A 288,358-nucleotide genomic window follows, 5' to 3' on the forward strand; every position below is an offset into this window, starting at 1 on the left:
CTGTGCAGCTCTACGAGCGCCGCTCCGGATTCAGCCCATTTAATTTCGAGTAGACGACCAGACAACATTGTTTCTATTTCGTAGTGGGCGAGCCACTACAGATTTCGACTTAGTTATTTGTACCCGATGTAAGATTTGATGTACAGCTTCGCACCTACGTGCTCGTCTCAGGCAAAGTTAAGTTAGAGTTTACGAATTCAAGTTATTGTGTAGTGAGATAGTAAAACCATTTCTAAGAGCGTTACCGAGAGATTTTTACCTCACCGGCTCCTACTCCCTTCCTACATTCGGCCTACCCTTCAATTTATAGGAGCAGAACCACGTGCCGCCTACCAGGCGGGATACAAAAGCTGGAGACGAGCAGGGACTAAAAAAATTATCTTAGACGTTTTCAGGCTCAGCAAATGACGCAGCTGCTTGCTGCACACTAAAAACTGCAGCTACTAGGGCGCCTCCGACACCATCGCCTGTACCGACGTCGACGACGCCTCCAGCGCCGCCATAATGTGGCTTCAATCCTGACGTTGAACGCTGGCCAGAATACATCGCCCAGCTCGACGCACACTTCGCAACATACAACATACCAGGTACAGAGTGGCTTGTCTTTGTCACTGCCAACGCGGGTGTTGTGTTATACCGTGTGCTCTTCAAATTGTTTCCCACCACTCGCCTAGAAACTAAAGCTTATGACGAACAGATTGACGCTTTGAACTCCCACTTCTGTGACAATGTAAATGTGGTAGCTGCACGCTACAAATTCTTTCGCCTCCGGCGTGGCCCTACTCAGTCCAATAAATCTTGGTTAGCGGACCTTCAGGAACTAACATCTGATTGTGACTTTAATTGCTCATGTGGACGCTCATATGCAGATATAATGATTAGGGACGCTACTGCGCAGAATGTGGCTGATCACCGCATCTGCGAGCAAATCCTAAAATTTAAAACCCCGTCTTTGCAGGAAGTAGTGGACTTGCTAGACAGACAAGATACATTAGACATGGCTACTTCTGCTTTCGATGTGACCCTGGGTGTGTGTACTGTTCGCGCGGCACGACATGTGCCCTCCCACCCAGCCACAGCACAGCCAGCCACTTGCGCCCACGTAGTTTCAAGCCCGGCACCTAGTCAGAAACGGAAATCATGTCCGAACTGCTTTCATGCCCACCCACAGGACAGTTGCCCATTCCGTCAAGCGCAATGTTAGTTTTGCAATAAGAAAGGACATGTGCAAGCTGTGTGCAGTAAGAGAGACTCTAACTCACAACTTGTCTCCTTTTCGCATGACTCGCGTGGGTGTCACCGCAATGGGAACCACCGTGATCATGATCCACATCAGCCTATGGACGTTAATGCCATTTATCCAAACCCTTCTGCTTCACGTGCTTCTACAGCTCGTCGTGTGAATCAAGTTTTGCCAGACACTTCCTCTCGCATTCAGCGCAATGCGAGGAAACTTTTTGTGACTTTTCACATTTGTGGAATTTCTGTTCGCATGCAGCTGGTCACTGGTGCGTTAGTTTCTTTACCGAACAAATCGTCGTTCACATTCCACACTGATTGCATTTACTGAACAGGAAATCTCAGTGCTCAGCGTGTGTAGTTTGCTAGCCACATATGGCACAACGACCCATACAGTGTCTTTCCATGTGCTCCACTCAAGTGATGCTACGAACATTTTTGGCATAGACGCATTTGAACTTTTTGGCTTCGCAATTCAGGACAATGTACTTGGCATCAAAACCAGTGACCATGCAGACAGTGTTGCCACCCTATGCGATGGTTTTGCTGACCTCTTTTCTGATGGCATTGGTTGCGCCGCAGACTTTGCAGCGAATGTTGTATTTAAAGACAATGCCATACCCGTCTTCCGGCGTGCACGCCTAGTACCAAATGCACTGCACAACTCTGTAGCTGCTGAACTTAAGCATTTGCAAGACAGTGGCGTCATTGAGCCAGTTTCTGTTTCGCCATGGGCTTCGCCTATAGTGTGCGTGAAGAAACCAAACGGTCATCTACGTATTTGTGCTGACTTTAAATCTACAGTAAATCCCCAGACAGTGGTAGCTACATTTCCCTTACCACGTCCCGAAGACCTTTTTGATGAGCTCAGTGTGGGAAAATTCTTTTCCATGGTTGATTTGCAGGACCCATACTTCCAAATTCCGCTCGATGAACAGTCGCAGTGCTATTCTGTGATCAACACCCACCTTGGATTGTTCAAGTTTCTTCACCTTCCGTTCGGTTCTGCTTTGGCTCCTGCTATTGTTCAGTCTTACTTGCAGGAGTTGTGTGCCACTGTCCCTGGTTGTCCCAATTATCTGGGCTATATTGTCGTATCAGGTCGCACCCCTGACGAACATTTGCAGAATCTGCGTACCTTGTTTACTGTACTTTTGCAGGCAGGACTCAAGTGTAACAGACAGAAGTGCAAAGTTTTTCAAACTGAGATTCAGTATTTAGGACATTTGATTAACGGACAGGGTATCCACCCCTCGCCGTCAGATGTCAGTGTGATAAGAGACTTGCCAGCACCCAGGAACTTGAAAGAACTTCAGTCTGTGTTGGGCAAAATTACATATTACATTCGGTTTATACCCAATGCAACGCAGATTGCAGCGCCTTTGCATCGCCTTAGGCGTAAGAACGTTCCCTTTGTGTGGTCTTCGGAATGTGACGCTGCTTTCCACAAGCTCAAATCTGCTTTGTTGAGTGATTGCTGGTGGATTCCTTTCGATCCCTCCAAACCAGTTGTTTTGCCTGTTGATGCATCTTCTCACGGCATCGGAGCGGTTCTCTCACACAGCATTAATTCTGTCGATCGCCCAATCGCTTTTGCGTCTAAGTTTCTCAGTTCTGCCCAGCAAAACTATTCTCAAATCGAGAAAGATGCTTTAGCTATTGTATATGGGGTGACAAAGTTTCACGATTTTTTGTACAGCCGCAAGCTATATTTGGTCACCGACCACAAGCCTTTGTCGTCGTTGTTTCACTCGTCAAAGCCAGTTCCAGCCCATACTGCACAAAAGTTGCAACGTTGGTCTTTGTTTTTGTCTAACTACAACTACGGACGAGCATAGCAATGCTGATGCTTTGTGTCGTCTACTTATCGGTCCTGATGCAGTGTTTGATTATTCCGAATTGTCATGCATGTTTATTGATTCGCAAGATAAGGGATTAGCTGATGGTTTTCCGGTGGATTTTCGTAGCATTGCTGCCGCGACAGCTGCCGATGCTTCTTTGCAGCCTCTTTTGCGGTATATTGGTACTCAATGGCCTCCATCTGCTACCCAAATTAGTGATCCCCTTGTACAGCGTTACTTTGCGAAACGTCACAACTTGTCTGTACACCACGGTGTTATCTTGTTACGAACTGACAATGATCAGTCTCGAGTGGTTGTACCTCGTTCGTTGCAGTCGGAAATCCTCCGATTGCTGCATGCTGGTCATTGAGGTATAGTGTGGACGAAGCAATTAGTGTGTCATCAATGCACTTGGGTCGGCATTAATAAACAAATTGAGAATTTGTTTGCTAATTGTCGCTCTCGCGCGGCGCAACCATCTGCTCCCTGCCAGCGCTTCTTTGTATGGCCTATTCCTACTGCTCCTTGGCAGCGCGTTCATATTTATTTTGCGGGTCTTTTCTGGGACACCCGCTGATTGATAGTTATTGATATGTACAGCAACTTTCCTTTTGTTGTGCCTATGTCTTCTACTACATCGGCCACTACTATTCAAGCTTTCACGTCTATTTTTTGTATTGAGGGCCTTCCTGAAGTTATTGTCTCCGACAATGGCCCCCAATTCGTGTCCTCAGAGTTTGAAGCGTTCTGTGCTGCTAATGACATTCGCCATCTGACCTCAGCCCCGTTCCACACCCAGTCAAATGGTGAGGCTGAACGTCTTGTGTGTACGTTTAAATCGCAGATGAGCAAGTTGGTCGCCACGCACTCTCGTGAGCTTGCTCTCTGGACTTGCCTTGCTTCATATCGCTCCCAGCAGCGCTACACGCGCTCCCCAGCGGAATTGCTACATGGCCGCACCCATCGGTCACTCTTGCATCCATTACACCTGCCGCCACGCGCTCCCGTTGCTTCGTCTCTTGGGGGCGCATGATTTGGTGTTCTATCATTTTCTCTATGGCAGGCAGCGCTGGGAGCATGGGCGCATTCTTCACCGGCTTGGCCGCGCCTTATTTGTCATTTCTGATCCCTCTGGCACTGTCAAGTGACACTGGAACCAGATCCGTTTTTGCCGTCCTCGGTTTTCTGCCGCTGGTTGTTTTCCGGCAGAATAGGAGGCTTCACGGCTTCCGCCGCCTCAGCCAATGACTCCACCACCGGCACCTCCAACGCTCCGCGGCCGCTCCTGCCGTCGCCGCCGCTACCGGTCTGGTCACCTTCACCAGACGGGTTCCTCTCGCCGCCGCCATGGCCCCACCTCCGGCCGCCGCCGCTGTGGTTCTTCCGCGGTGCTGGAACCGATGGACGCTTAGGATGCAGTCACGCCGCCGCCGCCACCGTCGCTCATGGAGGACGTTGCTCCGCCTACTCATCCGAGCATACCCAGTGGTGGTGCGCGGCCTGGGCAGGTTTTCCACTGGGCATTTTCCTTCCCTCCTCGCAAGCAAATCAGGGACGTGGGTGGACAGCGCGACCCAGTAGTTCCACTGTCTGCCCCCTCAGTTGCACCGCCCCTGGGTCCATCCACCCACCATCGGAAGACCTATTCAACGACAGTGCGCCGTTTTAGAGGTGAGGAATGTGGTATCGATAGCTACGATGCCACAACGTAGGTGCAAATTTGTAGGTTGGCACTATGACACCGACACAGACGACAGCGCCCTCTAGTCAGCGCTGCGCCGCTCCGGATTCAGCCTATTTGATTCCGAGTAGACGACCAAACAAAATTGTTTCTATTTCATAGTAGGCGAGCCACTACAGATTTCGCCTTTGTAACTTCTAGCCAATGTTAGATTTTATGTACAGCTTCACACCTATGTGCTCGTCTCAGCCAAAGTTAGAGTTTATGAATTCAAGTTATTGTGTAGTGAGATAGTAAAACCATTCCTAAGAGCAGTACTGAGAGATTTTTACCTCACTGGCTCCTGCTCCCTTCCTACATTCGACCGACCCTTCAGTTTACAGGAGCAGAACCACATGCCACCTACCAGGCGTGATACAAAAACTTCAGAGCTTTAAAATTTTTGACACTCTTTTGAATGTACTGCTCAATATATTGTACCGTGCAAGGCTGATATTGGGCAACACACAGCAGTTCCTGCCGAGACTTCATGATTTGTGGATGAGCAAACAACTGATACAGCAACACCAAACGAATTCAAATATATCACGAGTGACAGACGAAACGTATCATTTGTTGAAGTTCATTCAGAGGAGTAGTTTGGCTGCACATTTTATACTTATTCAGTAGTTAGCTGTAGAATCAGTCGACGAAAGTGTTTAAATGCAGGGAAATAACACTGTAATTATTGCTTTCAGAAACTTCAATTATTATTGCGTGAATACATAACAAAACTACCTATCGATTCTCTGCAATGATGTATCTTACTCTTCTCAGATTTACAGATCGTTTCCAGCGTTGCGAAAAGTGAAATTCGGCGAGCATATAAATAACATTTTTTCTGTTTACGTAAGGCATAACGACGTTCAACAGTCCATTGAAATAGTCGTCGTTCATCTTTAAAAAGTTTCTGATTGTCGTCTGGCTCTGCTGTAAGTTCTATTAACATGTTAGTATAGCTGTGTGTAGAACGCCTTCCAAGCCACTTTTTGGCTCATCGCCGGTTCCTCTTGCGTCTCTTTTGCAGGACGTACCGTGCAATAGTAATACAAGCGAGTTTCGCGTCACCGAGCGTCGATATGTGTTGTGCGCAGGCAAAGTTCTAACTGACGCGTCCTGGGAATAAATATTGCGCAATAATATTGTGCTATTCTTGAGCTCGCACTCTCGCGCGTTTTATAGTAACAGTATTAATGTACAATGAATACTGAGTGTATTAGGACCCCTTAACAGTGGTACAGGATACCCTCCGCTATGTACCGTATGGAGGCAGGCAAAGTGTATATAAGGGGCGATCAAAAAGTTTCGGTTTGATGGCTATGCTGCAGAGTATATGCAACGTAGGGCCACTCGGTTGCGGGTATATACGCATCGAAATGCAAGGGGTTAGTGTGGCATTCGCGTCTGTCCGACGTGCGTGCAGTAAATGCGGAAACGTGAACTATGGAGAAATCATAAGCAAATGTGTCCAAACAGGAAGAAAGTGCTGTCACCCTTTTCTTGGTTGGCGAAGGACGAACACCGGTAGATATCCATTGGAGAATGAAGAAAGTGTATGGGGCAGCGTGTCTGTCAGATGCCACTTTGTAGAGTAGGGCGCCAAGAGGTACTGCTGATTCATGATAACCCACATCCCGGTATTGCAAATGTCGTAACGCAGAAGTTACACCAGCTCAAGTGGGAGACATTTTAGCACCAGCCCTATAATCCTGATGTCTGCCCAAGTGATCATCGTCCCTTTGGTCTCTTAAAAAAGGCCTTGAATGGTCGACGATTCCTATCAGACGAGGATGTGCAGAAGGTAATTACGGACTTCTTCATGCAGCAGTACCGGGTTTTTTACTAAACGGGTATCTTCAACCTGATGTGTGGGTGGGATGATTGCCTGAATGCTCACAGCGATTTGGTCAGATTGGCTTACCGATTCTAGGCTGTACGGCCTTCTAACGGAAACTTTCTGATCGCCACTTATGTGTAGTTGTAGGTACAGAACAACCATTTGATTTCCTTTGAGTAGTTTTTTTCGTTTAGAATCATCGTTTACATGTACCATCACAAACGTTCAATGTGCCCTTCACAGAAGGAATAACATACAGCCAGTCGATATTCAAATTTATCTCATGAATTACATGAGCATATCTGGAGTTGCTTCCCCCTCTGGTGTTTCCATGCGGCGCCCCAGTTCAAAAAAATGTTCCAATTTGTGTGAAATCTTATGGGACTTAACTGCTAAGGTCATCAGTCCCTAAGCTTACACACCACTTAACTTAAATTAGCGTAAGGACAAACACACACACCTATGCCCGAGGGAGGACTCGAACCTCCGCCGGGACCAGCCGCACAGTCCATGATTACAGCGCCGTAGGGCACAGTTCACCCGAAGTTTTTGAAAGGGGAGGCCATAGATGAAATCTTTCAATAACGGCCACAAAAAAGCACGTATCGTGATATCAGGCACCAGTGATGGAATGCGAGAAGTACACGTTCATTACGGCAGTTCCATTGTCGAGACAGTTCAACGGTTTTGCATGTACAGAGGCCGTCACAAGTATTCGACCATAAACTTATTTTCTAGATGTATCATCTTTATAGTTACACAAAGATAGTAGACATAAATACAACTAGTAAACAATAAAGCTGAGTCTTTAACTAAACACATAAACTAATGTAAAGCAACTGCAACAAGTTTCCACTACCAGAAAGAAAGAAAATAGTCTACATCAGGAGAAAATTATACGAACAGAGAACAAGTAGTATCTAGTTATCATCTCCTGTCTATGAATTACTGGCGTTAGTCTTTTGCACCTTGACTGTAGGTGTTATTTTCTGACGGCAGAGTCCATATTTCTCCACTCTATTTGAAAAAGATATTTCAGATGGCCCTTACTTCTGATGTGATGTTTACTGACACAGTCATCGAGTTGATTCCAGATGTTCTCTACAGAACTTAAATCTAGCGATTACGAGGCGTCTTCAAAGTGTGGCGAGTGCTCTACACTTTCCAAAGTTTGACAGTTTCAGCAGTAGTCTTTACATCAATGGTCTGCTGGAAGTAATACCCATTTGCTGATCCCAGCCTCTATGCACTCTTCTTAAGGTTGTTTTCAAGAGTCCTCTTGTATTCAAACTTGTCCATGATCCAATCTATGAACACCAGTTCCCAAATGCCAGATGAAACCATACAGCCCCACACCATCACAGTGCTGCTTCCATGTTTCACTGACTCTACCACGTTCTTAGGTTTCCATTCTGTATTTGGAAGCCTCCACAATAAACGCATCCATCACCCTTGTGTAAGCAGAATTTTGTCTCGTCCGACCAGAAAACGTGATCCCAGAATCGTGTTAGTATCACCATATACTGGCTAGCAGATTATCGACACTTTTTCTGATTCACAAGACTGAATTACGGTTTCCTCTTGGGAACAGCGGCATTGTAACTGGCACTATTTATAACCGTTCAACTGTGCTAGTCTGAATCACAGTGCCAGAATACTGTCCAAGGTTCCTCTAATCTCCACTGCAGTCACCCTTGGAATTTTTTCTCCAGTTTTATTATTTACATGCTGTCTCTAGTAGTAAGTTTTGAATGGCAAGTATCGGCTTATTCACAACCCTATTAGTGCGTTTGAAGCGCTGGATGATGGAGAAGACCATAGTTTTCCTTCTGTTGACTGCGTTGGCAGTTTTGGAGAGGGTTTTGTGTAGTTTTTACAGATTAATTAATTTCTCTCTGTTACCGTTGTCTCCCTACCTTCTTGCCCCACTTCACTTCTGAACGCTTAAGAGTACATCACAACTACGCTTCACAGTATTAATTCAGCGGATGTGTGGAATGACATAGAGCATGCATTCAGTCGCGTGTCTCTACTCGTCTGGCTACGTCCGAAAACTTTCATTGTCCTACAAGTGGGACCGCAGGATAAACACCAGATAGATTCTGTGACTAGTACGTGAATTATGATATTTTAAATATAGTTTCTGAGACTCACAATAGCAGCGTATGGGATGTGGCTCTGAAGGACACACCGAAATCACAGGAGTAATCCATTGTAGTTGCCACATATTTCTTTATTACAATCATAAAGCTTTTATCAAATCCCAGTCATAACAACAATACAAAGGCGATTGCCTTATAAAGCCACATAACTTTAACAAATGACATAAACAAATTTCTTTAATTAGAACAATGCCCATTAAACCTGAAAAATTGAATGTGACTATGTGAACTCACTCAGATTAATTTCATTACTTGATGGAACTAATGTCCACACGATTCCTATCGGAACTCTAATTACTTCCAACCGTAAAGAAAATACATTGTCCAAAACACAGATCTTGCAACATTTGGCTAGCCAACTTTCCTTAAATAAAACAATATTCATAAAAGCTTTATTAGTAAAAGCAAGAACCACTTCCATGACTAAGGACGTGCCTTAATTTCACCATACAATTTTTTAAAATTTGGTTAACCAAGTTGATTAATGAAAAATATTCATAAAACCATTGCTAATAGAACATAGCAATATGACAAATAGCCCCTAAAATGAGGCCGCTTCAATTCAGCGTATGAATCAGATAGATACGACCACAACAAAGGATTTCAACCAATGCAAGAGATCCACAGGACAGAAAACGAAATGGAAATGTACTCAAATTTGCACTGCAATTTAAACTTCAGACACCATAACCATTCACCGGAAGGATGGAATCACAAAACACTAACAACATAACCCGATATGCAAGGGGAGGGAGGGGAGGGCAGGGCCTTAAATATCACTCTGCCACCGTGGTACTCGGCTCCCAATTTGCTCGCGCCGACCACTGCCAATGATCTGCAACATAAAACGCATCAGCGGCAGACTACATTCTGAGGCGTGAGATACACAGTTTTATCTAGAGAACAGGTTATCAGTAACTTTCAATGATATACGTCACAACTAAATGCAAGCACAATTAACCTCCATGAGTTTCTTGGCCTGTCACAATCCTTAAAATTTAATGAACCAACTGCTTAAAATAATGGCCTAGAAGTTAAAAAGACACACAATTATATCGGCGCACATTTAAACGCCAGACTACATTAATGAACAACAAGGTAGAATGGGAGAAATATCCCGGCGTGGCTTGGAACGCCAGACACCGACTTATGCGCTACTTGTTGCACTTCTAGCTACGTATTTAGCCATACTTGGTGTCTGTTTTTTGGGCGTAGCTACACTTCCTTAACTGCCGTCTAGGTATCACGTCACGACGCCAAATTGAGTGATAAACAACTAGAACAGTCCCAAATGGTTTTAGTACACTGGAATATTCAGCTAAGATGCACACAACCCACGGAAGCAACTCGACGACTCCAATTCATTCGGCCTGTGTAGGTTGTAACAGACTCGAAGGAACTTGTACTTCCAACCTCTAGGAAAACCCCATCACCATGGGCAATGGATCTGCCTTACACGATTAAACACGTCGTAGCGGCTGGACACGCTTCTTCGTGATGCCGACTCGGCGTATCGGCGTGCTACATACATACACAGTGTCACGTCACTCCACCTCACACCGCGGATACCCGCACCCGGCTGTGACAGAGCGCACGCGCTGCCGTTAAATCAAAGATGTGAAGAAGACAAATAAGCATCGAAATCGACTCAAAGGTCAAAATGACAATCGATGGAAACTGGCGCCAGAAACGCACCAGCTCAACGTCTATACAGGGTATTTAGCAGCTCCCATTACAAACTCCTATGGATGGTAGAGGGGAGTGAGTGCATCATATTTTGAGCATGGGCCCATGTCGGGAAACGCACCGCTTCCGTGCTACAGACGCTTGAAAATATGTTTGTTAGGTAGGTGTGGAAAAGAGTAGTCATGGTGGGAGGGAGGGAGGGGGGAGAGTGGTCACGTCGGATCGGCTAATATTTGACGGCTATCTTCTCTGACGTAGTTTGCGCTTATTCACGTGGCTGAGTGTTAGAATAACACGGTTGAATACAGGTTTGCAGAATACATCGACATGATCCTTCTGAATGGCGGAGCTCGCGGTAATGGAAGTGCTGGTCGTCGCCTTTATCAAGATCGTTTTCCACAACGTCCGACTCCATGGCATATCTATCTCGCAACAACAACGCAACGGCTTCGATAATTGGTACTTTCACCGTCAACAGGCGTGACTCTTGTACGCCAAGGAGATGCCGCACACCCGAATTGGAAGGCATCGCACTGTGTCACGTTGAAGAGAAATCGTCAACGAGTACACGACCAATTTCTTTGGCTATTAATGAGTATAACGGTAAAACAAGTGATGTAATGGGTCACGCCTAATCAATTAAGTACAAATGTGTTTTCAGCTTGTTGTATTACAAGAGGGCGTGCTGAAAAGTAATGCCTCCGAATTGTTTGTGGAAAAACTCTTAAAGCTAAATAAAACAAAAGTTAGTAACATTCTGCATCTTTATTCTTAATGTCTACATATTTGAAACCGAGCGAGGTAGCGCAGTGCTTGGCACACTGGACTCGCATTCGGAAGGACTACGTTCAAACCGCGTCTAGCCATCCAGATTTAGGTTTTCCGTGATGTCCCTACATTTCTGCAGGCAAATGCTGGGATGCTTCCTTCGAAATGGTACAGTCGATTTCCTTTCCCATCCTTGACACAATCCGAGCTTATGCTCCATCTCTAATGACCTTGATGTTGAGGGGGACCTTCAATCCAGTCTTCCCTCCTCCTATATATTTGCAGCTCTCTTCCGGTAGAGGGCTCCGAATTGTCACGTGTAACATAGCGGTGTGTAATGTACCTATGTTGGTTTGTGAAAAACGGCGTGCTGTAATACACTAATTTGAAGAGGTCGTCCACATATGGAATCTCCTCTACTTCAGGGTGACAATGCCAGGCCACACATGAGCGCTGTGACATCTGCTACAATCCGACTCCTTGGTTTCGCTGTCATCGATCATCCTCCATACAGTTCCGACATGGCCTCTTCCGAGTTTCATCTATTTACATAACTTAAAGAACACCAACGAGAACCCCATTTTGCTAGTAATGAAGCGGTGAAAGCACAGGTCAAATATTCTACAGTGAAGGTGTTAAAAAACTGCCCTCTCGAAGAAATGTGTAGTTAGGGCGACCATGTTGAGAAATAAATATGCAGACATGAAGAATAAAGATTTAGAATATTAATGAAGTTCGTTTTATTTAAACAGTTGTAAGAGTTCTCACATAAAAATTTCTGAAATTACTTTCAGACAAGCCGTCGTATTATTCGAATACTTCTTCTAACTCTCCAAAGCCTGAAAGTTAAATTACTACTGACCTTGAAAGTAGTCACCAGCATTGTGTATAACCCGTTGCCAGCGATGTGGAAGTCGTAGCATACTCTTAGCAGTGCCAGTTGTGTTGAAAGTTCAAGCGGCGCGGTCTATTGCCCGACGAATTTCTAGCAGTTCTGAAGCGGATGCCGTGAAGTGTTTCCTTCAGTTTAGAAATCGAATTGAACTTACGAGGGCTTAAGTCAGGGGAGTGCAGCAGGTGGTATAGCACTTAGCAGCCCCATCAGTCAGACAAATGAGTAACAGCTTGCACTGTACGTGCTTGAGCACTGTCCTGCAAAATGAAGGTCGGATCCTGCTGAAAGTGTCATCCCTTCTGTCCCTAAGCTGGTCGTAGGTTGTGTTCCAAAAACGACCAGCATTCCCAGCGGCGTTGCACAGTGGGTGTAGTCACAGCTCAGGCAATTTGTGAGCAGAGGCTATGTCTTCAAAGTTAAATATGATATGTTGACGCTCTCCAGACGAAACGGTGGGTTAAACCTCACGGACGTTTATAAAAAGGCACAAGGTCTCTACCTGAGCAGTACGTGCAAGTTATGGAAAAACTCTCTGCATAGCGTAACAGCTCAACCTGCTTAACGAAGTCTCCCTGTCAGACCTAAATCCAACTGATGTCCATCATATTATACATGACGTCAACCATATGAAGCACTTTTTGTTTCTCTTATGTCCTAACAGGGTTCCACCAAAGGAAATAACGGTGGAAAAGCGAATTCGTAAAACCTAGATCGAAACCAAGGTCAGGAATAGTACAGAAGAAAAATATAAAGATCGTAACTGTTGTGTAAGTCGAGGAATTTGCCATGTAACATGGCGGCATCTTGGTGCACTATCTCGAGTAAAAAACGTGGCAACCAGTGGCAGAGTCTATCGCACTCATTTAAGCGATTGACCCCAGTGCAACACACGCAATCTACAAGATAGTGACAGTCAGAGATACTTCAAGGGCCATGAGACAGTTGCTGACAAGCATTATCAGGAAATTCCCAACTACCATAACGCCAGCAGACTTCCTTATCCCGGATGTTGACCATACCCCGAGTCCAAAAGAAATTGGTTAAAGGCACGCAGAGTTTACTATATATTCAATGACAAAGAAAACAGTCAAGAAGACTTTCTTATGTACACTCTTGCTCATAAATTAAGGATAATGCTGATACATGGTGAAACAACGCTCTGGTGGGCGGTTTGCGGGTTTAAATCACCTCGGGGTATGACCATGCGGTGCATTTGACCTGCGGTCATCGCACGGTGGCGCTGGCAGCACTCCACATTCGCACAGGTGTGTTGGTGCATGTCAGAGTACGGTGCAGCGAATAAGTGTGCACACGTTTTCAGACGTGCTAATGGGGATTGTATGTTGAAAATGGCTCAAAGAACACATATTGATGACGTTATGAGGGGTAGAATACTAGGGCGACTGGAGGCTGGTCAAACACAGCAAGTCGTAGCACAGGTCCTCCGTGTGCCACAAAATGTGATGTAAAGATTATGGCAACGATTCCAGCAGACAGGAAACGTGTCCAGGCGCTACAGTACGGGACGTCCACACTGTACAACACCACAAGGAGACCGACATCTCACGATCAGTGCCCGCAGACGGCCACGGAGTACCGCAGGTAGCCTTGCTCGTGACCTTACCGTAGCCACTGGAGCAGTTGTCTTCAGACACACAGTCTACAGACGACTGAACAGACATGGTTTATTCGCCCAGAGACCTGCAAGATGCATTCCACTGACACCTGGTCGCAGGAGAGCCCGTAAAGCCTGGTGTAAAGAACACAGCACATGGTCATTGGAACAGTGGTCCCAGGTTACGTTCACGGTCGAGTCCAGGTATAATCTGAACAGTGATTCTCGCCGGGTTTTCATCTGGCGCGAACCAGGAACCAGATACGAACCTCTTAATGTCCTTGAAAGGGACCTGTATGGAGGTCGTGGTTTGATGGTGTAGGGTGGGATTATGACTGGTGCACGTACACCCTTGCATGTCCTTGACAGAGGAACTGTAACAGGTCAGGCCATCTGGCCGTCATTTTACACCAGTATGTCCTGATGGATGATAACGCACGACCCCATCGAGCTGCCATCGTGGAGGAGTACCTTGAAACAGAAGATACCAGGTGATTGGAGTGGCGTGCCTGTTCTCCAGGCCTAAACCCTATCCAGCACGTCTGGGATGCTCTCGGTCGACGTATCGCTGCACATCTTCAAACCCCTACGACACTTCAGGAGCTCCGACAGGCACTGGTGCAAGAATGGGAAGCTATACCCCAGCAGCTGCTCGACCAACTGATCCAGAGTATGGCAACCCGTTGTGCGGCCTGTGTATGTGTGCATGGTGATCATATCCCATATTGATGTCAGGGTACATGCGCAGGAAACAGTGGCGTTTTGTAGCACATGTGTCTCCAGACGTTTTTCTCAACTTATCACCAATACTGTGGACTTACAGATCTGTGTCGTGTGCGTTCCCGATGTGCCTATGCCATTAGCGCCAGTTGTGTGTAGTGCCACGTCGTGTGGCACCACATTCTGCAATTATCCTTAATTTATGAGCATGAGTGTACTTAATGATACAGTATCAAACACTAAGGAGGAAAAACAAACTATAAGAACAATTTTACAAATTTCTTAAATAAAACGATAATTTTTTAAGCTATCGTAGAAAGAAACAGCAAGAAATAGCTAAGACGACCTGATGAAACAGTACGGGAAAGGCAACATAAGTGATTTTGATATTGCTTTCCGTTACAGAATTGGTGGATTATACCATTTAGTTCAGAAAGACAACGTGGAGGTTACATAAAAAAGACAAGAATAATAGAGCGTGTATCATGAAGGTGCCTACATATCATCTACATATATTGGATACATGTGTACGTATGTTTGTGCATCTGTGTACCAAGACGTTTATTTAAGTTATTTTAGCAGGACGTGGACGCCAGACCGAGGAAGGAAATTTTGAGTTTCATTGACTGTCACTGAAGAATCGTACGTTCTCGTTATGTTTTTGTTCCAAAGGAGATATTTTTAAGCTTATGAAGCTAATAAATATCGAGTTTCCTACGGAGCAAGACTCTAACATTACCCATTTGTTAATATTTGAAGGAGGAATTATATTTCACATTGAAAACGGACTTTTCCTGCATCTGTAAGTGAATATTTCGTGTTATTATTTTAATTAAGGAGAAGCCAGGTCAAAGAAGGCATTTATGGAGAGTGAAAAGAGAAGCTGAACGGAAGGTAAGGAGGCACTATATAAAATACAAAAAATAGAAAAAATAAATAAAAGATGAGTTATGGTTCCTGCTTTGGGTTCAGGAGGTTCTAGGTATAAATCCCGGACAGTCCAACAGCTCCGACAGCGGTGAAGAAGCTAGGTACGAGTAGGTGGAGTTCACTCGCGTTTGCAGGTCTGCATAGAAATGTGGAATTGGTGTCTGACTCATACACACGTGTGAAGGACTACGCTCATAAATGGCCCAGTGGATACGGCAATTACATAGCTCTAAATCTGTAAAAGCAATGAAAGCAGTGATTAAAGCATCTGACTTGAAATCAGTTTTTATTCCGGAGCCTATGTTCGAATCTTGTCGACGACGAAAATTTTCTCTTTCTTAAATGACGAACATTCTGCAGCATTCTAGCTGTTGCTTGGCCTCACCAGACACTGCAGTTGAGTCCGTTTCGGCGTTCAGGCAATGACAGCCAACAGTCTAGGAGCCAACACAAATTGAACACATTACTGTGTGTATCTGCTGGATACTGCTCCTTATGCTGTTGGCAGGTTGATTCTTTCCTGAGTCTCGTTCTCTGTAGACGAGTTGCCCTTAATACTTTGTAGCTTCAGAGTGGCTTAGTGTAAAGTCATCGAAATCCACATCAAGTGACTCAACGTGTTGCTTATTACGATGATACGACGATGGAAGCAGATGAAATGTGTGAGGTGTTTCACTGTTCCGGATGCACGACTTTCGGTGTCCTACGTATTGTCAGAAGAAGTAGACTCTGAAATTTCCAGTGTGACGAAGAAAACGATGACACAGAAACAGCAGTTCTTCATGTCAGCCGAAATAGCTCGGTTGGGGAGCGTTAGACTGAAGATGTGAAAGTTCTTCGCTTGAGCCCGGGCTTCGGCACAGATTTGTTTTTAAGCCATCGAGATTCGAATAACTCTGCGTCCGTAACAACAGCGCTACAGTTGAGAGCAAAAACCACACCCCCCTATAACTGTTCTGTGTGTGCAGTGTTATAATGGTAACGCAGTACAATAATGCAACACAGCACATGACTCATTAAGAAGCTGCCACTTGAGGCCGTCAACTGAACATAAAGGAAAGAGGCTAAATATGCGAGATTTGATGCAGTAGTGCCCTATGCAGCGAGAGTTGCTAATTTACAATACTTAACTCGCAAGTGTGATTTTGTCTGTCAAACGGGTGGCGTTCCTTATGCAGATTCTTTAATTCGGGACATTATAATCCACTTAGCTTCAGATCGTGAGGTTAGTGCAAAGGCTTTAGAATATTCGGATCCTGGTTTGTGTGATGTTAAAAGTTACTAAAGAATAAAAAGTGATTGCCACAGCATAAGCTCTGCTCGGTGGTTCTACTAGTTTCCACGTTGTCAGTAGTATTAGTCCTCTTCGTACTCTGATGTCTCCCAGTCAAGTCCGCCAGCTGAGTGATAACGTTTTTGGTCTCGAAACAACCGCGTTTTCTGGGTTCCAAATTCATGATCACATGAATGCAATTTCTAACGTGATCGTGGCCCTGTTCGCGGAACTATTATACAGTGTATGGAAATTTCAAACAGTTCTTTGAATCTACCTTAGGTTGTGCTACGAAATTTCAGGCACACTTCTCTTTGAAGCATTCAGCAGTGCTTAAGTTCTGCAGAGCCCGTCCGAGCTAGGTTAATAATTGGCTCCTTTTACCGACTCAGCAGCATAAGTGGCAGAACAACTGAGAGAAAATCTGGAATACATTTCAGCATGTTATAGTCTTAGGCGGAGATATCAATGTACCAGATATAGATTGGGACACTCAGATGTTTAGGACGGGTGGTAGGGACAGAGCATCGAGTGACGTTATACTGAGTGCACTATCCGAAAATTACCTCGAGCAATTAAACAGAGGAGTGACTCGTGGAGATAACATCTTGGACCTACTGATAACAAACAGACCCGAACTTTTCGACTCTGTAAGGGCAGAACAGGTGTAACCTCCCCACAAAATAAAAAATATAATATAAATAATATTCACATTTAGTGTATTTTCAAAATAGAAAAATTCCTAAACCTCTCAACAGTAAAAAATATAATTATGTCGTTCACATTCAGTATAACCTGCCAATAGGAAAATTGCGTAACCTATCAATAATAAAATGTGACTAATCCCTCAATAATAAAAAATGTGACTCACTTATAACCTTTCAATAATTGACTGTGAAATTAAACTGGTAAATTTTAGACGTCAGCAGTGCTGCATCATGGCCCTGAAAGATCATCCTGAATAAATAGAAAATTCTTACCTCAATTAGGTCGCCGGATAACGCGTATATATCTGCTCCTATAAGAAATTTTTCTCGCACAGCTGAGTGCAATGCTGGCCGATAGATTTGTCATTTATAAAAGGAAACAACTGATTTTTCTTTTCAATATTCGGGATGACCAAGGATTGGAGAAATTAGTAAATTCTTTACATTGAAATGAATGATCGTCAAAAGTTACTTTTTATGAGAAAGATTATTATTAAGAGATTTTTTTAAAACATTTACATGGGACTTGAGATAACAATACTACATATGCGCGAGGCTGCTTTTACCTTATACTATAGTTCAATTCTTTTATCTTGGCGGCTCGCGCATGCCCGCCCAGACGCTGGAGATTGCTGCGTTGCCAGTTTGCACACGACGCACGCGCCAATAGAAGCAGCGCCATAGTATAGCATAGTTCGCAAGCTTACATGTAGAGGGGAGCGCGCAGTTCATGAAGTAAAGCCACCACGGCCGCATTAACCCTTTCGCTGCTACAAAGACGTGCTCCCTGCATTCCGCGCTGTGGGCGATTTTGTCACTGCACTGCTCGCCTGTACAGACACATTGTGTTCCGACTGCTTTGACACTCTTTATCATTCGATTCCACAAAAACTATTTGGCTCAAAAATTAGATTTTTACCTCTCTTCTTGACTGATACCTTCCCCCTATAAATGACTTAATTTTGTTTCGATGTTCAACGCAGTTATTATGCAGCATTAAATATAGTAAACCTTTGCACGAAATTTTGAAGAGTTTGTAGAGGTAAAAGTCCATAGAGTATACTTTCCGTATGGTCGATTTTAGTTGCCACAATGTTGAGAATGAAATGTGGACAAGATACTTATATATTTCATTTAATTTAAGTACCACATAAGTGTCGTATGTAATATTGAGAAATATTCCACCTTTCACGACTGTAACAAAAGTTCTACTTACACTGGGCACGTCTGGCTTTATTTTAAAGCACTTCAATCAATCAAAAGGAAGTAGACAAAATACATTAAACAAAACTGTGGACTTACAAAAACATTAGGACTTGAATATACTGTCTGTCAGTGAAGTGCTCAGAGTTATGTCAAATGTAATTTTGTGTGTGGCACACACAAACAGCATTTATTTGCTAAAACACTGATGAGCCAACACAAACGCTGAATATTGTGCTACCGTAGCACAAAACTACGAAAGCTGACTTGGCAATGGAGGACACAAAATACAGTCCTCTTATGATGCTTCAAAAGAGAGAAACGCGTCTGGTCTAAATAAGTCGCTTATTGCAGTTGCAGAAGAGTGATATATTTCAATACCATTGGTAAAACTGCGACTGTGGAACAAAAACAAGAAATAGAACATGAATACCATTGTATATGTGCCATACCTTTCACCGATGGAAGTGCTTTAAAATAAAGCCAAACGCGCCGTGTGTATATAAAACTTTTATTACAGTCGCGAAAGACAGAATATTTCTCAATATTACATACGACACCTATGTGGTACTTAAATTAAATGAGATATTGTTATACAGTAAATATTATATGAGATTTAGGTATCTTGTCCACATTTCATTCTCAACATTGTGGCAACTAAAATCGACCATACGGAAAGTATATGCTATGGACTTATACCTCTGCAAACTCTTCAAAATTTCGTGCAATGGTTTACTACATTTAATGCTGCACATCAAAACAAAATTAAGTCATTTATGGGGGGAAGGCATCAGGCAAGAAGACGTATAAAAATCAAATTTTTTGGCCAAATAGTTTTTGTGAAATCGAATGATAAGTGTGTCGAAGCAGTGGGAACACCATGTGTCTGCACAGGCGAGAAGTGCAGTGATGACAAAATCGCGCACAGCGTGGAATGCGGGGAGCACGTTTCTGCAGCAGCGAAAAAGTTAATGAAGAGGCAAAGCACTAGAAATTTCATTCAAACGAATAAAATTCGTGAAGTAAGGCACTCCAATATTGTTTTTAAATAAAGAAAATGTTAAGCACCAAACAAGGTATGAACTCATAACCTTTCCCTTGGCAGTCCCACACCTTAACTGTTCCGCTACCTCAGCTCATTAAACAGTGTGACTCCATAAGGACTCTAACACCTCACGCAACAACTTATAAACACTGTTGGTATGACTATGAATTACTCACGCTTCGTCGAAGTACAACAGGAAATAAACAATTACCGCTGTTCTTTATTGCGAAAAAGCAGTTCGTGAGATTGAAACAAACACCTTTCCTTGCTATTGCCTGAATTAGGAGTCTTATTGCTTGTTTGGTTTAATTAATTAATAGAATATGAAGCAATTGGTATAAAGAATGCTTTTTCCAAACTTTCTATAAAAGAAAGTCTGCTATCAAGACATTACTTTTGGTCTATTACTTTATTTATGACTGAACGTTTCTAAAACTGCAGACACTCGTCCGCGCTCTGCACTGCTGTCGAGATCTGGCAACGTCGTTCTCTGTTCATTGGCTGACTGTGTTTTGTGACGTCAGATGCGCAGAACGAACCTAAACTCGGCCGCCAAGATATATGACGCGCACTTTACAACGCTGAGACTCCGCCATCGAGTGCGCTAGCAACAAATTTTTTAATCATGGACCTCTTACATAACCCTCCACTGGGGGGGGGGGGGGGGGGAAATTTGGCAGTGATGGTGAGTCAATTGGACTTGCCATGAGCAACAAATTTTTCTATAACCTATTTAGTTTACTAAGGCTACAGACACAGAGTATATACATTACTGATTGACAAGGCGTATACGCAATGAGTACAAAAGATATTAACAAATTACATAAAGTGCACACATTATAAAAGTCTTTAGCATATTTGGGACAACTAATCATATTAACAAATGAAATGAAGTGCACACGCACTGTATAAGTCTTTAGCATTTTTTTACAAGAACTAAATAAATAAAGTGCACATGCACTGTAAAAATCTTTAGCATTTTTAGATGAATTAGACATATGAAGGAGTGAAATAAAGTGCACATGCACTGAGTACAAAATATATTAACAAATGAGATAAAGTGCACACGCACTGTAAAATTCTTTAGCATTTTTACAACAATTAAACATATCAAGGAGTGAAATAAAGTGCACACGCACTGTAGAAGTCTTAAGCATATTTAGGACAACTGATCTTATTAACAAATGAAATGAAGTGCACACGCACTTTATATGTCTTTATCATTTTACAAGAATTTAAACGCACTGTATAAGTCTTTACCATTTTACAAGAACTGGGAAAGGAATGGGAAGGATTGCATCATGGTTGTAGCACAGTAGGTTGCACGTAGCTGCACTGAAAGTCCATATCTTTCTACAGAAGCACAACACCAAGTGAGACAATCTGAACTTCTCTTCCCTGAAGTATTCATCAGTGTAGCCAAGACACTGAAATGTTGCATTAATATTGTATGTTATCATTTTGGTAGTACATTAGGTACACCAAACAGTAGGACCATAATAACATCTCCATCGTTCAAGGTGGTGGACAGCATGATGTGTCAACACCACATTCTTGTAGAATCTATACCCTTTCACCAACGTAGAATTAGTGCAAAAACCAAATATAGTGCTCCATGATCATGAGGGTGGACAGGACAAACGGATATTGCAGTAATTTCTGGTAATTAGGTCAGAAGGTGAAGGACATTAAGTCTTATGCTAGTCATCATTCAGAATTACATTAGTGTATCAACCGATTTGAATAATTATTGGCACTCATTGGTTAGTTACTAAACATTTCTGTACTATGTATGGAGTATTACAGAACAGTATTGGTAAGTCATCTTATTACAGTAATTATTACAGAACATTATTCATAAGTCATCTAATTACAGTAAATATTGGCACTCATTGACCAGTTACAAAATATTTTTATGCATTATTCAGAAGTCATCATTCAAAGCAAGAGTTAATTAATGGCATAGCATTTATGCATAAGTCATCATATTACAGTAAACAGTGGCATTCATTGGCCAGTTACTAAACATGTAGCAAGTATTGAGTATTACAAAACACTATTCATAACTCATCTGATTGCAGTAATTATTGGCACTCATTGGCCAGTTACAAAGCATTCATATAGTTTTACAAAACATTATTCAGTATTATTCACAAGTCATCATTCAAAACAAGAGTTAATTATTGGCATAGCATTTATAGAGTATAACAAAATATTATTTACAGAAATTATTGGCATAGCATTTATACATTATTACAAAACATCATTCAGTATTACTCAGAACTCATCATTCAAGTGACATAGGACATATTTAAAATGTAACACACTGTTACTATTACTCAAGGTCTGTGGTCCAATAATACATAGATATAATGGATTCAATACATCTGAAAAATTTGCATTATATTTAGGACTAGAAATATATCTTAAACTGGTAGCATTATTTAGTTGTATACTAGTAATAGTTGGGACTGGTAATATTTTTTTTTTTTTTGCTAGCAATGCATAGCGTTGGGATCGCTAATTAATTGCTGGAGCATGAAAATATATGCTTTTGACTTATTGCTGGAAATAAGGATTAATAACGTCATTGGTCATGAGTCAGCTGTACCGAGGTTATCAAACAAGTAGAGTATATGTGATCACATTCATGAATGATACACAACTGGGTAAAGAAAATGCAAGTAGTGGAACAGGTTTAATAACTAAATGCTTATAGCATATTAATATCATGAAAAGCTTCTCCTGGAAAAAAAATACAAAATGGATTATTGTCCTGAAAGAAGAAATGTATTCATATTATGCTGAAAAGTAGTAAACTTCGAATTAACAGGTAAGGAAACGTGTACTCAATATCTGTGTACTGTAGCTGTCTTTCCCAAAACATTCAGTCATTATACTACGCGACATAAGACATACTGTCAAAAGGAACTGCAACAAACACATAAATAACTACATAGCATCTCTTAACTAATAGTAAATATATAAACCTCATCATTATCATCATCTGCAAGGAAAACTTCATTATTCATATTACCATAACTTCATCATTTTCACCATCTGCAAAGAAAAACTTCATTATTCATATTACCATTTTCTTCATATAACTATTCATCATCATTTATTATCATCTGCAAAAAATAGACACTTCATTATTCATTATTCATATTACTATTTACTTCATACATCTATTCATTATCATTCATTACTTCATATAGTATAGAGTTTCTTACTTCTAGCATATTTCATCACTAAAATTAACATGTGTAGTTCTGTCTGACAGCTTGCTCAATCGCCTCGCATTCTGAAAGAAAAGTAATTAGTCAAGACTGCTATCATACGATGTGTATAGTATATTCCTGTCAATGCTTGTTAATTCTCATCCATTTACTCTTCATGACACGGTTATTGCATTTTCTTTCGTTCATTCCGATGGTTAAACTTCCATTTCATAGTAAGCCACTGTGGTTTGTTTAATTTATTTCTTTTACACGTCATTGCTTTCTGAAAATGATGAACATGGATTAATATCTTGCATTTAAATCATATACCCATAAGATAAAAACTTGTTTCTAGTGATATAACTAAGCATACAGCATAGCATGACAGGAAAACGTATTAGGTCAAAAACATAGACAGTTTTCAAGTGCAAAAAATGTACACACAGTATCATAATGTAGTAGCAAAAAATGTAAAATAGTCACGATGTTGAGATATCATAAGGCAAAATGTCAAAGTCAACTGGTGTTTGTTATATCTTAAAGATTACATAGCGCATACAGACAAAAATTCTACTTTCGATAGGAAAACAATCATACATACACAAAAAATGGAAAATGTGCACGGTCTGATGTTTAACGACAAGAAAAGCGACCTGCTAATCTTACCTTGCCGGGCACTTGCCAAGAAAAAATATGATCATCATCAGTAAGTAGTCACATATACATAATTGCTTAAGTGGTCATATATATATCAGGAAATGGCATTACAGAGTGATAAATCATAAAGTGTGTTCATTCAATAAAGGGTTTAATATTGGAGACATGGTGATTGACTTTGCTTTTTCTGGTTCTCAAAGTTTCGACGTGTACTACATTGGGGTGAGGAATGCTGCGAATTCTATATGGACCTGCGTATAGAAGCTCAAATTTACTGCATCTACTCTTTCCTCTGTTGGATAAATAGTGTGTGGGTACTAATATCTTCTGTCCTATGTGAAAGTCGCGGCGCGTACAAACCTGTTTTTGCTGTCGTCTCCGGCGCTCTGTGGCACGTTTGATGTTGTTGAGTGCAATGTCAATTATTTCATGATGGCGCAGTCGACGAGATGTAGGAAAGGATACTAATTCTTTAATTTTGTCAGGTGGTTCATCATTTTTCAATATAAGAGTCGGAGATAGCATAGTAGACTCATTTGGTATGGAGTTAATTACATCCTGGAATGAGAGTATGTGTGTATCCCAATCAATATGTCTTTTATGGCAGTATATTCTACACAGTTTACCAATTTCTTTCATCAGTCGTTCACAGGGGTTCGAAGAAGCGTGATACTTGGATATATAGATCGGAGAAATGTTTCTAGCTCATAACATACGGGTCCATATTGCAGATCGAAATTGTGGTCCGTTGTCGGAAATTACTTTCAATACACGCCCTACATGAAATAAAAAATCTTTTACAAATGCATTCGAAATAGATTTAGCAGTAGCTTTGCGTAACGGAGTGAAGGTAACAAATTTCGAAGTGAGTTCAACAGCGACAAAAATGTAACAAAAACCTCTATTAGATCTGGGAATCGGACCAAAAATGGCTACAGCGGCCATGTGCCTTAATTTAACGGGTACAATAGGATGTAACGGAGGAATATGTGAAGTCGTGTCTGATTTAGCTTTCTGGCAGATTTTACATGACGCTAAAACTCGTCGAATACGTTTCTCCATGTTCACAAAATAACAGTTCTGTCTCAGTATAAGAAAACATTTTCTGGCTCCATAATGTGCGTAACTCAAATGAGTATACCAAATTAATTTGTTAACAAGTTCGTCAAAAATACATAGTAACCAATTGTTGCTACCAGGGCGAGAGCGGCGGAACAGAATGTTATTGCGTACAGTGTAATGGTTTCTGATGATAACATTATTCCTATCTTGCCAAAGATGTTTAATTTCTTTCCACACGTTGTCTTTGCTCTGCTCTTGTGCTATGTCTCGTAGTGATGACGAAATAAAATTTTCGAATGCAACTTGTTGAATATACATGACGCTAAAATTTGCTTGGCAGAAGTTGGTTGCGATGTCTTGCTGATTGTTGCTGAGAGAACGGGATAGTACGTCTGCTACAACATTTTGTGTACCGAGAATGTGAACAATTGTAAAATTAAATTCCTGCAAATAAAGTTTCCATCTGCTTAACCTGTCATATATAAATTTAGCTGAAAGTAAAAACTGTATAGCTCTGTGATCTGTGTAAGTGGTAGTATGTCTTCCATAAAGAAAATGCCTAAATCTCGTAAATGCCCGTACAACACATAATGTTTCAAGTTCTGTGACAGAATACTTGCGTTCAGCAGGTGACAGAATGCGACTTGCAAAGGCGATGTTTTTAATTACTGAAGTACCGTCTTCATCAATTTCCTGAAAAATGTGTACGCCTAAAGCGGTGTTAGAACTGTCGGTGGCAATGGAAAAATTTCTAGTAAGATCTGGGTGTGATAAAAGTGGTGCGTTCAACAAAGCTTGTTTCAGATTGACAAATTCAGACTGTGCTTGGCTATCCCAGGACCAAATAGCGTTTTTACCCGTCAATTGGCATAATCTAGGGGTGTCTAAAGCAAAGTAATGAATAAATTTACGGAAAAAGTTAATTAAACCCAAAAAGCTGCGTAGTTGTTTCTTCGTCGTAGGAACAGTAATGTCACGTAAAGCTTGAAGTTTTTCCGGGTCAAGCACAATGCCTTCTGCTGAAATTACATGTCCAAGAAGTTTTATGGAAGTTTTGCCAAAGTGCGATTTGTTAAGATTAACTGTGAGTCCTTGTGCACGAAAAGTTTGCAACAGTTGTTCCAGAATCAGATTATGTTCAGACCAGTTAGCTTCTGCAATAAGAATGTCTACATACGTTGTGATTCTGTCTTTTAATTCTGTCGGAAGTATAGTATTCAAACCGCGAATAAATGCTGCTGAAGAAATTGTTAAACCGAACGGTAATTTGCAAAACTCGTAACAGTCACCAAAACAGAGGAAGCTGTGTATTTTCTCCAGTTCGGATGGAGCTGAATTTGCCAAAATCCCGATTTCAAATCTAATGTGGAATAAATAGCAGTACCATGAAATTTCTGTAAAAGTTCTTCTAGTGTTTGTGGGCAATCTGTTTCATTAATAATAATGTCACTGATGTGACGCGAATCAAGTATGAGCCGAAGTGAGCCATCCTTTTTCTTAACAATATGGAGCGGGTTTATATACGGACTAACTGCTGGTTCAATAATTCCTTGGTCAAGCATAGCTTGCAATTCTTTCTTAACTTGTTCTCTGTGGATATAAGGAATGGGATAATGTTTAGCTTTAAATGTGTCGTGCTGTTTAACTTGAAATTCATACATAAAACCGGACATAGTACCAGGGACGTTGTCAAAAACGAGCTTGCTGTAAAAGAATATTGCTTAGTTGAGTACGTTCGTCGTCTGTATTTGCACTGCTTTGTTTTACTTTATCAGAAATCATTTGCATAACGTCATAGTCGGCTTCGTCTGGTGTATTATAATTGTGTACGTACGTATCTGTGACCAATGTGGAATGACAGTCTACGTTACGTGATGCAGAAATGACCTCTGTCCGATTAATTGTTTGTTCTTCTGCAGATAAAGAGTGCTGAAATTCTAATGCCAGTTGTACATTTTCATCCTTTAACATTAAATAGTAATTTTGAAAGTCAATAATTGCGTCGTGTTGTACCAGAAAATTCGTACCTAACATAACGTCTGTTGTCAATAAGGGAACAATTCAAAAATTTGAGTGGAACGTATGACCTGCAATACAAAACGATAAGTGTGTCTGTAATTTTACATCTACTCCTTTACCAGATACTGCTCCTTTCACTTTAGTTCTGCCTAATGGTAACATAGGATAAATATTCTCTTTGTTACATTCGTTGAAGGTTTCTTCATTTATAACTGACATAGGTGATCCAGAATCGATTACTGCTGAAAATTTCTATGATCTAATCTTTACTTCAATTACAGGGTGGGAAATGGTTTTTTTGAATAACTGGTTTTTCATGCAAAAGTGTGTCTCGGATGTCGTCAAAAGTAATAACATTTTCGTGAACGAGAGTCTGTGTGTCAAGAGTATTGCTTGCGTTGCTGCACGATGCAACCTGTACTGTATCTAGTCAAATTCTTTCTGACGTGCTGTTATTTGTGGGAGGATGCTGTGGCACTTCAACTATTTGTACTGTTCTGTTATTTCTTCCTGACGTATTACGTTCGGCATGATACCGACTGTCTGGTTCATTCATGATAATCTGTTGTTGCAGATGATTCTGCTGCTGGTAAGACCGACTGTTATTAAACGTACGCTGAAAACTGTGCTCTTTACTTTTACGTCTGTCATAATAATCATTGCTATACGGCGCGTTGCAATAGGAATTGAGATGATGTGTTTTCTGTACGTAGTGATTACTTTGATGCTGTGCGTTACTATTTGTCGGAGCCGACGCTATGCGTTTAGGCGGGGAAACATTAAAGATTGGTTGACCTTGCAGACTACATTGTTGTTTAAGTATGCTAACCGACTGGTTTTGTTGCTGTTGTGGGGAAAACCCTCTATTGTTGCAAAAATGTATTTGCTGTTGCTGTAATTGTACGGTTACTGATAACTAAAATTTTCTCTGTTATTAAAATTATGTTTTAGTTCTTGCCATTTCGGAAGTGTCTAATGAAAACTGTCACTTTCGGTAAAACTTGTCGTATCAGGTTTTCTTTACTCTTTCATAACCCTAGATAGATCGATAGTTGAAGAGTTGTTTTGATAGATATAAAGGATAGTAAAAGAGAAGGCAGCAGTGCAGAAATCTAAAGATGAAACAGCACTACTATGGCTCGGGGCCCTGTGCACGCTACTGCACATATTCATCGAAGTACAATGAATCCCCTGAGGTCTCTTACGCGCTGCAAATAAATTTTAATTTCTGCATTACAGGCAATGCCGGCGAAAATTCGAAATCAAATTGTTGTATCCCGTCCAAAGGGTGAATCTGTGTTCTGTCATTATTAAATACCTTTAATTTTCTCACGGATAGAAAGTGCTTATAATCACAATTATCGTCTCTGAATGTCTCAACTGGTTCAGGATTGTATGATAATCCGTTTGTCTGTGTCTGTTCGGAATCTAAGTCACATACTCTGTAAATTACCTAAGTTGCACGGACTGTGTGAATGTGACAAATGTTCGAAATGTGGCGTATGTTGTGACGTGTTAAAGGCTGAAACATTTTTTATTTCTGTCACTTTAAAACGTTCGTCAATTTGGCTGTTCTGTCGTTCAAATTTCTTATCAACTTTCGCATCCAGAGTGCGTGATAGTTCTGCTGACATTATTTTAAACTCGTCGCGTAACTGTGTTGCGTTTTCAGAACATTGTTTAGCGACTGCACTACTTTCATCTCTAAGTGATTCTGTTGTGGCTGCATGTGTATTACTTAATTCTTGTGCAACAGATCTAATTTCTTCAGTACTGTTACTATCACAAGCCTTAATTTCCTCACATAACTGTTCTTTAGTATCATGGCGTTGCACGGCAACGGCTGTAATCTGTTCACTAAGTTGTTTGCTCTGCTCATTAAGGTTGTCGTGTTTTTCAGTCGACTGTTTGAAACTTTCAGTAAGTTGTTTGATCGACCTGTCATATTTTTCATTGAGTTGTTTGCACGAGTCATTAAGTTGTAGCAATAATGCCATAACTTGATCCCAGCCAAAATAAGCGACTCTATTCACTGTACTGTGTGATGGTGTATCTGCATTTGTCACGTTTTGTGTAACCATTTGGTCATTGTCTGATTTACTAAAAGGTTTGCCAATCGGATGTGCACTGTTGGTCACTACATCGGAATCAAATAAACCTGACGTATTTTGAGTACATTGTTCATCTTCGCCAGAAACAATTATCTGTTCGCTACGTAAATTTTGCAAATCAGGTGTGTCAAGTTGGGCAGCATTCATTGTAACGGAACGTGCCGCGTCATCAATTGTTAAATTTACTGTGGGCATAATTGAATTTGTTTGCTCATCATTAGGATTACAATCATTACTAGTGGTCGGTACGCACTGATTGTCCGTAAATGGAGGATTATCATTAAGACACTGAGTGTCGCTAGTATTATCGGCCAAATTATTCGAATCGGCTTTTTCACTCATTGCACATCGCGATGTACTGTTAGTAGTTTTTCGCAGCATTGTCATAAATCAAAGTTAAGCACAAAATGAAACAAAGATAAAGCAAAATTGGAACAAATACAATTACAACAAAGAGCAATAAACTGCCGATGATCTGTGAAAGAAAGAGTGACAAATTAGTAAATGCGTTGCGCCAGATGTAAACTACATCTAATATTAGGTAAATAAGAGCAGATATATATCTGACTACCACTCAGAAATTCACAAAGAAAATACGATCCTGGCCGGTTGTCGACAAGTGTAACCTTCCCACAAAATAAAAAATGTAATATAAATAATATTCACATTTAGTGTATTTTCAAAACAGAAAAATTCCTAAACCGCTCAACAGTAAAAAATATAATTATGTCGTTCACATTCAGTATAACCTGCCAACAGGAAAATTGCGTAACCTATCAATAATAAAATGTGACTAATCCCTCAATAATAAAAAATGTGACTCACTTATAACCTTTCAATAATTGACTGTGAAATTAAACTGGTAAATTTTAGACGTCAGCAGTGCTGCGTCATGGCCCTGAAAGATCATTCTGAATAAATAGAAAATTCTTACCTCAATTATGTCGCCGGATAACGCGTATATATCTGCTCCTACAAGAAATTTTTCTCGCACAGCTGAGTGCAATGCTGGCCGATAGATTTGTCATTTGTAAAAGGAAACAACTGATTTTTCTTTTCAATAATCGGGATGACCAAGGATTGGAGAAATTAGTAAATTCTTTACATTGAAATGAATGATCGTCAAAAGTTACGTTTTATGAGAAAGATTATTATTAAGAGATTTTTTTAAAAAACATTTACATGGGACTTGAGATGACAATACTACACATGCGCGAGGCTGCTTTTACCTTATACTACAACCACAGTCTAACATAACAGTCGCGACACTTCGCCTCGATTTTGTTGCCTACAGCGCCAGCAGCGCCCCAAGCGGCCGGTAGGTTGAACTGTGAGTTCGGCGCGATCGTGAAAGTGAATAGTGATTATTTATTTTGATTTATACAATGGCTTTTACAATCGGGAGCGTTTGTAGTGCAATAAATTGCAGCAGCAACAGGAAGAAGACACCACAGCTGTCTTTTTAGGTTTCCTCAAGATCCTGAGAGGTATATACCATCATGTTACTAAACTGTATCGTCAGATTCACTTGCAAACTACATGTGTATAAATGATGAATGTTTCGTTTTAGGAGCAGAAAATGGCTAGTTAATAGCAGACGAGAAGACCAGACGAAGAAAGCCCCAGTTACCTATATAATAATATTAGGTTCTGTTCGCTACATTTCGAACAAAACCAGTTCATGAACAAAGACAATAACAATCTCGTGTGGAATGCAGTACCCACACTTTTTGACATTCCAAATAAGCCACCGCAACTGACGATGAAGAGGAAACTGCCACAAAGATTCGACAGTCAATCTAAAGCTGTAAAACAGTCCTAAGACACAGAAGCAGCCAGTTCAACTCTCCATGTATCAGTGTCAGATTCGTGTGAATCATCAACACAGACCTGCTTTGACGATGAAGTGGTTAGATTGAGTGCAGCTGTTCGTGTCTTACAAAAGCGTGTAAAGTGTCAGAATGTGCAGATCGCTAGACTTCGAGCGAAACTACTACGGGACAAGGAAAGTGCCTACAGACAGATTGTTTGAAAATTATTCAAATATTTGGTTTTTCGTGAAATGTAATGTAATCAGCTCATTATAATGTTTTCAGCATATTTCTCCCACTATTTGGCAGTTGCTTGTCCCACTTAGAATAAGGTAAAGATGAACGTCGTACTTGTGGCAACAGGCGACAATGACAAACACAGTAGGCCTACAGAACGATAAACGAGCTGCAGATCGCTTTTGCATATAGAGGTACATGTCTGTGCTTCTTACATTTGAATCTGTGTGTTTATATTCTTTTGATATCAACGTGGTAAGCTGCAATTCTGTCCAATGTCACAAGTGTTTCTTCACGAATGTGTTGTAGCTTGCCACTCTATTCATGGATTTTGTCCATACTTGCGCTTATTTTAGAAACATTTTTAGAAACATATATGCCTTCTGATAGTACACAAGCTCTTGGGGGCAAGAAAATAACTCGAATAATTCGGAAATTACGTAGGAAATGGATGTAAACAAACATTATGCTTACGACGCGTCTGACGTTCTCCTTACCTGCCGCTTGGAGCGCTAGTGTCGCTCCATCTGTCAAACGGCAACAACTTTTACAGCAGTGAGTGTCGCGACTGTTATGTTAGACTGTGCTACAACGCTGAGACTCCGCCATCGCTGCACACGACCGGCCCAGCCAACACGACACACCAGACTGCTCGCTAGCAACAACTTACTCCTACTAACACACAGTTCCTACTGCAGTCAACACTGCTCTTTGGTCTCAGATTCTCTTATAGCTTACATATCGCAGGTAGCGCGTGAGCAATCCATCGAAATTACATCTGCTCGAGTGCGCTAGCAACAAATTTCTTAATCATGGACCTCTTACACAGGGAATCAGTGATCATAAGGCCGTTGCAGCATCCCTGAATATGGAAGTAAATAGGGTTATAAAAAAAGGGAGGAAGGTTTATCTGTTTAGCAAGAGTAATAGGAGGCAGATTGCAAAATCTGAAAATCTCTGTTCCGACACTGACGATGTTGAGTGTTTATGGAAAAGTTCAAGGCAGTCGTGAAATGCGTTTTAGACAGGTACTTGCCGAGTAAAACTGTGAGGGACGGGAAAAACCCACCGTGGTTCAACAACAAAATTAGGAAACTACTGCGAAAGCAAAGAGAGCTTCACTGCAAATTTAAATGTAGCCAAAACCTCTCAGACAAACAGAAGTTAAACGATGTCAAAGTTAGTGTAAGGAGGGCTATGCGTGAGGCGTTCAATAAATTCGAAAGTAAAATTCTATGTACCGACATGACAGAAAATCCTAGGAAGTTCTGGTCTTACGTTAAATCAGTAAGTGGACCGAAACAGCATATCCAGACACTCTGGGATGATGATGGCATTGAAACAGAGGATGACACGCGTAAAGCTGAAATAGTAAACACCTTTTTCGAAAGCTGTTTCACAGAGGAAGGCCGCACGAACAAAAAAAATGGCTGACATCGAAATAAGTGTCCAAGGAATAGAAAAGCAACAGAGGAAAGTCCACTGGACGTGACGGGATACCAATTCGATTCTACACAGAGTACGCGAAAGAACTTGCCCCCCTTCTAACAGCCGTGTACCGCAAGTCACTAGAGGAACGGAAGGTTCCAAATGATTGGAAAAGAGCACAGGTAGTCCCAGTTTTCAAGAAGGGTCGTCGGGCAGATGCGCAAAACTATAGGCCTGTATCCCTGACATCGATCTGTTGTAGAATTTTAGAACATGTTTTTTGCTCGCGTATCATGTCATTTCTGGAAACCCAGAATCTACTCTGTAAGAATCAACATGGATTCCGGAAACAGCGATCGTGTGAGACCCAACTCGCTTTATTTGTTCATGAGACCCAGAAAATATTAGATACAGGCTCCCAGGTAGATGCTATTTTCCTTGACTTCCGGAAGGCATTCCATACAGTTCCGCACTGTAGCCTGATAAACAAAGTAAGAGTCTACGGAATATCAGACCAGCTGTGTGCCTGGATTGAAGAGTTTTTAGCAAACAGAACACAGCATGTTGTTCTCAATGGAGAGACGTCTACAGACGTTAAAGTAACCTCTAGCGTGCCACAGGGGAGTGTTATGGGACCATTGCTTTTCACAATATATATAAATGACCTAGTAGATAGTGTCGGAAGTCCCATGCGGCTTTTCGCGGATGATGCTGTAGTATACGGAGAAGTTGCAGCATTAGAAAATTGCAGCGAAATGCAGGAAGATCTGCAGCGGATAGGCAATTGGTGCAGGGAGTGGCAACTGACCCTTAACATATACAAATGTAATGTATTGCGAATACATAGAAATAAGTATCCTTTATTGTATGATTATGTGATATCGGAACAAACACTGGTAGCAGTTACTTCTGTAAAATATCTGGGAGTATGCGTACGGAACGATTTGAAGTGGAATGATCATATAAAATTAATTGTTGGTAAGGCGGGTGCCAGGTTGAGATTTATTGGGAGAGTCCTTAGAAAACGTAGTTCATCAACAAAGGAGGTGGCTTACAAAACACTCGTTCGACCTATACTTGAGTATTGCTCATCAGTGTGGGATCCGTGCCAGGTCGGGTTGACAGAGGAGGTAGAGAAGATCCAAAGAAGAGCGGCGCGTTTCGTTATTTGGTAAGCGTGATAGCGTTACGGAGCAAACTCAAGTGGCAGACTCTGCAAGAGAGGCGCTCTGCATCGCGGTGTAGCTTGCTGTCCAGGTTTCGAGAGGGTGCGTTTGTGGATGAGGCATCGAATATATTGCTTCCTCCTGCTTATACCTCCCGAGAAGATCACGAATGTAAAATTAGAGAGATTCGAGCGCGCACGGAGGCTTTCCGGCAGTCGTTCTTCCCGCGAACCATACGCGACTGGAACAGGAAAGGGAGGTAATGACAGTGGCAAGTAAGGTGCCCTCCGCCACACACCATTGGGTGGCTTGCGGAGTATAAATATAGATATAGATGTAGATACTGTTCGCCATGCACGAACAAGTTAAGGCAGAACTAGACAGATTGTGGAATCTGGGTGTTATCTCCCTAGTCTTACCTAGTCACTGGAGGACCCCTATATTCATTGTACAGAAGCCTAATGGGTAGCTTCAGAGATGTGGTGATTTTCAGTCTACCTGTCGTAGAGGCCCCTTATCAGTTATAGGGCCGCATAACAGACAAGCAAGGTGGGCTACCGACATTCCTTCAAGAGCTCAGATCCAAACATAGCCAATGGATGTAAACAACGACATAAACGTGGAACTACTTCGTGGAAAGCCGTATGACAGAGATCCACCAATTTAACTAATGTGACTATGTGTAGCACTTCGCTGAATCGGCGTTATAAGCACGCCAGCAGAGTCAGACCGGCAGTGTGTACCTACAGCTAGGACAGCTCCGGCCAATACCTACGGCGGCTTTAGCACAGTAGACACTCGTCGTAGTCTTCAGTAGAAAGTTGTATCTATGTAACTGTGCTAGAGAAGTATTTTGGATATTATTTTCTTTTCATTGTCTTGTACTTTTATCTGGTTCTGCCACCACAAGAATTGTTGTGCTTCTTGTTTTTGCGTTTGGAAATTAGTGCGCGCCAAGAAGGCGGTTTAGTTCTAATAAAGTGTGTTCAAACTTGATCGTTTGTTCTCTCCTGACTACCGCAGGACACTGCAGTTATTGGCGACGAGGATAAAAATTTCATTTTCGAACTGAATGACCTCCTCCGAGTAACTTTTCGAGTCCCTGATGGAAACTCTACAGTAGGTTCAGGCGGTGCTCACAAGGTCAGAACATCGCTCTCACTCCTCAGCGTTGCAAGAGGTAGCTCAAAGAGTTAATTCCATCGCGGGTAAATTGAACACTTTGCACATGGCCCCACCGACGTTTCCGGCTTTTGATAGGTCTGTCGAACCACGGTCAAATTATGTCGAACGGAACAACATTTACAGACACGTGGGATCCACGACGAAAATCTAAGTCGGGCTTTTTTTTTAGCGACAGTCAGTCCACAGGTGTATCGTTTAATTCAACAATTGAACCCTGAGCAGTCTGCTCGCAATTTCTCGTTTACCCACATCAAGGGATGCCCTCGTGAGTACTTTGACGCACAAATACACGTCACCTTCGTCCGTCAGACTTTCTTTTCTTGTGGAAAGTCTTCAGGTCAGACATATGAGAATGGATTACGACGTTCCACGATATCTCCCGCAATTGAAAATTCCGGTGATCCAACGTTGCCTGCAAGCAGTCTTATGCCTGTTCGTCGATTCGCGACGTGTGGTGTTTCACACACCAGCCGAGGGTCTTCAGGCTGATATTTTGAAGTTACAGGACCCGTCCCTCGACACCTGTCTGCTGATCATTCGTGCGTTTGAACAGTCTCACCGGCTACAACCGCATCTTGATCCGGCTGTTTTCGCGGTTCGCCAATTGCCTAGTGCCGAGCGGGAGTCTCGTCGGTCCATTGGTACATCCCGTGACAGAAAGTCTCTCGCCATTTTCCAAAGTTATTTGGAACACCTCACAAGTCAGGTGTCCGATGCGGCAAATTATCTGGACAATGTCATCGTCGGTGGCTCGTCCACGGTGGACCTCGCGGACAAGTTGGATAGGCTGTTTCAGATTGCGTTGCCGAAAAGAAAAGTGTAACTTTTTTGCGCGCGAGATCAGTTATCTCTGGTTCACGATTGATGCCCATGGCCTACACATCTCTAAGGAGTATTTCGAGGTGATTCAAAACCTGCCTCCTTCCACCAATGTGAAGCAACTGCAATCCGTCCTCGGTCAAATCAACTATTATTGGCGTTTTATACTCCACGCCACTGAGATTTCGGCGCCCCTGACCGGATTATTGCGCAAGGGTGTGCGTTGGGTTTGGAACACGGCATGTGAGCAGGCTTTCACACATCTCAAGTCGTCTCTCTCCCACCCATCTTGTCTGGCCGCTTACGATCCTTCCCTGCCCCAAATCGTCACCGCCGACGCATAGGACTGTGGCCTGGGTGCAGTCCTTTCGCCAAGTGGTCGACGGCGTTGGGACGCCGGCGCCTTTCACATTCAAAAAATTGACTGATCCTCAAACCAAATATAGTCAAATTGAAAAGGAAGCTTTGACGCTGGTTTCCGCCCTGACGATATTCTATGATTATGTGCATGGTCGTCATTTCACTCTGCAGACTGACCACAAACCTTTGGTTTCTTTGTTCCACCTGGTTGCCGCAGTGCCCACTTGGACAGCATGCCGCCTCCAGCGTTGGGTGCTCTTCCTGGCCACGTTCTACTTTGATATTGTCTACCGCACCTCTGAATGGCACGAAAACGCCGATTTTCTGTCCTGGCTGCCTGCCAGAGCAGACCGTGAGTTTGACGCCTCCCTCTTGGTTTGTTTCCATGTGGAACTGGACGTGAGCGCAGCTCTGAACGCACTTCCGTTGGATGCCGATGCAGGCCGGAGGACCACTGCTCAGGATCAGACACTGCAAGCTCTCCGCCACCAAATCGCTGCAGGTTGGCCGACCAGCCACCGTAACATCCGTGATGCGGAGGGGCAGCGTTTTGGGGATCATCAGCACAGTCCCTTTTTCCGCAATGGCGTCATCCTTTTGCATAGTGATTCGGATGTTCCCCGGATGGTCATACCACATGCATTGTGCTGCTGTGTCCTCGACCTCCTCCCCAGTGGCCATTGGGGCTCGTCCTCACCAGACAGCTGGCACACCGACACGTTTACTGGCGCGGTTTAGATAAAGACATTGCCTCCCTCATGTTGGAAAAAATTGTAAATTTGTGGTAAGGTCTTATAGGACCAAACTGCTGAGGTCATCAGTCCCTAAGCTTACGCACTACTTAATCTAACTTAAACTAACTTACGCAAGGACAATACACACCCAGGCCCGAGGGAACACTCGAACCTCCGACGGGGGGCGCCATAGGGGCTGTGACAAGGCGCCTCAAACTACGTGGCTGCCCCGCGTGGCGCGTCGTGTCGGCCTGCACCACATTCCAAACATGTCAGGCAGCACCTCTGTGCCAGTGGGAACGTCTCCACTTAGATTTCGCTGGGTCTTTTCATGGTTCCCAGTGGCTCACCATGATCAACTCCAGGTCTAAAAACCTTTACATATCCCGAATGATGAACACCACTTCTGCTGAGACTATCAGAATTCTCTGGCGCCTCTTTACCATGGAGGGACTCCCGAAAACGATCGTTATGGATAATGGGCCACAGTTTACTTCACCTGATATTATACAATTCTGTTCTGCCAATGGGATTTCCTTTGTCCATACTTCCCCATTTCACTCTACATCAAACGGATGGGCAGAATGGTTTGTGCAGATGTTCAAGACCAAGCTCGATAAGCTGCTGAGCTTATCAGCTGCTGGAGGAGGCCATTCTTTTTTTTTTTTTACTACATACCACACTGCCACCCATGCCGGTATATCTCCAGTGGAGATCCTTCATGGTAGACCATTCCACTCTCACTTATCTGTCCTCGTTCCTGAGACTTCTCACCCTCCTGTCCACACTCTTGGTGCACTCCTGCATTGGGCAGGAGGTCTGGGCGTGGATCTTCTCTCACCATGAGTACCCTGCGCACCTGCCATCATCACCAAGCTCTGTGGCCGGGAGATGGCGTCTCTCTGGTGGGAGGATAGTTCCACTGCCTGCTGGCACCTCAACCCGCTCTGCCCCTGTCTGGTAGACCATGATGCCGCAGGTAGATGGCAGTGCCTGTTGCCAGCCGCCCTGTGGCGGACCCTCCCTTCCACCTGCACCTCAGTTGATGTCTCTGCCACCAGCTCCCCGTGCTGCATCGGCACTTCCAGCCTGTGCCAGCCACGAACCTATAGATGCCAACCAGGATGCCCCTGTTCCTATGGATGTTTGTAGTGCTGTGCATTCTTTTTTCCGGGGGAGAAATGTCATAGCGGCCCCTTATCAGTTAGAGAGCCCGCACAACAGACAAGTGAGGTGGTCTGCCAATCTCCCTTCAAGAGCTCAGTTCGAAACATCGCCTGTGGATGTTAACAACAGACTCTCCGCATAAACACGGAAGGAACTACTTTGTGAAAATCCGTGTGCGAGAGATCCATCAATTGGAACCACGATGCTAATGGAACTACGTGTAGCACTCCGCCAAACTGGCGTTATAAGCATACCGGCAGAGTCATCCGGCAGCTCCGGCCAATACCTGCACCAGCTCTAGCTACTAATCGTAGCCTTCAGTAGAAAGTTGAATCTTTATAATTGTGTAGAGTAGTATTTTGCTTATTATTTTCTTTTCATTGTCTTGTACTCTTATCTGGTTTTGCCACCACAAGAATTGTTGTGCTTCTTGATGTTTTTGCGTTTTGGAAATTAGTGCACGCCAAGAAGGCGCTTTAGTTATAATGAAGTGTGTTCAAACTTGTTTCTGCTGACCGCAGTACACTACATTACCATTAATGCCCAAGAAATGTTGACTTGCACCCAATTCCTAGGCAAGAGAAACTGTTAGCTAAATTGGCTGGAGATCAGTATTTTTCAGAAGTTGATCTCACTGATACATATTTTCAGTTCTCTCTTGATTAGCCCATAAATCAGTTTTTAATTATTAATACGCCATTCGGCATGTACAGGTATAACAGATTGCCATCTGAGATCGCTAGTGTTCCTGCAGTTTTTCAGATGTACCTAGATCAGCTCAGCCACGGCTATCAAATTGCCTATTATTTAGATGATTTTTAGTTACGGCGGCCATGCGGAAGTAGCACTTGCGCAGTCCACGACTGTCATTTGAGCTGCTCCAAGCCAATGGTCTCTGGTATCGTCTCACCAAGTGTTGATTGTTCCAGCAAAGTCAACTATTTGGGCCACGTTTTAAGTAGAGATGGGCTTACACGCTCACAAGACTATGTGACCGACGTTATTAATTAGATAAATGCAACCTTTTCTGGGCAGAGTCAATTATTATGCCATGTTCATTCCAAATGCTGCTCATATTTCCCATCCCCTTAACCAGTTACGTAAAAAGGGTGCTTAATTTGTGTGGTCAGTGGCGTGTCAATAGGCGTTTGTGCAATTTAAAAAGCCTCTTAGGTTGGTCCCTTGTCTGGTGACATTCCAGCCGTGCCAGCTGTTAACCCTGGCCACAGATGGCCACAGATTTTGGTGCTGGTACTATCCTGTCGCATAAATTTGCCAACGATGTGGAACAGCCTAGCGAGTTTGCATCTACGACGTTAAACTCAGCAAAGCGAAAACATTCACAGATTGATGATTCAAATGGCACTGAGCGTTGTGGGACTTAACTTCTGAGGTCATCAGTCCCCTAGAACTTAGAACTACTTAAACCTAAATAACCTAAGGACATCACGCACATCCATGCCCGAGGCACGATTCGAACCTGCGACCGTAGCGGTCTCGCGGTTCTAGGCTGTAGCGCCTAGAACCGCTCGGCCACTCCGGCCGGCATTCACAGATTGAAAAAGAGGCATTGGCCAGCATGTGTGGTGTCCAGAAGTTCCGTGTGCACTTCTATGGTACCAAGATTCATCTGATTATGGACTACAAGCCCTGCTGTTGCTCTTTGGTCCTCATGCAAAACTTCCCGACAAAGCGAAACAATGGCTGCAGCGGAGGGCGTTGTTTCTTATTAACTATATTTATGACATCTGTTACAGAACTGCCACTCAGCACTCTAAAGCCAGTGCCCTGTCTTTTTTGCCATGTAGCTCTGATGCCGATTTTGACGGATATGAAAGGCTCCGTTTTGCCTTGGACACGAACTCGTAGCACACCCATAACGAGTTTCGTATTATGATGGGCGACAGAGTGGCCGAGATGAACCAGGACCCAATCCTTTGCTGGATGTTGTCCACGGTGCGGAGAGACTGACCTACACATTTTACTAAAAGACCCAGATTCAGAGTGACGTAGTTGCTTTCTCCTCAGGCACAGACTTAATGTTGCACACTGGGGTATGTGCCGAACGAAAGCAGTGGCGCGGCATCATCTGTATTGTTCGGGCACAGACGACGCCATTGAACATACCGTCCACATCTGCTATGCCTGTGCACACAACGAGTCATTCAAAGCACAGCGTTTTATCTCATGGCCCTGTCCCCACCACTCATGGCGTAAAGTACATGTAGATTTCACCGGCCTTTTCCAGGGAGCGGTGTGGTTGTTGGTAATTGATACCCATTCAATTTTCCCATATGTGTCTAAGCCTTATCAATTATCTTTGCTTTAGGAGGAGCCCCAGCTACACTGATTTCCGACAATGGCCCACAATTTACGACTTCGGCGTTTCAGGATTTTTGTAGACGTAATGGTATCAAACACCTGACTGCCACCCTGTTTCACCTGGCATCCAATTCGAAAGACGAGCAGTTGGTCATGACGTTTGAGTTGCAGGTAAAAGAACTCTTGATGTGAACCAACTGAATGGATGCACTCACCAACTTCCTGGCCATTTACCATTATACCCCTGCCAATGGACGTAGCCTGGCCGATATTTTGCACAGACGTCGACTGTGTACCCTGTTTGATCTCCTGCATCCAGTGACGTGGGCTCCACACCCCCACAACCCGCTATATTATCGGGTCGGCTCTCATTTGTAGGGCCGCACATTCTGCCAAAATCATGGGTTGGCAACAGGTGGCAGCAAATGCTCGAGGTGGCGGTCAGACAGGAGTAGCCGGTCCATCACCACTATCAACTGCTCCCACAGCATTTGTGCCACTCCTAACTCCTCCTTGGGCACTGATGGTGCAGCACCGTTGTGCTCATCACAAAACCATACTACCCTGTGAGCTTGCTTTTTCCCCTCGACCCTCTGTTATAGTTCAAAGCATCGACGGGAAGTAGGCACTGACAAGAGATATGAGCCAGAGGTGGTGGATACACTTGCTCCTACAGCACTGCTGCGCCCACATGTAGTAAGCGTTGCTTCACGCAGTGGAGAATGACAAAACAGAGGCACACCGGCGACCGAAGCATTGCGAAGTAAGCAGGCACAGATAGCCTTGCTGACAGCAGCAGTCTACCAACAGGCTGACACAAGAACGCACACAGACCAAGCGCTGAGCGAAGCCTGGAGAGTGCTAAGTAAGGGGAAGTGAGGCCAGCACGCTAAGTTACGCTGCAATATACTGCGGGAGTAATAACAAAAAGCTACCACAGAGGGTAAAAAAGTTCTCCTGCCGCATATAAATAGTGGAGCGCAGCAGCAACAGATAGAAGCCATTAGGGAGCAGTTCGGATCTGAGGACGGACGTGGTCCGTGTCCGAATGTTCAATCTTCGTAGATGACGATGCCGGAAGTCTGTTCCAGCTCGCAGGAGTCATCCATTCGCCGCCAGATGTCAACTTCAGCTCTGGAGGTCAGCCCGAGTTCAGTCGGTACTATGGCTGACTAACTACAGCGAGAACTTCCAGCAGGACTGGCCGCAGCGCGGTCTTGGTCACAGGCGCCGCCAGGGGCTGACGCCCGGACTTCACGGCAACCCTGCCCCACGGCGCATGGTCCGTCCATGACGGTACCTCGCGGACATCGCGACTGACAGCTTCCCAGCCGCTGGTGCAACAGGCGTCGGAAGCTGGCCCCACGGCGCGTGGTCCGTCCATGACGGGACCTCGCGGACATCGCAACTGACGGCTTCCTAGTCGCCGGTGCAGCAGGCATCCGCAGCTGACCTCACGGCGACGCTGCTCCATGGTCGTTCCCGTACTGGGGCGCCGAGCGGCGACGAGTTCATCTCAACCACAGAGCATCCTGGCTTCAGCAGAGCGCTGGTGGCCTGAGGCTCCCGAGTGCGATCAGCGGCACGTGTGGCGCGCATTGTCGAAGAATCTACACAGCAGCAGCCAAGCAGAGGGATCTGCAGGGCTGGGCAGCGACGACGAGGGAGAAATTGTATAGAAAGTTCAATAAATAATTGTAAAACTCCACGCCGTCTCAGTCTTTGGCGCAGCCACTATGTCTGCTGCTAACAAGTGGTGCAGAAGTCGTAACAAGTGGTGTCAAGTGCACCCACGCCACGACTTTGACTAGCACGGTGCAAATAGGGTGAGTCCAGCAACTGCCTTCTCTCTATGTTTTCTGTGTAGCTAGACATGTCGAGGGTAATGGTAAGGGATGTGAGAGTGTCATTTGAAAGGCCTAGCAGCACTGTAGACTTATCGCAGTTTCGTGGGAATGATAGTCACGTTAACTTAGTACTATCTAAATGTGTAGTGTGTGGATTGACAGGTCACGTCGCTCCTTGCAATAAATTTGTACCTGGCACTTGTGATGTGTGTGGCTTCAATGGTCATGTAACAGGGCAATGTGGTAAGTCTAGATGGCTTGCCATTAGACGTGCTAGGAATTAACTTGCTTCTGGGTAATACAATTTTATTTTTTTGAGGTGAGGTATACCACACAGAAAATGCCAGAGACACCTGCAACCAGGAAAAGTGATCCCGTAGTCGCATTGACGGAGCAAGTTAAGAAACTGATTGAAGAAAATAAGTTGCAAAAGCAGCACATGCAGAGGATGGAGCAACAATTGTTGCAAAATACGCAATCAGGCTCGGGAAGCGATAGTGTAGAATGCAAGGGTACTGCCTTTTCCAGTGTGGCAGATTGTTCAGCAGCAGTCTGCGACGGCTCACCTGAAGATGACTGGCAGGTGCCCAGTTGAAATATCGTGCGAAGTATTGAACGGCGACCGGCTGCAAGCCCGAAATTTGTTTGAACAGTCAATTCGCCGGGAAAATTTTAAAATTCACATCGATGGGAACTTGTTCTCAATGGGTACAGCCGTTGCAAATGTTTCAGAGTCGCAAGGTGCACCGATAGCTAAGGTGATACCAATTAAACTGCGTACAAGTGTATGAAAGGTGATTTCGTGTGACAAAGTACAAACAGGTACAGGGAAGTTGATCTGGGTACCGGTGGACGTCGATGTGCCACAGCAGGGGTTATTCTTGGTAGAGCCACTACCGAGTAATGAGATTTTAGACGAAAAGCATTGCTTTATTCGTAGGAGTGTACATGGGTAACGGACATAAGCGGGCAGTTTATGATTCCGGTGAGTTTAGATAACTTCGGACGGGATTATGTCGATCTGCCGAAGGGATTAGTAATAGCCACAGTAGAGTTAATGGATGAAGAGGACATCGATAGTTCGAGGCTAGACTATGATGTAAAGCAAATCGTCAGCACGTCTGCACTTCGTGACAAGGTAAATCATTTGAGAGGAAATGATCGTTCGGGTATGGAAGCATTATTACTAAAGTATAAAGCATTGTTTGAAGCACAGGGTACGTTACCTGCTACACCAATAACACAGCTTCGTATTCCAACAGGGAATCACGCTCCGGTGTATCGTAAGCCATACAGACTACAGAAACAATTACAACCAGTAGTAGAGCAATTAATAGAGCAACAACTGGAAGATGGGTAATCCAGCACAGTAATAGTCCTTGGTCTAGTAGCGTGGCCCTAGTTCCGAAAAAGACACCAGACGGGTTGAAAAAATTTCGCTTTTGTTACGATTACAGAGATTTGAATGAACGGACAGTGGCGGATGTATATCCGATTCCGAATATTATAGAAACGTTGGATAACCTAGGGCAGTGTAAATTTTTCTCCACTATGGATTTGCGAAGCGGTTATCACCAGATTGAAGTATGTCTGGAGGACAGGCCAAAAACAGCATTTACGACGCATTGTGGTCACTTCGAGTATAAAAGAATGCCGTTTGGACTAAAAAACGCTCCAGCAACATTTAAGAGGTTGTTGGATGGAGTCCTTCACGGGATGAAACCGAAAAAATGCATGGTGTATCTGGATGACATACATAGTTTTTTCAAGATAAATAGAGCAGCATGTGATACGGTTAGAGGAGGCGTTTATAAGATTAGAGGCAGCACGGCTAACATTCAGTTTGGACAAATGCCATTTTGCGCAAGCACAAGTAAATTATCACAGGTATGTTATCAGTCAGGACAGGGTATGGACAGATCCTCGTCTCACTTCTGCAGTACGAGATTTTCCGGTTCCGCAAACGGTAAAACAACTGCAATCGTATATTGGTCTTGCGAGCTATTAGCGAAAATTCGTACAGGGGTTTGCAGAAATAGCAAGGCCACTTACTGAGTTCCTAAGAAAAGGTGTTACCTTCCAGTGGACGTCAGAGTGCGGGAAAGCATTTCAAGAGTTGAAATGGATACTGACATCAGATCCAGTTTTGAAGTTTCCAGACTTTCCGAAGGAGTTTATACTACAATGTGACGTGTCTAATCACGTTCTTGGGGTTGTAATTCGGCAAGAAATTGATAGCAAAAAACATCCGATAGCATTCGCGTCTCGTCACTTTAACAAAGTGGAACAAAATTACTCCACGACGGAGAAGGAATTGTTAGCGGTAATATACAGGATTTCGTACTTTCGATGTTATCTGTACGGTAGAAGGTTTAAGGATGTGACGGATCATTCAGCTCTGAAATGGTTATTAGGTCTGAAAGACCCAGCGATTAGACTAGTGAGATGGGCGCTGAAACTCAGTGAGTTCGATTATGAGGTGATACACAAGCCAGGTGTGAAACATGTCAATGCTGACGCATTGAGCAGGAAAGTGGCAGTATTACAAGTAACAGGGTTGACTGAAGATGAGTGGAAAAGGGCACAAGCCGTGGATAGTGACTGCCAATTGTTCAGAAAGCAACCACAGTTCCTAGAACAGGACGGGGTACTTTGCAGGTCGACGAAATGCGGCCCACGCTTCGTCGTACAAGCAGCGTTAAGATCTGAAGTTTTGCAACAGGCGCATGACCATTTTCTTTCAGGACATTGCGGGAGAAGAGCTACGGATAGGCGGATAGCGGAGAAGTTTTGGTGGAGGACACGACGTCAAGACATGGACGAGTACATCAGGAATTCTGTGCCATGCGCACAGCGTCTCGACTTGAGCGATCAAAAGATTCCGGTTCAAAGATTACCAGAGGCAGACAGACCTTTCCAACAAATCGGAATTGATGTATTAGGCCCATTTGATAAGAGTGCAGCAGGGAATAAGTATGTGTTAACAGTGATTGACCACTTTTCTAGGTATTTAGTCATGGTCGCATTACCAGATCAGAAAGCAAGTACGGTGGCACAAGCTTTAGTTAATAATTGGTTACTCAGGTATGGGATACCTCAGTCCTTAATCTCGGATCGAGGTACTAATTTCACGTCTGATCTGATGAAGCAACTGTGTTAGTTACTGAAGATAAAGAAACTACGGACTAGTCCATTTCATCCCTAAGCAAGCGAATGAACGGAGAGAGTGCATCGTACGATCGCTAAGATGTTGAGTCACTATGTAAATAGTCAACACACCGACTGGGATGTGTACTTGCAATTCGTAACCAGTGCATGTAATAGTAAGGTACATACGTTGACAGGATTGTCACCATATGAAGTGGTGTATGGGCGGAAGATGCCATCACTTTTTGACACGTTTCGTCCAAGGCTGGGAGCGGAGGGCGAGCATGTAAGGCAATTTGTGAAAACCATTAAGGAAGTATGGCAGAGAGTTAGACGAGCTAACACGAAAGCGTTGGAACGACAAGAACAGATGGGAGGTACAACGAGGAAGTTGCCACAGTACAGAGTAGGCCAATGGGTGCCACTAGCTAATCCGTATGTTCCAAAAGGGAGAACCCAGAAGTTTACAAACAAGTTCCATGGACTGTACCAGGTAGTGGAAATGACATCACCTGTCAATGTAAAATTAATATTGCCTATCAAGACAACGGTGGTTCACGTTAATTGAGTTAAGCCCTTCCAGGGGGTAGTAGATCCGTGTATATGTACTTCTCCTTCTGGCAGAAAGAGAAAAGAAGCGCCAGAAGCAGACAGTAAACCGGGTATTAAGTATAAGTTCGAGGGATGTGTAGTTAGCAGTAATTATCATGTGTGTATTATTTTTGTTCACGGACTAGGGTTATTTTATTGGTATTAAGGGGTAGTGATGGGAGTTTTTTCCTTCTCTCTCCATTCTGTAGGTGACGCAGGATGGGGTACAAGTGGACAGTATGGGCATAGTTCTCTGTCAGCTGACACAAGCTGGCCATGTACACCAGAAAAATTCAGACAGAGTCTGAAGCAGGCAGACGGAGAGTTTCCAGAGGGGGTAGAGCACGTAGTGCCGATAACTGAAGCGAGTGTGTCACTTTTTTATCATATGTCTAGGATTAAGGTAACAACGGATCTAGTTAAGATGTATATAGAGATTAGATTTTCTTTAACTAGTGTGGGGAGACAGTATCACTGTTACACAGTGTATCCATATCTGGTCAGATGGGAGCGCATGGGGAAGGGCGTACAGTTCAGGACACAGGAGGTTTTATTACTTTCTAAGGGGGGGGGGATACTCATGCTACTATGTCGAGTTTAGAGTTGAGTAGATGTCTAACAGAGTCAGTTTCCATTTGTCCATCACGGGTTGTTTTCACAGGCAAGGGTTCATGTGAGATCCAGTTGTTTGGGGCAGAAGTAGAAGCTTCGGAGTGTCGGACAATAATAGTGAAGCCTACACCACATCTTCAGCAAGTTGGGAGGCAATTGTTATATTCAGTATTCGCTACGGAGAGGATATCAGCCGAGTGTCATGACAATGGAAATTGAACAGCAACCACAGAGATGGAATTATGGGACAGTGGTTTGCTAATCACGGGACAAATTTGAAATAGTAGGGGATCTTTTCAGCTTGCCAGCGACAGTCACGTTGACTGGCCAGATGCGTCATTCAGCATCGCTCCAGGAGAAAATTTGACGTTTATTAACAACAGCTTGGATGCTACACTATTGCAAACGATAGATAAACTAGTAGATTTGGAGAAAGATCAAATTTCAAGGCATGTGGAGGAGTACGATACCAGGCAGAAATGTAGCATAGTGACCATTGGTATTTCAACCAGTACTATTACCATGTTGATTGCATTTATCAGTGTGGTATATATGTTATTAAAACGGAGGATTCAGCATGTTAATGCAAGACCCCTCCATAAGTTTCCTGTAGAATGGATTACCTGTCAGGGCAACCTGGATGTATACAGGGTGTTACAAAAAGATACGGCCAAACTTTCAGGAGACATTCCTCACACACAAATAAAGAAAAGATGTTATGTGGACATATGTCCGGAAACGCTTAATTCCATGTTAGAGCTCATTTTAGTTTCGTCAGTGTGCACTGTACTCTTTGTGTGCTTCGTGTATGTGGTGTCTCTTGCGAGTGCGGCAGCATCTACAGGGTGTTACAAAAAGGTACGGCCAAACTTTCAGGAAACATTCCTCACAAACAAACAAAGAAAATATGTTACGTGGACATGTGTCCGGAAACGCTTACTTTTCATGTTAGAGCTCATTTTATTACTTCTCTTCAAATCACATTAATCATGGAATGGAAACACACAGCAACAGAACATTTGCACTGAAATGAGGATTGACACATTGTTGGATGAACCATTCGCAGAAGTGTACCCGTGGAGGCCAATCAGCTGCTGATAGTGCCTGCACACGCTGTACATGGTACGGCAACAACTGGTTCTCCCGTAGCACTCTCCATACAGTGACGTGGTCAACGTTACTTTGTACAGCAGCAACTTCTCTGACGCTGACATTAGGGTTATCGTCAACTGCACGAAGAATTGCCTCGTCCATTGCAGGTGTCCTCGTCGTTCTAGGTCTTCCCCAGTCGCGAGTCATAGGCTGGAATGTTCCGTGCTCCCTAAGACGCCGATCAATTGCTTCGAACGTCTTCCTGTCGGAACACCTTCGTTCTGGAAATCTGTCTCGATACAAACGTACCGCGCCACGGCTATTGCCCCGTGCTAATCCATGCATCAAATGGGCATCTGCCAACTCCGCAATTGCAAACATTGCACTGACTGCAAAACCACGTTCGTGATGAACACTAACCTGTTGATGCTACGTACTGATGTGCTTGGTGCTAGTACTGTAGAGCAATGAGTTGCATGTCAACACAAGCACCGAAGTCAACATCACCTTCCTTCAATTGGGCCAACTGGCAGTCAATCGAGAAAGTACAGTACATACTGATGAAACTAAAACGAGCTCTAACATGGAAATTAAGCGTTTCCGGACACATGTCCACATAACATCTTTTCTTTATTTGTGTGTGAGGAGTGTTTCCTGAAAGTTTGGCCATACCTTTTTGTAACACCCTGTATAGGGAAGAAGTAGAATATAGGATAGAACTAAAGTTAACGTATAGGGTAAATTCGGGGACGAATTTAATTTTTAGGAGGAGACAGTGTTGTGGCCACATGTAGTAAACGTTGCTTGACGCAGTGGAGAATGGCAAAACAGAGGCACGCCAGTGACCGAGGCATTGCAGAATAGGCAGGCACAGATAGCCTTGCTGGCAGCAGCAGTCTACCAACAGGCTGACGCAAGAACTCACACAGACCGAGCGCCGAGCGAAGCCTGGAGAAAGCTGAGTAAGGGGAAGTGAGGCCAGCATGCTAAGTTACACTGCAATATACAACGGGAGTAATAACAAAAAGCTACAACCGAGAATAAGTCCTCCTGGCGGATATAAATAGTGGAGCGCAGGCAGCAACAGACAGAAGCCATTAGGAAGCAATTCGGATCTGAGGATGGATGTGGTCCATGTCTGAATGTTCGATCTTTGTAGGTGACGATTCCGGAAGTCTGTTCCAGCTTGCAGGAGTCATCCATTCCCCGCCAGATGTCAACTTCAGCTCTGGAGGTCGGCCCGAGTTCGGTCGGCACCATGGCTGACTAACTACAGCAAGAACTTCCAGCAGGACCGGCCGCAGCGCGGTCTTCGTCACAGGTGCCGCCAGGGCCTGACACCCAGACTTCATGGTAACTCAGCCCCACGGTGCGTGGTCCATCCATGACGGGACCTCTCGGACATCGCGACTGACGGCTTCCCAGCCGCCGGTGCAGCAGGCGTCGGCAGCTGGCCTCATGATGCATGGTCCATTCATGACAGGACCTCGCAGACATTGCAACTGACGGCTTCCAAGCTGCCGGTGCAGCAGTTGTCAGCAGCTGACATCACGGTGACAAGGCTCCATGGGCGTGCCCGTACTGGGGCGCCGAGCGGCGACGAGTTCATCTCAACCACAGAGCATCCTGGCTTCAGCGGAGCACTGGTGGCCTGAGGCTCCCGAGTGCGATCAGCGGCACGTGTGGCGCGCATTGTCGAAGAATCTAGACAGCAGCAGCCAAGCAGAGGGATCCGCAGGGCTGGGCAGCGACGACGAGGGAGAAGTTGTAAAGAAAGTTCAATAAATAATTGTAAAACTCCATGCCGTCTCAGTCTTTGGCGCAGCCACTGTGTCTGCTGCTAACAGGTGGTGCAGAAGTCGTAATAGCACAGTGCACAGCTCTTATCCCTACCACCAGTGCTGCGCACTTCGAATGATCATGGGACCACACGTGCTTCCAGGTCAGGTGTCAATGGAGATTGACCTGTTCGTGCCAACTCCGTCACATGTGATAGCCACTTCCACGCTGTATAATCGAAGTTGCGCCCCAGAGGTTATTACTGGATCTCAATTCATGCAGAAAATATCACTTTCCACTCTGGATGTGCTGCTCAAGCCGTTGGTGGGGATGCCAGTTTCGCCATTCCCCATCCTCAACACAGTCAGCATAGGTCTAGCCATTTCTAGCCCTATGTGCCGATTAAAGGGAGGAGTTTTGTATCCAAAAGTGATTCAAGACACACGCATCATGTGGTGCCACCCAGTGGTGACTCTTCGCTGCTGAGTCTGTGGCCCTAGCTTCTGGAGCGGCTCGCCCGTTGCTGTGTTTAACTGTTCACTTTGTTCCACTGCGTAGCCAAATTGACTTAGTTTCTTTCCAGTCTCGAGTGGTTACCGATTTGTAAATTTGTATTGTTACACTGACATTGCTACATTCCAGACTTGTGAGTGTTTAGTTCATTTCATGAACTCAGTCACTTGCTGACTTACAGGAACATGTGTTTCTTTCCCTGCGGTTTGGTGTACCCACCGGAGCAAGAAACAATAGAGATTGTACATACGCCATGTAGGACAGAAAAGTCTGTTCTGTCAGATATGCCCAACAGAACAGATACCACACTGTTGGCTCATACAGCAGGCGTAAATATCAAATTTCGATGCAAATACCGACGCCAGCCGCAATCGGACATCGAAATAATTGACAGCAGAAGCTACTGTACCTGAATCAGATTAACAAAGTGATTGACCGCTAGCCGTCTAGCTGTTTACAGGGCTGCTACCATGGCAACAGCCACTCAGAGAACGTGCTTGGTCTCACCTTCTGTTCCGTTCACCTTTGTCAAATCTCTCTGCTACTGCAGATGGGGTCTACTGTAGCGACTTGCAGACGACGATCACGGGCGGTAGCGCAAACAGTTGTTGTGCGCTTTGTTGTGTTCTTTATTTCTCTGTGTGGTGAGTTTATCTTGCGCCACAGAATTTCTGAAGCTTGTATAAGTGTGCAAAAAATGTGGCTGCTAAGCAGAAAGTTCAGCGATCTGATCACGTTTTGTGTCGTCAGACATTTGAGTTTGTGTGCTTGGTACGGAATACTTTGATGAGAGACAATGGTGCAACTCTATTGCCTCTAATAAAGATACATAAAAATACTGTTGTCAGAGTTTGTAAGGAGTAATATTTGCACATGGGAAAGGACCTGGTTCATCTTAACTGCGGTCACCCTGTGAAAAGAGGACACAACCAGGAGTAACAAACTTGGACTTTTCTCATCAATATGCTTGCGCCGCCACATACACGGATATTGCGAGAAAAAGAACATCCAACTATATACAAACCGTGTGAGGTGCAGTTACTTAGTGGCAGCAAGACGTCTTTGTTTTTCGGTAGAAAAAAGTTAATGGGAGGAAAATTGTAATGGAGATAGTTGACATCGTAGCGTCGCTTTGTCGATTTTTAAGAAATATCGTTGAAGTGCCATTTTAAGACATTGTGTGGCTCGATGAAACCTGGACAGATGAAAGCATATGTGGAAGCTCTGCTGTCCCGGTGGAAAAGGGCGCAAGAATTATTGTCTTGCTTGATGGGACTGCATCTGGTTTCGTGCCTAAGCGTCTCCTCGCTTAAGATCAGAACTTTGTCAACAAGTGTCTATGAATTTGTGTTTTTTAGTGGCGGTAGTGAAGCCACAGGGTGGTCATTCTGAATTTGTATCAATTTGTCACTCAGTAATTGTGGCTTATTTAGTGTGTTCTGAACCACAAGTCCACATGTGCAGTTTCATAGCTACAGCCAAGGATGGCACGCAAAGATACGTTTCGTTGTGATTAATAAGATATTACTTATTCATAGTGTTCTGATTAACTGTATTATTACTAGCCACCTCAGTGTCCAAGAAGTCGGACACAACACTTATAGCGTAATACCAGACAGGTGTGTACGATTTTGTCCTGCCTGGGCGCACATAGGTTTGTCTGCCTGTGTGCACATAACTGTGCTCTATCTGGCCGCCTGCAGCCATAACCAACTGAACAATTGCTGCAGATGGGGGTTAACTGGTGCCCTGATAACCTTCAAAATGATCACTATAGCGAATTTTATAATACGTATTTCAAAGTTGTAATGCAGTGACACGGCACAAACAACTGCTCAACATACACCCACATGAAAGCAAGTATCATGGAACATTTAAACAGAGTGATAAAAAGCCATATATGAATCCTCCTGATTCATACAAACAGCTATATATTTTCCCACGAATAACTGCTCAGTATAACCAAAGTAAACACCATATGACTAAAAGCAGTTTTGTTACGAGGCTGTGATTGCTCCTGAAGCCTTTAATAAAAGAACAGTTCGTCATTTATAACATAAAATGAAATGTACTGATGTTCACGGAAATGAGGTTCTAAAAACTATATACAGGGTGGCGCACGAAATGTGTTACCAATCGTTTCTTTCACAATTTACGACGCACATTAAATATCCCACTGGGATCACTACAGCAGTACCAGCAGAGCTTGGAAAAACAAATAAGTTAGGAAATGACATGTGATTCACGATTCTGTCGCTAGGAGACTAGTAAACAGCAATGGCTAACAATGGAAGACTGACGACACAGCAACGATCGGCAATTGTATTACTTTTTCATGAAACTATAAGCCTTGTTGTGATTCAGAGGCGTTTTCGACAACAGTTTAATATACAATGGGTCCCTTGCAAGAAGACCATCCACAGGTTGTACGATAAATTTGTACAGGAAGGAACAGTATTGGAAGCGAAGCGACCTCTGCCTAAGCCTGTTTGTTCGCCGGAGAATATTGAAGCGGTACGAGTTGCTGTACAGAGAAGTCCCGGGAAATCGTGTAGAAAGGCATTCTTAAAAGCGACCTCCATATGTGTCCACACAAGATGACCTGTGCACAGAAGCTCACTGAAGAACACAAGCAGCAGAGACTGTTTTTTCAATGGGCGGAGGATAGGGAAGAAACTCTCAACAACGTTTGGTTTTCAGTCGAGGCGCATTTTCATTTAGACAGTGTGGTTAACAAACAAAATGTACGCTTTTGGGCCACTGAAAACCCACAAGTGCTTCATGAACGACAACATTATGCTCCGAGGATTACAGCTTGGGCAGCAATTTCCAGTCACGGACTTACTGGACCCTTTTTCTTTGAAGAAACTGTGAACAGCGAGCGTTATTTGAGGATGCTTCGCAATAGCTTCATTCCACAGCTTCTTGCCCTTCAACACGCAGTGGTTCATGCAAGATGGAGCAAGGTCACATACTGCAAACACTATGTTGGAGTTTTTACACGAGCATTTCGACATGCGGATTATTTCACTCAGGTTTCCAAGTCGCTTCAATGCTGGACAAAATTGGCCCTCAAATAGTCCAGACCTCAGTCCATGTGACTTTTTCTTTGGAGGTACCTGAAGGAAAAAATTTTCCCGAAACGTCCACGTGATTTAATGGAGCTCAGAAGACATATTCTTAAAGCTTGCAGTGAAATTACGGAAGACATGTGCTGTAGGGTAATCACTAACTTCCGTGTTCGTTTGAAGGAAGTTAGGAAACGAAATGGTGGACATATTGAGCATGCACTGAGTTAGAACAAACCTCCATGGACGGCTCTTCATTGTAGTATATGTTCCTTTCAGATTGTATTGACAATAAAGTTTATATTCAAAAACAAAATGGTAACACATTTCATGCACCACACTGTACAATCATATTAATATGAGGTATCCATGCAAACAGAAGTTTAATGTAGGTTATTTGGTAGGTATCTCAAAGTATAATATGGTGTTTGAGAAATGTTAGTTTCTGAACTACTCAACAGAAATATTTGCAGTTTCCACAGTGCAGAGAACAAACCATGGAACTCACATTTGAAAAGGTGGTGAAGAGGAAGGAATTACTGAGAGTTTACACACAGAATAAGTACAGATAATCTCTGGACCAAATGTATTTCTTATAGAGTGTATCATAAGACATCGAGGGAGCAGGGCTTCAGTTATATAGTTTGGTTTCTCATCACTGCACAACCGTTAGGTGAACACACATGATTTGATACGTAACGGGGTGCACGAACCTCACACCATGCAGCAGAGCGGTAGGAGGCACATTAGAGGCGGTAGTGGTATTTTCGATATGCTGCCAGTGCTATTATAGTTTGGTTTCTCATCACTGCACAACCGTTAGGTGAACACACATGATTTGATACGTAACGGGGTGCACGAACCTCACACCATGCAGCAGAGCGGTAGGAGGCACATTAGAGGCGGTAGTGGTATTTTCGATATGCTGCCAGTGCTATTGCATATGGCTTCATAATTACAACTACTGTGGACGGGGGGCAAAGCTTGAACTTGAAAAATGAACAGTGCATAGTGATCAGAGGATTAATCTATTGGATGAGGTGTACAAGCAACACAGTATTGCATATGCTGCAAATAAGGCTTGGCAGAACCTCACATTGCCATTGAATTTTAGCTGATGAAGTTAGACAAATAGACAGAAAAAGAGACATAAGAGTAGGGCATCACACTGCATCATTTGCAATCAGTAACACAATGAGACGAGGCTTCGATTTGATTTGGGAGTAATATCCAGGAGGATATGAATGCTGCTTGTCATATGCTGAAGATGACAAAGAAAAAACCTATAAAATGTTTAAAAGTTGCATTCAATCAGTGCTGTCAGCAGCCAAAAGAGCACGATAGGAGGAGGAAACAGAAGGTGAAGGAGAAGAAGAAACAAAAGATGAAGTAGATCAATTAACCCCTCAAACCGGGAGCCCGAGTACGTACTCGCACGCTGTGAATGTCCGCTCTGGCAGCATCCCGACCACGTACTCACCAGTTGCAGTCTTGGAGGTAAAACTGTATTGCTCTGGCATCTGTTGACGACAGTCAATACTACTTCGTCAGCTAACTACAGACATATCTGTGCTGGTTTGCTTCGTAGATCTTTGTCACAAATTGAGGCAATCGGGAGAAATAACGTGTTGTGTCTTACAGTCCAAGCCAAGGTTACTAAATAATAAGGTTGGGCAGTAAGCGCTCTGCTCTGCCATTGGCTGGCCTAGTGACGTCAGCGTGGAAGCAAGCGCTCACAAGCAGACGACACGGCATGCGCGTTTACGTCAAGTTTTTGGCGGAAGATTTTGTTTATACCAGAAATGAGATGTCTAAACTGCTTTTCTGCTGCTAAAATATTACAGTTAAAACTGATGAGTTATATTCTTTCGCAGCTTATGCCTCACACATCGGTAAAATGTCATATCACAACCACACTGACACACACTTGAAATTCGAAACCTCGGATCAAATAAATCAGAAACTATTCATTTAATCGCATTGAAATGAATTTACTTAAGAGCTCGAAGTTGCACACACTTGTTTGTAAGAACAGCATTCCTTCTTTCTAAAGCCGCTATAGTATTCATCAAAGTAACTTTATCTGTGTCTGAAAAAAAAAACTGTCATCTGTACATGTGCTCTTATTATGATGTTTCTTATTTGGTGACAGCTTTTCCAGAGTTTCCAGAGATTTCTTATGTAGTTCTCGTTTCTTATACCGTTTGGTTCTATCTTCTGTTGCGGGTGACACATTGACAGTCGCACTACTGCACGGCAAATTGCGCGAAGGAACTGCATCTGGCTTGAGCATTCTTTTTCGGAACAAATTAAGCAATTCAGACTGTAAATCCCTTAAGTAATCTGTTTCTGCGAAATGGCGAGAACATATTCTTGCATGCGCAACATTTACACTGTCTTTCCTACAACATTTCGACAACCATAGTTTTTGTAATGTTTCATTACGCGGGAAACTGTGATACATTACGTCAGTTCCCTTTGTGCTCCAGTTGCAGGAAAAACAGCCCGTTACAGCACAGCCTGGCATTGTAAAAATCAATTTTCTCACTCACTTGTAGATTCTCCAATAAGAATTTCACAGGACGAACAATAAACTATAGAGCTGGCGAAGACAATGTTGATTCCGCTGTCCACTATCGCTAACTATTTCAGTTCGGAATCAAACATCAATTACAGCAAAAACCGTTAACACTCCCGAATTCCGAAAATGGTTCAAATGGTTCTGAGCACTATGGGACTTAACATCTGTGGTCATCAGTCCCCTAAAACTTAGAACTACTTAAACCTAACTAACCTAAGGACATCACACACATCCATGCCCGAGGCAGGATTCGAACCTGCGACCGTAGCAGTCGCGCGGTTCCGGACTGCGCGCCTAGAACCGTTAGACCACCGCGGCCGGCACCGAATTCCGCATGTTTCCGCTGTTGACTGAGTACCTCAGAAGAAAGAACTCAATCAAAATACTCCTTCAAACACAAAACAACACAAGAAAAACAATCACACACAATTCGAACTGTGTACTGTTTGGCACAGCTGCTTCCACCGTGACGTCATACGCACAACTGAGAAAACACGTTGCTTTCTGCGCATAGCTTTCTGCGCCCCCCTGGTCGAAGCGACACTCTCGAACACAAAACGATGCAGCCAAACACTTTGCGTGGTCCAACTTCAGAGCAAATTCTCGCAATTCTCAAATAACCGACGAATGGGTTAGATAGTAAAAACGACAGCGGGAGTGATCTAGATGTTGACGATGAAAGTGATTTTGACTGTCTGGAAGAAACACCCGAAAGAAGTGAAGAAGAAACGGCGGACAGTGACGATGACATCGAACAAGGTGCACCAGCGAAATGCACACGGAATGAAGAAGACTGGAAATAGCAAGAAGTTGACGCTCTTATGTCTCTTTGAAAACACCATTCGTTGGTAAATGTGTACCTGTGATACAGGTAAATTCTGCAGCTGAAGCTTTCAAGCTGTATTTCGGTAAACCATTCTAGAAACAATCGTGTGTGAAACTAATCGTTACGCTGCAGATTGTATACAAAAACAGATTGTTCTACAACCTTGTTCTACTGACAAAGATGAGCTTTATATGTTTTTCGCACTGCAGATGTTGATGGGAATTATTCAGAAGCCATTCATAAAGTCGTATTTCAGCAAGCATCCGCTTTTAAACACGCCGATTTTTTTACCAGAGTATACAACAAGACAGGTTTGATCACACAATGAAGGCTTTCACGACTGGATGGTACTGTTGTTGATACAGGGTGTCCAGAAAAGGACTCCCTGATTTCAAAATGTCTCGAAAACAAAGATCGATAGAGGAATGCAGTAAACGGTATGTTTATTTTGAAAGCTGTAAGAAGTTTATACAGCAGTTTGAAGTAATAGTTAGAAAAGCTGCTAACAGATGGCGCTGTAATCGCCATACGTAATGCCTATAGTTCAATTCTTTTATCTTGGCGGCTCGCGCATGCCCGCCCAGACGCGGGAGATTGCTGCGTTGCCAGTTGCACACGACGCACGCGCCAATAGAAGCAGCGCCGTAGTATGGCATAGTTCGCAAGCTTAGGTTTAGGGGGGAGCGCACATTTCATGAAGTAAAGCCACCACGGCCGCATTAACCCTTTCGCTGCTACAAAGACGTGCTCCCTGCATTCCGCGCTGTGCGCGATTTTGTCACTGCACAGCTCGCCTGTGTAGACACATCGTATTCCGACTGCTTTGACACTCTTATCATTCGATTCCACAAAAACTATTTGGCCGAAAAATTAGATTTTTACACATCTTCTTGACTGATACCTTCCCCCATAAATGAGTTAATTTTGTTTCGATGTTCAACGCAGTTATTATGCAGCATTAAATATAGTAAACCATTGCACGAAATTTTGAAGAGTTTGCAGAGGTAAAAGTCCATAGAGTATACTTTCCGTATGGTCGATTTTAGTTGTCACAATGTTGAGAATGAAATGTGGACAAGATACTTAAATTTCATATAAAATTTACTGTACAACAATATCTCATTTAAGTACCACATAGGTGTCGTATGCAACATTGAGAAATATTCCGTCTTTCACGACTGTAACAAAAGTTTTATTTACACTGAGGACGTTTGGCTTTATTTTAAAGCACTTCAATCAATCAAAAGGAAGTAGACAAAATACATTAAACAAAACTGTGGACCTACAAAAACATTAGGACTTGAATATACCGTCTATCAGTGAAGTGCTCTGAGCTATGTCAAATATAATTTTTGTGTGTGGCACACAAAAAAACATCACTTATTTGCGAAAACACTGATCAGCCAACACAAACGTTGAATATTGTGTTACCGCAGCACAAAACTACGAAAGGTGACTTGGCAATGGAGGAGACAAAATACTGTCCACTGAAGATGCTTCAAAAGAGAGAAACGCGTCTGGTCTAAATAAGTCGCTTATTACAGTTGCAGAAGAGGAATATATTTCAGTACCATTGGTAAAATTGCGACTGTGGAACAAAAACAAGAAAGAGAACATGAGTACCATTGTGTATGTGCCATACCTTTCATTGATTGATGTGCCAAACGCGTCCGGTGTAAATAAAACTTTTATTACAGTCGCGAAAGACGGAATATTTCTCAATATTACATACGACACCTTTGTGGTACTTAAATTAAATGAGATATTGTTATACAGTAAATTTTATATGAAATTTAGGTATCTTGTCCACATTTCATTCTCAACATTGTGGCAACTAAAATCGACCATACGGAAAGTATACGCTATGGACTTCTACCTCTGCAAACTCTTCAAAATTTCGTGCAATGGTTTACTACATTTAATGCTGCATAATAACTGTGTTGAATATCGAAAGTGGCCGAGCGTTTCTAGGCGCTACAGTCTGGAGCCGCGCGACCGTTACGGTCGCAGGTTCGAATCCTCCCTCGGGCATAGATGTGTGTGATGTCCTTAGGTTGGTTAGGTTTAAGTAGTTCGAAGTTCTAGGGGACTAATGACCTCAGAAGTTTAGTCTCATAGTGCTCAGAGCCATTTGAACCATTTTTTGAACATCGAAATAAAATTAAGTCACATATGGGGGGAAGGTATCAGTCAAGAAGACGTGTAAAAATCAAATTTTTGGGTCAAATAGTTTTTGTGAAATCGAATGATAAGTGTGTCAAGGAAGTGGGAACACCATGTGTCTGCACAGGCGAGCAGTGCAGTGATGACAAAATCGCGCACAGCGCGGAATGCGGGGAGCACGTGTCTGCAGCAGCGAAAGGGTTAATGAAGAGACAAAGCACTAGAAATTTCAAAAAATTGCATTCAAACGAATATAATTCGTTAAGTAAGGCACTTCGATACTGTTTTTAAATAATGAAAATATTAAGCATCACACAAGATTTGAATTCATAACCTTTAACCGTTACGCTAACGCAGCTCGTCTTACTACAGAGCGCCATTAGGACTCTAACATGTCACGCAAAATATTGACAAACACTGTTGGTATGACTATGAATTATTCACGTTTCGTCGAAGTACAATAGGAAATAAACAATTACCGCTATTCTTTATTGCGAAAAAGCGGTTTGTGAGATTGATACAAACACCTTTCCTTGCTATCGCCTGAACTAGGAGTCTTATTGCTTGTTTGGTTTAATTAATTAATAGAATATGAAGCAATTGGTATAAAGAATGCTTTTTCCAAACTTTCTATAAAAGAAAGTCTGCTATCAAGACATTGCTTTTGTTCTATTACTTTATTTAGGACTGAACGTTTGTAAAACTGAAGACTCTCGTCCATGCTCTGCACTGCAGTCGAGATCTGGCAACGTCGTTCTCTGTTCATTGGCTGACTGTGTGTTGTGACGTCAGATGCACAGAACGAACCTAAACTCGGCCGCCAACATAAATGACACGCACTTTAGTATAAATGGTGATCCGAATCCCCGAGCGATCAGTTCCACTATTGAAACGTGAAATGAGGTTAGCGTACCAAAGGAAGAGATTAAAACCATGTACTCCATTGAACAACGCGTTTTTCTGGTGCTAGAGTACCACAGGTTAGAAGAGAGTCCCACGGCAACAAAGCAAAGTTTTCAAGCACGATTTAATGTTCCAAAAGGACCCGATGCGAAAACCATTCGTATGCTCTTCGCAAAATTTCAACAACAGGCAGTGTAACTGATGATCTAGTGGGGCATGTTGGCCGCAAGCAAACCGCAGATACGCCTGAAAATATCGCCACAGTTTCTGGAATTATTCAGCGAAATCCAATGTCATCCGTCCGTAGAATTGCATCTGAGACTGGTTTGAAGCGTTCCAGCACGCAGAAAATACTGAGAAAGAGCCTACACATGTTTCCATTCAAAATTCAAACGCACCAGGCCATACCCGTACGAGCTGTGCAACAAAGGGTTGCCTTTGCTAATCAGAGGCTCACAATGATTGATAGTGAATGATTTGAAGTTGGCTGCATCTGGTTTAAAGATGAAGCACACTTCCACCTGAATTGATACGTGAATAAGCAGAACTGGCGATTTTGGTGTTCCGAAAAGCCATATTGGTGTGAAGCGAAACCCCTATATTCTCCTAAAGTTACTGTGTGGGCTGCAGTATGCAGCAGAGGCATTATTGGCTCTTTTTTCATTCGAGAAACGGTCACTGGTGCACGTTACGTTGCAATTTTGGAACAATTTGTCGCCACACAGCAAGCGTTAGAGGATCGACCAGGTACTGAATGGTTTATGCAAGATGGAGCCCGACCACATCGGACCGAACAAGTGTTCCGCTTTCTTGAGGAATACTTCGGGAATCGAGTCATTGCTTTGGAATATCCCAAATTTACTGGTTCAGGCATGGATTGGCCACCATATTCGCCGGATTTGACTCCCTGTGACTTTTTTTTTGTGGGGCACAGTGAAAGACATGGTCTACCCAAAGCATCCCGCCACGCTGGACGAGCTTAAATCGGCGATCTCTGTGGCATGTGAATCCATTTCAGTTGAGACACTACGAAATGTGATGGCGAATTTCATTCTTCGTTTGCACCGCCTTTGTAGTGCCAATGGTGAACATTTTCAAAACATTGTGATGTGATTGTTTGCAAAGATTGTTTTCATACGATTATTTCACTTGTGTATGCTGATATGAGCTGTACAGCGTACAGCGCCATCTGTTAGCAGCTTTTGTAACTATTATTTCAAACTGCTGTATGAACTTCTTACAGCTTTCGCAATAAACATACCGTTTACTGCATTCCTCTATCGATCTTTGTTTTCGAGATATTTAATTTTGAAATCAGGGAGCCCTTTTCTGGATACCCTGTAATTTTTCCGGGTTATATGACCGTGGTTCATGGAACTCTTCTATTCCTAACGTTTCGTCCAATACTACGTTGGACATTCTCAGAGGTATGGCTGGTCCTGTTGAGCCCTGCCAACTGACGAGTCGGGCGTCGGAGAGCGGCCTAAATACCGAGGAAAGTGGGCGTGGTCTAGCTTGCACATAGTAGCAGAGAGAAAACCAGTCAAAGATAAAATGTAACCATCGATAATAGTCCGTCATAGATAAAAAATCACTTATCGATTCTGTAACGCCACTGTTCGTAAACATGAATGGACAGTGGCGTTACAGAATCGATAAGTGATTTTTATCTATGACGGACTATTATCGATAGTTACATTTTATCTTTGACTAGTTTTCTCTCTGCTACTATGTGCAAGCAAGACCACGCCTACTTTCCTTGGTATTTAGGCCGCTCTCCGACACCCGACTCGTTGCGCAAACATCAGCACTGCAACCCAATAACACTACACACACGCCCAATACGTTTCCGCGAGAAGGTCAAATACCTCGGTGTCTGGCTGGACAGGAAACTACTCTGGGGGGACCACATTCAACACGTGACCAACAAAGCTAACGCGAGGCTCAAACAATTCTACCCGATGCTTAACAGGCGTAGCATACTGAACAGGAGGGTGTCTAGGTCCATGTACATGACACTTATTCGACCTCTGATGACGTACGCAGCCCCTTTCTGGGGAAACGCTGCACCAACTCGCCTGCGCCGTCTGCAGCTCATACAGAACAAAGTACTCAAAATCATAACCTAAGCTCCGCGCTACACACGCATCGCGGACCTTGACCGGGAATACCGACTAGATACTATCTTGCAGGTATTCCAAAAACTCTCCGCACGACTGTACAATAACACGAGACACTAGTGCAAACTGTTTATCCTTTCGATGGGTAACTACGACCACAACCATAGATGGAAGCATAACAGACCAAAAACACTACTGGCTAGGAACTAAACATCTATGGCCCATAGAACGCTAACACGACAGTACTGGCGAGCCCCTGCAACACAGTTATTACTGGCAACCCCAGATGTTTGACCAGCCGAAAAACAGGCAACCGCAGGGAAACTGTACTGTATACAGCACGCAAACCAACCACACACCACCTACACCATCTGTGAGCCGATCTATGACCGATCGCCCACTAATGTACAACGACCTTGAACTGTTGCAGGGACGCAGCAACTGCAGCAAGCACCGCAACGAGCTCCAACAACGACAAAGGTAACGATGCACGATACCTCGAACTAACATAACCACACCTTGCATGCACTGTCGCAGATAGCAAGCCGCTACGGCCCTTACTACCCGTCCTACTGTCGCGGAGGTTTTTTTCCCTTGGTGCTTGCCTTGGCACTTTTTTTCCTCTGCTCTTACAACCGCTACCCTTCGATCGCTTTCGTCCACTTTCTATCTCCTGGTGGACCATGTTTATGAGTAATCTTACCCAGACGCATGGACAACATCACAGCCCGCATCCTGTGACTCCTGATTCAAAGACTAATATGTTATATGGAGGTGACAGTAGAACTTTTGGCTTGGTCACCACGTTGGTGTGGGCGTGGAGGGGCCCCATCCTTTGTTGCCCGACTCGTCAGTCGGCAGGACTCAACAGGACCAGCCTTACCTCTGAGGATGTCCTATGTAGTATTGGACTAAACGTTAGGAATAGAAGAATTCCATGGACCATGGCCATATAACCCGGAAGAATTATCAACAACAAGACAGGTTTGAACTACTTTGCAGATTCCTTCATTTTGTAAACAATGAAGAACTGAATACCTTTGACAGCAATAAGAAATTATTAAAGTTGGGTTCGTCATTCAGCACTTGAATGATACGTTTAGAAATACATACAACATGGGAGAAAACATTTCTGTTGATGAATCTCTCACGTTATGGAAAGGGCGGCTGCGATAAAAACCTATCTACCTCTAAAATCAGGAAAGTTTGGTATAAAGTACTATGAGATCTGCGAATCATCCACAGGTTATTTATGGCACTTTATTATTTATGCAGGAATTTCCACAGAAATAGAAAAGAAATTTCCTTCTGCAGATACCCTGAAAACCAGTCAGATTGTTGTGAAGCTTGTTGAGCCTCTTTCCAACTTAGGCCACACACTCTGGATGGACAATTATTGTAAAAGCGTCCTTTTGTGCCACTTTTTGAAGGAAAGAGGTATGAATGTAGCTTCAACTGAATATGAAGAATGTACCTGATGCCTTGAGACGTGCAAAACTAAAGAAAGGTGAACTCGTAGCATATCATTCACACAGCGTAATGGTACTGAAACGGATGGATAAAAAGCAGGTTGCCTTTATTTCTACATTTCATAATGATGATGTTGTTACGGCAACCAAAAGGGGCAACGAGCTAAGAAAGCCTAAGTGCATAAAAGAGTTCAATGGCTCTGAGCACTATGGAACTGAACATCTGAGGTCATCAGTCACCGCATAAAAGAGAAGAAACGCATATAAATTTCAGGCTTCTGCTCGTAACACAACTGCTGGAAATTCACGGGAAGAATAACTTCAACTCAATGTGGGCGACCTTCAAAAGCTCCTGTGCCTGAATAGCTCACAGCAAGGCATTTTATTGAGAAGATCCGACCCACAGAGAAGAAGAGTAAGCCTACAAAGAGATGTGGAGTCTGCTGCAAGAAGACGGGGAAACGTAAGGAAACATTGTGTAGTGCAAGGACTGTGGTGTAGGACTTTGTTTCAACGATTGTTTCAAAATTTACCACACTCAAAATTCATTTTAAGTGACATTGTTTGTTTTAATCGTAATAAATATTTATTGATACCAATTACTGAAATTTTCGTAACATTTGACAGTGGCGTAGCGTGAGGGGAGACTTTGAGACTTAGTCTCCCCTCTATTCCTGCTTAAAAAAGATGCAATAGTAATTCATAACAAAAATATAAATAACTTTCTACTAACAGTTCTAAATGTGCGAAGACATCAGTTTTGTAGCCCGCGCCGCACCCCGAGTATTGGTGTATTTGCCTGCTTGAGACTCGACTGCCCACAGTCTCTGCCTCCCTTCCCTTACCTGACTGAGTGCACCTGCGCGCTTAAGTGGCGTTCTCTGCTCCCCTCCACTTTCCCTCTTCCACGAAGGCTGGTGCGCTGCACTTGCCAGCAGGTATCGAGACTAGTCTCTGCCGCTTCTATGACGGCTTTTAACACGGAAGTGAACAGTCGCGCGGTTTGTGTTCATAGTCATTCTTGTGTGATTTTAGCGCAATTTTCGTTGCGTCGCCAACATGAGTGAGCCAGCAACTGAACACCGTATAGAGTTTTTTTTATTGAAAACTCCTTTTTCTACATTACATTATACTTGGCTGACTGCGAATGAAGTTAATAACAGATTATATTGTTATATATGTCTTCTGTTCGTTGGTGAAAAGGAATGGTGCAGTGAGGGCATTTGTACAATACGAAAGCACAAAAGCATCAGATATCAAAACGTCACCTACAGAACAAAGAATCATTTCAGTTATTGGGCAAATGTAGAACTGAGCACGCCTTTTCTGACGCCGCTCGTCTGACGCCAACGAAATAAAATGAACAAGTTGCATCCAACGGGAGAGTATTGGCTCGTCTTATTCAGGCAATTGTATTTATTTGTAAACAAGAACTAGCCTTTTGCGGCCACCGAGAAGACGAATCCTCTAGCAACTACGGTAACTATCTGGAATTGTTGGATTTACTAGCTCAAGGAGAGCAGTTAATCCGAGACCATCTGTCATTATCTTCAACCTTTAAAGGAACTTCTCTAGATATGGAGAATGATGTAATAGAAATGATAACTTTGGCAGTTGATGAGAAAATAAAATCTGAAATTCAGAACTGCAATTTCATTTCGATTCAGGCTGATGAAACATTAGACACGCCATGCAAGAGCAAATGATTATAATATTCAGGTACTGTTTTGCAGACAAAATTGAGGAAAGATTCGTTGGATTTTACGATGTTTCTGGAGATAAAACTGCTGAAGGTTTGTCAAACATTATCCACGCAGTATTGAAAGAATGGAATGTGGAAGGAAAAGTGGTTAGTCAAACAGATGATGGCGCTTCAGTAATGGAGGGCAGAGAAAGAGGACTACAACAATTGGTGAAGCAGTTCTGTCTCCATGCGCTGTTTATTCATTGTTACGCACACCACCTGAATTTGGTACTGTTACATGCCTCCAAAATCATATGAGAACTACGCATGTTTGAAAGTGATAGTACTACATTCCATTCATTTTTCAGCAAATTATCAAAACGAACTGTATTGCTAACTGAGAAAGGATTTAAACTGCCATACGCGAGCAACACTCGCTGAAACTTTCGTTCCAGGGCAGTTTCAACAATATCTAGTCATTTCTCAGAGTTATATGGCGCTTTTAATTATATAATTGATGATACAGACTCTCAATGGGACCCAGAATCTTTGAGCTGTGCTGCGGGAATGAACCTACGAATGGATGATCCTACGTTTGTCTACTTGCTTTGCTTCTACCAAGGGTGCTTTGCTTATGTCGATCATCTCTTTAATGTTCTTAAGTCAAAATCTGTCAGTACAATTGCTTGCCACGACGAAATAAGAACTGTTTTGAGAAACTTATGACAATTAAGAACGGAAACATTCATTGATGAATGCATTAAATGCAGCTTGTGTTTGAATGGCAACTTATCATCCTGTGACAGTCAAAAGACACCTCTCAGGGGATTAACTTTCGAGATAATGGATTTGCAAATTGTTCAGATGGAAAGGAGATTCAAAGACTTTATCCCAAATTCAGTTTGTTGAACTTCTGAACGAAAAGTGTTTCCCAAACTATCAAAAAGAATTCCCAAGGTTGAAACTGCTTCAGTTATTAGAACAGTATCCTTTTTACGAACAAGAACAACTTGAGCATGAAGTGTGTAATATATACGCTGCTGATAAAAAACACTTATCTGCAAGAATCCTCTTAAAGTACATTGTCAACAAAGATTTAAACTCTGTTTATGAAGAAAAAACGAAGTACCTGCTTTTGGTTTTGACCATACCCGCAATTATAGCAAGCATAGAACGAAGCATGAGTACTCTTAAACGAGTGAAGAATTATTTAAGTAATTCAATGTCCAACAGCCGGCTGTCGTGTTTCAGCACGTTAGCAATAGAAAAGACACTACTTGGAGAGCTATCCAGTGATCAGATCTTTGTAGACTGAGTTACAGACTTATTCGTGTAAAGAAAAGACAGGCGCATTGCACTTGTGTACAAGAAAATATAAGCGCTTCTTCTCTTGCAGCTGGAGTTCTACAAATTTATCATCCTATCTCGAACAAGTTAGCTATTATTATTATTAATATTATTGTTATTATTAGTGGCGGTGGTAGTGGTAGTAGTAGTAGTTGTTGTTGTTTTCTTTGATGTATTTTGTTTCATTTGTTTAAATTATTGTTTATTGTACTATTTTGTCTCCCTATAATAAATCTATAGAGTCTCCCCAACCTTTACAACCACGCTACGCCACTGGTATTTGGACAAGTAATTCCCATCCTAGAGCAATTTCACTGAAACGCTGCATTCTGGGGCCAGCCAGCCATATATACTAACGACAGTAGGCTAGGCACACGCCCGGAAACTATCGGCTTGTAGGGCTAAAATGGCTAGGGCTCTACCTATACCTAAGACATTTGGTGGAATTATCACATTTGTAACTCCTGCACTTGTGGATATTTCAGCAATTGGATCTTTCGCTGGAGAGATGGTAGCTATTTCCAGGACAGTGAAAAATGCCTGGCAACTGAAAGATGTGGCAAAAATATGTAACCAGGTTATGGTACCAGTAGTTATTTGTAAAGATAGCTACTCAAACTGGTGGCACTAATGTGCATTTAGTGCAACTGTTTCAATGTCATGATTGGCCTCATCTTAATGCATCTGTTAGGTGCATTAACAAGGAGCTGGAAAGGGCGCTGATGGCACAGGGCATGGGTCACATTTCAATGGTGCCAGTTGGGTTTCTCAGTAGATCGGGTTTCACTAGGCGCGAAAATTAGTCTACTTTGCTTATTTTCATTCACTTACGTTATATGGAATTATATTTTGGGGTTACTCTTCCCATTCTAAAAGGATATTTTTGGCTCAGAAATGGGTGGTTTGGGCAGTACATGGTGTAACTTCATGAACCTCTTGTCGACAACTGTTCAGGAGTCTGAGTTATTTTGACATTGGCCTCTCAATACATATATATTGCTTCCTGTCATTTCTTATTAACAATACTGGCTTAGTCCCAAGAATAAGCAGCATTCATTCAGTTAATACCTGGCAGAAATCAAACCTGCATTTGGATCAGACTTCCTTAATTCCTGTGCAGAAAAGTGTGCAGTATTTCAATAAGCTACCACTCGAATTCAGAAATCTTAGCAATAATCCACATGCTTTCAAATCAAAACTGAAGAGTTTTCTCATGTGTCACTCCTTTGATTCTGTCAAGGAATTCCTTGAAATATTAAGTTGATTCTTGTTATATTGTTGATTGCGTTTGTTTATGGACTGACTTTTTTTGGGTTCATAAATATATTATTTTTATCTGTTATTATTTTTATGTTGTAATTTCATGTACTGTTATGTTCCATGACCTTGGAGTTTTGCTCCTCAATTTTTTCCTACAGAACACAAAGTGTAACTAAAAAATAAAATAAATAAATCTAAAACTGCACAGGAAATGGCTTGGACTATTCATAAAAAAACCTCATAGCCATACTGCCCAATAGGCCACTCAAAAATACCAGCCTGCTTAAATTCTTCAAACAATTCAAAATTACATGATTTTAAAGAGTGTTTATGTGGAATAAGTTACCCAAGACCATGTGGAAATACAAAGAATGCAAGATTGTAAATTTAGGCATTACAGGAGTTGGACCTGAAACTTACTAGGTGGCATACGTTAAAAAAAAACAGAACAACATATATAATTTTGACTCGTTTTTTGGCTTGCAGTCACTTGAAGAAATGCGCCTTCACTTCATGAACCATTGTGTTTTCTACAATTCTCATCATGTGTCATCCTTCCTGACAAATGCATAAAAACAGGCACCAAGCACATCACTGCAGCAGCTGTAGTTCAGATGCGATGTCGTATACTCTGACTCTAAAAGAACTATCATCAGCTCTGTACTCGAGCTACTTTCCACCAGTCGATTTAATCAAAGACCAATGGAGTATTCATTTGTAGGACTGGAGATGTGTAGCAGCTTTGCTAATATCACTGAGCCAAATAATGAACTACATCTAGAAGCTAATGGTAAAAATAACATTGTGGATATACCACCTGGTGCATATGTTATTGGTGATTTAAAGGAGATTTTTTAACAGAAAGTAACAGAGGTTTTGCTATATGCAAACATCAATATGCTTAAAGTGGAAATAAAAACAACACAGTCAACAATACATTTAGCCTGGAAGGGTCAATAGGACAACTACTAGGTTTCTCAAAAAGTCAAGATTTGAGGAAGAGTCCCAGTAAATTTTAAAAGTCAGCTCAGCAAGTAGGTACATTACCAGTTAGTACAATTCTCATTGAGTGCAATATTGCAACAAATGCATATCTCAACAATGAAATGATTCATATAGTCAGTACAGGGCATGTGACTGTCAAGATGCCAATCAAACTTATATATCTTCCAGTGACTGTCCAGACATTACACAATCTCAAGCTGCATGTTGTGGATCCAGACAGATGCCTGGTCAACATTCATGATGAGGAAATTGTAATAAGCTTTCGCCTAAGGCATGAGCATAGGTGTAAAGCATAAAATAGGTGCTCACCATCATCAGTACACAATTTCTAATTGAAGATACTGGACCTGAAACCTCATGATGTCCTAATTCAGTACAACAGCCCCTGTAGAATATCACAAGTGAACTGTACATCCACAATACTTCTAACATAAACCATATCTGATAGCATTTTTTTTTAAATTAAAGAAATTCTTGCCAGTTAACTGTTAGTTGTTCAATATTTTAGAAAATCATGATTTCGGCTATAAAGCCAATCTCAAGTACATGCTGAAATTTCAAAATATGTTTGACCTGTCTGTGACATATCATCATTGAAGAAACATATTTCTGGTCTTATAGACTAGAAGCCATATTGCAGGATACAAGTACATATCAAAGATACATCATATAGCTTACATTGCACACAGCAAAAAAGCAGTAACACAGTATCGTGTATTTACCAGCTAATATAGTCCTGTCACCTGCATTCATCACTTCCTTTCATCAACTACTGGTCTATAAGACCAGAAATATGTTTTGTTGTTGATGACACATCACAGTCACTTCAGAAATATTTTAACATTTAAACATGCACTTGAGGATGGTCATAAAGCCAAAATTGTGGTTGTCTAAAATAAATGAACAATTAACAGTGAAACAATGGAAATTTCTTTAAAAAAATTTATATGACTGTAGTCCCCTTTGAAGGAAAGGTCTTTAATAAAAATGATGAAATGAGAATTGTTGTCCAGAACGGAACACATTAACCATTCCATGTAAGAGTTTCCTACATCTGGATGGAAGGTTTCAAAAAAAGGATGGTAGCACTAGAGGGGCATGAATGCTTACAAATAAGGCTTTAGTGTTCTTGTTTCAGGGGATAAGATACAAAGTGAATGGAGTTCAGACTGAATGTACACACAATGTGCGGATTACATCAAACCTCCAAACATGCATTTCCGCATCAGCCTTGGACATGAACAGTTTAGAAAATGCAGGATGGTTCATAGACAAACCATGGGCAGGACAGCAGTTGAGTGGAGGTGTTTTAGTTCATGCATACCTCTTTGACATTTGATGGGATGTTTCAAAGATATGAAACACATTACTATGAATGCTAAAAAAGAACTTACTCTAGTAAGAAGTGCCACTGGTATCAACTCCCATACCCAAGGAGGTACTGAAGAGTATGAGATTATCATTGATAATATCTTTAAAAAAATGTGTCATGTCACTGTGTCAGAGGAGGAGCTCCAGAGGCTTCTGAAGGTTCTGAACGCAAGGATTCATCTACCCTTAGCTTTCCATTCATGGGAGCTCTTTGAATATTGTAAGATACTGACCACATCCAAGGTAATTTGGGCTAAAATGAGTGACATGCCTTACTGGAGCAGAGAGATGAAGGGGACCAATGGAAAAATGCTCCTAACGGAGCCCAAGAAAGGCAAATATGATCCTGTTTAAATGACTGAATTGTGGGGTACCAGCTGCCTCAGTCTACATTCCTCAGCACTTTTTTAAGCTGAAAGAGAAGGAGACAGTGGCAGTGTGAAAGAGATGGAAAAGTGGCTGTGGTATAGTAAGAGCAAAGGAGTCAATGGTGGTACATAGTTGACAGTGACAGAACAGTGCTAGGAAAAGTGTGAAGGAGACAGTGCCAGTGGGAGAGAAGGAAGTGGGTGAAAGTCAATGACAACAGGAAACAAGAGTCTGTGGCAATGACAATTAGGAAGAGAAAGATAATGACAGTGAGAAGAGAGACGAGCAGTGGGAAGGAATAGATGAAATAGTAGCAGTACAAGAGACCAAGAGGGAGACATTGTCAGTAGGAGGAGGCAGCAGCAGTAGTATTATGATAGAACAAAGGAGACTGTGGCAGAAAGACAGGAGACAGCAACAGAGAGAGACAATATAGATAATAACAATGAGTTGGGCCGGATGAGAGTGTGAGAATGAGTAAGTGAGAGTAGACAGGTATGAGTGACTTACAGTGATTGACTCGCTCACACCAACTAATGTAAATGTTTGTACCACCAGATTCCTGTGGCGCCGGAAGACATTCCGAAGATGGCTATTATCAATCTGCTCGGTTTATTACAATACCACTTCATGCCGTTCAGCCTAAAGAACGTGGCACAAATGTGGCAACTTTTCATTGAGTCTATCTTGCGACAGTTCGAGTTTTGCTTTGCTTATCTGGACGACATTCTCATTTTCAGCAGCTCGGCAGAGGAACATGAAAATCATCTGTCTACAGTCCTCCAGACCTTGAACTCCAACGGTGTCGAGGTCAACAAAGACAAGTTTCATTTGCGCCAGGCGTAAGTCTCCTCCCTAGGTTACACAGTCTCCAATGACGGAATAGTGGCTCGTGTGCAGGCTATCATGTCTCTGCCACCCCTGGCTACTTACAAAGAGCTATGCCATTTCCTCAGCACCATCAATTACTATCATCGCCATCTGACTTCTGCCGCCGCTGTTCAGGCATCCCTGACGGAGGCGCTATCAGGCAAACAAACTTCCGATATCAAACCTGTCTCTTGGACTGCTCCGATGCTAGATGCCTTCAGGGCTCTGAAGACTAGCTCATGCTGTGAAACTCGCCCACCCCGACCCCTCAGCCGAGTTATTCATCACTACGGACGCCATCGAGGTGGGGGCAGGGTGCAAGGGTGACACAGTTTCTCCCCTTCATTTCTTCTCTAAGAAACAATCTATGACTCAGAAAAAATATTGTGCATTCAATAGAGAGCTCCTTGCTGTTTACGAGGCATTCAATCATTTCCACGTCGATGTCAAGGGACGTTCGTTTTTTGTCCTCACCAATCACAAACCACTGGCAGAAGCGTTCTGCAACCCACCTGAGGAACCACTACCCCTAGACATTACCTCCACTTTGACCTGGTTTCTCAATTCACAACGGACGTCCGTTATATCACAGGTGCAGATAATATCGCTGCAGATTTCTTCTTGTGGATCAGTGCTGTTTCCCACATCATTGATCTTTCCGATCTGGCCTCCCTCCTAACTTCTGACGAAGATTCTCAGGCACTCCTACAAGACCCACAAACATCACTTGTTTTCACGAAGGATAAATTTCCTGGCGTTTCTGACGAGGTGTGGTGTGATTCTTCGACCGGTTCCCTATGCCCTTTGCTTCCACCCGGGCTGCGTTGACAGGTTTTCGATGCCCTGCATAACCTAGCCCACCGGGACGTTCGAGACAACACAGGTCTCATGTCAGAGAGTTTTTTTTTTTGGAAGAATATCAAATGGGAATTTCAAACCTGGGCACACAGCTCCATCACTTGCCAGTGCAACAAGATCAGCTGCCTTACCTCCCGCCTCTGGGCAAGTTCGACATTCTCGCAGGACGATACCATCACGTACATATTGATCTGATTGGGCCTCTTTCTCCTTCGGAGGGCCATAGATATATCTTACCAACTATTGATCGTTTGTCTCACTAAGCTGAGGCTGTCTCTCTCCCTACCATTACTGCCAAACTGCCAAGACTTTAGCCAAGGCTTTCATTGGCTCGTGTCTCGCACGTTTCAGGTAACCCCACCACTATCACCACCGATCAGGGTCGACATGTCAAAACCTCCCTTTTACCATACTCTGCAATATCTCCGGTATTAGAAAAATTCACATTACCGCCGATCACCCACAAAGCAATGGGTCAGTAGAGAGATGGCACCGCACCCTCAAGATGACCCTTCACTGCCATAATTGTCTCTGGTCGGAAGCACCCGTGGGTGCTACTTGGTCTACGTTCGACCTATAAACCTGACCTACAGAGGACTATATTCGAATTTGTTTTCAGCAATAATCCAGTTCTACTGGGGGAACTTATTCTTCCCCTTTGTTCTATCATACTACTGCTGCTGCCTCCTCCTACTGACAATGTCTCCCTCTTGGTCTCTTGAACTGCTACTATTTCATCTATTCCTTCCCACTGCTGCTCTCTCTTCTCACTGTCATTATCTTTCTCTTCCTAATTGTCATTGCCACAGACTCTTGTCTCCTGTTGTCATTGACTTTCACCCACTTCCTTCTCTCCCACTGGCATTGTCTCCTTCACACTTTTCCTAGCACTGTTCTGTCACTGTCAACTATGTACCACTGCCACTATGTCCCTCTCTTTCTCTCTCACCACCATTGACTCCTTTGCTCTTACTATACCACAGCCACTTTTCCATCTCTTTCACACTGCCACTGTCTCCTTCTCTTTCAGCTTAAAAAAGTGCTGAGGAATGTAGAATGAGGCAGCTGGTACCCCACAATTCAGTCATTTAAACAGGATCATATTTGCCTTTCTTGGGCTCCGTTAGGAGCATTTTTCCATTGGTCCCCTTCATCTCTCTGCTCCAGTAAGGCATGTCACTCATTTTAGCCCAAATTACCTTGGATGTGGTCAGTATCTTGCAATATTCAAAGAGCTCCCATGAATGGAAAGCTAAGGGTAGATGAATCCTTGCGTTCAGAACCTTCAGAAGCCTCTGGAGCTCCTCCTCTGACACAGTGACATGACACATTTTTTTAAAGGTATTATCAATGATAATCTCATACTCTTCAGTACTTCCTTGGGTATGGGAGTTGTTACCAGTGGCACTTCTTACTAGAGTAAGTTCTTTTTTAGCATTCATAGTAATGTGTTTCATGTCTTTGAAACATCCCATCAAATGTCAAAGAGGTATGCATGAACTAAAACACCTCCACTCAACTGCTGTCCTGCCCATGGTTTGTCTATGAACCATCCTGCATTTTCTAAACTGTTCATGTCCAAGGCTGATGCAGAAATGCATGTTTGGAGGTTTGATGTAATCCGCACATTGTGTGTACATTCAGTCTGAACTCCATTCACTTTGTATCTTATCCCCTGAAACAAGAACACTAAAGCCTTATTTGTAAGCATTTGTGGCGACTATCGACCAAGTCGCGGTTAATATCTTTGTTTTTGGCAAGCTCTTTGCCCCAGTCTGTGGTCGCGCGCGAAAGTGTACGGACGTGTACCGAGAATTCAGAATGTAAACAACTGTATATGTGTGCTTACGAGAAATAAAAATAGTGTTTATTACATGTGGTGTAGCGTGCATCATTGGATTCGGCAACCCTACAACGCTTACCCATACTGGTGACCCCGAATTTTGTTCGCGAGTGCTACAACGAAATCTTATACCGTCGAACAGTACACAATGGAGTGCTTGCCGCCTGCTACACCGACCACGTGCCAACTAAGTGTTCCAACGGACGCTTCGGCATGGTTTTACAATTATCCACCGGGCGTCCGCAATAGCTCTACGCAGTTTCCGAACACATCGATTAGCTGTACTCAACAGGACAGTGTTTATACAATTCCACAGCCACGTGTTCCGAGTGCTCAACAGCCGACACAATGTGCTCAAACCCCAGTGACTATGTTTACAGGTTTCCCAAGTGCAAGTGTGAATTTTCCACCCGAATCAGTGACTGTACAAATCGAGCCGGACGCTCAAGACAGGAGAGTTCATATTTCTGCCGGAACTCCGGATTTTGCACCAACCCCCCCTACACCACCAGCGTCCGCTTTACGAGTGTTTCCGACGGCACACGCCGTTCCTGCCGCGTGTGTTCCACAAACATTAGGTGATTTTAACTATTTTAATGCACCTGTAGGGGAGGGGCCCGGAAACTGTATTCCGTCGTTCGCCGCACATCGGTCGACTACGGTCGATTCTACCGCGCCGGTCCATTCTACGCCCGTCGGCGTTACTCCGTCGACCACTCGATTCGTTGATTTCTCGACCAAGGTCGAGCCAGCCGCGCCTAACGTGCCGCGTGCCACTGACAGTGGCGGAAGCTGGTGCACCGCTACTGCACCCGAGACAATTACGTTGCAGAATTATGGACAGGGAGAGAGAGTTTCTGATAAACATTTATGTCAAGACTTTCCCACCCGTTGGCCGAAGCTACCACCCCTTCGCAAGGATCACCCACGCACATGGTTTACCTTGGTCGACCACGTCCTGCAGCTACACGGCGTCGCCGACGACAATTCGAAGTTCCTATGCTTACTGTGTCACCTCCATGACGAACTGGATCTGATCTGCGACATTGTGGCTTCGCCCCCCGCTACGGACAAATATGCGTTCGCCCGACGCACCATCCTCAAGCGACTATCCACATCGACAGAGGAAGCTATCCGCCTCATCAGTCAGGAATCGCTGGGATCCAGGTCCCCGTCGCAACTCTGGCGTCATCTCCGCGCTATGATTGACACGCATCACATGCCGGACATTACACTTTGGACCATCTGGTTGCTGAAACTTCCCCCGCAAGTTCAACTTCACCTTCTACATGTAACTTCGGCCCCACTAGATGCCGAACTGAAGATCGCAGACCAGGTTTACAACATTCTGCCCCCCCCCCCCGCATGCCCCCCCCAGGGTGCCCTCAGGCCTCAGGGGTTGGCACACCTGCGCGGCAGTTCCCATCCTGCAGTACAGAGTGCGCACGACTCGCTCCACGCATGGGCGCGGAGCCAACGCCGCCTGGCAACCGCCGCAGTAACTCCTCTCCTACCAGCACTACTGCAGCGTCGCCATCGGAGGGAACTACAAACAAGTCCCCCTCCACTGCCGCTTCGACCTCAACCAGCACGACGGGCGACGCCACGCGCCGCCCCGCTTGGTGTTATTTCCACTCCCGCTTTGGCGACGCGGCTAAGAACTGTCGTTCTCCATGCGCGTTCCCAAACTAATAACGCGACCCAATTCAGGCGCTACGGGCCGCGTTGAACCGCACAGACGCCTATCACTAAATACTTCTTCTCCTCACGCGCCAGGACGCTTGTACGTGAAAGATGCAGTGTCTTGCCTTTCATTTCTAGTCGACACGGGGGCTGAGGTTAGTGTGATACCTTTGTCCGCAGGTATTAAATTCGAGCTTCAGCCTTGCCCCCCGCTTCGAGCCGCCAATAATTCCCTGATCCGCTCTCATGGAATAACGAATTTAAGCCTTAAACTGCAGGACATTAATACGCCCTTACAGTGGACTTTCGTTATCGCGGATGTGGATGAACCCGTGCTTGGGGTAGATTTTCTCTTAGCCCACGCACTGTCACCCGACCTACAACGAGGTACACTAACCTTTAACTCGGGAGACCGTACCACCGGTTCAGATATCTTACCCCTCTCATCCGAAAGCGCCATTCTGCTGTGTGAGCTAGCGGAAACTGCTGTTGCAGTGCTTTCTCTTAGATCACACAACGACGAACTTCGGGACAGCAATGGGGCCCTCCGCTTACGCATCGCCGCCGTGCAAGCCAAGCTCACGGACGCGCGTAAGCAGACCGCCCAGCTGTCGCACACGGCCACGCCCCCAACCCCCGCACCACTTCCTCGCACCTGCAGCTGACGCCGCCTGACATTTCTACTGCCGGACGGAAGCTGTACCCGCGACGCTACCAGGTACCCCACCGAGCTCTTCGACAAGGACTACCAGTGGATCACCGCCACTGCTGCTGAACTGCCGGCCTTGGACACACACACGTGTGCATTACAGGTTAGTCACAGTGCAACGGGTGCTGGTCCAGCATCCCCATCGGTGTTCGCGATCAATGACGGTACTGTCCACAGAATAAATACCACAGAAGGCCCACCGGTACGTGCAAAGGCTAGGCGTTTAAATCCGGAAAAACTTAAACACGCCAAAGCTATTGTTCAGGAACTTTTAGATAATAAGACTATCCACCCTTCTTCTAGTTGTTGGTCGTCACCCATTCATTTGGTGCCTAAGAAAGATGACACTTTCCGCCTCTGCGGTGACTATCGGGCGCTTAACGCCAGAACAATTTTAGATAATTATCCCGTCCCAAATATTCAAGACTTTGCTTCCCAGCTGCATGGGGCACAAATTTTCAGTGTAGTCGATTGTCATAAGGCGTACCACCAACTGCCAATGGCACCTGAGGACGTTGAAAAGACCGCTATCATCACCCCGTTCGGGTTGTTCGAGTATTTGTTTATGCCATTCGGCCTTAAAAATGCTGCACAGGCGTGGCAACGGTTCATCGACTCGCTGGTTGGAAAACTGGACTTTGCATATGCGTACCTGGACGACTTGTTAATTTTTTCTTCCTCCCTCGAGGAACATGAACAACATTTAAATACAGTGCTCCAACTATTAAAAGCAAACAGTATCGCAGTGAACAATACTAAGTCACAACTCCGCCGCACCAGTGTCACTTTTCTGGGCCACAGAGTTTCGGGCGACGGCATCCGCCCCCTAACTGAACGGGTGGAGGCCATTAGTACGGTGCCTTTGCCCAAAGATTTTCAGGGCCTCCGCCGCTTCCTTGGAACAGTAAATTACTACCGTAAACATATTCCCCGCGCCGCCGACATACAAGCCCCACTGACGGATGCCCTCGCAGGAAAAAACACATCAGGGTCTCGGGCGGTCACGTGGACTCCAGATATGCGTCGCGCATTTGATAATCTAAAGTCAGCCTTACAGACAGCTGTTACGCTTGCTCACCCCATTCCTGATGCTCCCATCTCGCTTACTACAGACGCAAGTGATACAGCAGTGGGGGCAGTACTTCAGCAATCCGTGGGTTCTGTTGTACAGCCGCTCAGATTTTTCTCCCACAAACTGACCGCTTCCCAACGTAAATGGTCGACCTTCGACCGGGAACTGTTTGCTATTTACGCTGCTATCAAATATTTCCAAGACGATATCGAAGGTCGCCATCTCGTGGTATTTACCGACCACGAGCCATTGGTTTACGCTTTCCGTAACCCAGGTAAGGACTCATCCCCGAGACGTTTTAGGCATATGGACCTTATATGTCAGTTTATGAATGACATACGTTACGTCAGAGGCGCAGACAATGTCGTCGCTGATTTTCTGTCTCGGGTGTCGGTTTTATCTTCACAACTGGACCTCAGTGAGCTCCCTAAATTGCAGACAGAGGATACTGAACTCGCAGCATTGCGTTCCGATATCAAAACAGGACTCAAACTAGAGTTACGGACACTTCCTGGGTTTTCATCACCCATCTGGTGCGACATTTCAACAGGACGCATACGCCCGGTGATTCCTGCACCTCTCCGCCGGGACATATTTAATAGTATCCACGACTTGGCACACCCTGGCATTCGCGCCTCCGCACGTCTGGTATCTGAACATTTTGTTTGGCCCGGGGTGATAAAACAGTGTCGCAGTTGGGCACGAGCATGTGTGGCTTGTCAGCACGCAAAAGTAGGACGTCATGCACAGCCCCCCATGGGTACGTTCGATGTGGCAAAAAGAAGATTCCAGCACATACACATCGATATCGTCGGGCCCTTACCCCCCTCAGGCCCCTTCCATTACATACTGTCCGCAATTGACAGGTTTACCCGCTGGGTAGAGGTAATTCCTCTCACTACTATCACAGCCGATGCAGTGGCCCGAGCCCTGCTGTTAATGTGGATCTCGCGCTTCGGCTGCCCAGTCTCTGTCACCACCGACCAGGGCCGCCAGTTCGAGTCTGCCCTCTTCCGACAGCTTTGTGAACTGTGTGGGGTGAAACGATTTAGGACTACAGCATACCACCCCCAGAGCAATGGGCTTGTGGAACGCTGGCACCGAACGCTTAAAGCTTCCCTGATGTGCCACGGAGGTGAGTGGGCCGATGCCTTACCATGGGTAATGTTAGGCATTCGGGCCGCATACAAAGAGGACCTTGGCGCATCCCTGGCAGAGGTACTGTATGGAGAACCCCTCACACTCCCAGCAGAGTTAGTTGAGCCTTCACTTCCTCCAGATCAAATCTGCGACTCGACATTCGTCGGGCAGGTCAAGGAGCTAATTGCTAACATCCGCGTGCCGCCTCCTCGACCACACACGCCCCCTCCCGTATTTCTGCATAAGGACTTGGCGTCGTGCACTCACGTCATGGTGCGTGATGACACCATCCGACCGGCACTCAGACCTCCATATACGGGCCCGCACAGAGTCATATCACGGCGTACCAACACGTTCGAAGTGCTCATTAACAGCACGCCTCAAACGGTATCCGCCTGCCGCCTCAAACCTGCATGGACTCTGGGAGAACTGCCCGATACCCCTCCCAGTCAGACCCCATCCCCTGCTGCACCCACCTCGCATGAGGCATCTACCGACAGTCCATGGATGAGCGACGCCCATTCCCACACGTGTGACGTTCCCCACTCCCAGTCGTGTGACAGTGCTACAGGTGCGTGTGACATTCCTAGGCAGAGTGATGCGTGTGATGACTTACCCTCCTACAGGCAGCCCCTCGCCTCTCCCTGTTAGGATTCAGTGATGTATCAGGGACCAGCCTCAGAGCGTGTGATGTCACCGATGACGACTCGTGTGGAGATTCTGTCAACCCGTATCAGGAAGTGGTAGTGAATGTCAACACAGATCTTATTTGCAGCTCTAATGTGTTTTTTGTTATGCAGCCGGGTAATGTGTACATCTTCTACGAACAAGCCAGCTTCCCCAGTGACAACTTAACTCACATTCATCTCCTCCAGTCTGTCCCCTTGCCTGTTGGTACTGACCCATCAACGGTCAAAGTCCTACGTACCACCACAGGCATTCAGATCCGCTATCCTGGCCCCTCACAACCCACCATCCCCTCCCCAGATCCCTCAACTGCTGTACGAGGATTCACCCGGTCAGGCAGGACCATCCGCCCCCCTCGCTGGCTCGAAGACTTCAATTACTAATGTAATGTAATGTAAGGTATGGTTTCTGATTAAACACCCTCTCTCTCCCCCCTGGGTGTTCCCTTTACATGTATGCCCCAATATTTATGTTTGTGCTCCACACTCTAGGGGGGGGGGGGGGGGCTAATGTGGCGACTATCGACCAAGTCGCGGTTAATATCTTTGTTTTTGGCAAGCTCTTTGCCCCAGTCTGTGGTCACGCGCGAAAGTGTACGGACGTGTACCGAGAATTCAGAATGTAAACAACTGTATATGTGTGCTTACGAGAAATAAAAATAGTGTTTATTACATGTGGTGTAGCGTGCATCATTGGATTCGGCAACCCTACAACGCTTACCCATACATTCATGCCCCTCTAGTGCTACCATCCTTTTTTTGAAACCTTCCATCCAGATGTAGGAAACTCTTACATGGAATGGTTAATGTGTTCCGTTCTGGACAACAATTCTCATTTCATCATTTTTATTAAAGACCTTTCCTTCAAAGGGGACTACAGTCATATAAATTTTTTTAAAGAAATTTCCATTGTTTCACTGTTAATTGTTCATTTATTTTAGACAACCACAATTTTGGCTTTATGTCCATCCTCAAGTGCATGTTTAAATGTTAAAATATTTCTGAAGTGACTGTGATGTGTCATCAACAACAAAACATATTTCTGGTCTTATAGACCAGTAGTTGATGAAAGGAAGTGATGAATGCAGGTGACAGGACTATATTAGCTGGTAAATACACGATACTGTGTTACTGCTTTTTTGCTGTGTGCAATGTAAGCTATATGACGTATCTTTGATATGTACTTGTATCCTGCAATATGGCTTCTAGTCTATAAGACCAGAAATATGTTTCTTCAATGATGATATGTCACAGACAGGTCAAACATATTTTGAAATTTCAGCATGTACTTGAGATTGGCTTTATAGCCGAAATCATGATTTTCTAAAATATTGAACAACTAACAGTTAACTGGCAAGAATTTCTTTAATTTAAAAAAAAATGCTATCAGATATGGTTTATGTTAGAAGTATTGTGGATGTACAGTTCACTTGTAATATTCTACAGGGGCTGTTGTACTGAATTAGGACATCATGAGGTTTCAGGTCCAGTATCTTCAATTAGAAATTGTGTACTGATGATGGTGAGCACCTATTTTATGCTTTACACCTATGCTCATGCCTTAGGCGAAAGCTTATTACAATTTCCTCATCATGAATGTTGACCAGGCATCTGTCTGGATCCACAACATGCAGCTTGAGATTGTGTAATGTCTGGACAGTCACTGGAAGATATATAAGTTTGATTGGCATCTTGACAGTCACATGCCCTGTACTGACTATATGAATCATTTCATTGTTGAGATATGCATTTGTTGCAATATTGCACTCAATGAGAATTGTACTAACTGGTAATGTACCTACTTGCTGAGCTGACTTTTAAAATTTACTGGGACTCTTCCTCAAATCTTGACTTTTTGAGAAACCTAGTAGTTGTCCTATTGACCCTTCCAGGCTAAATGTATTGTTGACTGTGTTGTTTTTATTTCCACTTTAAGCATATTGATGTTTGCATATAGCAAAACCTCTGTTACTTTCTGTTAAAAAATCTCCTTTAAATCACCAATAACATATGCACCAGGTGGTATATCCACAATGTTATTTTTACCATTAGCTTCTAGATGTAGTTCATTATTTGGCTCAGTGATATTAGCAAAGCTGCTACACATCTCCAGTCCTACAAATGAATACTCCATTGGTCTTTGATTAAATCGACTGGTGGAAAGTAGCTCGAGTACAGAGCTGATGATAGTTCTTTTAGAGTCAGAGTATACGACATCGCATCTGAACTACAGCTGCTGCAGTGATGTGCTTGGTGCCTGTTTTTATGCATTTGTCAGGAAGGATGACACATGATGAGAATTGTAGAAAACACAATAGTTCATGAAGTGAAGGCGCATTTCTTCAAGTGACTGCAAGCCAAAAAACGAGTCAAAATTATATATGTTATTCTGTTTTTTTAACGTATGCCACCTAGTAAGTTTCAGGTCCAACTCCTGCAATGCCTAAATTTACAATCTTGCATTCTTTGTATTTCCACATGGTCTTGGGTAACTTATTCCACATAAACACTCTTTAAAATCATGTAATTTTGAACTGTTTGAAGAATTTAAGCAGGCTGGTATTTTTGAGTGGCCTATTGGGCAGTATGGCTATGAGTTTTTTTTTATGAATAGTCCAAGCCATTTCCTGTGCAGTTTTAGATTTATTTATTTTATTTTTTAGTTACACTTTGTGTTCTGTAGGAAAAAATTGAGGAGCAAAACTCCAAGGTCATGGAACATGACAGTACATGAAATTACAACATAAAAATAATAACAGATAAAAATAATATATTTATGAACCCAAAAAAAGTCAGTCCATAAACAAACGCAATCAACAATACAACAAGAATCAGCTTAATATTTCAAGGAATTCCTTGACAGAATAGAAGGAGTGACGCATGAGGAAACTCTTCAGTTTTGGTTTGAAAGCATGTGGATTATTGTTAAGATTTCTGAATTCGAGCGGTAGTTTATTGAAATATTACACACTTTTCTGCACAAGATTTAAAGAAGTCTGATCCAAATGCAGGTTTGATTTCTGCCGGGTATTAACTGAGTGAAAGCTGCTTATTCTTGGGACTAAGCTAGTACGGTTAATAAGAAATGACAGTAAGGAATATATATATTAAGAGGTCAATCTCAAAATACCCAGACTCTTGAACGGGGGTCGACAAGAGGTTCGTGAGCTTACACCACTTATTGCCCAAACCACCCATTTCTGAGCCAAAAATATCCTTTTAGAATGGGAAGAGTAACCCAAAAATATAATTCCATATGACATAAGTGAATGAAAATAAGCAAAGTAGACTAATTCTCACACCTAGTGTAACCTGGTCCACTGAGAGACCCAACTGGCACCACTGAACTTTGACCCATGCCTTCTGCCATCAGGGCCCTCTCCAGCCCCTTGTTAATGCACCTAACAGATGCATTAAGATGAGGCCAATCATGACATTGAAACAGTTGCACTAAATGCACATTAGTACCACCAGTTTGAGTAGCTATATTTACGAATAACTACTGATACCATAAACTGATTACATATTTTTGCCACATCTTCCAGTTCCCAGGCATTTTTCACTGGCCTGGCAAAAGCTACCATCCCTTCAGCTAAAGATCCAATTGCTGAAATATCCACAAGCACAGGAATTACAAATGGGGATGATTCCACCAAATTTCCTAGGTATAGGAATTGATCCACTTCATCTTTTTTCTTTTTCTAGAAAAACTTACTCCAAAGCTATGCATAGCACAATACTAACACCTCTTCCTCTTTCTGAGCTCAACATCGCACTCATTATAGAGTGATGCTGACTCAGCTTTTCAGGATAGCAAATGGGAAGTTTTGATACAGAAAATGGCCCAGAGATCACCTGTGTGTGTGTGTGTGTGTGTGTGTGTGTGTAGTGAGTGAAGTGCTATAAAACAATGTGTGTATAGTGTGTGCAGTGACTGATAGTGAGATATGAGTGAACAGTGTAGCATTACATTATTTAATAATTTATTTGTAAAAAACTATTGTATATCAGGAGTAAATCTAATGATTGTATACAAACTAGAAATCTGTAAATGTATGCGTGTACGAATTAGCTTATTTTAAATTGGTCTAAACTTGTAAATACTTTGACATGTCCTATATCCTCATAAAAAAATTATCTACGGATGAATAAAGCTGCTGCTGCTACTACTACTACTACTACTACTACTACTACTAATTTCCTACCTTTCAGCAAATTCTTTAATGTTAATCTTCAGTTCATAAGCAATAAATTATGGTCAGTGTCCACACCTAAACTTGGAATATTTGCTGTTTAGAAACTGGTTAAAAATACGTCTCACCACTGAATAACCTGTCTGAAATTTATTGTTGTCTCCAGGTCTCATGCATATATGCAACCTTCTTTCATTATTCTTGAGGAGGAGAGTAATGTACTCTTTGAATAGAAACTGATCTTTGGGCTGCCTACATATAGAGGAGAGCTGTGAGGAGAGCTGAGGGATGTATGTCAATGCATAATACATAATGATAGAAATATTTCCAATAAGAATTTTATCCATTAATCTCCCATAAAGCATTAGAAACGGGACAGCAATAATTTAAATTCAGAGATGATGATCTCAGTTAATTTAAGGAACAATTAAATAATTGTTCCATTTTTTGCTATTGCTTATACTTCTCTCTCTCATGTATATGCATGTATGCAATACTTCAAGATTTATTTTAAAAAGTAAAACAAGACAGATATTTAACACTGGAGGGACAGTATACCCTCTATATGTGAGTGGAATGAGAAGATACCCTAATATTTGGTACTGTGGGAAGCATTCTATGACATACACTTCACAGTTGTTTTTTGAGTATGGATGTAGCTATAAATTATATATGAGGTGACTTACCGAACAAAAGCGCTGGCAGGTCGATAGACACACAAACAAACACAAACATACACACAAAATTCAAGCTTTCGCAACAAACTGTTGCCTCATCAGGAAAGAGGGAAGGAGAGGGGAAGACGAAAGGAAGTGGGTTTTAAGGGAGAGGGTAAGGAGTCATTCCAATCCCGGGAGCGGAAAGACTTACCTTAGGGGGAAAAAAGGACAGGTATACACTCGCACACACGCACATATCCATCCACACATACAGACACAAGCAGACATATTTAAAGACAAAGAGTTTGGGCAGAGATGTCAGTCGTAATTTTTCCCACGTGGAATGTTTCCTTCCATTATATTGATGTAGCTATAAATGTAGATATATATTTCTTCCACAAATATCGCAAGAGGTTAAAGATCAGCATCTATTGATTGTGAAAGAAATTTACTCTACATAAAAATGTTTCCATGTTTTGTAGTTCAGCTGGTGTCAATCGTCGCAGCTTATAAATACCGTAAAACTTTACCTTTATTTTCATTCTTTCAGTATTCAGTATACAATACCTTCAGTAACATGATGTGGACATGCATTGCTGCACAAATTGACTCGTATCATTTCTCTGCAAAGAGAGTCAAATCAGTCCTCTACAAAGGAAGACTGGAAATGCTAGAAAATCTTCACACTCAAATACATTTGTATCATCAAGTCCTAATAACACACAGGTGTAATTGTGCTCCATAAAATCAGAGATTCTTTGTAAACAAAGGTCTCAACTAAATCAAATTTTTATCTTTAATTATTCTGTATTTACAGGCAACTATTAGCCACAGTGAAAGAATATTTTCTGGATAAACATATACAGAGACGCCTAACGCTAATTTCACATCTGGGTCCTTGCAGAGAATTATATCCCGTATTAGAGGATGCCTGAAACAAAATAAAATTTCTTCAGGAAACTAAAGATAAATCAACACAAACAGGTTGTGTAAATAATCAGCCACTACAAAAATATATCTTTATGATCCCAATTGAAAATTGTCAAAAATAATAGTTAACAATGTTTGGGAAAAGAAATGTCTATTCAGCAACTGTTTGTTTCCTACTTTCTGTCTCTTTCTTTCATATGACAGAGGTGTTCTTTAATAGTTCTGAAACTACCATTCCAAACAAATTTTTGTTTTTCCAAAATTGTGCATCTATAAGCTCACCTCCAGCTATTTGTTCAGCAGTTGCTGAGTACACAGAACACAGAGCAGCTACAATGTGTTGTAAAACTTTCTTGAAAAAATTAAGTGCTGCAGCGAAATAAAGATCTAATGTCATTTGTGAGCATAGAATTGGAGGAATATCTGTAACAATTTGAACAGAGATAAATAAAACATATGGTTTTGGTCCTGGACTTACAATTTCTATCTTATTTTGAGTGTGTGATTTACTACGGTGTGTAAAATAAAATTTATTGTGTCAGCTGTGAAAATTGAGAATGGTAACAAATTTTAGTCTCTTCTTGTGTTACCACACATGTGAAACTTCCAAAGGAAGAACAAAATATATAACATTAGGCTATAATGCTAACATTTAAATTCAGATTTATTTTATAATATTTACTCATGCATAACAGCAAATGTGTTTGTAAAGGTAATCTTTCATACTAGACAAAACATAAACTATAAACAGACAGAACATAACAATCTTTTGTTTTTTACCTCATGCAATGTCCAAAAATTCGCCTCACTGGAATGTCACTAACATGCAAAGGCAGTGCTCTAAATGTAAAATCTTCTGGGATATTACTATCAATAATTTCTTCAAAATCTTCTGTAACCAAAGCTGTACCAGTCTGGCGTGCTGTTTCATATGATGCTAAGAGCTGCAGCAAATATTGCTCCAGATTTCGGTCCCAGCGTGTCAGTAGATTAAAATCCTGTAAATAAGAACTATAAGCATTATTTAACAGCACCTATGACTTAAAAATGCTGTGGAGAATTCTAATACTGATGATGCTCTGCAATTTCCATTTTTTTCCCAACAAAATTTCGCATACACCTTCATTGGTTTCCACACAGGATTGTAAAGTTGGGTTCATTTCAGTCCTGGGGAGAATAATTCTTGCAATTATATTGTTCATAATGTATCAGTCTTTAGCTTCCTCCCTATTAATAATAATTTCTGTGGTACACTTCAATGATATAGTTTGTATTTCCATATAACTAATTGTTGTTGTTGTTGTTGTTGTTGTTGTTGTTGACTGGTGGAAAGATAGATGACAATGGACTGAAACTGAACATGAATACGGAACTGGCACTTCATACTAAGGAAATTTTTCTGTTGTCAATAATTACTGTAAAGGGTGACTATGCAATTAAATCTGAGAGTTCAAGGAGCAAGGTGAAAACTTAGAAGGATTTGCTCTGACATAGTATGCCGAAAAAAGTTTAAGATGTGTAAAAGTTTTTGGTTGCTTGCCATACAGAGGTTTTAATGATAAATAAGGGAAGGAGTAAGGTGTAGAGTGGGTGAGGAAAGAAAGGAACTGGGGTGTGCCAGAGAGGGTTGGGAGAAGGGCGAAGATGGTTGGAAATGAGAGGTAGCTGGTGCATGGAGTAGGAAAGTGACACCAGTGAGTTTGTTTTGGTCACAGGCAGTGTGAATCATACTGTGACATGGAGGAGTGGATTGGGAGGAGAATATAGTTACAGAGAAGATGGAGACTGCAGAGAGGAGAGTCTAAAGACCAGAAAAGTGAAGTTCAGGACATCGGGCAGGGATGGAGCTGAGTGTAAAACAGGGGCTAGCAGTCATTGAGGCCAGCAGGATTATAAGATTGAAAGATGTGTTGCAAGGACAATTCGTATCAACATAATTCAGAAAAACTGGTGTTGGGGCAAAGGTCTTAGATGGCACAGGATATGAAGTGACCACTGAACTCAAGCATGTCCTGCTTAGCAGTGTGTTCTGCCACTTGGTGGGCAACTCTGATATTGGCCACAGTTTGGTGGTGATCATTCATTCAGGTGAAAAAGTTGGTTGGTGGTCATGCCCACATAAAATGCTGTGCTGAAGTTACATCAAAGCTAGCCCATGAATGACTGCTTCTACACGTGTCCTTGCATGACGGGACTGGAGTAGGATGTGCTAGATGAGTACATTGGACAGTCCACAAATCTGGGCCTTCCAAAGGTGTATGATCCATGACCCATGTCCTTTACTTCACTCATCATGCACCCACAGCCTATGACAAGAATGAGCACACCGTTGTCGCATTTCTACCCAATTTGCCTGCTGCCCCCACTTCCAGCTGTCAATGACCCATCTGCAACCTTCCATCCTGCTTCCACCTCATTTATCCCTTCACCTATTCCACCCGAGACAACCCCTCACCTTGTCTGAGCTTTGGTAATGGCACAATGTAATCAGCCAACAGAATTCAGGCATGCATGTGCATGTGTGCATATGAGTATCAATTAGCTCTGAAGAAGCAGTCATCCAAAAGCTAGTAACATTATTATTGTTGTTTACGAGTCTGTCAGCAACACAACACCTCAGTTATATGTTGAGTTGTAGCTTCTGCTCCATCCATTATTTATATTCTGCCAAGGATTTTCCATTGACATGTAAGGTGTCTTACGAAAGACACCTGTGAGTGGTCTGCCTGTCGCAAGGCACATTTGACGGCTGTTGCCGCTATGTTTGCCAGTTGTCACTATGCGTTATTCTCGGATGCCAATACTTTTCATATACACCCTACACTGTGCTACAAGTGTGCTGATGTTTTCTTTTTAGTTTTTTTGTCAAGTTTAATTGTTTCAAATATTGTTGCTAGATGTCATTATTGCAACTGTGTCAAGCCCCGGGCTTTCCCTGCCTGTACGTCACTGGGCCAGTCCTCAGACAGAAACACTGTGTGCATGTCTTCTATGCTGTGCGACTAAGTGTTTGGGTATTTTCTTTTGAGTTTCCTGTCAAGTTTTCATTCAGCATGGTATACACAAAGGATCAATGAGCGTTTTTTGTGTTGAACTATGTGAAGACAGAATCATATGTGGAATGTCAACTTGAATTCATAGAAAAATTTCCCAATGTGCATGTTCACAGTGATTCGATGATATGCAGATTAGCTAAGAAATTTCAGGAGACTGGATCTGTGTTACACAAACGAAGGCCTAAAGAACCTAGTGTTTTAACTGAAAATAAATTAGCAAGATAGGGGAGGCTCTGGAAAGAAGTCTGAGAAAATCTCTGCACCATTTGACACTTCAGACGAGTGTGTCAAGAATATTTGCTCACAGACCTGTGCACAACTGAAATTGAAACCATACAAAATACAGATAGTGCATCAATGGAGAAACTCAGATACTGTTGCATGATGTCTTTATTGCAACTGGCCTTTACAGTCTGTGCAGGATGGGAAAGTTGATCCTGTGATGCTTTTTTTCTGATGAAGTGTGGCTGCATTTGTCAGGGTATGTAAATTCTGAGAACAATTGATGTTGAGGCTGCAGAAATCCTCATGAATTATATCAACAACCTCTTCGAGATGTGAAAACAGGAGTGTGGTGTGCAATTAGTGAAAGACAATTATTGAACCAATCTATTTCCACAAAACAATACGTTCTGAAAGGCATGTAAACAACATACTGCATCCTTTTTTTATGAGAACTAACACCTAACAAAAAGATGTACACTTATTTCATGCAGGACAATGCCAGACCACACATCACCAATGTTCTTACGACAGCTGTACAAAATATTTTTGATATGATAGTTGCCTGGCCTCCTCGTTCTCCAGATCTAAATCTGTGTGATTTTTATCTCTGGGGAATGTTAAAAGACAAGGTGAAAGCAACCAATCATGCTCAAAGAGTTGGAAGACAGGATTTGGCTAGTCATTTCCCAGATTTCGGAAGCTGAAATTCGTAGTGTGTTTGCTAAGATGTTCAGATGTCAGGCTCGTCTTACCACAGAGGGACATCATTTTGAGCAGCTACTGCAAATAAAGGTAAGCTTAAGTTAATCAGGTGGCAATGTTGTTTGTGCTTAGAGGAAGCGTGTGCTCAGCTGACTACTGGCAGATCAGTGTCCGAGAGTCAGGCATGGAGGCGACCTGCAGATGCAGTGGCACCAGCCTGTGGCCATGTCGCACAATCCGCAGATCCCTCCTGGGCATTGTGGCTCATCCTGAAAAAGTATTAACAGTTTTCTTTTGGATTTTTAAAATACTGTTTTCAATTATTCACGGTATATCACTGAGTTTATGCTACTTCACTCAAAGTAATACCTATGATTCTACATAAATATTTTTGAGAAATATCAGAAGCAGGTTGTACAATAAGTTTTACTGGGTTTTCATTAGTGGATATACCAATACCATTTGGTATATCTTTTTTCCTTTCAAAGCACCACAAATCCATAATTCAAAAATTGTCACAGTGACATGTTACAGTAGTATGATCTTGTTACCATCAGAACAGCAGAGCATATTGTCAAAATTAGTATTGTTTTTAAATAACTCTTTTTTTCATTTTTTGAAGATTGTGTTTAGACTTTGCACTCGTTGATTCATTATTTCCACAATACAGACACATCAATATGGTCCTGAAGGTATTAAGCTAACAAGAGATAAACAGCAGCTCCTTAATACATCTGGGGAAGTGGCAGTATTCCTCAAAGTAGTAGTTTTCGTTCAGTTTGTAACATCTTAAAGTTATAATTCCACCTTAAATTTAGTTTGCATAATCACAAGTTGTATACAATGTAATGACAGTGTATCAACAATACGGTGCACAAATTTGGTTTCTGACACCTGCCTCTTTTTTGTCAACAAATATTTTGATTCATTCCATATTCATGAATTTTTTGCTTTATAATGAAATCTGCAGAACACAATGAATGAATGGATGAATGAACTGATTAATGCCATGAGTAGTATCCCAGATCACGTAATCTGGGGTAGTATCCTTGAAGCTATAAATGCATTTATCTGTAGGCTTCATGTTTCTACTATGTAAACTACATGGCAACTGTGTGGCAGTTGTTGTGAGAACAGATATAATTACACAGTCATGGACATTATTTTGTGGTTTGCAGCTCACAGTTTCGGTAACATACCTCGTATCTGCTTAAAACATGTGACCGAAGTCTTAAGTGTGGCGTAGCTCTCAGAGTAGAAAAAAAAAGACAAACACTGAACCATGTGAGATCATCACTGTTGCTACATTTCAGTCAATACAAGAATAAATATAACCTACAAGAGATATGACTATATGCGGTTAAGCATCTCTGGGCTCAACTATGAATTTTGCAGTTGCTTGTTTTTGAGCACTCACCAGTGCAGCAGTCATTAAGTATGAGACTACAGATGTGGATGATCACAAAAAGTTGGTAAGAGGAAATAAATGGTAATCAAGTAATGTTCAGGCAGAACAAAAAGACTGTTGCACATTTAGTTTTCTGTCAAAGCCTTCTTAAGGAAAGAAAACCACACCTTCACTTGAGCAAGCACACCTCATGCACACATGGCTCATTCTGGCGACTTGGGGGAGGGGGGGGGGGAGGGGGCTAGCAGGTTATCAGGTTATGGGTGAGGGGAGAGAAGAGTGTTATAGGACATATGGGGTAGAAACTGTTGGGTAGATGATGTGGGGGCAATAAGTTACCACAGGTTGAGGCCGGGATAATTTTGGAAGGGGAGAATGCATTGTAAGGATAACTTCCATCTGCACAATTCAGATAAGCTGGTGGTGGAGGGGAGGATCCAGATGGTCCAGGTTGTGAAGCAGCCACTGGAATCAAGCATGTCATGTTCAGCAGCATGTTATGCCACAGGATGGTCTACAATGCTCTTGACCACAGGTGGACAGCTGGTTGGTAATCATATCAATATGAAAAGGCTGTCCAATGCTTGCAGAAAAGCTGGTATATGACATGCTCTCACAGGTAGCCCGGCCTCTGATGGGGTAGGATAAGCCTGTGACAGGACTGGAACAGGAAGTGCTGGGTGGGTGGGTTGGGCATGTCTTGCAGCTGAGGTACCCCACAGGGGCATGAGCCCTGTGGCAAGGGGCTGGGATTAGAAGTGTCATAGGAATGGACTATGATGATGTGGAGATTGGATGGGTAATGGAGTATCACTTTAAGAGGGGTGGGAAGGATCTTAGATACGAGGTCCCACATTCCAGGACATGATGTAGTCAAAGTCCTGATGAAGGATGTAGTTCCACTGTGCCAGTCTGGGGTGGTATTGGGTGACGAAAGGGGTACTCATTTGTAGCTGGTTCTGGGGGTGGTGGGAGGATTGCAGATGGGTGGAGATATGGCACAGGACCTCTGTTTATGGACTAGGTCTGGGAGACCTAGGCCTTGATGAGACCCTCAGCATACTGGGCAATTCGATGAGACCCTTGCTCTTCAAAACCTGGAGGAGCATTCCACACAGCAATTCCATAAAAGTTATCCAACCTGCTAATATCCCAGTGCCACCTTGAGGCACCGCCATCCAACCTCTATCGTATTCCTCCACCTTGTCAAACCCCCCCCCCCCCTTCCACCCCATAGCAACCAGACCCTGCCTAGTTGACCTTTCCAACGTGCCACAGCCTAAAAACTCCCTGCCAATACACCATTAAATCCATACACAAAATATACCTGGGGCACTGTTGTTACATTTCCACCAAAACACTCTGTCACACAGAAGTTCCAATCCCATCCAAGGGATTCACCTGTAGCCCTACACCCAAATGTAGTGATGTTGGACTTATTAAAGGCCTACTCTCCTTCACCCAATCTTTGAACTAGAAACACTTCTTTGCCACCAATCCCTCCATCCAAAACCAACTAATCCCAACATTGAAACCTTCCTTTCCCAGTTCACACTGCCGTCAACCCATGACCCCCCCCCCCCCCCCTCTCCCACTGACCATCTCCTGGTCACTTTCCAGGAATTCATTAGCTCAAACTTGGCCTCACTATCCTTCCCCAGGTCCATTCCTAAGACCACTAACCTTCAGTAAAAGAGAGGACAGGCATACAAAATCTCAGGACAAATCCTAATTTAATAACCCTATCAGTAGACAAAGGTTCCACCACTGCCATTCTGAATCACAGCGACTATCTACCGGAAGGCCTCTGCTGTTTATCTGGCTCTTCAATCTGTAAACTCTGCCAGAGTGATTCCCTCCCAGAAGTCCAACATAATCTCCAGCCCCTGCTGAAAGCCTTCGGCCCTTCCCAGAACCTCTCCCTGAATCCATTTCCCTCCTCATCCCAATGAAAACCTGCACACCCACCTTCTATGTGCTCCCCAAAATCCATAAACCCAACAATATTGGATGCCCCTTTGTAGCTGGTTACTGTGCCTTCAATCTAACCAATTGCTGAAAATCTAGCCTCCCAGGCCAAACATACCAACAATTTCCTCCACCGACTCTTCACCATCCTCAACCAATTACCTTCTGTATCTCTTCTCACCACTGTTGACATCACTTCCATAAACACCACCATTCCTCATGCCCATAGTCTGGCCGCTATTTAACAATACCTTTCCCAGTGTCCTTCAGGCTCCTTCCTCAAACACTCTACTAACTTTATCCCAATGTACAGCTACTTCTCCTTTGAAGGTAAGGTATACAAACAAACCTACACCAGCATGGCACTCTCCTATGCGAGCATGACACTCTCCTATGCCAACCTATTTATGGACCATCTAGAGGAAACGTTCCCAGACTCCAAAAACCCCAAACCCCTGGTCTGGTCAGGTTCACTGATAATATCTTCACGATCTTGACTCAGGGTCAAACCTCCCTTTCCACATTCCCTCACAATCTCAATACCTCCTCCCTCATCCACTTTACCTGGTCCTCCTCAATCCAGTGTGCCACATACCTGGATGTTGACCACCTCCTCTCTGATGGCTCCATCAACATTTCAATCCACATTTAAACCCATCAACCACCAACAGTACTGGCATTTCAACAGCTAACATCCCTTCTATGTCAAAAAATCCATCCCACACAGCCTGTCCACTCGAGGATAGCATATCTGCAGTGACAAGAACTCTCTTGCCCAATATGCTGAGGGTCTTACAAAGGCCCTCACAGACAGGCACTAACCCCCAAACCTAGTCCTCTAACAGATGTTCCATGCCATATTCCCACACACTGTCAATCCTCCCACCACTCCCAAGAACCAGCTAAAAATGTGTGCCCCTTTTGCCACCCAATACCACCTCAGACTGAAACAACTGAACCGCATCCTTAATAAGGGCTTTGACAGGTAATCACCATGTCCTGAAATGTGGGATCTCCTACCCAAGATCCTTCCCAGCACTCTTAAAGTGGCATTCCATCATCAATCCAATGTTCACAACATCCTAGTCCATTCCTATGCCACTCCTTATCCCAACCCCTTGCCAGAGGAATCATACCCTGTGGAAGACACAAGTGTAAGACCTGCCCAATCCACCCACCCAGTACTTCCTATTTCAGTGCTGTCAGATGCCTACCTGTGAAAGCAGCCATGTCATATACAAACTCTGCTGCAATCATTGGACAGCTTTTTATATTGGTATGACTACCAATGAGCTGCCCCCTCAATGAAGAGCCACTGCCAAACTGTAGCAGAACGTGCCGCTGAACATAACATGCTTCATTCCAATGGCTGCTTCAAAACATAGGGCTATATGGATCCTCCCCTACACCCCCAGCCTAGCTGAATTGCACAAATGGGAGTTATTCTTAAAACACATTCTCCCCTCCCAAAATTGTCTCAGCCTTAATTCATGGTAACTTACTGTCCCCCACACCCTCTACTCAACAGTTTCTGCCCCCCCCCTGTCCTATCCACATCTACCTCTATACTGTGCAAACCAGTGTAAGGTGCATTGCACATGGCACATCCCATTGTACCAGTTATTAAGGTTTCTTCCTATTACATTCACACATTGAGCAGGGGAAGAATGATTGTTTGAATGCCTCTGTGCGGGCAGAAATTATTCTAATCTTGTTCTCATGATCCCTCTGTGAGTGATATGTAGGGGATTTTAGTACATTCCTGGAGTCATCATTTAAAGCCAGCTCTTGAAACTTTGTTAATAGACTTTGTAGGGATAGTTTACGTCCATCTTCAAGAGGCTTCCAGTTCAGTTCCTACTGTATCTCTGTGAAATTCTCCCACCAATTAAACAAACATGTGACCATTTATTCTGCCCTTCTCTGTATATCCTCTGTTAGTCCTATGTGGTACAGGTCCCACACACTTGAGCAACATTCTAGGATGGGACACATGTGATCTGTAAGCAATCTCCTTTGTAGACTGATTGCACTTCCCCAGTATTCTACCAATGAAACAAAGTCTACCACCTCCTTTACCCACAGCTGAAAGTATATGATCATTCCATTTCATATCCCTAATGAATGTTGCACCCAGGCACTAGTATGAGTTGGCCAATTCTGACAGTGACTCATGGTGTTTTTTTTTTTTTTTTGTTTTTTGTTTTTTTTTTTTTTTTTTTTTTTTTTTGCACAAACTTACATTTCTGAATACTTAAAGCAAGTTGCCAATCTTTCCACTACTTTGAAATGTTTCCAAGATCTGATTGAACAGTTATCGAGCTTCTTTCAGATTGTACTCATTACTCATTATAGATAATTGTCTGTAAGATCATTAATCCACAACATGAACAGCAAGGGTCCCAGCACATTTCCTTTCTGTACACTTGAAGTTACTTGTACATCTGATGATGACTCTCCATCCAATATAACACTGTGTCCTCCCTAACAAAAGATCCTAAGCCCAGTCACAGATTTCACTTGGTACCTCATATTATTGAACTTTTGACAATAAGCATAGGTGTGGTACCTAGTCAAATGCTTTTCGGAAATTGAGAAATAATGCAGCTACCTGACAAACTTGATCCAAAGCTTTCAGTGCATCATGTGAGGAAAGTGTCAGTTGGGTTTTGCATGATCGATGTTTTCAGAATCCTTGCTGGTTGACATTGAGGACGTCATTCTGTTCAAGATATCTCATTACATTTGAGCTCAGAATATGTTCTAAGATTCTACAACAAATTGATGTCAAGGATATTGGACAGCAGTTTTGTGGATCATTTCTACTACCCTTCTTGTAGATTGGCATGATCTGTGCTTGTTTCCAAGAACTGGGCATGGCTTTTTGTTCAAGGGATCTACAATACGTTGTAGTTAGAAGAGGGGCTAACTAAACCACAAATTCTGTAAAGAATCTGACAGGGATTGGTTTGGGCCCTGGAACTTTGTTCAGTTTTAATGATTTCAGCTGTTTCTCAACACCACTGAGACTAATACACGGTGATTACAATTAAAGTTAAACTTTTAAAACACTGTAGAAATAACATCACTGGTCAGAATAACATCAATTGCAATGGAATATTATTGGAGAAGGGGGAAAATGTATGACAGAAGAAAAAAATAGTGTGAAATTTGACCAATAGATAGCGCTTTATATGTCAGAATACGTAAATGAAAACACGTGTCATGTGCATGACTCACTGAAGTTGGTATAAACACGCCAAGTACACAGCTTTTCCTCCTTTCCCATCTGCGATGTTTTTCATAACTGTCTCAATGTAGGACCATGCTCTGCTTGTAAAACTGTTGTACGAGAATGATGACTGTACACATGTCACTCTGCAGGAGTTCCAGACACAGAAGTGTCTGAAAAAGGCGTTCGTCTGATGATTGCTGTGGGTATAAAGAAAATGACTCGAAAATTTGAAAAGACGAGTTCTTTTGGTGTGCAACCTGGAAGAGGGATGAAACGAACTGATTTGACATCAGTGGAAGCAGTGGCCACAGCAGTGCAGGAGGAGATGAGTGGTGGTGTGAAAACGTCTAGTGCATGGACAACTGCTTGAACATTGGACATACCCCTGAGCATGGTGCGTAAAATCCTATGAAACATTCTTCTCTGCTATACATTCAAAATTAGCCATGTGCACAAGTTGTTTCCTGTTGACCTGGCAGCAAGTGAGACCTGTGCTTTAGGATTTCTTGCTCACGTGGAATTGGACAATGACTGGATGTGGAAAATTTTGTGGATAGACAAAGCCGACTTCCATCTGACAGTATATATCAATACACAGAATTGTCGAATATGGGCAATGGAAGATCCATACGCAAATCAACCAGTACCACTTCACCCTGAAAAGGTCACTGTGTTGTGCGGGTTTATGGCATAATTTATCAAAGAGCCATATTTTTTTTGAAAAGACAGGTGATTATGGTCCTGTTGCCTGTACCGTCACTGGTAAGTGCTATGAGTGTCTTTTGTGCAACCACCTCCAACAGCATGGATGTGTGGATGGGATCTTTTTTATGCAATATGGCACACCTCCGCACATTGCAAATCCAGTTAAGCAGCTGCTAAAGTGCCTTTTTGGAAATACCAGGATTATCAGCCACCATTTCCCTACAGCCTGGCTCTCCTGACCACCTGATCTTAATCCATGTGACTACTGGCTATGGGGCTATCTGAAAGATGTTGTGTTCAGTGTTCAGACTGCAAACTTAGCTGTATTGAAGGCATGCATTGCGCACCAATTTCTGAACATGACCCCAGAAACACTTCGATCAGTTGTGGAACATGCTGTTTCTTGATTTCAACTTGTTGCAGAAAATAGTGGACAGCATACTGAACATGTTTTGTGGCAGTCACACGGTAATTAATAGTTTGATTTGATTTTGATTGATGCTTTTATGCAGTTTTTGGCCTCAGGACAATTAAAAACCAATGTGATTTATGCTTTTTATGCGGTTTTTGGCCTCAGACCAATTAAAAACCAATGTAACTGATGCTTTTTATGCTGTTTTTGGCCTCAGAACAATTAAAAACTGATTTTTCCCATCCAATGTGATATGACTTTGCCGTGGTGGATGGGCTTACATAACTAATAGTATCACACCTGTACATCCATGCACACTGAGTAGTACAGTTCGTTTAACATCAAATGTACGCCTTAGGCATTTTTGTACAATTAATTTGTCATTTGTAGTTGACTACTATTAAATTATTATGCTTACAGCACCATCTATTTCTACATTTTGTAACTATATATTTTCTTCTGCCATACTTTTTCCCCCTTCTCTGATAATATTCCATTGCAGTTTGATATCATTCTGATTGTTATAACCTTTAATCACCAATAATTGTGTGGATATTCAAACACACTCACTTAGAAACAATAGCTCGTTACATGATAACAACTCAGTATCTCTTATTCGACTGCCGTGCCGTGACATGCGGCTGGCGCCGTTCGTAGCTAGGTGGCGCTCCCACGCTCAGTTGAGTTGCGGAGCGCCTCTATCGCCATTTGCGCGTACTGTCGTGGCGGCACTGTTAAATGTCATGGCCTGTCACAATACTTTTCCCCCCTTGAAAAAAAAAAAAACACTCACTTCCTTGGAGACATGGACAGTGCGGAGACATCCATGGCCTCTTGTGAGGCCCCGAGAAGATCCCGCGGAGAGACACAAAAGTATGGTCAAAAATGTCTAGGACAGAAGCTCGTGCGTGGAACGTGCCTCCTGGACGAGATGATGGGTGAAAACTTCGGAGCAGCATCCATAGGTGTCGTGGACCTGGGGGCGTACTCCAGCGAGAGGGGTCCCGGAGAAGGCGGCGTCGCGACTGAGGCCGGTTCCGGCGTACTCGTAAGCGGTAGCGACGTTGGCTGCATCAACATGTGCAGTAGATCGGCAGCAGCAACAGGACTGGCTTCTCGGGCTGGTGGAGGCGAAGAAAGGGGCGGTGGCACCGGCATGGTCACCACTCGTGGGCGCATCTGGTCGTAATGGCGAACAACCATGCCGTCGTCCGTACGTATTTCACACAGCCGGCGGCCGTGAAGAGCCTTGACCACCCCTGGAATCCATTTAGGGCAAGATCCATACCCTCGTGCCCACACGTCGGCACCCACTGAGTATTTTCCCGCACTAGGGGACACAGCACAAGGCCTGACAGGGTGAAGCAGGTGCAGTAGAGTGCGTGGTTGGCGGCCATGCAAGAGTTCAGCAGGGCTGCGATCACCCAGAGGCGTGAAGCGATAAGAACTCAGAAATTGCAGCAGAGTGTCATCTGTGGAAAAATCACTAAGGAATTTTTTTCATCTGGCTTTTGAAAGTGCGGACAAGGCACTCGACCTCCCCAATCGATTGCGGATGGAAGGGCGGCGCTGTAACATGATGAATCCCTTGTCCAGTACTAAAATCATGGAAGGCCTGCGAAGAGAATTGAGGGCCATTGTCCGTGACGATCGTGGATGGAAGACCTTCTAGCGCAAAGATTTTGGACAAAGCCAGCGTCGTCGCCGCAGTGGTGGGTGACGGACATCGAACAACAAATGGAAACTTCAAGAAGGCGTCAATCAACAGTAGCCAATAAGTACCGAGGAAGGGGCCAGCAAAGTCAGCGTGCACCCGTTCTCATGGCTGCACTGGATCAGGCCACGGAGAAGGCATAGTACGAGGTGCAGCCAGTTGTTGAGCACACTGACCACACGCAGCAACCATGTGGGCGATGTCCGAATCAATACCGGGCCAATAATTGTGCCTGCGGGCCAGGGATTTAGTCTGAGAAATACCCCAATGGCCTTCATGCAACAGTTTGAGAACATCTTTGCGAAGAGAGGCTGGCACCACGACCCGTGGAGATGCGCCATCCGTAGGCAGAAGAACAACACCATCATGAACAGACAGACGAAGGCGCAAGGCATGGTAGTTGCGAAGGGGATCCAATGCCCGGCCCTTGGTCCTGTCCGGCCAAACCCGTTGAACAAAACCGATCACCTGACGCAGGACCGGGTCCCGTGCAGTAGCCGATGCGACCTGCGAACCTGTAAGTGAAAAACCCTCGACCACACGACGTTCTTCCTCATCAATGTGGAAACAGAGTAGTTCATCACGATCGAAAACCGGGCAGGGGCCCATCGGCAATCGCGACAATGCATCAGCGTTGGCGTGCTGGGCCATGGGGCGATAGTGAATCTCATAGTGAAAATGAGACAAGTATAAGGCCCAACGTTGCAGGCGGTGAGCTGCCTTATCCAGAAGCAACGCCGATGGGCTGAACAGAGAGACCAGCGGCTTGTGGTCGGTGATGAGGTGACACTTAGAACCATACAAAAAAACGCTGAACTTTTTTAGAGCATAAATGATAGCGAGCGCCTCCTTTTCGATTTGAGAGTAACGCCGTTGTGCATCGTTGAGGGTCTTGGAAGCATAGGCGATGGGTCGTTCTGACCCATCCTCATACCGATGGGCGAGAACAGCCCCTAGGCCATACTGTGACGCGTCAGTCGCCAGAACCAAGTGCTGACCCGGACGGAATGTGGCAAGACAAGGCGCCGACTGCAAATGAGCCTTCAGGCGGACAAAAGCCTGGTCACACTCATCGGACCAACAGAAAGGGACGTTTTTGCATAACAGTTGATGCAGAGGATGAGCTACCGCCACGGCGGATGGAATGAATTTGTGATAATAAGCAATCTTGCCTAGAAACGCCTGAAGTTCTTTGACCGTAGACGGCCGGGGTAGAGCGTTAATGGCCGCAACGTGCTGACGTAGAGGACGTATACCCTCACGTGACAAGTGGAAACCAAGATACACAATGGAGGGTTGGAAGAACTGTGACTTGTCCAGATTGCACCTCAACCCAGCCAAATGCAAAACCCGAAACAGTGAACGCAAATTGCAAAGGTGCTCCTCAGTGGAGGCCCCCGTGACAACAATGTCATCCAGATAGCTTATGCAGCCGGGAACAGAAGCCATGAGCTGTTCCAAAAACCGCTGAAAAATATCCGGCGTGCTAGCGATGCCAAATGGAAACCGCTGGTACTGATACAACCCACAAGGAGTGTTGATGACGAGAAATTCCTTGGAAGAAGCATCCAATGGCAACTGATGGTACGCCTCCGATAAGTCAAGTTTGGAAAAGAACTGGCCCCCAGCGAGCTTGGTAAATAACTCCTCAGGACGGGGAAGAGGATAAGTGTCAATGAGGCTCTGAGCGTTGACAGTGGCTTTGAAATCACCACACAATCGCAGACTACCGTTTGGTTTAGAAACCACCACGACTGGCGATGCCCATTCGCTGGAGGTAACAGGAAGGAGAATCCCTGAAGCTGTTAACCTGTCTATCTCAGCCTTGACAGGTGCACGCAACGCCACCAGAAAAGGGCGTGCCCGGAAAAACTTAGGGCGAGGTGTAGGTTTAAGAGTAATGTGGGCTTCAAAATCCTTGGCACGACCCAGACCAGCAGAGAACACGGACGAAAATTCAGAACACAATCCATTCAGCTGTTGATACGGAATATCCTAAGATATGAGGTGCACATCATCATCAATGGAGAACCCGAACAACTGGAAAGCATCATAACCGAACAGGTTTTCAGTGCCCGCATGATCCACCACATAAAACGTGAGGGGCCTAACAACAGACTTGTAGGCAGTGGAAGCATCAAATTGGTCAATGATAGGAATTTTCTGTTTATTATAAGTTCTCAGATTTTGCGTAACTGGAGACAAGGGAGAGGAGCCCAACTCCAAATACATGCGAGAATTAATGAGAGTTACTGCAGAGCCTGTGTCCACTTGCATGCGAATGTCTTTATCCAGAACAGGAACAGTAACAAACAACTTATTTGTTTGAGAAAGCACACAGTTAACATCCATGTCCGATGCCTCGTCCTTGTCGACAGGAACTTTAGGGGACTGACACACAGAAGCAATGTGGCCTTTTTTCCTACATGAATTACACGTGGCCCAACATTTTGGACACGTGGCCCTGTCATGCTGTACGAAACAACGTGGACAAGAAGGAAGTGCGGAACGAACCTGCTTCTGTGGTTGCTGTTTTCGCTGCGAGTGTTGCGGCCCAACGCGACGTTGTTTACGTGAGTGAACCACTGCCACATCTTCATTCTCCTGTGAAACAGGCAAATTGTCCATGTCGAAAGTTGACTGTACAGCGCCTACATCACACCACGCGTCTATTTGCGCGCCAGCAGCGAGAGACACTTCAAAGGATTGAGCGATGCTTAGAACTTCCGACAACGATGGGTTTGGCAGTTTTAGGGCACGTTGCTGAACTTCTTTATCAGGAGTAAGCCGTAGAATAGCATCCCTAACCTTTGCATCAGCAGAAGACTCATGATGAGTGCCCGTGACAAACTGACATTTCCTACTCAGACCGTGTAGTTCCGCCGCCCAAGCCCGGTAAGATTGATGGGGCTGTTTACAACACTGGTAGAACGCCACGCAGGCGGCAATGACGTGGGTGTTTTTTTGGTAATAGTTACACAATAAGTCACACATTTCTTGGAAGGACAGAGAGGCAGGTTCCCGCAGAGGGGCTAACTGAGATAGCAGCTGATAGATCCGTGGGGAAATCCAAGATAGAAATAACGACTTACACATAGGAGCGTCAACAACGCCGAAAGCCAAGAAGTGTTGCCGCAAACGCTTCTCATTATCCTCCCAATCTTCAGCGGCCTCGTCATAAGGAGGGAATGGAGGCGGAGAAGAGGAAGACAGACGATGAGTAAGCGACGTCGACAACGCCTGAATAGCAGCCGTCAGCTGTGTTTGTTGTTCAATGAGCGCTTGCATAAGCTGTTCCATGTCTGCCCTGTCACGAACACACAAATCCACAACGCAGTGAAAATATCCCATCCTCGTCGCCAAAAAGTGTTATAACCTTTAATCATCAATAATTGCGTGGATATTCAAACACACTCACTTAGAAACAATAGCTCGTTACATGATAACAACTCAGTATCTCTTATTCGACTGCCGTGCCGTGACATGCGGCTGGCGCCGTTCATAGCTAGGTGGCACTCCCGCGCTCAGCCGAGTTGCAGAGCGAGCGCCTCTATCGCCGTTTGCGAGTACTGTCGTGGCGGCACTGTTAAATGTCGTGGCACTGTCACAACACTGATCAGTGGTGTTATTTCTACAGCAGTTTGAAAGCTTAACTTTAATTATAATCACCCTGTATTTACTTCATTAATCTTTTCAGTGGTATGACGATTAAATTGGGATAATTCTCCTGTGCTTTCATTTGTTAAGGAACATCTGAAAACAGAGTTAAGCATTACAGCTTTTGCTTTGCTATCCTCAGTTTCAGTTCCTGTCTCATTCACAAGGGATTGAACACTAAATTTGGTGACACTAACAGCCTTTACATACGACCAGAATTTCTTTGGGTTCTGTGAAAGATCATTTGACAATATTCTGCTAAAGTAGTCATTTGTGTAACAGTGTTTTTGTTGAGGCGTTATTGCAGCATCTACACAGAACAACTAATTTTTACGCTAAATCCTTCCTGCTACTTTGTTGTTCATACAGTGTCATTATTAAGACAAAAATTTGAATCACCAGGAAGCGTGCTTTGTAGGAGTTTCTTCCCTGAAGAACTGATACATAGGTTACTATCAACAGTGTGGCTTGCTTTGTTTGTGAACTGGTTACCACGGAATTTCCTTTTATTGAATTTATTGATGCATGGCATAATTCATTTTTATTGCACACTAAAGGATATGTACTTCCACAAATATGTGTAGCACTTGGGCAACAAACATTCAGTGATATGTGAACAAACTGCTTCAGTGAAATAAAAGTAAACACTAGCAAAGATAATCATTTACAGACACTAGAAACGTGCACTGTTAACAACATATATAATGTATCATATGTATAATCGCTGGAAACAGAAAGTTCAGAGTTCTTTTTGAAATAAAACTGGTTTCTGTAACAGAATAAAGGGGGCGTGGCAGCAAACATAACTGTAACTTTAAAATTTGGTATATATATAGGTCATTTTTCATTTGAAATCCTATAGTGTATATATCAACATAATCAGGAAAGACTATAGAATTTAATAAAGTCATAAAAATTTCGATTTTTTCACCATTTATAAGTACCCTGTATTCTTAACAGATATACAAGATGCTTGGCTACACGATATGGCGGATCGCCGATATTGTTCATTATAAGGCAGAAAGGAACCCATTTCTTGTGTACTTTCAGAAGACCATATACCATAGGGGGGACAGCACTACATGTGTTAAGACTCTTGTTAGTGTCCTGCGACAAACCACTTTTCTTCAGGAGGCTGTTGGTCTTTCTCTCAACACTTTTAGTGGGGTCAGCATCGATCTTGCGATACACTGAGTCAGATAATAAACATTGCATCTTTTGTACATAATCCTGTTTGTTTCACTATCAATACTTCTGACTTTGGTCATTGGTGGCGCTAGTGCTCAGTGTGTGTGTGTGTGTGTGTGTGTGTGTGTGTGTGTGTGTGTGTGTGTTATCTTTCTTGAATTACGCCAATAACTGAGGTTTTAAATTTGCTAGTACATTGCCTGTTCATTGCAGTTTGTGCCTTGAAAATGGCAGGGTGTACTCCCACCAAAATATTCCATTTCTTTACTTGGGTACTTCTTCCTTTGGCAGCCATGGTAAGTTTCTGTCTCATTTTGGCTCCTACTAGGTAATGATCAGAATCAGAACAGCTCCTCAGAAACTGCACAAATTTTCCATATTGGATGCCCACCTCTTTGATGTCAATATATGGTCTACTTGGTTTGCTTCATTTGTTCCTCATATTTTCCATGTCCATTTGTAGATACTTTTTGTTGGAAAACAAGTGCTTACTGCCTTCAACTTGTTTGCAGAAGCAAACTGTGCAACCCTCATACCACTATTATTAGTTTCATCATGCAGGCTTTCTTTACCAAACACACTTCTGAATGCCTCTTCCTTTCCCAGTTTTGCATTATAGTCACCAATAACTATTTTCAAATCGTATCTGGGTATTCTGTCACAAACCTCCTGTCGTTAATCATAGAGGTTGTCCACAGTATCTTCATCTAATTCTTCCATAGGTGCATGTACATTCACAAGGTCACATTGTGAAATTTGCCTTTCGTATGCAGAGTACATATTCTTGCATTATGTGGGATGAAAGCAATAACAGATCTACACACATCCTTGGAGACTATAAACCTGACTCCATACTCCCCTTGTCTTTCGTCTTTTCCCGAGAAGTATAGGGAGAATTTCTGCTTACAAATCTCTCCTCTTCTGTTCCACCTGATTTCTGCAGGTAATGCATAACCACTCCATACTTCAGCACCTTCTCTACAACACTATTCATTGGTCCTGTTTGCAATGACGTAGGCACATTGCATGTTCCTAATTTAAGCATCAATACATCTATATTCCTGTCTTAGCACAGTTTATCTCCATAGAGGAGTCCAGCATTCCTTGATGAGTTATTCACAATAATAGATTTTTTACAAGGCAGGAGTATCAACTCTGCACTTAACCCCCGATCTGGAGGACTAGGCTTTCATGTCGGGGTTAACTCCCCTAGAGTCGTCAATGACCTAGCCTTTAGAGTCCCCCCTACCCTATGGTGTGAGACACATTTTGTTTGGCATCTCAGTTGAAACCACTCTGGCTTGGGTGACCCTGCCAGTAGCTATGCTACTAAAGGTGCCTACGATACGGTGGTATCCGCTGGAAGGGCTGGTAGATGCCATCATGATGAGAAAAAACAAACTGCATGTAAGGGAGAACACAGCCCCAAGTAAAGGTGCATAATTACATTGATCCACTGTGCCTTCCAGAATGTTGAAATTATCAAGGGAATGCCATTAAAACATTCCCCAGACCATTACACTTCATTGACTGTCGCAGAATGTTTGCTTCCAGACAATTCTCACCATACATGCCAATATCCATCAGTCGGATAGAGCATAAAATGTGTATCATCTGAGAAGTCCATCTGTCACCACTCAGTGGATATCCGGTTGTGATACTGGTGCACAAATCCCAGCCTTCGTCACCAACGAACAGCAGATAGCATGGTTGCATGAACCAGATGCCTGCTGTGGACACCCATAAACTGCAACATTAGATGAACTATTATTGAGGTGACACAGCTGGTAGCTCCTTGGTTTATCTGGACTGTCAGTTGTGTAACAGCTGCAAATCTATCCATCTGTACGTGTCTCCACAGTCATTTTTTACCCCTGTCATTTATGACACATGATGCACCACAGCATTGGTTTTGGATAGCACCATTCATGCACACCGTACCTTGACTATGGCAGCATGTGAACAGTTTCCAAACATAGCAATTTCAGAAATCCTTCTAGCTTTGGTCCTAAAGCCAATGACTTTGTCCTTTTGGACATCATATAAATTGCTTCATTTCTGCATTACAACAACTGCACTGTTTTCCAAGCTCCCCAGGTAAATCACTTCATTTCTGCATTATGATGACAGCATTGTTTTCCATGCTCCACCTCCCCCCCCCCCCCTCCTCCTCACCGACACATATTACAAACCACCACTGCTAGTGCTGCTGCCTGCCATTTGTGAGTGGTTATTTTGCACTGACATCAAACATAGGTGGTGATCACATTAATGTGAGTGGACCATGTATAGATCAATATAATAATTTAGCTTATATACTACTTCACAGTTTAACTATATTTTGAATAGGGCTCTAGACATAAAAAAGAAGGGCAAGTCTGAAAAGAGTTGGTGATAGAAACTGGTGCCAATAGAAATTATAGTCCTGGCATGTGGAAACAGCAACTGTTGGTAGGATTATGCTTGAGTAAGTTTTCAGTGCATGTCAAAACACAGCTTAGGTATTACTATCAGTATTCTGACAACAGCCATGATTAAAGCTAAGAAACATATACCAAAGTACGTAACTACCATTCTCTTTTCTGTTATATTTTTCTTCAGTTCATTTTGTGTGTTCCTGCTTATTTGTAATGCATCTAGATATCCTCCAACTAAAGGAACATGTGGTTCTTTTTCAAGTACAGAATTTATTGCTGCTTCTGACATGCTCTTCCATTCAGATTCATTTTTAAAGTTGAAGTTACAATGTTCTACTGCATCAGATTCCTGAAAAAAATAAACAAAAATTGTTTGTTTGGAGAAGCTATAAACTTATAGTGCAGAACTGTTTCAATACCCAACTTATATTTTAAGTAATCTAACAGAAGACCTGCATCTCTCTTCTACATACTTGTGCAAGCAGACTATGTTTGTATTTTATCAGACCATGTACATAAACAGAATACTGAAATTTCTCATTGCTTTGAAGCAGTATTTAAGTTAGAACATAAAAAACTTCTTCATAATGGAACAAAATCATCATATATCACATTTTATTAGCATAACTAGCCACAACCAATGCTATGGACATTTCTTTATTCATTTATTTCTACAAAATAGAAAAACTAATTTAAATGATAATATACCACCTTAGAGTACACACTTTCATTTACATTTGTTGTGGGTCTGTTATGCGTAAAGAATTGTTTTAAAGACTGTTCTCTTCTGGTGCGGAAGTCTGACTGGAAAAAATAACAATCTTGGCTGAGGTGGGTGGTAAAACATGGAAGAGACATTGAGAGGATAGTGAGGAGTATAGCAGCAGAGTTGATTAGAAACAGTTGAGCATTTAACTGACAAAGAAACAGCGAGGCAAAGGAGCCAGTAAGCAACAGCTAGATGAAACATTTAGAAAACCATAATGACCCCACCCATCACAAACCCCAAAACAACCTGTTCCACCTTCTGAAATGCAGCACTGAAACTGTTCGTCCAGCGAGCACCATGTACCGGCAAAGGTAGGGGGGCGATGTGTGTGTGTGTGTGTGTGTGTGTGTGTGTGTGTGTGTGTGTGTTTAGGAAGGATTACATTGAAAGCTAGCAAGTTCTCTTTCTTCTGTATGTGTCCATCAACAACTCAAACCTTCTGCCTCTTGGTCTCCTTTGACTCAAAAATATATACATATACAAGGGACATGGAGAAGGGGCATAGGAAATAAGATGTGAAAATGAATATTTGAGTGACCTAGCATTTAGCAGAAAAGTGCTTGGGGACGTGTACTGCTGGTTTTGGGACCTGTAGAGTGGAAGAGTGTATATAGGAGAAGAGAGAGTAGAAGTAGATGAACAACAGAAATGAACAGAGATTGGCACCATGAAAAATGTGGAGAGAGGAAGGGAGACTACAAATAGTTATTGAAGTCACTCATTTTGTACTGGGAACTGTGCTTGACTATTTGGTGGTCTATTTAATTATTTAATTTGCCAGTAACCATGCAAAAAGCTGGAGATTGATTTCTGTTTTTCTCCACATAGAGCACTGTGCAAATAGCAAACAGAAATGCCAGCCAAGAGATACAACAGGTAGAAATACACATAATTTACATTTTGTTGTGCACTGTGGAAAGAAACGTTGACAAAGATGGACTGAATACAGATAGTCATCACAAATGAGATTTTCACAGTAATTAATGTTAAACATATGCTGTTAATATGTATCATGAGTGGTTTGGAGAAATAGCTGATACTATGAATATTTTTGAATCTTGTATAGGTGAACATTATCTCAGCTGTTAAACTAAATAAATTTAATTTGATTTTGTATACAATTTATATTTCAGGCTAAAATGTATAAAAAAAATTAATTAGTTAAAATCGATATGTGCTGGCCCTGTATGTGCAGTTGTAATTGCTCTTCTTTTAGAAATATTTGAAATTACAAAATATCTGGCATACTTAAAATTTCTATTATTAATTTGCACAGTCTGATGATATTTATTAAATTTATTTCTGGATTCATTTACAAAATTATGATATAACTTGGTGATGATTCTTCTTTTCTCAAGAAAGTTTGTACACTCTTTTGTTTTGTAAACTCTCTGGAACATTGTTAGCACCGCAGAATGTGTAGAGTAGTGGGCATGCCTCTGATGGAATTGGACGTCTTTTTAATTTTGGCAATAACAACATAACTGCTGGTTTTATGTAAATGGAGACTGTAAAGTCATTGTGATACAGAAGAATGTGACGTATTAAAAGAAAAACAGTGCAATCAAAAATCATGCAACAGGCATTCTTAATCTTTATCTAGCCATCTGGAACCCACGAAGTTAAAAAACAGCCTCAAGAATATACCCCTGCACAAACTGCAGCCAACAATGAGAAAATGAAGATAAGTAAAAAAATGTATTTTGTACATCTTTCTCCTCTCAAAGCGTTTGAAACAAAGTAATTAAGCTTTTTGAAGAGATTGAAAAATTTAATGGTGATATGTGGGAGGGTACGATTACAATTGTGGGCATCATCTGGGATCAGCTGACTGATAATGAAGTTTTATCTGTTGCAGAAGAAGAAAGGACAGTGATTTGTGTCATTTGCAGTATTTATATACAGGTTGGGGAAAAAATTTATCGTGAAATTTTAGCCCTGGATAGCTGATGCTAGTAGGAACCAAAATTACTAATGTTGTGTACGTCAGCAAGACAGAATTTTGAAACTATGGAAACATGGCGCCATGCCATATGCTCTGGACAACGTATGACTGTGAATGCTTTGCCTGCCGGGGATTGCGATGTATCCAAGGCAGCCCACGTGCTCGGTGGTAGCACACCAGCCTTCCACTCTGGGGGCCTAGGGGCGAATCTGCCAGGGTCCTTAACAGATTAATTTTGGTTCCTACTGGCATCAGCTATCCAGGGTTAAAATTTCATGATACAATTTTTCTCCACCCTGTATATACGGATTCCCGACCACGTGAAGAAAGAAGACAGAGAGCTGCTCAACAAAGTCATATCAACAGTGGTGAGATACTATCAACAATGACCTACTGGATGAAATGAAAGAGGACTTTACAACTACAATGAGGGACTTCAAAAAGAAAATATAAGTACAAACTATTTGTGAAATTATTATTTTTTTTTTTTTGTGGACTCTTGTGATTGCAAGGAAAATTAATAGAGATGAGGGTAGTAGCGATGTAGATGTGAAAGCTGTAGGACACAGCCATGACATGCTTGAACCAACTGAAACTGTAGTCAGAAAAGAAACAGTAAAAACTGATTTTTTGCAGTTGATTTTGGAAAAATTAGTAAAGTTAATGAGCAGTTAACTGGAAGGATGGACAATGATAGCAAATTTACTTCATTACAAGGGCAATTAAAGGACCTAAAAACTGAAAACAACAGAAAAATGGACAGGGTACAATACCAAATAGAAAAACTTAACAATCAGATTTTGGAGCTAAAAAATGGGTTGCCAGAGGGATTAAGAAGTGTGAATGAAAAAAATCAATGTCTTAAAATATAAATTGATTGTTTTGGAAAATGAGTTAGTTGCCCAATCTGCAAAACAAACAAAGAATGGTGATGACATCAGAGTTGAACAGAAGGTTGTATCAGAAAAAATGGAACATAACTTTAGTAGTTTAGATCAAAAAATTTTAAATGTTGAAAACAGTATGCCAATTAATGTAAATGTTTTAGATCAAAAATCTCAGTAGTTCAGGAAAATTGCATTCACAACAATCTATTCAAACAATGGTATTGTGTGGCCCAGCATTCCAATCAAAAGTTTTCCATCAGATAATTTACATCCAGTGGATTTTCTACGCCATTATAAGGATGGTTTTGTGTCAGGCATGCGTGACAATTAAAAAATTAGATTTGTTAAAATATGTCTTGAAGGCAAAGCTCTGTCTTGAGTAAATCTAAATTTAAGTCAGTGGGAGACATATCAAAGTTACGAAAAAAGTTTTTAAAACCAATTTTGGTCAGGAGCTGAACAAGGGAGAATTAAAAGTGAAATTCTGAATGATCCAAACCATGGGAATAGGGACGGTACCCTGAAAGACTTCTGTAAGAATCAACTTAAGAAATTAGCACATCTTGACAGGCCATGACAAAATGACTTTGATTGATACACTCAAATAGAGATTACCAGAGGGCTGCAGTGGGATTTAGTACGCGGACCTGATGATTGTCTTGAACAATTTTTACAATATGTTGACAGGCTGAATAGGGCTGCATAAAGAAACATGTACCATACCAATCATAATGATATAGATTACAATGGAAACAACTACAGAAACAGAGATGGGGGTAACTTCAATCACAGTCAAAATGGTAACAGAGACAGAAATTTTGAACATCAGTAGAATAGGAACAATGGGTATAACTATGGGCAATATAATAGGAAAAACAATCATAGAGGCAACTATTCAGAAAACGGTAGTCCACCTCAACCAAGATCCACAGTTTTTGGGCGAGGAAACACAATAAGTGCAGGACCCCCCAATTTACACTTACAATTAGAGAATAATAACAGCATTAATAATGTGGCACAGGTATCTGAAGTTCAACAGAAGCAACATCGGATTTCTCTTTTATGTTTTGATCAAAAGTTTTGGAATACTATTTTTAATTATAATGATGTAGGTAATAATCACAAACCAGAATGTGAGACTAATGAGAATTTTGATGTTGTGTGCACTAATGATTTCTTCTCTTGGTCAGAAAACAGTGTTATTGGTGTATGTAAAACAGGTGATGACTGTAGTGGATCTGAAGTAAGTGGTATTTTTGATGTCGATGTGAATGAGAGCTGTGTAGTAACTGAAGTTGGGAAGTATGAGACTGGTAGCTTATTGCAAATGAATGTAGGTGAGGTGTGTGACTTTGATGGTGATGAGACTTGTGTTGTTAATGATGTTTTTGATGAAGTAATTTTGGAAGAATATGATGATAATAATGATGATGATGAATATCAAGTATTTGTGGAGTTTAAGAATAATGAAGTTTCAGAGTTATTTGCGAATACAGATACGATGACTGATGTATGTGATGACGTAAGTGAAGGTATGGAATACCAAATAGTTAGCTGTGGTTAGTCAAAATTTGTATCCAAATTGGTGGAATGAAGTGAAAGAGGATCTAAGTAGGAAGTGTAGTTTTGATAGTAATATATTTTGTGTTCCTTCTGTAATAAGTGATGTTACTCATGCTATGGAATCCATTCATTGTGTTCAATCTTAAAAGTTCATAAAACCCTGCAAAAACAGTGTGGATGTAGCATTTGATGAAATAGAAAGTGATCTTATACATGAAGTGTCTAATAACAGAGATGATGATTCAGATTCTGTATGTCCTTACATTAAGATTAAGATTGATCAGTGGAAAGGGAAATGTTTGATTGATACAGGTAGTCCAATTTGTCGTATATCTGGACAATTTAGAGACAAGATTAAGTATAGTAAGAATTTTGTGGAAATGTCCATTGCACTTGTAAAGGTAAGTGGAGTTACTGGTAAGCAAAGATTAGATAGATTAGATTAGATTAGTTTTTCGTTCCATAGATCTGCGCTAAGGAGATCCTCGTGGATGTGGAACACGTCACTTTCTTCTTTTAAGCTGAAATAACAATATTGATAGTATGAATATATAAAATACATCATTTGTTTCTATTAAGAGATTCGTCAATGAAGTAGAAGGAGTTGGCCACTAGTAAGTCTTTCAGGCCCCTTTTAAACTGATCTTTATTTGTAACTAAATTTTTTATGTTTGCTGGCAAATTATTGAATATGAGTGTTCCTGAGTAGTGGACCCCTTTTTGAACTAAAGTAAGTGCTTTTAAGTCCTTGTGCAGATCATTTTTGTTCCTGGTATTATATGTATGAACTGAGCTGTTTGTTGGAAAAAGAGATATATTATTTAGGAAAAATTTCATTAAGGAGTAAATATACTGAGAGGTAGTAGTTAGTATACCCAGTTCTTTGAAGAGGTTTCTACAGGACGTCCGTGAATTTACTCCACAAATAATACGTATTACACGCTTTTGGACTCTGAAAACTTTTGTTTGACTTGAAGAGTTACCCCAAAATATTATACCATACGACATTATGGGATGAAAATAGGCAAAGTATGCAAGGTTTTTCATTTTTTTGTCGCCTATGTCTGCTAACACTCGAACTGCAAATACAGATTTGTTAAGGCGTTTCTGCAGTTCTGTGGTGTGCTCCTCCCAACTGAATTTATTATCAAGTTGTAATCCGAGGAATTTAAGACTGTTAACCTCTTCTATCTGCTCTTCTTCATACTTTATGCATATGCTGGGTGGAAACCTCTTAAAGGCTCTGAATTGCATATAGTGAGTCTTTTCCAGTGAGTTGGCTTGAAACCATTTATTAATATCCATGAAATTATCATTAGCAGATCTTTCTAGAACTACACTCGACATACTATTTATTGCAATACTTGTGTCATCTGCACACAAAACGAACTCTGCTTCTGGCAGTGTAACTGATGAGAGATCATTAATGTACACAAGAAAAAGCAATGGTCCTAAGATGGATCCTTGTGGGACACCACATGTAATTTCTTCCCATTCTGATGATGACTGGTGACTTAATTCACTAGTCCCTTGCACTGACACCCTTTGTTTTCTGTTAGCGAGGAACTCACTAGCGAAGGATTGCTTGCATTTAAATAGACTGGGGTCTGTAACGTTCAGCAGAATGTTAGCAGATGTCTGCAAAATCATTAGATGCAAGGGAAACTAATATGGCCTGAAGGGGGTGAAAAATCATACACTCCAGCTGGAAAAGAAAAATATAAGCACCATACAAAAAAAGACGATACTAAAGAATTTGCCCCAGAATACAGCTCACAACAGGTAAACCAACAAAAGAAAAATTACATAAAAGTACTTCATCAAAATATTCAATACTTTGGTAACAAAAAATTAGAAGCAGAAGTACTCCTGAGTGAAGTAAGACCAGACATATTATGCATAAGTGAACATGGACTAACTGAAAGTAAAATACATAATGTTGCAATAAAGGACTACAAACTAGCTAGTTACTTCAGCAGATCTAAATATAAGGGTGGTGGCGTTTGTATATATATTAAAACAGGTACTCTATCAAAGAATGTAAACAGTGAAGCTGCTACATTTCCCATAGCTAGAGAAAAAGACTTTGAAGTTACTGGTATAGAGGCAGAGGATTTTAGAGTGTTTTGTGTGCACAGGTCACCATGTGGCAATATTAGCATCTTTCTAAAAAAAAAAAAAAATGCTAGCTTATTGAGAATGAATATGAAGAGAAATCTTATTATATGTGGAGACTTCAACATTGACATGGGAAAAGACACAAAAATAAGACAGGATTTTGAAGAATTGTTAATGCAGAATAACATGAAAGTGACAATAACTGCACCAACAAGAGTGACTTCACAAAGTGAGACAGTTATTGACAACATAATTACTAATATGTGTAACTATTAGCCACATGTAGTTCAGACAGAAATATCTGATCATCATGGACAACTAATCAGATTTTGCAGAAGTAATGACACAGTATCAGATCCAAAACAAACAACAAAAGAAATTAGGATCATCAGTGAACAAAATATCAACATCTTTAGAACAATGTTAAGTAAGGAAACCTGGAATGAAACCCTACAGGCCCAGAGTGTAAATGAAAAAATATGATGCATTTATTTCAACAATTATCATTTTAATGCAGCATTTCCCAAAGTAAAGAGACAAGAAAGGCAGCAAGATCAAACACAGTGGATTACCAGTGAAATACTAGAACAGCGAAGGAAGCTTCAGGATGTGAGATGGATGGCGAAGCTGAAAACCATAAAATGTTAAAAAAGAATTACAGAAAAACAATAAGAGAAGCCAAAGCAAGAGCAATTGACACCACCATAGCGAACTCAAAAAACAAGGCAAAGGCAGCTTGGAATGCAATCAATGCTCAAAGAAAGGAAAAAGATGGTTCAAACAAAGAAGAAGGTATTAGGTCAATTAAAATAGACAACACAGTGGTCACAGATGGTATGGAAATAGCAAACATACTGAATAATAACTATATCAGTGTAGTAGAAAACTTAAAATTGGAAAGAAATAGTCAAAAATAGAAGGGTATTAAGGTACCAAAAAGATCATGCAGTACTATGTTCTTAAAACCAGTCACGGAAGATGAACTGCGGAAAACTACACAGAAACTGAAGTCCAAGAAATCAGCTGGTGATGATGAAATTTCAAATCATGTAATAAAGCTGGTATGTGAGGAGATAATAACACCACTGCTGAACATAGCAAACTGTTCTTTCAGAGATGCAATTTTTCCAGAAAAACTGAAGATAACGAAGGTAGTGCCAGTGTACAAGAAAGGGTGTAAGGATGATCCCAACAACTACAGACCAGTTTCACTGATATCAGGTTTCTCAAAAATCCTAGAAATGCTTATGTATACCAGATTAGTTAACTATATCTAAAAACAAAGATGATGTAACTTACCAAACGAAAGTGCTGGCAGGTCGATAGACACACAAACAAACACAAACATACACACAAAATTCAAGCTTTCGCAACAAACGGTTGCTTCATCAGGAAAGGGGGAAGGAGAGGGAAAGACGAAAGGATGTGGTTTTAAGGGAGAGGGTAAGGAGTCATTCCAATCCTGGGAGCGGAAAGACTTACCTTAGGGGGAAAAAAGGACAGGTATACACTCGCACACACATACATATCCATCCGCACATACACAGACACAAGCAGACAAGATATATTTTTCCCACGTGGAATGTTTCCCTCTATTATATTCATAAGATTAGTTAACTATTTGGACAAACATAACATTCTCATACCCTCACAACATGGTTTCAGAAAGGGTAAATCTACAGAATCAGCAATTGCCAGTCTAACAGAATACATTTTACAGTCCTTAGATGAGAAAAAGGTTGTCTCTGCAATGTTTCTGTATCTTTCAAAGGCATTTGACACCATTGACCATGAAATGCTGATACAAAAATTAAGCAACTATGCCATTCGGGGGCAACGAAGTGAATGGATAAAATCATACTTGTGCAACCGCCAGCAGTATGTATCATTAGGAAACTCGTGCCAATCAGAAACCAAATCCATCAAATATGGAGTGCCGCAGTGTTCAGTAATGAGGCCATTGTTATTTAATGTGTTTGTTAATGATATAGGTGTTGAGGAGAAAGAAAAGAAAATATTGTATGCTGATGACATGACAATACTAAATAGTGACCAAAATATGGAACAGCTTGAGAGAAGAGCATACATAACTGCAAATGTTACAGCTCAATGGCTGTTGGAAAATGAACTGGTTATAAATCTAAAAAAGACTATGTATGCAGTGTTTAAAAACAAGGAAAAGGCTGTAGACATGGATTTAGAGGTTGATGGATGGAAGAAGTAGAATCTGCTAGATTCTTAGGTATTCTTGTGGATAATGAACTGAAATGGAAAAAACATATTAATAATGTCTGTAAGAAACTGAGCTCTGTCATATTCTTAATGATGCAGCTATCACAGTATTCAGACAAGAACCTTCTGTGTACAGTGTATCATGGGCTTTTTGAACCATACTTACAGTATGGAGTGACTGTGTGGGGAAACTCAAACAAACAAGAGACAAAACGAGTGTTCACATTACAAAAAAAAGCAATTAGAACCATTTTAAGAAGAAAGACCTCTGAAACATGCAAAAACTGTTTCAAGAATTTAGGTATCTTAACTTTTTCATCGTTGTATATATACAAAATAATAATGTACATCACAAAAGGTAGTGAGGACTGGATTACAAATGCTAGTGTACACACCCACAATACAAGAAGGAAGAATGAAGTACGGAGCATATCCCACCGACTGGCAATGCTAGAAAAAGGACCCCAGTACTCTGGTAGCAAACTACTAAGAAGTCTGCCCAAAAACCTGCAAGATAGTGTACTTCACAATGACTTTCCAAAGAATCTTAAAGACTATCTCATTGAAAAAGAGTTTTACAGTGTTGCAGAATACTTATGCCCATCAAATTTGTATATATTCTTACTCATTATCAGTGATGTAAAAATGTAAGCTAAAGGTGCAGAAAAATAAGTGATAAAGAATGTTAATACTTTGACATGTCCTATATTACACGTACATTTACTTTACACAATGTAATCTTACAGGATCAAATAAAATTCAATTCAATTCAGTGACTTGAACCATTTTGCAGCACTGCCCGTGACACCCTAGAATTCTAATTTATTTAAAAGGATGTTGTGGTTCACACAATTGAATGCCTTTGACAAATCACAGAAAATACCTGCTGCTTATAACTTGTTATTTAATGAATTAAGTACATTTTCAATGTAGGTGTAAATAGCCTTCTCGATATCAGAACCCTTCAGAAATCCATACTGTGTTCTTGATAATATGTTATTTGTGGTCAGATGGTTGAGAATCTGCCTGTACATTACTTTTTCTAAACTTTTTGAGAATGCTGGCAAAAGTGAAATCGGTCTGTAGTTTGACGGTCTCTCTTTATGCCCTTTCTTGAATAGAGGCTTAACATCTGCATATTTTAGCCAGTCAGGAAATGTCCCAGTTATAATTGACTGGTTACACAAGTAAATTAGAATTTTACTAAACTCACAAGAACATACCTTAATTAACGTTTTTGATATTTCATTGTAACCACTAGAATGCTTTGTTTTTAAAGATTTTATTATGGAAGTTATTTCTTTTGCTGAAGTGAGTGACATATTCATGTACCTGAAGCTATTTGTAAAGGCTGGTTTCAGATATTCAAAGGCATTATTTACTGATCCTGACAATCCCATTCTATCAGTAACAGATATAAAGTACTTGTTAAATAGATTTGTCACACTATGCCCATCAATTACTAATGTGTTATCTACCGTTAGTGCTATTTGCTCCTGTTCCTTTCTGGTTCTACCAGTCTCCTCCCTCACTATATCCCATATTGTTTTTATTTTGTTCCCTGACATTGCTATCTTCTTCTCGTAGTGCATTTGTTTAGATGTCTGAATTACTTTTTTTAATATTTTACAGTATTCCTTGTATTTAGCTAAATCATCAGCATTGGAGCTATTCTTGAGAAAACAATTTTCATACATGGTACTGACATTGTTCACGAATGTGTTATATTTTTCATTCATGTCATGAGCACTATAAACATCTTTCCAGTTCACATCTTTGAGCAGTTTTCTAAAACATTCAATTTTTGATTGATTGACTACTCTCGTGTACTCAGATTTAGCAGTCTTGATAATCTGCTTAGAATTTACATCTAAAACAAGGAGCTGCATGTCATGATCTGATAGTCCATTTATGATATAATTTTGTTCCTTTGATTTGTCTATAAAAATGTTATCAATGGCTGTCCTTGAGGTTTTGGTGATCCTAGTTGGAAAGTTTACAGTGTGAGTTAGATTGAAAGACAACATTACTAACTGCAGTAAATGTTTACTGGAAGATTGCATTAGAAAATCTGTATTAAAGTCAAGTTTTTTAAAATGACAAGTACTGTTAATATTCGATGTAGAGGACAAAACCTTTGAAGGTGAATGCATAATGATCCCTAGTCTAGAAAAAAATATACACTATGTCTGCAGATTTATAAGACTATGTAATTGTGTTTTGTTTTTAATGCATTTAGTGTGTAAGATGATGTGATTTTTAACATTCTGTCTTCTCTATTGACTAAGTTTAAATCTGTTTGTATATTCAGAAAACTATATAATTGTGTTTTGTTTGTCTGGAATTTAGTATGTAAGATGACGTGATTTCTAGAGTTGTGTCTTATCTATTGATTGAGTTAAAATCTATGATACACTATATACTTATGTTCTGCAATAGACATGTGCATTAGAATTTGCTAATTTTGTGCCATGAGACTAAATTAGTATATCCTTTTGCAATTTTTATATGGGACAATGTTCATAATATGTACTGTAAAAGTTAGGGTTAGTCATCTTAGCATATCTGTGTGCAACACTTTATTAGTTCATTTTTATCATTGCATTTAACTCTGTTCATTAATGTTTCATATGTGAACACTTTTTAATTTCAACTGACATAAATCCCACGTTATTGACTTTGCAAATGAATAGGGAGAACATATCTTGTATGCTGTGAAGAAAGTATTGAACAGCATATTTCATACACAAAACAGTGTTTCAGGATTTGATGTGGATGCTAGACAGGAAGTTAGCTACCCACTGAAGCATTTGATGAGAACTCTAGGGAGTAAACTGAAAGATGTGTGCAGATCCTCTCCCCACATTGCTGTATGGCTGTATCCTGCTGCACCAGTCAACTTACAAGAGATCATAGGTGCTGGGTAATGTACTCGAGCATCTGTCAACTACATTAGTGTTGTGACTGATATTTGTGAATTGTTAGCCAAGACGGCTAAAGACAGTGTCAGTCTGCATAAATGCATGTTTTTTCAAGTAGGGAATTGACTTCCCAACACATTATGTATGTAACTTTAAGTCAATATGTATTTTTTTATCAACTTTGATGAATCTTCTAGGTCTTTATGTTTCTGGGTTAGTTTATGTGGACAGTCAGCAAATAGTATGGAAGGCATTTACTAGTATAGTCATAACAGGATGCATACATGTTTGCTTTCATACACTGATTTTGGTCCTCAACCAACTTGACTGTGTCATCATTCAAAGCTAATTCTGTTTACCTGTATTTATCCTGAGTATTGCAATATTGTATCTGATTGGAACTTGAGTTGTGGACATACTCATGCTTAGCTCTGTTTTGGGTACACCTGGCTTTCGCAACTGTGTGTGTGTACTCAAGGAGTGCGTACAACTATTGATTGAGGGTAGATTCTTCTTATAATTACCCTTTGCATATAATTGAACTTAATGATGTGATTATGAGCTTTATTCATTTTGTTGGGTCAAAACATTTTTTTGCTGGTTTGTACCCAGTGTGGTCTGGATTCATGTGTCAGTCCTCACATTGTAAACTTAGGCTCTAATATTTTTTCATTATTTTGTCCTTTAATGAATCAACATACCCTTAAATACTATGGTTTATGTGGCTGATTAATTCCTACTCATGATTGAGTATATTCTACTGATCTGTGCCCGTCATCGTGAGTTTTTCGAGTCAGCTCACTCATTGTACACTTAGGCTCTGAAAATTTTCTCTTTTCAAGATTCTGAATGAGTGATTTCATGGATGTAAACTTACAATCTGTAACTCTAGTATTTTACATTGTCTCTGTATTTATTTCTACTGTTTAGTGTTTTGACTTTGTATTTTTTGTCTTGCGATAGTATTATTCCATATATCTGAAAATGTGAATGCCATATCCTGATATATGTACAGATTATGATTTGTATAGCAGATATTTTTCTTATGTTTTCTGTAATATATTATGTATCACATACTTATATACATCTCTATATTCTCTATTTTGGCTTCATTTTGTACACCTTTTGGCAAACCTTGTAGTCTGTCACAAAACATTGGAAACACACAGTTTCCAAAATTTGAGAGGGGGATTTTGTAATGGGACACCCTTCTCTAACTTTTTTTTATCTATACAGCCAAGACCTAATATTTTTGAATCTTGTATAGGTGAACATTATCTCAGCTGTTTAACTAAATGAATTTCATTTCATTTTATATACAATGTATTATATTTCAGGCTAAAATGTATAAAAAAATTAATTAGTTAAAATCGATATGTGCTGGCCCTATGTGTGCAGTTGGAATTACTCTTCTTTTAGAAACATTTGAAATTATGAAATAGCTGACATCCTTAAAATTTCTATTATTAATTTGCACAATCTGATGATATTTATTAAATTCATTTCTGGATTCATTTACAAAATAATGATACGGCTTGGTGATGAGCCTTCTTTTGTCAAGAAAGTTTGTCAACTCTTTTGTTTTGAAAACTCTTTGGAATACTGTTAGTACCACAGAATGTGTTGAGTAGTGGGCATGGCTCTGAGGGAATCGAACGTGTTTTCAGTTTAGGCAATAACATTGTAATTGTTAGTTTTACGGAAATGGAGATTGTTAAGTCAGTGTGATATAGAAGAATGTGACATAATAAAAATAAAATTTTAAAAAAAGGTGCAATCAGAAATCACGCAACAGGCATTCTTAATATTTATCTAGCCACCTGGAACCCACAAAGTTAAAAAATTTCAGCCTCAAGAATCTACCCCTAGACATACTGCACCAAACGAGAAAATGAAGGTAAGTAAAAAAATGTATTTTGTACATCTTACTCCTCTAGAAGCATTTAAAACAATGTAATTAATCTTTTTGAAGAAACTGAAAAATTTAATGGTGATGTATTGGAGGGAAAGATTACAAGGCTTAGTGGTAAAGTGAGAGACTGCATATTCAAAGAATTCCTGTCCATTACTATTATTTCTGTCTGTCATTTATCATTTCTTTCACCTTTGGCAGTGTTTGTTGATGTGAAAAATATTGAGTTACACCATGGTCCAAAAACCATGTTCAGCTGTAGGTCCCCTAAAACTAGCTGGGTAAATCAGTTCAAAGGAAGGAGGAAGACAACAGTGTATTGCCTTCAGGAGAGCCATGCCTAGTAAAACCAATGTGGTGTCCAAAACAACATCTGGATTGATGACAGCTTTACTTACTATATGTATCTCCAGCAAACATTCACAGGTCCTATAAAAAGATATGAGAGTGGAGTCAGCTGAGACATAACCTTGAATGCCTGACCAAATTTAATAAAAACAGAGTGCAGCAGATGCCTCTCATATAGTTCTTCTTGCAGCACTTCACAGCAGTATTCACTCATTCCTTTGATACTTAGCCCCCTTAAAAGATAAGGGGGTTTTTATACAGGCTTCCTCCATTCCTTCAGTCTACACAGTTAAACCAAGATTCTCATTCCACACAATATTTCACTGTCACTCCAATCAGTATTCATGAAAGTATGCCCAAGGTTAATAGAAACAGAGAACTGACAATGCTTAACAGTCACATATCAGGAACCTGGGTTCCCCAAAACCGACCATGATTGGCTGAGCTCCTTAAAGTGTTGCCATTTGGCACAAATCACGTATAAGAGAAACGGCAGTCATTAATACAAATAATCAGACCACAAGATGCTACAGCAAGCAGCATATCATCAGAAAACTTAAAAGGATAAAGACATATAAACTGGATACAATCAAAGAGAAAACTTAGATGTAACAGGAGAAAGAAAAACAAAAACATAAAACAAAGTGAAGACTGTCTGCCTCAATATTGTAAACTTCACATTAAGAATCAAACATCTTAAATAACATATCTTTCCAACCTTGTTATATGGATGTAGAGAGATTACTCTGAACATAAAAACAAGTGAACAAAACTACACTACTTAAAATGCAGATGTACAGATATAATGTTTTCTGTGTTTATAAAGTCAGAAACTCCTGCAATAAGTAGAAAAAACTGTCAATAATCATCATAAAATTTCTAATATTTCTGTGATTTGTTCTGATAACGTACACATCATGCATGGGGAAAACTTGTGAGCAAATCTTTAAAGCATCAGGAAAATACGTAACTTAAAAACTTCATCAACAATTATAGGAAATTTATTAAGCTACTTCCATTGTGATAGATTTATTTACTTGTTCAGCACATACAAAGGCAATCATTCTTACATTAATTACAATACACTTATAAAACTATGGTAACAATACTCTTATAATACTATACAACATTACAAATACTCTCGAACCACTTAACTACAATGGCCAGATGCACTAACGCCTCCCAGCTCACACAAAGGCAAATTGAGCATTGTGGTAGAGAAAGAAAAGGACTGCCAACATTGTCCTCAAAGGCCTTTGTATAACATGAGGAGGAGGAAGAGGAGATTGTTGAAGGCTATGATAATACAACCCAGAGAAAATAAACATGCAATGAGTGCAAGTAGAGTAAACACGATTGAAGATACCTACAGGTTATTCTGAAATTGCTGGTGGGGTAGCAGGAAATTTATTCAAATCTAATCATCCTCTTGCCAACAATGAACTATTTTACTTCAAAATACCTGGTCTTCTTGCTCTTAGCTAACATGATACCCTGCAGTTGCCAGTGAGCACATTTCTTTAAGGCTGTTTTGAGTACAATGACAATAAACTGTACATTAAAATAATATACACTTGTATAATTTTAGCCAAAAATTGTGTTGGGATTAAAATTCAAAATCAGTAAAAAATGCAATTAATACAGCAATGGAAATCTTCTCATTCCGTTTACAAGTGGTCAATCTATTAAACAAACTTTACAATTTCAATTTGTTGTGTTTTTTTGTTACCTGTACTGATGCATAAAATTGCCTGTTGTTGAAGACACTTCCAATTGTCTTGTAGTTATGATCAGCTTTTTTATTGGGTTGTACTTTGCTACCACAAGGATTTTTATGTCTATAGCGAGTTCCTAAAAAAAGAAAAATTAGTTACATGTTCCAATGGAAACTTTTGAATATAAACCAAGAATTTAATTTACAGGTTATCAACTTCATGTGTATTTGAATATTGTTGCTGCATGCTGACCATTTACAGAGGTGCTCACATTACAGGAAAGAATATTCACTTTAATAATTACAAAAAATAACCTGCAAGATTCTAAATAAAAATACTTCTTTGGAATTAAGGAAGTAGCCCAGAAGAAACTGTTTCATCTTATTTTTCATTTTAGCTGTGCTATTTATCAGCCACTTAATAATGTTGGGTAAGTTCAAACATTTTGGTAGCAGCATTATTCACAACTTTCTCAGCTAAACTCAGTTTTAATGGAGGTCATTTGTATATCTGGTATTGCAATCATGGAGATCCCTCTAATGAATTATTTACAACAAAAAATTATGAAACACACTATCTACTGTCATCCTCTATGTAAAATACATAATCCTGAAACAACTGTCTACACAACACTCATGGGTGAGCACCACATATAGAATAAAATGAATGGTCATTTTTCCACACAAATTTTCATTAAATATACAAAGTTTTGTAGCAATGTGGAACCATAATTATTTCATGAACATTCAAAAGGACAGATAATATATTGAAGGCACTTGCTGACTGTAAAACTATTGCAATTGTTGACTGCTGCTGCCATTTATTTATTCTAATTTCAATATTATTTATTTTACTTACAATATTATTTATTTTGTAGCATGGCTCAAAAAACAACAAGTGCTGAACAGGAAACTAGATTAAGGGAACAGAGGAATATAAAAATGGAACGGCACAAGCAACGAAGTAAAATGTGTACATAAATTTAAAAGAAACAGAGGATAAAATAAAATTCTCAATATGACCATCAGTTATGAATCAGAATTCATTATGTCCCAAAAGGTCCTTGAAATTTTACCAAGACTGGACTGTGAACCTGAGGTCTGATCATTTTCACCTAAATCATGAAGTGAGCTACAGAAAGTTTTCTTGCATGGTCAGTATTACTGTCTACATTGCCTCCATCACATCTAAAACTTAGAACATATGAAGCAAAGTTCAATGCCAGCTACAGTAAAACCTTTGTCAAAGATGAGCATCAACCAGCAATTTAAGTCGAAAGTTAACAGAAATACTACAAACTGATATTGAATCTTTGACAGATCTTGTATTTAGTTAATAAAAGTGTAAGTTCCTCAATTGTTGTTTATTTGGTTCCTAATATGTAGGTGTAGTGGCAATATATTCCTCTTAATATTTACAGTTTCTTCTGCAAACCAGATATGATATGACTAGTAAAGACAGTAGTTTTTCAGATTGGCTTTGTTCATTTCTGAGACCAGTTTCATATATCACAGTCAAATTGTCCATGTTGAACTTTGTTGTGGATACTATGCTGATGCAATCTGGAGAAGATCCTGAGAAATGAAAACAGGTGGCAACTCAGCCTTCTACTTGAATGGATAAGGTTTCACTAGAATGGAATCTCTATTTACTCCTGACTTCTTTCTTCACTCAAAGTATTCATTTTTCAGTGTCAGAAACTGTAATTTAATATTTCTCATACAGTGATAGGGTTACCACATTCTAATTTGGAGCATATTTTCTACTTGTCTTTTTTCTAAACCTTTATGAGAGGTGAAATTTCAGTACTGTCGATTGACACATACAAAAGCACACACATTATTCTAGCGTCCAGAACTATCAATTCGTTCCTTGGGGAGGAGAGGCAGATGGGTTCGGAAAGATTATAAAGGAAGGGCAGGTTCTCAGACCACAAGATGTAGGGGACCTACTTGTCGCATATTGATATTTCATCTCCTGAAGGTACATAAGGGCCAGAAATTCTGTATAATTTTGAGTTTTCTTGAGAGATTTTTCGATTTCATACAGTTGACAATGACATACACTTTTCTATAACTTTATGGTCATGCAAATGATCACAGAATATATTCTGGATTGTGTATTCTTTTATCAGACCCTTGAAAGAGGGAAGAACAGAGCAGAAGCTTTGTTTCTCTATTTAGGGGAACACAGACAGCATATCACACAACACAATGCACGAAACAGCTGCAAAAAGATGAAGGGGAATAGGAGGCTATATATATGAGAAATGTTCTCCCCTCTATCCTTTACACCCATCCCACAATGGTATTCCACTGTCCAACTATCCTACACAATATACTTGTCCATCCCTACACAACCCCTGCTTGCAACCCCCTACCATATGGCTCATATCCCTGTAATAGACCTAGATACAAGACCTGGCCAATACATCCTCCCACCACCACCTACTCCAGTCCAGTTACAAGCAGCACCTATCCCTTCAAAGGCAGGACTACCTGTGAAATCAATCATGCGATCTACAAGCTAAGCTGTAACCACTGTGCTGCATTCTATGTGGGCATGACAACCAACAAGCTGTCTGTCCTCATGAATAGCCATCGACAAACTGGAGCCAAGAAACAAGTGGACCACCCTGTTGCAAAGCAAGCTGCTCAACATGACATCCTTCATTTCAGTGACTGCTACACAGCCTGTATACCCTACATTCCCATAACCCTCCTGGCATCTTTGTTAGTCATTGTCCTCACCCATCCACCCCTTCTTGTTCTCATTCCAGCACTACACAACCCTCATTCCACCATCGCATCCAGTCTTTTTACTTCTCTCCTTTTCCACTACCCCCCCCCCCCCCCCCCCCACACACACACACTTCACCCTTGCCCACCATCTAACCTCCGGACTGCACATAGCTGCCCTACCCTTTCTCCACCTTTTCCCTGTGTGTTCCCCAGCAGCACTTCATTGTGCCCCAACCTACCTACTTTCGTTGCCTAGTTTCTGAATCAGCATCTTCCATTAGCTCCAACAAATCGCAGAGAAGTTGTAAATAAGATTCCCCCAGTAACATTTCGGTCAAAAAAATACGGTCCTATCAAGTAACCATTTAAAATTCCACACCAGACCATTAATGGCCATTTGTGTTGATCGTCAATGGATCTGTTCTAGTGTGGTTTGACAGGGAACCAATAATGACAATCATGACGATTTAATTCACCATTGTTTTTCAATGTGGCTTCATCGGTGAACATAACATATCTAAAATCATTGTCACCTCTTATCATTTTCAAGGCCCATTGGCAGAAATGCACACATATTTGCATATCTTTCAGTGTTAATGCCTGTGACAGTGTGATATGATATGCATGATAATTATGTGACTTCAAAATTCTCAAAACAGTTGATTTCGCTATTCCAGTTGTCTCTGAATAGCATGACTACTAATTTTGGGATCCAGTTGAACACAGGAGAGAACGGTAAGGTGATAGACATCATTTTCATTGTATTTGTGATGATGAGGTGGATGGAGCATGTATCCATTTCGAGCTCGTTGAGTGCAATTTCACATAATGTTTTCACTTGGATGTTGTGTGTTTGGGAAATGATCCGCATATGACTGCGCAGCTGTAGTGTAATTGTTATGGCATTTACCTAAAATTAACATCATATCAACACTCTCTGTAGGAGGATAGTGAGCCATGTTTTGCTAAAGAATAATTTACTTTTGTCAGCCGATGTTTATGGTTCACAATCTGAAAGTGAAGTGATGCCTAATCACATTGCACTGATCTTTATACTGAGCCATAGTTTGCAGTTTGGCCACAGTAGTGCCACAGTCTGGTGAGTAATGCAATTGTGAAGAGTTCCCTAGTGAGATTTTAATACCGTTCTGCCTCCCTCCAACAAAAACTGTGGCAGGTAGGATACATTTTGATAAAATATAGCGTAATTTGGCATAATGAAAGAACTGGTGCACATTTTGTACTGATTTGATGTTTCCTTCTCAGATCATTCTAAATAAAGTGGAGTTCTTTCCCAAATTAAAATTTTTCTCGATTTCCGCGTCATCTGTCAATGGTTTAAAAACTGTTTCACACAAAACTTGATTACTTTTTTATGGAGAAACCGAATCTGCAATAAAAAATGGGGGTTTCCATTTAAGATTTAAAAGTTGCCCCCACCCCATCCAAGGGGGCGGGGGCTGGGGGTCATGTGTGGTATTATTTGATGTCCCTCTTTGAGCTTACGAACTTGTCTTACCCACTATTTTTACCCAATGTATAGTTTTTGAGATAATCTCATCTGAAACTTCAGATGGACCACCCTGTATATTCTCCTAGGAATCCTATATAACAAAGTATATGCAAAAGCCTCATGAAGTGCCAAGAATAGGAGAGATGTACTATCTGATTGAATTTTGGGTCAGGACTCAAAGAATGCTTGGATAGCTCAGTCACTAACAGAGTTCCACACAAAAAGGAACAGATCCATCTTTAAGTTCAGGTAGTCCTACTACAATGTACACTCCAGTGGGAGTGGAAAATTCATTCTGGAAAAAGAATGACAAAAAGACAGAAAGCCAGAACAGGAATCAACACAAATCAGTGAAGTAACACTATACAATCAACAAAACTGATCATAATAACTAAAGACAACTGAGTGAAGAACATGAGGAGAATTCTGCAGTGTAACATTACACTGAAGGAAATGAGAAAAGAGTTTGTGAGACTAGTGTTGTGTGTAGTCTTGATAGATGTCCATATGTGCATGTGCACTGCAATGTAGTAACAGGCAACAGAGCGAATTAAAATTTGTTATGTAATAAGCGTTTAAACTTCACATTATGCCACAAAGTATCGCCTACCAATACAGCCCATTTCATAGTGAATCAATTATCACATGTTTAGACCTGTGCAAATTTATGTTACACAAAACAAGAATGTAAAAAATGTTTTCAGTGACATGATCCAACATTAATACATAATGTTACCACCCCTAAGTCCGCCCCGGTAGCTGAGTGGTCAGCGTGACAGACTGTCAATCCTAAGGGCCCGGGTTCGATTCCCGGCTGGGTCGGAAATTTTCTCCGCTCAGGGACTGGGTGTTGTGTTGTCCTAATCATCATCATTTCATCCCCATCGATGCGCAGGTCGCCGAAGTGGCGTCAAATCAAAAGACCTGCACCAGGCGAAAGGTCTACCCGACGGGAGGCCCTAGCCACACGACATTTCCATTTTTACCACCCCTAACATTAGCTTCAAACAGAAATTCTTTTCCTGAAGCTAGTCTTCAGTAAAAGATTTATTGACATGAAACATCAAAGATTCAAACTGCTACTTTTATTTTTGTTTGTTTTAAGTACTATACAAGCATCATTGATAGACAACCATGTGAAACAGGTTTTTTCCATTGTTTCCCAGGAATGCACAAAAAACTTAAAAATGAAAAACATACCAGTCGTACTTTCCCAAAATGTGACATATTTCTTGTTTCCTTGTGTAAGAACCCATGCCCATGGACTGCCATTAGCTTTTGTGCCAATACACACAAAAGCATTTAGGCCAAATCCAAGCAGTAGGCTGCATAAGAGAAGAGCATGATCTGCAGGGCCCTAAAGAAGGAATACAAGGAAATACATTTTAAAAACACGTTTCTTTTACACTCAGAGGCACACTTATTGCAAATCATAAAATACTACTGTTCTCTGGTCAAAAATTCCTAAATGTTCCACTGTGCACATTATTTACACACAAAGCTGTCACTGTTTCTTAAAGAACTTTATTGTATTACTCAGAAATCTAATGACTGTAGTCTTTACTACATGTCTCCAAGTTTTACAGGTTACCAAGATGAAGACGCAAATGACAGGCTTTTTACACGGAATACTTCTCTAATTTTTTTCAACTTTACCTGGAGTAGGTCATGTCTCAAAGAGCTGAAAGTATTTAAGCCATTTTCGTTTTGACAGTCTAATATGTTAACTTTGAAAGCAAGTGCTATGCATAAACATTAATTCATTCACATAGGCCTTTGTTTGTTTGAAATGAAGTTATCATTGCTGCTACAGTTACTTCGTTAGTCTAAAACCTATCTCCTGCTTAACCCTGTTGCTCTATTTGTATAACTCTCCATCTCTCATCTACATCTACATCTACGTGATTACTCTGCTATTCACAATAAAGTGCCTGGCAGAGGGTTCAATGAGCCACCTTCAAGCTGTCTCTCTACTGTTCCACTATCGAACGGCACACGGGAAAAATGAGCACTTAAATTTTTCTGTGCGAGCCCTGATTTCTCTTATTTTATTGTGATGATCACTTTTCCCTATGAAGGAGGGTGCCAACAGAATGTTTCTGCAATTGGAGGAGAAAACTGGTGATTGAAGTTTCATGAGAAGATACCATTGCAACGAAAAACGCCTTTGTTTTTATGATTGTCGCTCCAATTCATGTATCATGTCTGTGACACTATCTCTCCTATTTCACGATAATACAAAATGAGCTGCCCTTCTTTGTACTTTTTCGATGTCATCCGTCAGTCGTACCTGATGCGGATCCCATACCGCACAGCAGTACTCCAGAATAGGGCGGACATGTGTGAAAGTTTTGCAGACTACCCAGTTGTCTTCATTGTATTTCTGTAAGTGTTAGACATAGTTTCCACATTATAGTTATATCTGTCAACAGTGTTTATGCCATGGGCATACAACAGATATTTGTCAGACATGGCCACACTATCAGCAGTTGAGTGAGCTGATCCAAATAAATGAAACCACAGATTCAAAGGTAGCAAAACATTATCTTACACTGCAAGCAGTGTTTTGAGGTCCATATTTTACCAACCGAGGTGGCACAGTGGTTAGCACACTGGACTCGCATTCCGGAGGATGATGGTTGGAAACCGCATCTGGCCATCCTGATTTAAGTTTTCCATGATTTCCCTAAAGTACTTCAGGCAAATTGCAGGATGGTTCTTTCAAAAGAGCATGCCAGCCTTCTTCCCTATCCTTCCCTAATCTGATGGGATCAATGAACTCACTGTTTGGGCCCCTCCCCAAAATCAACCAACCAACCTATTCTTATTTTATTCCTTTTTTAATACAGGGGCGCTGATTTCAATTCTAATCAGCCTAAATATCTCCAATTGGGGTCTCCACCCTTAAAATCAGTACCAGCTAAGCTGCGGGGTAATGGCCATTATGAAATTCTGACTCTAGGCCTTTGTAGCAACAAAGCCCTCAGTGAAAAATATTTTTTGGCCTGGATGTATATATAGTTGGATTTTCTATACACCTTTCTGTCGAAGAAATTCAGAATATCATTCCACATGCAGAAGGGATTCTGCGTGTCTGCAGTATGTTCACTAAATTTCTCCAGGCTTGAGAGAGGCTTTTTTTTCCACATTACATTAAAAAAGTTTGCAGATTTTTCAGAGCCTCCCCCTTGCTCACTGAAGTAAAAGTAGAACTGGACTGCTTAGAGGAGTAAAAAGTGCTGTCCCTGATTCCTTATAATATATGGACATCACCTGAACTCTTTCACAAACCATGTGGTTCGTTACACCTTCATGGAGACTTCGGAAATATGCTAAACTGTCGGTCGATTGTGGACTCATATACCCTTCTGCATACCAAAGAATTATTTTCAGAATCGGCAGAGGGCCAGTATTATGTAAGACTGATCTTTTGGAAGCTTATTTTCAAGTTTCTTTAGACAAAGCTTCCAAAGCCATTCTGGTATGAAATACTCCTTACGGCTGCCAACGATGTAACAGGTTACATTTTTTGGCCAATATTGCATAACGCATTAAGCAGCTGGATGATACAGTGCTCACTGGATGGACTCAAGAGGAGCACTTGTCAAGTCTCTGGTGAGTATTTTCCATCCAAATTCTCCTTCTTTTATTTAGCATTCCTTTAAGTTTCTAGGATATATCCTTAACCAGAGTGGCCTTAAACTGAAGTCAGAGACTGTAACAGTGGTTTCCCATATTGCTACACCAAAGAATATAAACAACCTGTAACTTTTTATTGGCAAGGTTGCATATTATGCCCAATTTATCCATCAAATTGCAACAATGGCCCAGCCATTGAAATCAACTGTATAGAAAAAGGGTCCCAGGTCTCTTTCCAGTGGTCCACGGACTTTGCCATGCATTTCTTATGTTGAAGCAGTGTCTCAAATTGCTCTTTGCCTGACCTTTTGTCAGTCTCTTTTATCTTCAGTGTTGGCTACAGATGCCTCACTATACAGATTAGGGTCATTCTATTGCATAAGTACCCAAATGGTTCAGAAAGGCACAAGAAAATCATTCCCAGATAGAGGAGGGGGCATTGGCACTTATCTTTGCTGTACAGAAGGTTCACATACTTCTGTATGGCAATCAATTTCATCTGGTCATAGACCATAAGCTGCTGCTGCCTGTATTTGGCCCCAAGTCAAAGTTGCCTGTATTGACAGACATCTCAGATGTTGCAATGCTGGATTCTTTTGTTATCCAATTACCACTATTCAATTTATCATCATACATCAGCCAGCACATGAATGCAGATGTACTATCATCATGGATCCCAATGAAGAATTTGATACACAAGAAACTGTTTGCTTTCACATTGAGTCACAAATGGTACAGTTTTTGGAAGAGTTTCTCAGCACTTCCAGAGATGGCAGCAGCCACAACTACATCTACTCTTGAGACAGGCTGGGTAATTCATATCAACTGGCTGGCCACAGGCCCTTCCCTTGACAGCTTCCACAGAAAGTTTGGTGTTTCTTTTCATAATGCTGTGTCTTTCATCTTTCCAAAGGTGTTCCATTGTGAATCAATATGACCATCAGTGTTGAATGGTGATTCCAGAAATTTGACACTGCTGTATATTGTGACTCATGCAGCAGTCCCACTGAGGCATTTCCGAATGACGGACCTGCCCTTGTGACAGGTGTATTGGACATGGGTGAAAGAGGATATTTCACACATGGTTCAACACCATCAAGCATAATAGGCACAACAAACAGCACCACCCAAAGCCTACCAGCAATGGCCTATGCCCACCCAGCCATAGTATCAAGAGCATGTTGATTTTGCAGGCCTATTCCATCGGGCCACTTGGCTGATTTAATAAATGCAGTCTCATTTCCCACATGTCACCAAAATGCAACAGACCATGATGGAGAATACCACTATGGCCGTGGTGAATGTTTTTTCTGTTGAAGGTGCCCCCATGATCTCATCACCAATAGTGCACTGCAGCTTGTATCCACTGGTTTTTAATGGTTTTGCACCCGGAATGGAATCAAGTATATTACCACACCTATATTTCACTTTGCCTCTAACAGCATGGTCAAATGTTTTGTGCGGATGTTTAAAACACAGATGGAAAAAACTATTGACATCCACACATACCTATTTTGATTTGTTTATCTTTTTATCCTCTTAGTGGGTGACACCAACATGTAGCAAACCCTGATGGAACTCTTGCATGGCTGCTGTCACTGTTCCTTGTTACTTTTGTTGAAGTCTCTGTCAGTACTAGGAGAAGAAGAAGCAACAGGCACATCATTTAAAGTGGGCATACCTGCCTGGGTGTGCACATTCCGATACACACTTGGCTGGATATGTGGCTCTATCATTGCTCAGCAAGGCTGCCAGCTGGTACCGGTGCCCACAACCCAAAGCATCTTTCACAGTCACTGTCACTCGTAGCAAGCCATGAGTTGAAACCACCTTCACCTCCTACCACCAGCACTGGACTCAGGAGCAGCTCCTCTATTAACTGTAGCACACTAACCAGGATGGTACTTGGCCTACTGATTGATTCAAGAGGGAAGAGATCTCGTATTCCCACTGGCCTTTTATGTGGATCAATCAATATAATTATGCAAACATCCGATGACGTCACTAGGTGAGGTGTGAAAGGACATCTCTACATCTGCCAACACCAGGCCACATGACAGAACACTCGTGGCAGGTTTAATGTCTGTCGCAGACTGCCACAGCCTCACTTGTTGTAACAAGCTGATGTCTACATCAAGCTTTCAGGGGTACCTAATGATGACAGCCCTGCACTACATGGTTTTTTTTTTCATATGAACTGTGATTTTAACTTTGTTGTCACCTACTGTCGACATCTGGATAACACAAGGACTTACTGTCTGTATAGTGTGATACTGATTTTGGCCACTGCTCAACTGACTGTTAGGAGTTCAGTCAAAGAACCGACTGAATATGTGCAGACAGAGAGCATAGTTCGTACACAGTGGTTTCCAGTCAAATCTACAAACACTGTTCTTTTGCTCTTACCAGTGAGTTATTCAACAAACATCCAGAGTACTGTATTGTTCAAGAGATAACCAAAGCCAGTTTTTCCCTTTGTATATTTCCAGAAGAGTCAGGAACTATTATGTTATGTTAATCATTTTTAAATGGTTTGTGCTTAATAACATCTGTTTTGTTGAAGAAGCGGATTTTCAGCATACCTGCCCAACAAATGTTAATTAATCAATCAGCAAATATAGTTTTTCTCTCATTTTGAAATACTTTAATGTGTGGCACCATCTTCATTTAATAGTCTATAACATCAAGATGCAATTGAATGTAGGTTGGAACAAAACATTAGCTAAGACAAGTCAGAATAGGAAAAGAAGAATTCTGCTCCTAGGTAGCAGTCATGAGAGGGGTGTAGGCCAGCACCTTCAGGAGAAATTAGGTGCAGGGTACTAGGTCACAAGTTTTGTGAAACCAAGTGCTAGCCCTAACCAGGGACAGAAAACTTACGTCAGCTATGCAAGGACTTTGAGAGGGAATATCAGATAGTTATAGTTGGGGGAGTGGGAAACACCCTGGCTATGAATCCAAGATATAGTATTAGGAGTGACCTGGACAAAATAGGAGCAGAAACTAGGCACACAAATGCTGGGGTTTGCGGAAGTCTTCCAGTGCCATGATTGGTCATGAGTAAACACTGCTGTAAGGCATGGTAACACTGAGCTGAACAGGATGCTCCAGGCACCAGCAAAATCCAGTTGATGCTATTGTTAGGTGGGGATGCACTACACATGGCTTGCACCTAAATAGGAAGGGGAAAGATAAGTTAGCTTCTCTATTAGGAGATACTTTAAGGGTGATCACAGTCACACATGGGATGACCTATCTGGTTAATGGGACCAGGCAGACAGGCTTTTAACGTTAAAGTCAAAATCCAGACAGACAACAATCAAGAAAAATAGAATAAAAGAAGCTTCATGTACAGTAAATAGGGATAAGATAAAAATAGTATCAACTTAATTCGTCAAAACATGATGAGAATGAAAAATAAAGTACATGAGCTGTTAGTGTGTTAAGATGATCTCAAAAATAAGAATGAGATTAATACACCTTGCCTGTCTGAACACCATGTAAGTGTGGGGATGGACAGTGTCAGTATAAATGGGTATAATTTAGCATCTTACATTTACAAATCTAGCATGGATAAAGGAGGAGTTGCCATTTACACAAAACAAGGATATAAATTCAAAACTGTAGAAGTAAGCAATTTTATGTTGACCAGCACCAGCAGTTGTGCATGTGAACTACTGCTAAATAATGTAGTGTTGATATTAGCAACAGTGTACAGCTTCCCATTACGAGATTTGGAGCTATCCATAAAAATGTTTGACTCTCTATTTTGCAGTCTGTCAGACAAAAAGAACAAGTTATTAATCTGTGGTGATTTCAATGAAACTTTCTAAGCAATTCTGATATGAAAAGTGAACTAGAAGTGTTATTAATGACATATAACATAGTCAGTGATCTATTTCCCTACACATATAGCTCAAGACAATAGCACTCTATTAGAAAATTTATTTGTGTAGCAACAGGATGTAAGACTAACACATGGTTTCCCTGTGACAAATGGATTATCAGACCATGATACACAATAGACTAACACACAAAACATAACAGGGTGTACAGCTCAGAAGCCATTAAGTGAAAGTGTAAGGTTGCTCCAAGATGGTATCTATAGAGCACTTCAGAGAAAATTTAAGAAATGTTAATTGGGGAGATGTATATAATGAGCCAAATGCTAATGATAACATATTTCTTGATAAATTTATATTGTTGCCCAAAAAAATTACTAAATGTAACACCAAAAAATTTCCAAAGAAGTCTTGGGTTACTACAGGTATTAAGTTGTCTTCAGAAAAAAAAAGAAAACTGTACAAGGCAGCAAGAATTAGTAAAGACCAAGAAATAACTTTACACTATAAAAATTATTGTAGCATACTGAGAAAAGCTGTCATAAAATCAAGAAATATGTATGTTTGTGTGTATGTATGTAACAACTTGGGCAATAAAATCGAACCAATATGGAATGTTGTTAGAAGGGAGACAGGAAAAATAACCACTGGGGGAGGTAGCATTACTATTAAAGAGAACGAGACCATCTTGATCAACAGTACACAAATAACTAATGTATTTAACAACCATTTCTTAAGTGTAAGTGAAAAAATTGGTGACAATAGCTCAAAAGAAAAAGCCAAGTAGTACATGGAAGAGTCAGTTTTGAGAAATCTTAGTCAGATTAGTTTTCACCTAACAATCCCTTATGAAACAAGAAAAATCATTAAATATTTGAAAAATAAACTTTCTGTCAGAGTAGATTACATCTGCAACAAGATATTAAAACAATGTGAAGCAATTACAGCTGATGTTCTGAGTCACATACGTAAAGCATCACTAACTCAAGGTATTTTCCCAGACAGGTTAAAATATGCCACTGTCAAGCCTCTGCACAGAAATGGTACACCACAGATGTAAATAACTGACAGCCAGTATCCTTGCTTACAGCATTTTCAAAAATTGTCAAGACAATAATGTACTCAGGAGTCATTAGCCATCTCAACAGCAATGGCATACTTAGTAAATTACAGTTTGGATTTTAAAAATGCCATTCCACTAAGACAGCAACATACAATTTCATTGTCCACATAATAGAGTCTTTAAATAGTAAATGTCACCAACAGGAATTTTCTGCGACTTATCCAAAGCATCTGATGTGTGAACCGTGACATTATGTTTCAGAAATTACAATTATATGTATAAATGGTACAGCATATGAGTGGTTTAAGTCATATCTACAGAACAGGGAGCAAAAAGTTTCTTTATATGGTTTCAGTGATTTAAGGAAGTTTGCCACTCCATCTAAATGGGGTGAAATTACATTAGGTGCTCCACAAGGTTTGATCATGGGGCCCTGTCTGTTCTCGATACATGTGAATGACTTCCCTTCTTATCTGAAACAAGAAGCTAAACTGACACTGTTTACTGTTGATACAAGAATCATTATTAATCCAGTTAAAGAAACTCCAATAGAAAATGATACAAATAATGTCTTTGGAAAAGTTATTGATTGATTTTCTGTGAATGGACATGCTCTGAACTTTGAAAAAACACAGTACATCCAATCTTCTGCTGCAAGGAGTACATTTACATCTACATCTACATGAATACTCTGCAAATCACATTTAAGCAGAGGGTTCATCGAACCATCTCCACAATTCTCTATCATTTCAATCTTGTACAGCACACAGAAAGCAGGAACGCCTGTATCTTTTCATACAAGCTCTGATTTCCCTTATTTTATCATGGTGATTTTTCTTGCTTCTTAGGTCAGTGTCAACAAAATATTTTTGCATTCAGAGAAGATAGTTGGAGATTGGAATTTCGTGAGAAGATTCTACCACAACGAAAACCACCTTTGTTTTAATGATGTCTGCTCCAAATCCTGTATCATTTCAGTGGCACTCTCTCCCCATTTCTCCTGCCAATAAAACGGAGTCTTTGATTAGCCTTCCCCACAACATTTTCTGTGTTCCTTCCAAATAAAGTAATTCGTAATTGTAATTCCTACGTATTTAGTTGAATTTACAGCCTTTAGACTTGACGGATTTATTGTGTAACTGAAGTTTAACAGATTTCTTTTCACACTCATGTGGATTCACTTACACTCTTCGCTGTTCAGGGTCAACAGCCAATTTTCACTCCACACAGATATCGTTTCTAAATCATTTTGCAATTCGTTTTGATCTTCTGATGACTTTATTAGTCGATAAACAACAGCGTCATCTGCAAACAACCTACAAGGACTGCTCAGATTGTCTCCCAAATCATTTATATAGATAAGGAACAGCAAAGAACCTATAAGACTACGTTGGGGAACACCAGAAATCACTTATGTTTTACTCCATGAGTTTCTGTCAATTATTACAAAATGTGACCTCTCTGACAGGAAGTCATTCGGGGCTGCCAGCGCCCCTGCTCTCTTTCAGCCATTCTTGGAACAATTATTGCTCCCTGTCCCTGGGTGTATAAATTACATGGACGACATTGTTGTCACTGGCTCCACCACTGAAGAACATCTTCAGAATCTCCGCACACTTTTTCATGTCTTACAGACTGCCGGTCTTAAGTGTAATCTTCAGAAATCAAAATTTTTTCAGGCATCTATCACGTACTTGGGGCTTCAACTCTCTCGGGATGGTATTCGTCTGCTTCAGCAAACTGTCGCTGCGATCGATGCCCTTCCTCGCCCTACATCTGTTAAGGAACTGCAGGCCTTCTTGGGGAAAATAGCATACTATCACAGATTTTTACCATCTGCGGCTTCGGTGGCTCAGCCGTTGCATCGCCTGTTGCATAAAAACGTGCCCTTTCACTGGTTCGCATCATGCGATGCGGCTTTCCAGAAATTGAAGACTGTGCTGAAACCGGCCCTGTGCCTGGCTGCTTATTGACCTGGCCAACATCTTGTTCTTGCCACGGACGCCTTCAATACGGTGTTGTTGCAGTCCTTGCACACCGTTTTTCTGATGGTTCTGAACAACCCACTGCTTATGCCTCCAAAAGCGCTCACGGATGCCCAACGAAAATATTCTTAAATTGAAAAAGAAGCTTTGGTCATTAATTATGCTCTTCATAAGTTTGGTGTTTTTCTCTATGGATCCAAATTTCATCTTGTTACGGACCACAAACCACTTGTTTCCTTGTTTCATCCATCAACATTGCTTCCCGACAAGGGTGCACACAGCCTCCAGTGTTGGGGTCTTTACTTGTCTCGTTTCAATTATGAGATTCATTTCTAGCCGACGGCTCAACATGCGAATGCTGATGCACTGTCTTGCCTTCCCATGGGTCCTCATCTGGCATTCGATAGGGACGAACTTTTGTGTTTCCACCTGGATGTTGCCGAGCAGAGGGTTGTGGACGGGTTCCCCATCACCGAGGACCGGCTGGCAGCCGCTACAGGTTCTGATCCTACCCTCTCTCAGGTTTTACGCTGTATTCAGAAGGGATGGCCAGATCGTCCGTCCGCTAAGACTTCTGATCTGTTGCGGAACTACTAAGCTTTGCATTACTGCCTCACGGCTAGGGATGGTGTTATCCTTCTTTCCACCGACAATGCTTCGCCGCCTGTTGTGGTACCTGTGTCTTTGCTTGCTTCGGTCTTGCACCTCCTTCACCAAGGGCACTGGGGTGTCTCTCGCACAAAATCTCTGGTGCATCGTCATGTGTACTGGCCCAGCATCGACTCTGAAATCACACGCATGGTCACTGCCTGTGGCCCTTGTGCGTCACAGGCCGCCGCCCCAAAGTCACCTTTGTCACCATGGCCTTGGCCTGAGAAGACCTGGGAGCGTATTCATGCTGACTTCACGGGACCTTTTTTAAGTACTTATTGGCCTCTCGTTATTGATGCCTACTCTAACTTTCCTTTCATTGTTTGTTGCACATCGCCTACCACCGCGGCAACCACCAATGTTCTAGCTCACATTTTCTCTTTGGAAGGCGTTCCCTCTACTCTTGTTATTGATAATGGTCCGCAATTTGCCTCTTCCGATTTTGCGAATTTTTGTGCCCGTCACGGCGTCATGAATGTCACGGCCCCTCCGTTCCATCCACAGTCAAACGGTGAGGCTGAACGACTGGTCCGCACATTTAAGGCTGAGATGAGGAAACTCCTGACTTCTTCTGCTGTTGATGATGCGCTTCTCCAATTTATGGCTTCTTACCGTTTCACCCCCATGGCCAACCACAGCCCGGCTGAGCTCTTACATGGCCGACAGTCCCACACACTACTTCATCTTCTGCAGCCTTCCACCCCACTGCCGCAGGTGCCTTCGCTTTGCCGGTCACAGCCGGCGACCTTGTATGGGTATGGGGATATGGCAGGTGGCCGAAATGGAGTCCTGGCCGCATCTTATGACACCGTGGCCGACGCCTGTATGAAATCCAGATGGACACGGGTGTTGCAGTGCATCATTCGGACCAGCTTCGGCCTCGTGTGCCGGCAACGCCTGTTCCGAATACCGCTACACCACCTTGGGATCTTGGAATCTCTTATTTCTCACAATGCAGCCCTCTCACCATCATCTCAGTGCCTGCACAAGAACTGACGCCACCAGGAGACGTGCCCATGCAGGAACCAGATGACCATCATTTGTTGGAGCAACTATACTCGCCTCCTTCTCCTACGGATGCCAACACATCGCCCATGTCTCCTGTTATAACAACCAGACTTGCCAAAATGGGCAGATTGGGGCACGGGCCCCAACAGATTCGACCCCCACGTCTCCTGTCATCTTGACCCGTTATCATCGGGGACACTTCCGTCCGTATGGGAAGCCTCCTCCTCGTGACTTTACGGCCAGTCAAACAACACCTATGGATGTTAGCAATCCAGGCCACCTCCATCAAGGCCAGTGCAAAAAATTCAAAGGGGGGAAAAGTGTTGTGACTCACCGATCTTTCAAAGTGCCGCCGCGCAGTTACGCGTGTCCTCTACTTGCAGCGCTGTCTGCCAGCCATGCAGCAGCCGCGCCACCTAAGTGGCCAGCCAGCCAGCGGCTAGACTTGGACTCAGTGCTGATTTGACTGTTACAGTGTACACACGTCTTACCTTGTTTACTTGATCTGTGACTTACATGTATTGTGTCATCCTAGAAATATATTTGTTCAACCTAGAAATATATTTGTTCAACTTGATGTTATAACAGATGATATTATAAAATTCTCTCCTGGTTAAGAACTCATAAAAGTCACAAAATCGGTTACTTCCCTGTAGCTGCGTCTGTCTTGGCTGGCTGCGGCTGCCTGACTTCATAAATAGAACACATCAACGGAAGTCAGTAGCCAGGGTAGAGCATACTAAGTTTTTGGGTGTACATGTATATGAGAATCTTACTTGGAAAATTCATATTTTGGATCTCCTAAAGTGACTAGATTCAGCAACTTTTGCAATCAGAATAATTGTCTATTTTGAGGATATTGAAATTAGTAAGGTAAAATACTTTGCATACTTTCACTCTCTGATGTCATACAGAATAATATTTTGGGGGAACTCACCACTTAGGCAAAAAGTATTCACTGCTTGAAAGAAAGTGGTTAGAATAATAGTCACACATCTTGTAGGCATCTATTTAAAAGGTTAGGAATCATACAACAGCCTCACAGTACATTTACTCAATAATTAAATTTGTTCTCAACAACACGTGCCAATTTAAAAACAATAGTGACATTCACGATTAGGACACCAGAATAAAGAAAGACTTACACTATCGTCTACTCAACCTATCTTTGGCACAGAAAGGGGTAAAATATGCTGCTGTAAAACTTTTCGATAAATTATTAGGTTAAATAAAATGTCTGGCAGACAGCAATAGCTGTTTCAAAAATAAATCAATATCATATCTCATTGACAACTTCTTCTATTCCATAGATGAATACTTAAATATGAACAATGGAACACGTAACCAACTAATTAGCAATTATTTGAATCACATACATCTCATACCTTTTACGGAACAAAAAAATGTTTGTACCTAATTCAAACTATGACCATGACAATTTTTTAGACAATCATGTGACACAAATATTGAAACATAACAACTGATCGAGATATATGTAAGAATGTTTCCAAATAATATTGCAAGAACTTTAGGAGAGGTTACTATTGGTGCTTTCAAAGATGGTGCCATTAGTCAAGATTCCAGGGAAATACTAACTAAATGAAAACATCAGTGTGAGACAAGTGGATATAATTAATTATACTTCCTTACACCCTTCCTGCAGCATAAAAACGTATGAAGATTATTCCAATGGCCATTGAAGGGTAAAGTGTTTGATGCGTCTGGATTTTCTAAAGGTATCAGTGAAACAAACCACGCTGCTTGTCTTGGTGTTTCCAAAAATGGTCTTCCCACTTCCATGGCCTTCAAGAATGTAAATACTGGCCTGAAAGTAAAAAACTGTTTTGCAAAATAAAGTTTTTTATCAATTGAAAGGTATAATGGAATAACCACAATTCACACCATGAAGTCATTTTCTTTCAATGTTATAAATGAAAATAAGAAAAGGCAATCGCTCATCTAGAGCAGATCAATGCATGACATACAGAAACATGTATCACTCCCACAGATTTCATGATGACAAAACAAGATTGATTACAGCATGCACAGTACATTTAAACAATCATTCTTCCCGTCCTCCATGCATGAACGAAATAGTAAAAAACGCTAATAACTAGTACAATGAGATGCACCTTCTGCAGTGCACTTTACAGTGGTTGACAGGATATAGATGTAGGTGAGGATGATCACCTAAGGTACAGCCACATTACCATATTTTTATTAACAGCAGATTTAGAACTTTGTTGCAAGCTTTCTTGCTGTTTCCTGCAATAGACAGTTTTTATTTTCAGCAAAAGCAATTTTCTTTTTTCTACAACACACAAGAATTTATTTCTTTGTGTTGCAAAACATGGAATTATCACCAATTCTACTTCAATGGTACAACAACAGTTTGCAACTACTGCATAGCCTGTGTGTGTTTCTCCTAAGGAGAATTATCAATATACTTCTCTCATTACCACCTTATGATCCCTTAACTGCTCCTCATGATCCCTTATTTATCTCTCATATCATCTACTTGTATCTCATTGTGGATACTTTAATCCCAATATCAACAAACAGAAGTCTCTGAAGTGGGAATTAACATGTTTCTTCTGTAACTCCAAGTACAGTTCAACATATATGTACAGATTAATCCTGCCTACCAAATAGAAGAATCTTTGAGCAGTGAACAGACAAAGAAAGGACAATAAAGTCTCTTTTGATCTAAATCCTGATCTAAAGACACAAAGTCTTTTCAGTGACAAGCAAAACACAGCTTAGAGACTTGTAGAAATATTATGAAAATAGTAGAAGGGAAAAGCAGAGAATACAAAGGACCAAAAGTATAGATACAGGCAGTTTAAAATGAGTAAGCTGCAGTTAAGTAGGAAAGTAATAGATAATATGTGAGGCTGGTTTGTGGACAAAATGAATGGGAACAGGAGAGTGGGTGGTAGCAGGTGAAGAACAGGAACTACATAAACAACTACACCAGCAAGCCACCTTAATGTTTGTGTCAGCTACTTTTGGCATCACTTTAATTTTCCCCAAGTTCCCTTCTATTCCATTCACTAATGGTACATGTTAAGCACAACTGTCTGTAAGGCTCTGTATAAGCTCTAATTTCTCTTATTGTCCCATCATCTTCATTTCTGATACATATACAGGAGATATCAAATGTTGCCTAACACCTCCTGAAATTTTTCTCTGTCAGAATTTTAGTAGTGGACCCCTCTATGATGCGTAATACATTTCTTGTAGCACTGGAGTTTTATGGTTGGCTGGTTTGGGGGATTAAAGGGACCAGACTGCTATGGTCATCGGTCCCTTTTTCCAAAGACAAAGAACACCACAGAGAATAAAAACCAGGAACAGAAGAGATCACAGACGATACAGAACAAGAGAAACTGAGACAAAGACAAGACAAAACGAACTAAAACCACACAGAGTGTGACGGTGGTTGGCCGACCATAGAAATAAAAAAGGAAAAGCCAACCACTTAGAAACACATTAAAAAAAAATCAGTCGAAAATCATAGGCCAAAGGCCAGAATCAACACAAAACAATAAAATAAAACAGAAACACTCAGATTAAATGATAAAATCCCCCTGCCCGAATAAAACGTAAAACTAAGTCAGCCATAGTGGAGTCGTCTGTTAAAAGGGCAGGGAGCGTATCAGGCAGCGCAAATGTCTGCCTGACCACAGCTAAAAGGGGGCAGGCCAACAGAATGTGGGCCACTGTCAAAGCCGCCCCGCAGCGACATACAGGAGGGTCCTCCCGGCGCAGTAAATAACTGTGTGTTAGCCGGGAGTGGCCAATGCGGAGCCGACAAAGGACGACGGAGTCCCTGCGGTTGGCTCGCATGGATGACGGCCACACAGTCGTCGTCTCCTTAATGGCACGGAGTTTATTGGATGTAATCCGATCGCGCCATTCAGCGTCCCAAAGCGCAAAAACTTTTTGGCGGAGGACTGCCCGCAAATCAGTCTCTGGGAGGCCAACATCCAGAGATGGTTTACACGTGGCCTCTTTCGCCAGGCGGTCAACATGTTCATTGCCCGGGATACCGACATGACCGGGGGTCCACACAAAGACCACAGAGCGGCCGCTACGCGCAAGAGTATGCAGGGATTCATGGATAGCCATCACCAGGCGAGAACGAGGAAAACACTGGTCGAGAGCTCGTAAACCGCTCAGGGAATCGCTACAGATAACGAAGGACTCACCTGAGCAGGAGAGGATATACTCTAGGGCTCGAAAGATGGCGACTAGCTCAGCAGTGTAAACGCTGCAGCCAGCCGCCAAGGACCGTTGTTCGGAATGGTCCCCGAGAGTTAGCGCATACCCGACACGACCAGCAACCATCGAACCGTCGGTGTAAACAATTCCAGAGCCCTGATACGTGGCAAGGATGGAATAAAAGCGGCGGCGGAAGGCCTCTGGAGGGACCGAGTCCTTCGAGCCCTGTGCCAAGTCGAGCCGAAGGCAAGGGCGAGGAACACACCATGGGGGTGTACGCAGAGGCGCCTGGAAAGGAGGCGGAACAGGGAAAAACCCAAGCCCGCAGAGAAGCTCCTTGACGCGTACGGCGATCGGACAACCCGACCGGGGCCGACGGTCTGGCAGATGGACGACCGACTGCGGGAACAGGACACGGTAATTTGGATGCCCGGGCAAACTAAAAACATGGGCAGCATAAGCAGCCAGTAATTGTTGGCGTCGTACCCGCAGTGGAGGTACACCTGCCTCCACTAGTACGCTGTCCACAGGGCTGGTGCGGAAAGCACCAGTGGCAAGGCGTATGCCGCTGTGGAGAATTGGGTCCAGCACCCGTAACGCAGATGGGGATGCTGAGCCATAAGCCAGGCTCCCATAATCCAGACGGGACTGGATTAACGCCTGGTAGAGCCGCAACAGGGTAGAGCGGCCGGCGCCCCAGCGGGTGTGGCTCAAGCATCTCAGAGCATTTAGATGCCGCCAACACGTCTGTTTCAGCTGCCGGATATGAGGCAGCCAAGTCAACCGGGCATCGAAAACCACCCCCAAAAACCTGTGGGTCTCCACCACAGCAAGGAGTTCGTCGGCAAGATAAGGCCGCGGCTCAGGATGGACTGTTTGGCGCTGGCAGAAATGCATAACGCGGGTCTTGGCTGCCGAAAACTGAAACCCATGCGCTACAGCCCAAGACTGCGCCTTACGGATAGCGCCCTGTAGCTGACGTTCAACAGCTGCAATGCCAGTAGAGCTGTAATAAAGGCAGAAGTCGTCAGCATACAGGGAAGCGGAGACAGAATTTCCCACGTCCGCAGCAAGCCCGTTAATGGCTATTAAAAACAGACAGACACTTAAAACAGAGCCCTGTGGCACACCGTTCTCCTGGACGTGGGAGGAACTATACGAGGCCGCGACTTGCACGCGGAAGGTACGACACGACAGAAAATTGCGGATAAAAATCGGCAGAGGACCCCGAGGACCCCATCCATGAAGCGTAGAAAGAATGTGACGACGCCATGTCGTATCGTACGCCTTCCGCATGTCGAAAAAGACAGCGACCAGGTGCTGACGGCGGGCAAAAGCAGTACGGATGGCCAACTCCAGGCTCACCAGATTGTCGGTGGCGGAGCGGCCTTTACGGAACCCACCCTGAGACGGAGCCAGAAGGCCCCGAGACTCCAGTACCCAATGCAGGCGCCGGCTCACCATCCGTTCAAGCAACTTACAAAGAACGTTGGTGAGGCTAATGGGACGGTAGCTGTCCACCTCCAGAGGGGTCTGTCCAGGTTTCAAAACGGGGATGACAATGCCTTCCCGCCATTGCGACGGAAACTCCCCCTCGACCCAAAGACGGTTGTAAAGATCGAGAAGGCGCCGCTGGCAGTCCACTGAAAGGTGTTTCAGCATCTGACAGTGGATGCCATCTGGCCCAGGAGCGGTATCACGGCAAGCAGCTGGGGCACTGCGAAATTCCCACTCACTGAATGGAGCATTGTAAGATTCCGGGTGGTGGGTGTGAAACGAAAGGCTCCGGCGTTCCAGCCGCTCTTTAATGGAGCGGAAGGCCTGGGGGTAATTCGCAGAAGCGGAACTCATAGCAAAATGCTCTGCTAAGCGATTTGCAATGACGTCGGAGTCAGTACAAACGGCTCCATTGAGTGAGAGCGCAGGGACGCTGGCAGGGGTCCGATAGCCGTAGACGCGTCGAATCTTGGCCCAGACCTGCGAGGGAGTGACATGGAGGCCAATGGTGGACACATACCGCTCCCAGCACTCCTTCTTGCCTTGGCGGATAAGGAGGCGGGCCCGCGCACGCAGCCGTTTGAAGGCGATAAGGTGGGCTAAGGAGGGATGTCGCTTGTGACGCTGGAGCGCCCGCCGGCGATCTTTAATCGCTGCAGCGATCTCAGGCGACCACTAAGGCACAGCCTTCCGCCGAGGGGACCCAGAAGAACGGGGAATGGCAGATTCGGCGGCAGTAACGATTCCGGTGGTGACCGATTGAACCACCGCATCAATGTCATCAGTAGAGAGAGGCTCAAAAGAGGCAGTGGAGGAGAACAAATCCCAGTCAGCCTTATTCATAGCCCATCTGCTAGGGCTATGAGAAGAGTGACGCTGTGGTAGTGACAAAAAGAGCGGAAAGTGGTCACTACCACACAGGTCGTCATGCACACTCCATTGGACAGACGGTAAGAGGCTATGGCTACAGATGGAAAGGTCAATGGCGGAGTAGGTGCCATGCGCCACACTGAAGTGTGTGAAGGCACCATCATTTAACAGCGAGAGATCGAGCTGCGACAATAAATGCTCAACGATGGCGCCTCGACCTGTGGCCACTGACCCACCCCACAGAGGGCTATGGGCGTTGAAGTCGCCCAATAGCAAGAAAGGTGGCGGCAATTGGGCGACCAGTGCAGCCAGGACATGCTGCGAGACATCACCATCCGGTGGAATGTAAAGACTGCAGACGGTAACAGCCTGTGGCGTCCACACGCGTACAGCGACAGCCTCTAAAGGCGTCTGGAGAGGGACAGACTCGCTGTGCAGAGTGTGAAGGACATATATGCAGACGCCACCAGACACCCTTTCATAAGCTGCTCGGTTCTTATAATAACCCCGATAGCCACGGAGGGCGGGGGTTCGCATCGCTGGAAACCAAGTTTCCTGGAGAGCAATGCAGAAGAAAGGGCGAAGGCTGAGAAGTTGGCGGAGCTCAGCTAAATGGGGGAAGAAACCGCTGCAGTTCCACTGGAGGATGGTAGTGTCCATGGCGGACAAAGGCGTGATGGGACTGGGAAGGCAGATTACGCCGCTGGGTGACCTGCTGCCTCCGATTTAGCACCCGTGCTAGCGCTATCCATGGCGTCTGAGGGACCGGCGAGATCGAGGTCCTCAGCGGATGCCAGCATCTCCACCTCGTCCTCAGACGCAGATCTGGAAGGTGGCGGTGGGGTGGCTGCCACCGCGAGTTCCTTGGGCTTAGAGCTCTTCTTCTTTGATTTCTCACGCTGCTCCTTGGGTTTAACTGGCTGGGAGGGCTTCACCGATTCAGTCTCCGGGACTGAGGAGGATCGTGAAGCCCGTCGACCAGCTGATTGCGGGCACTTACGCCACTGTCGGTCGTCAGCCTTCCACTGGTGGAAACCTGGGAAGGGAGGGACCCGAGGGACCCCTTGCGAGCGTGAGAAGCCGAAGAAGTTGGACACTTCTCCGGCTTAGAAGCAGGGACGGACGTCCCTGATGGGGGGGATGGTGTTGCCCCTGAGGTAGGTGGCGCAGGAGCAACCCGGTGGGTAGAGCCCCCCACTGGCAAGGGGGCAGGAGGAGTCTTACTGCTTATCGAGCTGGCTGGAAGTCTCGAAACTGATGGGGCTAGCACAGGTGTTGTAGCAGCTGCATAAGAAGATGTCATTCTCACAGGATGGAGTCTGTCATATTTCCTCTTGGCCTCAGTATAGGTCAGCCGGTCCAGGGTCTTATATTCCATGATTTTGCACTCTTTCTGAAGGACTTTGCAGTCTGGCGAGCAAGGTGAATGGTGCTCCCCACAGTTGACGCAGATGGGAGGCGGGGCACATGGAGTATCGGGATGAGATGGGCGTCCGCAATCTCGACATGTGAGGCTGGAAGTGCAGCGGGAAGACATATGGCCGAACTTGTGACTCAAGAGGTTAGTGTGTTGGGAGCAATAGGAGCATAGAAATGAACAAGGATATTGCACAAATTAGATGGAAGAAGTATACCACTTTTGGAAGTTGTGGAAAGAATAACTTTTGAAAGTTGTGGAAAGAATACTGAGGGGGAACATCCCTCATTTTAGGGTATTATGGGAAGAAGCCAAAGAATATGGTCCAGTTATTTTCCTCAGGGCTGGCACTGAGTGATAAAGTGAACCTTTGTAGCTGGTGAGCAAGTGTTGAAAGACCAAGTCCCAAGTGAAGTTGTTATTGTATAATTTGTAGTACAGCGATGATAATAATTAACAATATCAAATGCGAGTGCAGAACTGACTGACTTTTCACTGGTCAGCCATATTTATTTCAGCCACGATGAACACTATTGGCCAATCAATGTACTCACATGGCAAGATAAGTGGCATGCTCACTCTGCGAATGTAGCACTGCGATGAGACTGTGCCCTCTAACAGCCATCTGCAGAGCCAAATATCAGGTCCCTTCCCTTTGAAACAGCCACATCCAGGCCAAAACGCCCCAGATGGTGCCAAGGAGCATGGAATGCAGGCATGGACAAACCCCTAGTGCCTTTGGCCACTGGCTGTGGAATGGGAGAGTGTTCAGCGTCACTGTGCTTGGGGAACTAAGACACCTTGTGGATGTGGAAGGGATCACTGGTGCAATAGTGCAGACTCGTAGGCTGTTGCCAGGGGCACCAGCCTTGGAGCTGCACTGTGACCAGAAGGGAGTGGAGGGGGTGGCAGCAGATGCAATGTCTGCACTTGAGACTGGAGCTGGTAGTTGTAATGGCAGCACTTGAGCCCCCTCTGTGTTTCAACAAACGTAACCTGCCACCTGTGGGCTTTGTCAATATACAAGCATCAGTACTCCTGTAGGTTCAGGCTCATACAGCCACGTCACGAGGGTAACACTGGGAGGGACACAAGTGGAGCTCTGAGGGTAGCAGAATCAGAACATGAAACAGGGTCCACAGTTGCCACCCTTGGAGAAGCACGGTGTGCTACAATTATTAATCGGTGTGGTTCAATACGTGTTCAAAAACAGGGTGAGGGCTAAAGTAGTGGCAGAGGAATTGCAAACATTTTTTATTTGCTGCCTAATAGTCCATATGTGACATTCCCCTTCATCATTCTAGGAAGAATCGAATGGAGAGCTGCAAATACACAGAAATCAGTGGAGGCAGACGCCATGAAATCTAGATTATTATCAGAGAACAGTGTGCACCACAACCCTTTAATGGTCAAAACCTGAGCCAAGGCAGTAAGGGTGCAGCTGGTCATAGTGGACACCATGCTTACAACACTATGGGTACTTTGAATAAGTGTGCACAATGAGCAACAACATTGATCCTGAAAGTGGGCCTGCACAAAATTGAGATGGATTCAATCTCAAGGGACGCAGAGTGGAGAGGTGGGAGGGGGAGAATGTAGGCCACGGGGTTAAAGACTGAGAGGGCATTGTCTCATGCCATGCACAAGCCATGCAGCCATGGACCATTGCTTTGATGCAGCCATTAATCCCTGGCCTGTACACATGTCAGCGAGCTAGTGCCTTCATCAAGTTACCTTCCATTAGGAATGTGGGTGCACACAATGACTGTAACGACTTTCAAATCATAGAGTACAACAATCAGCCATCCTTTCCTTTCAGGTTTTATTAGGCAAATCTAGATTTCAGCTAGTGCCTAGCCACTATCAATGCACTATTTCATAGTATCAGCGCATGTCCTAGTATGTCAATCTCCTATCGTTCAGGCTTCTGTCACAGTTTGTTCATTAATAGGGCCTTCATGTTGGACATCCCTCAATATACCCAGAGCAGCAAGTTCAACATCCATTGGTGCACATCAGCCAAGATGACCACATGATTCACACCCATCTCAAGTGTCCAAAAGGATGGCATCGTCGACAACTGGGAATCTGCGAGAAATATGTTTCCAGGAGCTGAACTCATCTGCCAACCAGAAGGTGAGGTAAGACGGCCAGCCACGGATCAGGTAACACAATACCTGCCGCAAGGTGGGATCCTGGTGTATGGTGGCAGTGACATGAGCAGCCATAATGAGAAAACCATCCAGTGTTTGTCACTGCTTAATTCTGATGTGGAATTGGAGGATCTACTGTTGACTGAAATCAGGGTCTGAGCCAGTGGGTAGATGCAGCAATGCATCGCCACTGGTATTCTATGCCATGGGCTTGTTCTGGATACTATAATAGTGTGCACTCAGGAACAATGCCCAGTGCTGGAGGTGTTAGGCTGTTGAGTCCATGGAGCTATAATAATGCCATCAACAACTTGTGATCAGTAATTATGGCAAACTGTGTCCCACAAAGGTAGACACGAATTTTTTAAATGGCAAACCACTATCATCATTGCCTCCTTTTTGATCTGGGAATAGCTGCACCGTGAAGGGGAGACTGCCATGAGGCAAGGGGCGGATTTCAGCATGATTTTCAATTGGGTAAAAGCACAGTTCCAAACAGTGGTCCGCATGTAGTGCATATCCTGTTCCTGTAACTCATTGAGGGGTTGCACAGTGTGGCCCGCACATGGTAAGAACTTGGAATAATAGTTGATTTTGCCCAAAAACACCAGTAATTCAGCTAAGTTTGTGACACAAGGTAAGGATTCTATTGCAGCAAAATTCCAATTAGTTGGCCTAATACCTTCTTTGCTGAGCCAGAGTCCCAAATAGTACACTTCCGACTGAAAAAAACCTGCACTTCTCACAACGACAATGCTGGCCTGTGTCCTGCACGGTTGTATAAAAGATACAGAGATTCTGCAAATGCTCCTGGTGAGAGGGTTCCTTGGCAATGAGATCACCGAAGTAATTCACACAAGCAACTATATGCTGTGTCAGCTGGTCCAGAAACCTTTGGAAAATTGTGGGGACCAGTTCAATGCCAAATAGGACCTGCTTGCACTTACACAAAGCAAAAGGTATATTAATAATAATGATATACTGCATTTTCTCATCTAAGGGTTACTGGAGGTCACCATTAGTGAGGTGAGTTTCGGAGTAGTATTTCCCTCCAGCAACCTCAGTGAGACAGTTTTCCAGGCAGGGGTAGAATATGTTTCCACCAGCAACTGGGCACTGATTGCAGCCTCAAAATCCTAGCACAATTTGTGAACCCCTGGGCTTGTTGGTGATGACTAGAGGAGTGGTCCATGTGCTAGATTTCACTGGCTTGATAACCCCTGCAGCCTGGAAATGATCTAGCTCCTGCTTCATATCAGGTTGTAAAGTACTGGAATTGGTCTGGCAAAAACTAGGTGCGGCATCCAGCCATGGGGTGGTGTGCATGTGAAAGTCTGAGGCACACTTCAAATCTGGCAGATGAAAACTTAAGATCTGAGATCATCCAGTTCCTGGAAAGGAACTGTGGTTGGTAGCCAACAATGTTGGTAGAAGGTGGGTAGTCAGCGAGAAATAATCTGACGAGCCACACAAGCTTTCACAGGCTTCAATTTTCGGGAACTACACCCTACCTAATATACCACAACTATCAATAGGATAAACAAACAGCTGCTGAATATCATGTAGTGTCCTGAGTTGCAACACTCCCAGTGATATATCAATATACACAAACACAATAAACATACATACGCACAAACCATTTCAGATGAGAATAGCTTGAGGTTCCACCAAGACCTTCTCATCTGAAATGGGCCGTTATCAACCAACATGCTACTTAGATTATATTACACATCCAAATACAGTATATCTACATATTGCAACTTATTTCACCACACTCATTGTATTACTTTTTTAAATTTGTCTTTGACATTTGCATTATATAAATTATATTCTCATCAACCAGACAGAAACAAATTATATAGAACCATTTTAACAATTGTTAAGCATTCAATTTGCTGTAACTTTAGACAAAGTTTCAATATTACGTTCTTTATATTATTTAAAAAATCATTAATAACTGTATACCAATAATATTGTAACAATGAGAAGTCTTTGCTGTTAGATTTAGAAGCATCCAACCCACCTTACATTTCAAGGTGGTACTTACTCTGTACTGTTAATGTTATAAATAAATTAGAATAAATAAATACCCACAAGGAGGAACAGAACCATGTCTGTAGATCATCAAATGCAGTGACAGTAGGGAGAACATGGGTGAACACAGTTGGGAACATGTTGCCTGATTTATCTAAGCAGTAGTGGCTCATGTGTTCACCTAGAAACAGACATCCTAGTGAGAAACGCAAAGGGTGAGAAACAATTTCTGCGTGAATGGGTTGCCTGAGCAGAGAGGGGTTTGGACCACTGACTGCAGCACATGTAGAAAGTTCTGGTGCACTCATGGGGTGGGTTGCACAAATTTGACACACTGAGCAGAGATGCACCTATTTGACACAATGAGCAGAGATGCCCCTCTTTGCCACAGTGCATGCAGACCCCCAGAAATCCAGACATTGTGCTCAGGAGAGAGCAGAAAAACATGGCAGGCATGAAGGGAGTAATGCTGTTACCCGTCAATGACATGTGATGGGAGTCTCAAACACTATAGAGATGTTGGCCAACTATGAACCACAACACTGCTGCAACCAGAGGGTCATCCTACTGCCCCACACCTGCAATGCTGTGCTGTGGCATGTTGACCACCACAACTTGTGGCATCACAATGAGTCATTCGTTAGCAGCCTTCGCAATCTTGAATGAGTGTGTGATGAGCAAGATGTCCTTGAAGGATGGGTTATCAAGTTTCAATGCCACTGCGTGGACCTCAGAATTGGATGTCATCTCAACCATGACATCATGAATCATGGAGTCTGTGTACAACATTTGCAGCTGAGACTTCGCAAGTCAATGATCCAAGAGTGGTATGATTGTCTGGGTTGCTTATGGTATTGGTGAAACTCAAGCATGGAGGCAACCACGTGTTATCTCCGAGAATAATAATTAGTCAACAAAGTGCTGATCTCCTGAAAGAAGAGCATGATGGCATCAGACAGAGGTGCGAATCTGTGGAGTAGAAAAAACATGTCCAGTGACATCCAAGACAAAAATAAGAATCACTGCAACAAATCATTCACGACTTGAAATGCTGTGAAATGTTGTTTCAGTCAATACACATATGTGTCCCAGTCTCCATAGTGTCACTGAAAGGTGAAAATGATGGTGCACAAATGGGGGCCATTGCCTGCAGGGGGTCACTGAGGCCTGGAGCAAAGTGACCTCGTGCACTCGGAGTTTGTCTGTCTGAAGCTGTAGCAACTTTTGTAGGAACCCTACATCTGAAGTTGCTGCTGTTGCATTAGCTGCTGTTGTTGCTCCAACAGACAAACCAATTTAATGTCCATGCTATTGAATAACTTCCTTTTTCCCAGTGCTATATCCACAAGTAACCACATATCAGCACATGCATCAGAAGCCAGAAGAGAAACATCTGAAGCTTCAACATGAAAGTGCTAACTGCAGAAGAGAACATGACACCAAGCATAGCCAAGCTAAACACAGGAGACTGACAGCAAGCAGGACACAGACAAGGACACATTAAAGCAAGATACGTAACAAATGAAATGCAAAGCTGAAATCCTCACCACAATGGTGTCAACAGCAAAGAGAAAGACAATGTGAATTGTGACCAGAGAGAAAGATCAAGTGCCAACTGCAGTTGTTATTGAATGGTCCACAGTACAGCAATGATGACAACTGAAAATATCAGATGTGATTATAGAACTGACTGATGGTTCACTGGGTGGTTGCATTTGTATTGGCATGCATATTCACATGGCATGACAAGTGGTGAGCTCACACTGCAAATGCAGAACTGTGGCAATACTATGCCCTCTAATGGCTAACTAGGTCCATTTCTTCCAGCAGGCTTTCGACTTCTGCACAGTCAGATACCAGAGTTGTGTGTATGTGGAGATATGGCACAGCATACTGGTAAAGAAACTGCTTCTCTCTGCAAATGATGTGTCCACAGGTGACCAGACTGAATGGGGGAGAAATCTTTTTATGTGAACAGGTGGCACCGGCTGAGGGCAGGCTTTGTTGATTACCGTATTTACTCGAGTCTAAGCCGCACTCAAATCTAAGCCGCACCTGAAAAATGAGACTCGAAATCAAGGAAAAAAAATTTCCCGAATCTAAGCCGCACCTGAAATTTGAGACTCGAAATTCAAGGGGAGAGAAAAGTTTTAGGCTGGACCTCCAAATCGAAACAAAGTTGGTCCACTGTAATATGAGACAATTTAGGTCGAATGAATGACGATACAGCTACAGTAGTTTGGTTCAAGTCGTAAGCTTAGCAGTTAAGCTTTACCAGGTAGCCATTGCTATGCGTCAGGCGCTCCGTCCGTGTTTATATGGGTACCCTTCCTTTTTCACGTGCTTCGTCTGGTTTGAATTGATTGCTTATTTTTCTTTGATCTGATAAGCGCAGTTTTCTTTGTTATAGGTGTTTACGTCACTCTACGCTGAAAATGCATTACTGTACTGTGTCATGCATTGTTTGTCGTACTCTGATACTGCGTATTTATGGCCTGTCGCCGATCGCGGCATGGCTTGCTTTTGAGCGCGCTACTGCCGCTTACAAATAAAAAAAAAAGAAAAAGAGAGAGAGAGGAATCGTCTCATTAGCGAAACAATGGCAAGAGACTGCTACTTGTTGTTACTTACACTGCTTTCTTTGATAATGATTAACAAGAACCAAAAAATAGACTGCGTATGATAGAAGATGTTCTGAACAAGAGTTTAGCGAAAATTTTTCTCCGTTTGAAAATCTTTGCAGGCGCCTCTTTAGTACATTACATTCTGCACAGAAATTAGAGTCATCTTAGATTTAAAAATCTAGGCAATTGCCTCGCTTCATTTCTGACTGTATCACTGTTTAGCATAAGAATAATACGAATATACACGACATGATATGTATATTCTTCCGCGTTTGCTGTTGTCTCACTCTAGTTTTGTGGTTTATTACGCAGACAGGATTTAAATGAGATAGTAGCAAACACGAAACAATACATGGCAAAATGTTTATATTCGTATTATTCTTATGGTGACAAGAATAAAAGTTCGTATTAGCAACCATCTCTTCTCACAGATAGGAAAAAATTCAGAACGTAGAGTTGGCCATATTGACAAACATACTAAACATTCTTGCCAGTCGGGTTTTCGTAGTACATTGAAATGCTGCTACATTCGAAGATGAACAATACGGAATTAGTATTTACTTCGTTGGATAATGTATGAAAATGCAGTGGTCGAAACTCGGCGCGGAGAAAAAAAAGCTTGTCTTCCACCTTTTTTTTAAATTTATTTACTGACGCAGAGGTTTTGGCGCCAGTATTAATCTTTGTGCCTACAAACAGCACCCTACAAAGCATGCCTGTGTAGCGCTACATATATTCGACGGCAGAAGTTAGTTGTGGTGGCACCCACCGACATTTTTAAGAACTTCCGCTTGCTTTGCACTCGATTCTAAGCCGCAGGCGGTTTTTTGGATTACAAAAACCGGAAAAAAAGTGCGGCTTAGATTCGAGTAAATACGGTAGTAGTATGCTTGGTGTGAACCAAGCTTTTACTAAGTCATCAGTTAAATGGAGGTTGATGTTCAGGACAGTGCCTTGCTGGGTCAAATGAAATGAACATGGGAGAAAGTACTGAGGTACTGGAAGGAACTGTGTAGAGCATTCTCACCCCAAGCCCAAATCAAAAAAGTCAAACTATAACTTGCCAGCTGACATGAGTAAGGCTGCTGTTCTGTTATATTACTAAGAAGTCTCAAACTCAAAGAAAAATATCAACATACAAATGAAAGAAGAAAGTGCTAACGCTCAATTCACAATGGATTAGTTAGATCATGTTATCTGTTGAGTTTGCAAATGCACCACTTGCTTGTAACAAGTAGTTCCATATGTGCTGCTAGGATGTACAGTTTACAATATAAACGGTTTTGTCTTATTGTATTTATGATCTTGTATTTTTAATTTAACCATATGTATTAGCTAGCATGCTATGTATTAGCATGTTATAATTCAAAATACACTATCATGTGTTAGCACTTTCACTGCTGAACACTTCATTTGATGAATTATTTCATAAAGGGGTATTCTTGTATGGTGCTGGGGGACTGTTCAAAACTAAATAGTATAAAGTTCTAGCACAACAAAAGAAATTAGGAACAATGAGGATATATTAATTAACAGTAATATCTTCAAAATATAGTACATATCCATTCTTACTTTGTTTCCAAATTTTCATCTTGAGCATATATTTTGACAGTTCTTGTGGAATGCTCTGACCTAACTGATAAATAATCCTTCCACCATGTTTTAGCATACAGCAAAAATATTTTGCACCTTTCTGTTCTCACTGACTTCTCCAAATTCTTTTGGGCAGTAATTACATTCTGTGATAGTGGCTGGCTTAAAGCAGGCACCAGTGACACTTTAACTTCCACTGTTCCAACTGGTATAGTATTTTCAGCTCCTAAAAGGAAAATTAAGTTTGTAATTTTGCTCTGCACGAGATCTAGAACAATATCAAGTATGTATCAAAATACATGGTCCATTCAAATTAATGTATTCACCACCAATGTTCAACGTGCAATAACATCTCACAGACAGTAGGTCACAGCACTAGTAGTGGAGGGTATATGAATCTTGTTGAGGGGATGCAAAAAACAATGCAGTCATCATAACGCAGAAACAGAGCAATTTATCAGACATTCAAAACAACATGATCATTGGCTTTTGGGCCAACAGTGGAAGCATTTCCAAAATTGCTATGTTTGTAAGCCATTTGCATGCTGCTGTGGCTAAGTGTATTGTGCATCTCTAAATGGTGCTTTCCATAATTGGTGCCAAGGCAAATGTGGTGCACCACAGGTCATAGATGACAGGAATGAATTGTGGAAGTGTGTACGAATGTACAACTGTTGAGCAATTGACTGCCCAGATAAACCGAGGGGCTACCAACAGTGTCTCCTCAATGACTGCTCACCAAATGTTGCTGTGTATGGGCCTCTGCAGTAGGCCCCTTGTTCATGCAGCCATGCTGACTGCTTGTCATTTGTGATGGAGGCTGGAATTTGCAAGTGAGTACCACAACTGGACATCCACTGAGTGACAAGTGGCCTTTTCAGATGAATCACACTTTGTGCTCCATCAACAGATGGCTGTTGTTGTGTACAACATGAAATATCTGAAAACACCCTGCAACACTTATGGGAAGGGTCCAGGCTTTAGGAGGGAGTGTTATGGTCTGGGGAATGCTTTTATGCATTCCCTGGGTGAATTTGTCATTATGGAAGGCACAATCAATCAGCACAAGCCAATGTTGTCCACTCCTACATGCGGTTTGTTTTTTCTTTGGCTAGATGGCTTCCACCAGCAAGACAATACAACATAACACACAGTTCACAGTGCATGTGTGTGGTTCCAAGAGCACCAGAATGGGTTTACCATATTCCCTTGGCCATTAAACTCCCGGAATCTCAATCCAGTCAAGAATCTGCAAGACCATCTTGGTCAGGCTGCCCACGCCATGGATCCTCAACTGAGAAAGCTTGTGCACGGCTCTGGAGTCAGTACCTTCCACAACCTCACTGACACTCTTCCCACACATCTCACAGCAGTCCTTGCTGAAACAAGTGGTTATTCAGGCTTTTGACAGATGGTGACATTAATGTGATTGGACAGTATAGAATCTCAAATTAAATTAAAATGTTCTCCGTCAACTGCACTATCTTGGTTGTTATAATTAGATAGTAACTGCAAATAAGTAAAATAGGTGAAGTACAAAAATTACTGTGCATGCAAAACTTTAATATATTTGATTCACTCTTTCTTCAGCCTACTGTTATTGTTGTAGTTTCCAGTCTGAAGAATGGTCTGATACAGCTCTTCATGATAGTCTATCATGTTCAATCTTCTTCATTTCTCCATAACTAGAGAAAACTAAATCCATTTGAACCTGCTTACCGTAGTAAAGCCTTTGTCCTCCTCTACAATTTTTGTGCCACACACTTCCCCTTCCATTACCAATCTGGCAGTTCCTTGAAACCTCAAGATGTGTCTTATCAAGTGATTCCTTCTTTTAGTCAAATTGTGTCACAACTCCCTTTTCAATGTAATTCGATTCGGTATCTCTTGGTTACCTGCAATTCTTATGAATCTTACCAAGATGGGAGGCTTGCATGCATCAACGACGGTGATGGACGTACCATAAGGCCAATCACAACGCATTGATATGTGTGGAGATGCCAGTAAAAGATATGGTTCTGGAAGTGAGGCAGCAGGCTTTTCAATAGTTGCAGCAGAAACAACCTGGATGATTCTAACATTAGCCAACATGGCCTTGCTGTGCTGTTACTGTGAACAGCTGAAAGCAAGAGGAAACTACATCCATTATTTTTTGTGCGGGCTTGTAGCTCTACTATATGGTCAAAGTATGACCAGCATAGTGAGTGCATAATTGTAGCCAAGATAGAGACAAAGCCAACACTCACCACAGTAGTACAAGTTTATATGCCAACTAGTTCCACAGATGACAAAGAGATGAAAGGGATTTATAATCCGAGAAATAAAATTATTGAGCAAGTTAAGTGAGGCAAAAATTTAATTGTTATGGAGAACTAGAAGTCAATAGTAGGGATAGGGAGAGAGTGAAAAACAGTAGGAGAATATGGACTGGAAGAAAGGAAGGAATCAGAAGCTGCATGGTAGAATTTTGCACAGAGCATAATTTAATCAGTGTCAACACTTGGCTGTATACATAGAAAAGACTTGGAGAATCTGAAACGTTTCAGATTGGCTATATAATGTTAAGGCAGAGATTTTGAAACCATATTTTAAACTGTCAAACATGTTCAAGAGCTGATACGCACACTCTGCTCATAATTTATTGGTTATGATTTCAGATTAAAACTGCAAAAAGGTAGGAATTTAAGACGATGGGACTTAGATAAACTGAAAGAACTAGAGGTTGTGTTAGGAGTTTCAGAGGGAATATTCAGCAACAACTGATGGAACCATGAGAAATGAACACAAAAGAAGACAAACAGGTAGCTTTGAGATTTTGAATTTAACATAGATGATGATATGGAAAGGGCACAAAATGGAGCAGACAAAAGGAAATACAGATGTATCAAAAGGTGATTAACAGAAAGTATGAAATTGCTACACATGAATTGCTAGCAAACAAGTGGGAGGCTGTAGAAACATGCACATGTAGAAAGATATATGCTGCCAATATGAAAATGAAACAGACCTTCGGATAAAATGGGAAGCAGCTCTGTGAATATCAGAAACTCACATGGAAAGCCAGTACCCCTAGCAAAGAAGAGAAAGTTAAAAGATGGACAGAACATAAAGAAACATTATAAAAAGCAAATGAACTTGAAGACAATGTAAACTTAGGCTTCTGCAGCCATTGTCAATGTCAATAAAATTCTTCTGGGCTGTTGACTGCACTGTCAATATATAAAATACTCTGAAGTTTTGGCTGCTATTGGAAGCAGCCTTCCTCAGGGCATTGCACTGAACAGAATGCTGAATGAGAGAGACTTTGAATGAGAGAGACTTTAGATCTTATACACAGAGTCTGCCAGAAAAATGTATACACACTTTAAGGAACAAAAAGTATTACTTATGTGTTTATTTTACATTTAGCTTACACACGGTTACTTTAAATGTTCAAAATGTTCACCCCTGATGACTATACACATAAAAAACAATGAGGGGTCGCCACAACTATGTCAGTCAATGTTACAGTGGAGACCGCTGCACATGTCGCTGTAATCTCTTGGTGAAGCCCCTCCAGCGTGCATGGCTTACGTCGATAGCTGTTATCTTTCACAATTCCCCACAAGTAAAAGTCCGTTGGTGTTAGACCTGGCGACCGTGGAGGGAACTCAATTGTCCCTCTTCGTCCAATCCAATGCCGCAGAAAATTGTCATCCAGGAAGGCTCGTATGGCTAGGTGGCAGTGTGCTGGCGCCCCATCCTGTTGGTAGAAGACCTCATCATCAGCTCCATAAAGTGCACGTATACCTGGAAAAATTGATGTGCGTAACATTTCAGGTACACTTCTCCAGTGACAGTAGCTTCAAAGAAAAAGGGTCCTACTAAGCCCCTAGATGATAGTCCACACCACACATGAATCCCTCGTAGACTGACCACTTTATCCATATAAATATGTGGCTATTCCAGTGCCCAGTACGCACTGTTATGCCAATTCATGGTTCCATTAAGTTTAAATTGTGCCTTGTCACTCCACACTACCTTCATCACAAATTGTTTGTCATCAGTTACCATTTGCTGACGCCATTCACAAAATTGCATTCAGCGAAAGGCAAAGGTCCCGAGTTCGAGTCTCGGTCGGGCACACAGTTTTAATCTGCCAGGAAGTTTCATATCAGCGCACACTCCACTGCAGAGTGAAAATCTCATTCTGGAAACATCCCCCAGGCTGTGGCTAAGCCATGTCTCCGCAGTATCCTTTCTTTCAGGAGTGCTGGTTCTGTAAGGTTCGCAGGAGAGCTTCTGTAAAGTTTGGAAGGTAGGAGACGGATACTGGCAGAAGTAAAGCTGTGAGTACCGGGTGTGAGTCGTGCTTCAGTAGCTCAGATGGTAGAGCACTTGCCTACGAAAGGCAAAGGCCCCGAGTTCGAGTCTCGGTCGGGCACACAGTTTTAATCTGCCAGGAAGTTTCACTGTCATCATTAATCGCGTGTAGTAATTTCAGAATGTAAACTTTCCACTTTTCAGCTTTCAGAGTTCTTTGTATACTTGTACTGCTAACCCCCACTTCACATGCACACTGTGTAGCAGATTTCTGTGGAGAATTAACAAACGTTTCCAACACAACAGCAAGCAGGACTTATAACTGTACACTGTCTTCCTGATCTTTCTTTGTGAATATCACAAATCATTCCATGCAACTCAAACTTGTTAACGATGCATTTAATTGTCAGGCAGGTTAGTGGTTCTGTTTCAAAGTACCACCTCCACTGACATTGCACTTCAACGGTATTACCAAAGTGAAAAATAGCTTTTCGTTGTTCGAATGTCAAGTGTGCTCCAGCCATCTTGTTTTCTCAATACCGAGATGAAAGTACTAACATCTGTTGAGCCAAAGACCATACAACAACACACTCATAACTTGAACCGAATAACAATATCGAAATCTCGATAGATCCTGACAAAGTGTGTATACATTTTTGTGGTGGACTCTGTAATAGTGGAGGAAACTGTTTACATAATTTGATAGGGTACTAAAGGATAGGGGATTAGTGCTAGGCACTCTCTATTGGTCTTTAAATTACTCCTTGTCATTGGTGGATAAAGATGTGCTTCATTGGAGTTTACATTATTTCTTGTCATTGGTGGAAACAGGCAAAATAGAAATGGGTGGTAACTGTTACACAGCAGTGTTTACTTGTTGCCAGGTGCGAGCTGTGGCATGCCTACACTATGTGTACATATGTCCAATGTGGTCTCCCGTGACTTTTTTTGTGCACTCTGTCATCCCTTAGTGTTGTCACTTCTGGCAGCCAGGATACCAGAAACCTATACTCTTCCATTCTATTCATGTTGGCGGGTCACTTGGCTATATCTATCATCCCTGCAATGTTCCTCCTCAATGTAAATGGCTGTTTGCCGGTAAGCGGACTTTACAGAATGTTAACTCATTATTACACCCATCCCAGTGTTCCGCCACCACTTACCTGATGCATTGTCCCAGACAGATACATCTTTTGTGCTCTGCAATTTATGTGCTGATGGGCCTCAATGTCTTGCCAACATACATCAACCCACATTCGCATCGGATTTCATAGATGCCTGTCTACTTGTCGACCACATCTTTTCTTGAGCCTAGAACATCTTTAATTTTGTTATTGCTCTGGAAGATTGGCTTGATGCAGGTTCAGCGGAGAATTTTGCCCAGACATTCAGTGGACCATTGTATTGTAATACAGCTATGTTGAATGCTTCCTCCTGCTCTTCTCTGTTACCTTAAGTATTTGTCATCACTGAGTAATCTACCATATTCTTGCCATAAACATCAGCTCCAAATACGGATCTGAGGTTTTGTAGTTCCAACTCCAGATGTTTGTCATCGCTGATTCTGTGGGCCCTCCTGGTTAAAGCATGAAGGACAGACTTCTTCAGCATAGGGTGATGAAGGAGGAGGCATGGAGGTACCTCCCTGCTCCCTGCTGGTGGCTTTTCTGTTTACTCTCTGCCCTAGTTTACCATTGGGCTTTTGGTAAATGTCCACAACGACGAAAGGCAGCAACCCATTCTTTTCAATATCCATAGTAATTTCTATCTTACTATGCTGTCATTTGAGATATTGGCGCATCTTCTGTAGTTATTCCTTTCCATGTGACCAGATGATGAAGGTATCATCAACATATCAGAGCCAGCAACCAGGGTATGATTGATTGGTCTGGAGAGCTGTCTCTTGCAATGCCTCCATGAAGATGTCTGCTGCAACAGGGGAGAGAGGGGAAATCGTAGCTGCACTGTCCATCTATTCATAAAATTCCCCTATCCAACTAAAACAGGTGGTCGTTGAACAGCGATGCACTAGTTCGCAGATGTCTGGAGCCATGTTTTCCTGTAAGATGATCATCATGTCTGACACTGGTACATTTGCGAATAGAGACTTCACATCAAAACTACCCATCAGATCTGTAGTTAGGACACACTTTCCTTTTAAAAGTGTCACAAAATGGGTTGAGTCTTTGACATATGAATCTGTGTAGCTCACTACATGTCGAAGGTTCAGTGCCAGTTCTTTTGCTAGTTAGTAGGTCCATGAATTATTACTGTCCACTGTGGATCTTAAAGGAAAATGCTCTTTGTGGACCTTTGGTACCCCATACTTCCTTGGTGCCTGTAGAACTTGTGGGATGAGTCTTTTGGCTATGTCACAGTTCATTTGAGTTTGCTTCAGCAGTGCTTCTGTCGATTTAATTACCTTGGCCATCAGACCACTCTTAAGTTTTCTATAAATAGGTTTTCTAAGAAGATCTTCACTTTGTTTGTTGTCATGTATTGTGTCCAGTACCACGGTAGCATTACCCTTGTCTGCATGTCTCACTGCTAAGTGAGGGTTCTTCCTCAGATCCATGACAGCATGGCATTCCTCCCCGCTGATGTTTCATTTGGGTGGCTTTGCATGAGTCAGGTCTCATACCCTTTCTTGTTGGATCTTCTCTGCTTCATCTTATGATAGATAATGTACCCAAGTCTTAACAGATTCTATGATATCCTCTTTTGGAACTCATTATGGTGTGACTGCAAAATTCATCCCCTTGGCCAGAATTTGTGTGGCTACATCAATTAAGGAGTGGCTGGAAAACTCCTCATCTGATGGTCAGTGATATTGTTGCTTAATGATGTGGGTTGTTGAAAGGTTAACCTGTTGACCTTCTCCCAGTCTCCTATCTCCAGCTTCCCTGTCAGGAAGAAGTTCAATTCACGCAATTTGCTGTTTTTGTTGTCAAGACTAATACGAATGTGCAAGATCCTTTCCCTCAGCAAAGCCTTACTCCCTTGTAAACAGAATTTCTTAGTCTTGTATATATGGGGCATCAGCCGTAAGAATTTTGGCACTCTGTTAGTGTTCCTACATCTCTTCAAGAAGGCAAGATCATTGAGCACTTTACCTCTTTTCAGCCACAGCAATTCAATTTCATAGGTTAGTTAAATGTAAGCACTGGCTTGCGCAGCCATCGTCATTGTCAATAAATAAAATTGTCCAATGATTTGGCCACTACTGCAAGTGGTTTTTCCCAGGGCTTTGTGTTGAGCTGACTGCTGAATGAGAGAGACTTTAGATCATATATAGTATTGGAGGAAGCTGTTTACATAATTTGATAGGGTACTTGAGGACAGGAGGAGGGGTGTTAGGAGTTCTCTATTGGACTTCACATTATTCCTTCTCATTGGTGGATAAAGATGTGTTTGATTGATTTTTACATTATTTATTGCCATTGGTAGAAACAGACAAATTAGAAACAGACATTAGCAGTGATGTAATGCTGTTTTCTAATGGTAAATATGTGCTTGACTGGTGTTTACATTATTTCTTGCCACTGGTGGAAAAGGTGAATTAGAAATGGGTGTTAGCTGTGATGCAGTGCTGTTTCTAATTTGCCTGTTTCCAACAACTGCAAGAAATAATGTAAATACCAATGAAGCAAATCTTTACCCATCAATACTAACAAATAATATAAAGACCAATAGAGAACACATGACACTCCTCCTCCTACTCTCAAGTACCCTATCAAATTATGTAAACAGCTTCTCCACTATTATATAAGATTTAAAATCTCTCTCTTTCAGCAGTCAGCTCAGTACAAAGCCCTGAGGAATGCCACTTGCAATAGTTGCCAAAATGTTGGACAATTTCACATACTGATAATGTGGTCAACAGCCCAGATGAATTTTATTGACAGTGACAAAGGCTGCGCAAGCCTTTGCTTACATTTAATCAACCTGTATGGGAAGGAATTATACATAAACATTAGGCAGATTGAACTGCTGCAGCTAAAAAGAGGTAAACTGCTGAATGATCTTGCCTTCTTGAAGAGATGTAGAAACACCAGCATAGTGCCAAAATTCTTACAGCTGATGCCCCGTATAAAACCAAACAAGGCTAAGAATAACTGTTTACAAGTGAGTGTGGGAAAAGATCCGATACATTCATATCAGCCTTGACAACACCAACAGGAAATTGTGTGAACAGCATCTCTTCCTGACAAGGAAGCTGCAGATGGAAGACTGGGAGAAGGTCAACAGGATAACCTTTCAACAACCCACAACATCAAGCGACAATATCTCTGACCGTCAGAAGAGGAAGTTCACCAAACTGCAGTCAACACTGACAGAAGAAGAATCAATGTTGGACACGCAAAGGACAGTGGTCAACATCTCCAGCCACACCTTAATTGACGCAGCCACACAAATTCCAGCTAAGGAGATGAATTTTGCAATCACACCATAATGAGTTACAAAAGAGGATATCATAGAATCTATTGAGACTTAGGTACATCAACGATCACAAGATGAAGTGGAGAACATCCAACAAGAAAAGGTACAAGTACTGACTCATGCAAAGCCACCCAAACAAAACATCAGCAGGGAGGAATGCCATGCTGTCATGGATGTGAAGAAGAACCCGCACTTAGTAGTGATACACGCAGACAAGGGCAACATCACCGTGGTACTGGACACAATAGACTACAACAAACAAATGGAAGGTCTTCTTAGAGAACTGATTTATAGGAAACTTAAGGATGATCTGACAGCCAAGATAATCAAATCAACACAAGCACTGTTGAAGCAAACTCAAATGAACTTCAACATGGCCAAAAGACTCATCTTGCAAGCTCTACAGGCACCAAGGAAGTATGGGGTACTAAAGGTCCACAAAGATCACTTTTCTTTAAGATCCATAGTGGATAGTAATAATTCATGAACCTACAAACCAACAAAAGAACTGGCACTGAAGTATGTCAAGGACTCCACCCATTTTGTGACACTTTTAAAAAGAAAATATGTCCTAGCTACAGATCTGATGGGTAGTTTTGACGTGAAGTCTCTATTCACAATTATACCAGTGTCAGACATGGCACCAGACATCTGCAAACTAGTGCGTCACTGTTCAATGACCACCCGTTTTAGTTGAATAGGGGAATTTTATGAATAGATGGACAGTGCAGCTACGATTTCCCCTCTCTCCCCTATTGCAGCAAACATCTTATGGAGGCATTGCAAGAAACAGCTCTCCAGTCCAATCCATTATGCCCTGACTGCTGGCTCCGATATGTTGGTGATACCTTCATCATCTGGTCACGTGGAAAGGAATAACTACAGATGTTCCACCAACATCTCAATCAACAGCATGGTAAGATAGAAATTACTATGGATATTGAAAAGAATGGGTTGTTGCCTTTCCTTAATGTGGACGTTAACCAAAAGCCTGATGGTAAACTGGGACAGAGAGTATACAGAAAGGCCACCAGCATTGCAGGTACCTCCACGCCTTCTCCCACCATCATCCTTAGCAGAAGTAGTCTGTCTTTCACACCTCAACCAGAAGTGCCCACAGAATAGTGATGACAACTATGAAATCTCAGATCCATTTTTGGAGCCAGTGGTTATGGCAAGAATATGACAGGTAAAACTATGACGACAAAGGATGGAGGCAATAGGGGAGAGCAGCAGAACACACAGAACACTGCTCTAATACCTTATGTACAATGGGTCACTGAATGTGTGGGCAAAATTCTCCACTAAGCTGGCCTCAAGCCAATCTTTCAGAGGAATAACAAAGTAAAATATATTCTAGATTCAATGAAAGATGTAGTCAACAAGCTAAACACAACATGAGTCTACGAAACTGGTTGCAAATGTGGACTGGCATATGTAGACGAGACGTGGCGGCCGATCAACACACAAATTGTAGAGCATAAAAGATATATATGTTTGGATCAATGCACCAGGTCAGTGGTAGTGGAACACCAGGATGAGTGCAATAAAGAGAGAATATTCTGCATAGCCACATACTGGCAAAATACTCATTTGCATTGAGGAGGAAGATTAGAGGGGTGATAGAAATAGACAAGTGACTCACCAACATGAATAGAGAGAACAGTATAGACTTCTGGTGTCCTGGCTGCCAGAAGTGACAACGCTAAGGGTGGACAGCACGCACAATGCAACTCACACAGGCATTCATACACACAATGCAGGCATGCCACAGCCCACACCCGGCAACACGTAAATAGCACTACATCACAGATACTACCCATTTCTAATTTGCCTGTTTCCACCAACAGCAAGATATAATGTAAATATCAATTAAGCATGTCTGTATCCACCAATGACAAGAAATAATATTAAGACCAATAGAGAACACCTAATACCCCTTCTCCTATCCTCAAGTACCTTATCAAGTTACAGAAACAGCTTCCTCCACTATTATATAAGATCTGATGTCTCTTTCATTTAGCAGTCAGATCAGCACAAAGCCATGAGGAAGGCCACTTGCAATAGTGGCCGAAACATCAGGCAATTTTATATACTGACAGTGTGGTCAACAGCCCAGAAGAATTTTATTGAAGACAATGTTACAGAAAGGGAAAGGGAAGGGGAAGGGGAAGGGGAAGGGGAAGGGGAAGGGGAAGGGGAAGGGGAAGGGGAAGGGGAAGGGGAAGTGGATGAGGATGAGGATGAGGATGAGGATGAGGATGAGGATGAGCATGAGATCAGAGATACGATACTATGAGGAGAATTTGACAGAACACTGAAAGACCAAAGTTGAAATAAGGCCACTTGAGTATACAACATTCCCTCAGATTCCTCCTGGTGTGACAGATATATGAGAGGTGAAATACACTCAGACTACAAGAAGAATCCAATAATTTAAATCTCAAATAAAGCAGATTCTGGTACATGCATTACCAAACTATCAGTTTCAAGAGTAATGTTTGCAAAATATTGATACTAATTATTTACATAAAAGTGGAGAAACTGGTAGAAACTGACCTTGGGGAAGATCAGTTTATGTTCCAGAAAATTGTTTGAACATATGGGGCCAAACTGATGCGATGTGTTATCTTAGAAGATAGACTAAAGAAAGGCAAACATATGTTTTTAGCATTTATAGATTTAAAGATAGCTTTTGACAGTATTACCTGGAACACATTCTTTGAAATATTGAAGGTGGCAGAATAAAAAATAGAGAGTGAAAGGTGTTCTAAACAGGACCACAGGGACACGCACGGCTGTGAAACAGATACAGTTTATTGAGTAATGGAGTGACATCAACAAGAATACAATAAAAGTAGTTTATACTTTTCATACACTTTTAACAACTAAGGAGCCACCATTATAATGGCACTATCCATGCAAAAAAATCAAAAAGTTTGCAATGAAAAGTAGTGGTCACTATGATTGTGTTTGGTGTATATTACATGATACGTTGCTGCTTATGAAATTTAACTAACATTCAGTTTTTCTTTAGATGTGGGTGGAGGTCTCAGTCTGTCACTAATCTCGAGAAAATTGATCTAATGTACCACATTCACTTGTGATTGCACCACATTAGCAATAAAACCAGAGCAAAATATTTACAATATTCCTCATATTTCATAAATGATTTGAGTAATCACAAAGAGATTTTGGGAAATGATAGCACACTAAAGAGGACAGTATTTTTCCATATGTTTATTATGCAAAACTTCATTATCTACTGTGTTATTTTAATGAAAGAATTTAATTTTTAAGGGCATCAATAACAGGTGAAATGAGAAATACTATGGCTTTGGGGACAACATAACTAAAGACATTACACATTTACTTTGGTCTGAGGATGAGCTTTTCCATAAGCTACCGGCCATACTTTTCCTGTTCCATAATTCTCTCACAATTGTGTCTGCACAACATATTAATGATGTGACATTTTGGCAAAAGAAGCAAATTTTAACATGGTAGCAAGTGAAATATGTAGGCTTTACTCAAAATTCGTGACTCAAGGCACCTCTGTGAAAGTTATAAATGATTAACAAAGCAAGCGAAAATAAATTGCTACATTTTCAGTGGAATTCTTTTCAGATACTGACCAAAGCAGAGGTGACAGATCTTTTTGAATGGTCACTATGCAAGTGTGAGTGCGAAGAGACTCCAATTAATATTTACAAAAAACAATAGCATCAGTTTAGAATGGTACTTCCCCTCCAGCACTCAGCATTTCTGCTACAGCAGCTGCCCATAACACTTACTGCTACTGCTCTCCCCACGCATGCCCTGCCAACAGCACATCTACCGGCCATGGTATTTTGCACAGACTCCACTAGTGGGCACGCCATCTGAATGTCAGTGCTATAGTAGCACAACTTATGTCTGCTGTGGGCAACATGCATAGTGACCTGAAGGTTACTATACTGCTCCATCCTTGCAGGGTGAAAGACCAGGTCCTGATGTCCATGATGGTGTGACTAAAAGAGATATCCACAGCAACTGTGTCAGTGTTGGTGACAGCAACCAAGTTGCCCAATCCGCCCAGACTGGCATGTACAGACCAATGGCGGTGATGGCACCCGAGGACCCTGAGGTTCCCATTGAACAGGACCAGTGATGTTTGGTTTGTGATGTTTGGTTTGTGGAGAGTGCTCAACTGCACTGTCATCAGCACCCATACAAAGTCCCAATTTTACACAGTCCAATTTTTACACAGTCCAATCTAGCCCCTGTCACAAATAATGATGATGACGAAATGATGATGACAACGCAAATGCCCATTCCTCAGGCAGAGAAAATCCCCAACCTGACCAGGAATCGAACCTGGGACCCTATGATCCAGAGGTAGTGACAACAGGACCAGTGACAGGGAGGTGAGAGCAATCTGGATGGCAAAGTCCATGATGAGTGGTGCCAGCACAGGCAGTGGCGATGGCTGACTGGGAAGGAGAGGCTCTGCAACAGATGGTGGCACCAGCTCAGCATAGTTGGAGAGCCTGGCACTGGTCACAAAAACCAAACCAGCTGTCACTGCTGACAAAGTGCCGACTGCCAGGGAATGCAGGCATGACAAGGCCTGCTCTATCCCCAGAGCAGCCGGAACCGATAAAGAATGAGGTGTCAGGCCCAACTCCCGAGGTGGGGACATTGCTCCCATCTTGGGACACAACTGATTCTGGTGGTGTGCCCCAAGGTGATTTTTGATGTATATCATTTAGACATGACAACCATGCTGGTAGTGAATGATGGCAAGAATCCCATGAGGGTGCCTTCCTGGCCCATACTGGGGTGCCAGGCATGAACATCAACAAACTGAGAATCATTGTCAGAAACACTTGGTGGCACAACAACAGTTTTATGTGAAAGACTCCCTGTGCCCCTGATGTAATAACCAGAGGACCTCCCACCACAGAGCCACTACAACCACAACATGGAGAGTAATCTCTTCCATTCACAAGGGAATAATGGCATTCAAGCAGAAGAGGTGATGGCACAATGCAGAAGAATTCCAAAATGGGTCCCATGACCGGCCAAATGGACAGAGGGGCTATCCACATTGTACTAAGTGTACGACTTGCCAGAGCACCAGATCCACCACCACAGCAGTGGCAATACATGAACTGGTGATGAGGAAGCCATCCACTGTGTGCTTTGCCACCATATATAGTTGAAAGCAAAGCAGTTCCTCCTGGTTGAACAAGGAGTCAGGGCCCATGGGGAGCCAGGACAGAGTACCTCCATTTGCATGTTACAAAGTGGGATGAAAATAGATCTTGTAATTGTACCAGGACAAGAACAGAGCCCAGTGCTGAAAGTGATGAGAGGCTTTGTCTGGTAATGATGCCAACAGGCTAAACAGGGAAAACAAGAGCGTATGGTCAGTAATTAAAAAAAAAATTGCATCACACAAGAACACATGAATTTTTTTTTAGGCATGAGCAATACCAACAGCTTCTTCTTCCACCTGAGAATAATGCTGTTGAGCAGAGTTGAGTGTTTTCGATGCAAAGGTGACACGCTGTTTGGAGCCATCTGAATGGCGATGGGCCGGGACCACGCCCTACTTGTACTGGGATGCGTCTGTGGGCAGGACCAGCCAGGACTAGATGCTTACCAGGTTGAAATGTTGAAAGACACAGCGTGGATTGAAGACTATCCTTAAGCTGCACAGGAACATGTTGACAGGCTGCATATGAAACAAAAGGAGCACTTTTCCAAAGCAACAGATGAAAGGGGTGGGCAACAGTAGCTACTCTGGGAATAAACTTGGGATAGTATGCCACGTAACGAGGAATGCCTAAAGTTCTCATAGATTAGATGTACAGGGCAAAGTCATAATGGTGGCACATGTTGTTCCAGGGGTACATGTCCTGCCAGAAAATTTCATGACCCAAATAAATCATGAAAGGCTGGAGAAAGTGAAACTTAGTGAGACATCATTAGAGACCCGCAGCCTATAGAACAGTAAGAGGTTACGTAGGTGATCCTCTGCAGTAGCACCTATCGTGAAAATATCACATAGTTAAGGCAATGAGGGACAACCATCATAACATGTTCTAAAAGATGTTGGAAGATTGCAGGCGGACTAGCAACCACAAACATTAGCTGCCGATACTAATAGAGGCCAAAAGGCATTTTAACCAAAAGCAATTGTTTTGATGCCTCATCCAATTGAATTTGTAGGTAGGCTTCAGACAATTCAATTTTTGAAATCCTCCAGGTGAGGAAGGGAGTAAGTGTCTATGATTGCCTGTGCATTAACAGTGACCTTTTTTATGTTAGATACTAACTGGCCAAGAACAGGACTCTGCTGCTTGTTACAACTTCCAACTGATGCTCAATGCATGCCAATGGGGGGACCCTAGCCTGGCACACGTCTGTGAGTTGAGTTGGGACACGGCAGCCCACGTGTTGACCTGTAGGATTAATGGCTTACCCATTACTTGCACTTCAATGAAAAGTTTGTACTGGCTTGCAGACAACAGGAAACACAACAATGGAACAGTGCAAGTATTGACAACCATTGAGTCTTGCAATGGCTCGTGGAGGAGGGGATTGTAGATATCAACTTATCACTGCTATGTGACTATTTTTTTTTTAATTTTTATTTTATTATTACATACATGGCAAAAGGTCCAACACTTGGAGCAGGCTGTCCAATTGTGCTGTACAAAACAAAATATGGTTGGTTGGTTTGTTGAGTGAAGGAAACCAGACAGAGAGGTCATTGGTCTCATCGGATTAGGGAAGGAAGTCGGCCGTGCCCTTTGAAAGGAACCATCCCGGCATTTGCCTGGAGCGATTTAGGGAAATCATGGAAAACCTAAATCAGGATGGTCGGACGCGGGATTGAACCATCGTCCTCCCGAATGTGAGTCCAGTGTCTAACCACTGCGCCACCTCACTCGGTAAAAAACAAAAGATGCATGAAGGAAGTGGCCTTCACTGTTACTGCTGCCAATGACGTGTTTGTGCACATCAGTTCAATTAGCTTGTTTGTAGTGTGGCTACATCCTCTTCCCCAACTGTGCTAGACTCCATGTGCTGGGATTGCTTCCCCTCAACAAAGGTGACATCCCTCCAAGCCTCTAATTGAGGCCTTTGCTGTGGGAAACCTCGAACAATTGTACAATATTCAAAACTTCTTCTAATGTAGAATCCTGAAACTAAAAAACAAGTTAATACAGGCCCTTATCTGGGACCGAATGAAAGATTTCATCTCTGACCATGGTGTCTGCATAAGATTCCTGAGACTTAGCCACAATGAACTGACACTTACAACTGAGGCCATGAAGTTCAGCAACCCTATCCCAATATGACTGCTACGGCTGTTTTGCAACACTGATAGAATTCAACGTGCATGGTGACCACGTGTGTATGCTTGTGTTGATAGGAGAGAAAACACAATCAAAAAGACCAACACTGTTCTCGTAGACGAGCTGATAGGTACACTAAGTGATACATATAGGAGGGTATCCCTGATAAGAAAAAGCCTTACTGATTTCCATACCAACCACCCAGAATGCCGTAAAATGTTCACAAATCCATTTCTTGTATAAGTGTCCCAGTCTTCCACAATTCACCACAGGGAGGGAATGGTGGCAGGTGAACAACCAGCAGCTGAGCCTGTTCAGTGTAACCAACAACTGTTCCAACACAGCCATACATGACTGCTGTTGTTGCAAAAGTCACCGGAGTAAAGGCTCCATGGAAGAGCCAAATGGCAGAAAAACAACAGGATCCAGAACACATGAAAATTCCACCACTGACATCGCGACTTGTGTTCTAACTGCGAACACAAGTAAACACATTGCCATACAAGAGACACAAATTTATTGGGTCATGGAGTGTCATCAACAGGAAAACAATGAAATTAGTTTACATATCTTGAACACATTTAACAATTGAGGGTCCGGAGGCCTGTCCAAGCCCCTACAAATTGGGGCATTCACATCAGGTGTCACTGGTGTTGTGTTGTGTTGTGTGTGCACGGAGAACCTGCTGATGGCAGTCTGTCACAGGGCTGCCCCTGGCTGCCACTTTGGGTAGCTGTGGACACAATGGATGTCAGTGCACATTAAGCTTGCTGTAGTGACCCGTCTTACGTCCACTGTCGGCAATAGGTGTAGTAACTCGTGGCTTACTACAAAAAGTTATTTACCTCTTGTACAAAATCAGACTGCAGTTATAAAATTCAAAAGACACAAAAGGGAAGGGAGTGAGACAGGGTTGTAGCCTAACCCCAATGCTACTCAATCTGTACATTGAGCAAGCAGTAAAGGAAAGCAAGGAGAAACCTGAAAAGGAAATTAAAGTTGAGGTTTGCTGATGCCACCATAATTCTATCAAAGACAGCAAAGGGTGTGGAAGAGCAGCTGAACAAAATGGATACTCTCTTGAAAATGGGTTAAAAATGAACAATGATGAAAGTAAAACAAGGGTAATGGAATGCAGATGAATTAAATAAGGTGATGCTACAGGAATTAGACGAGGAAATCAGACACTAAAAGTAATAGACGAGTTCAGGTATTTGTGAAGAATAAAAATGACACAGTGACCTTTGCCTACCATCACCCTTGCTGCAGGTGGATCCCCCCTTACTCTGGGGTCTGAGCCCCTCTTGTTAACCTTCCCCTCTCAGTAGATTTGCAATGCCACAAAAGCAAGCTTTCACAGAAAAAAAAGTTACAGATGTGTTGACACTTACTTCATTTACCAAAAAAGATGTCTAAAAAGGGCTGCACAATTCTATGCATCCATTGATCCAATGGCCACCTGTAGTACAGTAGGAAGTCCTTAAATACTAAACAGCACTCTAAATAGACAAAAGATACCACAGTTATTGAAAAAATATGCTACTGAGAATCAACGACAATATACTGGGTACGAAAGTACATGTTCGATTCAGTTACATTTCTACATGCAGGAAGAGAGAAAAATTAGAGAGATCTGCCAAAAAAATCAATTAGCAGCTGTTGTAACTGGCCACTCCAAAGTAATCCAAAGATGGTTTTATTCATGAAGCACTCAACTACAACAGAAAATGGCCTCCCATGAATCCCCACATAACAAGACACAGTATACTGATGTGAGTGGCACACCGGAAAGACATAAAAGAAGAGCCAGTCACAGCACTATTCCATGCATATGTCTGTGTGTGTGTGTGTGTGTGTGTGTGTGTGTACCTCCTGCAGGTGACTTCCAGTGGGCAGCCCATGCCGATACAGTTGGGGACCGATTCAAACACGCATGCTTGGTGATACTACACTTGCCACTCATGCACTAGTCACAGGAATAATACACCTCTCCCTCATATCATGCAAAATGGGTGCCTAAGCAATGGAGGAGATGCTGGCAGCCTGACAAGAGATACAACAATTGGGGTGGGAGTGGCACCAGCTGATGTCAATGGAGGGAGCAGAATGATGTGCTGGATGGGCCACTGGGGCATAAGGGAGGAATGCACAGATGCACGGGGTTGCTTGAGTGTGGTGGGCCCACGCAGCACTCAGCACTTACATTAGAGAGGATGAAGCCATTGCCATCTTGATATCGTCATCAGCAGACAGGTCCCAGTACAGGGGCGGCAGGGCTGGACCCACCAGCGATGATAGCTGTGATAATGTTGAGGGGCCAGTGGAGGGGCTCAACTGGAACAGAAGGCTGCAGCAATGCGCTTGAGACTGGAAATGGACCAGCACTCATTTTCTGAGCTGGAACCATAGAATGCCCCATGTGGAGGAGGCAGCCAATGGGACAGGGGCACCTCCACAGCAAGGAATGATGGGCTCAAGATAGAGGGCAATGGGGTGGGCTTCGACGATGGGGAAGGCTTTCAGAAACTAGTAGCTTCCGGTGAGATGGCACCCCTGGCAGAGGACAACAAAAGCCAGTAACCATTTCAGCTAGTGACCGAAACCCTCATGCCCACACCAGCAATCCCAGCACGAAGCAGCCGGACCAACCCGACTTGCAGCAGGTGGGGTGCATGATGCAGAAGGTGAAGGAGCATGCGCAGCTGCCGACATGCAGCAACTCATCCAGGTGGGCTCCTCTCGACTCTTCATTGTGTATACATTTTCCTGGTTTCTTTACATTTTTTGATGTGTATCAATGTCGAATGAAGTCACAAATTGTACACTTTTTAACAAATAGCGCATACATTCAAGTCCCAAATAAAAATTTGCTCTAGATTCTTCATGGATGAATCCTTCTCCATTTTTTAAGCTTCTATCACTTCACACCTCTAAGAAGGACCCATAAAGTCGGCATGAATGTGTTCCCATGACTGGTGTAGAGTGGGCCAGGGGGACAGAGATGCCCTCAGAGCTGCTTGCTGTCAGACACACTGTTCAGAAACTATGACAAAACAGATGATATCGCCATCAATCCCTGGCCCAAAACCACGTCTACTAGCTAACAGATGAGTGTACGAAATGCCCCAATGGCCCTGGTGGAGAAGGCACAGAGCCTAGCACCATATCATGCCAGGTATAACTACTCTGGGAGAGACGCCTTCCATGGACAACAGCAAAACACCATCAAAAAAAGAAAGCCCAACCCAAAAGTTTATCTAGCCAGCCCCGTTGAACAAATTGAATCACCTGGTTGAGAACTGGGTTGGCGGCAGTGGCAGCAGTTATGTGTGAGCTCGTAATTTGGAAACCTGTGACTGTAGTCTACATTTCACTATCGAGATGGAAGCAAAGCAATTCTTCATGATCAAAGAAGGGACAAGGTGTCCACATTAACATGTTTAGACATGGGTCAAAAATGAATTTCATAACTGTAGCAAGGCAAGAATGGGGCCTAGCACTGGAGGCAATGTGCTGCCTTGTCAGGTAAGGAAGTGCGAGGATTAAACAAGGAAAGCAAGGATTTAATGTCAGTAACAAGGTGAAACTTGGAGCCATACAAAAAAAAATGTGAAATTCCTTGAGAGCATGAACAATGGCACAAGCCTCTTTTTCCATCTGAGAGAGATGAAAGTAAGAGGTCGTACAGAGTCATTGGGATACCAGTGTGCGAGGACCACACTGAGGCCATACTGTGAGGTGTCAGTTGGCAAAACTATGTGCTGGTCCAGGGAGAATGTAGCTAAACAAGGGGCCAAGAGTAGTTTGGGTTTCAATGTTTGAAAAGCACATTCACAATCCAGGCTCCAGCAAAAAGGTGCAGTCTTGCATAACAAGGCATGCAATGGGTGGGCCAATGAATTTATGCTAGTAGGCTACCTTCCCTAGGAAGGCCTGAAGCTCCTTCATGGACAAGGAGTGAGGCAGAGACATCACAGCAGAGATGTGGTCTAGCAGGAGGTGAACCCCATCCTGCGAGGCCTCAAACGCCAAATAAACAACAGAAGGCCAAAAAAACTGAGATTTTGCGAAGTTACACCGTAAGCTGTCAGACTGTAAGACAGAAAACAAAGTGCACAAATTTTGCAAGTGGTCAGCTGTGGAGGAGCCTGTGACAGCAATATCATGCAGATAATTAATGCAAACTGGGACAGGCATTGTCAATTACTCTAAAAATCATTGGAAAATAACAGGGGCAGTAGCCACACCAAAAGGAAGGTGCAAATATTGATAGAGACCAACGGGAGTATTCAAAACCAGAACTCACTGAGACTCTTTGTCCACAGGAACCTGCAGATATGCTTCAGACAAATCAATTTTTAAAAAGTACTGGCCACCACATAATTTTTCCAACAGTTCCTCCTGGTGTAGGAGAGATACATATCCACAATCGACTGCACGTTGACAGTAGTACTTAAGTCACCACAAAGGTGAAGTTTCTGCAATGGTTTCCAAACTACATCCAGCAGTGATGACCATTCACAAGGCGTAACAGGTTGCACCACCCCTAGAGGTAGAAGTCTGTACAAATCTGCATTCACTTGATCTTTCGAGGTGACAGGAATAGGAGATGCATGACAAAAATGAGACCGAGCTGTGGATTTCAAAGAAATATGAGTAGTAAAATCCATATCACACACTGTTGTGTACATAGTTCCGCGTAGTCAGCGCGTACACAACTTTCCCACTAGAGCGCGCCCCGCTATGCACAACAGCGCAGGCGCAGCGCTCGTCCATCTCTGCACTACGAGATGGCGCTGCCTTAGAGACGGGTCAAATTCTGCTTCCGCCAATCCGCGTATTAATATGTAACGCAGCCAATGAGATTGCTGCTAACGTAGAACCTTTTCTCCTCGCAGATCACACTCACGCAGTGATACCTGAACGCGTGAGGTATTATAATGAGTATACAGACCTCCGATTAGTCAGTCTGCATTTGTCTGCACCAGTCTGTACCAGTTTGCATTAGTCTGTACCAGTCTATAGTCAAGTTTCAGTCTGCACCCAAGAAGATTATCATATTCCTGTACATAGCCATGAAGATAAATGTATAGACACTTTGTCAAGTATTAGAGATATGTGAGAATAAGATTAACGTACCAAGACCAAAGGAACTTCAGATTGTCAATTGTAAATAGCATCCAGAATCAAGTTACATAATGTTTATGCTTGTTACTATTTTAATAAATGTGTGTGAAAATTAATCAAGTTCTGTTTAATGTTGGTCACCGTCAATCTGCTACTCTAAGCGTGCAAGTGGCATTTCTATCGTCTGGCCTAACGGCAGAAGATAAACACGCCACAATAAGACCACGAGACATATTGCTGACACTTGCCTACTTTGATAGAGCGACAAGTCAAATAATCTGATGGTGTGTGTACCGAAGGTCTTACAGTATGCACACCACACACACTATACCTTCCAAAAACAGGTCCAAAAATTCCTTGCACAGTGTATCCAACCAAGAATACGCTATATGATTGGACAAAAAATGAACTGCTTCAGAATAGAAAATCCAAATGCCTGAAATGCATCCATCCCAAACAAGTTCTCACCACCAGCGTCAGCAACCACCAAAAATGTAATCAAGCAAACAATTGACTTGTAAGAGGCAGATGCTGTAAATCCCAGCAGTGCCGTATTCTGTTCGTTATAACTGACCAGCTTGCGCATGACCGGTGCCAATGGCGGAGAGCCTAAATTCACTATGTTTGAGAAGTCAATAACATCACTGCATACCTGTGTTGACCTGTAGCCAGATCACTTGGCAAAAAACACTTAACTCAATACACAACTTGGGAGAAGTCACAAGCATTGGAGTCACTCCATATCCTGAGCATCTGTCAGTGTATGACACATGGAGGCGAAGTGGTCTTTCTTCTGGCCCAGCATTTAGGGCATGCCAAATATTCGTGCTGGACAAAACAGAAAGGACAAGACAGAAACAGAGAACGCTGATGCTGGTGCTGTGGCGGCTGGGGTTGTGGCTGCTTTGCCCTGCCTTGCTCACCTCAGCACTGGGCCTGCGTATATACCTCCACCACTGCTGTTTCCTCGTGCAAGCTATCTGTCATCCTAGTGGGCATATTTTGTGACGCTACTGACCCATTACCCCATGCTTTAATTTGGTCACCCACTGCCCAAGAAACTTCCACAGATTGTGCTATTTGGAAATCTACAGTCAGCGGGGGGGTTTCACTGAGTAAAGCCTTCTGGTGCACTTCTTTGTCTGGAGCTAAGTAGATAATTGCATAGTGCACTATATAGTCTGCATGAGAGTCATTATGGGCATCATTAATGAATGGAAACTTATGGCTAAGGCTGTGAAATTTGGCTGCCCAGGCGTTTAATGACTGGTTTGGTTTCATGTGGCATTGTAGAATTCAACTCATGCTGCTATGACATGCTTCCGTTTGTGATAGTAGTTGGGCAATAAACTGCACATGTGATCAAAACTAAGAGCTGCCAATTTTTGTAAAGGGGAAAGTTGACGCAAAAGTAATACAGCTTAGGTGGAAACCATGAGAGAAATAAGGCTTTGCACAAATTCGAGTCTGTCACACTGAAAGCCAAAAACTGCTATCTGAGTCTTTTTCATAAGCATCCCAGTTCTCAGCTGAATCATCACATGGGGGGAACATGGATGGATGGACCAAGGGAACAGTATCACCTCTGTTAATAGAAGCCGGCGCGGTGGTCACAGCATCCATAACGAATAAATCTGATGAAACCACAAATAAAGATTGCACATGCGGAAACCATTCAATCCTCGTTGCCAATTGTGTTGTAACTATACAGTACATGACACTGGTTCAAAGTAACTCATATACGGCTTTATTCATGAAGCACTCAACTACAACAGAAAACAAACTCCTGTGAATACCCACGTAACAAGACACAGTACACTGATGTGAAAGGCAAACTGGAAAGACACACAAGAAGAGCCCGTTAGCGCTGTTCTGCCCATATGTAAGTGTGAGTCGTCAGTAGATAGCATGGCGGAGACCTTGCCACACATACATTTCTCACAGGCAGCCTTCAGCAGCTGGCCTGCACTGATAAGACTGGCAGCTGATTCAAACACATATACCGATGATGATGATGATGATGATGTTGGTTTGTGAGGAGCTGAACGGCATGGTCATCAGCACCCATACAAAGTCTCAATTTCTTACACATTCCAATTTTTTACACAATCCAATCTATCCAGTGTCATGAATGATGATGATGAAATGATGAGGACAATATCAGAGCAGAGAAAATTCCCAACCCAGCCATGAACTGGACCCGGGACCCCGTATCCAAAGGCAGCAATGCTAGCCACTAAACCATGAACTGCAGACTCAAACACACCTGTGCAGAGGCACCACACTCAGCGCACACACATTACCGGTAGTTGCAGGATATATCAGCACCCAAGACCAATTCTACTGGATTTTTCAAGGAATGGATCTTTACAGAAAATTTTGAAACCAGTTTAATAAAATTAAACCAGACCCTGAAAGCACAGATATCTGTGTTATAAGTGAATGATAATGACATAATGTGAATGAGCAGCACCTGAGTAAAAATTTGTTCATGAGTGTCTGTTGGACCATAATATGATTCCATACTAGCAACTCCTGGTACAGTACAATGCCTATGCATATTAAGACTAACAAGCAGGTTTATTTAAATGTACTGTCACTGTTTTACTTTTCACTATGGTCATCTACTACTATAAGATTAGTATGTTTGTTTGTTGAAATATGATCATTTCATGGTATAGGCCTACTGAACATTTATTAAATTTTGCTATAAGCTCTCATTGTAATGATAGTTATAACACAGTAATAACTTAGTCATCCACTAAATAAAATAATTATTATTATTTTCATCTTCTGGCAGTTAAATAATCATCATTCATCTTAAATAAAGTAAAATCTATATAAATCCTTCCGTCAGCTTACGCACAACATTCATAAGAATTTTTATTTAAAAGATGCCTCACAAATAAAAGAACTAATCTCATTTCATAAGCACAGAATTATGAAAATCTTGTCATGGTACTTATGCATAGCAGTTCAAAAATACTTTATAAATGACATCATTTTCACACAAATTATAGCCTGAAAAATGTCATATTACCACCTTGAGCTGCTGGTAAAATACTTCATTTACACAACCAATTTAGGTCAACTGAGCACCATCAGGTTCATAAAAGTATTCATAGCCTCATGTTAGGAGAAATAGAAAAACATTATTGTCAAATGATAAAATCATGAATTAAACTCTGTTATTATAATGTAATATAAATTACATCATCAATTTGTAAAAAACTGTGCTAGGCAGTGTACTCATTCATGTTATAACTATAATCGGCATTAATGATGTGATCACATTCAGATATGGTGCTGATCTGTTCATAATGTTAACACCGATTACAGTTATAACATGAATGACTACACTATCTAGTACATTTTTTACAGACTGACGATGTAGTTTATGTTATGATATGATAACAGTGTCTAAATCATGGTTTTGTTGTATGACAACAATGATTTTATATTTCACCTGAAATCAAGCTGTGAGTACTTCTGTGAACTTGGTTGTGACAATAAAGAATTTTATGAGCAACTGAGTACAGTAATATGACATTTTTCAAATATATATGAGCTGTAGGGCACCACATCCTGAAAATTAACTGTAGCTGTTTTATTGCACTGTTATAATTTTGGTTTTTGTGACATTTTTAGAATAAGATTTTATTAACCATGGACCTTGTCATTGGTGGGGAGGCTTGCATGCCTCAGCTATATAGAGAGCCGTACCGTACATGCAACCACAATGGATCGGTATCTGTTGAGAGACCAGACAAACATGTAGTTTCTGAAGAGGATCAGCAGCCTTTTCAGTAGTTGCAAGGGCAACAATCTAGTAGTTGAAAGGGCAACAATCTCAATGACTGACTGACGTGGCCTTGGAACACATCAACCAAAACAGCATTGCTGAACTGATACTGTGAATGGCTGAGAGCAAGAGGGAACTACAGCTGTAATTTTTCCTGAGGGCATGCAGCTTTACTGCATGGTTAAATGATCATGGTGTCCTCTTGGGTAAAATATTCAAGAGGTAAAATAGCCCCCATTTGGATCCCCAGGCAGGGACTCCTCAGGAGGACATTGTTATCAGGAGAAACAAAACTGGCATTCTACGGATCAGAGCATGGAATATCAGATCCCTTAATTGGTCAGGTAGGTTAGAAAATTTAAAAAGGAAAATGGATAGGTTTAAGTTAGATATAGTTGGTATTAGTGAAGTTTGGTGGCAGGAGGAACAGGCAGGAGGTCAGGTGAATAGAAGATTATAAATACAAAATCAAATATGGGTAATGCAGGAGTAGGTTTAACAATGAATAAAAAATAGAAATGCAAATAAGCTACTACGAACAGCATAGTGAATGCAATATTGTAGCCCAGGCCTACCACAATAGTACAAGTTTATATACCAACTAGCTCCACAGATGATGAAGAGATTGAAGAAATGTATGATGCGATAAAATAACTTATTCAGATAGTGAAGGGAAACGAAAATTTAATAGTCATGGGGGACTGGAATTTGACCCTAGGCAAAGGAAGAGAGAAAAGTAGTAGGTGAAAGTGGAATGGCGGTACGAAATGAAAGAGTAATCTGCCTGGGAGAATTTTGCAAAGAGCATAACTTAATCATAGCTAACACTTGGTTTAAGAATCATAAAAGAAGGTAGTATAGATGGAAGAGGCCTGAGGGCACCAGAATGTTTCAGATAGATTATATAAAGGTGAGACAGAGATTTAGGAAACAGATTTTAAATTGTAAGGCATTTCCAGGACAGATGTGAACTCTGACCACAATCTATTGCATGAAGAAACTGCAGAAAGATAGAAATTTAAGGAAATGGGACCTGGATAAACTGAAAGAACCAGAGGTTGTAGAGAGTTCCTGAAGTGTTGGCAGAAGAGCCAACACTTGCTAGAGGAGGCCGAAATGCACTCATTTATTTACATGCAGACTGGCGTGAGGTCTGGAACAGGTCAGAGAAATAAGACTAGCAAAACAGGAGGTACTGGTAGAATACTAACTTTAATCCACAATTGGTGTACATCTCTCTTGACTGTACATAATTTCCATTTCAATATACACTGGTAATGGCGCCTTGCTAGGTCGTAGCAAATGACATAGCTGAAGGCTATGCTAACCATCGTCTCGGCAAATGAGAGCGTAATTGTCAGTGAACCATTCCTAGCAAAGTCGGCAGTACAACTGGGGCGAGTGCTAGGATGTCTCTCTAGACCTGCCGTGTGGCGGCGCTCGGTCTGCAATCACTGACAGTGGCGACACGCGGGTCCGACGTATACTAACGGACCGCGGCCGATTTAAAGGCTACCACCTAGCAAGTGTGGTGTCTGGCGGTGACACCACAGTTCCAATGGTTCAAATGGCTCTGAGCACTATGGGACTTAACATCTCAGGTCATCAGTCCCCTAGAACTTAAAACTAGTTAAACCTAACTAACCTAAGGACATCACACACATCCTTGCCTGAGGCAGGATTCGAACCTGCAACCGTAGCGGTCGCGTGGTTCCAGACTGAAGCACCTAGAACCACTTGGCCACACCAGCTGGCTGTAGAGTTTCAGTGGGAGCATTACAGAATGACTAACAAGAACAGGGGAAAGGAACACAGTAGAAGAAGAATGGGTAGGTCAGAGAGATGAAATAGTGAAGGAAGCAGAGGATCAAGCAGGTAAAAAGACAAGGAATTCTTGGGTAACACAAGAGATATTGAATTTAATTGACGAAAGGAGAAAACATAAAATACAGTAAATTAAGCATGCAAAAAGAAATACAAATGTCTCAAAAATGAGACCGACAGGATGTGCAAAATGGCTAAGCAGGAATGGCTAGACAACAAATGCTAGGATGTAGAAGTATATATCACTAGGGGTAAGACTACAGGAAAATTAAAGAGATCTTTGAAGAAAAGAGAATTGCCTGTATGAATATGAATTGCTCAGCTGGGAAACCAGTTCTAAGCCAAGAAGGGAAAGCAGAAAGTTGGAATGAGTATACACAGGGTCTATACATGGGCGATGTACTTGAGAGCAATATTATGTAAATGGAAGATGATGTAGATGAATATGAGATGGGAGATATGATACTGCGTGAACAATTTGACAGAGCACTGAAAGACCTAAGTTGAAACAATGCCCCAGGAGTAGGCAACATGCCGTTAGAGCTACTGATAGCGTTGGGAGAGCCAGCCACGATAAAACTCCTCCATATGGTGAGCAAGATGTAGGTGACAAGCTAAATACCCTCAAGGCTTCAAGAAGAATATAATAATTCCAGTTCCAAAATGGCAGTTATAAGAGGCAAGGGGTATGAAACAGAAACAGTGATTGAGAAGGGAGAGAGACAGGGTTGTAGCCTATCCCTGATGTTATTCAAACTGTATATTCGGCAAGCAGTAAAGGAACCAAAAGAAAAATTTTGGGTAGGAATCAAAATCTGTGGAGAAGAAATAAAAACCTCGAGGTTTGCCGATGACAACGTAATTCTGTCAGAGACAGCAAAGGACTTGGAAGAGCAGTTGAACAGAATGGGCAGTGTCTTGAAGGAAGGATATAAAATGAACATCAACAAAAGCAAAATGAGGATACTGGAATGTAATCAACTTAAATTAGGTGATGCTCAGGAAATTAGATTAAGAAATGTAGTCGAATTAAATAGGGTGATGCTGAGAGAATTTGATTAGGAAATGAGATTCTTAAAGTGGTAGACGAGTTCTGGTATTTGGGCAGTAAAATAACCGATGATGGCCAAAATAGAGAGAATATAAAATGCAGTCCAGCTATGGCAAGGAAAGCATTTCTGAAGGAGAGAAATTTGTTAACATCGAGTGTAGATTTAAGTGTCAGGTAATCTTTTCTGAAAGTATTTGTATGGAGTGTAGCCATGTATGGAAGTGAAACATGGATGCTAAATGGTTTAGACAAGAAGAGAACAAAAGCTTTTTGAAATTTGGTGCTACAGAAGAATGCTGAAGATTAGAGGGGTAGATCATGTATCTAATGAGGAGGTACTGGATAGAATTGGGGAGAAAAGGAATTTGTGTCACAACTTGACTAGAAGAAGAGATCAGTTGGTAAGACACATTCTGAGGCATCAAGGGATCACCAATTTAGTATTGGAGGGAAGCATGGAGGGTAAAAATCATAGAGGGAGACCAAGAGATGAGTACACTAAGCAGGTTCAAAATGAATTAGATTGCAGTAGTTACTCAGAAAGGAAGAGGCTTGCACAGGATAGAGTAGCACAGAGAGATCCAACATACCAGTCTTTGGACTGAAGACCACAACAACATGAGCTGTGGGGCACCAGCTCCTGAAAATTAACTGCAGCCATTTTATTGCACTATTACAATTTTGGTTTTCGTGTCATTTTTAGAATAAGATTTAAGGTCATATTATGGCATACAAATATGTTAAAAATATTTAAGGGTTGTGTCATTCTTGATGGAAGTGAAACCCCAAACTGAAAATAACGTATTTTTTATCTATTTCTAATCCTCAATATGATGTCAAACCTTATACTTGGAAGTGGCACTAAAGAAATAACTGTAACAGTATAACAAAACGGTTTGAGCTAAAAGTGAATATCACATAATTTTAACAATTTATTGGGGCTGTGAACCTGTATTACAAGAAGATAATGAATTCCAAAATATAAAATTTTACAATAAATTAAAGATTAGAAAAACAATCTGAAATTAACATATTTGAAAAGGTCATTAAAACATGTGTATTAAATAAAACATAGTATATAGTTAAGGATTACTTTCTTACACATAACAGGGGTTAATAAAAATGCAACTTATACAAGGTCCATTCAATAAATAACTGGAAAAGTTGTATAAAAAATACAAAACTCTAATAAAGTTTGTTTTCCTTTGTTATTTTTCAGTGGTGTCCTAGAACTATGGGCTCGGCACACCTGCCTCAAGAACTGGATGCTGGGAATCAATGAAACAAGATGGTGGCACATATGCAGGTTTGCAGTAATGTGGAACAGCAGAGCATCATTAGGTTTCTGTTAGCTGAAGGGTTAAAACCAATCAAAATTTCCTATCGGATGGTAGTGCAATACGGTGAAAGTTGTTTCAGACAATCACAAGTGTATGGATTGACAGATAACTTCAAACTGGGTGTAACAATTGTTGAAGATTCACCACAATCAAGACACTCTGTCTGTGTAGTCACAGTGAATGACATTGTGAGAGTTGACGAGCTGATACATATAAACAGGCATATTATGGTGAGTGACATTGCAGAAACAATGAACATTAGTGTCAGATCAGCTCATTATATGGTTCATGACCTACTGATGGTCAAGAAAGTGTGTGTGTGAGGTGGACTACAAAACATTTGACACCAGAAATTAAAGAAAGTTGCCTGTATGCATGCAGGGAGTTTCTGCAACAGCATGAGGCTGAAGGGACAACATTTCTTTATCATATTGTAGTGGTAGATGACAGTTGGGTGCATTTTCAATCAAAAGAAAGAAGCTCTCAGGGGCTCAAGAGATGCTAGTAATGAGGAAGCGTAGGCAGCAGTGCGTAACTAGTTACACTCATGTCCCAGTTGTTCTTTGCATGAGGAACTGAGAAGCTTGTCCAGCACTGACATAATTGCTTACAAAATGAGGGGTATTATATTGAAAAATAAATACGGTTGTATTACATTCTCATAATAAATACTTTTAAAAAATTTGTTTTTTTACTGAATAACTCTTGTAGCAAAACACCTCTGTTATCCACTATATTCTTTAAAAATACCTGCTTTCCAGCTTCCTGACCTCAATATTTTCCTAATTATGAAGGATGCTGGTTCAGTTTTCCAAAAAAAAAAACCAATGGTGTAATAGAAAGGCAGAAGTTTTATCATATTCCTGATGTCAGCCAAATGGATGTATGCAAAATGTATAGTTTTAGTAATGGCTAATAAATAAGTAAGAATATATGGCATAGTATTACTTTCAGGATAATCAGTTTACTTGTTTTAAAAATGAGTATTGTACACAATATACAAATCCAAGTAAAATTAAGCCTGTAAGTAAACATGCCTGTATGCATGAATTAATTTTTTAGATGAATCTGACATGTCTAACAACATCACAGAAGATGATAGTAAGAATAAATAATTAACAATAAACAATTAACTAGCTAGGAGGATTTGCAATACTGTTTAGGTTCACTACTAATAAATTAAGATATTATTGATAACAATCCAATAGGTTAATTTTTCTGCAATTGTTTCTAACTAACAAGAAAACAACAGGAACTCCTCAAATGGACACTCATTCTTGAAACATATCTATGGAAATCACAGTAACCTTCAATAATGAACATCAGTAATAACTACAAGCAAGCTGACAATTTCATACTGTGTGAAGTCTATGTGCAACACAGAAAAACAACTAAACCAAAGTATCACACCAATAGCATCTTTCAAAACTACAATTATATAAAATAGAATGACGAATTAATTTTTAAAACTCACCAACTCCCAGAAACTCCACCATGAAACATTTCTGTAACTGAGAACAAACAAGGATCTCTCTCCAATCCATGAAGTGAGAAGACAGAAGACGTCTCTCACCAGATGATGATACCTTCAGAAGAACCATATGGATTGGATCAGAAATTGCCAAGAGTTGTCCTATGTGTGGCACATTAAGTTCAAATGTGAAATTTCCACTGAACTGGGGTTCACAAGCACATATTGTGGGCTTAACCCAACGTCTCTGACCCCGGAAATAAAAGAAAATGTTGAGCCAAGAATCACTGCTATTTAAGGACAGCTGTTCTTCCAACAAGAAGTCAATGAATGCTTTTCCACTTCTAACTTCAATTTCTAACTGTGTTCTGAACTGACCCAGTTTGTCAGATGGATTGTCTGCAGGGCTGCTTGTGACTTCCCTGTTTGATGATGATTCACGAAATTTTGTTGTTGGCAGTGCATACTGTTTCACACCCAGGACGAATGTGCCTAGAAATGGACAAATATATGTAAGTTTGTATTTTTCCTTTTTTAACTTAGATTTCTATTCTCTTGTGGTGTTATTTTACCGTTAACATCATGTTCTCTGGTTTCCTTCTTCCTTGATCCACCTGCAAAATTTTCAGGTTTCTTACTACTGAATGTTTTGATGACATCATCCAGAATACCTTTCCCTTGTAAAGCATTCAAAATTTTTTGAGCAACTAATTCTCTGTTTGAGTCCACACTCTGCTCACCTAATTTATTGATAAGTTCTCGAACATGAGTTTTTATGCCAGCCTACGCAAAAAAGATAAATCCTACAGTTAGATCATTTAAAATTATTTGTTTGTTCTCAAATAGCAGGAAAGTAGACAACATTCAGAAGAATATAAAGAGTATAAATCAAAATGAAAGACTTTTTGTGAGGCAGGAAGAGAGAATTTTTACACTGAAAGCTTTTATGTAAAAAAGATAAAAAAAATTTATGATATCACATCGCACCAGTAAAAGGAAAATTACAAATACTATTTTCTTCTAGTTTCCACTCGATGGTCCATAAAGACTGCCACGTCTCTGGCCAAATTATTAAAGTGTTTCATCTCTTCGGAAATTGTAGTTTACATAACAGAAGCAGGTGATTTGTGACACTATTCAACAGATTTCATGAAAAATAACAGCAAACTATTTAACATCTATCAAGATTTGCCTGATGAGATATTGTTTACGGAGAAGCAGCATGCTCAGCAATAATTGTCAACATTCATATCACCAGATGATTTGCAATTATTCTCAACAAGCAGCTGGATTGTGTGTTCTCAAACAGTGATTTTGTCTATAAGAGACATATTCAAAGCAAGTCATGCTACAGTTTTTCACACTATGTTGATCATACAAACACAGTTTCAGACCTTACACACTCTCTTTTAACACAGTGTTCACTATGACATTTTTTGATAACTGTCCAGCAGGAGGCTGTTCTTTCCTCAACTCACGGCAATGTAAGATGCACTTAAAATGTCCATGCTAATCAGCAAAACTGTTTGGCTGTGGGAATAGATGTCCCTGGTGCAAAAACAAGAGAAGACCTACTAGTCTTGCATCCCCTTATACAGGCTGATCAGAAAATGTGTGAAATGCTTGTAGGGATGTTATAGGGCAGGTTGTACTGAGACATAAATGTTAAGAAAGAAATCCGATATGTTGCTCCGTTTCCGAGTTATTTAGCATAGAATTTAGCCAATGGGGCATTGCATGCTCGCATTCAAGCAGCCTGCCAGGGGCGGTGTTGCCCAACAAGTGCTTTGTCTTGTTAGCTGAAACTTGAATTTACGCGTGCGACGATCTGATTGGCTAACTTCAATGCTAAATAACTCGGAAACGGCGCAACATATCGAATTTCTTTCTTAACATTTATTTATCAATACAACCTGCCCTGTAACATCTCTACAAGTATTTCACACATTTTCTGACCACCCTGTATACACTGCAGGCATGCACCAGACTGTTAATATATTCTGTTTGATATTGACCAACCTTCTGCTCTCTAAATATTCATATTATTATTCTCACTCCTTAAAATCTTTAATCCAAATGTAGGTTTGGACATGGCAGCAGTTTACAAAGAATGTTTCATTTGGTTGCCTTCTGCCGACCATTGGATTGGGTTAGTCAAGCTACTACGGACAGGCACAGTTTAATGTTGAATCTGAACTGTTCTACAATTTCACAATTGCTGTCTACAGAAGATATTCTGCACTAAAGACTGGCAGTACAACTTTTTTTTTTTTTTTTAGATACACCACAACTTTCAGTTTCACAAATACTCAATTGCCACAACCTGAACCAAGACAGATTCAATGTGAGCATCATTATTAATATATAACTGCAGAGAAATGTTACCTGCAGTTAACCAGTACCATCAGGGCTTCACTCCACATACAACACAAATAATATGATCCAGACTTCATAAAATGATACAGTAGTATCCACTCTACCTTGAATCATGACTAATTAGGAAAACTTATCACAAAATTCATAATTCCAACCTACACGCCAAGGCCTAGATGAGAAAAGGGAAAAGTAGCAACCTCAATTTTATGAGACAGAGAAAAGTTTCAATTGACCCACCTGATAGCCTGGATGCATAGATGATCAATGGCTCTAAAGGGAAAGGAGGAAGAGAATTTCCACCCCCCCCCCCCCCTGTACCCCCACCTCTTTTACTCACTCCTTCATCTGTACTCCAACAGATGCTAGATAACTAATAGAAGTTGGTCACCTTCTGCATATGGGCAAAGCAACAGAAAGATACCACACTATTATCCCCTATATAATGATAGAATTGCTTGTAAAACAATCTTGACCATCTCCTCTGTTGGCTCTCCAGAAAGACAATATACAAACCACAATTCTCATCAAGCAAGAAAGAAAACTTTAAGAAAAGAGGTAGGACAATAAAATAAGACTTATAACATGAAATGACTTATCATTGCTACAAGTAGGAAAAATTAGAAAATCCAAAAAGTAGTTTGGCATTCAGGCCTGAGTCTGCAGTTCATGGCTAACATTGTTGCCTTTGGATATGGTGTACCGGATTCATCTACCGGCTGCCTGGGGACTGGATGTTTGTGTTGTTCTCACCATTTCATTATCATTCATGAAAGTGGGTAGACTGGACTGTGTAAAGATTGGGACTTTGTATGGGCACTGATAACCACGCAGTTGAGCACCCCAGAAACCAAACATCACCACCACCACCACCACCACCACCACCACCACCACCACCACCACCATCACCATTCTAGCCCAAGATGCTGGAGTTGGCAGTCATGTGCACATGAGGTGTGCTTGCTTGTGTGAGTTTCTCTTTTGGTGTGATCAAAAGGTTTATGTATCTTTTAAATTGTGCTTGTCTGCAGCTTAACGTGTCTTCTTTACGGCAAATAGCAATCTCTCTTTTCCTGTGTTGTTCAAAAAGTAGTATGGAGTTACTCAAAATGTATGAATCAATAATGGGAGAATAGGGGAGAAACTATGGTGTTTAATTAACTTTTGCAAAAACACTTCCATAGTTATAAGAAATACAATTATTGAATAAAAGTTGTCACAAACTAATTCGCACTTCAAGTTGGCTACAGAATTCAAAAATCATTTATTCAAGATCATAATATGATAGTGAGAGAAATGGAATAGCAAGAAGAACATATACATCTACATTTCTCAAGCCACCATATGGTGCATGGTGGAGAGTACCTCGTACCACTACCTGCGATTTTCTTACCCTTTCCACTCACAAATGGAGTGAACTAAAAACGACTCTCTATGTGCCTCTGTACACACCCTAATTTTCCTTATCTTATCCTTATGGTCCTTGTGCAAAATGTACGCTGGTAGCAGTAGAATTGTTCTGCCATCAGCCTCAAATGGCAGTTCTCTTAACTTACTCAATAAGACCGCCATCTTCCCTCCATGGATTCCCATTCGAGTAAACAAAGCATCTCCAGAATACTTGCATGCTGATTGAACCTACCAGTAATAAATTTAGCAGCATACCTTTGAACTACTTTGATGTCTTCCTTCAGTTTGACCTGGTGTGGATCCAAAACACTTGAGCAATTGGTCACACTAGTGTTTTATACATTGTTCACTTTATAAATGAGCAACTTTCCCAACATTCTCTCAATAAACTGAAATTGACTATTCGCCTTCCCTATCACCATCCTCATGTCCTTGTTCCATTTCATACTGCTTTGCAACATTACACCTGGGTTTATAACTGATGCAACTTTGTCAAGCAGCACACTACTTATGCTGTGTTCAAACATTATGGGATTGTTTTTCCTACACAACTGCATTAACTTACATTTTTCTACATTTAGAGCAAGCTGACACTTATCATTCCAAACAGAAATTTTGTCGAAGTCCTCTTGTGTCCACTACAGTCACTCAATAATGACACCTTCTTATACATCACAACATCATCAGCAAACAGCTGTACATTTCTGCAAACCCCGTCTGTCAGATCATTTATGTATACAGATAATAAGAGCAGTCCTATCACACATCCTGGGGCAATCCTGATGATACCCTTATCTCTGGTGAATACTTGACATCAAGGAAAGAGACTACACAATAAACTTAGGAGGGAGAGAGACAAAAGAAAAAGAAAGTGGATGGGAATTATGATAAGGAATAGAGAAACTATAAAAACATGGAAAGTACAAATGTATGCCAAAGAAACCTAGAGAGAGAGTGACTGAAAGCAAGAAAAGAAATATAAGCAGAATATTAACTGGCACTAAGGAGGTCACGAACAAATGGTGGACAGTCAGAAATAGGATGCTGAAGAGCTGCACAAGACAAAGCAAACACAAACAGACATAGCTTCTGAAGGAAGGAAGATTAAGTTTGAACTTCTCATCAACGATGGGGTCATTTGAGAAGTAGTACAAGCTTGGATTGGACAAGGCCAATAGAATCTGGCCTGACAGAACAACATTGGTGAGAGTTAGCCATTCTGTGACAATTTTCAAATGCTTTCAAATTCACAGTGAAAAAATGACTGACCAACTGACCCACATTAAAACTTTGTATCAGCAATAGGGACCATCCACCAATTAAGCCAGAGTGTCACCAACTGAATGATGCATAATTTGGCAGGAAGAGGAGATGATGCTGCAAGATGACATCACTGAACCTTCAGAGAGTCCTTGGTTTTTTCCTGTGGACCACGTAAAGGAAGAGGATGGCAAATAGCATTTCTGGGTAGACTTACAATGACAGGGAAAAAACCACAAAAAATATGTCCAAGCAGTATCATGCATTGATGACACTCTAGACTAAAGGGCAAACTATTTCTCAACTGGCAAATCATTGTTGATTGGTAAAGACTGCCTTCGTAGCACCTAATGGCCTCTATGAATTCAAAGTTATGTAATTTTGAGTGTTTAATTCTCCAAACGCTTTTGGGCATACGACAAACAACCTGCTTGGACACTAAATGGACAATGTGTTTTTGCTATCTGGATGACACTATCATTTTTGGAAGGCATTTGAAGTACATCCAAGCAACCTGACAACATTGATGAAGCATGTTTAGACCTCAGGCTTCTACCTTAATCTTAAGAAGTGCCTCTTTGTAACCCTAGAAATAAAAGTCTTTGGGCACCCAATTAATGGCACTGGAATCTATTACAATCGACAGAAAGTGAGAGAAGTCATAGAGTTTCTGACTTCTTGACACATTCATGATGTTATGAATTTTCTTGAAGTGTGCTCACATTACTGGCAATTTATAAAGGACTTCTGTACCAACACAACTCCTTTGCAGGAACTACTGTAGGAAGATGGCAAATTTTTCTTGAATGACATGCAAGAAATATCTTCCCTTGTCCTTAAGGTGCACTATATTCATCTCCAGTTGTACACTGTATCACAAAAGTGCTGATACAGAACATCACATCAAGGCTAAAATGGGATAGGTGCAATTCTGGAGCAGACTGAGAAGTTGCTGAAAAGGTGTTGGTTTATGCTTCTAATGTACTCTCCAAGTCCAAGATGAAATACTCAACAACCACGACAGAGTGGCTTGCAATTGTTTGGGCCATTAAGAAGTTCTGGATCTATTTATTTAGCAAACCATGCACTATTGTGATGGACCACCATTCTCCATGCTGGCTATCTATCACGTCAGCTGGCGAGATGGACACTGAGGCTCAAGGAGTTTGACATCACAGTTTTTTTAAAAGGGGATGCGAACACAAGGACATCGAATGCCTTTCATGGAATCCTCTGGTGGAATACAGTAGCATGGATGAACTCTCAATCACTGGCGCATTAAATAAATTTGTGGCTGAACAGAGGCAAAATTCGTCACTGCTGAAAACCACATAAGCCTTGAAAGAGGAGTAACTGACCATAGGAGAGTCTGAATTAATAAATGGAACATTGTATAAGAGTAACTACAATCCACTGGAGCCAAAACGGTTGTTCATCATCCCAGCTCACCTACGGCCAGCTATCTTGAAGTATTTCCAGAATGATGCATCATCTGATCATCTGGGGTTTGTGAAGACTTCACAGAATCACATTCCAACTCAGGTGTCACTGGTCAGGTATCCACCAACCTGTTACACACCATACAAGCCACTGTACAGAATGCCAGTGACTGAAGTGCCAGTCGTAATTACCTCCAAGATATCTCATACCAATTCAGCTTGTAGAAGCGCCATTCCACCAGATCAGAATCAACTTCTTGGAGAGGTTCCCAATGTTGACAAACAGAAATTGATGGATAACAGTCTGCACTAACTACCTTACCTGCTACGCTGCACTTAAGTTGTGCCAACTGCTGAAGCTCCAGAAATTGCCACTTCCTTGTAGAATACATCATTCTTGAAGCTCAGGGCACACAATGTGATGATATCTGATTTTGAAAATGTTTTCCAGCCAAGAAGAGTCTCAGAGGTAACTTCCAATTACTATATCACCCACAGTACAACGGTGTCACAGAATGCTTTAATAAGATGTTGGCAGGCATGCTTTAGATGTATGTTGAGGTCAAACAAGAGATGGGGATGCAATACAACCCACTGTGACACTCACATATAACACTGCAAAGCAAGACACTACAGGCTTCACACTGTCGTTTCTATTTCATGATCACAAGGGTGAAATAAAAACAGATACACCGTTCCCTGTATCAACTGGATGATACTCAAAATAATTACATAAAACACCTTATCACCAAGACCGAAGAAGCAAGACAACTGGCTGAATAACAATGAAAAGGACCAAGAACACTCTAACAAAAGCACCAGTCAGTGAGATACATTCTGGAAGACTTGGTGTGGATTTTTGCACCTGTGCAGAAGTAAGAGTATTGGAAAAGTTACTACACCACCACTTTGGGCCATGGCACATTCTTCACTCCTTGGACATCACATACAAAGTTGAGTATTATGACCCTTCAGTCATGAACACAAAATTGCAGAGAGGTTGTCTGCGCCATCCCTGTGTACTCAGCCAGTAGAGCACTTGGCAGTGAAGACAAAAGTCCCATGTTCAGGTCCCGGTCTGGTAAACATTTTTATTCTGTCAGGAAAGTTTTCTTTAAGGATTGTATTTTTGAGACCAATGTCTGTTGGGAGCCCTGCAGTGTCTGCCAAAGTTAATCCAATGCATAAGGATTTGGCTTTTAGTAGACGCAATGTTTGCTGTAGCTATGAGGAAGTAATGTTTTGATTTCATGACCAATGACAGCCCAGTGTTAGGCGGAGGGGGGCATAAAAATTGTACAGCGCAGAATCAACCAGAGCAGAACTGAAGACCACGATAATAATTGAGTAACTGAACATTCCAACATCCACTGATTACGGACTCACAAAAAACAAAAATAAGATCTACAACAAGATATTTAACATACAACACTATATAGTGAGACACTACCTACTGCGTGGAACTCCTGAAGAAGGAAAAGGAATGTTTCACAAGGAAGCCTTTCAGTCCAGATTCGAATAATCTGTTGTTTATCAACATACATGGCAGGAGGATCCAGCCTCCATTGGTGACACACCAGGAGAGTAGCAAGTTTAATATTTAGCTTTTCTGGTGAGCTTTCTTAGTTTAATTTTTATATTCCTTACATGTTTTTGTATTTAAGAGTAGTCGTCTTGCGTTTTAGTTGCTGAAAAGTGTGGATCTGCACAGTCTATAACATAGCTGTCATTTCTTTTGAATGGCTAACTTCACAGCTCAGTAAGGTGTCAATCTCCTTTGGTGACATATCAGACTAGTAGTAAGTTACGTATCTGGCTTCCTTTGTGTGTTTTTATAGCTTAATTCCTAAATTAGTAGTATTGGTACGGATAGAATTTGTGTATGCTGTAAGTGGATGCAGAAGGATTTAGCTGCAGTTCGCAAACAGCCGTAGATACTTTTGGTTGGAGTCAGCCAGCTACTGGCTGCTGCCCCAGGGGGTAGTGGTGGCAGAGAAACTGGCACATCAAATGGAACACCTCAGGCATCATTTGCCTAGGCAACTTGCAGTGTACCCAACATGCGGACTCTGACTTCACCACAGGATGAGTGGTTCGTTGTAACATATTCATGTCGCTCAAGCGGAGAGTCAATGTGAAGGCTGGCCATCTGGCCTCACTCATTCATCCTGTGAGTTTACTGGAGGCTCCCCCTTTAGCAGGGTCCAAGCAGGCACACAGGGACAGATGTTTGCTAGTTATCATGAGCTCTGATGTTAGGGAAATTATGGTGCACCTTAGGGAAGTAGCATCAGGGTAGGAAGGAAGTCCAATGTCAATCAGTATGCCTATGGCGGAGGGGGAGGGGGTGTCACCCAAGATGGGGACAAGGCCTTGCCTGCAGTTTTGGAGGGTGTAGTGGGCGGTCATCTCCAAGTTGTGACTAACATTGGCCCAATGATGTCTGTTGCTACGGTTCTCAGGCCACTCTCAGTTTTTACAGGCGACTGGCATAAGTGGTGAAGATTGCTGGTCTCATTCACAGGCTGCAAGCACAGCTCTCAATTTGCAGCTTCATACCCACAGTTGCTCAGGGTCGTTTGGTTTGAAGTTGAGTGGAGAGTCTCAACCAAAGGCTCCAATGGTTCCACCACAGTTTTGCTGCAGATTTCTGGACCTGCATTATGAGAAGGAGAATTGTAGGACTCAGCTTGATAGGTCAGGGGTGGACTACACAAGGGAAGCAGCTACTTAAATAGCAGAGTATTTATAGAGTGTACAGGGGAGGTTTTTAGGTTAGGTGATAGTTTGATGTCCCTTGACGAATGTTCGCCAGTTGACATGCAGCGCCTGAAATCATAATACATACGAAGCAAGGCCTCTTTGACCATCAAAATTTTAACAGTAAATAGAATAAGTATTCATAACAAAGTTCCTGAATCTATTGCCCTCCAGGAAAGTTATCCAACTCTTAACTATTTTCAGAATCAAGAGCTGGCTGAAATCCAAAGTAGAAAGCTCCAAAATATTTTGCAAGGTGTGGAGCTTATATAGAAAAGACAGATTAGACATCATAGCATGGGGAGTGTTCATTACAGTCAACAAGAATATTGTGTCTACAGAATCTGTCAGTATAGAGAGAGGTATTAATGATCAAATCATCATAGCAGTGATGATTACTAAAGTTAATAAGTCCATCAAGAAGGCCAGTAAAGTTTTTTGCTAGAAAGAGTAGATAAGAAGTTGTTAGCATCCCACTTAGATGATCAACAGACACAATTTAGTTCTAATATAATGGACATAAAAGAATTATGGGCAAAGTTTAAACTGATTGTAAATTGTACTGTGGAGAAGTATGTGCAGAGTACTTGGAATTAGGACAGAAAAAACCCACAGCTGTTTAACAACAAAATTCAGAAAACGCTCAGAAACAGAGAATGTTGCACTCTCAATTTAGAACTGAAGGTGCAGATCATGGCAGGCAAAAATTAGCAGAAATTCATGCATACATAAGAAAACTGATGCACCAACCACACAACAACTTCCACCATCATTCCTTAGAAAATTCTGGTCCTACATACTATCACTAAGCCAGTCAAAGGCTTCTGTTCAGTCATTTGTTGGCCAGTCTTGCATGCCAATAGAAGACAGAAAAAGGAAGGCTGATATTTTAAATTTCATGTTTAAAAAAATTGTTCATGTAGGAGATCAAGTGCAAACACGCTGTCGTTTGACCACTGCACAGACTCCCTTATGGAGGGCACAATAATAGGCAAACCTAATGTAGAGAAGCAACTCAAAGAGGTCAAAACAAATAAGTCACTAGGTCTGGATGGAATCCCAACTCACTTTTAAAAAGAGTACTCGTGGCTCACTGACTCCTTACATATCTTGCATTTATCATGATTCGGTCATCCAGCCGGAGCTGCAAGAGACTGAAAAAAACTCCAGATGACTCCTGTACATAATGGTAAAATAACAGACCCACAAAATTACAGACCAACATCCTTAACATCAGTTTTCTGCAAAACTCTTGAACATATGAACATAGCATGGAATACATTTTCTTAAGATGGAAAAACTTATCTCCACAAATCAGCAATTATGTAGAAAGCATCGTTTATGTGAAGCTCAACTTTCCCTTGTCTACACGATATCCTGCAAACCATAGATGAATGGCAACAGACAGATTTCATATTCCTACATTTCCAGAAAGCATTTGACACGGTGCTCCACTCCATGCTGTTAATGAAGGTTTGAGCATACAGATTAGATTCCTAAATATGAGAGTGGCTCATAGACTTCTTAAGTAATAAAACCCAGTACAATGTCCTCGATTGCAAATGTTCATCAAAGACAGGGGTATCATCAGCAGTGCCCCAAGAAGTATGATTGGTCAGCTTTTGTTCTCTATATACATAAATGATCTGGCAGATAGGGTGAGAAGCAATCTGCAAATGTTTGCTGATGACACTATAGTGTATGGGAAGGTGTCATTGGTGAGTGACTGTGGAAGGATACACAATGACATGGACAATATTTCTAATCGGCGTGATGAATGACAGCTTGCTCTAATTGTAGAACAATGTCCATTAATGCAGATGAGTAGGAAAAACAATCCCAAAATATTTGAATACAACATCAGTGGTGGGCTGCTTGACATAGTCTCCTCGATCAAATATCCACATGTGACACTGCAGAGCGATTTAAAATGAAACAAGTATGTATGGTCAGTTGTATAGAAGAACACTGGACAATTTCAGTTTATTGGGAGAATTTTAGGAGTGTGTAGCTCATCTGTACAGGAGATGTAGCCCATCTGTACAGGAGAACACATATAAACACTAGTACAACCCATTTTTGAGTACTGCTCAAGTCTTTGGGATCCCTATCAGGTCGGATTAAAGGAAGACATCGAAGCAATTAATGCGCCTGCTACTAAATTTGTTACTGGCAGGTTTGATCAACATGCAAGTATTACAAAGATGTTTGTGAACTCAAATGGGAATCCTTGGCAGGAAGGTGGCGTTCTTTTCGCAAAACACTACTGAGAAAATTTAGAGAACTAGCATTTGAAGATGATTGCAGAACGATCCAGTGATGCCTACATACATTCCACGTAAGGATTGTAAAGATACGAGAAATTAGGGCTTGTACGAAGGCCTACAGACGATTGTTTTTCCCTCACACTATTTGTGAACGGAACAGGAAAAGAAATTACTAGTAGTGATACAAGCACTGTATGGTGGCTTGTGAAGTATGTATGTATGTATGTGTGCATGTATGTATACATGTATGTAAATGTAGATGAAATGAAAAGTATTACACCATGAAGTACCAGTCCAATATTTATCATACTACGTGAAGATGTTCATTACATAAGAGGTATTAAATTAATAAGAATTCATTCTATTTTTGCAACAGAAGTCCGTCAAAACAATCAGTATGAGCTGTAACCCAATGGACATGAAAACACACTTGTATTTGTTATGGCATGGAAGTAAACATCCTCCAAATGACATCTTCAGAAATCTTGTGCACCGTCTGAAACACATGCAGTGTCAGTCAATGAAGACTGTTGGCTGAAGGCTGGTATGGAAGTACACAGCTCCCCATCACATCCCAGGTATCATCTATGCGTGACAAATCAGAGATCCAGACAGGCCAGTCATGAACAGAACATTCCTTAACCCTCTGACAGTCGCGCATGTATCTGTGAGATACATGACCTATTTTTTCTCTAATATTACCGCAATGAACAGTGGTAACGGTTTGCTGGCCCACGACATCTTGTGTCATACCTTTCTTATTACTTCACAGGAATTTCAGTCTTATCCCGATCCTGACAAGGTCATAAATGAGTCAGGTGTGGGAACGTATACTGCCTGTATCTCTCAGATACAGCGCGCCTACTCGGGTAACGCTTTGTCGCCACTAATGACTGCAGCTGTTGCATTGTTTGCAGTGTACGCAAGTCGGCAGTTGTGTTGTTGTCTTTTAAATGAAGCAACGTTTCATTGTAGCTATGTGTACTCTCTTTCAAAATGAGTAAACAATATGATCTAGAAAATACTAAGGATTTGGAAGAATACATCGCCTTCTTCGCGACGACGAGGTTTCCATTGAAGATGAAGATGATCTTGCAGAAACTGATTCAGAAACCGAGGATATACTCGAAACACGATCTGTAGACTCAGACACAAATCATGAATTTGATGAAGAGGAAAATAATGAAGTGCAGGAAACTGATGAACATTACTGTTTTGGTGAGTAGAAAAGACAATAAATATGCTTTCAGATGTAATAATAACAATAGCTAATAATGGTGTAATGTACTTATTTTTTTTTTATTTTAGGTAAGGATGGAACTAAATGGAGGAAAGTGGCTTGGAAAGCAACACAGACAAGGCCTCATAATATACTAACCAAACTGCCTGGGGTAGTTGGAGACGCAAAGAAAATGGTAACTGAAATTGACTGCTGGAGCCTATTCATCAGTAATGATATCCTAGATCTAATTGTGGTCAACACTAACATGCATATAGCTGATCTAAAAGGAAACTTTGCTCGCGAGAGTGACTGCAAGGACACAGACGCAATCGACATAAAAGCCTTTCTTGGCTTATTATACCTTGCTGGTGTGTTCTGTGATGGGCGACAGAATGTTCACGACTTCTGGACAGCAGATGACCTTGGTCTGAATATTTTTAGAATGACCATGTCCGAAAAACGTTTCCTGTTCCTAATAAGATGTGTTCGTTTTGATGACAGAGCCACAAGACAAGAACGGCACAAGACAGACAAATTAGCAGCCGTGAGGGAAATGTTCACCATGTGTTTGAATAACTGCAAGACACATTACTCCCTCAGTCAGAACGTCACAGTTGATGAGCAGCTACCAGCATTTCGAGGCCGGTGTGGATTTCACCAGTTCGTACCATCCAAACCATCTAAATATGGCATCAAAATTTTCTGCCTACGTGATGCCAAGCTTTATTATACTTACAACATGGAAATATATTGTGGATTACAACCAGAAGGACCCTTTCAGAATAACAACTCCGCCAAAGAAGTAGTTCTGAGACTTGCCGAACCAATATATGGACGGGTAGAAACATTACAGCAGATAACTGGTTTACTAGTTTGGAGTTAGTAAGAGAACTGCATAAAAGGAGACTGTCGTTTGTAGGCACAATTAGAAAAAACAAGAAGGAACTGCCATCGAATTTCGTAGCACCAAAAAGTAGACAGCAATATGATAGTGTATTTGGCTACAGCAAGAATGAAACCCTCGTGTCGTATGTCCCGAAAAAAGGGAAAACTGTAGTCCTCCTTTCGAGTATGCATGTATCGTCAAATAAGGTTTCGGAAGGTTTAGAGAAAAAAACCAGCAATTATTCTACACTATAATGACACCAAATCTGCAGTTGATGTAGTTGACAAACTCTGTGCAACCTACAATGTAGCTAGGTCAACAAGAAGATGGCCTATGGTGATTTTTTTCCACCTGTTGAACATTGCAGGCATCAACTCAAGAGTAATTTTCTTGGGCAACAAGAACAAATACTCAAATCGGTGCGAGTACCTCAAAACTTTGGCTCTGACTCTACTGCAAGATCATCTCAAAAGAAGAGCTCTTATTATGACTCTACCTGATGACAAAGTAAATGCTAGTAAAGTACAAACCTAAAGGAAAAGAGCAAGAAAATGCTGAACAATCCTTGGAATCAGAAAACAAGAAAAGAAAAAGGTGCCAGTCATGCTACAGGGAGACAAAAAAGACTTGTCTCAGCCAAGTATACATGTGAAAAATGCAGTACACATCTTTGTTTGCAAAAGCACGCAAAAATAATTTGTGAACAATGTCTTTCTGTAGAGGGCAATCAGTAAAAAGAGACATGCTTTGATTAGTTCAATAATTTATTTGTATCTATAATAAAACCAATTTTTAAAAGAATTTCATGTACTTCTCCTGTACAAAATGTCAAATATTTCTGTTAATTTGAAAGTGTAATGAGCCTGATGTTCACTTCTGTATTTGTAAAATCTGTAACAATAAAGGTAACTGCAATTTAAAACAAAAACAAAAGAAAAAGAACCTGTAAACAAAAAAAAAAAAAAACAAAAATCGTCGCATGTATTCACGAGATACAGCACGTCTAGTGGCGTCATGAAAGTTGACGCACCTGCTGGAGGGTTAAGGAGTTTGAGGTGTAAAGTGTAGTGTGAGTTGGCATTAATCTGTTGGAATATGACATTTGGTACTGTAGTCACAAAGGATATAACAGGGTTTACATTTTTGCTACAAAATGGTAAGCATTCAGTTTCCCTTCAACAATTAAGAAAACAGTCTTGTTGTCATACCCAATAGCTCCCCACACAAAGGCCCCTAAAAATGGATTCCCACCATTGATATCTGTCTATTTGTCAAAGCCAGTCAAACCATCTTACAATCTTCTTTTGATTTAGTGCTTCCGGAAGGACCCAGGCCTACTCTTTTTGGGGCGTTGTTGACCTTAGTCAATCATATCAGCATTCATACTGCAGTCACTGCATTTTAGGCAACTGGATGTGTGATCTGTGTGTATGATACTTTCACATTTCTCATGACAATAATTTGATCTTCCATGAAGTGTGAAAGATGGCACTTTGAGAATGCCATATTCTCACCTCTGTCTGAAAAATTCAAGTAATGTTAGACACACCTGATAGCCGTTATGTTTTCACATTTAAGAAGAATATGCTCACAGTAAAGCCAGTAGCACTCACTTCCTGCAAATCAGAGTGTGATGTAACCAAGGAAATTTTAATTTGTTTTCAGCCCAAAAAATTCAAATTGTTAGAATGCACTTAATTATACTGTGATACTGAAATTTGCTTTTCTGAGAATTCTGTATCAGAAACTGTAAGTGCTATGTTTTGCTGCAGTTGAGCAATAAGCCTTACGAACATATTTGCTGCATCATTTACATTTCATTTCATTCCATATTTTTCAAATAATTGCTTTTGTCATCCAAAAATAGAATGGTCTTAAAATTTTCCATCAGGTTTAGAAGCATGAGCATAAGAGAAAATTTCTTAACTGTTTATCTGAAATGTACCAATTTCCATACATTACGACTTGTAGAATCAGGTAAATATACTGAAAAAGTTCTCAAGGAAACTGTTTACTGAAAAAGTCCCTAACATGATAATGCTACTCAAAATACAAACATGTATAAAATCAAACTGGCACTTTGTGTATTTATTTAGACATCTTATATATGTTAAATAAAACAGTCCCAGTTTAAAATAATGCAGGAGGTGCCTTAAACTAATGAAATGTAGAAAAACATATCGTATTTATCTTGGGGACACACAGCTTTGTCTTCTTGCTGAAGTTTGAAGAGATATGGTGTGCTCTAGTGGTCACAATATACATGAAACAGCTGCCAAACAGAAGCTGGGAACTCACACAACCATTACAGCCTGGCAGAAAAGCAAAAGTGATGTAGCTAACCCATAGAAAATTTAAGAAAGTGATGTAGTTAACCCACAAAAAATTTAAAAACAATACACACAATCATGCAGGCCAGGGTGGCACATGGGATATGTATCACAAAATGTAGCTGACATTGAATATAATATTACTTCCATTGGATCTGTGGAAACATTCTTGATGAAAAGACCAAAAACCAGGTTCTCAGAACATAGACAACAATACAGACTAAATCAACAAGTGAAGCCAGCCACAGCTGAGACTGCTCAAGTGGCGCTACTCGCACAGCACAATTTAGCAACACATTCATCCATGAAATTGTGAGGCATTACAATGGTCTATCTTTTTTCTTTGAGAAGATATAAAAATCTCAAGTACAACAATGGCTTACTGAAGACAGAAGTGAACTTCACCTAAGATTGAGATTAAATTCCCTTTTTATGCCAAATATTTACTTTAGTCTATCACCAGGAAACAATATCAACAGCAACTAAGAATGGATCTTTGGACAACACCCAATGTGTTGTAAAGTGACAATTACTGGAAACAAACTACTGGTCTCCTGGGCTGGCAATTTACTAACTAATATGCTAAATAAATGTTAGCTGAAATGCACATTGAGCTTAGAGCAAAATTAAATAAAACTTGACATTTCCATAGAATAATACTTTGCTCTTTTTCAAACCATTTGGTCAACAGTTAATGACAATTTACTTTTTTTATTTGTTTTGAAGGTAGCTTTGGATTAACAATACAGTATCCGAATTTTACTCTTTCTGTTGACAGAAGGAGTATTCATTCCTGTTCTCTCAGTGTATCCCAGTGTGTTTTGTTGTAACATGGGACCTTAGCTTACAATATAAAGTATTAAAAAATTTATTCCAGTTTATGAAAATGATGCAGCAAATTCACATACCTCCTTGTGCACAACTTTACATAATTCACATTTTGATATTTCTTTACTATTTAATGAGAGTGCTTGTTTCATATTCAAATTAGTAGACACCACAACTTCTCAGCATGAAACGTAGGAATATACAACTTGGTACAAATATTTGGGAAAACGTTTAGTAATATAAAAGACAATGAACACAAAACTCTTGAGTCATGTAGACCTAATGTTCAGCGTGAATTTTTCTAATTCTACACAGAAGGTCTATTTGGTTTTGACCACGAGGTGTGATCAAAGTCATAAAATTCACTCTCATAAATACAGTAATATGGAAGGCAAATGGTCTACTTCACTATACGGGGAGAATTTTTTGGAAGTGCAATGCATTTGTAAAGAAGACTGTGCATAGAACTACGGCGTGGCCCATTCTTGAGTATTGCTTGTGTGTTTGGGATCCCTAACAGATTGGGTTAAAGGAAGACATTGAAGCAATTCACAGGCAGGCTGCTAGATTTGTTAACAGTAGGTTCAGTCAACACGCAAATACTATGGAGCTGCTTTGCGAACTCAAATGGGAATCTGTGGAAGAAAGACAACATTCTTTTCATGAAACACTATTGGGAAAATTTAAGAGAACTGGCATTTTAAGCTGACTGCAGAACAAGTCTACTCCTGCCAATGTACATTTCGCTTACGGGCCGTGAAGATATAATACGAGAAATTAGGGCTTGAACAGACGCATATAGACAGTCATTTTTCCCTCATTATATTTGGAAGTGGAACAGGAAAGGAAATTAACATAGTGGTACCAGGTACCCTCTGCAATATACTATGCAGTAACAGTTATAAATTACATTGCTGGAAAGGACTGGAAGAGGAAGCAAACAGTAATGAGGCCTCTCATAATGGTCAATTAGCTATGACTACCTTCACAGAGTGGTGCAATTTCGAAGTTACAATATTTTCATATTTATTTGTTAGTCCTCTTTACCTACAGTAGCACTAATTGCTATAGATACTGAACATGTAAAATTTAGGATTCCCATCATTTGCATAAATAATTCCTTCTATTGCCACATGAACTAAACATCTATTATAACTAAAAGTAACAGCAATGGAAAACCTAGGACAGAGTGAACAATATTTTGAAAAGATATTTGGTACTCAATATGGCAGAGATGCTGACTCGCAGATAGGTACAACAAAAAAACTGTCAGAAAATGAGCTTTCAGTCAACAAGGCCTTCTTCAGAGATAGAACATACACACATACATGTTCACACATATGCAACTCACGCACACATGAATGCAGTCTCTGGCTGCTGAGGCCACACTGCAAGCAGCAGCGCTTGATGGGAGATACAACCGGGTGGTGGGAGTAAGGAGGAGACTGGGGCAGGGAGGGGGAGGGACTGCAGGGTACGGATGGGGGGCGGTAAAGTGCTGCTTGTGGGAGATACAGGGATGAGGTGGAGAGAGGATAGGGCAGCTAGGTGCAGTCGGGAGGTCAGAAGGAGGGCGGGGGAGGATTAGTGGAAAAGGAGAGACATAAAAAGACTGTGGGTGTGTTGGTGTAATGTGAACAAGGAAAGAGTTAGAGAGCAGGGACAAAGAAAAACAAAGGCCGACACCAGGTGGTTTACGGGAATATAGGATATACTGCAGGGAGAGTTCCCACCTTCACAATTCAGAAAATCTGGTGTTGGTGGGAAGGACCCATGTGGCACAGGCTGTGAAGCAGTCACTTAAAGGAAGAATGTAGTGTTTGGCAGCATGCTAAGCAATGGGGTGCTCCAGCTGTTTCTTGGCCACAGTTGTCGTTTGTCATTCATGCAGATAGAAAGCTTGTTGGTTGTCATGCCCATGTAGAATACAGCAGAGTCATTGTAGCTTAGCTTGTAGATCACACTGCTGGTTTCGCAGGTGGCCCTGCCTTTGATGGGATAGGTGATGCCTGTGACCGGACTGGGGTAGCTGGCAGTTAGAGGATGTATGGGACAGGTCTTGCATCTAGGACTGTTACAGGGGTGTGATCCACGAGGCAAGGGGTTGGGAGCAGGAGTTGTGTAGGAATGGATGAAGGTATTGTGCAGGTTCAGTGGGTGGTGGAATACCACTGTGGGAGAGGTGGGAATGATACTGGGAAGGACATTCCTCATTTCAGGGCACGATGAGAGGAATCGAAACCCTGGCAGAGAACATTATTCAGTTGCTCCAGTCCTGGATGGTGCAGAGTCATGAGGGGAATGCTCTTCTGTAGTCAGATGGTGGGACTTATGGAGGTGGTGATTGACTGGAGAAAGAAGAAACAGGAGGTCTGTATTTGTTCAAGGTTGGGAGTTTAATTATGGTCTGTGAAGGCATCAGTGAGGCCCTCGGCATATTTCGAGAGGGAACACTCATCACTACAGATGTGATGGCCATGGGTGGCTAGGCAGTATGGAAGGGACTTCTTGGTATGGAGTGAGTGGCAGCTGTTGAAGTGGAGGTACTGCTGGTGGATGGTAGGTTTGATATGGATGGACATACTGATGCACCCATCTTTGGGGTGAAGGTCAAGATTGAGGGAGGTGGCTTGCTAGGTTGAGTAGGGCCAGGTGAAGCGAATGGGGGAGGTGTTGAAGTTCTGGAGGAATGTGGATAGGGTGGCCTCACACTCAATACAGACCACGAAGATGGGCATCAATGAATCTGAACCAGGTGAGGGGTTTGGATTCTGAGCATTTAGGAAGGATTCCTCTAGATGGCTCATGATTAGGTTGGCACAGGATGGTGGCACACAAGTGCCCATAGCTGTGACCTGGATTTGTTTGTAGGTAATGCCTTCAAAGGAGAAATAATTGTAGGTGATGATTAGGAAGAAGGTTGTAGGTTTGGAATCTGTCAGGTGTTGGGACAGGTAGTGTTCAATAGCTATAAGGCCATGGCCATTAGGGATGTGAGTGCAAAGGGAGGTTGCATCAGCAGTAACAAACAGGGTATGATGTATTAAAGGAACAGCACCTGTGGAGAGTCAATGGAGGAAATGGATGGTACCTTTTATATTGGATGGTAGATTGTGTAATAATCAGCAATGGTCACCAGCAAGAGGATGCAGAAACAATGGAAACCACTACATTAATGAGACATAATGTGTATCCACAGGACATGTCACCTGTTGTTATTGTTGTTGTTGTGGTCTTCAGTCCTGAGACTGGTTTGATGCAGCTCTCCATGCTACTCTATCCTGTGCAAGCTTCTTGATCTCCCAGTACCTAGTGCAATCTACATCCTTCTGAATCTGCTTAGTGTATTCATCTCTCGGTCTCCCTCTATGATTTTTACCCTCCACACTGTCCTCCAATACTAAATTAGTGATCCTTTGATGCCTCAGAACATGTCCTACCAACCGATCCCTCCTTCTAGTCACGTTGTGCCACAAACTCCTCTTCTCCCCAATTCTATTCAGTACCTCCTCATTAGTTATGTGATCTACCCATCTAATTTTCAGCATTCTTCTGTAGCACCACATTTCAAAAGTTTCTATTCTCTTCTTGTCCAAACTATTTATCGGCCATGTTTCACTTACATACATGGCTACACTCCATACAAATACTTTCAGAAACGACTTCCTGACACTTAAATCTATACTCAATGTTAACAAATTTCTCTTCTTCAGAAACGCTTTCCTTGCCATTGACAGTCTACATTTTATATCCTCTCTACTTGGACCATCATCATTTATTTTGCTTCCCAAATAGCAAAACTCCTTTACTACTTTAAGTGTCTCATTTCCTAATCTAATTCCCTCAGCATCACCCGACTTAATTCGACTACATTCCATTATCCTCGTTTTGTTTTTGTTGATGTTCACCTTACATCCTCCTTTCAAGACACTGTCCATTCTGTTCAACTGCTCTTCCAAGTCCTTTGCTGTCTCTGACAGGATTACGATGTCATCGGCGAACCTCAAAGTTTTTATTTCTTCTCCATGGATTTTAATACCTACTCCGAATTTTTCTTTTGTTTCCTTTAATGCTTGCTCAATATTCAGATTGAATAACATCGGGGAGAGGCTACAACACTGTCTCACTTCCTTCCCAACCACTGCTTCCCTTTCATGCCCCTCAACTCTTTATTATTGCCATCTGGTTTCTGTACAAATTGTAAATAGCCTTTCGCTCCGTGTATTTTACCCCTGCCACCTTTAGAATTTGAAAGAAAGTATTCCAGTCAACATTGTCAAAAGCTTTCTCTAAGTCTACAAACGCTAGAAACATAAGTTTGTCTTTCCTTAATCTTTCTTCTAAGATAAGTCGTTGGGCCAGTATTGCCTCATGTGTTCCAATATTTCTACGGAATCCAAACTGCTCTTCCCCGAAGTCAGCCTCTACCAGTTTTCCATTCGTCTGTAAAGAATTCGTGTTAGTATTTTGCAGCTGTGACTTATTAAACTGATAGTTCAGTAATTTTCACATCTGTCAACACCTGCTTTCTTTGGGATTGGAATTATTACATTCTTCTTGAAGTCTGAGGGTATTTCGCCTGTCTCATACATCTTGCTCACCAGATGGTAGAGTTTTGTCAGGACTGGCTCTCCCAAGGCTGTCAGTAGTTCTAATGAAATGTTGTCTACTCCGGGGGCCTTGTTTCGACTCAGGTCTTTCAGTGCTCTGTCAAACTCTTCACGCAGTCTCATATCTCCCATTTCATCTTCATCTACATCCTCTTCCATTTCCATAATATTGTTCTCAAGTACATCGCCCTTGTATAGACCCTCTATATACCCCTTCCAACTTTTTGCTTTCCCTTCTTTGCTTAGAACTGGGTTTCCATCTGAGCTCTTGATATTCATACAAGTGGTTCTCTTTTCTCTAAAGGTCTCTTTAATTTTCCTGTAGGCAGTATCTATCTTACCCCTAGTGAGATAGGCCTCTACATCCTTACATTTGTCCTCTAGCCATCCCTGCTTAGCCATTTTGCACTTCCTGTCGATCTCATTTTTGAGACGTTTGTATTCCTTTTTGCCTGCTTCATTTACTACATTTTTATATTTTCCCCTTTCATCAATTAAACTCAATATTTCTTCTGTTACCCAAGGATTTCTACTAGCCCTCGTCTTTTTACCCACTTGATCCTCTGCTGCCTTCACAACTTCATCCCTCAAAGCTACCCATTCTTCTTCTACTGTATTTCTTTCCCCCACTCCTGTCAATTGTTCCCTTATGCTATCCCTGAAACCCTGTACAACCTCTGGTTCTTTCAGTTTATCCAGGTCCCATCTCCTTAAATTCCCACCTTTTTGCAGTTTCTTCAGTTTTAATCTACAGTTTATAACCAATAGATTGTGGTCAGAGTCCACATCTGACCCTGGAAAGGTCTTACAATTTAAAACCTGCTCCCTAAATCTCTGTCTTACCATTATATACTATATCTGATACCTTCTAGTATCTCCAGGCTTCTTTCCATGTATACAACCTTCTTTCATGATTCTTAAACCAAGTGTTAGCTATGATTAAGTTATGCTCTGTGCAAAATTCTACAAGGCGGCTTCCTCTTTCATTTCTTACCCCCAATCCATATTCACCTACTATGTTTCCTTCTCTCCCTTTTCCTACTATCGAATTCCAGTCACCCATGACTATTAAATTTTCGTCTCCCTTCACTATCTGAATAATTTCTTTTATCTCATCATATATTTCATCAATTTCTTAGTCATCTGCAGAGCTAGTTGGCATATAGTAGGTGTGGGCTTCGTGTCTATCTTGGCCACAATAATGCATTCACAATGCTGTTTGTAGTAGCTTACCCACACTCCTATTTTTTTTATTCATTATTAAACCTACTCCTGCATTACCCCTATTTGATTTTGTATTTATAACCCTGTATTCACCTGACCAGAAGTCTCGTTCCTCCTGCCACCGAACTTCACTAAGTCCCACTATATCCAACTTTAACCTATCCATATCCCTTTTTAAATTTTCTAACCTACCTGCCTGATTAAGGGATCTGACATTCCACACTCCGATCCGTAGAATGCCAGTTTTCTTTCTCCTGAAAACGACGTCCTCTTGAGTAGTCCCAGCCCGGAGATCCGAATGGGGGACTATTTTACCTCCGGAATATTTTACCCAAGACGATGCCATCATCATTTAATCATACAGCAAACTGCATGCTCTCGGGAAAAATTACGGCTGTAGTTTCCCCTTGCTTTCAGCCGTTCGCAGTACCACAACAGCAAGGCCGTTTTGGTTAGTGTTACGAAGTCAGATCAGTCAATCATCCAGACTGTTGCCCCTGCAACTACTGAAAGGGCTGCTGCCCCTCTTCAGGAACCACACATTTGTCTGGCCTCTCAACAGATACCCCTTTGTTGTGGTTGCACCTACGGTACGGCTATCTGTATCGCTGAGGCACGCAAGCCTCCACACCAATGGCAAGGTCCGTGGTTCATGGGGGGGACATGTCACCTATAATTGGAAAAAAAATCATGATGAACTCTCCATTGGCAAAAGATGCTGAAATAATCCCCCATTCAGATCGCCAGGAGGAGACTGCGAAAGAGAAGGTGACTGAAAAAAAAAAAAAGACTGAATACCCAACAAAAGGATAATGATTATGAATTGGGGCATGGAATGTCAGAAACTTGAATGTTGTAGGGAAGCTAAAAAAAATCTGAAAAGGGGAATGCGAAGGCTCAGTCTAGAGATAGTAGAGGTCAGTGAAGTGAAAAGGAAAGGAAAGGAAAGGAAAGGAAAGGAAAGAAGAAGGATTTCTGGTCAGATGAGTACATGGTAACACCAACAGCAGCAGAAAATTGTATAACTGGAGGAGGATTCATTATCAGTAGGAAAGTAGTGCAGAGAGTGTGTTATATGAACAGTTGTTCTTATCAGAATCAACACCAAACCAAAATTGACAATGATAGTTCAGGTATATGTGTCGACTTCGCAAGTCGAAGATGAAGTATATGAGGATACTGAAAGGGTAATACAGTACATAAACGGAGATTAAAATCTAATAGTCATGGAGGACTGGGATTCAACTGTAGGGGAAGGAATAGAAGAAAAGGTTACAGGACAAGATGGGCTTGGAACAAGTAATGAGAGAGAAGGTCTAATTGAGTTCAGTAATAAATTTCAGTTAGTGATAGTGAATCCTCTGTTCAAGAATTACAAGAGGAGAAGGCATATTTGGAAAAGGCCACATAATATGGACAGATTTCAGTTATATTACATCATCATCAGACATTACTTCCGAAATCAGGTACTAGATTGTAAGGCGTACCCAGGAGCACATATAGAGACTGATCACAATGCAATAGTGATGAAGAGTAGGCTGAAGTATAAGAGATTAGTCAGGAAGAATCAATATGCAAAGATGTGAGATACGGAAGTGCTAAGGAATGACGAGATACTTTTGAAATTCTCTAAGGCTATAGATACAGCAATGAGAAATAGTTCAGTAGGCAGTACAGTTGAAGAGGAATGGGAATCTCTGAAAAGTACAATCATAGAAGCTGGAAAGAAAAACATAGGTACAAAGAATGTAACTGCAAAGAAACCATGGGTAATAGAAGAAATACTTAAGTCGATCGATGGAAGAAGGAAGTACAAAAATGGTCAGGGAAATTCAGGAATACAGAAGTACAAGTCGCTGAGGAATGAAATAACAGGAAGTGCACGGAAGCTAAGATGAAATGGCTACATGAAAAATGTGAAGAAATCAAAAAGGAAAAGATTGTCAGAAAGACTGACTCAGCATATACTAAACTAAACTCCTCTGGAACAGGCCATGAAGGCCCAACGGTACCGACCAGCTTCTGTATCATCCACAGCCCATAGGCATCACTGGATGTGGATAAGGAGGGGCACGTGGCCAACATACTGCTCTTCCAGCCGTATGTCAGCTTCCAAGTCTCAATCAAGTAGCTCCTCAGTTTGCCAACTCAACATATAGGAAAGTCAAAATAATGTTCGGTGAAATTAAAAGCCAGGGTGGTAACATTAAGAGTGTAACAGGAATTCTACCTGTTAAATGCAGAGACGAGGACGGAGAGGTGGAATGAATGCATTGAAGACCTCTATGAGGCAGGTTTGACTGATATGATAGAAGAAGAAGAAAGAGGTGTCGATTTAGAAGAGACAGGAATCAGAATTTAAGAGAGCTTCAGAGGACATGAAATAAAATAAGGCAGAAGGAATAGGTAACATTCCATCATAATTTCTAAAATCATTGTGGGAAGTAGCAACAAAATGACTATTCACGTTGGTGTGCAAAATTTGTGTGTGGGGGGAAATACCATCTGACTTCCAGAAAAATATCATCCACACAATCCTGAGGACTTCAAGAGCTGACAAGTGTGACAAATCACACAATCAGCATAACAGCTCATGAATCCAAGTTGCTGACAAGAATAATATACAGAAGAATGGAAAAGAAAACTGAGGATGTTTTAGATGACGATCAGTTTGGCTTTAGAAAAGGTAATGGTACCATAGCGGTAATTCTGACATTGCAGTTGATAATGGAAGTAAGACTAAAGTAAAATCAAGACAAATTCATAGGATCTGTCAAACTGGAAAAAGTGTTTGACAATTTAAAATGGTGAAAGATGTTGGAAATTCTGAGAAAAATAGGGATAAGCTACAGAGAGAGATGGGTAACATACAATATGTAAAACAGCCAAGAGGGAATAATAATAAGAGTGGATGACCAAGAACAAAGTGCTTGGATTAAAAATGGTGTATGACATGGATGTAGTCTTTCACCCCATTGTTCATTCTGTACACCGAAGAAGCATTGATGGAAATAATTAAGGATTCGGGAGTGGAATTAAAATTCACAGTGAAAGAATAACAATGATACGATTCGCTGATGACATCGCTATCCTGAGTGAAAGTGAAGAAGAATTACACAATCTGCTGAACAGAATGAACAGTCTAATGAGTACATAATATGGACTGACAGTAAATCGAAGAAAGACAAAAGCAATGAGAAGCAGCAGAAATGAGAACAGAGAGAAATTTGACACCGGGATTGATAGTGATGAAGTTAAGGAATTCCACAACCTAGACAGCAAAATAACAAATGACGATGGAGCAAGGAGGACATCAAAAGCCAACCAGCACTGTCGAAAAGGGCTTTCCTGGCCAAGAGAAGTCTACTAGTATCAAACATAGGCCTTAATTTGAGGACGATATTTCTGAGAATGTACATTTGGAGCACAGCATTGTACAGTAATGAAACATGGACTGTGGGAAAACAGAAACAGAAGAGAATCAAAGCATTTGAGATGTGGTGCTACAGACGAATGTTGAAAATTAGGTGGACTGATAGGGTTAGCAATGAGGAGATTCTGCGCAGAATCAGGAAGGAAAGTAATACGTAGAAAACACCGACAAGAAGAAGGGACAGGATGATGAGACATCTGTTATTACATCAGAGAATGACTTCCATGCTACTAGTGGGGTCTGAAGAGGGCAAAAACTATAGAGGAAGACAGAGATTGGAATACATCCAGCAAATAATTGAGAACATAGGCTGCAAGTGCTACTCTGAAATGAGGAGGTTGGCACTGTAGAGGAATTTGTGGTGGGCCACGCAACAAACCACTCAAAAAACATTGCTCAAAAAAAAGGTTGCGGGTAATAGGCTGAAGGAGTTGGGACTACAACAGAAGATATTCTCTCAGTGGGGCACAGCAACCAGCCACAATGGGGTGTCCAGGGTGGTCAGGTTATGAACTTTTGGAAGCATGTTGGAGGAAGGAGCGTGGGGAGAGGTTGGGGTAAGGAGAGACACAGACTATGGGGAGTGGTTCTGGGATGGGCCTAAGGATTTTAGGAGCAACTGAAGATCCTGTTGGATTTCTGGCATGGGGTCGCTGTGGCAGGATTTGTAGGTGGATCAATCTGACAGTTGGCGGAGTCCTTCCACCAGATAATCATTGTGGTTCAAAACAATAGTGGTGGAATGTTTGTCAGCAAGTAGAGTTATAAGGTTGGCATCAGTTTTTCAGTGGTGGATTGCCATTCTTTCCATAGATGTATGGTCAGTTTGCATGTGGAGGGATTTAGGGAATGATAGTGAGGCAAGGTTTGAGGTTAAGAAATTCTGGAAAATTAGCAAGGGTGATGTGGGGACAGTGGGGGTGGATCACAGTTGGATGGAGGTGTGAACTAAGTCAGGCAGGGTTCAACATTGGCCTTTGGTTGAGTCTAATTGGTACGGTCAGTAGTGATAAAGTTTTTCCACTGTATGGACTAGGAGAAGGAGAGAAGGTCTTGAACAAGTCCTGCATGACTGAATTGGGGAATGGGGCAAAAGGTGGTAGTCCGAGTCGGGAGTAGGAATTGAACATGGGAGGAGCACCTCAGACGACTCTCCACCCTGTTCGCATCCTACTCCCACCATGGAGTACCGTTATCCACCACCTCTATAACAACATCCAAACCTGCCCCCCCCCCCCCCTGTAGCTGACAAACCATGCCTCATGGACCTACTGCATTTACCTCATCCTCAAATCTCCCCCCCCCCCCCCGCCCCACCTCCATACAGAGTCCAGAATCCAGACAGATTTGAAATACAGTCACGAACCTTTCCTCCAAACACCTTAGCCCCCCAGAAGTGTCAGGGTTTTCCAAAATGCCTCACATTGCTTCCTACGTGTCTAAAGTATTCCTCGGTTTAAAAATGTCCTCTGCTGAGAGATCACATGTTTACAGAAAAACTTCAACAGGATCTTGTGAAGTATGAGTTTATACAAAAACTTAGGATCCAGTGAAGCATGCAGAACATTGATCAAAAGAATGTGCAAGGTTTAAATTACTTAGGACAAAAGAAAAACAAGCACTTCTAACTGATAGAAACAAATTAAAACTCAAGCTTGAACAGGATAAAGTTAAACAGACGTGGCCCAGGGAAAAGATAAAATCATTCAATAAGACAGCAAAGCATCTTCATCTTCACAAAAGGGCCATCACAGCAGTAGCAAATCAGTAGGGAAAGCAGTTGCTAAGGTGAAGTGAGGTTTCCCAAAGAGCACCAGGAAACGTAAAACAGTCATAGGTAAACTGTTTGTTGGTGAGGTGCCAGAACTTGCAACAAAGCTGACTCTAGCTCATAAATTCAAAAAGGGAGGTAAAATTCAGAATGAAGAAATAAAAGCTAATGTCATACAGATTTATCTTCTTAATGACATTAACAGAGCAGAATCAGGTAAAATGGACAAAGGCTAGTCAAAGTGGAAGAAAGAAGTGGTGCAGAAATGCACAATGATGATGGCTTCAGCTGAAGCCCGTGCAATGTTTGTGAAGGAATATCCTGACCATGTGATCAAAAAATTCAAGCATTATGAGTTCATCCACCATTTGTATTTCCTGTTTCCTCCGTGCTCCATAACACATGTGTATGTAGATACCATGCTAAGATACAGCTTTTGGTGGAAAATATAGGAAAAGAAACAGGAGTATTTCCATGCAGAATATGAGACTCCTTGTATGTGACCCTGTTAACTTGGAGTACATATGAGAAAGGGGTGAAAGATGCAAATGTAACTTTGTACAAAATCAGTGAGGAAGAAACAATTCATAATCAAATGCAATGGCCTCAATGGAAAGACACTGATGGACATCCCCCAACTGTAATAAAAACTGAATTTCTATCTGACTGTGTAAAGATACAGGCGCGTTGTCAGCATTCAAACTTCATTGTTATGCGAAAAGAAAACAGTCTCAACACTTTGAAGATACAAAGAGGACATCTGTAAATCATGATGCAGTTGTTCAAGTGGATTTTGTGGAAAACTACATCACTGTGGGCAAAGATGAAATTCAAAGTGCTCACTGGCATCAGTAATAGACTACTATTTTCAATGCTGTTGTTTGGTTAGTTGTGGTATTATCCACAATTATGCCTTTATAAGTGAAGTTTGTTGCATAGCAAATATTCACTCAGGACACTCCATAAAATCATTCCTCAAGACATGAAGGAACTGGCTTTTCTGCACAGTTCAAGAACCATTTCACAATGATAACCGGTTTTCAGCTTACAAGGCCATCCTCAGACATTTACTGAGTATAGTCACCAAAGAAGTTACAATGTTAGCAAACAACATTGGAAGAGAAGTAACACATCTAGACTGAAGCAGAAACATACAGTAAGTAACATCTTAGACAGTGTGGTGGTAATGCAACAAAAAAGTAAAAAATTGAACAGTAAATAAATAACAATGGAGTAGACGGGAAAAACTTTAAGACAAAATAGGAACAGCATGCCTATGTAACATTTTCCATTAATAAACAAAACTAATAAAATAAAATTAATACTTGACAAGGCTACATCAGGAGGTACAAAACATGGAGAGTGATACACAAACCAATTAAAAGAAGACACAGCTATCAGTGAAACTACAGAATACATAATCTTTGAGAGTGCGATGGTACTGCATTTTAAAGATTACATTTACTGTATGTTGCCTCAAACGATTCCATTTTCCTGCATTTATTTATTTCTTTTTATCTTATGCTTAAGTTCCTTATATATTCTGCAGTTACATTAATACCTGTTTCTTCTTTTAATTGATTTGTGTATCACTCTCCATGTTTTATACCTCCTGATGTAGCCTTGTCAATAACTAATTTTATTTTATTTAATTAGTTTTGTTTATTAATGGAAACTGTTATTTAGGCATGCTGTTCCTATTTTGTGTTAAAGTTTTTCCTGCCTACTCCACTGTTAATTATTTACTGTTCATTTTATTTACTTTTTCATTGCATTACCACCACACTGTCTAAGATGTTAATTACCATATGTTTCTGCTTCAGTCTAGACATGGTACTTCTCTTCCAATGTGGTTTGCAAACACTGTAACTTCTTTGGTGACAATACTCAGTAAATGTCTGAGGATGGCCTTGTAAGCCAAAAACCGGTTAACACAATGAAAGTAATATTGTAGAACAAAAGCAAACTAGTGCTTTTCATTTAATGTTGTTCTACCAAGAACCAATGGAAGATTCTGTTAAAAATCACTCCACACTCTAATTTTTCATATTTTAAGTTTGACTCTAAATATTTCTCCTGACAGAATTTTTCTGTCACTTCTCATAGCAAATGGAAAGTTGATGGTGTTGGAAAAAATTTGAGATGTTTGGTGCATGATGAAATCATGTCAAGAGATTGCAAACTCACCATATGAATTCTGTAAATGTGCAAAACAGAATTTAAAAGATGTAACGCTGCTTTTTGCAAACTGCAGAAGTTAAATCTTCATCATCATTTATGGATGGCTACTGGAAAAATGTGCAACCAATTTCACCCTTTCCTAAGGTTAAATATGTAATTACATCTACTGAGGAAAGGATGTTTATAGTATCTGTAACCTCTAAACAAGAGGAAAGAGTGACAGGTCCAATTTAACAGCAAGTATAAGAAGCAGCAGCCTCATTCAGCAAAGAAAACAGTAACATCAAGCCAGAGAATTTTGTACTTGTTTCTCTAACTGCAGCATGAACCTGCAGAAAGGAGGACTATTCTGTACAAGTGAAGGACTATGAGGAAGAAACCAATCAAGTTTTACCCAACTACAAGGATCTCAGTGGAGTGTCAGATTTGGCCACTAAATGAAACAAGTATTGGGGAGACATATCAGTAATCGCGAAGAAAGCATAAACTCCTAATTTGTTTTTATAACACAGGCGAGTTGTGCACATTTGCGACCCATTTTTTCCCATATATTGTACCGCATATTTTGAAATGTATGATTCGTTTTAACAGTCATTTCAATAGTAAACTCCCTTTAGTTTCTCCCATTTCACACCAACGTACTGTGTCTCCGTGTGTTAAACACACACAACAGTCACACATGTAAACTAAAATTTAAATGTGATCTATGCATTCCAGTGATATTTCTATTCTGTTGTTTTAAAAGTGAATATTTAATTTATAACAAAAAATTATTTCAAAGAAATTTATACAGCCAGAGAACACATTTTTAATAAAATCTCTACTTGTATAGAAAAGGCCTTCTCATCCAACTACTGTAACATAAGAACTTCAAATTTTTAGCAAGTAAGTTGTGTTATCTGTGATGCTTTTGCAAGTGTATTTGTTGTCTAGTCACACACGCGACCATGGAATGACCCAAATATAAGGAGCTTTATATCCTTTCTGGTAACTATGTTCTCTGAGAGTATGTGAAAAAGTTTCAAACTTACTGTAAAGAATTTCCATTTGGGAAAACTTCAACAGCAATAGAACAAAATGGATTTTTGTACTGCACAAAAAAGGCTTTTAGGGCCATTTAAAAAATAAATAAATAAAACAGACTCATGTATAACTGCCATCCATAATCTAAAAATATTGTCTTTTGCATCCAGGTACCAAAAACTTGTGTACAAAATAATAATCTCATTAATGAAAAGCAACACATTACTAGAATAAATGTAGATGGTCATTCATATGATACAAGAAATAAAAGCTAGCTGAGAAGCACACTTCACAGACTGAAAGCTGCTGAAAAACAACCTTGATATTCAAGTGTAAAATTGATAAAACATATGCCCAACTGCACAGGGCAGTACATGTGAAAGGAGATGTGAGACACTTCTAAAGGATTACTTAGCTAATGGAAAAAGAATTTTATAGTGTAGAGGAGTACGTATTCGTATATCTTTATTCATCCCATAAATCATGATTTAGTACATAGTTTGTAGAAACAATATAGGATGAGAATGAGGTTAATGCTGTTATTACTTGTACATATTTATTGTAATCATTTTAAAATACTGTTGCATGATAGGCCTATATGTAACTAACTCCTAGTATGTTGTTCTATATTGTAAAATGTAGAGTAAATATTTTAAGATATTAAGTAAGTTGACCTCCTCTATGTTACAAGTACACAATCTGTACATAATTTAATCAAACGGGACCGAATAAAAATCAAATTAATCTATCAGTTAAAATCAAACCCATATGAAGTGTACCCTTCAGGCACTGTTACAGTGCTGGTGTAATTTACAACGAGGTTTTTCTTCAGTCAAGGATTATGTTTGTGAACTTGACAGTTTCTTTGCCATTTTAAACTAAATTCACATCAATGAATTATCTGACAGAAATACACGATTGGGAGAAAGTATTTTGTACTGTGAAATCGTGTTCGCAAAATGTTCTCCTTTTCTTTCTTCCATTCATAAACTCTAGAAGTACAGAGTGATACTGGTGAGTTTCCCCAGAATATTACATCAAAATAGATGGGATTAAATGTAGGCACACATTATGGTTTCCTTAACCAATGATTAAACTCAGTACCATATAGGCCTACTTAATCCACTTTGGTTCGTCTTGGAGCCATAAACCTAATAATTTTGTTTCTCGCCTACTTAGCATTGCTACATTTCAAATGAAACATGTTTTGTGGATTAGTATTTTATTTTGCAGGAAAATTAAATTCGATAGTCTTGGTTATTTGTGATTAACTGGTTATCACGAGCCCAAAAGCTCATTTGCTTGTTACAGACTGCTGTAATTCCCAAGCTTGCCATTCAGTACTGCCTACTGAGCAATACTGGGCAAAACGTAGGCATAAGAGCCATCAAACGACTGCACGATGCGCTCATATTTACACAAGTCTCCGTGCCGCTGAGTATGATTCCGACCTGTAAACGTGATAACTCCTGTACTCTCGGAATTGACAAATAAAAGCTGTTGCTCTTACATCCTAAGTTTAAACATTGCAAGAATTGTCAACCAGACTTCAGTGACCGACTCATGACTCAGCGTATACAGGTATATAAACATATTGCTCTTACTCTCTCCATTTTTTTTCGCTCCCTTAACATCGTGTGGAATAAATGATTCGATATTTGCCTGTTCCAATGTTTACGAAAATGGATTCTTCCAAATTTCGGCTACTAAAATGCGGAATTAAGAAAAGAATGCTTTAAATGAATAATTTAGTGAATGCTAACTTTTGATGTTCATTTTCAAACCCGGGTGTAATTATTTCTTTGTGCAGAATTGTTACAGTGTTTAGTGGCGTATTTTAGAGAAATCGATGGGTCTTCGGTGACTCACTATGATGCTATATAATTTGTATACTAAGTAACATACTTCATACAGATGTAACTGAATATGTTTTCTCAGCGTTTCTACATTGATGTCTTCCTCGCTTAGCTCCATATTACGCTCTTAATTAAACACTACTTCTGTTCATACAGATTCCACAGTACGACGCATTGCACTATTAAACGTTCAAAGCTGTGGTGTCCAAATTCTAACTCATTGCATGTTTGCTACTGCTTGTAACCAACATTTGAACATTACTACTCCGTTCAGCAAACCTGATGTAAAGAAACACAAACGCGATGATTGGTCAGACGCCATAGCACGCGTACACTGTGTTGATACGCGCTTGGAAGTAGGTCCTACTTATGTATTAGATATATTATTACTAAGTTACCTTAAATGAAACTTTAGGTTCTTCAAATCTGTTAACAGTCATCAACGTTTCTCTTAATCACGCTTTAGCTAAGTAGTTTTTATTTCAAAAATCGCGTACAGTCACAGCCTCTGCACTGTTGTGCTGATGAAATCTGATTGTCGCGTTGCTATTATGCACTACGCAATATGAAAATTGCAGAGGCTGATCCTGTTCAGTTATCAAACGCGCGTGTGGAACGCGGTTAATAAGTGCCTAGAAATAGGTATTCTTAAAATTTCTCAAAAATCTACAGAGATAATCGGCTTAGAAGTTTTCCGAGGGAATGTATAGATACGAAGCCCACACCTACTACAGTAGTACAAGTTTATATGCCAACTAGCTCTGCAGATGACGAAGAAATTGAAGAAATGTATGATGAAATAAAAGAAATTATTCAGATAGTGAAGGGAGACGAAAATTTAATAGTCATGGGTGACTGGAATTCGAGTGTAGGAAAAGGGAGAGAAGGAAACGTAGTAGGTGAATATGGATTGGGGCTAAGAAATTAAAGAGGAAGCCGCCTGGTAGGATTTTCCACAGAGCACAACTTAATCATAGCTAACACTTGGTTTAAGAATCATGATAGAAGGTTGTATACATGGAAGAACCCTGGTGATACTAAAAGGTATCAGATAGATTATATAATGGTAAGACAGAGATTTAGGAACCAGGTTTTAAATTGTAAGACATTTCCAGGGGCAGATGTGGACTCTGACCACAATCTATTGGTTATAAACTGTAGATTAAAACTGAAGAAACTGCAAAAAGGTGGGAATTTAAGGAGATGGGACCTGGATAAACTGAAAGAACCAGAGGTTGTACAGAGTTTCAGGGAGAGCATAAGGGAACAATTTACAGGAATGGAGGAAAGAAATACAGTAGAAGAAGAATGGGTAGCTTTGAGGGATGAGGTAGTGAAGGCAGCAGAGGATCAAGTAGGTAAAAAGACGAGGGCTAGTAGAAATCCTTGGGTAACAGAAGAAATATTGAATTTAATTGATGAAAGGAGAAAATATAAAAATGCAGTAAATGAAGCAGGCAAAAAGGAATACAAACGTCTCAAAAATGAGATCGACAGGAAGTGCAAAATGGCTAAGCAGGGATGGCTAGAGGACAAATGTAAGGATGTAGAGGCTTATCTCACTAGAGGTAAGATAGATACTGCCTACAGGAAAATTAAAGAGACCTTTGGAGATAAGAGAACCACTTGTATGAATATCAAGAGCTCAGATGGAAACCCAGTTCTAAGCAAAGAAGGGAAAGCAGAAAGGTGGAAGGAGTATGTAGAGGGTCTATACAAGGGCGATGTACTTGAGGACAATATTATGGAAATGGAAGAGGATGTAGATGAAGATGAAATGGGAGATACGATACTGCGTGAAGAGTTTGACAGAGCACTGAAAGACCTGAGTCGAAACAAGGCCCCCGGAGTAGACAACATTCCATTGGAACAACTGATGGCCTTGGGAGAGCCAGTCTTGACAAAACTCTACCATCTGGTGAGCAAGATGTATGAAACAGGCGAAATACCCTCAGACTTCAAGAAGAATATAATAATTCCAATCCCAAAGAAAGCAGGTGTTGACAGATGTGAGAATTACCAAACAATCAGTTTAATAAGCCACAGCTGCAAAATACTAACACGAATTCTTTACAGACGAATGGAAAAACTAGTAGAAGCCGACCTCGGGGAAGATCAGTTTGGATTCCGTAGAAATACTGGAACACGTGAGGCAATACTGACCTTACGACTTATCTTAGAAGAAAGATTAAGGAAAGGCAAACCTACGTTTCTAGCATTTGTAGACTTAGAGAAAGCTTTTGACAATGTTGACTGGAATACTCTCTTTCAAATTCTAAAGGTGGCAGGGGTAAAATACACGGAGCGAAAGGCTATTTACAATTTGTACAGAAACCAGATGACAGTTATAAGACTCGAGGGACATGAAAGGGAAGCAGTTGTTGGGAAGGGAGTAAGACAAGGTTGTAGCCTCTCCCCGATGTTATTCAATCTGTATATTGAGCAAGCAGTAAAGGAAACAAAAGAAAAATTCGGAGTAGGTATTAAAATCCATGGAGAAGAAATAAAAACTTTGAGGTTCGCCGATGACATTGTAATTCTGTCAGAGACAGCGAAGGACTTGGAAAAGCAGTTGAACAGAATGGACAGTGTCTTGAAAGGAGGATACAAGATGAACATCAACAAAAGCAAAACGAAGATAATGGAATGTAGTCGAATTAAGTCGGGTGATGTTGAGGGTATTAGATTAGGAAATGAGACACTTAAAGTAGTAAAGGAGTTTTGCTATTTGGGGAGCAAAATAACTGATGATGGTCGAAGTAGAGAGGATATAAAATGTAGACTGTCAATGGCAAGGAAAGCGTTTCTGAAGAAGAGAAATTTGTTAACATCGAGTATAGATTTAAATGTCAGGAAGTCATTTCTGAAAGTATTTGTATGGAGTGTAGCCATGTATGGAAGTGAAACATGGACAGTAAATAGTTTGGACAAGAAGAGAATAGAAGCTTTCGAAATGTGGTGCTACAGAAGAATGCTGAAGATTAGATGGGTAGATCACATAACTAATGAGGAGGTACTGAATAGGATTGGGGAGAAGAGGAGTTTGTGGCACAACGTGACTAGAAGGAGGGATCGGTTGGTAGGACATGTTCTGAGGCATCAAGGGATCACTAATTTAGTATTGGAGGACAGTGTGGAGGGTAAAAATCATAGAGGGAGACCGAGAGATGAATACACTAAGCAGATTCAGAAGGATGTAGGTTGCAGTAAGTACTGGGAGATAAAGCTTGCACAGGATAGAGTAGCATGGAGAGCTGCATCAAACCAGTCTCAGGACTGAAGACCACAACAACAACTGTACCATTACAATATGAACCCAAAAGAACTGATCTGAAGCCAATTTAAAGGATTTGGTCCGAAAAATAACACAACTGTTTAGCTGCCAGACGTACTGGAACTGACACACGCAGCTTTTTCATATGTCACTGCCGAACGCTGCCGGGATATAGAACGGCACGTCGTAAAAGAAAGGAAAAAAATGCGGCACCTGGTTGGCTTTGTGGGTTTTGTTGTTGATCAACTCGTTATCAACGTAGCTGATGACAGTTCCAGAACTGAAATGTATTTTCTCGGTTTCGGATAAGGAAGGAGCTAAGAGATTACCAGATGACTGTATTTCATACCTGTAGTGACTTCAGTATTAACAGTACGGTGAAATCCCTGCAGTATACTTTTGGATCACACATAACTCACTCAGAAAAATTATCCTGTGTTTAAGTTACGAATTTTCATCACTCTTGTTTGTAATTAGAATACTGTGGCAGGTGGGAACAAGAGCATTTTATGCTTTCCGTCCGCCCTTGGATAAGCAGCAGCCAGCAGCAAGTCACACTTATTTGTATTATAGTTTAATTCTAAATTTATTTGCGTGCTTTTGAGTACTTGCACAGTTTAATTCACAAATTTCGGGCGTATTAAAGTATTTGAGAGTTGTAGCATCGCGTTTAAGTACCCGTATAGTGTAAATTCGCGTAGTCGTCAGTCATATGTTTGTTTTGAACGGCTTGTGAGATAAAAGAGAGGAAAAAACATTGTTAGGGATGGATAGGGGCTGCGCCTGTTGTGTACGGATTCAGGCGGAATTGGCCACCGTCTGTAAACAGCTGGAAGCTGTGTTGGTCGTGGTGGACAGGCTGTTGCCCTGGGCCACGGGGACATTGGGACACCCAAGCAGAGCGCTTTGGCGCCTCTGGAACGTGTAGCATGGCCTGGGATCTCTGATGCCACTGCGCCCACGGATTCAGACGTCCCTGCTGGTCGTCACTTGCCTGACGGTGATCGGCGAACTGTGGCGGTGCCGCGAATTCCTGGACGGAAGGCAAATTTTGGAGTTGCCCACAGAGCTGTACCCTTAAGCCTCTGTAACAGGTTTGAGGTACTGCCCGCTGCTGAAAGTACCTCTGAGCCAGCAAGGAGGGCAGCCTCGCCTGTTGTGGCAGTGGCCGGTCTTCCTGAGAGGTTGGAGTTGGCCGCAAGGCTGTACCCTTACACCTCTGTAACAGGTTTGAGGTACTGCCCACTGCTGAAAGTACTTCTGAGCCAGCAAGGGCAGCCTCGCCTGTTGTGGCAGTGGCCGGTCTTCCTGAGAGGTCCAGACAAGTGCAGAGGTTGGGATTGCTTGTCATTGGAAGCTCCAATGTTAGGCGGGTGATGGAGCCCCTTAGGGATATGCAGCTAAGGACGGGAAAGCCAATGTGCCATCCATGTGCATACTGGAGGAAGTCATCCAAGATGTGAAAAGGGTCCTTCCGGATGCCATGAAGGGTACAGGGTGCAGCCAACTGCAGGTGGTGGCTCATCTCGGCACTAATGACTGTGTCACTATGGATCCGAAGAGATTATCTCTGGTTTCTTCTGGCCTTCTTGTTATGCACGCTGGTTGTGATATATTCCACTCGCTGGATACACATGTTCACTAACTTTAACAATGAAGGTGCATAAAGATGCTCATTGTCAGTGATTATTGCTGACACGATGCATTTGCATGACACCTATTGACAAAAGGGGAAAACAAACTGATTTAGTTCCCTCAGACACCACTAGAGTCGTGAAAATAGTTTTCTATAAGGGGTGCAAAGTTACCCCTAAAGTGCAAAGTACCCCCCTCCCCCCCCCCCCCCCCATTTACGGTATTATTCTTGTCAGGAATTTTGATGGATGTGCTGTTAAGCTGATTGTACAACATTTCTTGCAATTATTTGCCCTTTCTGTCATTGCAATTGTGTGAATGGTATTTTTCTAAAAGTGATGATCTTGTTTGGCTTGTGGGGTGATCAACTGTGGGGTCATCAGCGCCCATACAGTCTCAATCTTTACACAGTCCAATCTCATCACATCCACTAATGATGATTAAATGATGAGGACAACACAAACACCAAGTCCCTGGGCAGAGAATATCCCCAACCCAGCTGGAAATCAAACTCGGGACATGTGATCCAGAGGCAGCAACGCTAGCTGCTAGACCACAAGCTGCAGACTTTTCCAGAAGTCTTGTGGTAGATTTCTAGTTTCACAGATTCTACAAACCAACATGAGTAATTGTTCAGTTGGCAGTTTTACAATGACTTCAGAAATTCTGAAGAAATGTTATCTATGCCTTTGTGTCATTTGATTGCATGTCTTCCAAATCTCTGTGAAAAATGATTAATGGAAAATCTCGTATAAAGATGTGAAACAAATACTAACAAAGAGATAGAGGGGCTGGCCAATACTTACCTCAGCTCAGTACAGCCGATAGATACACAAAAAACAGAAACGAAAATTTACGTTCCTAGCTTTCGGAACAAATGTTCCTTCATCAGGGAGGAGAGAGGAGAAAGAAAAGGAAGAAGGGAAAGTGGATTCAGTTACTCACAAACCAGCTTATGAAGCAACAGGGAAAGGAAAACAAGGAGGGTAGCAAGGATGGAGGCATGGTTGTCAGAGGGAATCCAAAGATATTCTACTGTAAGTACTGTGCCAGCTTCAAACCAAAGAGCACGCATACAGAAGTAAAGAGGTATATAGTATAAAGATAAACACAACTATGTAGGATGAAAAGATGCGTGAATGGCTAAAGCGAAAAGGGAAAGAGGGGAAGACTGAAGAGTAAATGGGAGTGAGGTTGTTTAACGTAGGTTCAGTCCAGGGGGAAGGTACTGTTGTTTGTTTGTGGGTTTGATATGGACAGAGGTGTGGATGTGAGCTTCAACAAGATGAAGGTCAACATCCAGGAAGGTGGCGTGGGTTTTGGAGAAGGACCAGGTGAAATTCAGATTCGAAAAGGAGTTGAGGTTATGGAGGAAATTAAGGAGTGTTTCTTCACCATGAGTCCAGACCACAAAGATGTCATCTATAAACCTATACCAGGCCAGGGGAAGCAGCTGTTGGGTCTTCAGGAAAGCCTCTTCCATGCGCCCCATGAAGAGGTTGGCATAGGATGGAGCCATCCTGGTTCCCATGGCCGTTCCCCTGATTTGTTTGTAGGTGTGGCCTTCAAAAGTGAAGTAATTATGGGTGAGGATGAAGTTGGTAAGTGTGATAAGGAACGAGGTTTTTGGAAGATCTTCGGGTGGGCATTGGGAGAGGTAGTGCTCAAGGGCAGAGAGACCATGGGTATGTGGGATGTTTGTGTAAACGGATGGTGACAAGAAAGGTTTCAGGTGGGAGAGGAGTGGGAATGGATTTGAGGCATCCTAGGAAGTGGTTTGTGTCTTTGATGTAGGATGGGAGTCTGCAGATGATAGGTTGGAGGTGTTGGTCTACCAGAGCTGAGATACGTTCTGTTGGGGCTTTGAAGCAATGGGATGGCCAGGATGATTGTCTTTGTGGATTTTGCGCAGTAGGTAGAAGGTAGGGGTACATGGCTCAGGTGGAGTGAGTAAGTCTATGGAAGCCGTTGTGAGGCCTTGTGAGGGACCTTGGATTTTTAGGATTTTCTGCAGTTCAGTCTGGATGGAGGGAATGGGATCCTGGGTAACAGCTTTGTAGGTTGAGGTTTTGGATAGTTGACGCAGTCCTTCTGCTGCATACTCCACACGGTCAAGTACCACGGTTGTGGAGCCTTTATCCACCGGGAGGATGACAGTAGAGCGGTCTGTTTTCAGCTCCTTAATGGCACGGGATTCAGCTGGGGTGATGTTGGGGGTTGTCGGGATGTTCTTCAAGAAGGACTGGGAGGCAACACTGGATGTGAGGAATTCCTGAAATGTCTGCAAGGGATAGTTTTGGTGGAGGGGAGGAGGATCCCTTTGAGAAGGCGGTCGGAACTGTTCTAGACAGGGTTCAACACTGGGACTAGTATTTGGGGGCTGTGTTTGGGTAGTGAAGTGATATTTCCAGTTGAGGTTCCGGGTGAATGAGAGGAGATCTTTAACCAGGGCAGTGTGGTTGAATTTAGGCGTGGGGCTTAAGGTTAAGCCTTTTGATAGAACAGATGTCTCTGGAGGAGAGAGGGAACTGGATGAGAGGTTTAGAACTGAATTGGGACTGGTGATATGTGGCATTTGACTGTGGTTATAGTTGAGATTTGGTCTGTGTGAGGTATGTGCTGGGATGGGGAGATTGAGTAGGGTGGCTAGGCTAGGTTTGTTGGCTATGAGGGAGGTTTGTTAAAGGTTCTGTTGTGGTTGGTGTTTGTGAGGGATAGGGAGAGGGACCCCACTTTTTAGGTGTTGCACTAGCACTGTGGATAGTTTTTTCAGGTAGTGTGTGGCATGGAACTCAAGTTTGCAGCTGGCTTCTAGGATGATGTTCCTGAGTGTGTTCTCCAAGCAAGGGTTTGGGAGGTGGAGGACTTTGAAGAGAGATAGGAGCTGTTGGGAGTGGTGGTTACATGAAGTAGTGTAGAGATTCAGGACAAGTTGGGTAAGGGCTAAGGATTGAAGGTTCTGGAAGTCCAGGACAGACTGGTGGAAGGAGGAATTGCACCCAGAGATGGGAACTTTTAAGGTAAGTCCTTTAGGGGTAATTCCAAAGGTTAAGCAGGACCGGAGGAAAAGTATGTGGGATTGCAGTTTGGCTACGGTGAATGCATATTTCCGGAATGAATGTAAATAATGTGGTATAGGATTAGGGTACATAGTGGGTAACTGGTGGGTAGGGAAATTAAATAACTAAAGTTAAAATAGTAATCATAAGAAGGAATAAAACACGGAGGGAAGGACGGGAAAGAAAGAAATTGTGTTGGTAATGTTCAATACCAAAGGAAGACCACTAAATAAGAAAAAGACGGGAAAAGTTGACCAGACCGAGCAAGTATGTCCAGATCAGGGGAAAAGAACACACGTTGTTCAAAAACAGAGATAGCGAGTGGCGAAAAAAAGATCGCTCGTGCCGCAAAAATGATCGCGCGTGCCGCCAAAAAAATCGCGCGTGCCGCAAAAAAGACCGCGCGTGCCGCAAAAAAGTTCGCGCGTGCCGCAAAAAAGTTCGCGGGTGGCGCAGAAATGTCCCAAAAAATTTTTTCTCTGGCAGAGAAAGATAGCCAATGGCACAAAATTATCGCCAGCAACACGAAATCGACGGAAATGGATGATACTGGTAGGTGTGGAAGAGATTTTTGGCAGTGATTGTTGGCTGGAAAACAGCGAATAACGAACGTTAAAACTATAGAATGTTAAACAAATAAATCAATAAATAAAAAAAGAGAAGTGGACTATAAACGGAACAAGATAATAGGAGGAAAATGAAACTAGCACAGTTGGTGACGAAAATATTTATTTATGTATATATAAAACACTGAAGAAGAGAAAGTGTTTAGATGACAGATGTAAGTGATATCTAACAAAAGGGACAAAACAATGAAGGATGTGGACCATACAGGTGATCTAAATGATTAATGGAAAATCTCATATAAAGATGTGAAACAAATACTGACAAAGAGATAGAGGGGCTGGCCTGTACTTACCTCAGCTCAGTACAGACGATAGATACACAAAAAACAGAACCGAAAATTTACATTCCTAGCTTTCGAAACAAATGTTCCTTCATCAGGGAGGAGAGAGGGGAAAGAAAGGGAAGAAGAGAAAGTGGATTCAGTTACTCACAACCCAGGTTATGAAGCAACAGGGAAAGGAAAACAGGAAGGATAGCAAGGATGGAGGCATGGTTGTCAGAGGGAAGCCAAAAATATTCTACTGTAAGTACTGTGCCAGCTTTAAACCAAAGAGGATGCATACAGGCGTCTCCCAGGTCGGCATTCTCTTTATGGCCACCTGCAAGCCAGGCATGGGAACGTGTTCACATAGATTTTGTGGGCCCATTTCTCAATGCTTTTGGGTCATTGTCATTGATGCTTATTCCCGATTCCCATATGTGCTTCACTGCTCCTCAACCACTTCAGAAGTTGCAATCCAGGCACTAGCAAAAATCTTTTCTGTGGAAGGTCTGCCAGTCACACTGGTATCGGATGATGGACCTCAGTTTATTTCGCAGACCTTCCAGGATTTTTGTAGGCGCTTCAGTATTCAGCACGTTTGCTCTCCCCCCTTTCATCCACAATCGAATGGGGAAGCCGAGCACATGATGTGCACATTTAAAACGCAGATGAAAAAGTATGTGCACGAATTTCCTGTGGAGGAGGCGTTGACGTTTTTCCTGACGGCATACCGGACCACACCGAAGGGAGAATGCAGCCCTGCAGAGCTCCTCCACAGGCGCCAGCCTAGGACTCTGCTGCACCTCCTCCGGCCTGGTCCTCGCCAGTCTTCGCAATACGGAGTACCCGGCTTTCCACCAGGTATGTCGGTCTGGGCACATGGGTTTGGATACCGGCGGTGGTCCTGCGCCGATATGGCCGCCGGCTCTATACCTTGCAGGCGGGGGACCGGGAAGTCCGTCGTCACCAAAATCAGCTACGTCCACATTTGGGCACCCAACCTCCGACCCCTCGGGAACCGGCTTCCCCATTGCCGGCACTCGTGTTGTTTTCTCAGGGGACGCTACCTCCCCTCACCCCTGCGACTCTGCCACACTGCGATGGTTCTCAGCCTTGGCAGCCTCCAGTAGCTCCAGCACTGGCATCGCCATCGTTAGAGATGCCCCGGCGCGAGCTGGCCCCCCTCGCAGACCCTGTTTCTCGGGAGGCTGGTTCACCTGTGGTCGTCCCTTCCCCATCATCCCCGCCACTGGGTCTTGCCCCTCCCGAGGTGGACCAGGACCCGGAGTTCGACGGCTTGTCTCCCGTTCTGTCCCGGGCTCCGGTGGTGGGACGACGGGGGCCTCTTCGCGTGGGTCACTTCCAGCCGTATCCGAAGGTTCCGGCTCGAGGGTTGGCAGATCCCTCGACTCCAGCCCTCCAATGGACGTGGACGTCATCGCTCCTGCACAACACTCCACCTTCCAACGCAGTGGATCACAGTGGCTTCACCCCCCGAAGGAGGAGTAGTGCAGTAGCCACCAAAAAGATCGCGGGAGGCGCACATCGGCACGGCACATCACGGACGGTAGTTGCCGCAAGTAGAGTCCCATCCACCAGAGGGCACGCGAGAATTCAGCCATGACCTCTGCCGGCGGAACAACAACAACAGCTTAGGCAGCAAGGGAAGTGCCCAGTCAGTTCACATCGGGCATGCCTAGGAGACAGTTCCCAGTCTACGCTGCGTGAAGTGCAATGGAAAACGTGAACCGTATTACTACATGTTTCATGAATTTTTACTTTAGAAAAAGATGGATCAAAGAATTTACATTAAATTTTGCTTGAAAAATGGAATACAGTGCAGCACTGCATTTGAAGTCGACAGTAGCTTACGGTGAATTACTATGAGTAAGAGAAGAGTTTACGAGTAGTATAAGCCTTTTAAAGAGGGTTGAGAAGACATTGAAGATGATGACCACCCTGGACATCCTAGCACATTGATTACTGATGGCAATGTGAAAGAAGTAAAAAAATGACTCTGGAAAACTGCTGAATCACCATCATAGAGGTTGTTGGTGATATTGGCATACCCTTTGAATCATGTCAAGCAGATGTTTTGGGCTTGTAACATGTAGCAGCAAAGTTTGTTCTGAAATTGTTGAAGTTCGACAAAAAATGATGTCACATAGACATCTCTCAGGAATTGTTGAATGACGTTGATAACAATCCAGAACTTCTAAAGAAGATAATAACAGGTGGCAAAACATGGATATAGGCCCAATCATTCCACTGGAAACTGCTTGAAGAGCTAAGACCAAAAAAAATTTGACAAGATTGACCACATGTGAAGGTTCTTCTCACTGTTTTTGTTGTAACTGCGACCAGAACGGTCGCTGGCTTGAAGTAACGGAAAGCGCGGCGGGACCCGCAGAGCGGGAGAGGACGGACATGACCAATGAAGGACAGAATGAACAACAGAACAACAGCAAGATCAAAACAATGAAGTCACAAGGAAACCTAACAACCACATCCACTCGTACACAGAACAAGAAAGTAAGTAAGCTGTCTAACGCAAGACGATGTGTCCAGAGACGTACGCAAGATTAGACTCGCTGGGCGAGTGAGAGGCAGGCGCTTAAATACTCTATTGGGGGCGCCGCTATTGACCGCTGGAACCACATGTTCCACTGTGGCATCCTCACACTAAATGCAGGCCAGGAGGCGCGTGCCGCCACAGATTACGGCACGATGGTGCAGAGACCTCTAAGGGTCTTCGACATCCATGACATCTGGCAGGGATTCAAATTCCGCAGCGCACAGTACCAGAGCTTTCTTCAATTACAATGGAATAGTACATCATGAGTTCCTGCCTTGTGGTCATAGAGTCAATAAAGAATGCTACCTGGAAGTTATGTGCTGTTTGCCCGAAGCAGATCAAAGAAAATGACCTGAATTGTGACAAAACCATTCATGGAAATTTCATCACAATAATGCCCCTCCCCACACCTCAGTGCTTGTTAATGATCTTTCTGCCAAAAAAACAAAACCATAATGTTGCCTCAGCCACTGTATTTTCTGGACATGGCCACCTTCGACTTCTTTCAATTCCCAAAGCTAAAAAAAACTTTGAAATGACATAGTTTTGTCACACTGATGAGATAAAACAGAATTGCTGAAGGAGCTGAGTACCATTTGGAAAGTGAATTCCAGAAGTGCTTCCAAGATTAGGAAAAGCACTGGCACAAGTATATTTAATCTTACTTTGAAGAAGATGTAGTTGATGTCAATGAACAACTTTTTGATCACGCCTTGTACTTATTTCCATTTCCCTATTGTGCCACATTTAACCAGGTTATTTTGTACAATAAAATATTAATACCAGGAATTCAAGCCCATTACCAGAAAACATATTAACACATACAGTCTCACTCCACCTGTCATTTTGTCTATCAACATGTGGTAAAACAATGCTAAATTGCCCTCAGCTGCTCCCACTATATGCAGTAACTTCATTATAAAATCCTTCTGTGCTTCTCACAGTCCTGTCAAGAACTGCTACAGTGGCATAATATAGCACTTAGCTGCCTGTGAATGACATGGAGGATGGGTTTCTGTCTTGCTTTCCAGTCTTGCATCATTGGTACTGCCACTCAAAAGCCACAACAGTCTGGCTGCAGCTATCTGCTCATATAATGCACTCCGTTGATTCTGTACCCTTTTAAGATCGTCATTTATATTCATATGGTGCTTTGCATATATTGTATAAATTCCATTGCCAATTCCCATACCAACCTTATTCTGTATAGCCTCCTCCGTGTTCACTAATTTGGTGGTATGGCATTCTGTCTTAGTCTTTGTAGGGTCTGCAACTGCTTGCACCTGGCCAAGTGTGCTGTTAAATTCTGAATGTTTTTGGCATCTGCTGCCCTGAACACTATCTTCAAAAGTTTTTTACCTGTGTTTATTGATTCTCTCTTTCTTCAAATCAATGTTCTTGGCACCAGGTCTATAACATGTTTCAACTACTCCCTCAGTTTCCTATAAAGCTGCAATCTGTTGTACTCTTCATGAACTTCTGCAAGAATTTCCTCTTTCTCCACTTCCTTCTGCAATTCCCCAAAGGTGTCTTATAAACCATGTACCTCATTTCCCAGCTTCCAAACATTCAAAGTTGGTCCAAGCATCCACCGATGACTTGTTAAGAGTACATTGGTTTGTCATGAGAACACCACTTCAGATTCAAGAAGCTGATTCTGTAATTCATCACCTACTCCTCTCTGGGTGAGGTGTAGCAACAACATATTCTTCATGCTTGCATGTGCTGTTTTTTTTTTTTTGTGGTTTTAGGGTGCACAACTTCAATGGTCATTAGCGCCCTGACTACGTTAAGAATGCACCGCGAGGCACAAGTTTAAAACAACAACTAAAAGGGAAAACACGATAAAAGACAGACTGACAGGCATAGGATTAAAAAACAGCATCATCAAATGTCCTTAGGGAGGTTTGTCAAATTGATAAAACGAAGAACGCGAGCAGCTGCTCGTGGGTCATCCGCTAAAATGGCATCTAGAGTACATGGCAGGCCAAGATCAAGACGCAGTGTGTTAAAATCCGGACAGGACATTAAAAAGTGGCGGACCGTCAGCAGTTGCCCACATGGGCAGAAGGGCGCCGGCGCAGCCGTCAGCAGATGGCAATGGCTGAACCGGCAGTGTCCAATGCGTAACCGGGCCAAAACGACCTCCTCCCGCCGAGAAGGGCGGGAGGAGGACGTCCAAGCCGCGGGAAGAGGTTTCAAGGCCCGAAGCTTGTTGTCTGTAAGTGCAGCCCAATCGGCATGCCACAGCGATAAAATGCGCTGACAAATTACCCTGCTACAATCCGACGAAGGGACACAACAAGAAGCTGTCCGAGGCTGGAGGACCGCAGCCTTGGCCGCGGCATCTGCAGCTTCGTTCCCAGGGATACCGACATGGCCAGGAACCCACATAAAGCTAACCGGAGAACCGACGTCCACCAGCTGCTGAAGAGAGCGTTGGATCCGGTGCACGAAAGGGTGAACCGGATACGGATCACTGAGGCTCTGGATGGCACTCAGGGAATCGGAGCAGATGACATAAGCAGAATGTCGGTGGTGGCAGATGTAAAGAACAGCCTGGTAGAGGGCAAAGAGCTCAGCTGTGAAGACCGAACAATGGCCATGGAGCCGGTATTTGAAACTTTGTGCCCCGACAATAAAGGAACACCCGACCCCGTCATTGGTCTTTGAGCCATCTGTATAAATGAAGGTCATATTAATGAACTTCGAACGAAGTTCAACAAAACGGGAGTGGTAGACCGAACCAGGGGTAACCTCTTTTGGGAGCGAGCTGAGGTCAAGGTGAAAGCGGACCTGAGCCTGGAGCCAAGGTGGCGTGTGGCTCTCGCCCACTCGAAAGGTTGCAGGGAGTGAAAAATTAAGGTGTTGAAGGAGGCGACGAAAGCGAACTCCAGGGGGTAGCAGGGCAGAGACATATAACCCGTATTGACGGTCGAGAGAGTCGTCAAAAAAGGAATGATAAGACGGGTGGTCAGGCATTGACAGTAGCCTACAGGCATACCGACAAAGCAGTATATCGCGCCGGTAGGTGAGTGGCAATTCACCAGCGTCAGCATGAAGACTCTCTACGGGACTAGTATAAAACGCTCCGATCGCAAGTCGTAAACCCCGATGTTGTATGGAGTTGAGGCGGCGTAAGATGGATGGCCATGCAGAGGAGTATACGAAGCTCCCATAATCCAGCTTGGAGCGGACGATCGACCGATATAGACGAAGTAGGACGGTTCGATCGGCTCCCCACGACATACCACTGAGAACACGGAGGACATTTAAAGAACGGGTACAACGGGCAGCCAAATATGACACATGTGGAGACCAGCTAAGTTTCCTGTCAAATATAAGACCTAAAAATTTTGTTGTCTCCACGATTGGGAGAGCAACGGGACCGAGTCGTAAGGACGGTGGGAGAAACTCTTTGTAGCGCCAGAAGTTAATACAGACCGTCTTCTCGGCAGAAAAACGGAAGCCATTGGCGACACTCCAGGAGTAAAGACGGTCAAGAGAACGCTGAAGACAGCGCTCCAGGACACGTGTACACTGCGCGCTGCAATATATGGTAAAATCGTCCACGAAAAGGGAGCCTGATACATCAGCTGGGAGGCAATCCATTATTGGATTGATCGCGATGGCGAAGAGAGCGACGCTCAAAACTGAGCCCTGTGGCACCCCATTCTCCTGGTGAAAGGTGTCTGACAGAACAGAACCCACACGTACCCTGAACTGTCGATCCATTAAAAAGGAACGAATAAAAAGAGGGAGGCGACCGCGAAGACCCCATGAATGCATGGTGCGGAGAATGCCCGCCCTCCAACAGGTGTCGTAAGCCTTCTCCAAATCAAAGAACACAGCCGCGGTCGGGTGCTTCCGCAAGAAGTTATTCATAATGAAGGTCGACAAGGTAACCAGATGGTCAACAGCAGAGCGGCGCCTACGAAATCCACATTGCACATTGGTAAGTAGGCGTCGAGACTCGAGCAGCCAAACCAAACGAGAGTTAACCATTCGCTCCATCACTTTACAGACGCAGCTGGTAAGCGAGATGGGTCAATAACTGGAAGGCAAGTGCTGGTCCTTCCCCGGTTTAGGAATCGGGACAACAATAGACTCACGCCAGCATGCGGGAACATGTCCCTCAGTCCAGATGCGATTGTAAGTACGAAGAAGAAGACCTTTACCCGCAGGAGAAAGGTTCTTCAACATCTGAATATGAATAGAATCAGGCCCTGGAGTGGAGGACCGTGACCGGGCAAGTGCGTTTTCGAGTTCCCGCATGGTGAATGGGGCATTATAACTTTCACGATTCGAGGAGCGGAAGTTAGGTGGCCTAGCCTCCTCTGCCTGTTTGCGGGGGAGGAAGGCAGGGTGGTAATGAGCAGAGCTCGAAACCTCTGCGAAAAAGTGGCCGAAGGCATTGGAGACATCCTCCAGGGCCACAAGGACGTCATTCGTGACCATCAAGCCAGAAACTGGTGAGTGGACCTTAGTGCCAGATAGCCGGCGCAGGCTACCCCAGACAACAGAAGAAGGAGTAAAACTGTTGAAGGTGCTTGTGAAAGCAGCCCAGCTGGCTTTCTTGCTTTCTTTAATAATACGACGACACTGTGCACGTAATCGTTTATAAGTGATACAATTTGCCACTGTAGGGTGGCGTTTAAAGGTGCGTAAAGCACGTCGACGAGCACGTAAAGCGTCTCTACATGCTGTGGTCCACCAGGGGACCGGTACGCGACGTGGAGAAGAAGTAGGGTGAGGGATGGAATATTCAGCAGCAATGAGAATGACTTCCGTGAGGTGGGCGACCTGACGATCGCAGCTTGTGAAGGTTTGATCCTGAAAGGTCGCCCTGGAAGAGAAGAGCCCCCAGTCTGCTTTGGAGATGTTCCAACTAGATGAGCACGGGGAGGGGGTATGCTGCAGGAGATGGATAACACACGGGAAGTGGTCGCTAGAATATGTATCAGAAAGTGCATACCACTCAAACCGGCGTGCAAGTTGGGTAGTACATATAGAGAGGTCTAAATGGGAATAGGTGTGAGATGTGTCCGAAAGAAAAGTAGGGGCGCCAGTATTGAGGCAGACAAGATTGAGCTGGTTGAAAAGGTCTGCTAACAGGGAGCCCCTTGGGCAGGATGCCGGAGAGCCCCAAAGGGGATGGTGGGCATTGAAGTCTCCAGTTAACAAAAATGGGGCAGGTAGCTGAGCAATAAGGTGCATCAAGTCTGCCCTGGTAACGGCAGATGACGATGGAGTGTAAACGGTACAAATGGAAAATGTAAAAGTGGGGAGAGTAATGCGGATGGCAACTGCCTGCAGGCCGGTGTGCAATGTGATGGGATCGTAGTAAATATCATCCCTGACCAGCAACATAACCCCTCCATGAGCCGGAATACCTACCACAGGGGGTAGGTCAAAACGCACAGAGGTGTAGTGTGCCAAGGCAATTTGATCGCATGGGCGTAGCTTCGTTTCCTGGAGGGCTACGACGAGCGGACGGTGCAAGCGGAGCAGCAACTTCAAGTCCTCTCGGTTGGAGCGAATGCTGCGAATATTCCAGTGAATAAGTGCCATCGTAAGAAGAAAAGGAAGATGAAAGAAGGGGTCACCTCGAAGGCCACTGAGGGCCTGGCTTCGAGCGAGCACTGCCACTTGCGTGTGCTGGCACACCACCTGAAAGAAAGGAATTTCTCATCTCTTCCCTCCATCCTTCCGGAAACACTGGTGCACAGTAAAATAACACTGAATATTACAACAGTGGAAACTCCACATGGGAATATCAACCATGTAGAAAAAGTTAAATTGTTACAACTGTAAAGAAGACACATTAAGTTGCAGACAGGCACAATTAAAAGACACTTACACAAAACTTTCAGCCACAGGCTTCATCAGCAAAAGAAAAACCAAGAAACACACATCATTCCTGCACACAAGCAAAAAGACCTCACACAAACATGACTATCAACTCTGGCAGCTCAGGCCAGAATGCATCATCACTTGGGATGGCAGCAGCAGTGTGCAGGGGGCAGCAAAGGGGAAGGGATAGTAGAGTATGAGTGGGAGGCAGAGGAACACTGTCTGGCAGGGACTAGAACACCAACAGGCACAGTGTCAGGAGGTTAAGAGGCAGGGATGTGAGGAAAAGAGGAGTGGGGAAAGATTGGCGGGTGCATTGGCAGAGGGCAGAAAACAAAGAGGCTGCGAGAAGAGAATGGGGAGGAAATGATACAACAGAGGGGGTGTTAACTGTTGGATGGAGGGTGTGGGGACAGTATGTTAGCATAGGTTGAGGCTGGGATAATTATGGGAGTGGTGAATGTGTAGTAAGGATGACTCCCATCTGCACAATTCAGAAAAGCTGGTAGTGGAGAGGAGATCCAGATGGCTTGGGTAGTAATGATTTCAGTTGCTGCTTCATTATGCAAGCCATTTGGATCCTTCCCTCCACCACCAGCTTTTCTGAACTGTGCTGATGGGAGTTATCCTTACGACACATTCTCTGCTCTATAAGTATCCTGGCATCAACCTACAGTAACATACTGTCCCCACACTTTCCACCCAACAGTTTCCACCCTGTCTGACCTATGATCTCCTCCCCATTCACTGTGTGAGTTGGCACAGTGGTTAGCACACTGGACTCACTTTTGGGCGGACAACAGTTCAAACCAACATCAAACCATCCTGATTTAGGTTAGCTGTGACTTCCCTAAAGTGCTTCAGGCAAATTCCGGGATGATTCCATGGAAAGGGCATGGCCAACTTTCTTCCCCATTCTTCTCTAATCTAAGGGAACTGATGACCTCACTATTTGGTCCTCTTCCCCGAACCAACCAACTTCTCCATTCTTGTCTCCCAGCCCCCTTGTTTGCCTCGATCTGCCAGTGCACCCACCCAGATTTTCCCACTTCTCTCCTTTTTGCTCCTTTTTTGCCACCTCTCTGCCCCACAATCTCCTGACGCTACACCTGTTGACATTTTAGTCCCTGCACAATCTGCTAGATAGCATTCCTCTGTCCCCTCTACCATACACTACTGTCTCTTCCCCCTTCCCTGTCCCTCCAGATTGCTGCTGCTATCCCAACTGATATATGCATACTGGCCTGAGCTGCCAGAGTTGGCAGTTGTGTGAGTGAGGTATGCCTGCTTGTGTGTATGAATGGTTTGTGTTTCTCTGTTTTTCTTTTGCTGTTGAAGGCTGTGGCTGAAAGCTTTGTGCAAGTGTCTTTTAATTGTGCCTGTCCGCAACTTAACACATCTTCTCTAAATAGTAGCAATCTCCTTTTTTCTATTGAATATTTCATAAAATGAACACACTAATCCACCTAGTGCAAACAAGAAACAAACCCCTAAGGCAAAACAATATTAACCCCACCAGTACAGATATACAAAGTCAAAATGTACACAACAAACAAAATAAAACTAAATGTATGGTATTAATCCATACGGTATGTTACGCAAATCCTGAACATTTTTAACTACCACCTTCTTAGAGTTCTTATTCCATACCAGCTGTGAGGATGGAATCTGTAGGATAGCATCTACACTTATTTCGAAGGGTTTGACATGACTTATGTGAATAAGCATTGTCTTCATTGGAAACTGAACCTTTACATTTACTGGTGATATCATCTCATTGCTATGGATCCTGGTACCTATTTAGAAACTTCATTGTTCTACCTCTTGGTGTATAATGATTTTATACTAAAAGCAAATGCCTCACTCTATATTGGAGCAATTTCTACATATATTGCCTCATCTTTTCTTGACATTCAAGTGCCTTTGTATTCACTTGTTTGACCTTCTGCCAAACTTCTCTTAATTGTTTCATCCATGACTTTTTTCACTCACTCTTCATTAGCTCCTAATGTAGGTTCACCTCAGACTTGTATGTGTGATATACACTCAGCATCAGTTCTCTATGTGTACTGCTACAGCTCTTTGTGTATGTACTTCGCTCCTGCTGAATGTTACATAAATACTGTGTTCACATTGTTCCATGGAACAAAGTTGTTTTCAGTCTACTGGTCATGTTGTACTTGTTCCTAATTACAACAGTTATGAGATTAAGTACTCATCAACACTAGTTGTTTTCTTTTAAGTGGAATATTTGAATCTTTTATGTACCCCAAACTGTATTAACTAAAGAGCAGTTGATCCATCCCAGGGAGTGGAGATCAGTCAATAATGTTTTACTCCCCCCTGCGGGTTCGGGGGTAAGAATAGGCCCGCGGTATTCCTGCCTGTCGTAAGAGGCGACTAAAAGGAGTCTCAAACGTTTCGGCCTTCTGTGATGGTCCCCTCTTGGGTTTGACCACCTTTTTTCTTCCAAATTTCCGTCGTCAGTGCGTGCCATTTGGGGAAGGACACCTTACGTGGTGTTTTTGTATTGGTCCATCATGCTCCACCATCTTGCATGTTACCTATTGTTGTGTGGGGGGGACTATGCCCAACATCTTCTGGGTGGTCTCCTTCTCGCCTTGTGCGCACTCTTCTTCTTAGCGCCTACGACAACTGTGGACCCTTTAAACACCTAAAATCCAGCACGGTAGCCAGTCCGTTGTGGTGGGGTCGTCATGTACCCTCTTGGTGGTAGCCCCCTGACCACGCAGGGATCGCACTACAGATGCCTGAGCTGTTTCCTCCCCATGCATGCCAAGGAGTATGTGCCCATCTTGTCTGGGGCACGGGGACTCCAGGCAACGGGATATCGGCCAGGTACCCGTTGCTTTGGCTGGGTGGCGCCCTTGGGGAGAGCCCTCGTTCGGAGTAGGTGGCATCTGGGCGGATGTGGCGCAATGAAGCGCAATAAATCACATCAAGCTGGTGGTCGCACGGCCACCAGCGTCTCTAAGCGAGGTAGAGTCGACTTCGATGCTGCGCAGTATGACCCTCAGACGTTCCCCTCGTTGGCTGCGCCATGGGAGGGATGCCGATCTAGTGCCAAGCGGGAGCCTTACGTACCGCAATACCTTGTCTGCAGCAGGACTGATGGTGACTCCTTTCTTCCGACGAAGCCTATGTTTTTTGTGGAACACCTGGAGGATAAGTTTGGGGAAGTGGCGGGGTTGTCAAAAATGAGGAATGGGTCCATCCTCCTCAAGACGTCCTCCCCAGCCCAGTCACGAGCGTTGCTCTTGTGTGATAAGCTGGGTGACGTCCCTGTTACCGTCACTCCCCACAGTAGCTTAAATATGGTCCAGGGGATTATTTACCATCGTGACCTCTTGTTGCAATCCGATGACGAGCTGAGAGCCGACTTAGAACGACGTGGTGTGCATTTTGTCCGTCGCGTCCATCGAGGACCCAAGACAAACAGGGTGGCCACCGGTGCCTTTATCTTGGCCTTTGAGGGTGATGTCTCGCCCGAGAAGGTCAAGGTGATGGTTTACCGTTGCGACGTCAAGCCATACGTGCCTCCCCCGATGCGGTGCTTCCAGTGCTGGAAGTTTGGGCATATGTCCTCCCGTTGCCCATCCAGCGCTACATGTCGAGATTGCGGACGCCCCTCTCATCCTGATTCTCCATGTGCACCTCCGCCTGTATGTGTTAACTGTGGGGAGCACCACTCTCCATGCTCGCCGGATTGCCCCGTTCTTCATAAGGAGCGGAAGATCATGGAATTTAAGACCCTGGACCGGCTTACTTATCGAGAGGCTAAACAGAAATATGAAAGGTTGTATCCTGCTTCCCTTCGAACATCTTATGCTGCAGCCACGTTATCGTCGCCCGCACGAGCGACGGTTGTCGCTTCATCTGTGCCGCCTTCAGTGGGCCCTCGGGGCCATGTATCTCTGTCTGCCCCCCTCGTGCCTGGGGGCAAGCCTTCCTCTCTTGCCCCCTTAGCAGTTGGGGGCAAACCCTCTTCTGTCGCTCCCCCCAAGCTTACTTCGGGAGTGACATCTGCTCCACAACCGGGAGGCTCGATTCCTCCCCCTCCTTCTCCGGCGGCGTTGCCTCCGCCGGTTCCTCTCTCGCGGAAGGGGTCCCTCGGGGCTGTCCCTTCCTCCGTTTCTTCTCCTTCCCAGCCAGATGTCAGCCAGTGGCTGAAGGTTCCGCCACCTGCTGGTCGTAGGGCTTCTGCGTCGTCGTCAGCCTCCGACGCTCCTTCAGAGAAGCTCTCCCAGCCCTCTCACCCTAAGGGCAGACGCGAGAAGAAGGAACGGAATGTGTCCAAGAAGAAGGACGTTCCGGCGGTTTCAGCACCGCCTGCAGTACATAGTCCTGGCTCCGGGGATGAGGTGGAGATCCTCGCCTCTGCCGCGGATCTCGCCCTCACGGAACCCTTGGGGGCCTCTCCTATGGACTCGGCTGACTCTCCCCTAGTGGCGGCGGTTGGCTCTGAAGCGCTGTCTGCTTCTTAGTCGCCTTCACGCCCTCCCAGTCTCTTCCTGCTTCCATTCTCCAATGGAACTGCGGCGGTTATTTCCGCCACCTGCCAGAGCTCCGGATGCTTCTGAGTGATTCCCCTGTTCTCTGCATTGCTCTGCAGGAAACTTGGTTTCCTGCACTGCGGACCCCCGCCCTTCGCGGTTATCGGGGATACTATAAGAACCGTGCTGCCTGTCAACGAGCATCAGGTGGGGTTTGCCTCTTTGTTCACCACTCTGTCTGTAGCTCGCCAGTACCCCTTCAGACGCCTTTAGAGGCAGTTGCTGCCAGGGTTGAGCTCTCGCCGGCTATTACTGTTTGCTCTGTTTACATTCCTCCGGATGGGGAGCTCCCCCGCCATGTCTTGGCTGCGCTGCTGGCTCAACTCCCACCACCATTGCTGCTTCTGGGCGATTTGAATGCCCACAATCGTCTATGGGGTGGGACTGTCTCCGATGATCGCGGTCGGACCGTGGAGCATGTGTTGGCTCAGCTCGACCTTAGCCTCTTGAACACCGGTGCTCCCACGCATTTCAGTGTGGCCCATGGCTCGTTCTCGGCCATCGATCTCTCTATTTGCAGCCCTGGACTTGTCCCATCCCTCCACTGGAGGGTGCATCCTGACCTGTGTGGCAGTGACCATTTTCCCATCTATTTGTCACTGCCACAGTGTCATTCTTCTGGGCGCTTGCCCCGCTGGGCTCTCCACAGGGCTGACTGGCCAGCTTTTACTTCCGCTGCAACCATTGTGTCTCCCCCACAGGGTGACATTGACGAGGTGGTCCGTGTTTTCACCACGTCCATCATTTCGGCGGCCGAGGCTGCCATCCCCCGTTCCTCTGGCCTCCCTCGGCGGAAGGCTGTCCCCTGGTGGTCGCCGGAGATTGCTGAGGCTATTCGCGACCGTAGGCGGGCTCTCCAGCGTCATAGGCGGCACCCGTCTCTGGAGACCCTCATCGCCTTTAAGAGGCTCCGTGCCTTCGCCCGTCGTCTTATTGCACGGCGTAAGCAGGAGTGCTGGGAGAGGTACGTCTCCTCCCTGGGCTCCCGTGTCTCGTCCTCGCACGTGTGGTCCCGGATCCGGCGGATTTATGGCTCCCAGACCCCTATGGGTGTCCCTGGGCTCTCCTTGGACGGCGCTGTCTGCACGGACGCTGCCGCCATTGCTGAACGGCTAGCCGCGCACTTTGCTCAGAGCTCTGCGACTGCATCCTATCCCCCCGCCTTTCGCTCTCTAAAGGAGCGAGCCGAGCGGACGCCGTTCTCATTCCACACGCGTCGTTCTGAAACATACAATGCTCCTTTCAGCGAGAGGGAATTCCTCGCCGCCCTCGCCGATTGCCCTGATACAGCACCAGGCCCAGACTGCATCCACGCGCAGATGCTGAAGCATCTCTCCAGGGACTGCCAGAGACACATTCTCGCGATATTTAATCGCATTTGGAGCGAAGGCGTGTTCCCGTCGCAATGGCGGGAGGGCGTTATTGTCCCCATCTTGAAACCCGGTGCGGACCCACTGGCGGTGGACAGCTATCGTCCCATTACCCTCACCAACGTTTTGTGCAAATTGCTCGAACGTATGGTGGGGCGGCGTTTGTGTTGGGTCCTTGAGTCGCGCGGTCTCCTCGCTCCATCCCAGGGTGGCTTCCGTCGGGGCCGGTCTGCAGTGGACAATTTGGTGCGGCTGGAATCTGCTGTCCGTACGGCTTTTGCCCGACGTCAGCACCTTGTTGCTGTATTTTTCGATCTGCGGAAGGCGTATGACACCACATAGAGGCATCACATCCTCGCCACGTTGCATGGGTGGGGTCTTCGTGGTCGGCTCCCGGCTTTTCTTCAAAGCTTTTTATTGCGCCGCTCTTTCCGGGTGCAAGTCGGTGCCACCTCTAGTTCCTCTTATATACAGGAAAATGGGGTCCCGCAGGGCTCGGTGTTGAGCGTCTCCTTATTTTTAGTGGCCATTAATGGTTTGGCTGCAGCAGTGGGGTCGTCGGTGTCTCCTTCTTTGTATGCCAACGACTTCTGCATCTCATTTAGCTCCACGACTACGGGAGTCGCTGAACGCAGGCTGCAAGTCGCCGTTCGCAAGGCAGCATCATGGGCTCTGACTCACGGTTTTCAGTTCTCTGCACCCAAGACTCAAGTTATGCACTTCTGCAGGCGTCGGACGGTCCACCCTCATCCTGAACTTTACCTCGACGGCCACCTGCTTGAAGTGGTGGACACTTGCCGCTTCTTGGGACTCGTGTTTGATGCCCGGCTCACATGGGTTCCTCATGTTACTCAGCTGAAGCAAAAATGCTGGCGGCACCTCAACGCCCTCCGCTGCCTTAGCCATACGTCTTGGGGTGCAGATCGCTGCACGCTACTGCAATTGTACAGAGCCCTTGTGCAGTCCCGGCTTGATTATGGGAGCCTGGCCTATGGGTCTGCGTCACCCTCAGTGTTGAAGTTGTTAGACCCCATACATCACTGTGGGGTTCGGCTTGCTACTGGCGCTTTTCGCACCAGCCCCGTGGATAGTCTACTGGTGGAGGCCGGGGTTCCCCCGCTGCGGATTCGCCGCCATCGTCTGCTCGCCGACTATGCTGTCCACGTACATTGCTCGCCAGGCCATCCCAATCGTCGCCTGCTTTTCCCTGCCTTGGTCCACCACCTGCCCGAACGGCGACCTCGGTCTGGGCTTTCCGTAGCTGTCCGTGTCCAGTCCCTGCTGTCAGAACTGGGGTCATTCCCTCTTCTGCCTCCCTCCCGGGTCCGTACACCTATGCCTCCCTGGTGTTTGTCCCGGCCGTCTGTCCGTCTGGATTTGGCACAGGGCCCTAAGGACTCGGTTCCACCTGTGGCCCTCCGTCGCCGTTTTCTTGCGCTCCTCGAATCATTTCCGGGCTGTGAGCCTGTCTACACTGATGGTTCCCTGGTTGATGGTCGCACTGCATACGCCTTTGCTCACTCTGACCATGTTGAGCAACGCTCCTTGCCGGCTGGCTGCAGTATTTTTACTGCAGAGCTGGTGGCCATCTTGCGCGCTCTTGAGCATATGCGTTTCTGCTCCGGTAGGTCCGTTGTGATCTGCAGTGACTCCCTGAGCAGCCTTCAGGCCATCGACCGCTGCTATCCCTCCTCTCCTCTGGTGTCCTCCATTCAGGAGGCTGTTTCCGCCATTGCCCGTTCTGGTGGTTCAGTGGTCCTGGTTTGGACGCCCGGGCATGTTGGCATCCCAGGGAACGAACGTGTAGACAGGCTGGCCAAAGGGGCGATCGACGCCCCGGCTTTGGAGTTCGGCCTTACGGCTCGCGACCAGCAGCTGGTGTTGCGCCGTAAGCTGATTGGGATGTGGGCTGCTGAGTGGCGTGGCATGACAGCCCCGAATAAACTGCGGGCTGTCAAGGAGACGACCGATGTGTGGCGTTCCTCCCTGCGGGCTTCTCGCAGGGACTCGGTAGTCCTGTGTCGGCTGCGCATCGGCCATACATACCTGACGCACGGCCATCTGTTGCGTCAGGAGGATCCCCCCTTGTGTCGGTGTGGGTCCCGGCTGACGGTCGGCCACATTTTGCTGGAGTGTCCTCGACTGCGCACACTCCGGCAATCTTTTAATCTCCCGGGCACTTTGGCTTTGGTTTTATCCGACGATGCCTCCATGGCTGATACCGTTTTAAATTTTATCCGTGGTAGTCCGTTTTATGGTTCGATTTAGGGAGGTCCTGCGCCTTTCCCTTTCTGTGTCTATTGTCCTTGTGTCTGTTGCTGTTCTGGTGTGCCGTGAGATGGTTGACTCTTTCCCATTTTTGATCTCGTGGTCAGTCAACCAGTCTCCGGCCATCTTCCTTTCTTCTGTTTCTTTCTGTCTGGTGTTCCTCTGTCCTGTTCTTGTCTGTAGTGTTTGTTGCTGCATTTGTGTGCTTTTAGCGCCTGGGGGGACGTCTCCTCCCCCTTTGGTTTTTATCTGCTTCGTAGATTTTCGGCTCGCCTGATTTTGGAATGGGGGACTGATGACCTTCGCTGTTTAGTCCCCCTTAAACATCCAACAACCACCACCTAATGTTTTACTGAATTATACAAGATACAAGCAAAAAGGAGAAAATACCGACCATTAGCCAGTTCATAGGGTTAATTTATAGAGGATTACTACATGTCACTGACTGCTTTCATTAGTTTTATGATGATGTTATCAGTTTCTAAACTATAAGCCACCAATACTAGTAACCCCTTTTGTAACAACATGTCTCCATGAGCATCCATTGATGTGCCCCCTTGATGAAGTTTCAGATCCTCCTGTAACTTACAAGATTTAGTAACTGCACCTGCCAACCCTCCTTCAGTAGAACCAGCACTGTTTGTTCTGACCACATCCTACCATCACCGTGCCCAGGCATTGCCAGTGTGACAGCCTAGTCCAGATGGTGCTCCCCAGCAGCTCTTGTGCTCTCATTATTGGCCCCATGCACAAGCAGCCCACCTAATGCTACTTTCACTTCACTCCAACAGCATCACATCAGCATGACAAATCAAAGAACCACTGTCATCTCAGTTTAGTAGGAAATACATATCTTTGTGGCCAACCTGAATACAATTCAGGTACACCTCTTTTGTTCAAGTCAACTGATAATACCAAGCTCTGCACCCCTTTAGTCAATTTAGAGAATTTAGTTTTACAATCATCCTCCCAAGGATTAGGACCCAGCTCAAAAATCAGCACAATCTGTCCAACAGAGCTCTTCAACTCTTTGCATAAACTGTTTATAGTAAGTCCATCTGGTACTGTAACAGGCTCCTATGGAAAGGGGATGAATGTGTATGGTGAGCAGACAGATCGAGTGGAAAGATTTCTACCCTTCTGGTAGAATCAACTGAGGTTTACAGTCAAGCTGTGGCTGAAACTGGACTGGTGCAACATTGGATGTTTCTGGATACTGCACCTACCCATGCTCGGTCCACATGAACAGCATTTCCTGACTGACTACTGCTGACGCACAATGCTATTACAAAGCCTTTCTAACAGAGGGATCCTTCCAAAATACACTCTGTGAGCCAGTTGGGGGTTTTGGAATGGTCTGTAAGGATGTGGAATTGGCTGATAAAAGTGCACCTTTACCACAGAGCCTCTGTCTTGTCTGCCAGCTCTAGTCCTGACTAGGTGTGTTCTCATGCTTCTCTTTCTGAGCAGTTTACCCCTCAGTCTGGCTGCAGCAGCCTCTTTCCACACTGCAGCTGGTAACTTCTTGTACCACTTTGTAGGAGGAGATGGGGAAATACCCTATGGTGTGCTGGAGCATAGTATGCATTTATCGTTCCTACGAGTCTGGACGATTTTGGCATGAACAAGGTTAATCTGCCAAAGGGCCTACAGGTTGCCAGTTTGAGTGTCTTGGAAGGAGATAATATTGATAGGCTGAGTTATGGCCACAGCCACAAGCATACTTAGTTTTCCACTACCTGACATACTCAAACATTTGTAAAGAAAAGATAGGAAGTCATAGAAGCTTTATTGCTTTGATTTGTGGATTTGTTCAGTCCATTGGTTCTGTTATCCTCAGTGCCTATAACACAACACAGGATACCAACAGGAAGCAATGCTCCAGGATATAAGAAACCATACAGGGTCCCAAAGCATTTACAAACTTTGATGGAAGAATTCATTGACCAGCTGTTGGCTAAGGGAATCATTGAGGATAGTGATAGCCCCTGGATTGTGAACATTGTCATTGTGCCCAAAAAGACTTCAAATGGCACTGAGAAAGACAAGTCCTGCTGTGATTATTGCTTCTTACACACAAAAACTGTTACTGATGTGTCTCACATCCCAAACATTAAGGAGACGCTTCACAATCTTGATCAGTGTAAATACTTCTTGATCATGAATTTGAAGTGTGGCTGCTACCAGCATGAGGTAATTCCAGGAGACTGGCCAAAGGCAGTATTTTCCACACCATGGGGACATTACCAGTACTACAGGATGCCATTTGGACTGAAAAATGCACCAGCTACATTTCAGACACCCTTGGATTAGTTTTTGTAATTATTTTATGTCCTGGACAGTGTGGAATCAAAGCAATTTCTCCGGATCAAATCTTGGATCCGGAGTGGCTGGCAGGCAGAACAATGCATCAGCATTTGTGTGTTGATTCATAGGGTGGAATTGAATGTCATAGTTGTAACACAAAAGGAAAAGAGCCCAACATTGAATGTGGTGTTGGTGCTTTATCTTGTAATGATACAGAAGGACTGAATAAGAAAACCAGTAGTTCAAGAACCAAATGGAATTTGGTACCATAGAGAAAAACATGCATTTTCTTCACAGCATTCATAATGGTGAAAGCTTTCTTTTCTACCTGAGAGTATATAGTTTGAGCAGAAGTCAATGTTTTTCAGGCATAAGTGATAGGCTGCTCGGAGCCATCGAGATATGTACAAGCCAGCAATGCATGTAATGGCTCCACAATTGTCACTGCCACAGGCAAAAATTTATGATAGTAGGTGACTTTGTCTAGAATAGCCTGAAGTTCCATGACTGATGTAGGGTGTGAAAGTGACACATTAACAGAAACATGTTGATGCAGGAGTTTGAGACCCTCGTGAGAATCTTCAAACCGAAGGTAAACGACAGAAGTTTGAAAAAATTGACATTTTTTAAAATAACACTTTAATCCAGCCACTTGGAGGATAGAAAAAAAGACTACAGAAATTTTGTAAATGTTCTTCTGTGGAGGTACCAGGAACTACAGTGTCATCCAAATAGTTTTCACAATTTGGCACAGACACCGTAAGTTGTTCCAAAAAACTTTGAAAAATAGCAGGAGCATCGTCGTCTCCAGAAGGCAACGACAAGTATTGGTACAGCATGAAGAGTATTGACTGTCATACTTCGTGGCTCAGTATCTAAAGGGAGTTATAAATAGGCATCTGACAAGTCAATTTTTGAGAAATTTTGAACACTTGATAACTTTGTAAAGAGTTCATTTGGGAGAGTTATTAGGTATGTATCCACTATGGCGTGTGCTTTCACAGAAATTTTTTCTTTGCTGTGACTAAGGGCCAGACCATTCATTTTATGCAATAGGCCAAACAATGCCAGATTTTGTGAAGTGATCTAATTCATCTTTGACTTGTTCCCTGAGGGACACTAGAACCAGATGGGCCCTAAAATACAAGGCAGATCAGAAGGTTTCATTTCATTTCAGTTCATTTTATTATCTTCCTGCAAATTGTTTACATGATGTAGGAATTGTCACAACAAAGTTATCATACTAGTACAAGTACTAAAGACACAATAATGGAGTATCACTTTCAAGGCATTTTTTAAAAGTACAAATTTTGACATATAAATTAAAATTTTTGGCAATAAATTTACACACAATCAAACTACTCATCTATGTCATAGAAAGTTTTGGTTAAAAGGTAATTTTTGAGCTCAGTCTTAAATTTTACTTCATCTATTATTGCCTTCATGTACACTGGCAGAGCATTGTAAAGTTTTATTCCAAAATAACTTACATGCTTTTGGGTTTGTGTTGTCCTTACCCTTTCTACATACAAATTCTTATGTGTTCTAGTATTATAATTATGGCAGTCCTCATTTGTACGTAGATTTTTCATATGTGCTCTTGTACACAGAATGCTTTTAAAAATATACAGTGATGGTATTGTGAGTATTTGCAGTTCTTTGAAAAGGGGCCTACAATGAGTTCTTGGAGAGTTATGTGTTATGATGTGTATAGCTCTTTTCTGAAATTTGAAGATATCTGTTAAGCTTGATTTAGTTTTACCCCAGAACACTATTCCGTAAGACACGATGGACTGAAAGTAAGCAAAATACACTAGTCTAGTACAGTCTGTGCTGCATACTCTAGATAATATCCTCAATGCAAAACATGCCGAATTGAGCCTGTGGGATAAGTACTTGAGATGGTCTTTCCAGCTTAAGTTTTGATCAATGTGCATGCCCAAAAACTTTGTGGATTTTACACTTTCTATCTCCTTATCCATTAGTTTTAACTGGAGGTCCATATCTTGAGTTGCTTTGCCATACTGTATATAATTTGTTTTACTTAGATTAAGTGTTAACTCATTAGCATTAAACCAATGTTGAATATATTTCAGGACTATATCAGTTGTGGTGGTTAATGATTTTTTATTATCACTTATAATTATGCTAGTGTCATCTGTGAACAACATTACTTTGGTAGAAATATTAGGATTTTTTATGTCATTTATGTTGTTGTTGTTGTTGTGGTCTTCAGTCCTGAGACTGGTTTGATGCAGCTCTCCATGCTACTCTATCCTGTGCAAGCTTTTTCATCTCCCAGTACCTACTGCAACCTACATCCTTCTGAATCTGCTTAGTGTATTCATCTCTTGGTCTCCCTCTACGATTTTTACCCTCCACGCTGCCCTCCAATACTAAATTGGTGATCCCTTGATGCCTCAGAACATGTCCTACCAACCGATCCCTTCTTCTGGTCAAGTTGTGCCACAAACTTCTCTTCTCCCCAATCTTATTCAATACTTCCTCATTAGTTATGTGATCTACCCATCTAATCTTCAGCATTCTTCTGTAGCACCACATTTCGAAAGCTTCTATTCTCTTCTTGTCCAAACTATTTATCGTCCATGTTTCACTTCCATACATGGCTACAGTCCACACGAATACTTTCAGAAATGACTTCCTGACACTTAAATCAATACTGGATGTTAACAAATTTCTTTTCTTCAGAAACGCTTTCCTTGCCATAGCCAGCCTACATTTTATATCCTCTCTACTTCGACCATCATCAGTTATTTTGCTCCCCAAATAGCAAAACTCCTTTACTACTTTAAGTGTCTTATTTCCTAATCTAATTCCCTCAGCATCACCCGACTTAATTAGACTACATTCCATTATCCTTGTTTTGCTTTTGTTGATGTTCATCTTATATCCTCCTTTCAAGACACTGTCCACTCCATTCAACTGCTCTTCCAAGTCCTTTGCTGTCTCTGACAGAATTACAATGTCATCGGCGAACCTCAAAGTTTTTATTTCTTCTCCATGAATTTTAATACCTACTCCTAATTTTTCTTTTGTTTCCTTTACTGCTTGCTCAATATACAGATTGAACAACATCGGGGAGAGGCTACAACCCTGTCTTACTCCCTTCCCAACCACTGCTTCCTTTTCATGTCCCTCGACTCTTATAACTGCCATCTGGTTTCTGTACAAATTGTAAATGGCCTTTCGCTCCCTGTATTTTACCCCTGCCACTTTTAGAATTTGAAAGAGAGTATTCCAGTCAACATTGTCAAAAGCTTTCTCTAAGTCTACAAATGCTAGAAACGTAGGTTTGCCTTTCCTTAATCTTTCTTCTAAGATAAGTCGTAAGGTCAGTATTGCCTCACGTGTTCCAGTGTTTCTACGGAATCCAAACTGATCTTCCCCGATGTTGGCTTCTACTAGTTTTTCCATTCGTCTGTAAAGAATTCATGTTAGTATTTTGCAGCTGTGACTTATTAAGCTGATAGTTCGGTAATTTTCACATCTGTCAACACCTGCTTTCTTTGGGATTGGAATTATTATATTCTTCTTGAAGTCTGAGGGTATTTCGCCTGTTTCATACATCTTGCTCACCAGATGGTAGAGTTTTGTCCAATTTCTTTGCATCTGAGACCCACTTGATTTTCTGATTTTTATGTTCTGTGATGATTTCTACCACCTGAGTTCTATCTTGAAGGTAAGATTCAAACCACTGCTTCACAACTCCCCTTACACCTATTGCCTCCATCTTGTTAAGAGAATTTTGTGATTTACTGTATCAAAAGCTTTAGATAAATCTAAGTTAATTCCCACTACACATTTTTTAGTGTCGAGACTCCTGACAATCTCTTTGGTATAGGCATGGATGGCTGACTCTGTGCTGTGGCCCGAGCGAAAGTCATGTTGATTGCAGTTTAGAAGTTTGTGAGCATCTAAGTAATTTATGAGTCTGATTTTCATTAATTTCTCTAGAATTTTTGAAAATGATTGGAGAAGGGATATTGGTTTATAATTTTCTACCTTGTCTGGATCTCTTTTTTTAAACAGAGGTCTAACCTTAGAGATTTTCAACCTCTCAGGAAACACACCTTCGCTGAAAGACAAATTGGCAATATGTACCAGGGGCTTTATAATTTGTTGGGCAACTTTTTTTATTATTGACACAGGCACTTCATCCACACCTGCAGACATTTTTGATTTTAGACTCTTTATCACCTTTAATATTTCATTATCATTTGTGGGAGTTAACAACATACTACTGTCTACTTTTGGGGCTGTTAATTTCTCATGTTTGGTAAAGTTTTTACTTAATGATACTGGTACACTTAAAAAGTAATTATTAATGTAACTTGCCAGAGTTTCATCTTTTAATTCATATTTTCACTATTTTTAGTACTATTTCCTGATCCTTGAGGCCCTTACCTGTTTCCCTTTTCACAATTTCCCAAATAGTTTTTGATTCATTGCCTGATTTTCTTATTAATTTATCATTACTTAGTAATTTTGCTTTTGTAATTACTTTTCTATATATTTTTTTGTAATTTGTTACATGTTCTTTAAACTTGGGGTCAGTCCAACTTTTCAGTCTATATTTAAGCATTTTCATGGTCCTGGAGGAATTTCTAACACCTGTTGTGATCCAGGAGTTAGCCTGTGTATGCCCATATGTGTTTGTTTTGACAAGTTTCTTAGGAAAACACATTTCAAAATTCAACATAAACAGGGAAGAAAAAACATTATATGCAGTGTTTGTGCTAGTTTGTAACAGTACTTTTGCCCATGATTGGTTGGTCAGTGTATTTATGAAGTGATTGCAACTATTTGTGGAGAAGGTTCTTTTGTACATTTGGTATGAACTATTTTTGGTCACAGGGGCTATGGGAAATTTAAGGATGAGTGCATTGTGATCAGATATTCCTAGGTCAACATTTATTACATCTATGTCTATGGCATCTATATTTGTGAAGATATTATCTATGAGACTTTTTGAAGAGTTTGTTATTCTTGTAGGGTTAGTTATATGTGGATACAAATTGAAGCTCTGTAAAACATTCAGGAACTGATCTTTGGATGCACCTTCAGTCAGTAAGTTGACATTAAAATCTCCACTTATAATTATTGTTGATTTTTTACGATGTAATATTTTGAACAATGCCTCTGACTTATTTCTAAAAATTTCGGGATCACCACATGGTGATCTGTACACTGACATTATTATTAATTTACTCTTTTGCATATTCAACTGTATTGCTGCAGCCTCAAAATGTTTTTCTTCACTCAAGGATTCAGTTACAGTCATATTTTTAACCTTTACTCCAGGTTTTACATAAATGCAAACACCACCATGTCTTGTTTTCTTCCTGCAATAATGACTTACTAATTTGTATGGGGAAATGCAAATATTTTCTAGTTCATAACTCATGCACCAATGTTCTTGAATGCAAATACAATCTATACTAGTTTCACTGGCTGCAGTCTCAAGTTCTAATATTTTATTTTTAATGCATTGTATGTTAAGGCTCATTATTTTTAAATTATTGAAATTAGATTGAGAGGAATTTGTACTTACGTTTCCCAATGTTACCGGCTGTTCCTTGCTGAGGCTGGGTACCAAAAATCCTTAAGAATTACACGTTTCCTGCTCCTTGTATTTCTTACCCCTGGACGTGCCACCATACCTGTTGTATCTGTAGTTGCAGCTGCTGTTTCAGTGGATGCTGGAGGTGTTTCTGAAGGTGATGATTCAGTGGATGTTGGAGATGCTGCCAGTTTTGATGCTGAGTCCGTTTTTGGAACTGATGTTCCAATTGATACTGGAACTTTTGCTGAAACTGTATTTTCGTTTAAATCTTGAACTACAGCTGGCACTGACGTTGCTGTGGACGTTGAAGCTGCATATGAGGCTGATAAATGATGCTTCCATGGTGTTGATTTTTCTTCTGTTGATGATATCTGAGTGGAATTTTGTACCACTGGTCTTGCCTCTGTTCTTCTGATTGATGGACTAGTCACAGATTCTGGACTTGATTTTGAACCTGCTGGGGAAGGTGGTACATCTGCTGCTGATGACAATGGTTCAGCTGTTTTTGATGATTTCAACACTACTGACAATTTGGCTGATGTGGCTGCTGTACTGGACGACACTTCAGATTTTTTTACTTCTTCTAATGTCAAAGAATCTTCTGTTGCTACCAATGATTGTGGGACATCAGCTCTTCCTATTTCCACTAATGTTGATACTTTAATAAGGTGATTTTCAGACAGTGTAATAGTGTTTCGTTCTACTTTAGAGTCTTTAATAGGATTTGATATTTCAGCACTCATGGCTTCTTTCCCTTTCATGTTTCTGTGAAGTCCATGCTCTGTAAAATGCTCTCTGCAATCACTATTTATCCTAACATATGTAGCATTAGGATAACCTCGACATATCTTAGCAAAAAGTCTGTTGGCGGTAATAATCTCAGTATTCACGCAAGAGTTTTCCATGAGATCATACCTATGAGTGATACTGACAGCAAAAAATTTCACTTCAGGCATTTTACAAATTACTTGCTTTAAAACTGTTGTAGCACGTCTAGTTTCATTGTGGTATACATCGTTGGCACCTCCAATTATCTCACACATGCTGTCATTCATCATAGATTGATTACAGCTATTTAAAACTTCACATAGTGGCACTCCTGGTTTGATTACGCCAGTTACCTTGAATCCTGTTTTCTTAGAACTCATAATTTCAGCTAGACCTCTTCCATGGCCGTCTGCTAGAATAAGGATTTCATGTCTATTTTCCAGTGTGTGTTTTTTGTTTTGTTTACAAATTGTAGGCCTATTTGTTTTGCTTTGTGAGCGCGATTTAGTGTTGATCACTGAACTGTTTCATAGTATGCACTTGAAAATTGTTGGCATAACCCAATCCAGGAGAGAACAAAGAGGAAAACTCACAACATAATGCATCTAACTGTGTTTATGGCACTTGTTCAGCCATTAAATTCATTTCATCTGAAATGGTAAAACCAAACAATTTGAAAGCATCTAACCCAAAAAGATTTTACATATATGCATGACCTACAACAAGAAATGCAAGTGACTGGACTGCCAACTTGTAGGTCACTGGGGCAGAGAATGGCCGAGAATAGGAATACTCTTGTTATTGTAATTTACTGACTTTTGTGACACAGGGAGAAGCAGAGGGGAGCACAAGTACATATAACTTTGTGAGTTTTACAAGGTTACCACAGCTCCTGTATCTACTTGAATGTGCAGAACTTAATGAAAAAATGTAACACCAATGAAAAGCTTGTTTGGTGCAACAAAAATAGCTGATACAATGTTTATGTCCATATCCACATCAGGATTGTTGTGCTGAATTTTTGCTTTACAAACAGAAGCAATGTGATCTTTTTTGTTACAATTATGACAGGTAGCCAGCATTTTGAACAGTCTGGGTGCTCTTGGTTAATGAAACAATAAGAGCAGGATGGGAGTGTGGAACACATATGTTGCTAGAAGAAGAAGTTTCACATATGTTGCTGTTTACTGGCCTGTTTACTCTGTTGGTGCAGCTACTGCTGGGAATGAAGCTGGCTGCCTTGACACTGTGATCATGTGCAGATCACTGTGACCATGTCTTCCCTCTGTGAACTATCTAAACCTTGGTGTAAAAGAGAAGGTTGGATTGCTGATACCTCACACCATGATTCAATTTGGTTACCTGCAGCTTGTGACACCTCGAATGACTGTGCAATAGCTAAAACCTTGGAGGGGGAAGGATTTTCATTCTTGAGGGTGCACTCTCACACCTCACAATTTGGAGCTAAACGAATTATAGCATCTCTCACCATCTGATCAACAGACAGCTCATTATGCACATTGGACACAAAATGACAACGATGAATTAAACCATGGAGATCAGCTGCCCATGCTCGTTAGAACTGATTTGGTTGCTTCCTACAATGGTAAAACTCAACCTGGGATGTGATAACATGAATGTGCTTACAGCAGTATTTTGAAAGAAGTTCACACATTTAAAGAAGAGAAATCCCACAAAGAGGTGAGTTGACATAGGACCTTATACATTCTGGGCAATATCGATGAAAGGAACAAGGCATGACATAAAATAGTGTCAGTAATCCCAAAAGCTTGAAAGTGTTGTTGCAGAGGTTTCTCATATGCATCTCATTCCTCGATGGCCTCACTGTATGTAGAAAAGGGAGGCAGATATACCATGGGGGCCATGGAGGGCAAACCAACAGGTGACACAGACTGAGGAGCATGCCAGCTAAACAAAACAGAAGCCAATGATTGAAGTACGTGAGTTTGATTGTCCACTGCTCGTGATTGGTGGTGCAATGCCATGGTGAATGATTCTTACTGTTTGGCCAAATGGCATAAAATGTCCTTCGTAACACCATGAGCCACTGTGAGAGTAAATAGAGTGCCAACCAGAGTAGAAAGTTGCATGTGCAACAGGACCTCACTCGTCACCAATCATGTTGTAATTAGGCATAAGTACAACATGACCAGTAGACTGAACAATGACTTTATTCCATGGAACAACTTGAACACAGTATTTAAGTAACATTCAGCAGGACCCAATTACTTATATGAAGAGCTGTAGCAATGCACATAGAGAGCTGAAGGCAAGCATAGCTCAGCTAGAGGCTCCCTCTGTGGATGACATAGCACTACTCCACACACGGCCTTTCGAAAGAATGCACATGCGCCACTGAATTAACCTCAACCTCAGAGAGAGGGCCATGCCTGAAATGTACCATACACCAAAGTGCCTTAACAATGGTATTTACATTTGGTTGTGCAGTAACATGGCATAGTCAGTTCCAATATGGGATAAATCATTTACATGGGTTCCAATAAATGAAAAAAAAAAAAAAAAAAAAAAAAAAAAAAATGTTTGATGTCTGCATAAAGGTTTTGGTATGTAATAAGTTAGGACTGAGCCTTGGTTGCAGACCTAACTGAATGATAGTATGCAAGGTGATGACATTTAGCCGAGTTGCACGTGAGTTATACAGCAAAATTTGTAATGACTTGGTTACTTCAAAACTGATTTGATTTGATTTGATTTTTTATTGTTCAGTTTTATCACACAGCACAAATTGTACAATTGATATTGGACAGGTCAAAGATAAGTTACAATAATACATAGTATTAGCAAAATAGTAGGCAAATTAAAAATAGGTACCTATTACAATTAATTTTGTTATGTATTCCGAAATTCTATTCTCTGACAGAATAGAAACAGTGCTTTATTAGAAATGCCTTTAGTTTAGCTTTAAATACTGGATGAGTAGCATTTTTTATTTCCTCTGGTATCTTATTGTGTAATATTACACCTCTGATAGGTGGTTGTTCTGTGATATTTTTTATGTATATTTGATTTTCCTCTGGTACTACAGTTGTGTACATTTTTTTCCGTAGTAGTTTGCCTGTTTTCAGGAGGTAGTCCCTAGCAAACAAGATAGTTTTATAAATGAATAATCTTGGAACATTTAGAACACAAAGCTCAGTAAAAAGGGATTTACAGGACTCCATCTTCTTAAGGCCACAAATTATTCTTAGAGCTCTTTTTTGCATTTTAAAAACCTTTACACTGCGAGTTGAGTATCCCCAGAAAATGATCCCATATCAAACTAGTGAATGGAACTGTTCATAGTATGCCTGCAGTACTATTGTTTTGCTTGTTGTAGCCTTTAAAATTCTTAGGCCATAGCACACAGGTGATAGTTTTCTAGACAAGTTATTTATGTGTGTGTCCCACTTTAAGTCTTGCTGAACCCATAGACCCAAAAAATTTTGTGACACTTACATTTTCTAGAGGATCATTTTTTAATTGTGCTGGAATAGACATTTGATTAGTTGGAGGAATTAAATAAAAATAGACACACTCAGTTTTTTTCAGTATTTATAATGAGTTTGTTTCTTGTGAACCACTCAGAAACTCTTTTCATAGAACTTTCTGCTGTGGACTGCAAAGTTTCTGGACTGGATCCGGTGAGCAATATGCTGGTGTCATCGGCAAACAGGATAGTTTTTGTGGGACTCTTATATTCAACTAAGTCGTCCGCATAAATCAAGAAGAGTAGTGGACCTAAGATTGAGCCCTGTGATACACCATATTTTATTGTTAATTTGCTAGAAAGAAAGAAGTTGTTTCTTGTTTTATTCATTTTGTTGAATTCATACTGAAGTGATACTTTCTGCCTGCGCTTTTTTAGGTATGGACACAACCAGCTATGTGCTGCACCTCTTACTCCTTGCCTTTCTAATTTTTCGAGCAGAATGTTATGGTCCAGGACGTCAAAGGCTTTTGAAAGCTCTAGAAAAATACCTGCAGCTAATTTATGTTGATGAAGGGATTTTAAAATGCAGTCTAAGAATTCGAAAATTGCTATCTGTGTAGATTTAGACTTTCTAAAATGGCATTGTTGTACTGTAAGAGGAGCATATTTATTTATGAAACTTAAAAGCCTGTCATAGAAGAGTTAGGTTCAACAATTCCCAATGCTTAGTAGTTAATTCATTGTAAACGGAATTCCTAAGTTCTTGACACTTTTGTACTTTGTCAATGGCTATACTATGAATTTGCCTAGTAGCAGCAAGGAGGTTATCTTTAATGTGTATGAGTTGCACATACTGACATAAAAGAATTTCATGATCCTGAGTAGCAAACGATGTGGCTTGGTGGAGGTCTGTATTCCAGTCATCAGCATCAGCCTGATCAACTGTACCAAATAGTGTGTTTAGCATGACACCACCTGCATTAAACCAGGCTCACATTGTGTGATTGAATGGCGCTGCATCCAAAATTCTTTGTGGTTGTTCTTGGGCAGAGGCAAAGACCTGTTTTGGATCACATAGAGTACAAGTATTCTTGTCTGTCCAAATCTTCTTAATAGAGGTTCACATACTATCTAGTGGATGGTAATGTGCTGCTATCCACTTCTGCCTTCAAAATGGTTCAGTCCATGTGAGTCACTATTATGACTCGATGAGAAGCATGCAACAAATTGTCTAACCATTCAGATATTATACCAGAGGACGAGGGATGATCCTGAAATGGTGGAGTACCAACAACACTAACAAACAGAGCAAATACAATACAGCATCTGATTGTAAGTGCTGCAATGATCAACAAAGGTATGATGGCTTGGAATGCCCTGGCAAGTATGAATATCACCAATTTGCAGCATGCCAGTGGCGTCACTAGCTAGCATAAGTCAACAGCCTTGCAGACAATAGTACAGTCTGTCACAATCAGAAAACCCTGTCATTGTTCCACATTTGATAAATGATAAGCTGACATACACAAGATAACTGTCAGTAAACAAAAAGCTGGTTGTTATTGTGAGTTGGTTGAACTGATGAAGTATTGGTGTTCTGTGGGGCGCTGATGTGATATGTAACAAACTGGGTAAATGCAAGTCAGACAATGTTCATAATATAGTGATGGCAAAGTATGTCAGTATGGGAAGATAAATCAAAATCATGATAGTTAGCACTCATGAGAAGGCAAATGTAACAGGATATGAAGATTCAATTGACTTGCAGCCAAAACAATAAATTAGTAGAATTTATAGGATATTGGCAGAGACTAGTGATTCCGAACTTTGCACACATTTACAAATTTGTTACTCAGTTATGAAGAAGGTTGTATAAATTTGTTGTTTAAAGTTATTACCAATAGATTCAGACTTGAATATAGAGAGGGTGCAATAAAAGTATGAGGTAAGCTAGGAACGTGATTGTAATCAACTGTTCCAGCTCATAGCAATTCTGGCAGTCCAGTATATTGTGCACCTACACCAGGTAGCTGATGACATGACTAACTGGAAACAGGTGTTCACAATAAGGGAATACAGTGTATTTGATTATGGTGGGCTAGCCACATTTTTTTAAAAAGGAATCTAGTCTCACAACTACTCAGGGACCTAACTGCTCCATGCCAGTTCTAATTGAATCAGATGGAAAGATCAGCTGGTAGAACACAACGAAAGATGGCAATACAGCAATAGGAAAAGAGGTGACATCAGCTATATAATTAATAAGTGACATATATTCAAACGTGAAAGAAAAGCAAAAGTAGCAACATGAGCTTATACCTTGGCGAGTCATATGTCTTCTGTCATCTCATTAGCAAATCTGGGTGCCATGAAGCCCAAACTGGTAAGAATTGAAGTGAGTGTGCAATTCTTGTCCACATAAGTACACATGGAATCAATAGATAAAGATAAGAGAATCACATGAGGATGGTCAGAACTCCCACATAAGAATCTGCTCAATTGTAATCATGTGCAAGTGTACAGTTTCCTGTTGTTGTTATTGACACTTTAGTTAATTCCTCCAGAAAACAACAATGGCTCACTGTTTAACTAATTATGTATGAGGTGGTTCATACACCACAGTAAATCTTTGGAAAATAGGTAAACAGACTCTGCAGTCAGGGAAGAGCAATACCACAAGTTTAATGGCTGGACAAGTAAGATGGAACTGATACTGTCAGGATATTGTAATAAGTCTTCTCATTGACAGAAGAAGTGACACAGCAGTTGGGGCCTCCAGAGAAGAAATGTGGTAACTTCAGGAGCAAGAAGAAGTGGACTGTAGTTCAGTTAGTAGTAGCGTGTAAAGAGAATGTGAAGATAAAGCTGCATCTCATGCAGCCAACCAAGAATGTGATTTCCAATTGTTTACCATGCCAAGCATTCTGTTGGTAAACGGACAGTCATCAACTGTTTCGAAAACTACTACTATGACATGCAACTACAGAGATTCTCCCGGGTCTCACTGGTCACACGGGTTGACTGCACATCATGCCTTGTCAGTATCATAAAAACCATATCATTAAAAGGTTGGCTCTATTTCTCTTTATTTACATGAATTAGCTAGTAGGTGACCATGTTAGAAAAGGCTGACACAATTGTCATTGTTTAGTGTCATAAGATGATTTAACAGCAAACAGTATATCTTTTCATATCTCTACTTACAGTTCCAGGATAGCATCAAAATTACCACTTGAATATGAACCCTTTGTAATACAAGTAACTACTACCAGATCTTATGGGAACAACCTGTTTCTATCACATTTAATACAGCTGAATGGCTGCCATATGATTGCAGGTACTGTTACAGAAATAGTGTGATGGAATGTGTCAGAATGCAAGTGTTTCCTGGTAACAAAACTCAATTAGGATATAATACCTGTCACTGCAGTGCAGACAATAGGTACTTTTCCTAATAGCCATAAAATAGAAATCATTAAATTATTCAGAGCAAGGGAGGTAAAACCACAATCAGGAGTGATGTGATTCCTTTAAGTACCTTAAACATAAGTTCCTCATTTATTTCAAATGAGCAAATAAGAAATTACACACCTATCTAACACCATCAAATACACTGTCTTACATTTGGTAATATCCAATCTAAATAAAATATTTCACTCATACTAATATTCAGTTCATTAGATGATATCAAACTATACGACAACTCATAGTCCTGCCTTGGCTCAGGGGGAAGGGGCTGTCAGACCCTCAGAATCAATACCCATAAAATTCATCAGGAATTCAAAAATAGCTGCCAGAGCTCAGTAATTTTACTCTAGTACAAGTAAAATATATAAAAATTACATGCATCGCCAGATACCCAGCAGCAGTAGGAGCTGTTAACTCAACATTATTAGTTCCAAATCAGCCTTCATTACTACTTTCTCTTTTTCCTGTTAGAGTGAAGGTACTGTGAGCATTTACTCATATGTGGTATGATTGATGTTTTTACTTCACATAAAATGATGCAAAATTCAACATTGCCTCATACATATTGCTACTAAGAAATTGCTTTTTAATTATTCACACATCTTTTGTGAGTCTCTTAAGTGCCTCCTCTTAATAATCAATGCAAATTCTAACGAATTAATGTACAGCTTATCTCAACTGGAAGAAATTCACCTACTGTACCTCAATCCTCAACTGTGTAGTGTCATAAGTTTTCTGCTTATATTCTTCTGACCTTCCTGTCGTGCCCCACTTTTTGTTGTTTTGTGTTAGTGATTTCACTTAATGTCAGTAACAGCAGCATCTTCTGCAACAAACTTACCTTTCATCAAGTTCTGCTACAAATTGGGGTAGACTGCAATGGAGACACATGGAATGTTGATGCAGGGTTATGGGAGGGAAGCCATGGGCAGAAAATGTGTTTACAAATGGTTTAAACACTTCCATGAAGGGAAGGGAACAACTGAGGATGAGCCATATGCAGGTTGACCATTGAGAAGCAGAACCCCAGAAATGATCGAGAAAGTGCTACAAATGCTGGCACAATATCAGTGACAGACTCTCAGATTGACTGTGGAGGTATTGGGCATTAGCAAGGACACAGTGCAGACCTTCATCTGCGATGATTTGGGTAAGCAATTTGTGCTACACAAGCTCACATATGAGCAGAAAGCAAAACGGATGGAAACTGCTGGTGATTTCATTTCCACGTGTGACCAGGATCCATTGCTTTTGAACACAATCATCATGAGACATGAGACCTGGTGCTACCAGTTTGATCCAGAATCAAAAATGCAATCAATGTCATGTTGTTCACCATCTTCCCCATGACCAAAAAAAGCCATCTGCAAAAATCCAAGGGGAAAACACTGTTGATCACTTTCCTCATCAACAGCAGCATCATCCACAAGGAATTTGTTTCTGCAGGTCAAACCATTAATGCTGCGTTATAGAAGTCCGTTTTGAACTGATTGCTACAGCGTATCCGGTGGGTTTGGGCAGAGTTGCACAGGACTGGAAAATGGATGCTGCTCCATAACAATGTCCCTGCACACTGCGTGATCTGTGTGTGCCAATTCCTGGTGCAGAAGATGGTTGCTGTTCTTGAGCACCCTCTATACTCCCCTGATCTGGCTCAAGCAGACTTCTTCCCTTTCCCCCCTTGAAGGTGGCCATGAAAGGTGAACATTGTGCAGACATGAATGCCATCAAAGATCGTGTGACAGCCATTCTGTGATTGATTCCATAGGAGGTCTTTGCTGATAGTTTCCAGAAGCTGTATGAACGTTTTCAAAAGTGTGTTGTAGCAGATGCTGATTATTTTGAAGAGCAATAAAGAATGTTTGTTTGTATCTTTTCTTTTGTTTGCTGTCTGAGAGCATTCACTGACCTTTTTAGACACACCACATATGTACAAATAACTTTTGAAAAATATAAAATACAGTGTCTTCCTCAGAATAGTGTTTAGAAAAACTTGACATAATTTGTATTAGTTTTTTATTTTTGTTTTAATGATTGAATCAAAATTATTGGTTTCATGGCTACATATTTGTGTTTGAATCAGTGGTGCTCATAGGCATGCACAAAGGAGGAGCCTCCTGTTGAGCTAGCTGACTAAAGTTCATTCTCACATGCTGCCACATGCTTGCTTAGGAATTTAAGGAGATGGAACCTGGATAAATTGAAAGAACCAAGGGTTGTAGAGGATTTCAGAGGGAGTATTAGGGAATGATTGCCAAGAACAGGGAAAGGAGTACAACAGAAGAAGAATGGCTAGCTTTGAGCGATGACATAGTGAAAGCAGCAGCAGCAGCAGCAGCAGGTAATAACACAAGGGCTAGTAGAAATCCTTGGGTAATACAAGAGATATTGAATTTAATCAATGAAAAGAGAAAATATAAAAAGGCAATAAATGAAACAAGCAAAAAGGAATGCAAACATCTCAAAAATGAGAGTAACGGGAAGTGCGAAATGGCTAAGCAGAAATGACTACAGGGCAAATGTAAGGATGTAGAAGTACATATTACTAGGGGTAAGATAGCTACTGCCTACAGGAAAATTAAGGAGACCTTTGAAGAAAAGAGAACGACCTGTATGAATATTAAGAACTCAGATGGAAAACCAGTCCTAAGCAAAAACGGGAAAGCAGAAAGGTGGAAGGGGTGTATAGAGGGTCTACGGTATGTAAGGGAGATGCACTTGAGGGCAATATTATGTAAATGGAAGAGGATATAGAGGAAGAAGAGAAGGGAGATATGATACTGCATGAAGAATTTGACGAAGCACTGAAGGACCTAAGTTGAAAAAAGGCCCCAGGAGTAGGCAATATTCCGTTAGAGCTACTGATAGCCTTGGGAGAGCCACCCATAACAAAACTCTTTCATCTGGTGAGTAAGGCTAAATAACCTCAGACGTCAAGAAAAATATAATAATCCCAATGCCAAAGAAAGTAGGTGCTGACATATGTGAAAATTACTGGACTATCAGTTTAATAATTCATGGCAACAAAATACTAACATGAATCCTGTACAGAAGAATGGAAAAACTTGTTGAAGTCAACCTCAGGGAAGATCAGTTTGGATTCCAGAGAAATGAAGGAACAATCAAGGCAATACTGAACCTATGACTTATCTTAGATGACACATTAAGGAAAATCAAAATTATTTATAGCATTTGTAGACTTAGAAAAAGCTTTTGCCAATGTTGACTGTAAAACACACCTCCAAATTCTAAAGGTGGTAGTGGTAAAATAAAGGGAACAAAAAGCTATTTACAATTTGGACAGAAACCACATGGCAGTTACAAGAGTCAATGGGCACAAAAGGGAAACAGTGATTGAGAATGTAGTGAGACAGGGTTGTAGCCTATCCCCAATGTTATTCAATCTGTATATTGAGTAAGCAGTAAAGGAAACAAAAGAAAAATTTGGAGTAAGGATAAAGGGAGAGGAAATAAAAGAAATAAAAATTTTGAGGTATACCAATGACATTGCAATTTTGTCAGAGACAGCAAAGGACTTGGAAGAGCAGTTGAATGGAGGGGACAGTATCTTGAGAGGAGGATATAAGATGAACATCAACAAAAGCAAAACAAGGATAATGGAATGTTCTTGAATTAAATCAAGTGATGCTAAGGGAATTAGATTAAGAAATGGGACATGTAAATTAGTAAATGAGTTTTGTTATTTGGGAAGCAAAATAACTGATGATGCTCAAAGTAGGGCGGATATAAAATATGACTGGCAATGACAAGAAAAGCATTACTGAAGAAGAGAAATTTGTTAACATCAAGGTAAGTGTCACAAAGTTCTTTCTGGAAGTACTTGTACAGAGTGTTGCAATTTGTGGAAGTGAAACATGGATGATAAACAGTTTAGATAAGAAGAGAATAAAAGTTTTTGAAATGTGGTGCTATAGAAGAATGCTGAAGATTAGATAGGTAGATCATGTAACTAATGAGGAGGTACTGAATAGAATTGAGAAGAAGAGAAATTTGTGGTGCAACCTGACCAAAAGAAGAGATCAGTTAGGAGACATTCTGAGGCATCAAGGGATCACCAATTTAGTACTGGAGGGAATCATGTGGGGTAAAAATTGTAGAGGGAGACTAAGAGATAAACACAGTAAACAGATTCAGAGGGATGTAGGTTGCAGCAGTTACTCAGAGACGAAGAGGCTTGCACAGGATAGAGTAGCATATAGACCTGCATCAAACCAGTCTTTGGACCGAAAACCACCACCACCACAACAACAACAACAACAACAACAACATGTGCACACTTGTCAATTTGTTTTTATGGCTGTTTTGTCTAAGTTCTTGGATACTACCCTGAACTGTGTATCAAGGAAAGGACATTTGAATATGAACATATTGTATGTACTATATACAGTATATTCCTTAATATTCAGGATAGTGTGCAAGAGAAGATGCACAAATAATAAAAAAAACACAAATAATAAAGATATTTTCAGATATATATTCTTTGTTTGAAACTTCATCCAAGTTCTGTGTGAGGGTACAGTAGATCTGTTTATTTCTTAAAACAGTCTGTTACATTGGTCTGCTGCTGAGAGAAGTTGACTTTTTTCACACAGCATTTTGAATTTTTCTGGCAGCAATAATGTCATTGTACTGAAACTCCCTCTGGCCTATATAATCTAGAAGAGTATCACCACACAGCAGTGTGATACAATGACTGCCAAGATCACAGTCTTCATTTCCACTTTCACATTCACTGTCTTCTTCTTTGTTTTGTTGTGAAGCAGCTGTCACAATTTCATCATCTCTCATGTACTAGATGTTAGCAGAGTGAGATTTGCAGTGGTAAAGGTAAGTAACGATTAAATTGTTCATAATACTTTTGTTCACAGAGAACGTATTATGTGGTACACACACAAAACAGAAATTACCATTCAGAGGTAGTCCTCACCAAACAGACTGCGAGGACAAAGAAGAAACAAGAAGCCAGATCACCAACATAAGCAAGTGGTTCAGTTAATGCAACAGCAGGCATTTCCTTTGACTACAAATACTTCACAACAATCTCACTTCTTTTTGCAGACTTCTTTTTGTAGACTTTCTCATCCAATCCAGACAACAATGGCTGTAGGTAACCCAAAAGGGGTAATATACCATCCAAAGAAATGACTCCCATATGCGAGCATGTTAAGATCATAATATTAACTGCTGAAGCATTCACATCAAAGTGTCAGGGATTAAAGCATTTCTAAAAACCCATAACAGACATTATTCTATACACAGAAAGCAGGTTAAAATCTGAAATTGACAACTGAGAGATATTTGAGGGAAATTCAAGCATTCATTAGAAGGATAGGCTAATGGTAAATGGAGTTGGTGTATTTGTTGTAGTAGACATGTAACTCAGATCTACCGAGTTAGAAATTGAAACTACAGTAAAGTCCCATTAATCTGAACTAATTGGGACCAGACATTGTTTGAATTACTGATTTGTTTGGATTGGCTGGAATTATGGTGCCAACTTTCTAGAATGAAGTATGCCAAGCAGATAAGAAGGTACACAATGGTAACTAATGGAAACAAGTGTGGGAACAATGGCTCACTCTCACTACCTGCTCTTGTTGTGCATTGTTGAGACCTTTGTAGTGTCTGAGGTCAGTGCACTGCCAGTTGGCTCACAAAGCACTTGGTTATGTTAGTTATTGATCGCTGTCACATGTAACAGTCATATTGTATTTATTCAGGTGTAGTGGTGTACGTATTTTCATCATGAGCAAACAGAAACATACAACATTATCTCTCAAGGAAAAACTGAATGCTTTGAAGTGGATAGACAATAGTGACAATATATCTAAACTGGCAATGGAAGTGGGTATTGGTAGAGCAACCATTTGTGATTGGAAGAAGAACCAAGTGGAGCTTGAACAATCCTGTGCAATGTCCTCAGGAAAAACACTCAAAACTCGGCAGACTTTGAAACAGACCCAGTATGATAAAGTGGATAAAGCTCTTTTCCTTTGGTTTATGCACGAAAGACAAAGGGGAACTCCTTTGAGTGGAGCACTGGTTCAGGAGAAGGCTGTTTACATGAATGACTTAATGAATGGTGATGAGTCTTTTAGTGCGAGTACGGGTTGGTTGGACAGATTCAAAAAATGTCATGGAATCTGTCAGCTAACAATTACTGGAGAGAAACTTTCTTCTGACCATGATGCAGCAAAGGAATACTTGGGTGAGTTTCAAAAAATGATAAGAATGGGAAAGTATTCTCCTAAATAAATTAATAATGCTGACAAGACTGGCCTTAATTTTAGGCCTTGCCAACAAAAAGCCTGGCATCAAAAGCAGAAGACCATGCTCCTGGTTTTAAAATGTGCAAGGATTGTGTGACTTTATTAGGATGCAGCAACGCTGCTGATAACCACAAGCTGCCTTTAATGCTGACTGGCAAATCTGCTAGGCCCAGAGCTTTTAAAAACTGCAACATGAAGTCCCTGCCCGTATATTATCACAGCCAGAAAAAAGCATGGATGGATGGTAAGCTGTTCAAAACATGGCCACTTTGTTACCTCTGTTCAATAGTTTTCTATGGAAAATCATTTGTCTCCCCGTGCAATCCTTTTGATTGACGCGCCATACCACCCCAGCACTGAGGAATCATGTGATGGAGAAATTGTGCGAAGTTTTTGGCGCTGAATGTTACACCACGTCTACAGCTGATGGACCAGGGCATACTGCAAACATTAAAACTGATTAACAGAAAACAATTTTTAAGAGTGCTGATCCAAGATGATAACATTCCTTTAGTGGACAAAATAAAAAAGACCAATATGAAGGATGTTGTTTATTGGGCCGCTGAGGCATGGCAGAATATTTTAGGAAACACTCTGAGAAAATCATGGAGAAAACTGTGGACATCTCTTGAATTTCAGGACTACCTAGTTGAAGATGAAGAGAAAAATCTACTACAAATGATACAGACAATCCCTGGATGTCAAGAAGCTAGTGAAGGAGACATAAATGAGTGGATAGTAGCAGATGGGGCATGTGTGGAGAACCTTACTGATGCTGATTTAGTTGCTGCCGTGACTTGAGACCAGGAGTAAGTGGACTGCTGTGACAGAAGTGACAATGAGCCTGAAAGCGACAAAGGAGAGCTGGTGCCACAAAGTGACACAGCAGAAGCCCTTGACCTTGTGCTATGTTATTTGGAGCAACAGCCCACTACTACACCTGCTGATGTTTATGAGACAATGGCGCAACTATGTGTTGTATAACAGACTGTTTTCATTATGCCAAAAAACAATGACTGAGTTTCTGTCATCTAAAAAGTAGGGATAAAATGTCCACTGTATTTTAGTAAGTTTGACAGCTTTTCTTTCATTGTTATGCATTGCTTAAACCTAATGTTTTCTTCCCAATTTTTCTAATACATGTTTACTGTACTGTGTAAATTAAAAAAGTGTGTATGTACAGCAGTTTGCACTTAGACTAACATTTTTCACATTCGGATTAACTGAACATTTGGATTACCGGGGTTTGGATTAGTGGGACTCTGCTGTACATGTAAGATTGTCCAGGCAAGACTCAGTCTCATGTGTGACCATAAACTAATAATCAGATCCTTCTATTGACAACCAGACTCACGTCCAGATGTAACTGAAAATTTAAAAAAAAGAAAAGGAAAATAAGAAAAAAAGTTCACAAGTAAGTAATTTCCCAAATCATACAGTCATCACTAGAGCAGACTTGGACCATCCAACAATCAGGACCTGACCTCTTTGTGGGTATCCATGTACAAACATGTACCAATGATCCTCTGACAGTTACAGCAAAAGACAAGGAAAATAAGAAAAAAAGTTCACAGGTAAGTAATTTCCCAATCCCATCACTAGAGCAGACTTGGACCATCCAACAATCAAGACCTGACCTCTTTGTGGGTATCCATGTACAAACATGGCGGTTACAGCATTCATGATCACTTAAGTAAAAGTGGCAACTACAACATGTAGAATGGTTTTTATTTTCAGCAAACTAGATAAAGGGACAGCAGTGTCATACCACAATTTTAATGTGAAACATTTAGCTCTGGAGAGGAGCATGTAAATAAACTGTGGTTCAAGTTTAGAAGAACAGTTGACCACACACTTGATACATACTTTCCTTGTAGAACGGTTCACAATGGGAGGAACTCTTTGTGGTGTACAACCACTGCAAAGAAAATTCTAAAGAAACAGAGACTACAGCGTGATAAGTGTAAAACAAAGCATAGGGATAGAGGTAGGTCGAAGCTGATTAAAAATGCATTACAGTGTCAAGAGCACAATGCATGTAGCCCTTAATGATTATCACAGTAAAATATTATCAAAGGATCTCTCACAAAACCCAAACGAATTCTGAAATTTTGTTCATATGCACAGTACAACATTGGTATCAAAGTTAGTGCACAGATGCTTATTGATGAGACATGGACTGATATTGAAGGTGGCACAGCAAAAGCAGAAACAATGAAATCATTTTTCAAATATTCCTTCTCAACCAAAAATCGAGTGCTAGTGGTGTCAAGAAATCACTGAAATCACTAAAACTGAACAATTCTACTCTAAGTCTGCAACTGAATTAGGCCCTGTTAACTATAATGTAACATCAATCCCTGTAACAAGAATCACTGCCCAACAGTAGGATGAAAGCACCACAATCATCTACAAGAAAAGCAGCAGAAGTGATTCACAAATTACCATCAAATATCCTTATAACAAAAAAATAATCAATTATTGATAAGATGATGTAAATGGATAGATAAAAAAATCTACTCACAAAGTGGCGGCAGGGGAACACACACACACACACACACACACACACACACACACACACACACACACACACACACACACACACGTATGGATTTAACTTTCACAAGCTTTCAGAACCAGTGCCTCGTTCTTCTCGTGGAAGAGTTGAAGGCAAAGGAAGAAGGGTGAAGGAAAAGGACTGGAGACATTTAGGAAAAGGGGATCAGTTCACAAAAGTCACCCAGTACCCCATGTCAGGGGAGACTTATTGGACGGGATGAGAAGTGTTGGGGACTGCACTGGACAAAGTTTGAAAACCTGAGAGCTTAAAGGTGGAAAGCTAAGTGCATCATATGTAATAGATGTGGAGGGGGGAGGGGGGCAAAAAGTAGACAAGTCAGAAAATGAAAGATGTAGAAAACTGAAACGGAATGATGAAAGGAGTAGTTACTATGAGTAAATGCTGAGACGGAAGGAATTAAAGTATATGAAAGCCAGGTGGGTGGCAAGAATCAAGGACATGTTGTACTGCTCATTTCCACCTGCATAGTTACGAGAAACTGGTGTCTGGGGGAAGAATCCGGATGGCGAGTGTGGTGAAACAGGCATGGAGGTCATGACTGTCATGTTGTACAGCATGCTGTGCAACAGAATATTGTGTGTTGCCTTTATACACTCTCTGCCTATGCCCATTCATCCTGACTGATAACTGGGTGGTAATCATGCCAATGTAAAAGGCTGAACAGTGTTTACATGGCAGCCAGTATAATATGACATGTCATTTCACAGGTGGCTCTCCCTGTGATAGTATATGTTCTGCTGGTTACAGGGCTCGAATAGGTGGTGGTAAGAGAGTACATAGGTCAAATCTTGCACCAGGGACAGTCACAGGTGTAGGCGACATAGGGTAGGGAGATGGGTACAGAATGAGTATAGGGTCTAGGGTCTGACAAGGATATTGTGGAGATTGGGAGGGTGACTAGAAGCTATTCTAGATGTGGCGGGCAAAATCTCAGACAGAATGGATCTCATTTCAGGGCATTATTTTAGGAAGTCATAGCCTCACCAAAGTAGCTGATTGACACATTCAAGACAAGGATAATACTGGGGAAAAGTGGTGTGCTCTGAATTTGTTTTTTGGAGGGATCAGCTGTACCGGGATTGGATGTGATGGCCCAGGAAATCTCTTTTTGGACTAGGCTCTTAGGATAATTATGCCCAGTGATTCCAGCCCTGTAACTGGCAAAACATATACTATAAAAGAGAGAGCCACCTGTGAAATGACATGTCACATACCAGCTATTGTGTAAACACTGTTCAGCCTTTTACATTGGAATAACTACCACCCAGTTATCAGTCAGGATGAATGGACATGGGCAGAAGGTGTACACAGGCAACACACAATCTCCTGTTGCACAGCATGCTGTACAACATGACAGTCATGACCTCCATGCCTGTTTCATCATATGTGCCATCTGCATTCTTCCCCCAGACACCAGTGTCTCAGAACTCTGCAGGTGGGAACTAGTACTACAACATGTTCTTGATTTTTGCCATCCACCTGGCCTTCATTTATGGTACTTCCTTCTATCTCAGTATTTATTCACATTAATTATTCCATTCTTCACTCCATTTCAGTTTTCTACATCTTTCATTTTCTGACTTCTCTATTTTTTGCCGTCCCCCTCCCACCTCTATTACACACAATGCACTTAGCTTTTCACTCTTATTAACTCATGCATGATGTTTTAGTAGTAATCTCTACCTTTTAAGCTCTCAGGTTTTCAAATCTTGTCCAGTGCAGTCCCCAACAAACAGTCTTTCCTTCTCACCCCGTCCAGTAAGTCTCCATCCAATATCCTTGACATTCATTTGGTTGTAGAATCTTAGAAAATATTCTGAGGTCAAACATGATGAGTTGTTTCTAACAGCATGGCCAACCAGCAAGGATTACAAAACCTTTGATCATTTGAAACCCAACTTGCACCTTTCTCGTATGACATCCTTAATGCCATGGATGAAGCAGTCGGACAGCTGCAGTATTTCTCAATTACCCAGGGAAGTGTGGTGGGACCCTTGCTGTTTGTATTGTATATTAAATACCATGTAGACAATAATGATAGCAACTTAAGACTTTTTGCAAATGTTGCAGTTATCTATAATGAAATAACGTATGAAAAATTTTGCATAAATAAGAATAAGAATCTTTATTAGCCGTTCAGTATTTTCTTCTACAATGGGCTTCGTCAATAAGTTCAATTACAGTATAAAGATGGTTATAGTCTCATAACAATGTATATATAAATCATATGAAATTTAGTGTAGTACAACAGCACACATTTGGAATTTTACATATTATTAATTTTACAATAAAAAGGAAAACATTATACAGATTTATATTAAGCAGGGAATATTCATATTGATGACACTGTGTCATTATCATATACATGTTGATAACACTATGTCATTATCCTAAGCTATTGATACAAATTTAGGTCCTACTACAGGCAGAGGTACCTTTCTCTATGTTAAAACATCAAATCTGCCATATTACAATCTTTAAATTCATCAACTGAGTAAAATGCTTTACCTTTGAGCCATTGACCCAATGTTGTCTTAAATTTACTTTTAGATACTGTTTGTACAATTTTAGGGAGCATATTAAACAGTTCGAGGCCTACATATTTATAACTATTATGTATCTTAGACAGTCTAGAGTATGGCAGATCAATTGTGTGGTTTCGTCTTGTATTGTGGGTGTGGACAGATGACCTAAGGGGATATTGAGCAATGTTTTCTTTTACGTGTAGTAAGCAATAATAGATGCACAAACAAGGAACTGTCATGATGTTAAGTTTTTTGAAATGTTCCCTGCATGTACCCCTAGGAGATAAACCCACTATACAGCGAAGAGCTTTTTTTTGCCATCTGAAAATTGATATTGAATTGGGAGAATTTCCCCAGAGCAGAATACCATATGAAAGATGGGGGTGGATATAAGCAAAATATGAATGCAGCAGTAAGTTTTGGCTGACATTACTCCTAAGCTTATAAAGTAGAAACATAGCATGTGCACGTTTAGAACAGACGTATGTGATACGTTTATCCCAGCTAAGTTTCTGGTCAATCATCATTCCTAGCAGTTTAATCGACTTATTTTCTTTGTTTGATACCTTCAAATTAAAGAATATTTCCTCAGTTTTTGTTTCATTTATGAATAGGGAGTTTGCACTAAACCAATGAACCGATTTTTCAAATATTATATATTTTTTTCCTCGTACAGATTCAAGAGTCTGTCCTGAATTGATAAAAGCTGTATCATCTGCATAGAGGACTGTTTTACAGGGTAAATACTGTGGCATATCATTAACATACACTACAAACAGGAAGGGCCCAAGTATGGAGCCCTGTGGCACACCTCTTCTTATTGTTTGTGGGTTTGACAGCTGCCATTTACACTAACAAATTGTACTCTGTTGCTTAAGTAGGATTCTAATAATTTCAGGGCGTCCTCTTCCATGCCATAGTGTCTTAATTTCATGATCAAAGTAGTATGAGATACAGTGTCAAATGCTTTACTCAGGTCTAGGAGAGTAGCACAGGAGATTAATTTATTTTCAAAGCCATCATATATGTCACTAACAATATTTTCAACTGCTTTAACTGTGGATAGTTTAGATCTGAATCCATACTGTGAGTTACTTAACAAATTATTCCTCTAAAAATAGTGATTCATTTGTTGGTGAACACAGTCTTCGATTATTTTAGATATTATTGGGATTAATGAGATAGGGTGATAGTTACTTGGATTTGATTTATCTCCTTTCTTAAATATGGGAATAGTAACTGCTATTTTCAAACAGTCGGGGATAATCCCTTGCCATAATATACGGTTAATGAGAGTGGTTAGAGGGGGCAGAAGATCACTTGATATCTTCTTTATGACAAAGTTTGACAGACCATAGAAGTCCTCTGCTCTGGAACTACTTAGTTTGCCTATTGCTTTGCTAACATCATTTTCTCTTACTGTTGCCCAGCAGAATTTATGGATGACATACTTATTTGAACCTAAAAGAGTTTTAGCATCAAGCATGGCGTTGAGGGGAGACAAATCTTGTTGTAAACTGAAGTTAACAAAGTGTGAGTTTAAGATATCTGGGGCTATGGATATAGCTAGTTGAGTTGTTGGTCTATTTATTTCATTTTTAATTACTTCCCAGGCAGCTTTACAGCTGTTTCTGGATTTAAGAATATAGTTATCATTCGCCCTACGTTTTGCCAAACTTATTTCAGATCTATAAATTTTTCTTATTCTAATGAACATCTCTTTGTGCTCGTTGCTGTTATGAGATCTGTCCTTAAACATAAGAAGCATAATCCTGATGCTGTTGAGGTATGGTGTAAACCAATTATTTAGTCTCTGTGGTTTATGAGCTTGGTTATTATTCTTTTTACTAATCTGGGACAACACTCATCAAATATTCTTGCAATTTCCTCTATAAATAATTTGCTTGTGTTATTCACACACATATCTTTGTATAAGATGTCATTCCAGTTAACTGACATTAATCTAGTTCTAAACTCTCTTATGTTGCATTCATTCATAGGTCTAACAGTTTTGTGTTGTTCATCTGGAATGCTGACTGGAACTGTAATCCATAGGCCATCATGGTCAGCTAGGCCTAACTTGACTACTCCAATTTCAACATTATTTTCATGGATATTACTTATTATATTGTCTAAGCATGTATTATATCTTGTAGGCTTATCATTTAGACAACAGCAATCAAAAGCTCTTAGGCTATCCAAGAATTCCAATATGATATGACTCTGTACCATGATATCCATATTAATATCACCAAAAATTAAGATTCTTTGGTATTTATATTTAGGCTTAATTAGTAAGACTAACAGTTTTTTTTTAAATTTACCATAAATTCATATTCACTAGAAGATGGTGTGCGATATACAGATGCAACAATAATATTATGTTTAGGTATATGTACAACTGCAGCCTCAAGGATGGTGTCTATACACAGGTCTGTGACATCAATGATAAAGTATTGTAGATTTAGTCCATTCTTAATATATATTGCAACACCCCCATGCCCAATTGTTGATCTGCAGTAACTACTAGCTAAGGAGTAACCAAATGGAATATTGAGGTCAATTTCTGATGAATATAGCCAGTGCTCATTTACACTAACAAGGGAACCTCCCCATCGCACCCCCCTCAGATTTAGTTATAAGTTGGCACAGTGGATAGGCCTTGAAAAACTAAGCACAGATCAATTGAGAAAACAGGAAGAAGTTGTGTGGAACTATAAAAAAATAAGCAAAATATACAAACTGAGTAGTCCATGTACCAGATATGCAACATCAAGGTTGGCTTGAGCTCAGGAGTGCCGTGGTCCCGTGGTTAGCGTGAGCAGCTGTGGGATAAGAGGTCCTCGGTTCAAATCTTCCCTCGGCTGAAAAATTTTCCTTCTTCATTTTCGCAAAGTTATGATCTGTCCGTTCATTCATTGACATCTCTTTTCACTGTAATAAGTTTAGTGTCTTGTGTTTTGCGACCGCACCGCAAAACCGTGTGATTAGTCGACGAAAGGACGTGCCTCTCCAATGGGAACTGAAAACATTTGATCGCAAGGTCATAGGTCAACCGATTCCTCCACAGGAAAACACGTCTGATATATTCTATACATCACGGGTGACGGCATATGCGTCACATGACAGGAATACGTTGTCGACCCACCTAACTTGTACACTTGGCGAATGGGTAAAAAAATTCTTCTACCTTGCCCGATTTAGGTTTTCTTGTGGATGTGATAATCACTCCCAAAAAAGTGATGAAAACACAAGCATTTGTCACATAAACTGAAAATAAAAAGTTAAACTTTTTAACTGAGGGAAGGCTTGAACCAAGGACCTCTTGATCCGCAGCTGTTCACGCTAACCACAGGATCACGGCACTCCTACTGTTGCTTTTTCCATGTTGTTGCCTATCTTGCACATGGTCTACTCAGGTTGTATATTTTGCTTATTTTTTCATAGTTCCACACAACTTCTTCCTGTTTTCTCGATTGATCTGTGTTTGGATTTTCAAGGCCTATCCACTGTGCCAACTTATAACCAAATCTGAGGGGGGTGCGATGGGGATGTTCCCTTGTAAGTACACCACAGTTGGAAGTTTCTAACCAGTACTGCAATTCTTCCAACTTCTTTCTTAAAGACTGTATATTAATATGTAAGAACAGAAGACTATTTTTGCTAACCATGGGCAGTAAAGATGAGGATTCAGATTGTCTTCTTAAGGGCACTTCTATACAGCTGATATCTTGAGTTGTTTGTAAGTCTACTGCTGGTAGCCAGGCCCCATTTTGACAACGTTTGGATACATCTAGTTTCCTGGACTCAGAGTGAATGGTTTGAAGGTTATTTTGATCCTGCTGGAGCATATCTGTTAATATTTTGCCAGACAGAGCAGCAGGCTTTACAGGTTTCCCTGGTCCAGCGGTATCACTGTTAAGGTGGCCATTCTTTGCTCAATCAGATCTCAGTGAGACTTCAAATATATATATAAGGGCAGCATGGATGGCCACAGATTAGTTTGGCCCGTGTGTGAGAGTGAATCAGAGATTATGAAGAAACTGTACTGACAGACATTTTAAGATAGACACAAACTATCTTAAGCAAGCCTACTTAAGTTTCAAGAACTGGCTTTAAAAGACTCTGGGGATGTACTACAGCACCCTAGGTATTGCTCCCACAGGAATCATGAGGACAAGATTAGATTAATAGCATACACAGAGGCATTGAAACAGTCATTCTTCCTGTGCTCCATCCATGAATGTAATGGCACAATTAGAAGTACTTTCTGCCATGCACTTCAGAGTGGTTTGCAGAGTGAGTATGGATGTAGATGTAGAAGGCAGAGACAACAGGCACAATTGGCTTGTATAGAGTTTCTTACTAACAAATGTTTAATCCAAAATAAATCTTAAATAAAAGACTTGTCCATGGAGAATAAATTATTGGAATATAAGTGATTTAGCGAATAGTGCAGCAGATAGCATTAGCTCTTTTGGAGGTATTTAAATTCACCATCTTTTGCAGAAACTAAATGCAACTGTTTCTGCTGTAAAATAAGAATAATAATATCTACATCCATATTCTGCAAATCACTATGCAGTGCATTACAGAGGATATTTCCATGTTACCACATATTATTCTTTTCTCATCCCACTCCCATATGGAACATAGGAAGAATGACTGCCTAAATTCCTCTATAATTAATCCAATCCTGTCTTCTCAGCTTGTACTGAATGGGGAAGCTGTAGTATATTTGTAACTTAGTTGAGGTTGTTGGAAATTTGTAAGCAGGCTTTCAGGTGATAGATAGCATGCCATCTTCAAATGTCTCCTAGTCCAAGTTTCTCAGCATCTCCATGACACATTCCTGTGGGTCAAACCAACCTGTCATCATTCTTCTGCCCATCTTCGTGTACATTCAATATACTCAATTAGTTCTGTTTGGTATTGGTCTGATACACATATACAACACTGTGGAACTAGTTGCAATAGAGTTCTGTTAATGTTTTCTCTTATAGACTGATGGCATTTTTCCCCACTGAAACATGAAAGCCTGTTTATTTGTATACTTTTACACTACTGGCCATTAAAATTGCTACACCAAGAAGAAATGCAGATGATAAACAGGTATTCATTGGACAAATATATTATACAAGAACTGACACGTGATTAGATTTTCACGCAGTTTGGGTGTATAGATCCTGAGAAATCAGTACCCAGAACAACTACCTCTGGCCATAATAACGGCCTTGATATGCCTGGGCATTGAGTCAAACAGAGCTTGGATAACGTGTACAGGTACAGCTGCCCATGCAGCTTCAACACTATACCACAGTTCATCAAGAGTAGTGACTGGCGTATTCTGACGAGACAGTTGCTTGGCCACCATTGACCAGACGTTTGCAATTGGTGAGAGATCTGGAGAATGTGCTGGGCAAGACAGCAGTCAAACATTTTCTGTACCCAGAAAGGCCCGTACAGGACCTGCAATATGCGGTCGTGCATTATCCTGCTGAAATGTAGGGTTTTGCAGGGATTGAATGAAGGGTAGGGCCACAGGTCATAACACATCCGAAATTTAACATCCACTGTTCAAAGTGCCGTCAATGCAAACAAGAGGTGACCGAGGCGTGTAACCAATGGCACCCCATACCATCACGCCGGGTGATACACCAGTATGGCAATGACGAATACACACTTCCAATGTGCGTGCACCGTGATGTCGCCAAACACGGATGCGACTATCATGATGCTATAAACAGAACCTGGATTCATCTGAAAAAATGACATTTGGCCATTTATGCACCCAGGTTCGTTGTTGAGTACACCATTGCAGGTGCTCCTGTCTGTGATGCAGCGTCAAGGGTAACCGCAGCCATGGACTCCGAGCTGATAGTCCATGCTGCTGCAAACTTCGTCGAACTGTTTGTGCACGTGGTTGTTGTCTTGCAAATGTCCCCATCTGTTGACTCAGGGATAGAGATGAGGCTGCACGATCCATTACAGCCATGCGGATAAGATGCCTGTCATCTCGACTGCTAGTGATACGAGGCCGTTGGGATCCAGCACGGCCTTCCGTATTACCCTCCTGAACCCACCGATTCCGTATTCTGCTAACAGTCATTGGATCTCGACCAATGCGAGCAGCAATGTCACGATACGATAAACCACAATTGCGATAGGCTACAATCCGACCTTTATCAAAGTCGGAAATGTGATGGTACGCATTTCTCCTCGTTACACGAGGCATCACAACAACGTTTCACCAGGCAGTGCCGGTAAACTTCTGTTTGTGTATGAGAAATCGGTTGGAAACTTTCCTCATGTCAGCACATTGGAGGTGTCACCACCGGTGCCAGCCTTGTGTGAATATTCTGAAAAGCTAATCATTTGCGTATCACAGCATCCTCTTCCTGTTGGTTAAATTTCGCATCTGTAGTATGTCATCTTCGTGGTGTAGCAATTTTAATGGCCAGTAGTGTACTTTATTATGTGCTATACTGTCATATTTTGAGGCAAATATGTGAATTCAACAGATATATTCTTGGCCCAGAAAAAGGAATCAGAACAATCTGCGTTGTCAGTTTGCAAACTCCTTCAGGTCGTTGTTCAACTATCACCAAACTTTTAACACTAACATCTACGTACATACCCTCCCTCATGAGATTTGTGGATAAGGACACATTCTGAGCTTCACTCAGAGAACACTAAGAAGGGAAAGTAGCAGTTGAACACTTCTTTAACTATGTACAAAAGGAAGTGCCCTATTCTGCAGCTTTCGTTTATTGGCTTCCCAAAAGCGTTGAACAATTTGAGTGATAAAACTCCAGATTTTCAAATTTAAGTTGAAAGATTTTCTTAAGGCACACTTTTTTATTCAGTAGAATAGGTTTCTCATAATATTTAGAGCCTTGTACTCAAGTGTCATATTAATTATATGCAGGTGAACTGGCTAAGATGTTCACCTCAAATTTCTCCAGTGTCATTTACAATCTTGTAATTCTGTTTTCACTCAGATAGATAGGAAGAAATCCCTCACTAAAAAGTATTGTCTCTTCTAATACATATATTAACAGTAGACGTAGAGGCATCAACTTCATTTACCCAAATTGAACTAATTTCTCTTGCTAATACCATAGGCCCCAAAAGGGGTAAATCTAACCGTATTCCTCTCTCCAAAATAATTAGTGTCATTGTTGTCACCTAGAGCAGTCAAAATTTCACCATCAGTCACTGCAAACTTCCACACAATTGTAAAATGTGTGAAATAATCAAATGTCAAATTTTCTCCCAAATCAGAGAAAAGACTCAGATATCATGGGAACCTAAGTCCATTCGTTCACTCTATTGTTGTTGCAGTCGATTTGTGTGTCCTGGTGAATTCGCATTTCTTTGTGTCTGGGATATTAGAATATTTGCAACTGTCTCTAATGTCAAACTGATTGTTGTCAGAATGAATCATCCAGTGTGCAGTGAAGTGCATGCTGTTTTGAAACTTCCTGGCAAACTAAAACTGCATGCTGACTGGGAATCAACACAAGATCTTGCCTTTTGCAAAATAGGAGAGAGGTTCTTGCAGGAGCTGCAAGAACAGATCATGAATCATACTTGGATAGCAAGCAAATGGAAGGCAAGGTTCCAAGTTATAATTCCAATTTGGAAGACAGTTTTAATGCAGCTGGAAATTTTGAACCAACTGCTGTCTTAAGTAGAAGTTTGTGTTATTAAATGGAACTCTCGTGTCCAGCTGACAAGGTGATCCAGCAATATGTAGATGGAGCTAAGAAAGTCAAACTACAACTTTGAAATACAGTCAGCTCTCAATAAGTTCGAGACACCTCGTAAAAAGTTTGAACAATGGAGTGTTTCATTTAATGGTAGTCTGACTGATGGAGGAGGAATCCTGAAGAGTCAAAGTAAGGGTAACTCCTCAAAAAGTAAAGCCAAAAAATATTACTGTAGTTTCAGTGACATTTGTATTTCTTCACAAAGCAGCAACTGTAACTCAAAAGAAAGCTCTTTTTATAAATTGTATTATTATTTTTATTTATTTTAGCATTTCAAGCAAAAGGCACATACAAATTTCTGAAAACAGATAAGAGAACTTCAATTTTATTTTGCAAAGAAATTGGTGATCTTTTATTGTTGCAATAACCTCCAGTGTGGTTGGTCAAGCCTATTTTCTATGGTTACCAGCATCAAAAATGCATCACTACTCCTGTTCAAAAAATGTACTGCACAACGTTTTCAGTGACAGCTTGAGCTCTTTTGGAGTCACAGATGGAATCAGCTCTTTTCATCATCTCCTCCTCCTCCTCCTCCTCCTTCTTCTTCTTCTGCTGCTGCTGCTGCTGCTACTGCTACTCCTTCATCAACATCTCCATTCTTGTGACCTGGAGCAGTCAAAATTTCACCCTCAGTCACTGCAGGCTTCCATATGATTATCAAAATGTACAAAATAATCAAATGTCACATTTTCGCCTATATCAGATAGAAGACCTCAGGTATAATGTGAACCTGAATCCATTTCTTCAATCTATTGTTGTTGCAGCTGATTTATGGGTCCTACATGAATCTGCATTTTTGCAACAGTTTGAAATCATCATTGGGGAAACACTCTTCCATGCTTTATTAGCCATGGTTACACCGTCAAAACTGTTATGTTGAGCTTTTGACCACCTTTAATACCAACCAGTGACATCAAAATTTCTTTGCAGTATGTAGTTTTAAAATTCTAAGTTATTACCTGGTCAAGTGGTTGTAATTTGTAAGTGGTATTTGTGGAAAAAAGTGAAGTTCCACATTGTCCAGAGTTAGTTGGTCATTGTGAACTATATAATTGCTCAGAAAAGTAGTATTTTTTCCCTCTGTTTTTTCTTGTCATCACAACTCAAAAGTAACTCATTGTTCAGTTATGTTGTCATCCATGGCATTTAGATGAAGTGTTAACACATAGGAAATGATCATCATTTACCATCTGACATTAGCAGTTTCTGCTATCAAATGGCAGTTTTCATTCCGAGACCTGTCTTACATTCACTGCAAGCAACAACTCTTTTTTTTTTTTATATATTTTCCACCACAATGTTTCTTGTCTAAAAGTGAATGTGCAGTTGAGAAGATACTTTATAAACATTGTTCCATTCCATGATGGGCTGATTGGTATGACAAACACTTTTCATAATTATATAAAAAAAGACCGCCTCAGTTGCAAAATTATTTTTTTACAAACTAGCAAAACCAGCAATTCTTCACAACTGCCGAATATATATGGACACTGGATACATGTCCCAATTTCCTTCTCCTTCTTCTCTCTGTCCATCTCCTCCTCCCCACTCTCTTTCCATCTCCTCCTCTCTCTATGTCTTTCACCTCCTACCTAAGTCCATTTCTTCCCCTCCCTCTTTCTGTACATCTACTCCCCCCCCCCCCCTCTCTCTCTCTCTCTCTCTGATTTTTGGTCCTTGTTTATTGTTACTGCAAATTCAGATTCCAAGCTAGTATTCTAATCATTAGCTGATAAACCACAAATACAACTTGTCTGCCTAGTGCAGTATTACAGCATGTACAGCAAAAACGTAGTAAGCAATAATCTCTTTCCCTCTCGTTATTTTGTGGGGGGTGCCAGTGAGAAAAATGGTCATTAATGTTGGAAATTATAAATTATATTAAGTTTGTGCCAGTTGCTAAAAGCTCTCATTCTCAAATAGTGGATGCATAAATCTGGATATTTTTGTACAGTTGTATCTCATTGTTTATGATGCCATACCTCCTGAACTGTGTGTTATACTCTTTTTTTTATAGGGGGGAGGGGGGCAGAGGGGGGGGGGGGGGGGGAAGGAGCTAGGAACCTTTGCAGATGTATGGAAACAACTCACCAAAATTTCATCACAATCGATGAATGACTTAGGAACACATAGAGGACAAACATATAAAGCAACGTTCATTTTCACTTATATGTAGATAACATGTGTCATTTGGTTAAGGCATCCATAGAGTTTCTAAAAGAAAAGGAAAAGCAAGGATGAAATTATATACAATTACAAGTTAAGGGGCATGGTTCTACAAACCATATAAAGAAAGAACTGTTGAACGAGATGCACTGGAACAAAACAAAATGCATACACTTGAAAGGACAAAAACTGGGGATAAATGTATAATGACAAATGTAAAGAGGGGGAGGGAATGTGTACAGACAAATAAAGTAACAAAACACCTTAAAATAGTCATAGTTGTCAGGTGAAGTGCAGCACAGAGCCATCTGTATGAATATCAGGTGACTGTGTGGTCTAACAGACGGCCCACATTCAGACTAGATCACAGAGGAAAACCACGTTGCCCATGCTAGTAGGGCAGTACAACGGAAGACAATAGCGTCGGAAAATGTACTGTTACACTTTTAATGCTCTGATTGCTTGCACACATATATTTGTTTTGGTTATATTTTGCTACAGCCATTTGTAACCTCTTGGGATTTATGGCAACATTTGCTTTAATATATTTATCTCAAAGTTTCTTTTCATTTTCAAGCATATTTAATTTTTATCCTATGTGCTGTGATACTTTTCAGTTAAGCTGCTATCTAATCACTTTTACTTATTGCCTGTAGCTACTTCTTATTGTCTTATGCCTAGGTTAATTAAGTTTTATCAACACTAGCGCCTTCTGTTGTACTGCCCTGCTACCATGGGCAACATGATTTTCTCTACACTCTAGTTTCATTGTGATCATCCATTACATCATTTAGCCACCTGATATCCAGGTTCATTCGATGTATGAATGGTTCTGCTCTGACTATTTTAAGATATTTTCTGTTATTTTATTTGTCTGTCCCCCTTCCTCCTCCCCCTTTTACATTTGCCTTCATACACGTATCCCTGGTTTTTATCCAACCAAAACTGTCTTTTTATACAATACTTTAAAACAGTCCCATTTCATCAGTATAGAACATGTCACATGAATCTTAATTCACTAGCAAGCTCCCTAGTTCATTTTTCCATGCCTTGCAAAGTATTATCAACACTTGCATTTTCTTCACCAGTTTTCTTAAAAACAATTTTATGTCTTTTTATATAGTTATTTAGACACCCATTCTTCACTAGACATTTAACCTTCCATGCCTAAACTGTTAGCGAAAGAGTTAGTCTTCTTTTAATCATATAACCTCAAGCAAATATGTTGTGCCCACTACACTGACTAAGACATTTCAGAATAAATAATTCAAGACAAGGAAACTCATCTTGCCAGCCTGTATAACAAGCTGCTTATCTGCAAGAGTAAAAGAGTTTCACTTCTTTGAAATCATTGTTACAACATATTTATGTGCTACAGTGCACTATGCATTGCAGATCACATACAAGTGTCACAAAAAGTTGAATTACAACACTAGTACAGAAATTGGTGATGAAATAAGCTGAATTACAAAGTGTCAGATTGCCACTATCTTCGAGTTATTGAGTGTTTGCTGGTAGCTGTTCATTACAATCGCTTCAGTTCACTGAGTGTCTTAAAACACATATTTTCTTTGGTTTGTTGAGGTGCTTTCAAGGGACTGGAAAACTACCTAGATTTATTGATGTTCAAATTAGCAAGAAATTAGCTGAAAAGAGTTTTAAATTAAAACTAATCACACTTTGTTATATTTTGTTGGAGCAACATGCAGACATGGTATCTAAGGAAGACGCAACAGTTAGCTATGGCAACAGTTCTGTTCTTTTCTGACAGATCCTTGAAAGAAACACTGAGGTCAAGAACTGAACAGATTTGTAAAACAGGAAACTGAGGTATAAAGATTTTTCCTATAATAACTTCACATAAGCAAGCAAATTAACAAGAGTTTAACAATAATATGAAATTGGATAGATTTCTACTTACCATGTAGAGAACGTGAAGAACAGCAAATGGGCCCACACTGGCATGCTGTAGTGCTGCCTGAGGGAGTGTGCAGGGATGAGGTGGAGACAGGGTGATAGGCTTTGAGATCAGGAAAATGTGCCAGACAAGAAAAGGAGAGGAGAGAGAGAGAGAGAGAGAGAGAGAGAGAGAGAGAGAGAGAGAGTGCTTAGAGGGGGATTGGGGGGGGGGGGGCCGCAGGCTTGTGTAAGGCTGGATAGGGAACAGGGAAAGGGATAGAGGCAGTTGGGGATAGGGACTAGCAGGTTGAGGGCAGACAGAGAGTAACTGGAATGAGGGAAATATAGTAGAGAAAGTCCCCGCCTGTGCAATTTAAAAAAAAAACACTGGTGTAAGTGGGAAGAATCTAGATAGCACAGGCTGCAAAGTGATCATTGAAATCAAGGGCACCATGTTTGGCAGCACTGCTGGCAACTGTGGGGTCCAGATGTCTCTTACCCACAGTTTGACGGAAGGCATTCATGGGGAAAGACAGCTTTTTTGGTGGTCAGGCCCTTTTAGAGTGACACAGAGTGGTTGCAGCTAAGTTGGAAAAATGCGTGGTTGCTTTTACAAGTGGCTCTGCCTCTGATGGGATAGGAGCTACCCGTAACAAGACTGGAGAGGATAGTAGTGGAAGAATGTATATGACAGGTGTTGCATATCTGTGTACTACACAAATGTGAGACATGGGGCACGGAATTGCGGCAGGGGTGCCATAGGAATGGACCAGCATATTGTGTGAAATGCCACTGTGGGAGATGTGAGACTGATAGTGGGTCAATATTTCTCATATCAGAGCACGATGAGGGGTAGCTGAACCCCTGGCCGAGAATGTGATTAAACTGTTCCAGTCCTGGGTGGTACTGAGCCATGAGGAGAATGCCCCTATGCCCCTTTGTGGCTGGACAGTGGGGCTATGAGAGATGGTGGGTAACTGAAGGGATAAGGCACAGGAGATCTGTTTCTGTATAAGGTTGGAAGGGTAATTTGGGGCTGTGAAGGCCTCAGTGAGACCCTTGGTGTATTTGGAAAGGGACTGCTCATCACTGCACATGTGACAACTACAAGTGGCTACGCCGTGCGAAAGGAACTTCTTGGTGAAGAAGAAGTTGTAGCTGTTGAACTGGAGGTATTGTTATTTGTCAGTAGGTCTGATGTGGATGGGGGTACTATGGAGCCATCTGTGAGGTGCACGTTGACATCGAGGAAGGTGGCTTATTGGGGTGAGGAGGACCAGGTGAAGCAAATGGCAGAGAAGATATTGAAATTCTGAAGGAATGTAGGTAAAGTGTCCGTTAAGGTGTCTTCACCTTCTGTCCGGATGATGAAAATACCGTCAATGAATCTGAAGTAGATGAGCATTTTTTAAAGGGTGCACAAACAACAGGTCATAAGCACCCATGTCCTAACCTTAGAATACCAATAAATAAAGGAATTTAAAAGCGACTAAACACTAAACAAAACTGATGGAAAGAGCTAAAACCAAGGACTTCCCCCTAGAGAACAGTCCACAAAATACACCTTAGAGACAGCAGACATCCCTAACCAAAGATTAAATGTCCTTTGCAATATTGTTAAAATGGATAAAAAGTAAAACGCTAGTGACAGCCCACGCGTCATTCAGCAAAATGACCCATAACTCAGACAGCAAACATACACTAAAATGTAAGCAATTACAAAAGAGGTATTGGGTCAGAAAATGGTGAACCATCAAATGTTGAGCACAACGAGCATAAAGTGGTGGGTATCACCACTTAAGAAATGGCAATGGCTAAAAAGACAGTGCCCAATACGCAATCAAACTAACATATCTCCTTGTCGTGAGAGAGCCAAGAGGAGGCCGGCCAAGTCGTTGGGAGTGGTTTAATGCCCTGGTGCTTATTCGCATGAAGAGAAGACCATTGGTGATGCCACAGCAACACTATCTACCAACACTATCTGAAGGAATGGAAGAGCTAGCAGGCCAAAGCAGGAGGACTGCATCCTCAGCTAACACTGATGAACTGTAGGGCATTGAGACAATCAGAGAATATGACACAATCACCAGATGTACTGGATGGCTTGCTAGAGGGCAAAGAGCTCTGCTGTAAAAATGGATCTGTGTACATGAAGATGATGTTATTAACTTGAGTGGGGAGGTTGAGAAACTTACAGCCATAGATTCAATCTGGAGTAGTGTCCCTGGAAAGCGAATTAAGTCCAAGATGAACACAGGCTGCTGCACAAAGCCAAGGCAGTAAAGGATTCACACCCATCAAGAACACGGCAGATAGCATGAAGTTAAGCTGCCGGAGCAGTAGCCAAAAGCGAACTCCAGGAGGTAACAGGGAAAAAGGGGTAGGCCCCATACTGGTGCTCAAAGGAGTAATTGATTAAGGGGGCATAGGATTGTTGCAGGGCATGGAAGACAAACGCCAGGTGTATCCGCTGAGGAGGACATCACGCCAGTATGACAGTGGTAGTTCAGCAACTTCCGCATAGAGACTCTCAACTGGGCCAGTATAAAAGGTGCCAGTGGCCCGATGTATTCTCTGATGCAGGTTTGTGTTAAGACGGTTTAAGGTTTCAACAACATAGAAAAACACAGATTGCTACTTACCGTAAAGAAGACGAAGACACACACACACACACACACACACACACACACACACACACACACACACACACTCACTCACTCACTCTCTCTCTCTCTCTCCAGCCTGAGATGCTGGAATTGGTGGTCATGTTTGCGTGAGGGGTGTTTTTTTTTTTTGTGTTTGGGTGTGTATTTTACTGACAAAGGCAATGGTCAAAGCTACTTGTGAGTGTCTTAATTGTGCCTGTCTGCAACTTGGTGCGTCTTCTTTACAGTAAGTAGCAATCTTCCTTTTCCTGCATTGTTAATATTCCTACCAGGAGTTTCCATTGTTTGATTTTTGCTTGACGGTGTAAGATCGATGAACGTGCAGAGGAATAAATTAAACTCTCAGTCTAGTTTCAACTGGACAAGGGATTGGCACAAATGGAAGAGGGCAGTCCGATCCACTCCCCAGGAAGTATCGCTTAGGACTGTGTACAGTATGCGGCCAGGTAAACCACATCAGAGGACCAAGAAAGTTTCCTATCAAGCATGAGCACCAGGAATTTTGTAGTTTCAGCAAATAGAAGAGCAACAGGCCCAAGATGTAAAGACGACGGATGAAACCCATTATACTGCCATATATTCATACAAACAATTTCGGCAGTGGAAGAGCGAAAACCATTGTCGATGTTGATTGAGACACTGCTGACACAATGCTGTTCAAGGAGGGCAAGTCTGTGGAGAACTGCGATAGGTCACAAAGTCGTTAGGTGCCTGGCGGGATACTGGCCAAAATAGGGTTAATGGTTATAGCAAAGAGGATGATGCTCATGACAGAGCCTCAAAATACCCCTTTCTCCTGGATAAATAAGTCCAATGTGGTCGAACCCCCATATACCTTGAAAATTCTGTCTTCTAAAATTCCTTATGGAAATGATGCAGGCAGCGTCAGAAGCCCTACATGTGTAGAGTAAGGAGGATACCAGTCCTCCAGCAGGTGTCACAGGCTTTCCCCAAATCAAAACACATGGCCACAGTCGGGTATTTCCACAGAAAGTCTACATTTTAGTATTCCCACAGAAAACTGTTCATGACATGGAATGACAAAGTGACAAAATCGTCAAATGCAGAACGGTGTGCACAAAATCCAAATTGTAAAGTGGTTAGTAGATTGTGAGATTTGAGTTACCAGGCCTGCCAGCCATGAATTATACATCTCATAACCTAGCAAACACAGCTGGTGAGATAAACTGGATGGCAGCTAGAAGGAAGGTGTTTGTCCTTACCAGGCTTAGGTATGAGTATGACAGTGACTTCACGTCAGTGTCTGGGAAATGTGCCATCTGCCCACATGTGGTAGTATGTATGGAGGAGAAAAAGCCTGCTCACAAAAGACAGATGCTGCAATTCTGAATGTGAACACTGGTCAGTCCTCGGGCAGAACGTCAGGATGAGGTGAGAGCATGGTCAAGCTCCCTCATAGCAAATGCAGCATTGTAGCATTCACGATTCTGAGAGGAGAAGGACAACATCCATCCAGCCTCCACTTGTTTTGGTAGGGAGGAATGTAAGGTGATGGTGGGTGGAGCATAAAATCTCTGAAAAATAGCAGCTCAAGGTGTTGGAAACTGTAATAGGGTCCACAATGGCATAATTCAGTCCAGAAATTGAGGAATGAACCCTCATCTCAGAGAGCGGTAAAGGTTGCCCCCACATGATGGAAGAGGGACTGAAGCTGTTAAAAAATCTAATAAAGGAAGTCCAGTTAGCTTTTTTGCTGTCCTGAAGAATGCGATGACACTGTGCATGCAGCTGTTTACAATGAATTCCATTCACCATTGTAGGAAGACTGTTCAAAGTGCAGAGAGCATGTCTTCAAGTGCAAATTGCATCATGGCACACCTCAGTCCACATAGGGACTGGACAGTGACACAATAAAGAAGTAGTGCAAGGTAGGGAACATTCTGCAGCAGTAAGGATAATGCTCGAACAGTCCACGGGTGTACTGCACAGTCCATAGTGTCCAACGGGCATAATACAGGGTGATTCAAAAAGAATACCACAACTTTAAAAATGTGTATTTAATGAAAGAAACATAATATAACCTTCTGTTATACATCATTACAAACAGTATTTAAAAAGGTTTTTTTTCACTCAAAAACAAGTTCAGAGATGTTCAATATGGCCCCCTCCAGACACACGAGCAATATCAACCCGATACTCCAATTCGTTCCACACTCTCTGTAGCATATCAGGCGTAACAGTTTGGATAGCTGCTGTTATTTCTCGTTTCAAATCATCAATGGTGGCTGGGAGAGGTGGCCGAAACACCATATCCTTAACATACCCCCATAAGAAAAAATCGCAGGGGGTAAGATCAGGGCTTCTTGGAGGCCAGTGATGAAGTGCTCTGTCACGGGCTGCCTCGGGTAGTTTGGTTTTCAGCCTAGTCAACAGCGCCTCAAGCGAACAAATGTACAACTAAATGAAACTTTATAGCTCCCTTAATTCGCCGACAGATAGTGCTTAGCTCTGCCTTTTGTCGTTGCAGAGTTTTAAATTCCTAAAGTTGTGGTATTCTTTTTGAATCACCCTGTATTTCGGTGATCAGACATGTCACCATCGTCAGATGTGCTGACGAACTGAGCTCATGAGGGCAGGTGGCCATCCTAAATCCCCTTCCCCCACGAGGCGTTCTCTCTGCGGTCCACACTCGCGGCCGAGCGTCGGCGGTCGCCGAGAGGCAGGCATCGGCGGCTGTGGTGGCGTCAGTGTAACTGCCTCATCTGCCCTGGTCGCTCATTCGTTTTCTTTGCTGAGCCTCTTTTTCATTAGACTCAGTGCTGGTTCCCATGCCTTGCTGAGGTTATATCTCTATCGATGAGTCCGTCCCTGTTACGAATTTCGATAGCCTCTCTAACGACGCTGTCACAGTATTTAGATGTCTGTGCCAAGACCCTGGTATGTTGGTAGTCCATTTCATGATTTTCGGACAAACAGTGCTCTGTGACTGCCGACTTGTTGGGGTAGTCGATTGTGCCTCTGATGTTTTCGGCAACGATCTTTGATGGTGCGCACTGTCTGTCCAATGTAAGTCTTCCCACACTGTTTGTCCAAAAATCATGAAATGGACTACCAACATACCAGGGTCTTGGAACAGACATCTAAATACTGGGACAGCGTTGTTAGAGAGGCTATCGAAATTTGTACCAGGGACACACTCATCAATAGAGATATAACCTCAGCAAGGCATGTGAACCAGCACTGAGTCTAATTAAAAAGAGGCTCAGCAAAGAAAACGAACGTGCAACCAGGGCAGACGAGGCAGTTACTCCGACACCACCACAGACGCCGACACCAGCCTCTCAGCGACCGCCGATGCGCTGCCGTTGGCGCAGACTGCGGAGAGAATGCCTCGCGGGGGAAGGGGATTTAGGACAGCCACCCACCCTCAGGAGCTCAGTTCGTCAATGCACCTGACGATGGCGACATATCTGATCACCAAAATATTGTGCCCGTTGGACACTATGGACCGGCAGTACACCCGTGGACTGTTAGAGCAAGAAATACGCAGGGAGAAGTTTAAG

At 41.9% G+C, this 288,358-nt stretch overlaps 1 protein-coding gene and 1 pseudogene across 3 annotated transcripts; one reads left to right on the plus strand and one right to left on the minus strand.

Moving 5' to 3' along the window:
- Nucleotides 1-37,421: 37,421 nt before the first annotated feature.
- On the plus strand, nucleotides 37,422-63,205 carry LOC124709982 (annotated as a pseudogene).
- A 20,709-nt stretch (nucleotides 63,206-83,914) lies between these two features.
- On the minus strand, nucleotides 83,915-218,126 carry LOC124787242 (centrosomal protein of 76 kDa-like). 3 transcript variants are annotated; one of them, XR_007015969.1, is made up of 12 exons: nucleotides 217,910-218,126; nucleotides 185,560-185,770; nucleotides 184,991-185,479; nucleotides 165,732-165,821; nucleotides 154,261-154,507; nucleotides 139,520-139,694; nucleotides 126,882-127,038; nucleotides 121,442-121,563; nucleotides 105,172-105,366; nucleotides 85,111-85,328; nucleotides 84,613-84,753; nucleotides 84,179-84,331 (listed from the first exon to the last, which is right to left on the minus strand). XR_007015969.1 is itself a non-coding variant. In XM_047254324.1 (11 exons), exons 1-11 carry the CDS (start codon nucleotides 217,976-217,978, stop codon nucleotides 84,178-84,180), a joined length of 2,127 nt encoding a protein of 708 aa, XP_047110280.1. In that variant the 5' UTR covers nucleotides 217,979-218,126; the 3' UTR covers nucleotides 83,915-84,177. The 3 variants fall into 3 exon arrangements, 2 of the variants coding, with proteins under 2 accessions (XP_047110280.1, XP_047110281.1); XM_047254324.1 differs by lacking the exon at nucleotides 84,613-84,753 and having other exon boundaries at nucleotides 83,915-84,331; XM_047254325.1 differs by lacking the exons at nucleotides 84,613-84,753; nucleotides 165,732-165,821 and having other exon boundaries at nucleotides 83,915-84,331.
- Nucleotides 218,127-288,358: the final 70,232 nt, after the last annotated feature.

The sequence above is a fragment of the Schistocerca piceifrons genome, chromosome 1, assembly GCF_021461385.2.
Source record: "Schistocerca piceifrons isolate TAMUIC-IGC-003096 chromosome 1, iqSchPice1.1, whole genome shotgun sequence".
Lineage (NCBI taxonomy): Eukaryota > Metazoa > Arthropoda > Insecta > Orthoptera > Acrididae > Schistocerca > Schistocerca piceifrons.

Coding starts and splice junctions, on each gene's coding strand:
- LOC124787242 (XM_047254324.1), bottom strand. CDS start 217,978: ATGGAGCTAAGCGAGGAAGACATCAATGTAGAAACGCTGAGAAAACAT. Junction 139,695..154,260: donor GATGAAAATTTGGAAACAAA/GTAAGAATGGAT, acceptor TTTTACTTTCAG/GCCAGTATTTACATTCTTGA. Junction 121,564..126,881: donor ATTTTGGGAAAGTACGACTG/GTATGTTTTTCA, acceptor TTCTTTTTTTAG/GAACTCGCTATAGACATAAA.